Source organism: Puntigrus tetrazona, chromosome 11, assembly GCF_018831695.1.
Source record: "Puntigrus tetrazona isolate hp1 chromosome 11, ASM1883169v1, whole genome shotgun sequence".
Classification (NCBI taxonomy): domain Eukaryota; kingdom Metazoa; phylum Chordata; class Actinopteri; order Cypriniformes; family Cyprinidae; genus Puntigrus; species Puntigrus tetrazona.
In genome coordinates this window covers 22366540-22654897 of record NC_056709.1, presented here as the reverse complement: position 1 = coordinate 22654897, position 288358 = coordinate 22366540, and the positions used below count along the sequence as shown (strand labels likewise).

The following is a 288358-nucleotide window of genomic DNA, read 5'->3' as shown; positions in this document are numbered from 1 at the left end:
CATATGTCAGAAAACCATTCAATACTTTGACCTTTTTAAAACAAGGTTGTAATCATATTTGTGTTATGTAATATATAATTTATTAGAGACGAAATGGGCACGCAATGAACAAGTGAGAAGAGGTGGAATTATGCAAGATAGATGTCTGATAGAAACTGATATCATGGTGCTGTTAAATGCATCATGAAAAAGATACCTTGATAATGCTTCAATTAATGTTATTAAAAGCATATACTGTACAGAAAAGATGTATTAGTCAAGTATATCTGCACTGAAGTGCTTTCCAGTCCTGAACAGCCTATATGGATGTGTTTTCACCCACAGTTCTCACATAATGTCAGATTAAAAGTGATTCTGTATTAGGACAGTGGTAAGTTGCAGCAAAAGAGTCTTAAATCCCACGCTAAGCCTGCGCCCAACGCCGACAGGAGTCCAGAGCCCTAGACTTAAATCTGACATGCAAGTGAATGGCCATCAGCCGAGCTCCCAGTTTGACACAAATTTATTTGCTTTTAATCCTCTTATGGAGTCCGAAAACTAGCCATTTCAAAGATGGGCCAAAAAGAATTTAAATTGCATACAATTGAGGCCTAATTCAGATTTCTCAGTCTGCTTGTCCCTCGGTGACCACATCCAATTTCACCATAATTTCATGATCTTGGCTGAAGCAAATCACAAACGGAAAAAGAGCTAATATCTAGAAGACCAGCCGCATTATTCTACATTATTATTTACTGTTAGCCATATAAAAGAGAAAAAATTTTCACGCATAGCAACTGATTCTAATTGCAGACAGGGTTTTAAAAAAATACACTGTTTAGAATATATAAAGCTACTGAAGGCATAGTATTAGGCAATTCAGAATACGTTTTTGAATTTTATATATTTTTTTATTTTACGAAATTTTATAAATGCAAAACTTAAATATTTCATAAAAATTCTAAATAAAATATATATATATATATATATATATATATATATATATATATATATATATATATATATATATATATATATATATATATGTTTATATAAATGTTACATTTTCTACCTTTTAGAATAAAATAAAACTGAAAATTGCGAATCAAAGATGTGAAAGAAATGATGATTAAACTTAAACTATAAATAGAAGATCAGCAATAGCATTACACGGCTGCTAGTTGGTACAGTGCTACGTTCTTAATGAGGGATAAAGGTTTCAAATCCCAAAGGAGCTTATTTTTTTGTGTTAAGAAACTTAATGCGAGTGGTTGTGTATTTAGTATTTTATTTTCTACTTTGATTAACTTTACCTACTAGACAGCCTTATTATTATCCCTCCGCCAAATGTATCAAGTAAAGACATGTGTTCATGAGCAGACTGATTATCCTATTTTTGTGGAGAACGGACAGACAGCAGCCAAAGTGAGAGGGGGTGGAAAAGCAAAACACACAGACATTCACAATTCATTTACAATGAGAGGCGCTAGCGGAACGAAGAGCGGGCGCAATCCGATAAATCTGCCCCAAATATGAGGCGTGGGTCTGAGAGCTGTCTCCATCCCTAAATGCCTTCATCGGCTTTTCTGAAAGTAAACCGTTTGCTTATTGATGTGATCGTTTATTCATTATAATGTTGTCCCATATCATAGCTGTCAAATAGAGTAGGAAGAAATATAATGATGGGAAGAAATATAATGAGCTGAATCAGTGAGAAACGACTTGACAAAACAAAAAAGTTTTGAGGAAAAGAAAGTCTTACCATATGTGCACTGATGTTACATTTAAACCAAAAAAAATCATCTAATTCAGTAGCTATTTTAAAGCCTGTGAATTTTGAATAAAACCATTCTGCGACCTTTCCATCACAGAAAGTACACTCCCGCTGAGACACAGCCATGGAAATTAAATTCTGAGTTATTAGAGACGAATAACCCCATAACTTTATGAACACCATTTTCATTCCGTGGCTACTCATTGAAAGAACTGACTCTACACATTTGTTTTGTACACGCAGGCTTTGCTTATTTGAGATTGTTATCCGGTTACTCGCCACTGAGGAGCTGTAATTGGTACCTGATAAATGCCCCGTCGAATCCAAAGACCAAACTTAAAGCCATCAATAAAAAGAAGCACAAGGCTGCCTTGACCTTTTTTTTTCCTTCTGATTTATAAACGCTTTCAAACCCAGGGGAGGTTGCATTGTGCTCCGTAAGTCTTAACAGTGGGTTGGACTATGAATGCCCCTCATGAAGTGCTTGACGGCGTTATAAATAGCCTTTATAAGAAAAGCAGAAAAATCAGCTGCTCATTCTCACAAGCACATGCCCTGGACATGATTGAAACGTACATTAATGTCTAGATGAGTGCAGCGGAGACATTTACAGACGAAAGTGCCCTGACTTAAATGTTAGCCGTGATTTCTTAGCACTTATTCAAGGCTAATGGAGGCATAAACAAAGAAGAAATACAGTGCAGTGCAATCTTTATGATTGCAAGAATAGCATTTAACAAAAACGGTGGACTAGTCCATTTGACAGGCCTGTGCTCTTGATCTTAGCATCGAAACATCCAATCCAAAGATCACCGATCCCGGAAAAAGGCATCCTGTCAGCTATTATCGCAAACAGCATTATCTCAGCTGGGTGGCACTTGTGGAGAAATCCTCGCAGCCATTTTCACATCTAAATGACCTGCCATTCCCTTGTCATATTGAAGTTAAACTGATTCTCCATTAATCAGCTTAGCTTCACATCCCAAAGGACAGGAGATAAAGGGAATCTTCTGGAATCCATGTCATTATTCATAATGACTTTTGGAATCCATAACATTTGTTAGAGGTTGTTTGACTAGCTGGAGATGTTAATAAAAAAGGTGCTGACTCGTGAGTGATGGCTAATTCCTTGTAATATGTTTTCCAGGAAGTGACAGAGTCTGCGTTGCATCCATCAGCATATTCAATATGCATGGGGGGCGAATGGAGACTCTGATGGGCCTAATGTATTATTTTGGTGAAAGCCCGCAGGCAGTAACGATTGACAGCTCTGAGGAAAGTTTAAATATGTAATTACACAGATGGATGGGTATTCTAACTTGCACGAGCTAATCTTAAGTCCTGGTAATTAAGGGCTTCTTTTCCATCTCATGCTTTTTTAATGTGACGTTCTGATGTAAACAAGTGTTCTGGGTTTAGTAGAATTTGCACCATGCGCATTTGTTTCTGTTTGGAGGAAACTCTGAGATTCTAAAACTGCAGCTTTGCGGATGGCAATATGGACAATGTCATCCCGAGCCTTGTTTTTAAAGGGAACGTGACTCGTGAATTTCAAACGCATTGTAGTGTGCCAAGTACACATAATTGAAACGTTGCCCTTATTGTGACATTAATATTATGTTGCATTAATTGAAAAAAATGATTGCTGTTTAAAACAATAGTTAGATAGAATAATAACAGTAAGAAAAATACATTATGTATTTGAAGCATGGGAATCACATGTAAAAAAACAACAACAGCAACAACAAAAAAAAACCCATAAAACATAAACTTGAGGTTCATCGAAAAACTTGACCTAGGCACAAACAAACTATGTTGAAGTGCTCTGAAATTTCTTCAACTATAGGCCAGAAAAGTTATTGCCAGCGATTTGTCAGAGCAGAAATGTGGAGAAGCCTGAATAGATGTAGAAAGGGATGACAATATACACACAGTTGGTAATTTTTCTCCAGAAGTATCACTTCATCTTCTGAACTGGGATGTCAGAATAATTCAAGGCAAGCTAAGAAAATTTTCTAGCTCAGAATCTTACAGGCAGGGGCATGCAAGTGTTTTATCAATTTCACTCTTGTTATTTTTAGCGTCACAGCCTACTAGAAAGCTCTTTGTCACAGCATTTATCTGTTCCAGTGTGACTGATGTCCATGTTTGATGACAGCCTGAAAAATACGTCCATCAAAAGCTGTACGTCACAGTTTCGCTCTGTCACTTGTTGATGGTTTGCTTGCCCAGGCAGCCTCCTTCTGTCTCGTCTGTCACTGAGTTACTAGCATGCCATGATGGCTTTGTAAATCACATTTCTGCATGCAAGGACACAGAAGCAGTCTTAACCTTCCATGTTGCATGACTTCTCTTATCTTTATATTTATATATATATATATATATATATATATATATATATATATATATATATATATATATATATATATATATATATATATATATATATATATATATATATATACACACACACACACATACATACAGGAAAAGTTCACCCCAAAATTGTATACATTCCATTCCTGAAATAAATGTGATCCTCTTTCTCGTGTATATTAGATTTGTATATGATCATGTTTGTAATTGTTATTTCAATAATCATTTTAGAATGTCTTACAAAGAACCTTCAACAACACCATTGATTGTCTTTTGAAGTCATTCAATAGCTTTGTGAGAAAACCACTAAAATTACACACTACAGAATTTTTAAACCTTCAACCTAATTTGGTGTTCCTTGTCAAAAATAATTGGTCTTTTAAACATTGTGGTGAACAATCAGATCAATAAGGCACTCCCCTCTCCCACATAAGAGAGTTAAAATATTACTCTTTTTTTATGATTAAATTCAGTAAGTTTAGTCCTTTTGAATAACATTACCATTTTCGGTGAAAAGACAGTCTACTTTGGCTTAAAATGACCGTAATGCAACAAGAAGGTTATATTGACAGATTTATGCCTTCCTTTGACTCACTGATGGCTCTTCAGAACAATCAGTGCACATCTAAAAATAACAGAGCTTAGTCATATATCAAAGAACAGACAAACATGTTTCTTATGTTTGGCTGAATCAGTGCAATCAGATTTTATGTCTTATTTTAAATGGCTTTCAGCTCTCAGATTCGGAGTAGTGAGATTTGTTGGATAAAAAGATTTTCTTCTTTATTTGGAGTCATGATCTTTGTTCTTGTACAGTTGTGCTTGAAGTATTTCGTCTTTGTATCCCCATTATTCTAGAGCAAACAATGGGAGAAATTCAATCTGGCAGTTCAAACACTATACTTCTAAAAGTCTGATTTCTGGGAAGACTGTTTACACTGGGCCTACACCGGACTGATTGCAAACTGTGAGGGTTGTAATTTTAAAATGAAGTCGGAATGTTTCCTCATGACAATTTGTTCTATTGTTTGTTGATTCCAGCCATTGTCAACAAATCCTTACTATGATTCTTTTGAACGAAAAGCTTCGTTATTCAAAGATATGTCCGGTTGTTTAGATTATTAGTGCGAGGGAACATTTGGAAACCGTTTAAAATAATTCAGCTGTGTTTGTGTCCCTTCAGTATAAAAGCTGTGAGGCAGGTTCTGTGTATGTCACTGATCTAATTTTGTGTAAAACATAAGCTGTTTGATCATAAGCGCCATAATTATCGAATTCCTTTTATACGTTAGACTCATTAATTAGTACATTGTGTCTTCAGTGAATCGACAGACACAGCAAGAAGTCCATTTGCATAAACTACATTAATTTCAAAGCGACTCTCAAAAAAAAAAAACTGAACAACAACTCATTTAATGAGAGAAAGTTTGAAAATCCTTTGATTAATTAATTAATATGGCCTGAAATGGGAGCTGATACTGATTTATGTTGTAATATTTAATTAAACAACTAAAAGAAAATATTTATAAAGCGTTCTCAATTTTGGGGAAAAATGGTATGCAAACTTTTGGGGAAATTAGCTGCAATAACAATCTCATAAAGGAAATGCATAAATATTTGCATTAGTTAATAAGTTTACAGTTGAACACATTTTCCAATCACAGAAATGTTTTTTCCCTTTCATAAGCTATAAACCTAAGTAGTAACCATTACACTGATTAGGTTAATATCTGCTCACATTACTATCCAAGTATACTCCAAACCTTTGGTGCAGCTGAAGCATGCTTCGTTTTATGCTTCAGAAACATCAGGACCTTCACAGGCTTTATTATCATTAAGGCCTTCAACAGGCTATCGAGGATAAGACTGCTCACAATGTGCATTCTGCTTTTAATCACACTTTTTAGATCCTCTAGTGTTTTTACAGACCAGTCCCAAACAAAATCTAATGACATTCATATACAAAGGTCCAGGCTGTAAAAATGAGCAATTATGGGAATTCATCTCTAAAGTTTACAATATAGTGACATCTATCTATTTAAGTGTTTAATGTTAAACCTATATGCGGTTATTTCTTCCAGTTAATATTAAAGAACATTTTTTGCAACCAAATCAAACCACTGCTGGTAGCCACTGACTTCTGTAGTAATAAAATGGCTGCGGTAATTTGCTTATTTTTAAGTGTAAATAGAAACAGCAAACTAAAATTAAAGGCTCTGCTCAGGCAAATCATTTGAAGTCCACAAAATCAGCCTCGACTTCAGCTCAGCTTATTGACTCTATGAGTAAATGATTACAGAAATAATGAATACAGAATTTCGGATAAACTACCGCTTGAAGAATTCAGTTTGAAGGAGATCATTTCAAGTAAACAGGATTCTCAGACATATTGTGTTTATAAAACTTTCACTTACTTCGCGCAACATGCTGGTCTGTTACCCACTACTAAACATCACATGAAAACATGTCAGTCATAAGGCCTAAATGAACAGTGCTTGTCAGCTCCATTTCAAAATAAGGAATCTGGGAAACAAAGCTTTAAGAAATATCACTCTGCCTAAAACAAACAATTTATTGCATTTGAAAAGAAAGTTCAAAATTGAGTATCGGTGACTGAAATTACATTTTTCAAACAATAAACACATACTGAACATTGAAATTCAAGCGATGTAATCTGCTCACCGTCTGCCCTTGTGAAGTGCGCACCACCGTAAGTGTCAGTGTTACAATGCAAAAAATGCCTTCCTCTGCGCCTCATTAGTTCACCATACATGACTTACTCTTTTAAACCTCTCATTAAACCCTGTTGATTAGTCTTTTACTCCCTAGGGTGAATGCAGAAACTCATTAAAATCCCCAGTCAGGACGGACCGCAGTGTCACGTTACGTAATGCTTATCTATATCTGAGCCGGACAGTGATGCGTTCGGGGATGTGGAGACTGTGTCGCTTCGCTTCCAGCAGGTAGTGATTATTTTCCAGCCATCAGGATTTAATGGTGTTTGGCTCGCTCAGAGCAGGATGGGTTTCCGCACCCCTCTGACCTTTCCTGGTAGACACATCGCACAAAACAAATGGCACACATCTGCTTCTGTGTCAGTTTACTGCTGATAGAGATGTTCTGGGTTAAGGGAACCCGAATCGCCTACTAGCTTGTCCCTCAGGTCATGCTGTTTAGATGCGACCTTCTCATTGCCCCGAGCCAATGGGTGCAGCTCCTCACCCGCAGATATTGACCTTGGGAACTAGAATAGATGCTGGCTATGTAGTCAATTGATGTTTCATGGCTTTGTATACGAGCAATTTTAAATAGACTTAAGTAGTTGTTTCTCTCAACCGTCCTTGAAATGAAATGCTTGACAGTATAATGAATATGCAGCCTGAAAACAAGATGGATTCACGAGTGTTATGAATAAGGAGATTTACAGATGTTCTGTTCACTGACATTTGCCGAGGCCACATACAAATTCATTCTTGCAACCCTTTAATATTTCCAAAGGACATGGCTCATGAATTTAAATGTGAATGTTCAATAAATCAAATTAAACTGATTTGTGTCAAGACAGCCAAACACACTTAGTCAAGTCAGCTGGTTTTGAAAAAAAAAAAATTATCCTGCAGATTTTTTCCCCCTTTGTTTTATTAATTTATTGATACAGTTTCAAGAATGCTGTGGCAGAAAGTTAATTTTCTATGGTTTCTTTTAGGACTTTCTAATGGGTTTATATATTTATAAAACTAATATTTATGGCTAACATTGCTTGAAGAAACATGATTCAACAACCTACTGTAAAACATGAATTCTGTGACCTCTGTGTGCTTTAAAACTTACATTGCTAGAAGTGGAAAATCCAATATTTTGCTGAAATCATAAATTATAATGTTTTTTTAAATTCATTTTGTGCACCACTGATAAACAACACAGATCATAAATGTTAAAATGCACATCAATTACTCATCTAATATACATATTTTGTTCTTCACTATGTTACACAGAAGAAATACAAATTTGAAATGACATGAGGGTGAATAAATTGACATTTTAAAGGGATAGTTTACCCAAAAATGAAAATGTTGTCATTAATTAATCACCCTCACCAGTGCTTGCAAACCTGTAAGACCTCGTTGACTTAACAAACATGAATTAATGTATTTTATTTTTGTGTTATGAAGATGCCTTACGGGTGTGGAACTACATAAGGGTGAGTATTTAATGACAGGATTAATATTTGTTTTTGGTAAGCTATCCCTTTAAATGATGCTTTAAAACTAACTTTTTTTGCATTCAAGTGCAATAAACTGCCATAGCATCTTTAGAAGGCTTTAACAAAAGACCTTATTTAACTTACAAATTGAAATGCTCTTTTTAAAAAGCCAAAGAATATTCCAGAGGGAACCATGGCTATCTTTTATGTTTTAGCACTGCAAACTGAACAGCTTTATTCCCAGACTGCTGCTCCCTTTAACATATTCCCATGTCTTGTTACTCTTCCCACATGGTGAGAATCTCATTTCTATTATGTAGTCACCCAGAGAATGATAATGTCCTACAATCTTCGTTCCGAGCACGACACCTCTACTTAGCGACCTTTCTGTCTACTAAGCGCCCAAGGGTATAGATAATTACTGTACTTGTAATTGCAGCAGGTGTCAGTGCAATGCTTTTGCTTCTGAGGCAATACACCAAAAAGGTCATTTGTCATAATGAGGAACATTTATATGTTTTGAGATACGCCGTGGCTTAAAAGCATGCACTGGAATTCCCTACAATTGCAGGCTTAATGGAGGTTATCCCTTTCGCATTTATCTTTTGGAATTATTGTTAATTATGGAAATGATTGATTGGTGATGGTCTGTTATGGCTTATCGTAATTGCTTTGCCATGTATATCTGACTGACAGCATTAGACAAATAGAAGACTGTCCTGACGCAAAGCAGCTGTATCTCATAATTAATCGCTAGACGTATCCAAAGAAGGGGAATGTTAAGACATGTGTTATGAGGAGGGCACTGAAAGGTCTGCTGCAATTAAACACGCATTTACAGTTTTGTAACAGCGCCACTTTTAAATATAAACCAGAGTAATTGCGCGGCAAGTGGCTGTAACTTTGTTTCAGAAGAACTTGGTTTAAATGGAAAATGAAAAGCCTTTTAAAGCCTAGCTTCTGACTTTCTCATTCTCTAATGACTTGCGCGCCCTTGCTGTTTATTGTATTTTACCACATGGGTCCTATTTGCTTCCCCTTTGAAAATTAAGACGCTAATTAGTTCCCATTGCTTGTAATGCCAGAGGAAATGACATTAGAAGAATTATCAGATGGGGTAGAACATGCTTCGCCTCATGGAATCATAGCCACAGAACTTTCAAATGATTTGCATTCATTTAGATTCTTCATTCACCTAGAGCAAGTTTTCTGGAAGATTATCGTTGTTACAATGGTCTACTAATGAACAAACCTTGCCGTGGGACCTTATTTAGGAAGATGAGACATTTTTCTGATACTTGATTATCACGAATGGTCGCCCGCCCAGAGCCAACATCATCAGCCAGTTCTTCAGAGATCTTATCAAAGAACGGTTTACGCTAGGAGTACCGTGGCACACGGAGGTGAAACAATTGTCAAGTGCCACTGATTTGCGTAGTTACTTTAATTGGGTCACCAACTTTGAAGTACATTAAAGCGATAGCTCACCCGAAAATGACAGTCTGTCATCATTTACTTACCCTTAAAGTTGTTTCAGACCTGCATGAGCTTCTTTCTTCTGCTCAACTCAAAAGAAGATATTTTGAAGAATGTGCATAAACAACCAATTTCTGGTGTTCACTGACTTTCACAGTATGGAAAAATAAAAATACTATGGAAGTCATTTGGGACCAAAAACTGGTTACTAACATTCTTAAAAATAACTACTACTGTGTTCAGCAGAAAAAAGAAACTCTTACAGGGTTGGAAGAACCTGATTGTGAGTGAATGATGACAGAATTTAATATATAAAAACAAATCCTTTTTTCCCCTTGACATCTGAGACAGGCAAAGTCTTGGCAAGTAAAGTGAAAAACTTAGTTGCGACTAGGCTGAACCTGACAATAAACACTTCCCTTTCCAGATATCGTTTTCATCACCAGCAGCAGTCTGGGGACATACTGAGCAGCGTTTAATAGGCATCATTTTCCATATACATCCCTCTTCAATCAGCAGAGCACCACTGCAGGGTGGCTGAGAAGACTTGGGTTGTGTAAGTACCCGTCAGCATTTGGCTCAATTCTTAACACTCTAGAAAGGCGTATATCACAAAATGTTGAATGACTTTCCACAGACATTACGTAATTACGTGCTTGAAATCCCAACTCACTGTGATGCACACTTTTCGATGTTAAGGCCTCTTTTTGACAAATAAAGACCATTCGAACAGACCATTTAAATGGTCTTAGCAGTTATTTTGATTGACAAGTTAAGCTTTTTGTAGAGCTTTCTTAAAAAAAAAAACAACAAAAACAAAAAAGCCAAAAGACATTAGAGATTTTCAGATCTCTCAAGATTACTCGCTTAAAAATATTCATCCCATAACTGACAGAGTCAGAGGAATACATGGATAAATCACATTTTAAAGCTCCACCCAAATGCCAGCAAATTCTTCAAACCATAGTATTTCTGTTTTTTTTTTTATCTACCAGGCCTCAATGCATTTAAATAGGATGTTTAACTTTGCTGTATCAGGCTTCGGTCTCTGGTGTGGTGGGATGTGTCATTCAAGGCCATCATGGTAACATTTTCACTCAGTTGCTCAAATATTTCCATTTGCTTTCCCCTGTATGCTGCCTACAAGGTAAAACACACAAATTATCAAGTGTGTTGCTGAATTTAGCCAAAGAAAAATGTATAAAAAAAATAACAAAAATTGCATAAACATGAAGAATTAAACTCAACCTTAGATTTATTCGTTTAAAGAAACTGTCTGATAAATGGACATTTCTATCACACAGAGGTGACAAACGGTCACAAACATACATATAAAAGCAACTGAGTGACAATAATTTTACATTGTGTTGCCCAGAACAATTGTTTAGATGCATTTGTCTTGGATATCATCAATCTAGATCACAAACAGAATAACCAAGGCAAGTGTGTTGTGTTATTTGGTTTGCAATCAAATTGTTGAACCTGTTATATTTAATGAGTAAGTCAAAAGATTAACAAAATTCCTAAGGAGTGAATTATGGGTTTGAATCAGAGAAAAGTCAGAGAAAGTTAGCTGACCTCCTTTCTGAGCATAAATTAATGTATGTCCAATGTTTACTTACCGAGTAAAGATGTGTACTCATAACAGTTGTTATTGTACTGAAGTAAAAATGCAATTGAATGTTTACTGCAATAAATGTTTCCCACCCTTTTCAGTGCACAGAAGCCCTGGGCTGGCATTGTACTGTGTATTGTATATTACAGCTTTCCAAAATAAATACATTTCGAGAAAAGTAAATAAAATCAGCGCTCTCTATCAATGTTTATAAAGTTTTACAACGAACATAAAGCCATAAACATTCTGTTTCGCTATGTTATTATCATCAGTTTCCTGTAATTTTATGCTGTTCTCCAAACCCTGATTCATACCGACTGCCTTTCGCAGCATAGATACCACTGTACAAAGATAAATGTGACTTTTATATCACTGCACAAATCACAATAGAGGTTTATAGAGCTAAAAGAATCTCTAACACTGAAATCACACAATAAAACATACAGCAAATCCTCAGGTAGTCAGGTAGTTTAACATCCCTATCCCTTTCACATAGATTTTTTAATAGACCTGCTGTACATAAATCTTTAAAGGTGCCATAGAATGAAAACTGCATTTACCTTGGTATAGTTAAATAATAATAGTTCTGTACATGGAAATGACACACAGCGAGTCTCAAACCCCAATGTTTCCTCCATCTTGTGTAAATCTTGCAAATAAAAACGACCATTGAAAAACAGGTAAATCAGAACATAAAATCAAATGTGATGTAACAGTCGGGATCACTACGCCCCTGACATTTGCATAATGTATACACGCCCATGTTCTAGGATGCATCAAAAGGAGACTTGTGTGAACTTGAGGCAGCCAGGCACCCCAGAATGCATCTTGCACCAATCGGCGAGCATTAATGGCAAAACTAAATATTGCTGGTATTGTGTTATCCAATGCTAAAAGTATTTCGGGTGAGGATGTAGTTTATTAAAACTCAAATCGGCGGTTTATTAATATTTGACATTTTTAGAATTTTGTTTTGAATTTTTTAATATTTGCTTCACTGTTTTTCGGAAGCCGTGAACTCCACGCGATCACCGGGTGCTCAGTGATCATTTATCTGCCGTGAGCAGCCTCACTTTCCTAATACATAATTCTCTTATACTTTATACTTAATACTTACTTTTATAATTTCTATTATTGTTATTTAAAACCGACTTAAAAAAAGTTGTGCATGTCTGAACTTTGTGTAGAAACAGGCCTAGAACAGCCGCCAGCCAAACCATCAGAGGTTCTGCAGGTAGCGTGAAGACACAAGCAGGACGTCAGCGAAAATGGCAGATCAGGGAAATAAATGTTATGTTCCAGGATGCGCGTGGGATGTGAAGTGCAGGGATGGGTTGATGTCTGTATTCAGAAAGGCACAGAAAGCATTCTATTAAAATAACACAAGCCACTAAAGGGACATGGTTAGCTTGCTAGCAGTAGCCTGTTACATTACGGCACATAGGATTTCACTTACCACATAAACAAGTATCTGATCTTGTAAAAGCGAAAGTGAGCGTAAAAAGTGATCATGCATTTGAAAGCAGTTTCAGTGCCCAGGATATTAATAGCGGCTCCCCGATGCCCGCATTTTATTTATAGTGTAGTTACCTGATGATATAACTGCAAGAGAAAGTGAAATGTCCTTCCTGTGTTTCCTTCTGGCTACGTGAGCTACTGAAATGAACCCACTGGACAACAGCCAATCAGAATAGCTTTATATTGAGCCGCACTGTAAAACAGCCAATCAGAGCAGAGCTCAACATTATTATTCATGACCCTTTCAAATAAGCCAATGACAGACCATTTAATTCTTGGGAAAAATAGAGTTGTAAATGCACATGCAAGACTGTTTCTGGAGAATTTTTGCTCTTACCTAAGCCTCAAACCTTTTAAATATTATATCAGTGCATTCTATGGTACTTTAAAAAACTGAAACTGTTTTTATGGAATGACAGGAAACTAAAATGTCAAACGTAATGGTAATACAAGCGCTCTGATTACAAAAAACAAAAATATAAAATAACAAAAACAAAAGATAAGTCATTGGATGAGCCATGTGAAATGAGTAATCCATTATGAAAGTTAATACATTTCAGTTAGAGAAGCCAGCAAAGACTAAAATCATAATTTGGACAAATGATAGTCATTATCGAAAATCACTTGTAAATCCTATTGTGTCATAGGATTCTCATAACACTACTATGAAAGCATTTGAGAGACTTCTTCAGTGGTAGCAGATGGAAAATAATCTGTTCATTATAACGAACAAAATCCAAAATAAATTGTCTCCACACCTTCTTGTTTAGTGGCCATAGCAATAAAATGACACTTAATAAGAAAGCACTGAGTACGGCCAATTCGGGTAATAGCTTTTAAAGGACTTGTGACTGTGGATTTATTACTATTATGTGGGCAAAATGAGATCCTAAATAAGAACCTAAATCTGTTTTCACCACTAATTAAGACTTGAATTAGTCCACAGAATTCAAAGAGAAAGGTCATAAAATAAACAATAAATTAATAATAAAAGCTTACAGCATGTTATGCTAAACTTGAATACAAGTCATTTAAGCAAATGTGCGCATTTAGCCATATTTAAACGCGCTACGTTCGTATAATGTGTCCTTCTACCACACACGCTCTGTTCTCTGTCGTGCCTTTTCTTAGCAACAATAATTCAGCCATTTCAAGTGAAAGTAGTCATGTAAGACATGTTTTTTGGGGCATGTTAAATAATGGAGCAAATGTCAGTAACTTGACGAGTGCAAGCGTTAATAAAACGCGTTGCGTGAATACTCTCCTCCCATAACTTGCTTCTTAAAGGGAAACTCCTAAAACTGCACATTTAATAGATCAGGCACAAAAATAACTGTTTGAGCACTAATTCGTCACTGCGCGTCTTTAGTAAATCCTGACAGTACAACTTTATCGCCAAAAGACGGTTTACGCTGGAGCAAGCTGTTCGTAAAACTTGCCCAAAGCCTCTGGACTCTCTAGGAATCGTATGACCTAAAATATACCGCCATTATAAGCCCAAAAGCAAGTTTTCAACTGTCACAGTCCACAAACCCCCTGTGACGCTGACAAAATAGACTAAACAGCTGAGGTAGGTGTTGCAGCCCCGGTCGGCCCAGCTTACTTCAACTTGTGATAGACCAGCAGATATCACCCCACCACCTCCCTCCACATAGCTGTCAGCTAATGGCCTTACAGGGATGTAGCCATCTCACAGTGCCACGGACAATAATGTTCCCACTTCTTCTTTGGCCTCAAAAGGGACTCAGCTAGTAAAGTTTCTAAACCTCCCTGGCCATCCACACAATAGTGCCATCCATCACAAAGTGTCCCTTTGATGCAACACGTTCTTTGTACTGTAGTTACCTGGAGAGATATTGCAGCAAGAGAGTCTTTTAAATATTTCTTTTTAGAAAGTAGAGGGGGGGAAAAGCCTACATCTATCGTGAATACAGCTGTAGGTTGAAGAAAAAGCCATGATACACAATGACTTTTGCTTGCACACAATTACTTAAAAAGATGCCCATGACCTACATGTGCATAAGTGTTTAACTGAGAGCTTGAAATGAACTTTTGTCCTAAGAACTGAATATGTATTCAGTTTATTTTAAAGCCCTCTCTTCTTACATTTTTAATGCTGAAGAAGCGTAGTCACGCATGAATAAATCAAAAGCCAAAATGTTTACATATAAAGTAAGTCACATCTGTGTATAAATCACATTATATTAGTGTTTTTGATTCACTTTGTTGCTATTTTCAAAAATCCAAATTAATCACATTGTTAAAAAACATTAAACTGATAGCACTTTTTTCTAAAAACCTAGAATTCTTTTAAAACCTCGTGACTTCATTGTAGTTGCACATATTTTCAATCCACATAATCTTTGTTTTAGAACACAAGATCTTTGGTGTTTAATCCTCAAAACACAACAGAAAGATTTCCTTTCATCTTTGTACTTCTAACAATTAGTTCATTGCAAGATAATGCATGTTTCATATCACCTTTGTTACTGAAATAATTACAGTAATAGAAGCAATAACTATCATGTACACGTAAATGAGAAAATACTTGCATATTGCATATAAAATGGTTGCAACTATTTTGTCCTAACTGTGCCATATGACTGAGTTTTTGTGTAGCTGAACCTTTCAGATGAAAGCTGAATTGTATGTTCAGTCTGTACCATTTTAATGCTACAGAACTCTATTTGATGCCATCTGTCTCTTTTTTTTCTGATTAATCTCCGATCATTCTCTGATCAGCTTCTCTTCCTGCTGTATCCTGCTGTATGTTCACAAATTGAAAAAAAAAAAAAAGATTTACAAATTAGGACATCCTCACAGGGAAGTTTACAGTAATTTTCACTTCTGGGTAACAGATTGTCCCCAAAATATGTAAGTAGGTACACACAAGTATACCTAAACTTTAAAAAATTGCCGGGTTAATAACAACCCACTTCTTCAGTTCTCATACTGCACACGATCAGATCTTAAATACGTTTGGTTATGACTTAAGTGAATGTCAACAGGTAAGTGAAACTGAGTAAAAACGACAAAGTTAACAAAAATTTAATGACTTTTCGACTAAAACTAGACAAAAATTATGTAAGACTCAAATGACTAAAATGTGACTATTAAAGCATTATCGTCTTAAGAAAAAGACTAAATCAGAAATGCCAAAATTAAAACTGTTTCAGAAAAGCTACTTCTTAACTGACACATTAAAATAGAAAATTCAAATACCTCCCAAATTTATATGGCAGGCTGCTCTGTAATTTCTTCTTCCCCATGTTGTTGTTTTCACCTTTTTGGAACACAAATAAATGTTTAAAATTCTCTTATTTTTTTTTATTCTGGGAGACCAATATTTTCTTCTGAGCAAACATGTACGCTATGAAATTAAGATTAAATAAAATTTTGGTATTATCTATACTCTCAATGGATTAAAGAAATTACAATTTAGAAATCATCTGTGTTCTAAAGTTATAGGTTTGGAATGACATGAGGGCAAGTGAATGTTTTGAATGAACTGTTCCTTTAAGAAAAGAAGACCAAAAATAACGACTCTCCATATCAGACAACTCCAAAGTTGGTTTAAGTTCTGCAATGAAAAAACAAAGACAAAGTTTACATAAAATATAAACTTGAATCACACTGTTGTCGCATCAGAATGTGAAGTAAACAGAAAGGAGACAAGAGAAACATTTATTTTATAAAAATAACTTACATCAAGCTCAAAAGAATAATGCTCACCTATGTCTATGGCTTTTAACAAACTAGCATGTTTTTTTACTATAAATAAAAATTATAACATGCAATTATGACATTTACTTGCCTTAAACTCTTTTTCTCTCTTCTGAAGATGCTGAGAAAATCGCCTCCTCCTCACACAAGCAAGCTTCTGTGTCCTTAACTTCAAAGTTAGTTTGAGCTCTACATTAATGGTTTACATAAAATATGAACATGTAATCATATTGTTAATGAAGTAAACAGGCAAGAGACAAAAGAAACAACAAAAAACTAAATAAAAAAATAACATCAATCTCAAAAGAACGTTTTTCTATGTGTCTGGCTCTCAACATCTACAAAAAATATATTATTTTACAAATATTACTTTTATTGTAAAAATAATAACATTGTGGAATTATGAAGAAAGATAAGAAAATCACTTCCTCGCACACGCAGCAGGCTTCTGTGTCCTTAACTTTCACTGCAGGCATTAAGACACAAGCTCATAAAGTCTGAAATATTACTGGCAAAACATTACTTTTAACAATTAGCACTTCATCAGTGTCAAAATAATTATGCTAGTCTTTATTACATAACACTGTTTCCTTTGGGAAACTAATGCTAGAAGTTTAACTGCAAAAAATAAGATGTAAATGTAAATTTTTTAATAATAACAGTTAATTAACTCATCAAAAAGTACAAATATTGTAAAATCATACGGATAAAAATGATATAAGACACTCACAGGTGTTCCATTCAGTAAAAGAAGGGGAAAACCGCTTCCACCTATTTTTCAATTAAAGCACTTTTTAGACTATTTCTGCCTTCCATGAAATCTCAAAATACTCCTGTACACAAACAATGAATGACTTTACATTTTTAATCTTTACTTATGATAAACAGATTTCACTCGCTTCCATCTGAAGGCGCTGAGAAAATTGTGACGTGCATGCTCTGTCTGACATCCACATTCCCAATAAAACAACCCAGTGTACTTACAGTGTACATGGTCAAAAGTAGCAGGAATGGCATGGGCAAAACACAAGAGTAGTCCTAGGGCAAGCGTAATGTGAGCCATAATTCAGGCAGACAGAGTCTGAAACGGCAAGACAAGCGTTACTCCAAAACACACGAGAAATTCAGGGCAGGCTGCTGACAGATAGAAAGGCTGATACACAAACACTGAATTTGGACTTGACTTGATGTCTTCGTATCTCTATATTCTGTTGGTTTTTCACATAAGCTCTAATAACCCTGGCAACACATTGAGTCATACACCAGTGATAGAGCCTTATAATTGGTGTCACCAATTACCAGCAGCTACATTAGACAAAGCTTTAAAAAGGCACTTGGACATTGGGTTGTAAGTGAATCCCGAATAAAGAACTGTGGAATAAAGAGACATCTTTGACCCTTTTATTCTTAAATAAATTGATGCTTCCTAAAAGTACACAAAAAAGAGCAGCCATTACATTATTGCTTCTTTTAAAGTATGCAACACTTACCATATTGTATGTGCCACAGAGTAAGGTTTTGGAAGTTTGTATATACTTGCAGAACTTTCTAGATCCCAAGCAACCCACAGATACCACATTTTATACTGAGGCTCCTTTTAAGCGGATCTAAATGGAATGAGCCGTATTTCCATTTGAAAGACATCTAAACGACAAACCCAGGGAATCAAATCCAATGAACTGCGACGGTGGTGTTAAATGTTACGTTGAGAAACACGAAACCCATCAGAATAATGATGAGTTTATTGGCTCAAAAGAAGAGCGATTAGCTCACTAGCTTGTTTCAAACTGAAATCCGTAAATGAATGGTTAATATAAGTCAGTAACCACAAAATGGGTTGGCAATTGGAACATATCTGACATTGATAAAGGACAAATAAAATGGTCATGCTTGACCTGTAACTACTGATAAAAAGCAAATGCTTAAAGAGCAGTTAAAGGTTATCTATTCTTTGCAGGGCTTTCCAAGCGGATAATCGTAAAGTCTATATAATAAAATATAATTTTTTTTTTTTATAGTGTGAAGGCTAATCTAATACCTCAAACTTGTTCTTCCTTTATGAATCGCATATTTAAGCTTTCAAGTAGGTAACATAATAATAATAATAATAATAATAATTTACAGTTAACTTAATCAGGTTGCAAGCACTTTATTTCAATATATTCATTATGATGATAATAATGAGTTTAATGGCTAAGGTGTGTGCTCATGATTGCACAAAGTTTCCAGCATTTAACAGACTGCACTTTAGAGGGCATTTCCATTATCATTTTTAGTAATGAGATATCTCAATATTGCATCTGTTACGTTAATTTTCATATAACCTGCAATAACAAATGTGTGTCAATAATCTATTTCTAAAAGCACTTTTTTACAGCACGTGAAATAACAACAAATTTAAGCTTCCACACAAAAAACTAAATTCTAAGCATGATTCTTTAGACAAAAGCAATTTATTGTACTTGTATTATATGACAACACTGCAGCACCTTCAATAACAAGCAAAGTAATTTTGCTCTTTTAGCAGAATAACTAAGCGTTTGGCATCTTTTGATACTATCTGCATTAGTGGAGGAAAAATATATAGAGTGACTGGCTGAATTTTGTGCCGAAGAGTCTTTCAAAACCTCATTTGGCATGATGAGTTTACCTAATCAGTGCATGCAGATAAGAGAAGAGACAACTCACTACTATACAGCTGAAACCGAAAATGGATCGATAAAGAGCACCAAGGAAGAGAACAAAATAGAGTCGCAGCAAAATTGTACAATCTCATCAATGTTTGGTTTCCAAGGGCACATCTACTGAAGATGGGAAAAACAGAAACGTCGTGAGAATGCTGTTTTCTCTTAGTGATCAGCAATTACTGATGTGATATGAGGGAAATCTTAATCAGAAGGCTCAATTCAGCCTTTGCATAGTGTTTAGGAAGTTCTCAGATTGAAATTGAAGCTTTTCAATACCTCAGGGCCTGATTCAGTGTAATCACGAGACCAATTTATATACTGACAAAAGCTTATGAATCCCTGTTTCATTCATCACATAGTGCGGACTGCATCACTTTCTTTGATCATGATCATTTTGATCGTGATCATTCTTTGATCAAGACCATATCAGCAATGGGCAGGAACAGGTGTTGTTACATCAATACAGGACTTCCTGTGTTTCACTATTCATGTGGAAATTTGACTAATTTTAAATTTTAAAGTGCATTATGTTTAATAAAATGGTTTCGATTTATTAAGCTTTTGAGAACCATCGCAATTACAAAAAAAGGTCTTGCTGAAGGTGCTCTGTTTTATTCAAGCCTAAAAGTAATTTCATTAACAGTTTTTATACATCTGATTCTGTGTTTCCTTTTTTTAATTATTACGCAGCGTAATGGAACGCGGTATTTACAGACGCAACTGCCTGATTATGCCACATGCAGTGATATATTATCCAACACCTCAAAAATATGATAATTTGCATGATATCTACCCATCACGTTCATTCATACTAAATATAAATTGTGGAGACAAGACGCAAGGGGATAGGATTGACTTACGCTTTATGCATCCCTAATTTTCTCATTTGAGAACTAATTACTGAAACCTATGCTGGCGATCAACCTGTCAGTCATTCACTTTTGCTTTGTATGTTACATAATACATCAATGAATTTCACTCATGAGTTGATAATGGTTGGTTTATCAATCTTTATCCTATATTCATTTCATGAAAGTGCATCTGTGTCTTTATAAAGAGTCTGATTATAATATCTGCGGAAGGTTAGCAGTTAGCGTTCCCATTCATCTCAATGGCAGTTTCTGGCGGAGGACACATTATATGTTCACAATGTTAAATCTGCCATCTTTGATCATTCCACCGGGAAAAAACTCAATGAACACAATGACTCAGTGACTGTCAGTAGAGAAAGACTTTGAGATTCAAATAATATTACAGCATGTACCAGCAGGGGCTGACTGGGCTAATGGTAACCTACAAAATATGAAAAAACTTACAAAAAATGGTAAAAGTTATAGACAATGTCTTTTACTTAAATTTTATGTTATCTAAATTGTGTTTCACAAACACAGCAGATTTAGTCTAAAAGTAAACCATTACGTTTATGTATTTGTACTATAAAATTTAGTATATTTGTGCATTCCTAAACATATTTTATTTCCATTTTTGCGTAATGTACCCATCACTATGAGAAAAATATTTCCATATTCAGGGGGATACAAGCCAAATGAGTTGGCACCAGATGTGTTGCGTGTGTGAAGGAAGCATTCCTCTCCCTGGACCGATAGACGGGGTCACTTTCTTGGCAGCGGCCCGCCACACACACTGCTCATGCAGTGGAACACAAGCCCCCGCTGAGCTCAGATCAATAACACCGACTGAGATTATTGCTAAAGTGGGTCTCCTGTCAAGTGTAACAAACACTTTGCAATTATACTTCACACAGACGTATCGACTGGAGAGGTGCCGTCGCATATCACTTGTTAGCAGAAATCAGAATCTGATGATCATTGGAAGACAGTTTAATTAACTCCATTAAAACAGCATAATACGACGGCCCGGTTCATAGGAAAATGCATACAAACAAAGAGTCTCTACCTGGTATGACGTTAGGGTCAGTGCACACTTTCTAAGATGCCTTTAAGTCAAATGTTAGCCCACCTCATCTTTCTTCAGACCACATTCCCTCAGTTTATGACAGCATTAAATATAGGCTTTGCTCCAGGTGGTTTACATGTCACTGCAGATTTCTGGACATCCGAATAATTTATCTGTGAGACATTGTGGTGCTGTGAGGGGAAGTAAACAGAACCATGCGTAAAAATGTCAGAAGTATAGCTGAAATATTGACAGAAACATACACGACATTCTCATTACTTGAGCATGTTAGGACAACGTGCCTTTAGCGTGGGGACTTCCCACAATTTTCTCTTTGCACATAAGAATCAAATCTTCATTTCCAGGTTTTCATGCTAGTTGCCTATGGATTCCATCATTTTGGCAGCTCAGCTGTACTTGCAGTGATTGCAATAGTCCACATATATTCCCCTCATGCCTGTACTATTTAGAAATTCCATTTGATTGACAGCCAATAGTTTCTTGTGAGTCTGCATGCTAGCAGGGGATGAGGAGGCAGCTGTCATGCTGCTCAGTGGCCAATCTGTCAAGATATATGCCGTTTCAGTCTCTGCAAAAGTTCCTTTTCCTGTAAGTACAAGGGATACCATTCATTTATTTGAATTTCAACATTTTCCAGTGTATTGTTCCAGTGTCCAAAACATCATTATTTGTAAACGTGAACATATTTGTGGAACTCCAGTAAGGCTGTCAAGGTATTTTTATTCCATTAAACAAGTTATTTTTTTTCTTTAATACGTTGAATGCGTCTGCTATGTTAGCTGTAATATTAGTACCTGCTTGATGGAAAGGGTTGCCAGGTTTTCACAACAAAACCCAGCTAATTGCTACTTAAAACTAACCACGTTTCAAGGGGTCCCCCAGAAAAAAAACATCCTGGGTGCTAAAATACACAATTCCACAAGACTTGGCAACACTGTGATGGATTCCAATGGACAAGAGCGTGACCACAATAGCTTGAAGTTTTCTAATTTGTAAGTCTCTTTGTTACGAGAGACAGAGAGAGATTACTAAACTATTTAAAACTTTAACCAAAATGTCAATTTAAAACAAAAATATCTAAACATTAAAAGTATTAGTAAAAACTCTAATAGTATCTCAATGATACTAAGATAAAGCGATTCAGAACTGCATGTATATGTGATTTGGAGTAATGCTAAAACTGTCCTGTGTGAGAAATCATGCAACAACAGGACTTCAGTGACATCGATTTTATTTCTAGTATCTGTGTTCAAACAGTTCCGCAAAGTGCACAAAATATTTCATAATATTATCATTACATATCATTAAATAGCATTAAAATATCTAACATTATCGTATACACTACATACATATTCATCATATATATTATCGGTATATGTACGATTATGTGATAAAGACAAGGCCACTTATGCTAATTAAAATTCTATCTTTGATTAAATTATTTAACACCTAATCAGCTCATGCATATTGCACACACAAATGGCTAGTGCTGGCAGAAATTGCTTTATGCAGCTTCAGTGATATTTTTATTAGTTGTAAGGTAAGTAGTTTTAAGAAAGTACTGGTTGCAGTGCATTTGTTTGAGACACTTTATACGGCAAATCTTCGTACTTATGCTATAAATATATTATAAAGATTGTATGAAGTAAGTGAATTTATCAGTACTTATTTCTGTTAGACATTAAAATCTAAATGTAAAAAAGACAGAACTGTACGTGTGCACTTTAAACAAAAGGTCAGAAGGAGAGTTGGACTTTGCTGTAGACTTTTGCTTAGAGATCATCTAACAGGTTGTTGACGCCACACATTGCATCCTCTAACTTGTTATTACTGAAGTGGAGAGGAAAACCTTGACCACAAGTATTGATTTTCTTCTGATGGACATTTTTGATCCCTCCCGGTCAGCATCAAGTTAGAGGTCATGACTGATAAGATAACGACAAGGAGACAGAGTATCTCGACATCCATAAGAAACATAAAGCAGAACGCAGCTGGAATTTAAGCTTATACCTATGAGAAACACAGAAGAACTGGGCCTGACATCTCTGCTATATAAATGAATTGTGGTTAGAGGGTCTCATAAAGGTGCCCCTTATGCTGTTACAGTGGAAGCCGTATCCTAGTGAAAACTCAAAATAACATGAGGTTGAGTAAATGATGATGGGATTATAATTTGAGGACAAACTCAAAAAACAGTTTGAGGTCAGCACTACAGATAGTAGGTGTGTTCGACTTGAATAAGCGCTGCAGAGATCGGTGTATGACATCAAAGTACGGCGAGAGCGTTTTGACAGCTGATAGCTCCATACGCTCGTTATAATCGCTCTTGCTGTACTTTGATGTCAGCACCGATCGGTCCCTGCCGCGCCGCTTCAATTTGAACACACCAACACACCTGTCAACACCTATTGTTTCCCTTTTGTTGAAAGACGTCACATTTATGAGTTATGAGCATTAGTCATCAACCAATCAATGTTTGACGTTCAACGACAGCCCGCCCTCTTGGTCCTGCTACGTTCCCAGTGATTCCCCTTTTAGTCAGGGATTTCCGAAAAACTAAAGTGAAATTCAATGAAAAGAAAGTAACCGTCGCAGTCATCGGCGCCTACATAAGGATTTGAGGACGATCTACAAAAAAGCGTCTTTTTCAAGACGCTCTTTTGCAGATAAAGGACAGTAACTGAGAAAGGAAGACCTAAACTGATTTCGCTGACCGGCAAAGTTTTTATGCGCCATTTTTAAGATTGCAAAGATTAGTGCTATGTGTGGCTAACAGCTAGCACCAAAGCTAAGAGTGGCTAACAGCTAGTTATTTTGTTGGCCGTGCTTACTTTTTAATACGAGTAAAGGGGCATGACAGAAGCATGGATTTTATTACAGGTGACAGGTGAGTGCTTTATTATTTGATGAGAATTGTATCATGCACAATGTTGTGTATTTTTGAGGTGTACATGGTGTGGTGTGTGGATGTCCAGCGTTTGTACTTTGTCATTTTAGAGTGACGTGAATGTGCATAGTGACCTGTGAATTAAGTTTTGAGTATAACTTGAAATGCTCCCAGAAATAATTAACGTTAATGGCAAATATATACATTGGATTACACATGCAACATTGTGATAGTGAAACTCTAATATTTTTACTGGCTCCTTTCAGCTACCCTATAAAAAAAGTTTCCACTTGTTTTCTATGCTTCTATACTCAAAAAAGTTACCATCGGGAGTATATTTGAATAACTCTTTCTAGTAAGAAAGTGCTTGATAGGTCTGCTACAGGATTTTTCTTATAGAAGCCATCTTTGAATATCAAACCTTGGAGGCAGAAGGGCCCATAAATAGAAGAACAAAAAAACTTTCCTATTCACCTATAATTAAAGAATAATGATAAAAGAATAAATCCAGCATCCAAATTCATTCTTTAGAATTATAACACTATTATCCACTTTTTATCTCTTTGGTCTTAAATTTCCTCTATATGTAGTATACTTAGAATAAAGTATAAAATAGCATAAAATTATATATTGTATAATAAAGTGTGCAAAGGCATATACAGTAGTATATAATAATTGTACAAGCATATACTATGTATAAAATAATACATAATACAATGTAGTATGAAATTACATTATTAAATATTGAAGTTTATATACTAAATATAGAAAAACGTAAAATAAAAATAAGTAAAATAAATTATTAAAGAAAGAAAAAAAGATCTATCGGACACAGAGTTATGAAAAACTGATAAATTTCTCTTTCTTTTTGTTTTTTAACAGTGAATATATCACTTGGAGCATGCATTCACCAGTTTTCCATTTGTAATATCATATAGGGTGAATCAAACATGCAGTTAGCATAATAAGCCAAATAAAATTCAGCAAATATTTAAAGAAGTTGGCAAAAGCATCAACGGCAAAAGCATCAACTATAAGAAACACAGCTTAGAGCAACAGGAAGCAAGCAAACATCAGAAACAGACAGTCAAACTACTGTTATCTAGAACTTTTGACCTTTAAAAAACGCAAGAGTGATTGCCACTTTGTGTGTCTTTATCAAATCCCAGTGACATACGGACTTGATGAATGCCGTTCGGAATCTGTGACTATGAGACAAGCCACCCAAATTTCAAAGCCTGGGGCAAGTAACAGTCCAGTAAACATGAGATGACGCTTGACTGAGCTACAGGCCACAGAGAACAAATCAGAATAGCATGTCTGTGACAGACTATGAGTACAGTGCTTTTTAAACCTACACTGGAATGCATGCTGTGTGCTGCTAGATCAAGAGTGGAATGTGGATAGGGTTTAGATTTTCTGTTCAAATTACTCATACATCATGGTATGTTTTCCTCTGCGCTTTTTGACAGCCAGAGTGCAGTGTCCATTTCACAACCTTATAGGTCACGTCTGTTGTTGTGTGGACGCCGTGTAGAATTCAGATGGGTTTTTGAAAAACGGTGAGGGAAAACAAAGTGGAAGTTGAGACGGTTAAAGTATTTTTCTAAAATTCTTCTTCAAATTCTTGAAAACATTAATCACCTTCATATGTGTACCGTATATTACACATGCACAGATACTGAAGTGAAGGACTCCTAAATGAACTATTCCAGAAATTACTTTCGTTTACATTGAACTTCAATGAAAAATATTCTGTCCTCATATTCTCATAATCGTGTCATATGACTAGCTTTATTTCCCAAAAGAGAACATATTTGTTTCTCATGCCCTTACCGAGACTGGAAATAACAAGCCATTTGTGTTTCAAATGTAGTCAAAAAGGAATGACGTAAGGGGGAAAAAAAAATAACCAAACCTTGATTTTTGGATGAACTGTCTCTTTAAGGTTTCACAGAGTTTTGTTTAATTAACAAAATGCTGGTCAGCCAGGCTCTAAATAGTCTGACTTCCTTGATGACCCCTATTTCAATACTTCCCTGTGTTTGCTAAAAGCACTGAGTCGCGAAATGCTTTTGAGAACATTAAGCAATAATGTATGAAAATACAGAGAGGTGTGAAAACTGCTTTTTGAACTTTTGCCTTTGCCTTTGATGAAAATTGGTTGGCCAAATCAGTGTGGACACTGGAGAAAGCATTGAAAAAAGCACTTTCTGCACACTGATTTATAATCCGTAGCCTTATGACCAAGTCAAACACTTTGGGTTATTAGCATAATAATGCTAGCCTGGTTAGCGCTTCACGTTTTAAGGCTCAAATTTCCTATTTGCAAAAAACACCTCCCTCTGATTCAATTTTTCATAGTTCAACAAAATGCGCCTCATTTGTGAATCTCTGTCGACTTCCGCTAATGGCAGACAGATGTGAGGAGAATAATTTTCATTAAGTATAGATGAACAGCCAGAGTTTTAATGAAGATTTCTATGTAAACGTACATTTAAAAAAGTCTTAAAAATAAACCAGAGTCATCTGTAATGTTTAATCGTATTTACAATAAAAAGTGAGGCTATCATGATGAATGTTTTAAGAGAAACACATTTGTATATTTGTATAGTAAATATACAAATAGAGAGAGAAAAAACTTTTGTTACCAGACTGGCTTGCAGTATGACGCAATAATGCAGTTCAAAAAGAAAAAAAATGGCAAAGAAGGTGGATCAAAGAAAAGACTTTTACACCACATGTGTCTTGCTCTAAAAATGATGATGCTTTGTGTTGAAGAATAATAACCTAAGAGCTTGGGCCCTGTCCAGGAAACCTGGCAGCTAACCTCAATGTCAAATACAGCTGAAATTTTATCTTGAACAAGGGCATTTGAAATACTTTCCAAGTGGGTGCAGTAGATTTATGTAACCGGTTTTAGCATGCCATGATGCCTGATCAAAGGGCTGGTTGCGGAAAACCTCTGTCATGTACCTTGCTGTGGACTGTCACAGCTGCTTTTTACTGCGTTCTAAGCAGAATGCTACCTCATACATGACTGATTTGACTCAAAATATCAGAAGAAAAACTACACAATTTTGCCTAATAATAATAAACATACTGAATACCCATATACTTTTAAATATTGTGCTGAAATCGTGTGTTTTTAAAGCCATATCAGTTTAAACTTCTGATAGACGGTTTTCTGAGAGCACACATCTGTATGCGCACAGACAATACAGGAGTACTAAACTAACATATCACTGCAGTTTCCAAATGAAATTAACACTGGAGGCAGTAAAACAGACACCTTTTATTACAAATTTACAGATTTTTGATTAATAAAATGTAAATTTCACACAATTACACATCATGTTATGACTTCAAAACAATATTAATATGCTGGGATACATGAAAACTGATACTTCTGAATGTTAGCATCACACATATTTAGCTATGTATATATGGGTTTTATAGATGGTAGGTTTGTTCGAAGCGTTTGCTCTGGTTTGAATCCCATGTAACTACGGTTCGACAAAAATCTGTGTAAACACTATAGGTTTAGAGTTGGATTTGGTGTGGGGCATATTTCCAGCATGATAGAGCATTAACTTTTAGCAACAGTCCACGGATATTTAAATTCTGAACCGCCGTAATACATATCTATATCAATTTGAAAGTGTGGTGAAACGTGCAGTAAGGTACGTAAAAATGGTGTTGCACAAAAAAAGCTTGAAAACTTGTGTTTATGCTACGTGATGGGTAGGACTAGGTTTGTGAGATGCATGTAGATGTGTGTAATATGTACACAAAAACTGCATATCATATGCACGCCAGTAAATTTTGTATCATATTTTGGATATTATATGGACACATGCGTGTCATGTATATCCCAAAAAACATTTTTTCATTTTTATTTGGCATCCTATTTATTTGCATTTTCATGAGAATGGGCTGCCCATTTGGCCTGAATGAGCAAGGTGCTAGAAGCTAATAACTAACAACCAAAGCGCAAAAGTATAAACAGTTAGCTTATCGTTGATAACGAAAGCCGGTGCTAATGAGTACGTACTTATGAGCTTGAATGAAAAAAAGTACTTGCTAAGGTTGGCTTATGGCATAACAAATCATAAAAAAATCATGATTTTCAAATCTATGCTTTCTAAAAGTATAAATTCAAAGGTGACATTTCCAAAGGTCATTTTATGACGCTAGAGTAAATATTAGTTTTGGTGTCATACTCAGACAGAGGTTACCGCAATTTAGTCAGTTTGTGTGTGCATAAGAATGTATAATGGTAGTGACATCCTTTCTGTTAGACGGGATGTTTCTCCCTTTTTCATGCTTTTTTGAGATATAATAATGACTCCAATTATATGTGGAGGCAGACAGGCTTTCAAAAGTCCACCACTGGAGTGCCTTTTCACAGCCATGGTGCAAGACTGCTTTTACTGCCAAGCAGTAATATCCACTCCTGTCATAGTGATGTCTCTCAAGTATGTGTGCTTTCATCTATCCACATTGGATAGTTAGAAGCATAAAATCTCAATTCCATGTAGGTGAAAAGGCATCATTTGCTCTCTCTCTCTCCTTTTTTCCAAAGCCATTTTGAAAGATTTTATCTGATAAATATATTTCAAGCCATGTCTTTTCTGGTCCTTGCCTTGTTTTCGTGGTAATATTTCATCAAATATAATTTCAGAGGAGCGCAGGCACACCCTCTCTTTTTTGACAGTATCGTCCTTTTTGTTTCATTGCTGATGTTGTTAAAGTTTCAGCTCTTACTTGGCATGTAACAAATAATTATCTGATTCATGGATTGCACACTTTCTGAAAGCCAGGGCATTTACCATTTTAATGTACGGTTTAGGTTTGGATTATTATTATTGTTATGCTTTCCAAAAAGTCTCTAATACTACATTTATTTGATAAAGATAAAGCAAAAAACTGTTTTACTACAAGGTTTTAACAACTGATCAAAAGTGGCATTAAAGGCATTTAGAATGTCACAAAAGATTAGAATTTTTTAAAACCCTGCCAAAAATACACATACACAATAAATAAATAAATACAAAGCAGCTAAGCATTAACAATAATAAGAACCATTAAGAACCAGCTAATCAAAATTAGAATGATTTCTAAAGGATAATGTGACACTAAAGACTGGAGTAATAATACTGAAAATAGGAATACGTTTCATTGAATTACATTATTCACACATCTTCTATTTTTTTTTATAAAATAGATATTTTAAATTGTAATAATATTTTGCAATATTACATTTTTATTTTATTGTAAATTACATAAAAAACAACAACAAAAAAAGAGAAGTTTCCAATCACTGCAGGAAAATCTGCATCATTAGTATTGATCAAATCCTTTTATATGTCATTATGGATTAGGTGCTTGGGTGTTTTATTGTTGTTTCATCATCCCACCTCCACCCTCAAGCTCCATGAACCCGTTTTGATGTGCTCTTTATGCTTGCTTGCTTGGTTGTGAACTGTCTGCACTGTTTTGAGCTGACAGAGCCTCTGTTGTGTTGGCAGGGGATATCTAATGAATTAATTAGCATGCTATATTATACTAAATAGATTTACACACAGAACCTAATAAAGAATTGTATTATATCTATCCTCAGAAAGTATATTTTTTTAAAACTCTTGTTATAGCCATTCATTTTGTCATTGTATGTCACTGTTTCGTGTTTTCTATTATCTTAGGACCATTAACACTTGTAACCGTTATTCACTACAAACTATTGAACAGGGTCAAATGCTTTAAATAGTCTGGCCTCACCAAGCATGATGTGATATAATGACATTTAAAAGGATTTTGATTAATGATGTGACAAATTTCCCAGCAGTTAAGACAAATTTTAACACTGCAACTACTTTGAACGCTGTTGGACATCAAATCAGCATCTCAGAATGATTTCTGGAGGATCATGCGACACTGAAGACCGAAGCAGAAATTTCAGTTGCCGTGACAGGAGTAAATTATACATATTAAAATAGATATCGAAATAGAATACAGTTTTTTTAAATTTAAGTCCTCATACTCTTCTGATATATCGTGATAATCGCATCACACAGCATCTTCACTTCCATTGTAGAAAGAAAAAAGAAAGCTTGTCTGCTTGCAACAATCTGCTACTGTTTAACAGTTTAAAACCAATAACAGACGTTAGACACTGTCTGAATGAGGGTAATGCTCCTTATCCCCAAAACCCAGCAACCATAAATGATTTTAAACAGTTGCCTCCATTGATGAACAGTTTCTGTCAATTTAGACTGGACACTCAGAATGATTGCTTCTAGCTAAAGTCTTACATTAACCACATAACAATAGAGGCTCAATTTTAACAAACAGCACTCCCTCGGCCAACAGGGACATTTTTCATTTAGTCGAAAGTTTGAAGTAAACTTGAGAACCTCTTGAAAATCTTTCACACAATTGCCTCTATGTTTGAATGTTCAATATTTGTCCTTGCATGGCTCCAATTAAGGTTAAATGACTGTGAAATTGCGGCTGGGTTGAAAAAAAAGCTGACAATGGCAACAATGATATCTGGGGACGTGACTGGAAAGGTACAAGAAAGGAATTATATGGAGTGTCTGCAATCAAAATACCTGTCAAAAACAGTATTGCAACTGTGAAAGCTAAGCTCTCAGCTGAATCTGTAATTTAAGCAAAGACATCCAAATCAAGACACTGTACTGTGATTGTCATTTTAATGTCTTTTTAAACACAAGTCACTTTAGCAAATGCAGGACAATGGGATTTTCACCTGAAGCACTCAAGTATTTCTTTATAACACTAGAAGCCGTGATTCAATAATGCTCTCAAAAGGAATCTGTGGAACCATGAGATTATTGCACCAAATTCCTTCATAGACTCCTGAAGAATACAAAAACACTTTAAAGACATTTAGTGAGTCTATGTATAGATCCTGTTTAAAATATTGCTCTAGCAATCCTATATACGACAAGGCCAAAGGGGGTCAATAAACTGTCCCTGTTGTGTTTTCTTATTTTCTAACTTCACATCTTCAAATTGTCAGCACTCCTGCTGTAGAATATACAAAAACAAAGGTAATTCAGAGGGAATTCACAATGAGCCACGGTTGAAATAATAACAGGGTGGCTGTGAAGAAAATACCTGAAGGTCCGCATCTATTCTCTCTCCTACTTTTGATCATAATGCCCTGCAAGTGTCTGACCTCTGTGACCTTCTCCCTGGCGTGACCTCCCAGTAGTATCAAAAGGCAGTTGTCTGAAGTTGTACAGAACTCTGAAAGTACTTGCAATACCAAAGTGGTCAAACTTAATCAAAAGTACTTAACCTGTGCTGACATTCAGTCCTGCATGACTTGCTTAGCTGGCTGGAGATAAGTTAGTTTTGCGCTTTTGAGTATTCTTCAGCAGTTTTTAAATTTTTTATATTCTCTTTACAACAACTGTGGGTATCTTCAAACATGGATCCAGTGCCAAAAAACAGAGAGCGAGAGAGAGACTTTGTTTTGACATTCTACTGAGTAACTTTGTAATTACATGTCTACTGATTTTCATTCATTTGCAAATATATGTCTACTAACTTTCAGAATAAAGTGTGAGATGATACTAAACCGACTAATGACTGCTAGTTGACATTAAGTTATTTAATGTAGAATGTCTAAAGTAACTATTCAAATAAAGTGTTATAACTTTTGTACATTTTGTCAAAATTGTAGACCTACTGCAGACTATTCACTTCCATATTAATTTCATGTCAGAGCTATGACTAAACTAACTCTACTGTAGAAAATCCATTTATATCTCAAATTTGGGTCCCACTTTATATCAGGTGGCCTTAACTGCTATGCACTTACACCAAAAAAATAAGTACAATGTTCTGTGTTCATATTGTATTGCAAAACACTTCTGCTGCTATTAAGGTGGGATATGTTAGGGGCACATTTAGTAGTTTAAAGGTGGTTTAAAGTGTAACAGATGGGTCAATAGTGAATGTATAAATGTAAATGGAAAAATATATTACAGATGTAATTACAAATTAATTAAATGTAATTAAAACATGTATGTATTGTAGCAAATTATTAATTTAAATGTAAGTACATAGTAATATAGTATACATAGTAAGTACTAATATGAAATGGAACCCAAATTTGTGAAATTCTGTTTTGTCTCACAATTACCTTTAACCACAATTACAAGTAAGCAATCATTTGTAGAAATGGGGATTTGACAGCAATTGCAGACAAAAAAAAAAATCCTCTGAATCTGGAAAAAAAAACCTTTTGACATCATACACGAGCATAACGTTCCTCAGACGTTGGGTAAAACATCATCAAAGGGCATTACAGTGTGCTTATTTCATGCATCAGTAAGGAATGGGCGTGGGACCAATAAAAACATGGCTCTTGATTAAAGAAGGCCTAGACTCACTGCACACAAGTGTACTGACCACACACACTTCACACACTCTCTCAGATACAAAATCACTTTTACTAAGAACATTTTTCCTTCACGTTCTTGACTAGATTCCCGTGGGATGTATAGCACCTGTGTGCAAGGCAGGGTTATCGGAACTGGAAATGAACCATCCACTCTGCCATATATGAGCTGAGAATGGAAGAAGATAATAACTTGAAGAAGAGCAGAAGAAAGAACCACTAAACTTACAGGAACTGTCATGTCATAGAAGTAACCTTGGATTTGCAGCACACATACCATCTAAAATAAATGTAAAAAAATTGGATGCAATTTTCATCAACAGTACATTTAAATTTGAACCCAGTGAACCAGGCTAGTCTTGCAGCTATTTTGGTCTTTTTAGCAGGGTTGTCAATATACATTATTCCCTGCAAATTATAATGAAATTTTGATATAAACAGCACCGTTAAGCCATTAGGCTAATTCTTGTCACCACAATAAATCCACGTCTCCTCAGAAGTGTGTTGATAGTGCCCTTGAATTATCGCCTCATTTATTTTGATTCATCAGCGTGCTCAAGCCCAGTTCCATCCAAGGGTGGGGCGTATTAGTTTCAAGGGAATTATTAGACTTCAAAAGTTTGCCTTGAAACCACTTTGGCACTTTTTCCATCTCTTTGAGTTCTGATAAGACAAGAAATCTAATAGTTTTTGAAGACTGATAAGAGGAGCCGTCACCCCTAGTTGCTGGAATGGAGCGAAACCGCTGTATCAAAAACAGTTCATCTCCACCTTCTTTTATTAAGGAATTAACAGACTGCCATGCATTTGATGTCATGGTCATCTGGAACATCCTCTGTTTATCATTTTTACACTGTACCAATTTTTACTTAAGTTCAGAACAAGTAAAATAGCTCAGCTTTTGAACGAATGAAAATGTGCATAAAATTTACTCGCCCTCAGGCCATCAAGACGTAGATGATTTTTTTCTTCATCTGAAAAGATTTTGAGATCGGCTCACCAATGAATCCAGTGAATCTAGAGTGAATGGAGTAAATTTTTGATTCACAAGATGCTAATTGGTTGACTGGAGCAGTGTAGATTACTTGTGGATTTTTGTGACCTTTCGATCAGCTGTTTGGACTATGACGGCACCCATTCACTAGAGGATCAAATACACTGGTAAGCAAGTGATGTAATACTAAATTTACCCAAATCTGCCCAGATGAAGAAACAAGCTCATCTACATCTTGGATGGCCTGAAGGGGAGTACATTTCCATTTTTGAGAGAAATATTGCACTGGGTTTAAGATTTGACACCAAGCTACAGTACTTTAAAGGAAGATGCTTTTAGCAAAAACAACAACAACTCATCGATCGTACTGCAGCAGGGAAAATAAAAAAATAAAACAAAAAACATATAACACAAAAGTGCTTGGGTTGATTACATTTTGTCCCTTAGGTATGAAAGTTGACTCATTTGCTCACTGCCACATGGCGAAAAGCACACACATCATGTTTGACGCTAATTAGAAGCCACAAGCTACACACACGATTCAGAGGTTTGAAATGACTGTGTGATTCCAAAGGGAACAGCAACATGACACAATGACTGACTCACCGGCGCCGACTCTCAATATCAATTCTCTCAATACCAACTTGTTATGCCCTCACCAGGGGTAACGTAATGTCTCCATTTGGGAATGCTGAAAGAAAATGCATGATTAGTATGGGGCTTGGTCTTTGTTCATTGAGAGGTTTCATATTGAGAGCGTTGACTCTTGGCCATGACTAACAGAGTGTACATTTAAGAAATGCTGTTTGATGGCTTTATCTTTAAATTCAAGGAAGTAATTGAGTTGAGTCTTACTCAGGGAGCTGGCATGGAGGCATCTCACATCCATCAAGTCTACTTTTTGTTTTGACATTCATCAAAAACGTTGTTCTCTGTATGATATCCAAGTTCACTTAACTGTCCCTGTATGGATAAGCAAAACTTATAAAAGCATTTTTTTCATCTTTTCTCCATTTATTGTGGACAGCCAGTAAAACATTATTGCTCAGTGATTGCTCTAGCTCATGAGACTTGATAAGAGTTTTATTTAAACAACAAATTTGTCAGAACTTTCTGTAATGACTCTGCTGCATTCCGGGTTTTCCATTTCCTGCTACTTGCTTATATTAAATTCCTCAGGAGAAATAAATCTGGAAACAAATGAGTATTGAGCTAAATATGAATATGGATAGCATGGTCAGATCATTTAGTCTTGAATTTGATTAGACATGTTTCAGATCACATTGAAATAGAGACTGATATGGTTATGCTAACTTTTAACTTTTAACTTTTAACTTTTATGTCAATAAAATAAACAGATAAATGGCCAATACAAAAAATGTTACAATGTGTACAGTATGAAGCAATGCATATTGCAATATATATATATATATATATATATATATATATATATATATATATATATATATATATTACTTATTATTATATATATATTATATATATTACTTATTACAGTTATTTCTGGTCCTTGTTTTTGATTGACTCACAGGTCACAGGTTTCATGGTTTGTATCACTCTGCGTGCGTTATTTCTAACAGCGAATGTCCAAAATCCACTAGAATTTTATAATAGTATTGTTTTTGAGTCACGGAAGTTTTAAGATTTGTTTAGGTGAGAATGTATCTGTTTAGATTTTTAAAGAATGTGGTTGGTTAATAGAGATAATGTCTTTTTAAGATATGGACAAATATATCATGCACTTCACATTAAAAGTGCTTTCTGACTGCACACATTTGTATATTTGTAAATCTTAACACGGTTTGAGACATTCGCTCTTCTAATACTCGAGGGGATAAATGCATGATTCCTGTGGACTTTTTTAACTCTCAGGAAAGTTTGCATTGCATTTCACCTTACTGCTGTCTATGATAAACTATGAAGCTATTAGAAAGTCATCATTTGTGTCGAAAACATGTTTTCTCCTTCTATGGTAGTCACTTTCCCAACACATTTAAAACCAAAACCAGAAAAGAGAACTGACACAGTTATTCTCAGTGGGCAGATTACAGCCAGGAGGCTTGTCAGTCAGAGCGTTTCATTAACTTTTCCAGCAGACATTTTTACCAGCATTGTAAGTATTTACAGTCAGACACCCCTGAGACTAAAGAGTCCCCAGTCAAGGCCTTTATGCCTCTTATCTGTCCTTCAAATTCACATTTGGTAGGAAGGGCAAATTGGATTACACCACATGCCCATCACACTGGAGATCCACCAGCAGGGCAGCTGCCAATAACGCAACCTTTAAATTAAATTCATGAAGCTATGAATGCACATTCATAACTGCATTAATTGTACATGTTTCTAAGAATGCTATGTACATTTTTTAGAGAGATTATGGAAATAACAAGCTTAGAGGTCTGCACATTCAATTCAATCAGTATTGTTTACTGTACTCTACTGCAGCCAATACAAGCATAAATGATAGAAAATGCCAACACGTGAGGCCTTGAGCACATGCACTTAGAGACTGATTTTTTTTTTTTTTTTTTTTTTTTACATTTCATTTAAATGGGCTGGCTACTAACCGATGAGGTTAGAAGCAGATGATGAATTCATGTGGAGCTGGATCTGAACATTGTTCTCCATCGCATGCGCTCTAGACTCTCAGCCAAGGTTCTCGACAAGGTAAAATTTACATCTGAATGGCCGCTCTCATTGTGTTCACGACATGTAATCCACTGTTTGGGTGGTTAAGCATCATTCATTCCCTACAGCATTTGAATGACACTGACATGTCTACTAACAGTGCTTCCTAGTATTTATCATAGTGCATTTATCACAACAATGACCGTGAGAAACACCGTCTTTACGCTCCTTTGAAATATTACTTTAAAGAAATCATCATTCAGTCTCTGACCTTTCTGGATGAAACTTTTAAATATATATCACCACCTGCAGAAGCCATCCTGATTTCTGCATTTTCTCAGATCCTCTCTTATTATCAGCATTATGAACACGGCATAATTAAACAGAAATAAATTCGCCGGAGCAGCTGTTCAAATGACTGTAATTCAAAGAAGAGAGCAAAAGACAAGTAGACAAATAAGACAGCCATCTGTTACAGAAGGTTGTCATTTTCTGTGCCATTTGCATCCGCCATTCAGCATTCATTTCGCCAGTCTGTGTTTTGAACATACGCAATTTGAGAATGTTTGCACACAGACCATCTCAAGAACTGGAATTCACAGTTGATCATTGTTTATACACACAAAACATTTTAAGGTAACTTTCAAGTATACCAATTTACAAAAAATGAAGTAAAATAAACACATTTAGCCACAGAGCAACACAATTGTTTTTACATACTCATACACATGGTCTTTTGCCAGGATTTACAAAAGACACCCTCTTAAATGCCAGTCGATGTAACAATAGCTCAAATAACAACAAAATCTTATTAGGCATGTTTAGAACACGAATTGTTGAAATAAAATCAGTAAAAAACAAATTAATTTGAAATAAAACTTTCAATCATTTATAATCAAATAAAATTCAGTATGATCAACATTTTGCTTAATATCGTAATTAAAACAGATCGGTAAAAGTAGACTCTTTAAGGTAAGACTTTATTTATTTTGATAGTCCAAGTTAGACATTAACAGTCATTAGTCAACTGATGGGTTGATTTGAATTTGATTTTTGATTTGATTTGATTTGATTTGGTTCACAGCATACAGTTCGACATAATGACTTGATGTTGGAAGTATATTTCAATTTATTCTACTAACTCTACACCTAACCTAAATGTCTACTCTGAGAGTTAGAAGGCATGTAGTTGGAAATGAATGATAATTAATATCATATATCAATAATAATAATAATATCATATATTAATATTAATATCATATATCATACATATAGTTGCAAAGTTATTTAGTCGAATGTCTAAAGTGGATGATCAAAATAAAGTGTAATCAATATGATTTCTGTGTGTATATCAATTTAATTTGATGTGTACTCCGAAATAGCACACCTCATCTTTGACTTTGTGAAAACACACATACAATATATTCTTTATAAATCAACAGGACATTCTGAAAAAAATGTTAAATATAATGAAGCGCTACTTCTCTGCTTCTAGCAGAGTGACGCATCATTGTTCAATGCGAACGAAGACAAAGTGTAACAGTAAAGAACAAAGTGTCTTAGATTATCTCACTCTGAACAGATGGAAGTTCTCACAGCAAACTTCGCAGGTAAAAATAATCCAGTCAATCATTCCAAATCATGAGCACTGGGGGAAACAGGAGATGAGGGATTCGCTTCCATGTAGCTGTGATTCATGCTTATGCTGTCACTTTAATTCCAACAAACAAATCATTCCGAATAGCCGTGTTGATTACACATTTAAAATAAGCAAAAGTTGCCAGAGTGTTGACAAAACACTGTACGAAATGTCCCTTTTTATTGACATTATTATTGACGAAAAGCAAGTCGAGGTTTATTCCGGCTATAAAGATTTCAAATCAATGTAATATTGTCATTGACAAAACTCACAGGGGTCATAAAAAGATGTTGTGCAATGTCACGGAAGAGAAATCAATATTATGGTAATATACCGGGAAAAAAAACACACCGTAAAGGTCATCACAGTGAATAGAGCCATTCTTATGACACTGTTGACAGTCAGACTTACTTTGCTGTCAGCAGGCAAATGCCACAAAACCACAGGGTGTGTCACCATCGCCCTGCTTCTTCAGTTCTCCCCCTCACGAAAGCCCACCAGGTGGGTATATTGCCGGCATGTGGCATGTAAAAAAGAACGACAGCACTGTTGGGAGAATGGGAGAATTTCCATCCATTCAATTGATTCTAATGACTAATTTGTACCTCAAAATCATTTCGGGGAACTAAGTATTGCATTTTTCTTCTTTCATCATTATCGCTTCAACAGTAATTGCTTCTTCATTAATTAAGTACTTACTCAAGCACAAAAATAGTTATATAATTGACCATCAGGTGGTACGGTTATAAAATATACGGTGCACTTCAAAGCATGGCTGATATGAAAGACGAAAAAAGCTAACACAAAAAGAAACTCTCAGAACCTCAACAATGGTCTGAAAATCTCACGCTGTGCCTATTTGGAAAAGAAAGTGGAGTGATCCATAACATGGCCATAAAAACTGCTGTGTACGTGAAGAGTGAGGACCGACATCGCAAGCTCTGATTCAATAGTTAGGATGACACCCAGGTTTATTGATATGACACAGTGGAAGTTTACGGGGTTAAATAGTTAAATAATCATTTGAAAAGTCGCCAAATTGAAACAAGGAATTTGGATGATTTCAAAATCTATTTAAAATCAATTTAAATCCATTTAAAATGAGTTTACGTAAAATACAGTGCAACCAGTTCAAATGCAGCACATTGCTCTTTCAATAACTGCACAGCATGAGTTTTGAGTCTGGATTTAAATGTGGCTAATAGCACATCTGATCTCTTCTGGACCCAATTTCAACTGCGGGCGGCCTGAGAGCTAAAAGTGGAGTCCCCTTGTTTTGTGCGAACCTGTGGTATTTCTGACTCTAAGCTAATGAGCTGAGTGGTATGTATGTTATTTATATTCAGTGGGCATACAAAAGAAACCTATATAGTGTATATTGAATCGTGAGTGTGAATAGCGGTCTGCTGAGTCCAACGTCTGCTGCTCTCTGACTAACATACATGGTTTTCTTGCAGAAAGCCATCCTTCTCCGCAAGGCATGTAATTACTAACACAGATCATCCAGAGATAATGCCTCCTGGCTAAGATTAGCATATAATCGACAATAATGTCAGGGCTTTCACTGCATGAAGGAGCTGGTACAAGATGTCTGCTTTTAGTGAGTATGAAGTGGATGAAGTGTTTTATATATTCATTGGCACCGTAGGGGAGAGGAAGCTGCTGTAATCTGGTCAACCATTAAAGAGTTCATCGCTATAAGCTTTGTAAGTAGCCCAGTCCTGTTTTGTTGAAATGCTGCACAAACATTCAAAAACACATGTGGAAATATTTTTTTCTGTTGTATGATTTTACAAATAAATGTCCTTGAAGGATCAACTAATGCAGCATAACTTTCATTTATCTAAACAACTAATGTTTATATCGCAAGAATGTGAATGTGAAAAAGAAATACTTTATGTATTACATTTTAAATTAATTCAATGCATAGCACAAATGTGTTTGGGTTCGTTGATATACGTACATGAAACAACGATACCAAACTATGGCCAAATTTATATATGTCAAGGTGAAAAAATCATGAAATGTATATATGTCGTTTCTGTCTTATTTGCTTCTCTGAAAACAGAAATGATCAAGCACTGTTTTCAGACATTCACCGGTGAATTGTTTCAAGGTCTCACTGAGTAACAAAAGTTAGAGTTTTTACAAATAAGCTAGAAGGGCAAGAAGTTAAATCAGTAACAGGAAAAACACAAGCTGTGAAGAAGCATAAGTTGTTTTCTCACAAACAATCGTGCATACAAATTTGGCTTACAGTGAGCCGAATGAATTGTTTTCTGTTTGGCCATTAAGTGAAGCTTGTTTAGGAATTTAATAATGCAAAGATGGTCAGAAACATTTCATTTTCACTGTCCTGGGTAAACCGGATTATTATTGCACATGCGTAGGTCAGACAAACTGTACGTTTCATAATATACAAAAATTACAAGCTGAACACATAAATTGCTAGGATTTCATTGCTGCTACAAATATGTATAGCTCTCTTTACAGACTCGTCTCTTTTTTATATAAATAAACCCATTATAGTACAGCTAAATAACCAACACTCATGTTTGCCATTTTGCTTTTTTGAGTTCCAAATTACAGCAAGATTATAGCCATTTCTTGTATAACTGGATATCACTAAATCCGTCTTCCGAAGGTTAATGTTAGAACAGTTGCACTGTTCCGGTAAGTGGGTATATTTATGTTTTCAGGTATTGTGCAGCCAGGTGTAAGTTGTCACCACAATACAACAGTTTGACATATCAGACTCCTATATTCACACTCACGATACAATATACACCATATAGGTTTCTTTTGTATACCCACTGTAAACCACAGACCACTCAGATCATTAGCTTAGAGTCAGTTATAAATACCACGGGTTCACACAAAACAAGGGGACTCCACTTTTAGCATTTGGAATTAGCTTCCAGAAGAGATCAGATGTGCTAAAACATTAGCCACATTTAAATCCAGACTCAAAACTTTAGCTACTCATTTATTGAATGAGCACTGTACTGCATCTGAACTGATTGCACTGTCTTTTACACATACTCATTTTCATTTTAAATCAATTTTAAATCCTCAAGTTTTAAAATTTCTTGTTTTACTTCTGTGATTTTTGCAATGATTATTTAACTTCCTTTTATTTAAAGCACTTTCAATTTCCATCGTGTATAAAATGTATTATATTAATAAACTTGCCTTGCCTGTAAGGTCTTTTTACATATGAAGTTTCTCAGTGGTATTGGTTTTGCTATGGTTGGCACGGACCAGTGATTCAATAACAGTGTCTTTGCTAGCCTGGCATTACATAGTGACAGGCTCGTGAAACAGCCCACCCTGAAAACTGCAACACAAACTGTTTTATTGGGGAAAATCAAACACAAACTCTCCCAACTACCTGGAAGATCTCAGTCAAGCGGGTGAACTGAGAGTACACAAATAATAGGTGCGGCCAACATCTTTACAGCCAATCAAAAACTAGCCAATCAGAAATGCAAAATGACCCGCAAGCCCAGAGCAATTAGCTAGTCAGCTAAATTAGCTTTCTGATTAGCAGGACTGCTAAAATGTTTAGCTTTCGCTCCACTATAGCTCTCATGCACATATTCAAACAGTGTGATGTATTTGTTTACAAAACATTCAAGAACCAGTTGAATCGGGTACAAAAGGAGAAACAGCTCATCTGTAAGAGGCAACAAATCTTGGTTACCATAGTTACTGTACAGGAAGATAAAGAGATGGCTATTTATAGAAAGGTAAACATACAGATGTAATGTGTGCTTTAATCCTTCTCATTAATTCTCTTATAATCAAGTTTCAGATATATAAATTGTTGTTTTTGTTCTTTGCTGCTAAGTTTCAGAAACTAAAATATTTCAAAATATGTAGCATACTTTTTTTTCCCCAAAGATATTTACTTTTGCTATTTAGTTATTTGTTATCAATGTAATATTTACTAATCTAATTATTAGAGAAAAAATCTGAAAAAACCTAATTCTTTAGTTTCTAATAAGAAACCCTTTATGGTCAGTATCTGTTGATCTATTGGCCAGAACCACAACTGATATGATAAGGTGAAAGTCTGCCTTTATGTGACAGGAGACCTTTTATGAAGCATCTATGCTTGCCAAAGTGAGAAAAATCGATCAACAGACTGCTCCGACATGGCATGAGGGCAGCCTTTCTTTTCCTCTCCTGTGTAAACAGCCAAAAATAAACTGGAATAACTAGAATTATACGTCGGTATACAGTAAAGCACAGCAGCCATAAATTCAGCACGACTGAAGTTAAAACTTCTTAAACAAGCTCTTGGAGTGAATATTCACATCCGTAATCTCACGGGTCCTCTCAACCAATGAGAACCCAGCAGAAGCATCTCCACCAAGGGACAGTCTCTTGTTCGTGAGATTTATTATGCAACGATGACAAACTCAAGCGCTTACAAAATATTTCGTACTCTTCTTGCATATCGGTAACATCTGTTTAGCTGCCTCATTGACTACACACACCTAAGGATTACTAAACTATTGAGCTTGAGCCAAAAGCCATTTTTCTTTCCGAGCTTGATTTGAAGAGACCAGGGATATTTCTCCCGAGGAATCTCTAGAGACACAAGCCTGTTCATTAATAAAACGTGTCACTGGCCAACACCCTAATGAGCACCAGCGCATTATATTCCGAAGCCCCTCAGTGTTTTAATTACAGGCCCAAAAGCGCTTCGTTTTCAATCATCATTAATACTGCTCCCAATGTCCTCGTTTCTCTACTACCTGGATGCTCCCTGCAATACCCGCTGATAGCCGAAGACATAGGAAAAACACACGAGCTTCATTACAATAATAATTGAACATTTTTCTTTCAAAACCGTCCATCCATTTTTCTACAATCCAAGTGCAATGTTACCAGAGGAATATAAGGTTTTAACAGGAGAATCCTGGGTAAGCTAGGCTATTGATTATTTTTATACTTGCCGTCAAGTTTTAATGTGTCTCTTCGGGAATTTCCACAGCATACATTCTTACTGAATGAGTTTGACTATTTGTGGCAACTCAGACTTTGCAATTGGTTTGACTCAAACTTTGACAACATCCTTATTATGTCAATATGTCGACTTCACACTGCACATGTCCAAAGCTTACAACTTTGCTCACAGATAATGTCAATAATATGGAAACTTTTGGCAGTGTTTCTGCTTTTTAAGTCAGCCTACTAAAAAAAATCCTATGAATCCTACTGGAATCCTATCATAATTTGAAGTGAGTCCTTTGACAAAAATTCTAAGGAATAAAAATGAAACTATGGGAATTATGGAGTCAGTAAGATAAGTTTTAATGCTATGGAGAGAAATCTCTTATCATGGCCGCATTAATTTTGCAATAACATTGTGAAATTTCATTATAATGTTCAGTTTTATTATATATTATAATTCTAAAATAAATATCTGACAATCTGATTAACTAATGATTGCGTTTTCGTTTCTTGTTGCTGTTTTTTTTTGTAATAAGTATTTGATGTTTAAAAATCTTAAATTTAGACAGCTATTTTTCTTCGCTTTCAATATGGTGTATATTCTCCTTGCTTTCATCTTAGCTTAGATAATGGTTACTTGACAAAATGTGTTTCCTTGCTAGCTACAAGTTTGAGTATAAAAGGGCTATCATCTTCTTTTTTATGGGTCTTTATATGTGAATACTACCAAAATGTCATAACACAGCGCTGTAGTTTATACTTTCCAGTTGTGTTTCAATCCTCAAAGGCAATTCTGTCTGAACAGTCTTTCATTGAGTAATAATATTTTCAAATCTGCCATCGTAGGTGAGACAGTCTGTTATTCAGCACGTCTGTCAAGAGGACAGCGCAATGCCAAACAACAAGGCTCTCAGGGCCGGTTTCAATCAAAGAGACAATGACGTGTCAACACAACTCATATGCTGAAACTTCGCAGAACAGGTGAGCTTTCACAAATAATAATGAGGTAAGTTTTCCAAAGGAGATATGAAGGAGAAAAAAGTCAGTGCAATACATGACAGGCCTACCGTACGCCGCTAATAGCTTATTTTCCTAAGGAAAACCACAACTAATCCATTTCTGCTCAATCATAAATATGTGGATTACTGGAGACTAGCTCATGCCTGGGTTAGCCGAGATGGGTGTCATTTTTTCTTGTGATACATTCCACAGCCGCGCCACTTGTCTTTGGCCCGGGCTCAGGATATCAGTCTCTTTTGCCAAGATTTAATGGAATTTCACTGCCATCCAGAGCAATCTGTCTGGATCCAGATGGATTTGCTCATTTCATTAACGTTCAACTTGTTCGGAGACCACCTTGAGCAACCAAAAAATTAGCACATGAACGATTGGGTGGCAGAAATTACCAGCCGCCCTGAGATTTGATGGGAGAGATTGATTGACCGACCACAGATTTTCATATATAAACATAAATTGAAAGGAATGAGCTAGATGGCATTAAAAACGAAAAGTAAAGTAATATTATTCTTTTTTTTTTTTTTTTTTTTTTGCCAAAACGCATAAAAAAAACACACAAAAAAACAACAACACGGTGACATAATTCAGTGCCGCAAGTCTGTTTTGTGTATCGCGAGACTGAACTGTTTCTTGAATTGCTTGAGGGACGTGAAGTGTAAATGAAGTAATTATGTATTGGTATGTGCAGTGATTAGAGAAAAGGAGCCTGCTGTCAGTTTCACATCCTAATGGTGTCAAATAGTTAGATGCTCTGCATGCTAAACAACGCACCTTAAACGGTTACGCATATTCAGAATTAATATTAAAGATGACGTGCTGTTTTGCCAGAATGACACATGATAAATTTGGATGACATTTATTGATTTACTGTACTGTAGCTGTATCCGTAGCCGATTCAAACAGCGCATGCATACACAGTAATACTTCAGAGGTTAACAACATACATCTAAAACATCAGTTGGCTAATTACTTTATATTTAACATGCACGTTGTTTTATAACCCTATATTAATTAAGAAACAGCATGCAATCTGTGTACTTTTAAAATGGATTTGTCACATCTTGCAGGTCAATTTTAAATTTATAAAGTAATTAAAAAAGTCAACTTAAAAAAAAAATTAAAATAAATATATACTTATTTAGTTCCAGTGTGATTTCTTTTTTATAAATGTCTGTTACAGTAGAGTCATACAAACATAATTCATAGTAATACTAAACAAAAAGTCTTCACATCAAAACAACCATCTGTCACCTGTCAAATTGCTTTTGAATAAGACGTTAAACATTTACTTGAGGTCTAATTAAATCTCATAAATAAGCTCAAAGCATATATTATATTTTATAAGGGACAACATTCCCACCAGGCACCGAAAGTCTATATATAATGTCAGACTGATATTGGACATGATGTTGGACAGACGCCGCATTTCGGTTATATATTTTTTATATGACTAAAATAACCAAATTTATAGCTTTTTTGCTCATAGGTTGGGATGCTATTATTTATTTTCAACATTTTTGATTGCAGTGAGAACACACAAATAATCATTATGCGATTGTGGTATTAGCGTCAGTGATAGCAGAAGAACAACTGCCTGTAAATATTTTAGTGCATCTTACCAAATATGCCACAAGCAAGCAAATAGCAGTCCATTTTTCAGTCACTGACATAAATGATTTGAGGGCAATTATGGCTGCTGCATTTTGAACTCGACAAACACGATAAACTGCATTAAAGGCACATCAAAGGCACGAAAACACACAACCTTACAAGTTAGAGGAGAATCAGTAATGTTATTAAGTCGATAAATGGGAAAGTTTAGAAAACATGGTCTTCAAGATCAAAAACTTGATTCCATATGCGATAAAAAAAATGTTGTACAAAAATTTTCATACAGTTAATTACAAAGAAGCAGCAAGTACCGAACTAAATGAAATGTGACGTTTTAAAGTAGAAAGACTGAAAGAGTATGTTCTTGTAAAACATTTTTCAATATCTGCTTCGCAAATTCAAATAACATTTTTTATAGTATAGCACACACACAAAAAAATGGAGAACGCAGTTAATGCCTATTTGTTATATATGCATTGCAAAAACTATAATGCCCTCATCCAACAAAGAAACCTCCATGCAGTTACTCAAGATGATACCTCAGTTTCCAATCTATCCCACTTTTATAGCACAGTCTTAGCCCAGCTGCTGCTAACTCAGCGGCTCTGATTAAATGTCAACTCAGAGCAACATTGAGGAGTGTCCGGGTTAACCTCGGGCCACCTAACAAGTGAACACATAATCAGAGGATTCTTCTGGGCCCTGCCTTCCATGATGCCCTGATTCTGAAGGGCCGGTCTGTGACAACTAAATGGTTTAACGCTCTGCTGTTTACACTATATTTCTTCATCAGCACTGGCCAGAGGCTGTAGAAAAGGTTCAGATAGTTTCGTCTGCCTGTGGAAACCTGTGCCCTCTTTTGTTGCTTGAAATAGGGAGCATTTTATATTACCCTTCTAGAAGGTATTTTTCTCCTCTTTTGTAGTTTTAGATCTTCCATGAGGTGTTTTTACAAACCTCACCCTACACTTAAACTAAACCCTTACACGTAAACTAAATAAGTTCAATCGCATTATGTATCTTTATTACAGCTTAGACTTGCTTAGGGTGGGAAAAAAAATCTCATGTGCAATGAGACGTAGCTAAAGGACATATTTACATGCTTCTTACAAGAGCACCATCTGCTCAGAGGCTCTTATGTTTTGATCATAATGTATTTACCCTGAAGTGTGTAGGACGGTGCCAGTGAGATCAGGTGGGCTTTGACTCAGGCTGTGATGGAGCAAAAGGTCAATATGCCAGGCTATGGATCACACCATATGGTACTGAGCAGCGGGGGAAGATGATCTCGTAGTGGAGCCTTTTCTTATCAGGCCAATGGAAGTATGTTTAACAGAACTGTTGTGTAATTTTTGGAAAGCTGACAGATCTTCTCAAGCTGCCTTCTCAGTCTTCACTGAAAACGTTCCTACTTGTTTTGTCTGCTGTGAATGAAAAGGCAGAAAATAAAAAGTTTAAACACAATTTGCTCATTTTTAACGTATCTTTTACCTCAAACTAATGTCATTTTCACCACACAGGCAATGGCTATGTAGTCAAAATCGCATTTCTGATTGGAATACGATAGTTTGTTTTGTTTTTTTTGCCATAATTTTACAGCTTGTTTGGAAAGATGCTCAGTAAACTTTTGTTTGATCTTTGTTTTTTTCATAAAAGAGCAATCCCTTATTTTAGCATGCTCTTCACTGACACTGTCCCCTTCCTGGTCATTTAACATAGTAATAAAAAAAAAATTAGTGGCTGGTTTTCTCGAATAGAAATTTAGAAAAATACTGTGTAAAGATAGAATTAAATAATATGAAAATGATTGACATGAAATGAATAGAGATGGTTTATGCTAGCAACATTTTTAGAAGAATTTAACTCGAGTTCCTGCAAAAAAAAATTAATAAAAATAAACAGCACAACACTAATAATAATAATAAATGTTTTTTGATCGCAAAAAAAAATCCAGTTTTAATGTATCGGTGACCATAAGAGCATAATTCTTGAAAAAAACAAATAGAAATTTTATAGAGCACAAACTTAAAAAACTGTATTGTTTTTTTTTGGGAAAGCCTTCACTTTTCATCTATGATGTCTTAAAATACTGCCAGCTGTATGTAGGCAGCTGACTAGGTGGAGTTAAAACTACTTCTTCGACTTCTACTCCACTTTTAATACAATCAACCAACTCTGACTGTTTAACATACTATTATGCATGATCATCCATCCATCCTTGTGCCAGTGGCCTCTGAATTTCCCGTAGAACAGGTCACAGACTGTCAGGATGACTAATCAATCATTCCTCAGACTGACCATGCTGAAAGCCTCAGGGGTTTGTCCTCTACTCCCTGCTCCTCTCACTTTTCACCTATGATGCAACCTTCTCAGAATTCCTGATGCATGGCTGTCTCTCATTCCATTCTTTATAGTTCACTATGACCCAAATTGCTTTACCAGGAAAATTCAGCACTTGCAGGGGCAACAATAGGTGTGTGCATTAATACATATTCAAACCATTTGGAATACACGTCAACAGATCATTAAAGTGTCCCTATTATGAATTTTTGAAAATTGCCTTGTGCGAGTGTGTATAACACTGCTCTAAGTGGATGAAGACATCCTGCAAAGTTTTAAATCTGAAAGTGCACTGCGTATAAAGTTATTGTCCCTCAAAAGAAAGAGTTGACTCTGAATCATTAAAATAAGTTTTTTTAAAAACGAATGTTATGTTGAAAATGCTAATTCATTCTTTCCCACTAGGTGCCACTTTTGGAGCGGTAAAAATAGCAGATTAGCGTCCCACAAAGGATGGGTTTGCAAAAACAGCAAAGAGAGAGAGAGAGATGAGAGAAGGGTGCATTTATTTGAAAAATGTATTTTCATTTGAAAATACAATTTCTATATTTTTATATAATAATTTGCAGCACTATTACTCCAGTCTTCATTGTCACACAATTATTTCCTTCATTGTCCTTCATGAATAATTTTATACTGATTTGATGCTCGAGAAAAAAATAAGTTTTATTATCAATTCAGAAAACCCGACTTTTGTAACATTATAAATCTTGAATGGTGATAAATGATGGTATTAATATTATTATTTATGTTATTTATTATTATCAATCTTACTGACCAAAAAACTCTAAGCAAAGGTGGTACTTTTTCACAGAAAAAAACACAAAAGTTTACAGTTGAACCAAACAGACAACTATTCGTTTCTTGACAACATCCATAACCATCTGGTTCAAAATCTCTGACAGAACGGAGCGTTTGGCAGAAAATCCAAGACACAAACTTTTTTCGGTAAATTTTTTCACTCAGGATGAGCCAAATGATCTCTGAGATGAAATCCTCTCTCCATCCCATCAGTTTTTTTCAGCCTCTGCCCTCTGGAAAATTCTACAGGTCGCTTTCCTCAAAGAGCTGCAGTGTAATAAACAGCTTCTTCCCCACTGCAATCAGGGCGCTTAACTCACAGTATTAATCACTAATGACCTCCTCAGAGCTGCTGTTCATTGTTTCATACTCTGACGTGTCATTTATCTGCTGTATTTATTGGTCCACTTACTTGCACTCTTTCCTCAGAACCGTACGAGTCTGTTTACCTCCTACCACGGCACACTATCGCCCACATCATAGAATAAAAAAATCATGAATGCTGAATTTTGGATGTTGTTTGGATGTGTGTGAGAAACACGGTCCTCCAAATGTTTCCTCAGCTCAGTGGGTTCCTGCCAGATAGCTAGTTGGAACAGACAGATAGAATTAGCTACTAATTTAAGACAATCAAAATATTACAACTGCACAGAGAGATGCTCACTTATAATCTTCAATTGGATGAGTGTTACGCATTCTGATACTGAACTTCAATTGAATTTTACAGCTGTTCAAACTCTCAGTGTGGCTTCCCATCAAGAAAACAAACAGTGGTGATGCATTGGCTTATTAATGGTAGCTGTGCCATGGAAATAAACAAGTTTTTCCTAATGCTCCTTTTTGATAGGGCTTAATGTGCTGTGACTCAAATGCATGAAATAGAATCTCAAGCTTAACCTCTCATCACAGATGCCAGAGATTGCTGAAATGTTATGTCTGATTAAAAAAAGCGTATCCTTGTCATTGCAAAAATACACTGACCACTAAAAATATTTGAGCATTTAAGCCAACGTCTCTGAACTTCATGTTTGAATTCAGAATTAAGTTTAAAAAAATTGAATGAAGAAATTTATAAGGATACGTTTAGCTTGAAGTGTTTAGTTTTCCTTATTAAATGCCACTTAGTTTGATATTCTTTATCTATTGCAGTGACTTTCATAATTTTCCTGTGTGGAATAAGTTTTGAAATACTCTCAGGGGCCACTCTATAAAAGTTACTAAGCTAAAGCAAAGTTATTTAGTTATTTTTCATAAGCATACACTTTCTGTGCAAGTGGCAGATCCTTTGCACACTGGAAAAAAAATAAATAAATATAAAATCTTGCAAATACTTTTTCTCATCCAGCAGTCTTTCACTCGAGGGAGGAACATACAACAGTTCTCTCTCTCAGCACACTGAAGTGAACTTTGATTCCCAACCTTTGAAATAAACAAAGTCAGAGAATGCTCAGGATGATAATTCACGTCAGCAAATTTTCTATTTGCAATATGCCCTAAAAAAGGTTGCCAGTAAAACATTCAATGTGCTCAAGTGCTATACAAAAACTGTAAACTACATTTTCTCCATCAGTCAACACATGAATGTATTATTTCATCAGTGCATGTCTGTGGACTATATGACCGACTAAAAAAAGGCTTTATTTTATATAACGAGTTCGTAAACTTTTGTGGAATCAACATCTGGTATAAGATCCAGCTGTCTGTGTTAAAGGAATAGTTCTCCCAAAAAACTAAAATCTGCAGAAAATTGACTCCCAGATACCATCCAGGATCAGAGGTCAACTGGCCCCCAACTGAGCCTGGTTTCTCCCAAGGTTTTTTTTTCTCCATTCTGACAGATGGGGTTTTGGATCCTTGCCACTATTTCCTCTGGCTTGCTTAGTTGGGGACACTTAATTTCTAGTGATTATCATCGATTTGATTACACAGACCGTTTCTGCATTTAGTAGAAAATTAGGTGTTTAATCTTGTCATTATACATTACTATCATTCTATTCTCATCTTTAATACTGTTCAGTCCTTTGACACAATCTGTATTGTTAAAAGCTTTATATAAATAAAAGTGACTGATTGACTGATTAATCGATAGATGAGTTAGTTTTTTCGCTTTAAAGAGAAATTATGCATTACATCACTTGCTCACATGTGGATCGTTTGCTGGGAATGGGTGCCGTCGGAATGAGATATGCTAAGAGAACAGCTGATAAAAAACATTACAATAAAATACAAAGAACCTACGCAACTCAGTCAATCATGTGAAGTAAAAAGAAGCTGTTGTAATAATCAGCTTCATTAAGAGGTTTTTTTTTACCGCAAATCATCTTTTTGGACTAAAATACAAGTCCTGTATCCATAATTTAACTTTCTCCGGTGAAACACAGCTACTGTTTGCTTTGTCAGTTTAGAAAAAGATAAAAATAATTGTTCTTACTTTCAATAAAATTTGTGTCAATATCAAAACGTATACTTAAAGAAGAAGAAGAAAAAGAATACTTTTACTAAGTTCAAGTCCTAATTCATCAAGTCAGAACCCTCAACAAATCTCACCATAATTAGCATTCTGCAGATCTCAGAATAACACAGGTAAATCAAGACCGCAATTTTCTATATGGCTGACAAATCTGACAGGCAATTTAAACATTCCACATCAGAAATATCTAAGAAGTAATGGTTTACCTTTAATAAGTCCATGGAACTTTGGAACTTTGTGGCCAATTATTCCTGAACTAAACTTCTGTCAAACGTGTCCCTGCAATTTGAAGGTCTCCGTGTTTCAAAGGATAGGAAAGAGAAAATAGTTTCTTCTTCAACTTTTGTCTATTAGTGTGAAACTTTATTTCAATACATTTTCAATTACACAGTACAGCACCGTGTTATACCTCATGTAAGTTTCCCAGCATTAATTATATATCTCAGTGCATGTCCAGGTGGCTTCTAGTTTTATGAACACATTGGTTAATCTGGATAAAAGAGGATGTATTTTTTGAAAGTTCCAAGTCTAGTTAATGGAGTTGCGAATAGACAGTGTTATCTTCAATAGGCACTAGATAATTGGTGTTTCTCTTTGCCTTGCATAAAAATTACTCATTTGTTTACATTGGTCCAGAAGGAAGAAAATGCAGTAGCTATGAAAATTACCTGATAAATTCTCTGCCTTGATTCTCTATCTCCCTCCACCAGACACAAGAAGAAAAAGAAAGCGAATTAAATAGAGAGTGACAAAGGGGAGAAGAGAGAGAGAAATTGAGAATGTGTGTGTGCAAGGGGGTCGAGGTTTGGCTAGTTAGCAAGTTAACTACATATAATATAAATTCCTCTTCTTGACAGTACAGAATCATAGAAATCACTGACTCTAAACCAGATGTACTGTGTTCAGAAAAGTACAGTATACAGAGTGCCATTACTCATTTTTGCCAATTTATTACTTTTTAAAAAGTCATACTGCTGGCATTTCTTATACTGGTAGAAAATGGACTACTGCATGCAATTTAAAAAATGGGCTACTGAAATCATTTCATGCTGATACTATCTTTCTAATTCTTTGAAATTTCAGTTTTTCCTTAAATGATTTGTGCAATGGGTTTTCAGTCTACCCGTTAATGTATGCGGTTCCATTACTGGCAACATTTGTGACCATTAGGAGACAGAATTGGGTACAGTAATCAACGCATCATACATTCCCTCCATGGATCATATACACATACAGCCGATACAAACGATAGAGCTGGCAGTGGGTTAACTGTAAGTGTGATGCTCCTGATTACAAACAGGACCCTGCTAGACTGAATTGTTAAGGGTATTAGAGACGTGACCTATAAGAGTGGGTTTTGGCAGTTGTTTCACTGTCATGAAGTGGCTTAATCTCTGCTCTTACTTGTCCCAGATTAATCCTGACAAGGCTGACATTATCATCTCTCTGACACAGAACACAGCAGGAAACTAGTTTGCTCACATGGAAGAAATCCCACATAGAACTATGGAGACCCCCACAGCACCATGATCACCTAAAAGGGCAACTTAGCAAAGAAAGCTACAAAGACAGATGTATGATACTGATGATGAATCAACCACTGTTTTCATGTTATGGCTTAATAGAAAGAAAATATAACAGAATAGAAAAAAAATATATGAGTTAAATATATATATATATATATATATATATATATGATCAAATACTCATAAAACCAAAATGCATTCTCAACTTTGATTAACTTTGATTAATTTTGATCCACTTAAAATGTGTAAAATTTATTATGTGTAAAGAATATATGTGTGTGTGCTTTAAAATGAGTATATATATATATATATATATATATATATATATATATATATATATATATATATATATATATATATACATTTCTGTAATTAAGATAAAGTATATATTGACACAGAAAACAGATATTTTAAATTGTAATAATATTACTGTATTTTTACTGATTTTTAATTCAATTCATGCATCCTTGATAAGCCTAAAAGACTAAACATTTAACAGTGTTCTGAATAATTTTCCTAAAATGGTAATGGTAACCTCAGTGTAAAAATATGGGAAATGAGAATGGCGAATGCTGTTTAATATGTATTAACCAGGATTTGTTAACATCTTTAAAAGAAGAAAATCACACTGTGCAAGGTCATGTAATGGTGTCATATTAGAAAACAAGGACCCTGGAGGTGTGCTGTGCTCTGACAAACACATTCGATTAATTATCTTTATAATTTAGAAGCCAAAAGCTGTTTGATGTAGCGTGACAGATTGATGTAATACAGGCAAAGTGTAGCAGCCATGGCTGTTCTTATTAAAGCAAACGTAGGCCCCTCTCATCTTAATAGCAACTTCAAAGGCAACATCAAGAACTTTTTTAATAGTAGACAAATTACTGAGAGGCAATTGCTACCACCCCCCCATCCTGACAGATGTTCTATTTGCCAGACAATATGGGCTTTAAGTACTGCTACAATTACAGCAAGATGAGGAAATAACATACGGGCTATTTGGAGTGGCCACTTGCGGTCAGGTCAGGACGAGGAAAAGGACTGCCAAGCACTCATGGATATGCATTCAGTCTGTGATGATTGAGCAGGACAAGCACAAAACAGATCTGACAGGGCGATGGAAAGCCAGAATGTGAGTAGTTCCCCTGCCGCAAAATGACATGCAGTAGCGATAAGTAAAAATTGAGACACTTTTCAGGCAACTGCACAGTTTGATGGGATCAAAAAATAAGCCAATTTTCACTTTAAGTATAGAGAGTACATTCGAAGACCCCCTTGAAAAGCCTCCCCCCAAAGTGTCTCAATCTAGTCTGGCTCCCTGTAACAGTAAGCCAACAGTTGGGCGTTGCGCTCTCTCCTTTATACCCCCCGGACCAAACTGTTTGAGAGCTGTCACTGGTCTGGAAGATAACCGGCTCACTAAGACCTCTCTTTTATGTGAATGTCAAAGGCCACATGCTAAGGCTAGTATGAGCTACTGGAGTCTGCGAATAACCCCTAACTCTGCAGAGACTGTAGATGGAGACCTCGCTGTTTTTTTTTAACCCGCACTAGGACGAAGCAGGGCCACTTCCGCTAGTTTTAGGACACAGTAACCCCTGCTGGCTCCTTTCCTTTCAACTACATTGAAGCATCCTGGGTTAAAGTTGGCACTTAATCATTTCCTCTGGACACGGCAGCAGTAGGCTTCTGCAGCCATCGATCACTGCTCTTATCACATTAAACCCAGGTTACCTACATCAAGCTGCATGGATCTCTAGGTCCTGGCATGTGTCACTTTACTCTGTTCTTTTGTCATAGCTATTAAACAATCTGCCCACCAGAGATGAGCTCTGACTCTAGACGGCACACTTATTATTCACATGTAACTTCCCCATGCTGAACCACTCAGAGACTGTTTCTTTAACCTATTGTGAGTAGTGGTCGACTGATATTTTTGGACGGGTGATTCCAATATTTCAGAGAACATCATGGCCAGTGACAGAAATAAAACAAATAGGCTTATATAATGTAATAATAATTTAAAGTTAGTAAATGGCCCGTGCATAACATTTTTACTTCAAATAAATGTATATTTTACTTAATATTTGGCAAAGTAATGATAAATGTAAATAATTTGGAAATGAATCACTAATTATAATTTGAAGTTGATAAATCGCATTCATACAGTAAATAGGTGTCACAGTGCAGTGTGGAATGAAGGCACAGCGAAGAACAACAACAATTAAAACATTTAATAATCCACTAAGAGAGTTAGTCCAAGGAGAGTAAAAAACAGCCTTAATACTGGACGACAAACACTCAACTGAGGGGAACTTATAAACGGTAACTAATGAGGGTAAATGAACGACACACGTGAACATAATGAGACAAATCAACACGAGACAGAAACTAGGTTACACAGAGACAGAGCATACGGGCAATGAAAACACAAATAGTTCATGGATGTGACAACAGGGAACTTTTTGATTCTGTATTTTTGACACATTAAAATGCTGTTGAAAAATTAATCAAACACTCAGTAATATTAACCCAATCTCATGTAGCTGTCTGTGGAGGAGCTCTCAGATTTAATTTAAAATATCTTAATTTGTGCATCGAAGATAAACAAATGTCTTATGGGTTTGGAACAAAATGAAGTTGAGTAATTGATGACTCTTTGTCTCTTTAACCTCACCCCATCAAAGAGGCATGAGCAGTATGAGACAGTATATGAATAAAAGCATGTATGCCTTCGCTAAGGCTTTAACAGACAAACTCATAGGTTGACACTGATTACTAAAAATGCCAATTATTGGCTGATGACATCAACCTTAGTAATTTAGTGATTATCAACTATTTGCAACAATAGTCTCACAATCTTTGTTTGCCACAAGAATGTTCTTTCTTTTTCTCAAATGCCAGTGTATTGTTTAGTGATTGTTGACTCAATAAGCAATAAAGCAATCAAAACCAATTTCCAATCTCAATCAAAGCAATACATGTTTTTTTTTCCTTCTCTATCACCAAACTGCTCAAATTATGAGCTGTTACAAATATGAGCTTAGCAAATATAGATGGAAACACTTATAGAACCAAAGAAAAAGAAAAAGTTGCATGAAAGGATTCATTGAATAAAGCAATATCACATGAGCAAGAATGCTGTTGCATTAAATATCCCATCTGAGATTCTAAGAACAAGGCCACACATCCTGGCATTAAGGTTAACTGCTTTTATATGGTCCAATAAGGAAAATTTTATAGCATACTTATATGTTGGACACGCACACACACACACACACACACACACACACACACACACACACACACACACACACACATATATATATACTCTGCTATTGACAAATTAATAATTAATAATAATAATAATCCATCATACTATACTCTGCTATTGACAAATTAATAATAATAATAATAATAATAATAATTTTATAATACATTATAGAAAAGTAGATGTTTAAAAGGGCACAGTTCTTTTTTTGAAAGCTTCATACAACATTACAGTTTCACAATTGGCATACTTTAATCTAAATAAAAAAAGGTATTAAAAAAATCTAACATTGGATAAAAGCAAAGATATAAAGCCAAAAGCCAGCCTTTTCTAAAAATCAAATCGATGCATATTTGTAAAATGGCCTAAAAGACATTGAGGTATTTAGGCTTATTGAAAAACAAAAAGAAAATGACAACAGACAAACGGAGCAGAAAAATGCATTCTGGCATTTCCTCGACTGCGCGCAATTACCTCACAAGCACAGATTTATGGCTTACCCACATTCTCATTTTTTTTTTTTTATTCTCACCGATGCAAAATATATTAAAATTGTGACAAGAGGCTGGCCTACCTCTATCTTTCTGATGAGATATAGAAGTTTTAGAGAAAAGCTTTGGTTCAGAAGTGAATGACAATATGAATATATGTATATACTGTGTATAAATACGTATGTGTATTAATATGTTGATATATTGTATATATTTATAAATGTTAAAGATATAGATATAAAAATGGACGAAGATGCGCAGTTCACATACATATGTAAACAAATACTTTTATTTTGGATTAATCGCGATGAATCGTTTGACAGCACTAACACACACACACACACACATACACACACAGTATGTATATATGTTTGTGTGTGTAGAAATCTAAAAATACTGCATACACTGTAAGTCTCAATAATCATATAAAAAAACTCCACAAAATAATAGAAACATTTAGCTTTAGCATGTCAATACTTCAAATGATGTTACATAAAATGTATTATTTCATATTATGACAGCTCTTTGTACCCTTTAGGGTAAAAATGAACTAGATGAAGTGCACTCAAAATCTGATCGCTTTTACTAACATTGATTCTTATGGAACAGCTTGAAGACATCAGCGTTGGACAATTTCAACACATTGTGACCCTGTCGCTCAGAGAACTCACTGTGAGAGACTCAAAATCACTACGAAGGCCCAAACCCCCATTGCTTAAATGACCCAGCTTTCCTCCGTTAAATATTTCAGCTGCTAGCAGGAAAGGTCAGTCTAGATGTATGACATCCATCACAGGCAAGCCTCAGTGTCCACAGTTTGGAAGCATGGTATTGAGTGGCTATAGTACTCATGCGCTATGGTACTTACAGTACATGGCAGTCCAATCTACACACATGTCCAATACAACAAATTTCAAGTGCTTTCCTGTACTGAACATTTTTTTTCTACATATTTTTTTATTATTTGGTTACTTTCAGTACAGAGTCTTTCACAAACTCGAGTGCAGGTATTAGACATATAGATGAGACACAAAAAAGGCTTTATTCATAATTGACAGATGATATGAGCGTGTAGTTTGGTATTTATTAAATATCCAATTCATCCAGCAAACCTTTGCTGTCTGTGTTTAAATTTATTTCAATGTTTGCTGAATTAGAAATTGCTGCAAACGATTCAGAATATGTCTGAATGATTCCGACGGAATGGTAAAATAATTCAGGTCTCATAACCCGTTTAAAAGGTCGTATTCAAAAGAGTGATTCATTAATTCACTCGAAGGCTAGTTTTTAGTTTAAGCTTCAAAATGCGAGCGTGCCATTGTGGAGAAAATATTGACTCTTCGGGTTTGTTTTTAAGCCGTTTGACAGATTTTCTGAATCATTCTGATTTCCAACTGCTTAAAGAATACATGAATATCTGACTTGACTGCTGAAATATTCAGTTTCACAGTTTAGATAATAAAAAAGTGATAACATTTTGATTCATTGGAAAGAGTGACCAATGAATTATTCACCAAAAAATATTGAAAAAGTCAGATTCATCACCGATTACAATTTGTATTAATTGGCCATAAATGCTATGTGCTTATATTTAAATGAATAATTTGATCAAATACACTTGTTGAGTACATACAGAACATGTTTTTACACTGTAGTCATGTAAAAAAAATACTTTTTTTGCAATTACTTTAGTAATTAATTTCTGTAAGTACACTGTTAGATATAGATTATAATTATACTTTGTGTAGTCAAGGTAACCTCTTATAAAGTGGGACCTCATCATCTTTACTGTATCCTGACCATACACTACGTGTTTAATGTAGAAACAGACTAATGGCAAATTGTGCAATGCAGTTTATCTCTTTGTTAGTCAAGCAATTGAAGATAAATCACTCTATGCATGTGGAGTGGCTAACAAAACAGCTTCTAGACTAGTGTCTGGCTCTGTAGTCTGGTTGGAGTAGATGTAATGACTTTTTAAATGGCCCTTAACTAAAGGCTACAAAAGCACTGCCTACAAGCAAATAATTGTTTTGGAGAGAAAAAGGATGACTCAGGAATGCCTTCGCAAACATTTCTGCACGTATTTATCTACTTGCTGAAGTGTGCACTAGGGGCCAGAGGAGAAACAAAACCTGGGACTAGGTGGGAGGATACTCATCCCAGTGTTAATTTGGCATCTCCCTTTGCTCACTTCAGATTAATCCAATTTAAAGGCTTATATCGAATTGACTTGAGCTTATCCAAATTCCATCCACATGCCTGCATAGATACAGCATGATTCATGCCACTGATGCACTCTTTCCCATGATGAGCTCACCCGGGCTCTGGCCACATCCTATGAATACTGATGGCCCACAAAACACACACACACACACACACACACACACACATACACACACATACACACACGTGCATGCGCTTATACAGTCTCAATCAACAGTGACCCTGGAGGATATTTTAATGAATAGAGAAGGCTGATCTCCTCGTAGTGCCCTGATGTTGCACTGATCCTGATGTATGGCTATGCTAAATTAAAAGGAACGATGGAGTTCATTAATCTCACCATCTAAAACAGTGTTCGCTCAACCTCTTCATGCTATACTGACTGTGGGTAGTTGACAAATAAAAATTGGACTGTGTCCTATATAGCAAAAATATTAACAACAACAAAAAACCCTTGAAAAATGTAGCTTCATTCTTAGAGTTACAAATAGCGTGAGAAAGGTTTATCTTCAATGTTAGAATTTTTTTTATATCGTCGTACCATAGGACACCTATGTAACCCCTGTCTGTTTTTTGCATCTGCAACTTCTCAGGCTGTGGAAAACATCTCACCAGTAGTCAATAATAGTTAGATGTGATGGACTATTCGTGTTGCACCTACAAATTTAATTGCGCAAAGTGACCATTAGATACATTTCCGTCTGGATCCTACCAGTCCGTTTTGGGTTTCACACAATGATAGGAAATGTACATAAGATATCCGCACTTTGCAGAGAGATACTTTACATGGATACTTGGTGATCTAATTAAAGCAATAGTTCACCCAAAAATGAAAATTTGCTGTCTCACCCTTATGTCCATCCAAACTTGTGTGAATCTCTTTCTTCGAGAAGCGAAAGAAAATAAATTTTAATAACTTTAATGCTTCAAATCTTGGGATACCACATCTACCCTATGCATCAAAAAGTGGCGCCAAAGGGTCTTTGACCTAGCGACATTATGTGACAAGTAGGGAGTGAGAATGTGACAGGAATATTAAAAAAATGATTGTTATGTTAAATGCTATTAATATGCTTGCATTCCATGCAGGTTAAAATTTTTGTCAAGGCTTGACTGTTCGATTGTTTTCAGAGCCCTTTAATGTTATTTCCATTAAGACCATCCTTAAGCACCATTTAATTTTTGAATCGACTCCCTCTGTAGTTGCAATTCAATGAAAATCAGAAGAAAATCTTTAAAGAATCACATTTCCCATGAAGGGATAAAAAGGTAAAGAATCGTTCCTCAGCACCGTTATTAAAAGAAGCAGACTTCCAATTGACTTTGTTGCCTAAATTAATGAGGCTTGTAATTAACTGAACTAAAGCTGTGCTCTGTTAATAGATAACTCTGGCCCTTTTGCCACATATTAATAACCAAATTTGATCTGATGTGTCTCAGACCTTGTGTTATTCTTGTTGTAGGTCATTGCTTCATGGGACGTTAGCTGTGTCACCCCCGCCACAACAACTTGACAGAAGGACATCAAAACATGCAACACACAATGAGGCCTATAACATATATGTGGAAAGCTGCGAAAATTCCCATTCATCTCAGCTGCAGTTGTTCAGCTGGTATGCAATTTGAACTGTATATACTGGTCAGAGTGACATTGCAACCACCGCCACCTGCACCAATGTAAAAAAAAATGTGCCAGGGTTCACATATTAAACCTGTGTTTTAACGCCACTCAGTAGACATTTCTCATTGAAACTGCAGCGAAACATGCAATAAGATATGTTATAACGGTGTTGCATAAAAAGTGCACAGAAGTACATATTTTTATGAGATTTTTATGAGGGTATTCTCGTTCATGTTCAAAGGTATTCACACATAGTACATTTTTGCACATTTGTATACACAACAACAACATAGAATCAGTGTATACAGCATTTAAAATGTACTTTTATCAATGCAAATTTACAAATGCTTATTAATATTAAAACTGACAGTATTTACTTTAGAAATACTTAAACATTTAAAAAGTATTTCTCATTTACGAAGAAAAAATGATTTCAATATTCTGTGTACTTGTAAATTTTTTTTAAATAAATTGTATGTTTTTAAAACGCTGATGCTGTATGCATCATCCACAACAACAAACAACACTTTATAAATGAATACTTAATGCATTATCAGGTAGCTGTTGTAAAAGGAGCTCTGAAAAGCTTGGATTCATGACATTGTTAATAAAAGGCAAAGAAAAATGCACACCGAGCCAATAGCGAATTGTGATTTAATTGCTCACCTCTATGGAGCTAGAAAGCATTTGACAGGCTCAAGAAGCTTTTCTAAGCTGGGCTGCATTCTGATTGATAGTAAAATTCGGAGCACTTGACAATTAATCTTTCAAAGAGAGAGTCATTAATAATGCATAGCGTAATTCCCCTGAGTACAGAGAGCAATAAGACATAACCGCTTTTTAAGTGAGAGGGGAGATGTGGAGCGGTGGTTGGATTTCAGATTCATCATTCACACTGGATATGGCCAACATCTGGTTTGGTGACCATAAACAAGATTGTTTAATTTGCGAAAACATTGTCGTTGCAGCTGGTATACAAATACTATTAGCCTAATGCGACGTGTCGTTTTAGAGGTTGACACACAGATTGGATCACATCTCATATATTTGGAATTGGCATGGTCATGTGATGCCAGCATATTTAATGTTTATTATGTTGTCAGAGCTGAGTGATTCTGATAACGCACTCATATGTTGCACATGTTGATTTTATTTTGCTGCTTTCAAGACAAGGCATTTCGGATTTCTCATTTGTACAAAAGTGAACCAAATTTAGCACAGAGAAATTTGTGAACATAGAAATTTATTTACACAAGCTTATGAGGACTGGCTGCCAGACTGAAAAAAGCAATGCTGATTAGAAGAATAATATATGTTCATTTATTACTGTGGCATGATATCCATATGTGCTTTTTAGATGTACAGCAGCAACGATAAAATTATTTGTCGTGTTTGTGTCTCATAACTCATTCCCAGCTATTGACGCAATATCTTGTCAATTAAGAGACAACGCTTCCCCACCAAATACGACAATCTCTGTTCTAGGTGTATTACGGTAAGGAAAGCCCTAGCGCATGTCCTGAATGAGTTATGGGGCTTCCCGGTTCTACCAGGCCCAAAAAAAAGACGATTGTATTAAATGGAAGGATCAGAGACAATGTGTATGAATCACATGTAGATCATGCGTGTAGATCGTGTTTTGACCATTTTGAATCTGATTGAGATAAACTAGGCTAGTCAGTGATGGAGATGCCTTTACAGACACAGAAACATCTCTATGTCGTGGATAGATTGATAACCCGGCGATATGAATATGCATGCATGTCTGTGTGTGAGTGATCTGTATATAAATATAGTGTGCGATTATATATGTTCTATTTCTGATGAAACTTATCTGCATTCATAAATACATAACGATAGAATTATTTTTTGTTTTGTTTTCTTTTAAAGCAGAAGCTCAGTCCTTTATTTTGATATATAATGAATTCATATATGCATAGCAGAAAATATTCTGAAGGGCATCAGATTTAGGTGAAAATCGTCAAAAAACGCTAGCAGCCTTTTTAAGAAACACTGGCATAGAAAGAGTTAATGTGGATAGAAATTTGTGTAAATGACTTGTCACTATAACTTTGCATTTACAAAGTATTTTAAAGTAGGATATGACTTTGGTTAGTGTTTGAAATTATGCAATTTTTAATGAAACCTTTAGGGTTTTTGATCGATTGTAAGTTCAGTAATCAAAATTTTGAAGATCCAAAGAGGTCACAAAGGTGGTGTAAAACAAATTTATCTGAATCAGTCTCGCTTCGTATGATCAACAGATTTAATTTAAGCATTTACATCTAAAGAATGACCAACACTGGCAAAAGGCTTTCAACAGTAGGTTTTGCAATTTTCTTCTGCTCACCAATTCTGCATTTATTTCATCCAAAATACAGCAAAAACAGTAATATTGTGAAATATTATTATTTTGAAAACAGAAGAACAACATATATATATATTATATAGAAATTAGATAATAAATCTTTATCATCACTTTTGATCAATTCAATGCATATTTTTGCTAAACAAAAGTATTAATTTCTATAATCCCCACTAAATCAATCAATCAATTAATCAATCAATCAACCAATCAATTAGCCAATAACTGACTAGCTTTTTATTTAATGTAAATGCTTCTTTCCTGTTCATTAATGAATCATGTTTATAAATAAATAAATAAATAATCAGCATTTTGGAATTATGATTTCTAAAGGATCATGTAAAGACTGGAGTAATACAAGTATTTAAAGCAATTATTTTAAATATTTCACAGTATTAAGTGCTTTTGCTGTATTTTGGCACAAATATATGCAGATTTGTTGAACAGAAGAAAATTCTTTAAAAAGCATTAAAAATCATACCGTACAAAAACTTTTTGTTTATAGTGTACACGTACTGTATGGTATACACGGACACACACAGGTGTGTTTATTTTACTATAAGTAAGCTTCTGCCTTAAAAATACGAGAAGTGATTTCAGAGAAGATGTAGAGATCTCTTAGGTTTCATTAAAAATATCTTAATCTATGTTTCAAAGATTAAGCAAAGTCCTGAAATGACACAGGGCTAGTAAATGATGACAAAATATTCATTCTGGGTGAATTAATGTTGCAGTTTGGCCAGGAAGCAGGTCTTTAACTGCAATTAGCTATACAGTTTTATTTTTTAGGTTCTAACTTCGTTAATGTTCAACTTAATTTATTAAACCTTTATTTTTAGAGTATGGGAACACTGTTACTTTATTATACTATTTAAATGTCAGTTCCATATCTAATGTTTGTTAGTCTCAAATAAGCATGTCTCTTTGGTTATTATAATGCAAAAAATTCTCTTTTGTCACAAGTCAAGAAGATATTATATATACGTCTTTGCTGTAATATGTGGCGATTTATGTATATTCCAAAACACTAGATAAACAAATGTATAGGTTAACAGACAGCCAAAAAATTGCCAAACCAATTGTTTTAAATTCAAAATGATGTATCACTGACATGACACAGGCCATTGCTTTATAATCAGATGTGTGCTATTTAATTGGGTATTTGTGCCGCTATGAATTCATATAAGCCCAATAGAGAAGTGTTGATACGCTTCATACATATATTTTATTTTAAGACACCCAAGGCCTTCTTTTTATTCAGATCAGTTGTGTGTCCCGCACTATTAGTCGTGACTGTTTTGTACTTTATGAAAACAATGAGGCGTGCATATTAAAATTAACAAAACAAATTCAGTCCATTCTCAAACAGCCATTTCCCACTCTTACCTTGAATAAAAATGTAAATGTAATATTTCCTTCTAATTTTTCACATAAATACCTTATATCGTCACTTAAGATGCTTGATGTGTTTACAGTGGTTGGTGCCTTAATTATTTCTCTTTGTCATATTAAAACTCATATACCTGAATAGCAGCTTTTCGAAGAACCATTAGGCGCGTGTATTGATTTTTTTTTTTTAAACAAGAAAATAATTGCTTAACATTTTTAATGGGTTACCAAATCATGCCAGTCTTACACTAGCCATGGTCCACCCAGTCAAAGGTATTATATTTCCCCCTACTTAATTAGAAGTGATTTTTTTAATAAAAAAAAAAAAATACCTACAATTATTTTCTAAAGAGAGATGAAGTCATCACACAGAAGTGATTCTGATACATTTTCTGGATGTACCATAATCTCGCGCGGTCAGGTTAATGCATTTCAGCACTAATTAAATCAAACACCCTCACAAAATACTGATGTGTTTCCGGCTGTCTGACTTGCCAGAACTCAGGTAGAGCCAAAGACCAAGCTGTGCCATTACATCATGTTTTGCAGTAATTGACTGTCTCATCTGATTTCCTGTCTTCAATCAGAGAACAAAAAGTACAAAGCGTATTTATTTTACGACAAATTATCGTTATAGTTCTTTTGTATAACAGACCACAGAGCTTTCCAGATCTTTTAAGATATGCATCAAACAAAATCGTAAATTCTGTGATCATAACCCCTCATGTCACTCCAAACATGAATAAAAAAAAAAGAAAAATTTGAAGTATGCTTAAGCTGCTTTTTTCCATAATAAGAGTGAATGGTGTCCAAGTACTATTAGAAAAACAAAAAAAAACAAACAAAAAAACAAAAACATGGTGAGTCTGTAATCTGTCCCTGAAACATCTTTATAGGGTAATCATTCACTTTGATTATATAGACAGTAGCAGTATGGAAATTTTAATACAGATAATATAAAGATATAGTATGTTTTCAAAACAATGTGAGAAGGGTTAAATGATGACAGAAATGTAATTTTTGGGTGAGCTGTCCCTTTAGCCGATAAGGAACAGCTCCAGGATACAGGCTACCTGAGGATATCAACTGCAGGCTCTCACTATTAAAGTCTAAGTGGCGGCAGTTGTACAAGAGATCGATCAACAACATCTCACTGTGAAGTGCCGCTGCCATACATTTTTATAAGTGCATAATTGATTATACAGCTCAAGCGTCACATCCCTCCGGCTACTCCTTCCAGCTCTCTGCTTTTCATTCACGTCCAAATTTTCTGTAACTGCCGCTAACACGGTTACATGGAGGTTAAACCTGGATTTTTCAACCTGACCCCTGAAGGACTTTGCTTAATTAGTTCGAAAGAAAAGCACGATTAATCTTTCTTAGTGGGTCCAGTTCTTCCAGAGGATTTCAGATCTATGGCCACGAAGGAAGCCAAGGACCCATTCCCCACTTGATTTTGCGGTTTGATATTACAATCCTGATGCCTTTCCCTGCAGCTTGTTTGTTTGTGTGAATGCATTTTTTTTAGAAAATCTAAATTTATGATTTATGATTATTTGCTGAATGTTTTTTACTGTGATAACACGTACATTCAATTTGATTGGAAAATAAAACTGTGCTGCATGCCAGCTGCAATTTTGTCCCAGTTGATAAGCCCACACAGGCCAAAAAAACACCTTTGTTAGATGAGGAAAAACACAGTCTATGTAACACTTAAATACTAAATTAAGCATGAATAATAACAATTCAAATACGGACAAAACTCATTCAGTCCCATATCTGTCCTCATGTTGGAAACCTGGACTGTATATCTTTAATTTTTCTCGTAACACTTTATTTTAAGGTGCTCATAATACAGAGCAGTTATCTAGTTAAACGCGTAGTAGTAGCCATTGTACTTACACAAAATGTACTTATCATGTAACTAAGTTATAGAACAGCCTGTAATTACAGTTTGTAATTATGTAGATGTAACAGGCAGCTACTGTTACACATATGTCTTGACTTTAGGTACTGTTTTAAAAGTGACCTATAAGTGAACTAACTGTATCATATTCTTTTTTGGCTCCAGGCCAGAAGGAGGAGAACTGTAACTAAATGTAAGCATACCCTTACATTTCCTATTCCTCAATAAATAGATACTATACTTAAAAACTATACTTAAAACACTACATTTATAGTTACCCGATCTGATGAATGTGCGTATAAATAGTATGACAAAATAAAAAACTAAACTTGTGCTATTGATATGCAAAAATGTACAAAATGGCGTGTATTTGCTAAGTGATGAGTAGGATTAGGGTTGTGGAGTAGATGAGTGTCATATGTATGCGAAAACTGCAACAAATTTTGTATGATACAGATGCGAAAACCGTGTTTTATATGCACGCCAAACGCGCGTGTCATATTTATGCCAAAATCCATTTTTACATATCAATACCACAAGTTTTCATTTTTATATACATCTGTTTATAGTGTCGCTGTTCAGTCTTTCTGTCCTTTTAGGAGCTTCCAAACTTCTGTAGTGTTCCAGGGAAGAAAGAAGGATGTGGTTTGAACAATAAGAAGGTGAGTAAAAGCCAATCTCCTCACAGTGAGTTACTTCAGTGAGTGGTTTGCCATTTTGGACATTTTGGGCCGGTTGATGTTCCACTGAAAATGTCTCTGTAGTGTTTCACTTTTGTAAAGGTTAAGCTACTTAAATGTCCATTCATACCCCTCCATCGGCAGAGGTCAGAATATAATGTGCGTCCTTTGTTATTATAGTCTGTGGTAGCTGGAGACATTTTGTATTCCTAGAAGGCGCTTGACTTAAAGATCAAAGTTAACAATTCCATGGATGTTCTTGATCAAATACTTTGAGAGCGTCTGTCTTCAACTGGTGAATTCATAAAGGCTTATATGTGACTTACGCTGTCCTCTTCAAAACACGGTTACGGGTCGGCTCAATCCTGGCTGAGTGTCAGCATTAAAGTTTCTGGAGTTTAGATCAGCCTCTGGTTACTTTAAAAGACCAACTGAATTGATGTTGTAATTACAGCAGGTGTGTTGGTTGTGTGATAGACTGTATGATGAGTACTGTTCTGATTTCTCTTCTTACTGGATGGCAATCATGGCTCAGAGAAGAAGACTAAAATGTGTTTTGTATTTGCTCCACGATATTTGGGTATTAATTTTATCTCTCAGCAGATACAATACCTGTTGTGAAAGTCAATTAAACTGCTTCTGATCTCTCCTTAGGCACAAAACTTGAACATATCACAGTAATGTAGTCAGTGTTGCCACCGAGCACAGCATGCATATCACAGTATTATAATCTGGAAGCAATTGTCTGAAGAATGGAAACAGATTCCATAGCTGACCGTTCCAAAGGTCCTCTGGAAAATCAAAGTGGCTGGCAAACGAAAAAACATGAAAATCTCTTACCTAATTTACCAATGAGAAGATGGAGCAGTATTGCATGATCAAATTAATGCTTTATGATATGGAGCCATTTTGAGCTATTTTCCGTCTTGGCTTCAAAGAGCTGAAATGATTATGAGGCGAGCAGTGAAACTAGGCTTCCAACTGCTTGACATTAAGATAGAAAGCTGTTGAGAGGAGAACAGCAAACCTCCTTATGAATATCTGTGTTGTATCTCTGTAGGATTCTGATCTGAAAGTGTTTCGCAGTTTGCTTAATTGCTGTCAGGCCCAGTTTGTGATCATATTCCTAAACCAGTACGTAAGTAAGATTTTTGTTCTAGGACAAAAATACTTTTCCTGACTCAGCACTGTAATATAGTGTAGGTGATTTACATATATACTATCTTAAATCCGTCTTACCCAGGGAGAACTGCAGGTAAAGATATGGCATAAAAAAGTGAGTTTGATATATGCTTTATTTCTTTTACCCCCAAAAAAGTACAATATGTACATGTACAGTAATGCAAAAAGTCACATATCACATATCGACTGGCATTTCCTTCTTATACACAATGCAATGCAGCTGTTGTTTTTCTCATTATTGGTAGTTAATTTCTGTCCTAACAACACCGCATAAAAAGAAGCCCAATTTAATGTGAAAATAAGTTTTAGGCCCATTATGTATGGCTTGCCATTATCTCAATTTGTCAGTAGTGGAAAATTAAAGAAGCATGCTGAATATGCAGAACAATTTTTTTGTGGATTAATGGCGTTGCAGGCCACTGCACACATTCATATGCCGTTATTGCTTACTATCAACATAAAATGGAGAGGAACTGGGTGACAAGGTCTGTTCCCTGCAGTGAAGGGAGCCTGATAGAATACAGGGGAGAAAATGGCAAGCCCGCTAATACAGTTATGATGACAGAAAGTGAGAGCAAGAAAGAGAGAGAGATCAAAGTCAGCTAGATCTGATGCAGGCAAAGCACTCATAGAAAGGGGAAAAGGGCCATCTGATCTTGAGGCGTCCCTATAGCTCAGCAATCTGCATAGCATTGGACCACACTTTAGTTTTTGCCATTTTTGTAAGCCATTGAAAAGATTTACGAGTGTTCGATGGCGTTCCCAGCATGCATGTTGGGATTCTAGTTGGGTTGAGAGAAGAATGGTGAAAAAAACCCAGCCAAAAAAACAATAGAATGAGAGCTCGACTTTAAAGATTTAAGAAAAAAAGGGTTTGGAAGCTAATTTTCATTAGAGCACAAAGCTGTTTTTCTGATGCAAAACGGATTGGCTGTAAAATTATGTTTTCTAATGAAATGTGGCCACCATGCTGTTTTTCTGCCAAGCTACCTGGAACAAATATCTAGAAAAAAATAGATAAAAATAAAAATAAAAAAAATGACGGTTGCCCAGTCCAAAGGGAGATAACACATATTAAAAAAGGGCCCCTCGGGTTTAGTTCAAGCTGTGCTTTTGAATGTATTGTACAGTATAATTTCTCAAAGGACTTTCTTTTTCATCACTTGCCCTTAAAGATTTTTGGAAAATTTATCAAAAAAAAAAAAAAAAAAAAAAAAAGAAGATGTTTGATCATACTGACATCCGCTTCTCACAGAGTAAAAAGAAAAAAATTATTTAATTCACACTTTTATTTATTTTTTTCATAATTGTGGCTTTATCTCTCACAGCTTTATATATCATAAAGAGACTTTATATCTTAAATGTTCCCTGTTTTATTTTATTTTTTCAGTGTAGGTGGAAACTGGTTTTCATAGAAGCGCCAGTGATATTTAAAAAAAAAAAAAAAAAAAAAAAAATATATATATATATATATATATATATATATATATATATATATATATATATATATATATATATATAAGAAATACTGAAAATGTGAACATGTGGAATATTATATATATATATATATATATATATATATATATATATATATATATATATATATATATATATATATATATAAAGGAAATATTCCACATGTTCACATTTTCAGTTTTCTTTTCTATTATCCTGGATAATCTTCATTGCATCCCTCACACAACTTCTGCCGGAATAGCTTTACTAATCGACTGTGGCAGCTAGTAAATGATGTTAAAAGCAACTTGAATTACTTGGTGAAGGGCCAGTTAGTGCCTTTCTTTCTGTCTGAAGCTTCTGTAAGGAGTAATAACAGTAAACACCCAGTAAATATACTGTTCCAGTGAAGCTTGTAAGGCAACTTTACGACAAAATATTGCTTTTATTACTTTCCTGATTAGGAGAGTATGTGGTCTAGCATATAAGCTGTTCAGACATCCTGTTGTTAGAGTTTATAAAAGGGCAATGATTTAGTGTTGGGAATGAATATATTATGGTTTATTATTTAGCTCACTTTAAATCATTATTTTATGACTTTTTATATATTTTGCCTTGTTATTTAGGAAGTAGTATTCATGGATATTACCATAATGCACGCTGTGTGTTTTCTCATTGTGACTCAGTCAGTGATACAGTTCTTTCAGTTTTGTGATTAAAAGCTCAAAGGCATTTTTTATATTGTACTGTATTTGCACCAAGTGGTCAGTTTAGTGGTCTATTGAGCCTATTGTGGTCTGTCAGAAATATTTGTTAAGTTAATTGGAGATTAAATTAATTGAGTTATTGCAGTTTCATAGTGAGGTTTGCATGTTATGTGTCATTACTTCTTTATGAGTTACTGTATTTACTTTTATTAAAATTATTATCATTTTAATCACCATTTATTTAAGGATAAAAATATTTGAAACATGAAAAATGAAAAATGTAGAAAAAATGCTTAATTGTCTTGAAAAATGATGGCAATATACAAATATAAGAGTTTATATTCTTAAAATAATCTCTACTTTCTTGATGTAAAACATTATGCAATTTGTGATTTAGAGTAAAACGTGTGTTATTTAGGTCACCTGCAAAATCTTAACTGGAAAAGTCTATACAGTTATATATTCATATTACATTCAATTTATTTGAAATAAAAGCTGTGTCATCAATCGGGACGGTCTTCGGCGAGGTAGATGGATGTCTGCATGATGTAAATTGTTGCAAGCTCACCGCTGCTGTAGCTGGCTCAACCTGGTCACACCCTGGAGCTGGGAAACGTCCCATTTTCCCAAGTTGCTCCTAATCTGGAGTGATAGTGTGGACTTGCTGCAACGTTTTTCCTGCTGGCACTGTTACAAGCCTGCCCTCCACATGCATAATATCCATGCAATTCTGCCCCTGACAGATACTTGCTATAATCTCTTTGAAAACCAGCATTTGCACAATGGGAAAGTCTTGGAGCTGTGGCTCTGACAAACATGGAGAAATATAGAGGGGCTTAAATTCTTGGGCATTTATACAGAGGAACACCTGGATAGGATTTACTTCTATACATTATATAATATTAAGTAAAACAAAACACATTTTGAAGTGGCAAATTATTTAAATTTAGCATTTAGCTTAGCTCCATTCATTCATTAGGATGTAAAAAGGGAGGAATTTAGAAGCCACCAAAGGAGCAACATCAACAAGTCACTATATTCGTATTCGTATTCAGTACGATCTGAAATATATCAGGGCCTTAATGGCTGATAAAAATTAGCTTTGCCATTACAGGAATACATTAAATTTTAAAACATATATAACTATATAAAAACTGTCGCTATATTATCGTTAATAAAATTGGTGTTATAAATGCAGCACGGCTGAGGATAATACTTTAAGATTTGTTTATCCAATATAGCTTGCTGTTTACTGTTATTTTAAGTGCCATATTTTTCTCACTACATAATCTTTTACAGGCAATATGTCATTTGTGATGCAGTGCTCAGATTTCTCGTTTTCTCAATGGGATATCCTTGTTGAAAGATGCAGGAGTGCCAGGGCTTCTGGAAAGGCCTCATTTGCATATTAGATGATATGTTTGTTTGTTAGGCTTGTTTTCTGAGAGACATGTTCTGGTTGACAGATGCTGTGACAGTCCTTGTTAGCAAGCTAAGGAAGTTCAATGGACATCCTGTGAGCGTGAAGCGAGCGAATCCTTAAGCAGGTTCCTCCACACTTGGATGATCCTGCTTCTCCTGTCTCCTGGTCTGGGCTTTGGCTCTCTAGCTATGTAAGGCTCTTTAAGAACCACAGCTTAGATCTGGAACAGCTTGTTTGGATTGAGCTTCTGCTTAACCCTAGAGCGCATTTCAATCAACAGAGCTGAAGTTTGAGACCAGTAAAACAAACATTTACTGTGTTGAGAGAGAGAGACGGTCAGGGATTTTTCATGCCTAAGGGTGGAAGTAGGCTCTGTAGTATCAAAGATGTTTGTTTGCACTTGAGACACAGTTTTTCTTTGTTACTCTACAAGCATACAATTTTTTTTTTCTAATCCATTGTTCCTTTTTTCTGTATTATATAGCTGTGATTTAGTTCCAGAATTGTTTTATTTATACAACGAGAAATTTGTGGCTATATATAAAGTTTCACATTTTATATCACCGTGCCAGGTCCTGGAAGACCGGTGTCCTGCAGAGTTTAGCTCCAACTTGACTGAACATACCTGTGTGGAAGTTTCTAACATGCCTAGTAAGAGCTTGATTAGCTGTTTCAGGTGTCCTAAACTTTGCAGGACACTGGCCCTCTAGGACCCAGTTTGGACAGCCCTGGCTTACGGTATTTCTTACAGGTAGTCTCATAGCACCTACCCATATCCACTACAAATGTAAAAATAATACTGTTTTTGTGTCCCAGAGTGTAATTTGATTTAAACATACGGCTCGCTAATAAAGATAATAACAGTCTCACCAGCCACATCTTTGGAATTTGCCGTTGGCTCTGATGTCTCTATATTGGTTAAACATGAGATGAAATTAATTTCTGGTAAATCTAATGGACAGTATTTACTCTCATTAATTTATTATTTGTTCCAGAGCAAATAGTTTTGGCTGAGGGCAAAGTCTCATCACGTTATATTTTATGGAACATTAAAGCTGCTAATCAAAGAGTTGACTTTGTACTTTTGATGATGGCTGTTGTTGTTTATTAAATATTATTATTCAATAAAGAATATTTAGATAAATAATAGTAGTATAATGATACTTAATATTGAGAATCTCTGTGTTTGTGATGGTGATTTTAGTTGCATTATTTTGCTATTAAATGCAACAAGTTTTTATAAGAGAGTCAACAGTAAAGACTTTTATGTTGAAAGAGACTCAAACAGGGTTGTGAACAAGGAAGTTATTTTTAGTTTCAACAAATGCACAGAGTAGTGCTGTCATCAGAAATATTAACAGTACGACAAAGATATCGATTTCCTATGGGGACATTCAAACTAATGTTTTATTCATTACTCATTATTCATTATTCATTACATTGCTTCAGTTTTTTACAGTTTTAAAGTGATGTTTTGAGGTAAGTCAGGGAGGATTAGGCTCAGCTGTTAAACTGTCAGTTTAACATCATGTTCTAACTGTTTTGTCCTAACTAGCCACTGTGGCAAAATATTTTATTTAGAATTATTTAGAAATATTTTTATTTATAGCCGACGTTGTGGCTGGAATAACAACATACAAACTGTATGACTGTGGATAATCTCAGGTGATTATGTGCTTCGTTCAAAGTTAAAATTGTCTAATATTTAGTTTAAATATCAAATCCGTGATAGATATTGAATATAAATCTTGAATCTGTGATGGAATTAAGTAGTCCTGCAAAAAAATTTTTTTAAAGACACATTGTTGTTATTTCTTATGTATTTATAACGACAGCGATGGCATGTGACTGTATATGAGCACGCTGTGATTACCTATGGCCTTGTGCTATTTATACATGTTATAATTTAAAGTAATAATTAATACATTTTAGTAAATTCATCTGTTAATAATTTTGTTCTGTTGTTTTTGTATTGTGCTGTTGGTATTGGATCATTTCAGAACATTTCAGCTTTCATGTCACTATGCATAAGACGCATGAGTGACGATCAAAAATGAGTCATCCTAAAATGCAAATAAAGTCACCAAGAAGAATTCGGATATGTTTTGTTTTGACAGCAACTTTGTAAAGGACTACCACATGAGCTTTCCTTTGCTGAGTTTTGCAGCTTAAACTGCAAGTCTAGCTAAGTGTGATAAAAGACTCCAGGCACCGAGAAAGACAGCTGATGGAAATGTATCTGGTACGCAAAGAGAATGTTTACTGATGTCAATGAGAATTGGAAATTTCATCTGTCCAGCCCTCTTTTCCCTGCCTGCAGAGTTAACTCTAGGCAGCAGAGAGGACAGCTAGTGTCGAGTGTTCAAAAAGAATGAGAAAAATACAAGTAGAAGAAAATGGGATTCATTCTCCCACCTACATGTGTCTGTATATATATATATATATATATATATATATATGTGTCTGTATATACATATATATATATATATGTGTGTGTGTGTGTGTATAATTGTATTTTTTTGTTTGCTTTTTTGTCCAAGAGACTCTTTCCAGACGCTTGTCAGACCAACACCGACACCAATTCTATCACTTCGCCAAACAAATAAAAATTTGCTAAAATTCGCTGATTTTCAGGTCATCCAAGATTTTAAATTTAGCATTAGATGTCTCGGTCACCAATGGATCCTCTGCAGTGTATGGATGCCATTAGAACGATAGTTTTAATGGCCAATAGTGATGAGAACAACTAGTTATGGGAAGTTCAAAGTCTCCTTCAGCAAAATAAACAAATCCATTTCATTCATTTTAGCAAAACATAATTAAAACATTATGTGTCACTTACCTAACATATCTACTACGTATGCAAACGCTGATCACACAACAAACAATACAAAACTATAATACCTTTGTTTACCTTAAGTCTATGAATAACTCACCTTACCTCTTATCTGACAAGTCTTCGGGTCTGAGTCAATCGTTCATCGTGTGGCAGCCCAGTAAGCTTTAACCAATGCAGTATGAGCCGGAAAGAGAATTGATTGGTTCATCTTGAGTCTTCGGGTTTCAGCAGTATGAGCCGGAAAGAGAATTGATTAGTTCATCTTGAGTCTTCGGGTTTTAAAAGTATGAGCCGGAAAGAGAATTGATTAGTTCATCTTGAGTCTTCGGGTTTAACAGTATGAGCCGGAAGGAGAATTGATTAGTTCATCTTTCGAGTCTTCGGGTTTAACAGTATGAGCCGGAAAGAGAATTGATTGGTTCATCTCTCGAGTCTTCGGGTTTGAGTCGTTCAAAATGAACGAATCGTTTGAGAACGACCCATCACTAGAAACGGCTTGGTATTACAGAGTATTAAAAACTAGCCCCGGCCATCTGAAAAAGAAAAGAAAGAGATGCAAGAAAAACAATCTACAACAACATCCACAACATCAGTAGACGGCAGTGTTGACAAGCATTCATGAAGGAGATATGAGATATCCAAAACTGATGTTTTTACTGATAATAAAGATAGTTTTATCTGTGATATAACTTCAGTTGAAAAATAGCACAAACACTGGAATGGACACTAGTAACTTACCCCATTCAGTTGTGCTTATATGCAGAGGCGCTTCACAGCATTATAATAGTTAGCTAGCAGGCCATGTTTCCAGTGGTGCAGGTGGTAAAGAGGACACGTTTGTGTCCGCCTTTTGCCAAAATCGTTCACCCTTTTCACATCTCATATTATACTGAATAAATGTAAAAAATTGATTACTAATTTTATTCATAACGTCATGACAAAAATTATACTAAATGTTTTTTTACGATCAGAAATTTCTTAAACCAGTCAACCCCTAGAAACTTTTCATTCAAATGGTCGAAAAATTAAATGTAAATGTGAAAAAATGCAAATATTCCCTGTACACATCCAGTAAAGACAGTGATGTGGTCAGCACTCATGACCGCGTCGGTCCTGGCTTCCTTTGAAATATGTTTAATAATGCACCTGCGTTTCTCTACAGACAGTGACTGCCTGTTCATACGCGAGAGCATGTCAGGCGAGGTGTTAAATAATTATTTATTTATTCTGGTTTTTATGATCAGAAATTTAGTCCATGAATTAAATGTAAACCCATTTCTCCAGCCATCACTGGACCCAGCAGCGCATTCGGTGTCCTGAGTTAAAGGCCCATCAGAGAGTGCAACAGTAGCGCTTCAACTGACAATTAGCCTATGTCAAAATCTGACCTGTGTAATATCTATCAGGTTTTAAAGAAACAGTGTTGCTTTTAAAGTGAAACTTGCTGAAGTCTGCCATTGTTGGAAATCTTGAATATTTCAGAGCTTATAAAATGTTATAATAATGGCTTTTAATTACACTATAGTGCTGAATGGCTATAATTAGGTTTAATTGAGGGAAAACGCATTTTTACTAGAGACACAGTAGCATTAATTCATTAATTGATTTTTTTTTTTATTGAGTAAAAGCACACTTTTAACCTTTTTATGGATCTTGGTGTTGGTAATATTAGTTTATTTTCCCCTTCAAGTTTTCAGTTCAATAATCCGGCCCTCAAATAAAGCTAGTTGACTAGCCCTGGTGTAAATTCATGCATATATGTGATACTCCCTAAATGGGAAAAATTAATTTAAAAAATCTTAATTTGTGTTCTTACAGATTTATAATGACATGGGGTTAAGTAATTGATGACAACATTTCATTAAGGCATTTTATCCATTGCTTCTGGACAAAATATCAGTCCATAACCTATAATAATGCTTCCTCTGAAACAATTCTTCTGCTGTCCTCTCACACAAAAATCTGACAACAGATTTTTTTGGGACTGTTTTCATTTGTAAATGGTCCTTGATCTGTGCATGTTTCTCTCCTGATTCAGAAAATATATATTTTCTATATATATTATCATTGGAGAAAGCAATATCACAAATGCATACTTTAACAAAAAACAATGTAAAAAATGTAATGGAGTCATGTGGATTACTTCTGAACTATTGTAATCTGCAGTTTTAACTAGTTCTGACGGCACCCATTGGCTGCAGTGGATCCATTGGTGTGTAACGCTACAAAATCTGCTTCAAAGAAGAAACAAACTCATCTACATCTTGGTTGGCCCGAGGGAACATTCATTTTTGGCAGATTTTAATTATTGGATAAGCTATTCTTTTACCAAATATTCAGACTGAAGAGAGACCCAAATCAAAACTATATAAGGTGTGGCTGCTTCTCAAAGACGTCTGTTGATGTCCAAGGGGCAAGTGCCATATGGACAGGAACATGTTGGGCAGTGTTGCTTCAATAAATTGTTGTTGACACTGCCCTCTAGAGATGTGCGATATCGCATTAGTATTGTAGGTCCCTGCCCAGACGCCAACTCTACTCGCACCAGAAGCTCCCCGACCACTTCATCTCGAGCAGAGAGCAGAGCCGCTCTAGAGACGTGCTGTCTTTGACCATTTATGAGGCCTCACATTTTGTTTTTCCTCTCCTCCCGTCTGTTCATTCCCTTACGTCACGGCACCGCCGTCTCATAAATCATCAGAGAGCCTTACCAAGGGTCTTGTCATGACTCTGCAAGCACGTGCGCTTCGGAGGAAGGACTAAGCAGGGCAGAGAGTATCCGACTGACACTCTGGCTCAGTTAATAAATATGCAGTAGGAACTATTGCGAGCGTGAGTGTCAGTCAGGTATCGCTGCATGCCTTTGTCTGTCTCTTTTCAAGTTTCTCCAGCACGTAAAAAACAAATGCACATTCAAATGAGCCAAATTCGCAGTCTGTACGATATATATTTTCTGAGCGTCCCAAAAGGATTGCGCATGAAGTCGCCATCTGCGGTGTGGGTGTAGGTGAATACAAAGTATTCGGCACAATGGAGTTCAACATCAGGAAGACCTTAAACCGCAAGTACACCCACATTTCTTTAATTAGCACTTGTGGCAGGTTCTGTTGGAGAGTTCAGAAATATATTTTCTAATTTGTGCATTTGATTGAATTTCAGAGCGCCTGCAACGAGGTCTTGACCCCAGAGTATTGCATAATATTCTCATCCTTGCTTCCCTCCTTCCTTGTGGGTGTTGTCGGAGGCAAGATTAGCATTTCATTAATGTACTCCCGGGTGCAGGTAAAGTGCTAGACTGTATGTATTGTGTGGGAGCTTGCGCAAACCGTCTAATTCATGTTAAAGACCCATATGGCCACATTAACCTTTACGATGACTAAACAATACGCTTGGCACACTAATCTATTTGTCTGCCAGCATGCATAGCATTGTCTGTTAAATCATGTCCTTTGTCATCATGCAGTGTCGTATAACTTTATGAGGTCAGTAAAATAATCCTCACTTTTTTATGAAAATGGCATTAATATGTAGATCCAGGGGGGTGTCGAGACGGTAATCCTATAGGCAGCCCAAAAATTGAATTGGCTGCCTGAGTTGCAACTCAAATTACCTAAACTGCGATTGGCCATCTAGTTCAGTGGCAGGAATATCAGCTGTTTGGTTTACATGAAGAGTGAATTTTCATGATTCAGTTCATTAACCATCAGTTTGTTATGGACCAAATATATCATTATATGTCAGCATCATATGACAATTCTGAAAAAAAAAAATTGAATGAGTGTAACCTAAATTTAAACGTAAACAACATGCGACAAGCATTTTGTCATCATATCACCAAAATCTCTTCATGTGACCAGTATACATATACTATAATAAAGCATTATATTTATTTTAGTGGAAAATAACTTGCGGGTGGGTAGAATTTAATTTTATATGTATTTTTATTATTAATAAATGTATTTATTTTTACATGATGGTTAAACATTTTTTAAGAGTTACTAAATCAAAAATAAAAATCTAAATAAATACATTTAGTAAAAAATGTGTTTCTAAAACATTTTGATGCTCTCACAAATGAAAAGGTTGCATTTAAACTTCCCGACATATGTGTTTTTTAATTTTTTTAAGTATTTTATTTATCTTTTTTATCCGCACAGACACCCCTATTGACCCACATGCATGAAAACTTGTGCGACGTAAAAACTCACTGAAGCTGAGTGGGGTTCATTTGCAGATACCCTAGGTGACGCTGTTCGTAGAAACATTTCCAGCACTTGATCTTTCCAGGTTCTATGCAGTTATTGCAGGGTAAGGCATGGCACCACGTATATGCCTATAATGATCTTTCAAAACCTTTTCAGTGCGGGGAAAAAATCCAGCAGGAATAAATCGGCTTAGTGGACAGAATTAGAGGGGAAGGGTTTGGAGCCAGGGTAGGATTAAGGAAAATTGTGTGAAATAAAAAGCGAGTGATCACGAGTGACTCGGTTCGTGTCTGTTTCTAGAGGGAGGGAGGAAGAGAGAGAGAGAAAGAGAGAGAGATTTTCATCCAAATCCATATCTATTTTTTAATCCTCGTCTGTGCGTAAACGCTGGTTGCAGCCTTCGCGAGGAGACTATTTCACAATGCGCCGCTTTTAATAACCTTTACGCAATCTTCACCATCTTTTCACCCTTTCGAGTGCGCATTTGTTTTAAACTTCAATCTTCCCTCCGACACTTGGACAGCATCATGACCAGTTTGTGGGATCGCATCCCTTTGGAATGGTGGGAATTACGCGGCGAGCTGCCGGAGAGCATGTAAATGCAAATGGAGTTTGGGATTTATTGCAAAATATGGGAAAGATGACCGTCTTGTCTTTGTGTTTTCTCTTGTGCGCTGATCTACTGCAAGTAGCTGTTGGTAAGTAATTGTTGTGTTTTATCATACTCGTATGCGTTACAGAGAACACTCATTCTGCACAGCGTTACGGATTCTGCACACATATTTTTTTTTTAGGAAACCGCTGCATCCGCTTAATACGTCTTTGAGATTTACTTGGATCAAGTTTTTCTCTCTTTTTTTTGCGAGATGTCGCTTAGTTCGTATTCTCCGAGATATATCACCGCTTCAGCCACGACACTTTGGGGTAGTGTTGGCGGGGTATGGGCACAGACACTGGGTGAATGTCATTTTTCACATGATACGTTGTGAAACAGCAGGACGTTTGAACATTCTGACGCCCAGCAATAAATGAGGCTGAACGCGTTAGTGCCAAGAGCTATTGATCGTAGCCATAGTTATGAATTTAAAGTCAAATCTCATGACTACAGATGCGTATTTTACTTCATATATATATATATATATATATATATATATATATATATATATATATATATATATATATATAAATAATTTATTTTTGTGAAGAGCCACACATTTTTAGATGAACCGAGACATACCTTAATCATAGGTCTCTCTCTCTCTCTCTCTCTCTCTCTCTCTCTCTCTCTCTCTCTCTCTCTCTCTCTCTCTCTCTCTCTCTCTCTCTCTCTCTCTCTCTCTCTCTCTCTCTGTCTGTCTCTCTGTCTGTGTGTATGTGTAAAATAACCAGTAGTGCTGCATTATGGGACAATGTAGTATGTGGAATCATTGAACATTTTCTTATTTTATTTTTCTATAGTCAAACTGACGCCCCATAAAATAAGATTTGAACTTCAGCAAAGGATGGTGGCAGAGTGCAAGAGTAAATTGACATTTAGCTGACTCTGTGTTAAGTGTTGTATACAGTTCAGTTGTGCAAGAAAAAGCTGATTGTGTGCAAAAAATTACTGACAGTTTTTTTTTTTTTTTTTAAGTCGGTACCCTGAAAGTCTTTTAATAATTCATGAGTTGAACCAATGTAATAGTGTTACCTAACACAGCTGGTTGCACTGTTATTTCCTTCTGTACTGTATAAAACTTAGATCATGACATTGTCATTTCACTGTAAAATGATCTATTAACGTGGACGTACTACTAGTAGCCAGGAATGTATTATAAATTCACACTGAATATCTTTTCCCCTCATTTGACTCTCATCGTGATGTTCTTCCACCCTTCTTCCAATCATTTTGTTACATCATACCACAAAGTTCAGCATGTGAGATCTAACAGAATGATACCTGAAATTAATATTTGCACATGTTAGTGAATCATGTATATATATTGTTATAGCCAATAATGGAAGTGAATGTAAAGTGATATGGACAATACCCAGCTTTTAATACCCCGGGTCCTTGTAAGGTGAAAAGTATGAACGGGGTGTCCCGGGGACTGTAAATGTTGAAATCCCCAGTTGTAGTTGATGATTGATGTGTTGAGGTTCTAATCTCAGGACAACATCTGGCACGTTTATGGTACTTATCTTCACTCCCGCCCAGCTGTTTTCATTCTCCCTGTGTTAGAAGATTACAGGTCCTCATGCAAAAATCCCATGAAGACATTTAAATCGAGATAGAGTCAGTGATATAACTCCAGTGGTGTCCCGCAAATAATGCCTTACAGAGTGAGGCAATCATTCATAATTTCTGACTGCACTGGTGGTTGGCGTGTCCCATATTTTAATACAGGCCACCTGAGCATTATGCAGGCTGGTGAGTGCGCGAGAGACTGAGATAATCATTTATTGTTGCATAAACCATCAGGTCTCAAAGTTCAGCTGAGGTTGTGGTCACAAATTGTGGTATGGAACCTGAAATTATTTGACAGATGTTTTGTTATGTGTTGAGTGCTATTGCCATTTTTTACTTTCTTCTCATTCCTTTTTCGCTGTCCTGCTGCATGGCTGGTGTACAGTTTTGCTTATAATATAATTTTGTGATTAGTGTTTCTCATGAAAGTTATAATATTAGCATCGCTAGTTTAGTTTAGTTTTCAATGTTTAGTTTAATAACCAAAACTAATGACTGATGAAGAACACACACACACACACACACACACACACACACACACACACATATATATATATATATATATATATATATATATATATATATATATATATATATATATATATATATATATACAAAAATCAAATAAAATATAAAAGTACATTTAAAAATATTAATAAAAACTAATAGTAATAATATAGCAGTTTTATTACAAGAATACTGTTCAAAACCTGTATGACTGGCTTTCTTGTCCATTTTTAAATTTTTAAACATATTATTCCTTTAAGATTTTGAAATATGCTGAATCACTGCCATTTTCTTTTGTGCAAGTCCTCAACCATAATATCTTTCAGCAGACAAGGGCGACTGATTATACATTGCCATTCTAAAAACCTACGATTCAAAATCATGATAAAGTAAGCAACTTGCCTTTCTATATTTCTCTTAATAGTTAAAGACTAGAACACAAAAAAGAACACATCTTTCATCAAAGAGCTGTTGTGCCCTCCTGACATTAGGACTACCTCAGACTTTGGAAAAATCTTCTAGAAATATAGCTCTTCTGAAGGTGCTGCTATTCCTAATGACCCTTAACTCCAACACCACTCCAGGAGTGACCCACAGCATCGCCCTGTAGACCCCTCAGAGCTCAGGGCAGCGCCGGCTCTCCACAACTGAGCCATTCAACCCCCCTGTGGATTCCTCCATTTCCTCTTCTTAAGAGAGTTCTTCCCTAACAGATCCATCATGATCAAGTGCACTAGCTGCAGTGTGGGACAGGTGTTGGCAATTCCAGCTATAGTCTCCAATAATCACTCTTTGATTTTCTGCCTACTTTAGAAGACGTAAATGTGACCTTTAGGAGTTTCTTTGTCACCCAACGCAAACTTAGATCTTTCGTATGAAGCATTCAAACGAAGACAAAGGAGTTCTTATTCAGCCCAAAAGCACACTTACTTCTGCCTTGGCTCGGTTAGGTTTCATTGGGAAGATGAATCTGAATCATCTGCTGTGAATTTTTAGATGTTACAAAGGAGCTTGTCATCTGAACATGCAGTTACAGTACAAAAATATTATACAGAAATTTAATTTTGATCTGATAATGTCTTTTGATGATGAAACATCAAAGAAAGTACATTCAAATGCTGATCTCTCTTAGCCAGAACTGAGTGTAGTCAGTCTTTCAACAGTTTCATCAGCCACATTTTAGAGGTTCATAGAGCAGCGGTTCTCAACTGGTGGTTCGTGACCCAGTAAGAATTGGTCACAGGTCTGTTATGTTTGGAAGATGCTTTTATTTAGTCCATTCGTGGCATAAATTCATCAGTTCACATTCCCAGGGAACTGAACCCATGACCTTCACATTACTAGTGTTAGAAACTACACGATAGCTGCAAACATTAGGAAAAACAATGTTTAATCCAATTATATATCACTAACTGTATAATATTAAATCGTTTGGATGGCATAATTAATGTGAATGTATTTTTGGCCCAAAAGAATCTGTTACTGAGGAAAATCTCCTTTAAATGATCAACAGTGTTTGTATTCAAGTAGGTATCTTGACATCAAACACTATGAGCAAACTATATTGTGAAGTAATAAATACAACCCAGACTACAGTAAATAAGGTTCACTTTGCAGCAAGGAAAAACGTGGTTTGCACAAAGAATTATTGCTATTGAGAGCACAAAACCGTTGTAATTCAGGCAACATTTAGAACCAAAATCGAAAACTTTCATTTTCAGCCTATGTTATTATTACTACTTTGCATATATATATTTTTTAAGTCTGTGCAGTTCATGGTAATATTAGTAATGTCATATTATTTCAGCTTCTTCCATTTCCGTTGCTGTTGGGAACAAACATCAGAAGGTGGCAGAGCTCAGGGCTTCTCAAGCCAATACTGACATTTTTTAACAGCAAATAAAAAAAAATCGCAATCCATCTGTATATTGATGGTTGTAGCTGTGTTCCCGTACTCCTTGTCATACAAAAAGCATAATGCTTTCTGCAAACGGTATACTCCAGCTTACTGGTGTAAGCAGGACACTGTATTGTGTAAAAAAAGCTTTAAGACCTTCAGTCAGCAGGGGAAGAATAGAAGAGAGTACATTGAATAAAATGCAGTCGTACTGTGATTGTAAAAGGCTTGTTTGTAGACGGGGGCATAGTTCATCAATACTGTAGTTATAGCACTGTATTTTTAGATTTTTTAGTGTGTGTGTGTTTATAATGGAAGAATGGAGGTGCAGTAAGGGGCTAAAAAAGCTGGATTGGCATGTGTGATGCAAACACAGAAAGCGCTATAAACTCATTAAACTATAATTTTATGATCATGAGGATCAGCTATATTTTCATGAGCACCATTCATTAGAAATGAAACTATTAGGTGCAGACTACAGAGCTGTTAACAAATAACACTGCGGTGTTTATTTGTGTTTGGATGCTCATATCTGTGCACCTGTGAAAATTATTCTGATTAATGAGCAGGCGGAAGTGATCTTTACTGGCATGCCTGTCCTTTGACATGGAAATTTGCTCAAGTTGGGCAGCTTTGTCTTTTGTTTTTGCAAGCATAAATTAAATGATTACATGGCTATGCGCTGAGCTGTGGATTTGGCAGCCATGTGCTGAAAATTGATTACCTTTGACAATTGTTCGTTTGCAGACAAAGCTTTCGTCAACTCTGGAATAGATGCTGTGAAACTACAGTCAACTGATTTCAGAATGAATTCATTTAGCCGCCTCCGTTTCTTTAAAGAACAAGGTCAGTGGTGGAACAGATGACCCTTGTGATACTTATGCTGTAGTACAGTTTTATTCAAATCTCAATAAAATTCAAAATTATGAATGGAAGGAAAATTACATTTACATTCTCTGCATTTCTTTTGGAAACATTTTCACTTACCTTGTCCTTTAATTTGCCCCTTGCCCCTAAATTTCTCAAACTGCTTTATTTGCCTACACGGCTCAGTGCTCCACAAGTAGGTTTATTGGGTGGTTTTTCCTGTCTTCTCTCATTGTTTATATAAGTGGTTTTGTAAATAAATTCTTTGAATGACAATTGTGATGACTATAAGAAATCTAAGCTCTTCAGCCATCTTCTACAATGCATGTACTGTACATCTCTTCAGCTGAATAATCTATGAAGTGCTCTCATCATGACAGCCGCACAAAAAAAAAAAAACATGTCAAGATGTGTTTTATGTTCATACAGGATATGGCTGTAACATCAGATAAGCTGAATGAATTAGTCATATTCATGCACACAACAGGGATTAAACAAGGCAATAACCAGAGTGCTGTTGAGTTGTGTTCACCTTCATATGCCCATCATTATGCAACAATAAGCAAGAACTTAATTTTAAGTGATGTGCATTGTAGCCATAAAATGGCAGATTACTTTGTTTATTTTTGGTCTGGTAAGGAAAGTACGTACTGTAGATGGTTTTCAAATAAATTAGCATTTAGGATAGACATTTTTATCAGTGCATAAGTTCCCTAGGAATTGAACTCATAACCTTAGTATTAATAAAAGCCACACTCTACTGTTTGAGCTACAGCACTGGGTCAGAAGATATTGAGTAGGTGTTTAATGAATGAAAGAAACTGAATGCACTGCATGTTAACTTATGTATTGTAGAAAAAAAGCATGATCTCTGTAAACCCATGTCATGCTAAGAAGAAACTGAGATTTTAAGCTTGAAGGCTATTGATCCAACCGCACAAGTTTTTGATGTTTTCTGTGAATGTTCTTTGAAACTGGTTTCAGAAAATGCAGAATCATTGAACAGTATTAGTAATGGCAGAATATGCAACTATGCAATGGACAGGTCCAAGACATTGGGAGAGGCTCCATTATAGTTTTTTATACATGTTATACCATCATGCGTACTGAAATCACACAACAGAATAACTGTGACAGTTTGCAAATATATTGCAAAAATTAGCAAAAAAATATTTTCCCACTACAAGTTACTTATTTAAACATTCATGGTCAAATGACTTGCATCTTGTAGTCTCCCATTTGCTCTTATTAAGGCGTAAAAGAAGTTTATGCATCGATTTTTCAAGGTTATTGTGCTGTATATTGATTTTAATCTCTTACTGCATTCGTTTGAAATCCTTTGAGGTTAAAGTTCAAACTTGAGTTTCTCAGTAATGAACCTCTTATAATCTTGATTCTGGTCTTGTTTGGAGGTCCCCGTGTTGCAGGAATGGACACAGCCCTGCGACAAACATGCAGACATTTTATTTCTGCTACAGCATCTTTCCAAGATTACTTTTTACCTCTTTGCTCTTCGAGAGCATTTATTCAGCCTCTGAGAACCACGAGGAAACTGTACCTGGAATATTATTATCTAGACATAATAAATAATATTTCTCTTCAGTTCTTTACAAAACAATGAATATATATCTTTAAAGGGTCACCAAATCAAGGCAAACAATTTTATCACAGTGCTCCAAAGATGAAGTAGCGAAAAAAAGCCAATAGAACTTCCCTCCATGTTAAGAACTGAGTGCAGGTTCAGATGTCAAAGAATGTTTTGATGACAATAAAGGAAAAAGAAAAGCCAATATGGGTACCTGTAAAAAAAAAAAAAACTGCAGAACTACTACTCTTATTTCAGGGTTGATGCAGCCAATATTTATGACTCCAGTTCTTGCTCAGAGAATCCAGGGTCATGGATCAGGTGGTCATGAAGACCTCTTGACCAGCAAGTGTCTAGTTTCAGAATAAACCCCTTTAGCTTTGAGCTCCATGTTATCATAAACGTAAGATTTTTATTGATGGCCCGTTTCGTCAAGGTAAGGTGGTGCTGAAGGAAGGTTTGGGGGCTGTATTAGTTGAGAATTTAAGGATTGTGATCCGTGAGCTGATCTGAGGCTTTTCTCTGTCCTGTTTCCGTCTGCCTGTGACAGCTGGGCTCGACTCAGAGGAAGTGAGAATGGATATTGGCAGGAAAGAAGAATGTGCCAGCCTTTCTGTTCACCAATCGTTGGCCGTTGGCACGGTGCCTTAATCGCTGCTTGCATAAAACGATTAGACAAGAAGAAAGGGAAATCATTAGGGTATGGGCGATATATTGTGGTTTATATTTTTTAATTGACAGTTTCGTAGTTCACGCTAGATTTCACGTGGGTTCTGCTGGCCAAATCTACGTTAGTAGAGACATATCCACTGTGACTTTGAATGCTCTGAGACCCTCGTATTATTACAAAAGTGACAACAGCACAAATACAAAGCGATCTTGCAAATTGCAGTTTCTATTGAAAATTTTCAGGCGTTCCCTCCCTTTACAGTAAAAGCAATGGACTGCAAGTGATTGGCCAATTTTAGAAGAATAAAATCTTTCTGGCTTTGGCTTTTGTGCATGTTGTATTCACAGTATGCTGGCCTTTATGATTACATTTGCTTTTGTTCTGTTGACAGTGCAGTTATTGCTCTTTCAGTTTGCCTGGAAGAGTGATTTGACTGGATCATTCCTTTCTACAAGCCTGGGTTATAATAAAAAAAACCTGTTTATCGTAATTAACTAAACTAAAATGTTAGGTTTTATTTTGTATTATTGTTTTATTTTCAGTATACACACACACACATATACATATACATATGTATGTACATAGTTTTTGTTTGTTTGTTTGTTTGTTTCTTCAGAAAGTAAAAACATGATTTTTTTTTCTCATAGGCATAGATTTAAGATAGCTTTTGCTTGCAGGTAAACAGATGAACTTATAATTATACAATTTGTTAACTGCCTTAGGAGAATTGTTGTGGTGCTAAGTAAAGAAAAGGAAGAATGGCGAGAGGCTATTACCATATTTTATTAACACAAGGAAATGGCTCTACTTCTAAGTTGACTTCCAGCTTGGCTGGTTCAGATTCCTGAGAGAGAAACTCTGAGGACTTAAGACTCCCTCAGTACAAATAATAGAGTGGGTCTCAGCCCATTATCCCAAATGCCCTGTTCTTTATGTGTCCTCTTGAGAGTGATGCAGATGAGAGGAAATCCAGAGGGTGTGCATAATAACAGCTGAACTTACCTTGGCCTTTACGATTTTGGCGGCGTGTTATCATATGCTGCATAGTCATACCTCTGGAGTGGGAAATTTTAAAAAGGCAAGACAAATGCCATGGGTAAGGAAAGTATGAGCTTGGACTTGTCCACAAAGAAAGCTTTTTTTAGACCATGAGCACTCTAAGGTTTGCAGCAGGCATGAAGCAGCAGGGTTTTCCTATTAGTAGCTAGAGGTTGTAAGAGAAACAGCTTTGTGTGCTTTTTTTGGTTCTCCATAAAATGAACAGTGTGCGCGTGTTTGTGTGTGTGTGTGTGTGTGTGTGTGTAATTAAGTAGTAATGCTGCAATTTAATAAAAAATAAATAAATAAAAGAAGAGTAGTATGCTATTCTGAATGCTAGTATGCTATTCATCCAAAGTGTCCAGTATCTGGTTTAAATATCGAGCAAACAGTAACCTGCCTTCCTGTATAAAGACTGTAATTGAAGTCAGGTCATTTTAGGAATTACTTCAATCTAGGATCAAATTACACTTAATGGAGTTACATTATTTGTGCCATATAAAGCCATTACTTAATTCCATTTATCGTTACTAAAATAAGAATGTAGAAAGTCTGTTTATTATTTTCTTTGTTCGGAATGAGTAATGAGAAGGATCATGTGCAGCGCCCTGAGGACTGCTGTCCCTCGTGGTGACAGCGGAGTATTGATGAGACTTTAGTTCCTAGCTTTACTTTTTAGAAGGATCAGCAGGAGACGACCAGTTTTCGCTTAGACAGGCATCACAAGCAATTTCTCCGCAGCATTTCCTTGCGTTAAGCTGTAAATATGGATTGTGTGACTTGTTTATCATCGTTATGGTGGTACTAGACATATAAAATGCATTCTGTCACTGTCAATGTTTTTAGTGTTGGACGGACTGTCAGCAGCCTTGCTTATGCAATTTAGAGCAGTAGAACATCTCATGATTCACTCCATCACAATTCAGGAAGTTTGGGGCTGTTGGCCCTGAGTAGCATCAATATAAGTTTGGTGTGAAGTGGGTTTTTAACGTACAAACAAAATAGGTTTGTATCTTTGATAACTGAGACGCATGATGTCCACGGTGGTCATTTGCTAGTGATGCACAATATATGCAAGTATAGCATATTGGTTATTCGTAGATATAAGAAATGGAAATGGAATATTGGCTTTATATATATATATATTTTTTTCCATAATATACAATAGTTATATGCTCACAAAATGATTTATTTTTACCCACCTTCGCTTAAAAAAAAAAAAAAATTATATAGAATTTTTAATCTTTGTAAAGGATGGAATATTAATATGGGATAGTTATAAGTTGTCAGGCATACCATGAACAAAAAAAAATAAATATGTATATATATATATATATATATATATATATATATATATATATATATATATATATGCATCCTTTGCTTCCTGACAATGTAATGCATGAACACAATGAAAATGTATTAAATAATTGAAAGGCGGTATTAGAAGCAAAGGTGTATCCCACTCGTCCTCCCACCACACCTTCTTTTGGTGAATAAAGGTGGAAAAAAATAATGCAGATGAAAAAATAAATCATTCTCTTTCTGGCTCAGGGATTTTTGATCTTTGTTACACATGTCGCTGTTTTGCTTCCCGGGAAAGCAGCTTTTAGATTATTAAGGGTCGGAGGGAGTGAAAGAGATGAAAACATTCTAATCCACATATTGACGTCAGGCTGGATGGACCGCAGCAGAGGAAATGGGAGGCAATGTTTGGGCCGCAAATACAGCAGATTATTTCCCATCATGCTCTCTGATTGAGAGTGTTCCTAAGAGGGACACAACAGCTTTATGTATTCCCTGGGGTCGTACTCCAGCAGCATATTCACATAAGAGGAGCTACTACATAAATAAGTTAAATGTGTTTAAAAGGGAACCAGATGTACTTCCTGCTAGTCCTCCAAGTGAATGCTTGTGCGTTACGACAATATGATAATATTATGACAGTGATGAAACCATTACTATGCAACATAACTGATTTTCAAATAGTGATTTGCATGTTAAATGGCCATATTTTCTACGCATTTGCAGCATTTAATTTTCATCCTGAAGGATCAGTATGATGTTAAAAGTGGTTTATTTTAAATTTAGTTTTAAACATCCATTTTTCACCTGCGTTTTTAAGGAAGCTTGTTTCTTTTCTTTTTTTTTTAATTTGTGAGATTATATTATAATTCTGTGTTTATTTCTCACCATTCTGAGTTTGTATCTTGCTATTCTGACTTTTTCACAGATTTGTGAGATATTAACTTAAAATTGTGTGATATAAAGTCTAATGAAGTCTATGGGCCAGAGTAACTAACAGCTTGCTCCCCAGCGCAAACAGTCTTTTGGCGATAAAATAGAATTTTCTGGATGTACTAAAGAAACACAGTGCAGAATTAGCACCGAACAGGCCTAGGCAGTTATTTTTGTGCTTGACCTTATAGAATATGCATTTGTAGGAGTTTAACTTTCAAATGCAACATTTATGGGAGGAGAGTATGAATCAGGCAATGTGATATACGAACGTTTTGCGCTTATCAAATGGCTATAAATAATGGTGCCATAGAAAACAAAACCTTGGTATAGTTAAAAAATAACAGTTCTGTACATGGCATACCGTGAGCCTCAATCTCCAATGTTTCCTCTTTCTTGTGTAAATCTCGTGAATAAAAAAGACCACTGAAAAACGGGCGAATCTGAACATAACCTCGACTGTGACATCGGCCCCAACATTTATACCCGGTCATGTTATAGACTAGCCGCCGGCCGAACCACCAGGGATTGTGCAGAAACAAGCAGCTACTGAAAAAGGCTGATCACTGAAATAAACGCTACGTTCCAAGGCTGTGCAGGGATGGGATGCCGTCTGTATTTGTAAAGAAAATATCATAATAAATATAAATAAATAATGCTTTTTATATACAGTATAATTACCCAATGTTGTAACTGCGATAAAAAGTACTGAACATCATCAGAGAAGACCAGTCATTTTAGGGGGGAGGAGCATTTTCGTATTTGGATTAAAGATTACGTTTTTTTTTTTTTTTTGGATTAACTTGCAGTGATGAATTGTTCTCTGCGAAAATAGCAATATGACAAAATAACAAAATAAATAATCAGTTTTGATTTCACGCGAACTTTATCCGTGGTGGAGAGGACAAAAATCGCTGCTGTCAGTGCTGTTCTCACAACAACTGCTTCCCTTTGTCTTGTCGCTAATGTCATCGTATGATAAGTAGGCTAGATATGAATGATCATTTGAAGCGTATTGTATGATTTATAAGCCATAAAAGTAGCTTGTATTTGACCGAAATTCCAGAATTATCAACCAAATGACAGGATTGTCAACCAGTGGGATGCTACATTTTATTCCTTCTGACATTAAAGCACTTGGACATGAAAAGCTCGTAAACAAGACTTCATAAGTGGGAAATAGGACATTTCTGATAGCACATGAAGGCAGCTTTAAAGCAGGCGGTAGTTTGCGCTGCTCTCGATAGATTGCACTGTTCATTATGGAAATGATCTGGCTGCGTCTGTGTTCTTTAACGTGTGCTTTGTCAATAAATCACATGCAGAATTTTCCCCTTCCATTGGCATTGTGCAAATTTTACTGTTTAGTAAATCTGGCCCCAAATTATGAAATAAAAGCACACAAATTCAAATTTCATTTGTTTATTTATTTCTATGCAGAAACAAGTTTTTGCTACGGTAACTCATCAGGATTTGAATGATAGGCTTATAATTAGCCTTCCTCTTTGGATGTGAAAAACAAGTCTAGTGAGGTTTAAGATGTTAAATGGCATCGATATTTTATGGTACTTTTTATGGAAGGAAATTAACATTAACATAAAAGTTTGTTTACAACGATTTAAAGGGGAGCTCACTGGTATGTTTTGAGATGCTGGGTATGTGCTTATGGTCAGCAGTGCTTCATTTGGAAAATAGAGTAAATGTCTGGGTTGATGTTTACTATAGAAAAGCTTGCCTCACACTTTCCAATGAATATGCATGGTCACGTTCCCCTCTGATAGGTATAAATAATGTATAGAATACTATGTGTTTGCACAGCTTTGATAAAATCCTGTATGACTTCAGCGCTGCCAGCTGTAATCCATTCTTTGAGAAAGAAAATAACAAATGCAATGCAATGCAATGCAATGAGCAATCAACACAACACTTGAGTGTTTTCCCTTTGCTATTCTAATGCAGAGCAGGCACTCTGGATTTGGGTTAGAAACAGCGTGACTCAGATGCTTGAGGCTTATCTCTTCGGTATGGGACATGGCATAATTTTGGATGAAGGAGGCAGATCAAAGGTCATCGACCTAGATACAGGACATATGGTATAAAGAGTTTGATTAACCAAATGTCCTAAAATTAACAAGCATATTAACCAGTGTACCGTTTAAAAGTCGGTTGCCAGAAGGAAGAGTCAGATGATTAAACAGGATGCATAATCATTTCTCAGATTCCAGATTTTCCAATGAACTTTCTTTCTGCTCTTAACCTTATCTTTCTCCTTTAAAATCTTATTTTGTGTTTCTTTGAGAGAGAGAGAGAAAAAAAAACAGCATGGAGTCTGGAATGAAATGAGTAACTGATGACATTCTTTGGATAAGGTTTCTCCTGGTTGCATTTATCTGTTATCAATTATGGATGACATCGGAAAAGGTAAACAATTAATAATTTAGCACCACAAATCGTTTTGTGCTGAAAGACAGGATTTACACATCTATAATCTAACTCACCCAGTATAAAATGTGTACTATCACTTTGTGGATCTAATATTAAACCAAATACTCTCAAATTTTCTCTCCTGATCTACAATGCAGATTGATGTACTCTTTCAACCTAAACAGAGTTTGTGCTCCAGCCAACTGATATTTATTAGTTTGTAGTTTAAGTGGAACTGCTGTTTGTTGTTATTGTATTCTTTTTTTTTTTTAATAAAAGTTATCAAACATCTGGTTGAAAGCTGTAGTAGACATCTGTCATCTGATCCAAAAGCAGATTCTGTCTCCTCTCTCTCTCTCTCTCTCTCTCGTAATCCCAGACACATTCTGTTAGGAAATTAAGTAAGCCATGCTATTAAGAAGGGAATACATGATTGGGTGTTTCTCAGATATTGGCAGTTTTAGAATCATGTGTCAGACTGTAGTGTCTTTCTAAGAATAGGACTAGAAGTGGAAACAATTATGTAACATAACAATATATTCTAATTTGTGCCCTCAATAGCATCCAAAAAAAAGTTTTACTTTACTGATATGTTTTTGTATACTTATTGTTTGTATACTTGTATACTGTATATTTATTATGTATACATATGCAAACGCATGCATGCATATATTTAATAAAAACATGTTATGTTTATATATTAAATATATCAAAATATAATATCAAACATAAGAAAATGAATATAAATACTTTTAAAAAATATATACCGCATGTGTGTGTTTTAATAGATGCATAATAAATAAACACAGTACAAACACATATTATGTAAAGAAAAACTTTTATTTTGATGTGATTAATCGTGATTAATTGTTTGAAGGCACTTTTTTTTTTTTTTTGAGAAAATGTTCTGTTCACATTTTATTTTTTATTTTTATTTTTTACATTTATTTGAATTAATTTTCTCATTCACACGGAAGTCCTAAGCGGCCATGCATTGTATTTTTTTTCTAACTTGTTTTCTTGTGATCACAACTTAACTTTTCTTGTGATCACAACTTAATTGTCTTGTGATCACGATATAACAAAAGTTGTTTTCTCGTTATCACAACTTATTTTTACCCGGATGAGCCTGTGCTATTAGTTTTACCGGTTGTTATCAGGGAATAACAAACTTTTGAAGTGTTGTAGCCTAATCTTTAGTATTACATTTATTTGTAAACACACACACATAACAGCATATCCTACATGACTAATAAAATCCCAAACAAATTTTGATATTATAAAATATCACGTCAAAGGGGGCATTCCAAAAGGCATAACATTGGTTAATGCATTAGAAAGTGTTTTAAAAGACCAAACTCAGTACACACATTATTAAAAGTTATAATAGCCTATGTACAGATGAGACGAAGATGTGAACGGAATGCGTTTTACCTATTTCTATGAGTAAAAAACACTTAACGTGTTAAACACATTTCTTTCTAATTATTGGCTTATTTGCTTGTCTGTATATTAAATGCTTTATAAATAATGATTTACCGAGTTAGTTTTTTAAATTTTTTTTAAACACTTACCTTAACACATTAAGCCACGTTAAGTGTTGTCCGTACAGTATTCTATTTATATTATGCCAAGATCATGAGAAAGTCGTGATGACAAGAAAACCGATTTTGTTATGCTGTGATCACAAGAAAACTTTAGCAAAAAGTTTAAACTGGGAAACAAAAACAAAACTAAATTAAATTAAATTAAAATACAAGTAAATAAAATGTAAAAAGATCATAATGTGCTGATTTGTTGCTCAAAAAAAAAGAAGAAATATTATCATTTTGTTGCTATCACCAGCAAACGCTTTTTAGGATTCTTTGAGAAATTATTTATTTTTATTCTTTTAAAGAACAACATTGAAACATTGTAAACACCATTCATATCATTTTAAATTGGTTTAATTTATTCTTGCAAAAGAAATATTATTTTCTTTAAAAAGGTCATTCTGACCCCAAAAATCATTGTGCATAAACCATTTTTATCCAATAAAAAAAAATAACTCATAATTGTATAATGAGATTTCATAGTTTAAGACTTTACGTCTCATCTGGAACAAGGTTAAAACAATCAAATTTTTGCAAAACAAGCATTAAGTGATTACAGTAAATAGCACCTTAAGAAAAAGAAAAATGTTTAATCTTAATAAAACTGGGCGTAAATTGTGTGTAGTTAAAAAAAAAACACCCTGCATGGATCTGAGAGATTTTACAGTTTCACATGACCATCATAGAAAGATCATTTTAGATGATTACATGAGTTTTTTTGCTTGTGTTTTATGATTCAAAAGACAGTAGGAGATGGTAAAAGTCACCATTGTTGAATCAGGCTGCCCCACTGAGATCTTCATTTGCATTTGGCACTGTTTAAAGAAAAACAAAGCTTACATCTAAGCTACAAAAGAAACTGTCTAAAAACATTTAAAGCCTTTGAAACAAAGACGTAATCTAGATTCTGCAGCCTGTACGCATTAGTTTTTAGGAGCAAGTCTAATGGAAAACTTTGAACTGTTCTCTATTAATGATCTCTGTTCACAGCTGGACGCTTCAGCTCACCTCACTTTTAAAAAAGTAAGGGTAGCGTAGGGAAGGGTACTATTGTAGACAGACTTGACTCCCAACTTTTCACTTTTCACACGCTAACTTTACAATGCCTTTCATGCTGGTACAAAGGGGATTTTGATTGAGAGACACTTTGCATCTTTTTTCCCCCCTTTTCTTTCAAGATGTCAGTTTGAAATCATACAGGAGTATCTCAGGCACAAGGCGGAATGGCTTCTCGTCCTTGCTGTGCTGGATGGCACAGCTTTTTTTTTTTTTTTTTTTTTGCTAGCAAGGTGAATATGACACATTTAACACTTTCAAGCGCACCCGATAAGAGGAAAGAGCATTCCTCTGAGGAGATCGCGTCACGACAATTCTTAATCTTACCCTAACAGCTTATGCTGGTTTGAAAGAATTGAACAGACTCTACTGGGGAGAGAAAATAGAGTAGCAAGACTTCAGACCGAAATGAAACTCCTCTAACCAACTCGCATTGCCAATGCATTTCCCCACAAGGTCAAACGGACAGCATTTTTGACAGTACTATAGGCTTGGATTTTTAATATTTCTGTCTCTGTTAAGATTGTTCTAATCCTCCAGTCATTATTTTTTATGTATTTATCATTGTTTTGTAGTGTAAACAAACTTTCATTTGCTTTGTGTTGAAGATACTGTATGCTGACTTAGACATTAGGGGCATAACAATACATTATTGAACGCTATGATATATATATATATATATATATATATATATATATATATATATATATATATATATATATATATATATATATATATATACTCTTTATTATGCCAAACTTTATGCAGTGCAAAGAAAATAAATATTTTGAGAGACCAATAGAAGAATTGTTTGACCATTATAAAAAAAAATCTAAATGTATTTTTCAATGCTGTATGTAATGGTTTTTTGTCCCAAAAGTGGTACATGATTTGCAATTTTTAGAGGGTCTGGTTAAAAGTTTGTGTTATATTTTGGTTGCATTTGTAGTTGATAAAAAATTGCATGAAAATAATATAGATAACACAGAGATATAAAATTTTTTGAATTTTTAGAATAGAATTTACACCCCTATTCGCGTATCACGAATCATTTGATTCAAATCGGGATTTCAAAGCATGTATTGTGAATCATGCTGGAGACACAGAGAATCATTGAATAAAGTCATTATTTTAGTTTTAATTCCGTACAAATGTATTCTTGTTGAGTTATGGTTGAACCACTGATGGTAGATGCAAATATCTTTCAAACATTTCAATGGGACAGTCACCAGCCTCCTCATCCAAAATATCTTAAATTGTCATGAACTGTCATTGTAATTGAAATAATCTGCTTTAACTATACTATAACTGACAAGGAGAAGCAGCTCAAAGTCTTCTGATTTGGCGCAATAAAGATATTTTTGAAAATCACCTCTAATAATGTTCCAATTCTCCAATCATTATTTGTTACTTCATTTAAAGTCACTACGTTTAAACTGCTGCAACTTACCTTTCAAGGTTACCTTATGTTAAATAGTTTTGGAACTGATTAATGTGATTTATAAATAGATCATCTTTGAACTTCAAATGAATGCAGTTCTGTTCTTATTGGCAGACTGAGAAAAAGGAAGAAAACTGAAAAGAGAATTCATTTCGTAAAGAAAATGACGCTTTGAATGAACTTGAGGGTAGAAGTGATGCAAAGATTCTGAATAGACTGCAAAAAGAAGGCTAATTAGATCACCTAGTGGTTACTTAGACAGAGAAAGGGTAGGATGAAACAATGTCTTGGGATAATTAACGAGAGTGCTGAACAGACCCCAGTATGGCGCCATTTTTTTTCTTTGGTATTCTGCCACTGATAAAAGACTGAGATGTTTCCCTTTGTGCGGACACCTTGACAGGAAATGACTTTTATGGTGAAAAAAAAAACTTGTGGATAGTAATTTGTTTTGGAATGCAGTAGAAATTTTGTTACAGTTGATTCTTAGAATCTTTCTGTGGTTTGGCTTTGTGTGAATCATAAATGTCAAGCAACACATAAAGGTGAATGTGAATGTTGTACATTTTATGAGAGTCTGTACATTACTTAAAATGTTTTTGATTTTGAAAGTCTGTTTGCAGAATTTTTTTTTTTGTGTAAACCAGCCATAATACATCTCAGCTATACTGGATACACCAGTATAATATCGCTCTCAATACCAGTATTCTGAGTATTATATCAATATTAAAAAAATTAACATACAGTTTCTGTACATAGCCTGGATGCAGGTTTTCTTTTGAGTGCAATTATGACTCTTTATAAATGTTTGTATTTTTGGTTGGTGGTACTGTATAAGTCTTGCTCATAGTTATGCAATAACAGAGCATGTCTTCTGACTAGCACAGTATGAAAATAGGTCAGTAAATGTTTCTCCCACTGAACTTCTGATATTACTGAGCAATCATTCTTTGAGAAACTGAAAGACAGGGATGTGAGCGGCAATATCACAGACGTGCTGTTGTTTTCCTCGCATTTATATCAAGTATGTATGCAGGTGACAGATCTGAAATTGAACATTGATTGTTTTTCTGTATCGTGTGCATTCAGCATTTTAATTGTAATTCATCACCTGTCGTTATACATCCCTCAGCTGTGCCTGTTCTTTTGAACTTTTTTAGCATGCGTGTGTGAACTAAAAATACACCCAGGGTTGTTTCACTAAACATAGGATGGAAAATATCGATTTCAAAGTATTTTCGGTGCTGAAATAACAAAACGGAAAGCCGTGATTGAAAAAGCTACGAAATAAAAATGCAGTCCTCGTGCTGTCTTGACATAGTGGAGCAGTCACTAACAATAATGCTTACAAGGTCACCAGGTCATCTTGCAGGTTTGTTGATAGTGAGGTCTTCAGGGTGTGCTAAAGAACTGAGATGTGGCAGATGTTGAGCTGAACTTGTTTTCATTGCTGTAATTTAAATGTAAATGCTTTTAAATACATTTCATGATTAATACATAAAAATTAACAGCTGTGTGTGTGTGTGCTGGTTTTTGTGGTTCATGGGGACACATATTTGTTTAACGACGTGGGTATGACAGAGGTATTACAATTTGAAGGTTGTTTATGAGGACACTGCCAATGTCTCCGTAATTCAAAAGGCTTAAAAAACAAACTAAATGGTGTTTTTTTTTTTTTTTTTTTAATGCATAAATATTCCTGTAAGGGGTAGGTTTAGGTTTAGGGTTGGTGTTGGCTAATAGCACATACAGTTTTTACAGTATAAAAACAATTACACAAATGGGGAGTCCTCATAAACCACAAATACCAACATTACAAAGATTACCTACAAAGATACCAACTTTGAAAGATCATGTGACATTGGAGTAGACAGTAGTTTATTGATTTTTAGTGTTTTTAAATGCCATGCAAGGACTTCCAATTGTGAGTGATTATGCAAATACATTGTTTTTAAATTCTCTGCAATTAACTGAGCTTTTACCGCCTCTAAAATGAACTGCAAAATTAGCCTAATGACATGGTATTTAGTAATCTTAATGTCCAAATTAAAAAAAATACATTGTCATATTAAAAATGTTGCTTAATTTTGTATTGCCAGCAAAATGAATGTGAATATATTTTGAATATTAAATATCGCTCTGCTCTAGTTCACAGGTAAAAGCAAACACACAAAACCCAGAGGACTGTCTGATGAAGAGAGAGATACATTAGAATATTCTCTGTGTCACTGGCATTGTCAGCCATGAATGCTGGCAGAATGTTTGGCGCACGCTCATTAACTCACAGGATGCACATTCTTTGTAATTAGTATCTGAAACTGGCCTTAGACCGGCTCTGAGCCTCATGAAAGGAGAAGGCAAAGGCAATGACAACAGAACAATCCACTAATGATACCTGACAATTAAGATCAGCATTCCAAATGCATTCATTCTCAGCTTTGAAACAGCTGTCAATAATTAAAACTCACATCAGGCACTGTTACCTTTGAGATGCTCTTAATGCTGATCATTATCTCATGGCGCTTGTGAATGTTTAGTTGTTTATGTATCGGAGATTTTTTTTTTTCCACAAATTTTAATTACAAATGGGTATTTTGGTTGTTAGCTCCACACGTAAGCATTTCCATAAGTATTTCCATTGATTTCAATAGCAATAGACCTTTGACATGTTTTGTATGTATTTGTTACTGCCTTTTGATGAATTAAGTCACACATTGTTATTGTGTTCTTATGAAAGGTGACCGTTGGGCGTTGGCTCTAGAGCAGTGTCAAAATGCAATTTTCTTAATTGACGTTACATTTTTCAAAAGTTGCGGTTGGTTTTCAGTTGCTTGGAGTTTGAGGCCAGTGGGTCGAAATGAGAAGTGTTATTGCAGTGTTTCATTTGCTTAAGGATGCAAACACTGAGTCACTGAGTTCTTAAGGAAGCTCTTCATCAGTGTGATGAGTGTGCTTTCAAAGTCCCACATTAGGCCACAGTATTTATATCGAGTTCTAGCTCTTTGCCAGAACACAAGTCAAAATTAGCCTGTACTATTTACTAGATCTTTCGAGAGTATATTCAGGCTTAATGAAGAGGGCCAGACTGAAACATCCAGCTGTTTTAACAATTTAAAACGAAGCAGCTCAGTCTAATTTTGGTGTTTGATATTTTTCATATATTGATATTTAAGCTCTCATGAAAGAGTGTAAGACATTTCGTTGAAACTCGTAATGTCTGCGAATGTTGGTTTTTGCAAAACTACAACCTCAGGAAGCATTATGAAATGTGATGAAATATTGACCTTTCTCGCGCTTTGTTTTAATCTCAAACCAAACTATAAAGGGCGGACATTTCACATTCTGTGGGTAGATGCCTTTGATCACTCTTCTTCAATATCGTAAAGTGCTCATGTGCATAAATATTTGAATTGTCTTTAAATAACTCGCATGCATTCTTAACATCCGTAGAATTTGTTATGGTTTTCATGATTATAATGAGAATTGTATTGGTTTCAATAGAGACTGTCCTGGTCCCTGTAGGTCTCTACTGGTAACTAGACTGCCAGTTGCTTGTAAGTCTCTCTAATGGTATTTGTTGTGGAAAGAACTTCTGTGATGCCAATTTTACCTAAACTTACAACAGGACCCTTCAGGAAAGTTCCCTTAGGCAGCTCTTACACTCAACATCCAGTTTTGTCAAGCTGAGGGAAACTGTATGTATTGTAATGTACTGCTGCTAGCTGTAGCAGTTTTAGTTTTTTGCCTACTCTTAATAAGTGATGATAAACAGTTAAAGTATCTCATTCATGTACTTGTAGTGTACTACATCATGCTTTGTTTTTCAGTGTAAACACATACCCCTGCTATGTAGTAGTACATGAAAAGAATGGTTCTGGGCTGGTTTAGCTATGCTAATGCTTTCTAGAGTAAACAAACGCTATCAGGCTGTTATCGTAAAGCCACCACATTATTCATTAACTGAATGAGATTTCTCTCATTCATTTTTTTAAAAGTGTTTTTTTTTTTTTTTCTCATCCTCATTATACTGTCTTGTATGCTAACCCTTAATGTTTGCTGCCTCAGAAGATAGACGGGATCCCTGCAGATCATGAGACGTTGTAGATTCATGAGACATGGGCTTTTGGCTATTTCAACCTAGATTCATGGAAATGTGTGCAATTTAGTGTGAAAACAAAATTTTTTGAATATACTTTGAAATATTAACAAAGGTGAATGACCTCATCCAACACAATCCCTTCTCATTTCGTATCCACGCTGTATTCATCTTGAGAATTCTTAGCGAATGCATTTAACTTCTGAATGTTGTGTGTGGGAAGATCTGGCCTGCTGTTCTTAAAAGCCTAGCTGAAATATTGCCCAAAAAAGGACAGTTTTTATTTCTATTTCTTAGCTCCCTGCGCTGCCAGCTTGGATGGAATGACCAGAAGATGGGTAGTTCTTTGTGAACGTGTCCTCCAGGCTTGGCTGCTTGTTTTGGGGACGTGTAGAGAGAAGAGAGAGCAGTGCAGAAGCAATGGGAGACTGCCAAGCCTCCCACTGGGTGTTTATGGTCCTCATCAGTTTGAAATGTCAGCCTGGCTTGAGAAGTTGCACTAGGCTCTTCTACAAACGCCTTTCTCTTCAGTCAAGTGATTTGGACAAAATCAGCCTCCTGCCAGTCTTGGCTAGAAAAATCAGGAGGTCAATCATTCTGACCGAAGCAGTTGCAGAGCATATCCAAACAAGCCACGAAACACCAACCTTCATATTTTCCAAATCCTGTCCTCCACGTTATCATTTGAAGTCAAAACGTTCTTGTTTTACACCTGAAAGCACAGTTGAGCAAAGTTTCTAACTTCTGCTGACCTGATAGAATATTTATTTTTGGGCGAGTGATTCCTACATTGCTATTTTTCAGAACAGGGTACAAGAAAACGTGTCTAGATGTGTCTAGTTCTTCACATTTGAATCCCCCGGTGAACAACATGCTAATTTCACTCCCTCCTCCATTTGCCACTATTCCTCTGGAGCCTGTTCAGCAATCGGCATGCGACCAAGCCACTGATGAGATCTGCTGCGCTCAAACAAACAGATGTAAATGAATTTTCTATGCATTTTCCTCCCCTCACCCCTTGAAAGCTTTTTTTCCCATATGTTACAGGCACCACACAGTGCAAGTAGACGCTCTGTGTTAAAATGAGTTGAATGGGTGCTATGGCTTTTCTGTACTAATTCAAAATCCCAAATTTTCTGTACACGTGTGGCACCGAGCTCTGAAACACAGCCTCCACAGCTGTATGATATGAATTGATTAAATGGTCGATTAAACGCTAGACCGAGCAGGATGGCTGTTTAATTCAAAGGCATATGCAAATAATCTTGCTGTGTAGATTGTTAGTCTGCTACACACACAAATACACACTCGCACACACACAAGCTCACTTCAGGATAATATGAACAGGGGCCCGGGAGAGCGTACTAAAGAGGATTACAACTCTCACAGACACCATTTCCTATATGCAGCCTCAGAGATATGCATTTGTAATATAAATGGCTCAGCGGACTCATAACCTGTTTGCATGTTGGCAAGTTTCTTTCTGATCTCACACAACAACATCGCTGCGGTTCTCGTCAGATTTTCCTCACTAGAGCGGTTTTGGTTGTTACATCCATGATTAGGCTGGCAAATCCTTCAAGCGCTGTTGTTGCTCATGCTTGAACGTAGCAGTGGTTTGCAGCAAAACCAAAACCTGGATTTTATGTTGTGCATCATGTATATGTATATGTGAGTGTGTATGTGTGTTTGTGTGTGTGTGTGTGTGTGTGTGTGTGTGTGTGTGTGTGTGTAAATAAATGAATGTGTGTATCTGTACACTGGAGACTGTATACTGGAGACTTTTGTAATAAAAAGTATAAATGTCACTTGTCCCTCAAACTCAGTTTAATTTAACTTTCTTCATATTTTATTTATAACAAATGCAATTGTTTAATGAAACTGCTAAATCTGCATTGTATTTTCAAAATATATACTTTGTGTGTGTGTGTGTGTACAATAACACACGCACAATAAATATATACAGTATACAGCAAAAATGTTTATTTCATATGTGACTAATCATTTTTAAACATTTGACAGGACGATTAATACATTTAAAGTGTGACACTCTTCACAATGTTGAAGACTATTATTTGTCATAATACATGTTTTTTTTTCATTTTCACTGTCAATTTAAAATGATTGTTATTTGATCATTTTATATATATATATATATATATATATATATATATATATATATATATATATATATATATATGTGTGTGTGTGTGTGTGTGTGTGTGTGTGTGTGAAAAACACTGCATCAGCTTTGCTACCTTTACTTACCGTAGTCTGGCTTTGGTTTCTGCATCTGTCTAATTTATAGTTTCTACCTTCTTCAAGTGACAGATGAATGTGCTGCAAAATATCGAGTGTTAATGGCCGCGTGGCATTTGATGTTCATCAACATTTAATGCATTTTCTCTTCCATCTAAGTTGCTAAGCCTATTTAATTTCTCTGAAATGACTGCGCATAATTATACCGTTACATTTATAGTTGCATTTTTGCATTTAGCATACTTCCCCCCTGCTGTTTGCAGCCTCATCAGAACAGACCTGAAACCCACCAATTGCGAAACACTGGTCTAAATGACACGTCCCTGAAAGCACTCTTTGAGAGCGTCCTAAAAAACCAAATATATTCTGCACACCTGCAGCATTATCACAGCCAATGAGCACGGCTGATCTCCCTCGCATTACTTCCGCATTTATCACCTCATCTTTCTCGCTCTGCGCTAAAAATCACAATGCCGCCCCCCGCAACGCTTGTTCTGACATGCCTGTATACCCACCAACATTTCACACATGACAAAACCCAAAGGCCCACCTGTCGCTAGCTGTGCCAGCAGGTGATATGGAAACTTGAAGCGGCGTGGTGCCGGGCTGCACACTGACCCAGTTTGTTGTGGACTCGGTAATGAGGCTGTAACTCGCCTCAGCTCTTGCGATCCATGCGTGTCAGTGCCCTGCGGCTGCACAGCATCTGGACCTCAGCTGCATCTTGTCAGGTTCAGCAAACATGGCCAGGACCATGACAGAACCGCCAATATGTGCAATCCACCGCATACATCATACCTTACCTGAGTGCTGCTTTTCAAGGAAACCGCTATTATCTCGAGCGCACAGATGAGTCTTCTGGGACCTGTTAGATACAGAGCTGGTTCAATATTTGAATCAATATATTTAGAGGGGTGGGTATGCTGGAATTACTTTTCCTGAAGTCTCAATGCAAATTTCACAGTAGCTTAGCAGATTTAAACCACCTCTTCAAGATTATGAAGTCTGCATTATATGTATTTATTGCTCTAATTAAATGTGTAATTCTGTATTGTATGTTTTGTTAGGCACGTCTGGGCGGCGGATAAAGAATAAAGACGGTTTTGAGCTTCAGATTGTCACAATACTTAAGTCAGACAGCTCTAATTATTGCATTTCTCCATAATTCTCTCCCAAGGACAGATCTTGATAACACACTTTTCTTTCAGTGAATCAGAAAGCATTTGAAGATGTTTTGCGGACAAGATTGCATCATGTTTTTGTAGCTAAAAGTAACTTTGGGTTGAACTTTGTGACTTGCTTTCTGCCTCCAAGTTTTTGATGAATTATTATGAAGAGCTTCTATTGATTTCTTTGGTTAAATGTCAGACTTTGCAGACTGGATAAAAATATTTTAATTCTCTTGGACTGACTTGGTTACATTCCCTTACACAGCAATGAAGCAGCCAGAAGTAATTGTTCCAACTAATGGGATCTGAAAATCGAAGTAGAAGGATAGATTAAGGAAAAGCCAGTCTTTTTAAAACAACAGACTGCTGTGCATGGTGATCTACAGACTATTAGACTCTGAATATAATCAAGAAATCTCGAGTCAGTAATAGAGGAGCTTTGTTTATTTAAATGGTCCTATTATTTGCAAATCCATATAAGCGGTACATAGTTGTATATGCTTTCACTGCAGCTTTGAGTTGCAGGCGGTAATGAAGGTAGTTAGGCGGCACTAGATCTGTTTTGTGTAGTGAACCCCAGGAGGATCATTACCCCTAGTTTCTGCAGTCTTTAGCCATTGTATTTAAAGACAGACCAAACTGAAGAGCTCAGCTCTCAGTGGAGCTGCTTAAACCAATGGAAAATTCCCTTGTTTAAAAAAAAAAAAAATCCATGCTCGTAATTCACATTGAGCCGATACAACTCTGCACTTTTTGCAGTCTCGATGAACAGGTGAAGAAAGGCTACTGCAAATGTTAAAGGGTCAGCTTCTGATTTTATTGGGTTTCTTACAACAGAAAAGCAAGCAAACCAACAAATACATTTTCTGAGAGTGAGCTGAACACGGTTGAATCTGGATAAGGCACCTTCAGAGCTTCTTATCTACAAATCATAGCATAAATCATGCTATATGTTTCAGAAAAATGTTAAGTAGGCCCACAGTTATAATATTATTTAGAAAAGCATGTATATCTATAACATATCACCTGATATTAATTGGCCGATAATATTTGTATGTGTGCAGGTTTTTTTTTAAAATGAGGCCATGAATTTGTATAATGACAAGGAGAAGATTTTCGGGACATTACCCCATGTTACCCCATGTCCCCACTTTTCAAAACGCTTATAAATCACACAGAATGAAATAGCAGATAGTTTCCTGTAAGGGGTTTAGGTGTCGGTTGGTGTAGGGCGATAGTATAAAAATAATTACGCCTGTGGAATGTCTCCACTTTTCAGTAGCCATTGTTCCATTTTTTAGTATCACATCTTTCTTGAAACTATCAAATTTAATATTCATTATCAATAACAATTTAATAGTGCTGTTAAATTTGAGCAAATCTCAAAATGAATATCCACTACTGGAAGCTAGACACTGTTTGTAATGTAATGTAACGTCACACACAAATCCAGTTTAAAATGTTTTTTTTGTGTTTCATTTGAATGTTCAATCTTGTTCTGGGACTTCATTCTACCTCAAAATAATAATAAAAATAATAATAATAATAATAATAATAATAAAAAGCCCACAACAATCAGACTCAGACTTTTGTTGCGCATCAGCAATGTGTGCTTAAATTAACTTCAATTTTCTTTTATTCATAAGCTGTTTTAGCAGTGGCCCGACTGAGTCTCTCACTGCAATGTATCTGCATCCTAATTTGGAATATTTGGGTCCAGCTCAATTCTCTAGATGAAATCAACAGCTCCAGCCTGCAGCGCCAGTGCAACATTTTACATCTCGCATCACTGATTATATTACCTATTTTGTGTGTTTATTTGCATGAGTTTGTTTGACACGATGATAATGTGCATTCCTAATGTATACGGCACACGAAACGTGCTCTGCTCAGTATGCAGATGGGAATAAATCAAGCACAATATGGCCCGTTGTTAATATGCCTCGATGAGGAAGTCTGCAGAAAATATCTGCTACAGTGTTCTCGCCCCATCGGCTCTCTTGATTGGCAGGCAAATGATTAATCTCAAACTGTGATGAGGCACTTTGGGTCCAGGTCAGCTGAGGTGAGAGGGTATTTTCATTAGGGCCTCATAGATCGTGAAGATTATTAACTATTGTTCTGAATTTGATTATGTTTGATTGCATGGATGGAATTTAAATCCGCGACAGTGGAGATCTGGACTTGTTTGAAGGTCGTCCTTGACTTCGTCTTAAACTCTGGTAGATACATGTTTTTCAAAAGATCTAATCATGTGTCTGGGATATCAGCCCATAGAATGTGTTAATTTAGCCTGATTTATACACACACACTTACTGAAACAAATGAAATCAGGCAATCCTGTTTCATTCTTGGTGTGGAGCCAGGACGGTTCAGAAAATTATTTCCAGTGAGTCTTAAGGGATACTCATTAGTTCCGGCAGGAGCATAACATTTCTACACGCTCTTTTTGAATAAATGCAGGCAGGTAACATCTTGCCAAAGGCCGTTTAATTCTCCCGTTTATCAAATTGCTTGCCGAGTTTCAGAGCACTTTTTGGTCCTCGCCAAGACATTCAGTGAGTGCACTAATCATTTAAAGCACTGAAATGCAATTTCAAACCCAAATTTTTATACTATAATTACAAGCTTTTGTTCTTGTGTGATTTCCATCTGCTTTTAAATGTCCCTGCAAGTTAGCAAGTGAGAGCTTGTTCGTACCGAGTTTTTCTGGATTGGTGTTTGGGACAATTCTCTGTCGTCTTCATGTAACATCTTACAGTAGTGTCTCTAATTCTGCCTGTTTCAGTAAGTTTCAAGATAAATAATGGCATGAACAACACCGTAGTAAACATTTTATATAATTATTTAATATAGAGGTTGCATGTTTGGGGGTTGTCAGAAAACATTTTTGTTAAAAATTGTTACGGTTATTGTTATGGCTGAATTAAGATATAAATTAATGCAATTTCTATGTAACATATTTATGGATTGTGATATTGCAGATTTATTTTACACTTTAAATACCAGTTGAATTATTTTATCTATGTTTACTTTGTATTGTTAAAATATTTTATTACCAGTAAGAAATTATTATTATTTACATTTTTCAAAAGTATATATTTTTTTAAGGAAAAGTTAAGTAAATATTTTACAAATACAATTATTTAATAATTTGCTTTTCCAGCAAGGGGATCATCACATTTGGGTGTCTTTGGGATATCAAAGTTTGAAACCCCTTAATTTATTAAGACCAACCTTGGATCACAAGTTCGTCTGTCAGATAATAAAGTATTTGGCAGCTGTTCGTGCAACATGATGACAATTGTAATTTTGCAGTGTTTCATCGGTTTTGACACATTTACTAGGTTCACAAAGCATTCTTAATTATAGTTGTCTGTGTTTGCGTCTGTGGAGAAACACAACCGTAGTTCGATCATATACATGATAATGGTACCATCTGTGTGTATTCCAAAGGACTTTTTTTAATTATCACTGAGCCTTTTCAGAGAGATTGTGAAATATTCAAGTTCCGGAGGCCCATTTTTCCTTATTTATGAAAATATATTACATATGTACTCGTGCGTTTGCATATTGATGACCCAAAGCTTAATTTTTATATGCATATGCACATATGTACTTTAAGGGGTAAATTGCACTCTATCCTATTGCATGATTCACGTCTGCAGTCTCTTCCTAATGTGTTTAAGAATTCAAAGCAGTTTCAGCTCCAGCTAGGATGAGTTCTGCAGTGGTGACTGTAAAATCACATGGAAATCCAGATGAATAAGAAAGTGACTTACAGTGGAGAATTGTTTTTGTAGTCTGCCAGAAATGTTGTTGGCATTTTCAGATTTTGTGGGTGGAAGGACTGGCAGAGAAGATACCATAAAACTGAACAGCCCTTCATTAGAATTAAACATTAAAAATCATGCATTTGCATAAAATATTGCGAATGGCTCTCCTATAGTTCTATGAAGGCTGAACAATAAAACTGCTTTTATAATGGGTACAGGATTATTTTGTGAGTTTTTCTTTTGAAGTTACAGTTAAGTTACAGAAGAGGAAAAAAAGCACAACCGATGTATTGTAATATATGAAAGCAATGAGCTAATGACTTAGCAAGAAGTAACTTGTCTCAGAGAGTGATGTCAACACAATATGAGAATTTATAAGAATTCGTCAATAGTCTTTAGCAATAGTGGCTTTAGCATGTGCAGCCACATTTGTACTCACACAATGTGAATAAGAACTATCCATTTTATGAAAAGGCAACTTTGAAGACTTTCTTGTAACCTTGAATATTCCACAAGGTCTCCATGATTCATATTTTTCAGACTATGCTACAAATGTCACTGTGATGCTCTAACCTATAAAAAAAAGCAATCTGTGCTCTGCCTTATAACTTGGTAATTTCTTTGTTCGATCCTTCAGTGACTATTGACGAAAACATCCCATTTCTTATGAATTCTCATATTGTGTTGACATCACTCCCTGAGATGAACCAATTAAGAGCTATTAATGCAGCACTAATACGCAATATCGACAGAACGATAAGCTTTAAAATGTGCTAAAGAGCCTTTCCGTCTAACAAAGGGGAATCATTCCTTCCTGGGGTAAAGTGGAAGTATAAATGGACCATTTTTCAATTTGAAAGTCTCTCTTTTTCTGCAATGCGAGCAATTAAGTTGAGCTCCCGTGGAAGTCACTCAAAGCACTCACCGCAGTCTTTGGGGGGAAGAGATCTTGAAAATCCTCTTGTCCGTTTTGTCTTTCTTTTTCCCTTTTACCTCATCTTCCCACTGAATGTATTCACATCACCCAGAGTGATCACATGAATATTCACAACACAATGCTACAGTACGTCTCAATCCGAGTTATTATCTAAATATGCCTTCACACGATACATTATGGTGTAGAAATGGTCTGAAGAAAACCTGTTTTATGGTAGAGAACACTTAAATGAACACGACTTCAATATGTTTTGTCTCATAAAGCGATAATTGAAGTACGTTGCTGTATCAAACACGCATGACTTCATGGAACACAAAATTGACATTTAACAATTCTTGCTTGATGTTTTTTATGTATTTAATTTTTTAAAGCACTTTTAAGCTTGAGTTAACTTAAGATTATCATTCTTAATATCATTCTTAATTTTTTTAGTCACACTTGATAGGAATGAGGGGTGAATAAAGGATGACACAATTTTCACTTTTGGCTCAAATGATCTTTTATGTTGTCACATTCACTACTCTGTGGATAAACCGAGAATTAGGGTCCATTCAGTGTGAAATATCAGATATACCAATTTCCAGAGAAGAAATACCACAGAGTGCTTTTGCCTGTTTTAGTTTTTTTTTTTTTTTTTTTTTTTTACATTACTTTTCACACTAATGCATAACTAACAGAGTAAAAAGGATATTATGACAGGCAAATAGGCCTTAATGGCCTTGTCCTCTGATGGGATTCATAACACATTTATTTGAACTTTGAATATTTTCTGGGTCAATCTCCCTCAAACATTTTTATTGGAATTTATGCTCGTCTTTGGAGTGAGATTGCCGTATGAAGACTGTCGGTTTCCTTTCAGGCAATGATGGAGACAGATTTCACTTAAACACAATGCTTAATGACTCATTAATGCGGTCAGCCATTGAAAATTGATGAGATAGACATTTTATCCCGATTAGCTCCGTTAATGGGCATGCCTGTAAAACTGAACTGTCCTTTTAATGATGCGTGCACATTCCTAGGGCCTCTTATTTTTAGATCAATAATGCGTTCAGTAATCCATCAAGATTGACAGCGATCATTAAAATAATAGGGAAAGTGGGTATTTGATACGAGGCTCTCCTGGTGGCTGCTTCTCATGGAGGCTAATTGTCTGTGGCTGAACAAGGCAAGTTGCCCTACAGCAAGCTAAACATCTCCACGATGCCAGATCAACGGGCATTCTACATTTGTAAGAAGAATTTTTAAAGTGGGGTTTCACAATGATGCCATAGAAGAACCATTTTGGACCCCAAGAACATTTTGATTATCTAAAGAACCTTTTTGTAATAATAGAGAACCTTTTTTGTGCGATAGCAATGTTCCATGTATCCAGAAAGTATTGTTAATCCACATGTCCAGTTGAGACAGACTTTTGTATGAGGTCCCAAAACCCCTATGTGTGTGTAAAAATAAGCATAGTTGCAAAACTTTCTTTTTGTCTTTTTTTTTTTTAATTATTTGAATTTGCTCTTCTGACCTCATCAAAACTAAGCAGGAAAATATTGAATTGTTATCCTTTTGTTTATATCAAAACAGACATGCACATGTCAGAAGTTCAACTGGCAGTAGTTTGGCATCTGTTTGGGGTCAATTGGGCTCTAGCAAAATACAATAAATAAATGTCAGCGATGTAACTGTGATCCAAATATCCAAGCCTCTAGGAAATCATTGAATTTATTCATATTCTATGTCTGTAGTCTCTAAGATCTTCGATACTGTAATATCTTTTATGGATGAAGGTTGTAGGGTGGTAACATTTTGTTAGCATTCGGTTGTCATTAGATGTACGGTCTCTCAGACCCCAAACAATACATTAGGTGTTATTGAGGTGAGTTTATTTATTTATTTTTTTCTGGAGATGTATAATGCATCACAAATTTCTAACACCAGTCAGAAAGAGCCTATATTAATGTAAATTACATGTTGGCATATGCTGTGCTGTCTTGGCTGACACATTTTTATGCTGAACTTCCATACTGGAGACTCTCAAATGGGTGCCGTGTTGCCTGGTAATACAAGGCTGTTGGAGTTTGTCATGGATGTCTAAAACAGATTTAAAAGCAGACTCGATGTGTCAGAGTTACAGTCACAATTGGACTGAGAGTCATTGCTTTGAGTTGTCCATTAGGAGCATTTCCAGGATTGCAGAGAACGGTTATGGGAGCTTGTCAAAGAGCTGTGCCACTTCTTGTCACTTTCCATTTACATCAAATTTATTCATTTTGGCAGACTGCATTGACCAAAGCTACTTCCAATTACTGTATAAAATTTATGGCTGAAACAAATACAAGTGGAGGTTACGATGAAGAAACGGCACAAAAAACACTAACTTTCATTTTGTGGTCATGCAGCTGAGAAATATAGTTGACTTGAAGTCAGTTATCCAAAAAAAGAGTCTTGACATTACACTTCTGACATAAGATCTAAAACCCATTGCAGCTTAATCTGGCCAAGAACTGATAACAATCCAATATAACACCCTGTCAAAAACAAGCTGTCCTATAATGCACTTAGGAATCCAGTGTGATTTGTTATTACTACCTATGTACTTTGACCACTTTTCAAACTAATTTCTTCCTTATCAGCATTTAAAAGCTGTAACGATGATGCAAGACTCATAAAGGCACACTTTTATAAATGAGTTTGAGCGCAGGAATCACAATTTTCACTCTGTTTTAAAAAAACCCTGGGCGCTTTAATCCATCATGGGTTGATATTGAATACCTTACATATATGAAACTTTTTTTTCTTGGAAACTTTTCTTATGCCTGAATTATTTATTTTTGCTATATATATATATTTATTTTTTTAAAATATTTTATTTATTTTACCCTTGTCCCAGACCCAGCTCTAAAAATCACCAAAAATGCTAATAATAATATTTAAAAAAAATAATCATTCTTATTTTGTGAGAGTTAATGTCTCTTGTACACTATATGTGGTTTTCGTTTTTATTTACTGTTTTTGTGGATGAAACATTACAATATATAGTATTAAGAAAGCCAAAATAAAAATCAACGAAAGCTTGTTTAGAAAACTGTAAATATCTTGAAATAATATTCTAGAGCAGTAACAAATTTCCTTACTTGATTCTATGTTTGCTACGTGAAGAGACACATTAATTAATTTCCTAGTCACTAATTGCTATAAGCCAGTGAACTAATGTGTCATGCATTTGGTTAATTGATTTAATTTACTTACTGTAATTAATAGTCACTGAGTCTGCTGTTCTCTTGTAAATTGACAGTGATTAATATATTCGAAAGCATGGCATCATAGCCACGTTGTTAGTAAGGGTATTTGGGCCTTGCACGTCATTTACATTCAGCTCATTTTGAACTTTTTCAAGAGAAAAAACTCTACAATAAAAATTATATGGGATATATTTTTACCATCAGTGCTACTTCAATCAGGTCAACAAAGCCTCTTGTGAATGTTCTCATGACTGACCGGGCAGCTTGGAACTTTTTGTAATTTGTACTTTATAATGAAATCTGATTGAATTTTGTTACAATGCTTTATTCTTCCAGCCAAATCTTGCTCAGTCAGGGGCATTTGAGTTGCAACCTCACAGTTCTCACAGGGAGGAGAAGAAAGATTCATCTTCACAGCATCCAATATGGTTCCAGGCTGAGCTGATTAGCCGTTTAATAAAATGTCTAGATGAGTTTAGCACTGATGTGCGCTCGTATGCTGCATGGCTGAAGATATTGGACTCGCCCTCCCACCGTGTCCTTTTCAAAAGAACAGTTACAGCGGGCTCCTTTGAGATGGCCACTTCCCCTTGTCGCCCTCGTCAGGAGCAGAGGAATCTTATTAGAGATGCATTTTGTCAAAAAGACCGTTGCTTCTGCTTTTCTTCGCATGCTCTTTTTCTGCGTGCAGAGAAAACGATATGGAAATTGATTTTTGCTTCTCATTGCATCCAACATATTAATATTGTGCATGGCAGATGTTCCCCTAGCAAAAGCCAAATTTCCGACTGAAGCGCACCTGATCAATAATTTTCACACAGTGCATAGTGAACTCAAGGCCTGAGAAGGTGAGGAGACGAATACCAAGCAGAGCCTCTAAGGTGGTATGAAAATAAAGGCCATACTGTGGTCAGTGTAACACAGAAGAAAATCACATAGAAAAACCATCATTTGCATGCATATGAAAAGAAGGTGCATAAAACATGGCCTTTGCGCAAATTGGAGGGGAAGGATAACAGGTAACTTCTTCACAGCGTCTGCCTGTACATGTTGTATCCAATTTGAAATACAATTTTGGGTAACACTTTAGAATAGGTAACACTTGTTAACTATTAATTGCGACTCTTCCCTTAATTAAACTGTATTGCAGCATTTTTTAAAAGAGTGATTTATTTGGCTGTCTTCCTTGCATATTTGTGTCAACAGCAGTATACAGTACTATAGAGTTGTGTGGTATTTTGATGGCTTAATACCAGTGATACTCTTTATTTTAGACATCCTAGGTATGTTGTTATTTTTACTGTGAAAAATGATATACTTGTACTGTGTATTTTTAATAGTATCCAATATATCTCTACTTACAAGTTACCATCCAAATGCTTTCTTAGGTGTATTTATATATATACTGTATATATATATATATATATATATATATATATATATATATATATATATATATATATATATATATATATAATTTTTTATTTATTTATTTATTTTTTTTCATCACTATCCACAAGACTATTGCCCCAAGAGGTAGTTTTTCCTCTCCGCAGTGTTACTCAGAAAGTAGCTTGCTATTATTTTAAAAATTGATAAACAGCTGTCACGCTACAAAAGAGAGTAGTTAGCAGTTAGCACCACTGCTTTTAGTTAGTTACTCTGCAACACTTCTGTCTACCTGTCTTTATCCATCGGCCCATGTCCATATGGCACATAGCCTATTTTATGCTGAACATTAATGGCCTATGGTTTCCTCTGGCCCTACATTGGCTGGGCTGTGCAAGCTCCTCATTAAATGATGTGAATGGCATATCTGTCAGGCCTCATGAGCTCTTGGCTGGTGAGGGGAAAGATGTGCTGGCGTTGGCACCCTGTATGGGCTCACCAAGGTACCCATTTTGAGGTGCAAAGAAATAAAAACAGTTTTCCGAGTGCCAGGTTGCCCTCTCAGAATGCTAGCACCTCTGCTAACGCTTGTCAGTCCTGTTTGGAGGTGTCAACAGCTGTGTACTAGCCTGTACTGCTCACCTTTACTTTTTCTCGTCCAGAACACGGTAGAGTGATTGGCAGACTGATATTTATGTGTGCTTTCAAACCCTTGACATCTAAACAATATGAATCTAATGGTGCAAAGGCAATGTTATTTCCTAGGGAAATAGAGGAAGGGGGTTCTTCATTTCTCTGATTTGGCAAGTGAACAGACCCATAAAATCCGATCGTTAATCAATTCCTGTGCCAAATTGAAGCCGTTTAAGAGATGTTGTGTCGTTGTGGCTTTCCTGCTGTTTTTCATTACGTATCCCTCTCGGCACCTAGTTATGTGAACGTTGATGATTAGATGCGATTTTATTTTTGAAATGCATTTATGCGCAGTCCTTGCTAACCTCTGTCTGTCTGTTTTTCATCATTGTTCTGCATTACTGTGCTGCGTCTCGCTAGTAGAGATGCAATGATGTGGGAGTCTGAACTGCATCATGACCTGAATGACTGATATTCTGTTTATTTCTCCATTTTAAGAGTTCTCTGAAAAATATGGATTTTGTCATTTACTCACTGTCATGTTGGTTCAAAGCCGTAAGATTTTCTTGCATTCTTGTAAAAGAAAAAATAAATATTTAAATGGTTTTTAATTGTTTTATACAATATTTAATGTCAAATTAATTTAAAGTCATTTAAAGAAAAAAAAAACATGGATCATGTTTAATTTTTACTGTAACATGTTTTTGTGTTATAATCTATCATTTTTGTTGTATTCAACTGAATAGTTTTTTTTTTCCTTAAGTTTTTCCTTTATATTCAATATGAAGCTGAATACAGACATCCTATAACATTTTGAGATTCTTAATATAATTCATGAGCTGATTTTTTCATTAAAAAAATCTTATACCTCTTTGTATTCAGACTCTGTTCTATTATATCATCATTGCATTCATCTGACCACTTCTAAATAAGCATTTATAACGCAACGTAATACATTTATTTTGTTTAAAATGAATGAAATGTTAAAATAACACAGATCTCAGACCAAGAATTAGCTCATAGAGCATTTACAAGTGCAGAGTAGTAAAAGAAAAAGTTACATTAAGTGTGTGGTAACCATTTGAATGATATTCAATGCAATATGAATACAAAATGGAGGAACTATTAGGGAAAAAGAGCATAACATGCATACCATTCTACATATTTTATACCTGAGGTTATGAATGTATTTTTCAGTGTGCCCTGTAATTATTGAACAGTATGGAGCTGTATTTTTTCCTTCTGAATGTCTTACTAATTACTTTGTTGGATTTCATTCAAATGATACACTTTTGTAACTGCTCTCACAGAAAGAAAAGCTAAGAGGCCACAACCTCTTTAATTTACAAGTGTGTATGTTAAATCTGAATTACAAATTAAAAAACTTTTAACAGCCTTAGCAGCCTGATACTCACCGTGCAAATCTTTTTTTCCCCTGGAAATGAAAGTTACTTAAAAAAAAAAAAAATCTTAAAATTCCACTGTACAGTGGTCTAGTATTATACTAGTGTGTGTATTTTGCCATAAATGAAAGTAAGTCCTACGTTTTACTCCTACAAAAATATAGTATTTCCCTTCTTACATTTTTCACTGCAGATTTATTGACCCTGATTAACAGGTGCAGTAAATGTGTAATAATGCAAAATATGGCAAAAATGCAAAATAGAATTTTAAATGAAGAGCAGAGACCTTACTTTCCATATGGAGCTTTGTGATTAGTAATAATTCTGTCTGTGGGGCCACATAACTCAGCAAAAGCCAGGATGCCACCTGCATTATTGTGTCTATTTATCAAAGGTTTGTGCATTCCCAGCTGTATATTAGGATGCACGTTGGTTACGGTTGCAAGCACAGGTTCGTTTGATTCTAAACATTACTTAAGAATTTTCCCCAGTTTAGTTTTTTTAGGCTAGCTGAGTCATTCATATTAATACACTTTAAAAAAATAAGTTGCTACTTTATTTATTTTTTACAGTCAATTTAGCTGCTTAAGTCGTTTCAACTTAATTTACAGTAAACAGATAAAAAAAAAAGGTTAAATCTCATACAACTTCAAAAAAATGACATATTTCAGTGAGTTAAGGTTATACAGCGTATGTGCTTGATCTTTAATAATAATCATATGCATTGTACCTATAAAACAGCATGATTTACATACTCTGTCTTTGTAGGACGTTACTGTAAAATGGACCACTGGGATGATTTGAGGTATGAATGGGTGTCAAGTGTAGGATTATCCAACATGCCATATGTAATATACGTAACTATCCATAATTAATGCCCTTCTCCGCTAAGACTCCCTCTGGTTCTGCGGTTTAGCGCCACTGGCTAAAAGGTCAACCTCAGCAAATTAGTCTTGTCATTCCACTGGACCACCTGCATGTTTCAAATAGGAACATTTCAAACCACAGGTATAATGTCACTTTGAGTTATCGCCAGTTGCAGAGTAGCTCGGGGTCTTTGGCACAAAGTTCGGCGGAGCAGCAGAACAGAGGAAGCTTGGAACACTAAAGGAAGGATGTCAAAAAACTTCTCATGAGAGAGCCAGAGAACGGATCTACGTCTCGCCCCCCGTGTCCTTTCCTGTGAGTCCCGCTTGTATTTCCCATCTGCATTTGAATCATTACCTGCTCTTGACCTGGCGGATATAGACACCGAATGGGTTTCCGTGGTAATGGTTATGTGAATAATTAGTTTAATCACATAATTACGGGCTCATGGGGCTTTGTCGGCCCTTAGGGACTCGCATCAAGGATCCCACTCAAGTGCAGTGAGACACAGAAGCTTCAGCACTCGACAGAAGTCTGCAGAGCTGCTTTTACGTCAATCCATTCATCTTGTACAAAATAGAGGCTAACGTTGGCTTTTTTTCATACTCATTAGAGGTGCACTTACGAGCTAATGAGGGAAGAGGAAGGATGGAGGTCTTTGCATGGAGATGCACAGCGGTCACCCCATTTAGACTTGAAGAGTGTGTTTTGTGTGTTTGTGTTCGGCTGCACAGTGTAGATTGTCTTACACGGGGCTGGTTAAAGATGGTACGTGAATGTGTGTTCGGTTTCTTTCTTTCTCCTGTCTCAGTTTATTATGCAGAGATGCAAGTTAGCTATCCGTAGGTTGCTTTCAGTGAAAAGTGTAAACACTGTAGCTCTGTGGTCCTGTCAAAACATTGTTAGTTTGTTAGTGCGGCAACATGATGTAGCAACATTAGTGCAACCAATGTGAGTTTGGGGGTGGGATTTTCTCCCCGAACAATGGCAGATGGGGAAGTTCATTGAAGCGATGTGCAATATGAGGATCCAAAATATGAGTTTTTTTATATAGAAGTCAGTTAGCAACCGTAATTGAAACTGCATTAACCCCTACATAGCATTAAAGAAAGCATTAGGAATTATCCCCAAGCCACAAAGTAGTGTACTCCAAATCATCCTAAATGTTTTAGCAACTGCGTAGTAACACCTTAGCAACATTCTTCTTAAACACTCAGAACACTTTAGCAAACACATCCAGAAATATCTAGCAATGACATAAAAATGCAACAAAAACACTCAGCACACTCTGGCAACCACAAAAAAATGTCCTAGCAACCTTTAAGAATACATCAGTAGATGCTTACAAATGCACTTAAAACTCTGGGAACACTTTAGCAGCTGTATACAGTAGCAAAACAACAACCCAAAATACCTCAAGAACTACTCGTAAAACACTTTAGCAAATGCATACCACTAGCAATGTTGTAGAAACCACCCAGAACACACTGACAATGGCAAAGCAATGTAGCATCTTATCATCCACATAACAGTGCACTAACAACAAATTAGCATTAATGCTACAACAAACCAATGCGTTAAAAAATACCTAAGGTCTCTTCCAAATAATTTACTTATGCAATATTATGATGTTTTATAGTATACAAAGAAGTTATCATGGTTACCCCATAAACAAAGCAGCCCTGTGCCTAATACCATTTATACGGAGACAACATGAAAAATGTTAACAAAAAGTTTTGACTTGTCGACCAGTATTTCCAATGTCAGCTAGTCTCACACATCCTAAGTCTACTTGAAACTGCACAGCACTGAACTGGAAACCACCAAGAACACCTAGCGTAGGTCTTCAGAAAATTCGAGTTATTTTTGTGGTTGGGCTTTGCGCCGCACTACTGACATCACATCAGCTTAGTCATTAAGCTCTCAGTGTGAGTTTTCTTGTTGTTGTCATGGTTAATTTCTGTTGTGTAGTTTTAGGATGCACACTCTCTAGTGTATAAGGGGTGTCAGCAGTAAAGGTCGAATGAAATGGACTCGGCGATCACGACTCAAGTGACAGCGCTTGGGTACAAACAGATTTCTCAGTCACCTTGCTTGTCAAAAAATTGACGGCTTTAAAACCTCGCTGCGTCCTATAACCGTGAATGAAAGTTGAGAAACGCAATGTCAAAACCATCTCTTTGCCTTTCACTTTAACCATGCGTCCACCAACCAACAATCCCGGTGTCATTTTCCCCTTCAGCCAGGCAGAAAGCTCCCGCGGTTCACCTGTAGGTCATACATCTATATACAGCGCTTACCTTTTGGAAATGCAATGAATGACAGCTAAATGTGGCCTTAAAGTGTCATCATTCAGGGATGCATATCGCTTCAATGGTAATGTTTATTGCATCTGTCTCTATGACATTGACTGACATTGATTTCTTCCCCCCTGTGTTTCTGATGTATGTAAAACCTTTTAGTTTGTTTAACTCAATATCAAACAGCTACAACCGATTATTCAGACCACCAGTTGATGCGTCCGGCTTTGTTTTTTTTTTTTCAAGGTTTTATCCTGCTGTGCACACTATGCTATATTCTCAGATGCATCAGCAGTCGGGACGAACCATTGCCCATTCAGTGTTTAATAGCATCGCACTCTCGACACAGAGTTAAGGCTCAAATTGAACCCCATTAAAAGTCAGTGAGGCATTGCTCAGATATTTCAGGCCGCTGTTTGGCAGCTCAGAGAATAATCTAACATGCATCAAGGGTCACAATCTAATATTCGAGGAACTAAATTAAAGGAAACCTTATGGTATCAATGGTTAGTGTTTTTAACATAGTGAGATTCAGGAAAATTTTATGTGCTATGTGTTTTCTCCAAACACAAATATTGAGTTAAAGGGTTACTCCACCCCAAAATGAAAATTTTGTCATTAATCACTTACCTCCATGTCATTTTAAGATTAGGAGGCTTGTGACTGCCCCATTGACTGGCATACAATTTACACTGTTAAGGTCTAAAAAGTATGAAAGACATCATCAGAATATTCCATCTGTCATCAGTGGTTCAACCGTATTCAACTGTTCTGTCCAAAATGGTGCTATGGATACATTACGTTACAGTACGTTACTGTTGAATAAAGAAATTATTTTTATTTTCTTTCCATTTCTTTCCATATAAAAAAAATACAAATCATTTCATTATTTACTTGTGCTGTTCCAAGGCTCCAAAACCTTAGTTCATCTGTGGAACACAAATGAAGATTTTTTTTGATGAAAAATGAGAGATTTCTGACCCTGAATAAACACATTGACTATTTTAATGATGTCCGTACTACTTTTCTGAGCCTTGAATGTGTCATTGACATTGACTTGTCATTGACAATCATTTGTGTGAGAGAAATTAAAAGATGAAGTAGTTAAACTGAAAACAGAAGCATTTTTTTATCTGCCATCTGTCAGCGTCTGGAGAGAAATAGTGCAGAAACTGGATAAAGATTAAACTGTGTGCCGAACACCTGTGTTGAAATATGCTACGCTATGAAATAGAGTATACTTTGAGTCTACAGATTCACATCAAAACTAAAGTATAATTTGGGCTTTACTAACTAATAGTACTGCTGCTACTAACTTTTAGTAGCATGACAGTACTAGCATTAACAGTAAAAAATAGAGAAAAACACCATTTTAAAGTGCATTCCACTTCGTCAAATGGGCAAGGAAAATTGAAATAAACAGAACCTAAATCCTTTGAGAATGCTTTTCTCTAAACTATTTTTTACTCTTTTTCTAACTATGCAGTGGGAATCAAACCTATGGCCTTGGCAGCGCTTTCACTATGCTTTTCTTTTTGAGCTACAGGAACAGAATTCGAATAAAAATTAGCATGACTGTAGCTAATCTATTGTACATGATGATTAGCTTATAGCTTGGAAAGCTAGCTGTAGTTGTGTTTTCCCAGTTTTCTTTTGTGATTGAATGGGAGGCCAAAATAAAATAAAACTGAGAGACAAAGAACTGGAGATGGAGGGCTGTGTGAAATGCCTGAGGGTGAGTTTGATGTAGTCCCAGTGTATTACTCCACAAGAACTTGACTAACTGTGGTTTGCCAAATGACAACTGAGAATGACAGTCAACTGGTGTGCCAAATAATGGTCTTTCCACACTACCATTCAGGAATGTGTCTCCATTGGCCCAAGCCGCTCGTGAACTTGAAATGAAGAGACAAAATGATGTATTGATTTATCCATTCTCTTTAGAAGCGTTGTCCGTGTGTGCGCGGGAGAGTCTGGGTATGTGTTTGATTGTGAGCGTGAGACAGAGAAAGAGGGTGAAATTGCTTATTGAATGATGGAGATAATCTCCCATTGTAGTGTCAAGATTGTCTGTAACACAGATTTAGGATATGTAGAATACCCAGAGTTTCCTTGCTGCTGTTCTTAGCAATTCCAAGTGGACATTTTTCACTTTACCATAGCTGCTAGTTAGACAAGTAGGACTCCATCAACCCTGAAGCAGTTCCCCTTGATTAGATAAGCGCTGCTTCACTGCGATTCCTCAACTAGTCACGTGAACCTGAGAGCCCCCTCCAATTCATTCCCCAGGGCAGTGGTGCTTGGGTGTATGTGCGTGTTGAATGGCGGGGGAATTTGCTCTCCCTGAGCAGATGTACACACCTGATTGCTCCAGACTCCCCTGACAGTAGCCCAGAGCCCCGGTGAGATGGGTGACCTTGTAGAGAGACGCAGGCAAACCACGGCTGCCTCCTGTGTTACCTTATTTAGGAAGCTTTTGACACAGCTCGCCAGAGACAAACGAGCATCCTCTGCGTCTCTGTGGCTGGGTCACATTGTGACCTACAGAGCATTCCACGTATTCCCTGCTACAATACCTCATTGATCTGGTGGTCTTTTGGGAGGAGGGTTCAAAAAAAACAAAGACCTTGTTATTCAGACATTCTTGGTAAGGCACACATCATTTTATGTTGTTTTATTTATTATTTAATTACACTTTATTTCAGCATCTCACTTCCATTTCATATAATAAATTTTTTTACATGTATATTTTTAATATTGCTATACATATTTTTTTATATTTGTTAAATATTTGTATTTATTTATATTATTACATTTTGATAATTACAATAATTTTTTTTTATATATTTTAGTTGTTATTTTTCTATTATAGCCATATATTTTATCATTTTTATTTTACTATTTACTTTAACTTTTTCATATTTTAGCTTAATTCATTATTATTTTTTAGATTTTAGTAAATTCATTTTAGTAAAATACATTTTATTACACTTATTTACATTTTATTATATTTATTTTAGTTTGTATATTTTAAATTAATTTAATTAAATTATTTAATTTAATATAGTGCTTCTATTTTAAGAGTTTATTTATTTAATTTAATTTAATCTAACTTTAACTTTAAAAATTACCAAGGCACTTTTAAGAAATGCTATCTAAATTTCCAATGTAATACTGAATGACTGAAATGATCAGGTGATCAGGGGCACTGTTAAAAAAAAAAAAAAAAAAAAAAAAACATTGTTAAAAATAAAGCTTGTTTCTAAATCATTCAAAGTAGGTGTAAATTTATTATCCCACCATAACTAGTGGCCCAATCACTTTTAAAAACGAATGATCATATGTTGTTGATGCATCAGCTCTTCATCTCTCTGATGTCAAAAAGTTGTTGAATTACTCCCTTTTGCAGGTTCTTTTCCATAAATGCTCTTTTGGACTGGAAAGGAAGTTTTGAGTTCTGAAACTTACAGAGTGTTTCAAAGAGAAATGTTTCGTCTGGCTTTTTATCTCCTGAGATCAAGGAAAAAATGATTCCTCATGTTATGACTCCTTTAAAGCATCTCTCACAACTAAAATAAGGGACCTCTTCTCATTACATCACAGGACAGGAACACCTCTATGGGGGCATTTTAGCGTTTTTTGGTGGGAATAAGGACCATTTATTAATTGTCCTTTTTTGAGGTGTTGTTTTTTTTGGTCCTTTAACCTCCTCTTCTGTGCTTGCTTAGAGTTAAAGACATGTTTAATGAGAGCGTGTTTTGTTGCATATGCAAATTCAATTAGTTCTAGACACAGATGAATACAGACACACATTCTCACAGAGGCTTTGTTATGCAGCATATCAACAAAACAAACCATGAAACCATGCCACAGCACAGTAGCCACAATACCTAGTCAAGCGTTGAGCTGCTTGTATCTCTTTGAAACATGTACTGTAGCTGTCCTCGGCTGAAATCCATTCTCTATACTCGCCACCCACAATTATTGCCTTCTCCAAGGCGTGAAACGAGCTGTCAAAACGTCATATTGTTTTCCATGTCGCTGTAAAGAAAACTTTTAAGCTGTTTTTATTGATCAACTCAGCAGACGTGTTATTTGTTTATAACGGTATGATGCCGATGGCACAAAGTCAAATCATATTGAGAATCATGTTTTGCCATCTGGTTATAATTTAGCAATTTATTTTTAAAAAGGAGATCCTTTCTGTTTGCATTTTGCTTCCCATGTTGTTAAAACTTTACTGCCAACTCTCTATTTTGATTAACAGTGTTGTCTAGAGTGCGTTGTAAATGCATGCATGTTGAATATTAATGAACAAAAAAGCAAATAGCAGAACATTTTAAGAAACCTATCCAAGCTTTTGTCCACCATACGGCACTAGTGAGCATTTAATCTAGTGCAATGTGCTTTATTTCTTCCGTTAAGTGCTTCTTAAGTGAGAAAATAGTGATTGGATAAAGTTTGCTGTCCTGGCAGAGATATTGATCACACTTTGATCCCAGGCTGGAAGTGAAACTCGAGATATGCTTAAAAGCAGAAATTAATTAAATTTCAAATGTGCGCTCTCTCTTCGCTTTCTAGACTTTCCTCAAGCACACACAAAAAAAAATAAAAAATTTAAAAGTGCACTGAGCATCTATGAGTGGCATATAAATATCTCAGTAAGAATCAAAATTTGTATTCTTTGACTAATCATTAGAAAAATTATCATTAATTTCAGGTCTTTTTTGGCCCTCCTTTTTGTGTCAACATTGAGATATTAAGGCCATTTCCTTTTTAGATCTATGGAGTTGCCATTGTACAAAAATTGTATCAGATGGTAATACTATGGTATACAATATGGATACTTTTTGGAATGCATTATGAATCATTATAATGTATATTCTACATATGATCGTGGCATTTTATGCAAAAAAAAACAAAAACATTTTTTTGTTTGGTCGGAATGCATACATTTGATATGGGTACTAAAGCATATTATTAAAATAAAACTTTACTTAAAAATTTAACTTAGCTAAAAATATACTCCCCATCAGGCCATCCAAGATGTAGTTGAGTTTGTTTCTTTTTGGAGGAATTAAGCATTACATGACTTGCTCACCAGTGGATCCTCTGAAGTGAATGGTTGCCAACAAGTTTTGTTTTGTTTCTCATACAGTTGGCATCCATTAGTGAGCAAGAGATGCAATGCTAATCTGTTTCAATAAAGAAATTCATCTTTATCTTACATGTCCTGATGGTGAGCATATTTACATTTTTGGCTGAACCATCCCCTTTCATTGTGTTACATTTCCTGTATTTGCTTATTAGACCTTCAGCCTTTTTCAGCTCATCTCATTTGATTCAGTACATGCACATCTTGAAGTGTCAGCTTCAGAGTTACTGTACCTCCTGCCCAAGACTTCAACATTAATTTAACATGTTAATCTATTTAAATCCACTATATCTGGAGTAATTAATTCTATTAACACAACCTGTACTCATGCAGATAATTTCTCCCCAGGTGTCCATGGGTTACTTTAATTATAATCATAATTGCACTGATAATTACACTGATTGGTTTTGTGAAACTATCACTGAATGTTGTGAAGCGAAAAGCGATATGATTAACTTACAGTCAGAGATGGGTCGCGCTATTTAAAGGCAGTCGCGCTTGGGTGAATTCAGTGCCTGTCAGACCGCTGATGATTCTGTCCTAGCTCAAGTCCACTTGAGTCATTTATTTGCTGTGAGAGTGATCTATGCGTTTGAGCTGAATTACCACCTGGTGAATTACATCCAGAGATGTACGCCATGCTCCAGGGAGATCGTAATCATTTGTGCAATACCGCTGCTATATCATCAAAACATAATATGTAAACAGAACTAGCATATACATTCTTCAAATCAATATATTGTTATGATTTTACCGTCTGCCAGGCGTGACAGATTTAGATCAGAGATGAGGTAACCGCCATACCTTGGTTCGTATGCGAACACAGAACATAATAAATATTCCACCTGCATTTGTGCATAAAATCCAAAACCTCAAGGCTGGATTCTGACCGAAGTACTTTTCATTTCTTGGCAAAATTATTGTAGATAAGTGTAGAGCACAGATAATGGTATCATTCGGTAAATGTAATAAATGTATAAGTAATAACTTTAATGGACAGACTATATCTATATCCGGTGTGTGCACGCACAATTTAATCTTCTACCTTTTTGGAAATTATGGAAAGTAATGATCACATGAGATTTTAAAAGAGTAAAATGTCTTTTGCAATGCTTGATTTTGCAGTTTACGATAAATCAAATCACAAATGTTCAAGTCATCTCTCATTAGTTAAAGTATGTGTTGAAATAGATCAGCCTCTTTTAGACTATATCTATGTATATGTTCTGCTGATATTGGCATATTCAGATCAACTCAGTGTTCAATTGCTATAAATGTTGATACTGAAGTGTGAATAAGAGGTATATTTGATATATTATTACAATATTTGAAGTACTGTTTACTTTCTACTTTATTTGAAAGTAGTAAAAGTACTTTAAATAGTTTCAAATTAATTCTGGTATATATATATATATATATATATATATATATATATATATATATATATATATATATATATATATATATATATTGTATATATATATATATATATATATATATATATATATATGTATTAGATTAAATATAGATAATTTACATGGGTAGTTACTCCTTACATGTGTGGTATATTTTCTGAATAAGTGAAGTCAATTGCATCCTCTATATTGCATATAGCATTTTAGATCCTTTCGGCTTTTTTCGATGAAAACCAGGAAGCACTGGCAGCTTTGCTTGGCAGTTCAAATAATTTCCTCAAGATGCACGCAGGGGAATAAAATAGCGAAGACACATTGCCCTGTGTGTCGTCTTTGATCTCATAAACCTGACAGATGCAATTCATCTACCACTTAGAACCGTGCAGTAATTCTAGCTCCATCCGACTAATACACTTTAGCCCAATTAACACTCCTGCTTTTGCCTCCCCGCCGTCAAACAGGAACCTGTAGTTGTCCGAAGTGTCCGAAAGCTGAAGGGACTAAATGAATGCCAATACTGCCTCTCCTTCCATTCCTGCTTGAAATGGAATAAGGTTGCTAAGCCGATGGGCCTAAAAAGGTGGCTGGGAACAGAGGTGTGTGAAGCCGGAAGATGGCATAATGGAGGTCACCAACAAAGGACTGCTGAAATAGAAGCAACAAAGCTTTTACTGCAATAAATAGAGAGAGAAAACCAGGATACAAAGAGCAAAGGGTGTGGGTGTGTGTGAGAGAGAGAGAAAGAGAGAGAGAGTTTGAAGAGGGAATAACGCTTACCATTTCGCTTGTGCTATCAGAGGGAACAACAAATAGAACTGTCAGCCGCTAAGATTTGCCTCTCTATCTTAATGAAATACACTGAGGGTAATATGATGGTGGCGATAGAGATCTCCCAAGGCTATTGTCAGATTGGGCTCCACTCAGCTGAGAACGGTGCACTTTGATCCCCACCGATCCTTCCATCCTCCGTCCCGTTCCTGCAGATGCGGGCTGACGCATGTTGGCCGTCGTGTGAAAGGTATAATAGCAGCGAGGAAATGACACTGAGCTTAGCCGCTCTCACACCTGCTCTATGACAGGCCCGAAACGCGAGGATGAATCAGGCGCGTGACAGCGGCACAGCTGAGAAGGCGAGGATAATAAAGGCTGATTAATACGGGGCCGTCATCGCGGCGATACAGCGAAATTTGCGGGGAGTTGATTGCCCTAACATCGCGGCTAATCGCGCCGGACGCCCTTGACTCATCACAAGCAAATGTGTTCGCGCGGTGACAGCTGTAAAGGAGAGGAGGAGGTGGCGTCGTTGTCGTCCGGCGGCTGAAAGGGGAAAGTCAAAGTCAAAGGAGTGCGGTAATCACCTCAGACCTCCAGTAACCATTAGCTCAAGTTAATGGTGAGATTTACACCGATGTTTACCCTTTCTGAGCGCGCGTCTCCGTCTACTCTGGCCTCCCTTGGTAATGACTTTTTCTGGAGCGAACGGAGTCAAATTTGTGTTCCAAAGCGACGTCACACGTGGAGCTGGAGGTCGGAGGAAATTGTCATTCCGCTCTTGATGCAGCCCGTCCCTACGAGACATGCTGTAATTAATTGCCGGGAAAATGTTGTCCCTAAAAGTGTCTCCTTGAAAGAGGCGGTTGCGTCATCGTGGCCCCCGCAGTAATATATAAACGCCAGAGTGCTCGCCTCTCACCAAAAGAATATACAATCAAAATGGTAAAGCATTGTGCGGAAAAACTGCTGGTGAAAAGTATTGTTCGGCTTGCTCACTTTGTCACGGCACGTCTAAGACAAATGTGCAATGCTGTTGGTAATCGAATTGTCCTATGCTGGAGACGTACGTTTGTTTATTCTCAGCGTAACTGCCAAGTTATTTCAGTCAAACAGAAATGCACTAACTAGATTGATGTGATGGAAACATTTTTGATGTAAACGCCCCATGCTTTTTTATGTTTTCCACATTCTTTAAAAATGTGAGGTTTCAGACTCATAAATCAAATTAGAGACGAGAAACGAGATGACAGATAACTTTACAAGGGTATCCAGGTGTTTCAGTTAGCAAAATGTAGAAAGGTGCAGACAACTAAATTTATTAATAGGAATATCTTCTGAATTGTTGTGTGCCATGGGGTTGTGTGTGTTCTGCACACACACACACACACACACACACACACACACTTGCACACATATTACCTAATGATTTTTGGAATAAATTAAATATGTGTATGTTTCCAGCGGTGACTATACTATATTTTGAGATCCATCTTTTCACAATTAAGGGAGTCAAACACAACTATTAAAATGTTTAAACATTCACTGATGTTCCTAAAGGAAACATAACTTTTTGAATTTGAAGACCAAGGGAAAATTGCACTTAATTTGTCTTCTGGGAAACATTGCGAGTATCTTTTGTTGCTTCTGAAATGCAGTACTAAATGGAAAACTATTATATTTCTTCAAAATAATAATACAAAAAATTGAACATCTTCAAAAAATTTCACCCCCCAGATTTTTTGATGTGTTAGAGTCCCTCAACTGTCCTCAGTGTGAAAAGATGGATCTCAAAATCATATAGTCACTGCTGGAAAGGGTTTTATATGTAAAAGTGGATCATGTCTAGGTAAACATCTAAATGGAGTTATTTAAAAAAAAAAAAAAAAAAAAAAAAAAAAATTTTTTTGTCTTCCGGACAAAATGTAAACATCTTTTATGCAAAATATCTTACCCAGGACTGTACTATAAAAAATAACATGCATTTTGTATGATGGGTCTTATTTGTTCACCCATTTTGCAAAAAGGTTCACAAACTTTCAAGCAGCATCTATATACATGGACATACATGGACACACACACACACATATATATATATGGCTCAAAGTGATAAATCTTTCCATAATGCCAAAAATCATTAGTATAGTAATAAAGATCATGTTCCTTGAATATATTTAGTAAATTTCCTATCGTAAATATATAGGAACTTCATTGTCCTTTTGTTATAGGCTTAATTTAGACAATTCTAAAGGCGATTTTCTCATTATTTGGATTTTTTTGCACAATCAGATTCCAGATTTGCAAATAGTTGTATCTCAGCCAGATATCATCCTATTCTAACAAACCATACTTCAGTGAAAAGCTTATTTTTTCAGCTTTCAGATTATGTATAAATCTCGTGAATGGTTGATGATGACAATTCCTATAAAATTGCATGACAGCTAATTTTACAACAGAGTATCTATGAAATTAAATTTCTGTAATTTTTCAACCCGGTCTCTTGTTTTGGATATCAAAATAAACATGCAAAAGGTCAGTATGGTGGACGGCAGGCGGGGCTGTGCCATTCCTAGACCAGAATAAAGCACTAGCTTCAGTGCCAAGCTGTAATCCTCTTTAATTTGTTTTCAGATCAGGCTTTGGAAACAGCAGCCCGCTCTCAGTACCGCGCACTCAGAAGAATGTGGGCAGGGACAGCTGTCTTCTCTTCCGGCCCTGTTTAATACAGGTTTTCTCCCTGCTTTGCCACCTCAGGCCTCCGCACTGATGAATAATTCTTGCTGGGGTGGAAACAGTATTCTTTACCAGTCATTTTGATATGGCTACTGTGCAATCACATGTTGTTCAGTGGTCCACTTGGGCTTGTTATTTGCAATCAGAAAAGAGGGGGCTGCAGCCACCCGGATTAGTATGCATGTGAGCTGCATTTCACATAAAATAAATAAATAAATAAATAAAATGACATCAAAAAAGGCAGCGATTGAGTTTGAGGCTCGCTTGTCTGTCCTTCATTTGATAGTTAAGGTTGAGCTATAAAAAGACAGAAAGATTAAAAAAGCCCCTTTCCGATTTGCTTCTGACACTGCTGTGCTAGATGCAGGTGATTTGTATCCATGAGTGCTGGCTCTCCATACAACGTTATTTTAATATTGCTTTTGTTCCCCGAATGTTCGAGCAAAGGCATAATTCTATTGAAATGATGAAGCACATCTTGAGAGACAGAGGGGGTTTAAAATGCACTGAAACAAAGCATGCAGGCAGAAGGTTGGCAACGCAGGCAGGGCGGCTGGCAGTCTTTTAATCCGTGGCGCTGCACTGATAAATCGCCACGCGTGTTTCATTTTTATCCTTCTCACCAGTTGTCTGGCCCCTGAGTAATGAGCAGCCCTGGGTCTTCTCTCAGACCCTTAGATATAATGTCCAAACTGGGGATTAGTGAGTCGCCTGGGCTGCGAATTGAGTGGGAAAGTGCTGCTCGAGGTGCCAGGTGAATGTTTAGAGGCCACTCTCCCGCAGATCCCAGGCACAGCTACCCAGCGATGGGGGAAAGTGGTATATGGCAGGCGGGGGCAAGGGTGTGGAGGCTCGGCCCGTGGGCCTGAATGCTTCGGCACACAAGGACGCTGTGTCCTCTGCTAAGCAGGGAGTGACACTGAATTTCTGTGCATATGTGGTCTTCTAACCTCAAAATCAATAGAAGCAGATTAGCTGTTGTTAGCCTGACCCAGGTTGGTGGCTGGCACACACACATCTTTCAACGTTGATAAAAGGTGTTAAAAAGTTAAAACATGCAGTTTGTTTAATTCTGATGTTGTTTATGCTGTTATTTCACTAAGAAACCTTTATCTAAGGAGACGGAGAAAATGTGTCGTGCGTAACAAAAGTACTTTCCTTACACTGTTTGTCTGATTTGTCTGAGATGCTAAGGTTTGCTGTTTTTGAATTTAGTCTCTTATACTCACCAAGACTGCTTTTACTTCTTGAAAATACTGTAAAAACAGTAACATTGTGAAATATGATTACAGTTTTTTACTATATTGCAGAATTCTATTTCGTGGTAACTGGTGCATTAATTTTTTCAAGAATATTGAAATAGAAATGTAAAATATCATCATTTATTTGGAATATATTACAATATTTTGTAGCAAATTATTTCACTTTTGTATTAATTTATGTTTTCAATATTTTATAGTATTTTAATGGTAAATCTCCATATTCGATATGTTTAATCTGTGGACATTGCTGGCATTTGCCAGGGTTTTTTTTTTCCTTTTTTTTCTCTTTTTCTGTTTTAATACATATAAAACAAATGTAGCTTTTTATTATTGTCAAACTTTCCTACACAGAAAATCCTTTAAATGCAGCCATGGCTAAAACTAGATCACAAAAGGACTCATCCTTCAGTCTGTCCATATTCCCTGTCATTTAACAGATCGATGGAAGCAGCACTGTCAGTAATCTTTTCCTGTGTGTGTGGGTGTAGACAGCAGATTATATGCTCTAGTGTTCGGTTACGTCAGTGTCCTGCCTCCCCCCTAAGAAGTCACTGAACAAGCCTGTTGAGTACAGTTTTTTTCTGTTTTACAGATGCATTGTGCTGTTCTGATTTGAACATAATATACTGAGTATACAGACGCTGCTTTAACAGACTGTTTCCTGTTAGGATTATGTTTGAGCTCTGCCAATCGGTGGAAACAAAACAAAGACAGAAAATTCTGATCATACAAGTTGGGAATAGGATCAAGAAAGATAGCTATACAATATAGCTTTGAACCTATTCTTTCCTATATGAGCACTAAAACTCTGTGTGTTACATGTAATGTAATAGTAAACACACACACACACACACACACACACACACACACACACACATATATATATATATATATATATATATATATATATATATATATATATATGTGTGTGTGTGTGTGTGTGTGTGTGTGTGTGTGTGGTAACGGATTTATACAAAAAAACATGTTAGCTACCGAATAGGTTTGAGAAACCACATTACTTTGAGCATTTATGTGAACAGTGCATATATCTATTTTGATTCAAACATGCATATGACGCATGATCTCAGTGGCTCACAATATCTGTAGCATTTGTACTAACCACTAAACCCAACCCAGGCTCACTGGAAAAACATGCCCGTGGTAACGATATTATGCTGCTTCCTGCAGTTATGTAACTTATACACAACGTTTTCAAAATGATTCATGTTTACAAATATCTGCATATTACAATATTTGGTTGTTGTTTTACTACCGCTAATGTTAATTTCAGGTAGAACAAGAAAATAGGATTTATAGGTGCAGTTAAACAAAGCTTGCTAAAGCTACTGTACACGCAAGCATTTTAAAACACATCCCTACTAAACGGGGGCCTTGGCACGACACTGATTTGATTCTAACATTTATGCTAACTCTTAAGCCACAGTTCCAATACTGTAATAGGAAGTTCGGATCACTTTACCGACTCGGACCTCTGAGACTCATTCAGCAAAATGAACCGGAAAGACAATCGATTAGTTCATTTCAAGTCTTTAGGTTTGAGTCGTTCGTTCATCACGTGACAGCCCCATAAGTTTTAACCAATGCAGTATGAACCAGAAAGAGAATTGATTAGTTCATCTCATGAATCTTTCAAACTAACTCCAGTACAAAACCGTTAGAATATTGCACATGCGCAAGTGAACAAATAAACAAATTGTTCAAAATGTGTGTGAAAGCTTGATTAAATCCCGATAGAGTTTAAGTCTTTCCTCAATGGCAAAAACGACACACAAAGAATTCTTACTGAGCTCTGTCAACCGATCATAATACTATTTGTTTCTTTTTAACATTAACTGACACAGATAGTGAACGCACGAGGGGTTTACATGCCTGAAGTGCCACTTCACACATCTGTCTGTCTGTCTTTGTACTGTGATGAGGGAGACATTTCATTTTAGAGGGTCGCTTGACAGAAACAAGAGTTTGTGGATAGAGAGACAACAATGCAAAGGGCCACTCACTGGAGAGGCTCACTCCATAAGGCCAAGAACAGAGAAGCACATGTTTGACTTTGATAGATGGACTCTTCTATTTATGCTCTCTCATTGTCTAGAAACTCTCTCCAGATTGACAATGCAGCGGCCACTTCTCCATTCCATCCTTGTCTCCTTCGTATCAGCCGCTTGTTGCTCATGTGACCTGCAGCGATGCTGGGGTCTCCTGATTCAACATACAAACCATGATTGATCTTAGAGGTTAGCCAAACAACTGCCTCGCTCTGCTACAAGGACCTTCTACCCTGGCCGGTAGTCGAGATTTAGCTAGCAGCAAAGGTTGTGTTTACCTTATTAAAACAGATTGAAATATCTATTTGCTAGCCAGTGCTATTTAATCTTTATCAGGGTTTCTTTTGAGAGCTTTTTGGATGTCCTTCTTAGTTTGACTGAAATGAATAGGAAAAGATTGCGCAACATCATTTTTAGTCATTATTACAGTACATTTGGTAGTAGTTCCCCAGAGATTTCCCGTAACAAGCTAAATTTTTAAACAAATAGCAATTTAGCATTAATAAACTCTACATTGTTTTTTAATAAATCATAAATCCATGTATGCATTTCAACTGAGCAAGCCAGTAATTAGATGTTTTCTCCTGAACTTGGACTATCAGATTTATAGTGAATCAGTTTGCTTGCATTATTTGTTTAGAATAATCAGAATGAAACAATTCAGTTATTTATTTATTTTATTTTTATTTATTTATAAAAAAATAATTTTTGTGTCTGTGCTGGATTTGTTAGTTTTGTTTTGTTTTACTAATTTGTTACAAATTTTTTAAATATTTTTTTTTACTAATGTTTAGAAATTCCAGAATGTGCTTATAAAGTGGTAAAAAAAATTACCGAATCCAGCAGTGACTGAAATATATAATACGTCCTTATATACTTAAAGTAATATTTATTTTTGTGTTGTCTTTTGCAGATTCAGTCTTGTATGATGAAGCTAAAATAAATCAAATTTAAATAAATTGCGCATAAATGCAACTGACTATGCAGTAGGCACATCCAAAAATCATACGCTTTTGTTCAAAGTACATCACAAATTTACAATTAAAAAGAAAAATTAATTAAAGGATTTGTGTACGTCTGTATGCGTGTGTGAGTATGTGCATATATTTTACATTGCTGTGAACTGGCATCTGAAAACAAGGCTTAATTTTCATGAATACAGGCATGAATGTGTGTTAATGAATACAGATGATCCATCACAGTTGATGTTGAGGATCCTGTATCATCACAATCCACAGGGAAACGAGAGTGGATTTTGCTTCATTTCCATCGATTATGTGATCATAATTGCATAACCTATAAAGCGATTTTCACTGTGTAGGCTGCATGCATGATGCACATGCAAATGTCATTTCCTCTCACAGATGGGTTCTCTAAAAAATATCTTTATTTCTGTTTTTGATGGAATGCAGAAATGTCATAAATGCATTTCACAATTGCCTGCTTGCCGTGGTAAGGGAACAACTCTGGAGCTTTTGACCTGAGCTTGGAGGTTTTTATATAGTGCAGATATTGTAAAAATTAGCAGATCTGAGGTTGGCTAGACTTTTTTACGTTGTAAAAAATATCTGGAAATCAAGTTCACTTTTATCTGTCTGTCTGTCTGTCTCTGTGTACAGGAAGATTGATTTAGGATGACTAATGAGTCGAATAAATTCATTTGAAGCATTCATTAGAATTATACATTTTCATTTTTATTTGATTTGCACTCATTAGGTTTACTTCTGACTGAAAAGTTCTAGTATTTTTCTCTTGCCTTTAAGGCATATATTTCTGTATTGACAGGCAGCATGTGTGCTGCCTGAACTGAAATTTGTAGGTCATGCAGAAATCCATACTCAAGATAAATCCTTTGCAAATATAGCCTAATACAGCTGTTTATTTCCCTAAAGTCCTGATTTTAACTAAGCTTTATGACTCATGATCACTGATGAGAGCTCAAGGCCACATTCAAGTTAGGTTAAATGTTATCTTGTTAACTTTTCTTGCCAGTGATTGTTGCGCCTACAAGCTTTCAAAAAATTCAAAGAATTTTCGCCATCATTAAATGATATTGTAGGCTGGATTCCGATCAAATCAAATGAAAAACTGGCCTTGTGCCAAACGGTTTTGTGAACAGTTCATGCGCCATAATAAATGCGAGGGCATTACTGTTTGCATGTCAGTTGAGCGCTATAACTTTAAATTAACAGCGTACAAACATGCTGACTCCCCCCTTTTAGGACCTTGGCAGAGCTCAGCATATTTACGTCCAACTTGCATTTTGCGAGGAATAAAAAAAGACAGAATCTGGAACACAGAAGTCAAACTGTTGTCTCTGTCTTACTGGATGTTTGCAATAAGTTGTTTATCTGACTGGGAATACAGACTCTGAATGCCGCCGTCTGTGGCCTGTGCCAAAAACAGAAAGCCTGATTGATTTATTGGTTAAATAAGAACGATTGAGAGGACAAGAAAAAAGAAAAAGACCGCAAATGACAGAACACTAGAAGTCTAAGATTGTTTTAACATTAAACATTAGAGCTGGTCTATATTATCATATTAATTTTTTTTACTTATATTCACTTCTGCTTGCTCTTTATGTATCTCATTATATTGATGACTCTATACATTTTTTGTCTGAATTTTTCATTATTTTCTAAGTCACCATGTAAAATGTCATAAATAACTTTATGGTAATTTTCCACATTGCAATTTGTAGTTTGCCTGAGAATGTGCAGACATTTACAGTATCATAAAATCTAAAGGATTGTATGATGTAGAGGGGAAAAGGGTTAAGCAAGGTCAGGCAAGTAAGTTTTTTTACAGTCCCATTTTTATAGCGCAGGTTGTTGCTTGTGTTTATAGTGTTGTAGTCTTTATGCAACTTTCTTTTATGTCTCCCACTATTGTAGCCTGTTCAGTTGTCCTGTTCTCTTGTGCATGATGAATTACAAAAAATAAAAGCATTTGCATTTACACAACAGCAAAAACAGCTTAACTCCCATCTAATAGGCTGACCATCCATAATATGGTTTACTCTTTAGTTTTTTGGGGTTGTGTATGTGATAAAATTGGTTAAGAATACCGCTGTTGGTAATTTATGACATGTAATTTTTACATGCCTCTTTCTCTTTTTCGATGTTTGAGAGGTGAGGGAGAACAGTGTCAGCTTATTATAGATACTGTGTGTGGCCAAGTTCCATGAATACCTATTGCTTGCATACCACTTCTTCATAATTGCTTTTTGTTTACTTTGTTGGCAGAATCCGCACTGGCAATTAATGCAGAGCATCATGGTACATAGGATTATTATGCATTAGACTCTTCAGACCAGCCTCTTGGTTTCTGGATTCTTTAAGGCTCCAGAACATACATACCGTTGGCTACATTTATTTGATCGATGACAACGGTTTTATTTTTTAATATGTATTTAAATAAGTAAGTAATACACTCTAAGAATCCTAGGCTTAATGCATCCATGCATCGGGTGAAATATGGACAAACCTAGCAGCTGGGTTGCTTAACCCAACTTTCTGTGTAGTATGTAGTATCTCAAAACACCTGAGTTTGCCCATATTTTACCCAGTTCTGGGCTGTGTTTAACCTAGCATTCTGTAAATTCTTTATTTGTTTTAAAGAACTAGAGCATACAAGTTCTATCACAATCAAGCTCCAACCCTTTTTCTAAAGAGTATAAAGGTTATCCTCTTCATCATGGCAGTATTTGAGATCTGCAAATCAGTTGTATCTATATAAACCCCATCCAGACCAGCTGCAGCAGGTTCTTCGGTACCAGGGCATCTGGTTACACTTGGCCAGGCTGTCCCCACAATCCCCACAATCCCCCCACCCCCAATCAGACTCGGCACTCCATTCGCCAGAGTAGGAGAGATAATGTCGACAGCCCACAGCAATTAAAACCCTTGAGTCTAGAAGCAGCTGATATGGGCTCCTGATTGCTGTCTATTCTGTCGTGCATGGGGAGGAGGTAGATTAGAGATGTGTCATGCATCCCTAAGCCTAACACTCTCTGGGCTCGAGCGTGTCATTAAACAGTAAATCATTCTGATTGAACATGCATCATCTCATAGCAACTTCATGACAAACCCAGTCCCAGCTCCAGGAGGCAGATCATCTTTTTAAGCAGCATAAATCAGCTGCCATCCACGTTCATCATTCACAAATCCGCTTGTAATGCTCGCAGTTCCCACTCTCTTCATCCTAAACCCTTGAATATTAAAGCCTATTCAACACATGAGGCACGCGCTCCTGGCTTCATCAGCCATTAAGGTGATATTAACGATTGGTTTGCCGCTCTGCCTAAGATAATCTTAAACAAACTCTGTTGACAGCTTTTGCAGTGTAATGTTAATTATTATTTGCCTCTATTCTTTTTTTTCCTGACGTGAAATTATTATTATTACTAATATTAGTAATAATAATAATAATAAAAATGCTGAATATGTAAGTGTATGTTTTCCTATATTATTTATTGTTATATAACTTTTTTATTCATATATATATATATATATATATATATATATATATATATATATATATATATATATATTATTAAGGTTTTTAAGTGCATAATGGACTTTTTCAAGACATCGATTGAGTTTTTATTTTATTTTATCCAACAAATTTGGAACCAGTTTTACTAACAACTTGTTCCAGCGTAAACCAACTTTAAAAATGTCATTAAAACATTAAGAAGAACATGAAAAGGCCGTTTGTCGAGCCATGTTATTTTTAATTTGCTTCAGGAAATAAAAGACGACTTGGAACCCTCAACTAGGAGTCACGCAATACCAGCTTTATCAAAAATGTATGACTACTCTAACTTGTGCTGCACTTGGTATATTATGTTGGCCGATATATAAATGAGATGTTGTGTCTGTCTTTTTTAATTTGCACTTTGCTAGTAAATCACCCATGGAAATTTCAGCGCTCGTTGACAATGTTTTGGAATTGCGCTCACACTCTGTTTAGTAAAACTGGCCCGTAATGTTAATGTTTGCTGGCTGTGCATTTAAAAACTGTATTTTTAAATTTACTTAGTCCTCTGTACTTCATTATAAAAATGTCCCAGGAACCCTTTTATAATAAAACTTATAAACATTTTCTATAATAATCAACATTATGCTACAAAAGGGCATAATACTCTTGGACGCAGTATCATGTTTTAAAGGAGTCAGCATCACAATATTTATATTACAAAAAAAAAAAAAAAACATTTTTTATTATATTTCGTTAATTATGGCAAAAAAAAGAGTTATTCTCTGTGGCCTAATGCTGAATTATGCTTGGCATGATTGCACTGATTGCGCATTTTTGCTCCGGGTCTCTAATTGACTGTTAACATAACTGCTTCAGAAATCTGAAGTGCAGTAATAAATGTAGATTGTGTGGGCATTGAAAATCTGATGCATTTCTAAAAAAATAAAGCTTTGATTTGTTTAACTTTAGCCTTTACATAAAGAATATATCATTACATGGAACCTATGTTAACACACTACATGAAATTAGCATGACAAGGATGTTAATAAAAACAAGGTTTATTGTTTTTCTTCTAGGAACTAATCAATGTCAAATACTAATATGATTAATTGGTTTTAATTAGTAATAACATTATATAAATAACAATTTTCCAGGTGCCTAATCTTACATTTTAACAGTTACAGTGGTTATCTTCATTACTTATTTTATTAAGTGCCTTTTATTTATTAGGTCACTATAATCACTTCATTAAGTTAAAAAGCTTTGTGCATAATTGCTGGTTTCTTGAATCATTGTAGTACGTCATTAAGGAAAAATTCCAATTGCCTCTGCAAAGTGACGTAACTCTTTGGGTATAAGATCTCGTTTGCCCGTTGTTTCCTCAAACTGCTGAAAGGTGTGTGTTTATGAAGTTGGAGTTTTCTTTTTTAGCTCTTCCCTCTAGTTGCCAAAATGGCAACAGAACAAGAGGCAATCAAGAAATATATTTACAGTATCAACTGCTGCTCTTCTGAAGGGTTTTTAATTGCCTAGTGAGACAAATTTTCTCCTATTCTTAAATAGGTGTGGAGGCTGAAGAGGGACACTCAGTGATAAAATGGCTCAATCTACGTTAGGATAGATTTTAAACATTGAACAGACACATCACTTTGTTTCCTTTTAAAAGAGCTTTAAAGGCATGATTTCATGATCGCTGTTGTCGGTATATAAACTTTACTTTTTAGGAGATATTTTTTTATTAAAGCTAAAAAAAAAAAAAAAAAAATAAAAATATATATATATATATATATATATATATATATATATATATATATATATATATATATATATATATATATATATTTGGCACTACAGCATTCAATTAAAATAGAAAAAATAGAAAAATGTATATTTCACAATATTACTGTTTGTACTGTAGTTTTGATCAAATAAATACAACCAATACAACCTTGAAAAGTACAACGTTTTACCAGTGATGTATAATTTGTCCATTTATGCATTTAATGCAATTAATACACATAAACCAAAATCTACATTGTCAAGTTTTGATATTAACATTTCAGTTAACATTGATTTCTCCTTACTTGCTGACTTTGGTCTCTCTTTCTTATCTTTCTCTCTGTCACAACAGTTTCTTGGCTCCACACGATAGTGTATCCATGAATTAGATTTAAAATGCACGCTTGTAGGAGCGCCTGCTTCTGAAATACACAGAGGAACAAGGAGCATCTCTAAATCTCCTCTAGAACAACATGTCTGAGCTTTAAGGGCCATGTGGCCTTGCTGCTTAATGTGTCTCAAGGCTTTGTTCCAGAGATGCTTTCTCAGCATAAACACACACATTTCATCTATTCCCTTTTTTTTCCCGAGAGGAACAACAGGGCTGCTTTGTTCCACCCTATTTTCTCCTGCGAGGTACCATGAAAGTGCTTAAAAATGTCTGTGACACCACAAATCAGCGGGCTGTTTATCCCACTTATGATATAGCAGAAAGGAACGCTTGTAGACAACAAAGTCGGCCATTCCTCTCTTCCTGGAGACATTTGCTTCGCCATTGATGCCTGGGAAAGCCATTACCATTAATCACACCAAAGAATTACACGGTGCGCAGTCCAGCCCGGTCCATCTCGCAGTAGTGTTTAGATTTCTTGTTGTGCCTTTGGCAGATTACTGTTATTAATGGCAGAAAGGCCGCTTTGCAAACTCTCATTAGATGTTATTTTAATGGTGAGACTGATGGATTAAGATGCGGCAGAGGCCATGCTTGCTTCTACAACCAGTTAATATGAGCCAATTACTGCGACGTGTTCGCCGGCCTTTACATTTTTTTTTATTTTTTCAGTGATAGTCAACTCAGTTCCAGTTCATTTCAGATGATTTTAGCACTTCTACACTCAGCATTTTGCTACGTAGTCCGTGCTATACTTAGCCGTCGCTTCAGATCCCAACTGCTTTCCTGAGGCAATCCATGAGCAGTGCTGGGTTTTTTTTCCTTTTTATTCATTTGTTACTCAGTACTTGGTGATGTGTTTTTTATGAGACATTGCAGCAGCTTCATGTCAGCCCCGCGCTCCATCTCTCCAGACATTTAAGGCACCGTTTTAACAGTGACATACCAGGCTGCACAGGAACTGCATTAATAAATGTTAGGAGCACAGTGGAGATGTCTCACTGACATTTAGCAGTAATATCCGGCCTGGCAGAGGCTCCCATACATGTGGTGGTTGAAGGTGAGGAGCAGATGGAGAGTATGCAGGCTATAAACAGGTCTGTCTGACTTCCTCTGGGTAAAGGCTTATGCCACAGGGCAGATCAATACAATGCTACAACGAGCCAGAGTAACGGAATGTACTGTAAGCCTGTTCAGTGGATTTAAGCTCGGTGAAGGCTCAGCTCAACACATGAACGGGCGTAGTAGTCCAGCAGTATTAGATATGTTCAACCTTCAAAGCTTCAGTTATTCTAATCATTTATGATGGCTTCCTGTAACCCCAGACTGGACGCCTGGAGACCACCTTGTTGCACATAAAACTTTACGTAAATAGTAATACTATTTTCATATAATGTCATTATTTTTAAGTTTACTAAAAGTTTTAAATTCCGAAAAATATTATCAAGATGACATTTTACTACCTATACTAGTCCACTGGCTGTTTCATAAGCGGAAATGTTTCATGCATATGGCACACAAAATTGGCAACACTTCTGCAGGATTTCTTAGAGAAGTGTGTGTTGGGTTCTTTAACGTTCTGTCTGGAAACATAGATGCCATGATGCCAAGCCTCCTCATGAAGAACAAAGCTCTTGAGTTTAAAACTGTAAAAATGAGCTGGATTTTCTAAAGTATATATTATATATGTAATGTTCACAACAAGGATTCTTTAAAATAAGCCCAAGAGTTTTACACACAGGTCTGTTATTGTCAACCTGGTCCTTTAAAAATAAATACAATATGTGCAATATGTGCCTTAATGTACGATTCACTGCAATTTCGCTGTACATTTCGCTGCAAGAGAAATGTCCAATGAGTGACGCTAAAACACATGTTCCTAGCATGTTTTTATTATGGTTTTATACTTACATATTGCTGTGGTTTTATTTACTTTAAATATCCAGGGACTGTCGCTAAAATGCTCTACCATGTTGGATATATGCCCTACACCAAATCCAACCCTAAACCTATCCAACAGTGTTAAAACAAATGCAAAACTGACATAAAAAGGCATTTGTTGATGCAGCCCTGCCTTTTCAACTTCCTTTTACACAGATTTGAACTATTTTGTCGAACCGTAGTTACACAGGATTCAAACCAAAGATCCTCGCCTCTCATGTACATCTCTGTACTCCGTCTGTGAAAACCCATAGATATGAAGCTGGATATGTGTGATGCTAACTTTCAAAAGCATCAGTTTTCAAATATTCCAGGATATTAATATTTTTTATATTCACATGATATTCTTCAGTGCTTTATTAATAATTATTCCACATTTTATTAATTATATTTATTAATAATAATTCCACATACCTAAACATGATGTGACACAAAACTAAACGTGATTGATTGCTTTACCTGTCAGTCATATGGACTCTTGGGCAGTAGTTAGCCGTTCAATGCAGCCAAGGTTTCTAGAAACTCTGCTGTCAGTCTGAAGGTCAGGCTATGCGAGACTATACTAACCTCGCCCTGTCATGAAAAGGTCAAATAATTTTGGTAATTTCACATCTTAACCTGCAAAAATAGCTGACAGAGCATCATTATTTTTATTCAACATTTACTGCATGGTAAGCCCATGAAACTGTTTATTGTTGAACTTAGTTGCAGTGACAGTGTATTAATTTATGCAAGGAATCCAAAAGCAGCATACTAAATCAATGGAATTTAACATATTCATTCATATCTGTTCCCATTTATTTGTGTTTACAAAGCCTCTCGGAACATTGTCAAATATTTAATAATAAATATTATTATTGTCTAATAATTAAGATAATGTTTTTTTTTTATTTTATTACGTAACGAGGGCATTTGTATCACAATGACATATTAGACTTTACCCCTCAAAAATTTTAAAATAATAATTAATGCAGAATTGTAAATATATTAGTGTATGTATTTTTATTGTATTTTGTAATGAATTAATAGAGAGAGCCTTTTTAAAACAGTGCAGTAGGGCAGTCACGATGCACTAGTTTTCATAAGTCCAATAGTGAATGTCACATGAACACAAAATAAAACGTGGCTGGCCTCTTTAAATGTTGCTCAGATGGTCTCTTCCTGTCTAAGTAGGCGGTTCTTGGGCAGAATAATCTGTGAAGTGACTCATTGCCAATCAAAATCTGACTATGTGAGACCATGGGATTGGCATCAGAATTGTCTAAAGGCTTCTGCAGTTGATCAGTTAAAAGAACTTTTTAAATGTATTTTGAGGAGGTGGACACTGTTAGATTGATAGTGACCGGCTCTTTAAAAAGTGCAAATGAAAAAGGAGAAATGTTGTGGCAGAAGTGTTATAAAAAGAGGAGGCATGCTGTCCTTATTGTACCAAGGGAAGCGAAGGTCACGTGGACATCGTCATCGTCTTATACTTAAACATCAAGGACACCTTGCTCATGCACCAGGGAGAACTGGACCTTTGCAAAGGAGAGATTTAATGGTGAATTTATGGTAGTGGTGACAGGCGTAATTAGCATCAGGTGCTAACAAGTTGCCAGCAGCGGCAGAATGTCATTCCTGCTCATGTTCATCCTTTTATGAGCTTGGATGTGTAGTGTTCCTGAAACTTGAGGTACATAAAATCAAAACAGAGCTTTTAATTCATGTCTGTTATAATAGATAGATAGATAGATAGATTTATGTAGCATGTGTGTTCTGTGTATATTTATTTATATATGTATATAAAGACACAAACATATTTAGAAAAGAATGTGTTTACACGTATATTAATTTAATTTATATTATATTTAAATATATTTAATATATATTTATTTCTTGAATAAATACATAAATAAATATCACTGTGTGATTAATAGCAATTAATCATTGCCCAGCTCTTATGTAATCAAAAGTACTTCATTTTGAAACAGTTTTTAGGATCTGCGATTACCTTTTCTGTCATGATGATAAAGTTTGTGTTAATCTCATCTCATGCCGATTCCATTTGACCTGCTTTGGTCTATTTACATTCTGGTTGTTGTATCCGTCCCTCAGCTTCACATTGACAAGCTGAATCCTGCCGCCCATGGGAGCGAGTGCTCAGATTGGCAGCAGACAGTTATGTGATGTGAGTTTATGCTGGTTAGGGCATGATGCTTACAGTTTGTTGACATCAGAAGGATTGAGCATTGGGGAGACCCAGGTGTGACGGGATACAGGATGTGTCATCTGTCAGAGGTTTGCCGGATTGAGCTGATTTCCCAGCAGTCCAGAGCAGGTGTAAACGTATGCCCTCCTTGGTGATATGGAGACGGCCTGAGAGGGATTTAGGTGGAGGTATGTGCCAAGAATAGTTTGGTTTTAAATCATTTAGCTTTACCTTACGGAATTCCAATGCGGCCTTGAGCAAAATGCTGACTGTGTCCTTCATTCGGCTGTAAACAATAAGCTACCCTGACTTTTCTTGAACGCCCTCATGTTAGCGGTCCTTCCTATCAACCTCATTAGTATTTTCATTAAAATGTGAAGACAAATCATATCGGGGAATTCTTGACTCTTAGTCTCCGTCACAAAGATGACGGATGGCTTTTCTGCTAGAAGGTGTTATGAGGTTGATTCAATTACAGTTGAGTCGTAGGCTGACGCGCATGATGTAACATGTAGCAGCGAAGTAGAAATTGAACTGCCTGTGTGGTTAACAGCTACGTCGATAGCGAAGTGAACTTCTGGAGCGACCCCCTCATCATCGCGCCATGTAATTGGGTAATCCGGCCGTGGTCTTTCCTTAAGCTAGCTCTAGCCAGAGACTTTGTGGCTTAGCTGAGCCTGAGCGCTCGCCCGTGGGTGCAGTTATTGGAGAAAATCAGTGAGCCCTTCCAAACACTCCTATTCCTTCTACGGCGATCTGCCCTGTCATTAAAATATTTAGTTTGTCGGCTGTCATTGCTTATGAAGTTTTATAGAAACTAGACCTTTCCTGGTTGGACATCAGTTAAAGGGGGAAGAGTTTGAAATATGTCCTGCTCAGACCCAAGTGCACAAGTCCATGTAATGAGCTATTTTAAAATCCCTGCTCATGGCTCTTTCCGTATCAGTAAGTCACGCAATATCACACCATCCTGCTTGTAGCCATTTTTCGCCCCAAAATTAGCATGCGAACACAAAGGCATATACAACTGCTCACGAAGGAAGGCTACCGTAGCCGTGATCGGGTGGGAAACTGTGTCTCATTTGAATTTCAAAAGCAGAACGATTAACAATGCAGAAAGGAAAGATCGGACAAAAGAAGTATGTTACATCAGCGTGCTTTGTACAATGCTGGTTCCAATTTACAACTTGTAATTTATTCTTTAGTCTATATTGTTTAAGCATTGACCCCATAAGGATGCTATTAAAATGCTGGCAGGAGTTAATTTAGTTCATCTAGGGAAGTAGAGACAAACGCTATTCAGTGTTTTTAGACAAATTTAAAGTTCCAAGTGTTTGTGTGTGTTTGCGTAAATATACACTACTGTTCAAATGTTTTGAGTTAAAGACTACTGGGTTGATCTATCTATCTATCTATCTATCTATCTATCTATCTATCTATCTATCTATCTATCTATCTATCTATCTATCTATCTATCTATCCATCTATCTGCTCACACACACATTAGTACACAAATACTGAAGTAAATCTGTCTGAGCTAGAACAAAATGTCCCAGTTCTTTTGTGTTTAAGTGATTATTTTCTAGCTCTTTAAGTATCTTATTATTTTACCGTACTACATGATTTGGCATTTAAATAAAAATACCACATATGAACATATGCTTGCAGTGGACCAATTTCTTCAGACTTTCAAATCTCTTTATGGACGTATGGGTGCTAAGTGGAAGGGATTTTATTTGAGAGCTTCAGCTCTTTTTAATGACCTGTAGCTCTCGAGGCTTATCCATTCAAATCTCCTCCGGCGTAAAGATCCCTTGAGCGTGATGATTAAATTAAGATTCTTTAACAAGCAAAACGAGGTGCAGCTAGATCTCAGAGAGAATGCTCCACGTGTAGCACTGGCAGACCACCTTACTGTAGGAATGTATTCTTATTCACAGAAAACTGATCTGAACCAATTTTAGCAGTAGTTTACCCCAAAATGAAAATTTGCTGAGAATATATTCATTTAAAATGGGCAGGATTCGTTGTTGAACATGTGATATAAATTGTAACCTGTTCTAATGATGAAATAAACTTATCTACATCTTGGATGACCTGAAGTGGAATACATTTCCAGCACATTATCTTTTTTGGGTGAACCGTTCCATCTGCCTATGTCCATATGGTGCATTTAACTCATATATTGTGTGCTCAGCAATCCAGCTGTGCCGTTGCTTTAGGACCCAGAAACCGACTCAATTTCTAGAAGGCAAAGTTTGGGAGAAAGTGATTTCTTGGGGTTCAGGCTCCATCACAGTTTGGGAATTTTGAAACTAAGTGAGGTCGCAGATCTGCTGGAATTTGTTCTTATCCTTGCTCCCTTATTTCCCTTGAGGCTTAGAGTGAGCTGCTCTGTCTTCCACTGAGATAAATGTACAGAATTGCCAAGTCAATTCTGTCAGTCAGACACAGTGATAAGGCCTTGGCCGATGCGGTGAGCAATTGAGCTGTTTTGTCTGACAAGAGCTAATTGAGACCTCAAGATGGACAGATTATTGAAAAGCACAGAATTGGTCCGGCGAATCATTTTGTTTTACGTTCCTAGAGTATTCTGAGACATACTGATTTATGCTCACATTCTTGTTTGAGCACTTGACAACAGTTGTTGTTTTGGGAGCAATGCATAATTCATTGAGAAACTTAAAACAGTAAATGGGTTTTAGAAGCAATGTTATTCTAAAAGCGCTGTGGGAAATCCCCATGTTGCTGTCCGTGGTCCTGAAATTGTATTACGGCATTGTTGAAATAAAGAGTAATCTAATGTGACATCGCTATTAGGTTGAATTGTAAATATGATGTAAACTTAAAAGATATTTGATTGTGAAACAGCACATCAAGGCTGCATTCACAAGGACCTGTCAACAGTGAGATTTTCTGTTGAACATGGCAATGAATACAGATTTGGGTATTATAGTATTTCATTCTCCAGGTAATAATCACTCCCCTAGAGAGCTTTGAAAACCCCATGTTTCTCATTTCACATCAGAATTCAATAAATCTGCTGTAGTCTATAGTTTTCAATTAAATGTTTTATCTCTTAAGGTAAATGAGGAGATAGGCAGGGAGTGCTAAAGAGTTTTATTTTAATTTGTCCCCTACTATGAGGGACTTAATTTCCCAGCATGCACATGCAAGATGGAATATCTCCTTATGAAGTAATGTTTCACATGAACACAAAACATCTGCACTTATTATCACCTCCTTTAATGGGCATGTGGTATAAATATAAATACAGTAAAACAAATAATCAAATTATGTTTTCTCACATTGATGTTCTGGATCTCCTTCCCCTTTCGCTGTCTGGAGTATTGACTGGTTAGATGGATAGACTGTGCAGTCAGTAGGATCCAGGCCACCTGGTAGGCAGATAGAGAGAGTGCTCACTAGAGCAGGACGTTCCCATCTTTATCCTTAAGAGGCAAGAACTCTTCCACTTGTGATTCATGCTTGTACCTAAGCATTTTGATAAATGTGTTTTCAGTGTGTTGGAAATGTGATCAACTTTGTAATTATGCTCATTAACTCCCTAAACGGGGAGTATTTTGTTGATCCAGAGTTATCTGTATAGGTGCATGAATGCAGAAGAAGATTTGTTTTCCATAAAATCCTTTTGAAGCAGCACAAAACTTTGATGGTATAGAATTACAAGAACACAGCTGTTTTTGCTCATTAATAATGTGCATTAAAAGTTGGCCATATGCCATGATGAAGTTTAGGTCCTCTTTATATGAAGTTGCTGGCTAATTGTGTGTTATAGCTGAGGTTAGAAGGAGTTATCTGAAGCGTCAGTTTATTTGTGGGGTGGGACAGCCATAGCCAAGCTGATTTGGAGACAAAATTAAACAGATGGCAAAGTGTCCATGGCTTAAGTGTAATTAATGGAGCAAAAGAAGCTCTCCTTCACACGTCTGTGTGTGCGCGATGTGCTGTTAAGAAGATCTAAGTTCAAGAATGAAAGAAAAACTTTGACACATTAGAATTTTTTATTACATTTTTTAAAGCATTTTTCTTTAATTTTTTCAGTGTTTGATGCTAGGGAAATGCTGATTCCCTTGAAGAGTCAATCAGAGCTTTGGGCCTTTGCTTCATATTTTGTTTTCTCATTTCTCATGAGTTCTCATTTAATGTCTGATTACACAAAATTAACACAAAAGAACATAACTTTAGTTCTGTAGAATTGGACACTACATATAATTTGCATACTTTTATAAACAACACTAATTTTAGTGTAATGTTTAATATTTGAAGTTGTCGGCTTTATGTTTAGCTTTCGACCTGCGCTTCATATCCCCAACACCATCTGGCCATTTTTTTTTTTAATGTGTGAAAATGAACGTGTTCCACTGATGTCTTACTTTGCCTCTGCAGGATATCTGACCGTAACGATTGAGCCGTTGCTACCAGTTGTTGTGGGAGATACAGTGACCCTAAAGTGCAACTTCAAGACAGATGGAAGATTGCGAGAGATCGTTTGGTACAGGGTAAGTTGTTATTTCCTGCATATGAGACAATACTTCCTCTTCAGTGTATTGTTCATAATCTATACTTTTGTTCTCTGATTGTATAATTATTATTATCGTAGTTATTAACTATTTAGGAAGTGTTTATGAATCATTCTTACAGTTCTATAAACTGAAAAAACTTCACCTTTAATATTCAGCTGGTCATGATGGCTGTGTCTTAATGGATCCCAGCTGGATGTTTCACATTTTACTACGCACTATTAGTGTATTTCAAAGCAGTGAGTGTTTGGATTAGTTCTAGCATTTGCAAGACACATTTCTGAATAAATTATACCGTACATAGCTTCATAAATTGCGTATGCAATACATGAACAGACTGCCTCAATGTAAAAAACGCATAATGAAGTACAACCAATAAGGACAAATCTTACAGCTGTGGATGCAATGGATATCAATACATAGTTAAAAACTGTAATCTATACGGACAAATGGTTGAGAGCATATCTGTTTAAGAGCGAAACACCGTCTTTGATTCAACCTTCTGTTCACAAATGCAACACATCTACTGTCTCTAGACTTGTCTTTGCAAATGCTGACCTTTCCAGACAGAACAAAAAGAGATTAATAGCACTTTACATATTAGCTATAGTCTCATACATCATACTGAACGGTTAGACAGTCCCACTGAATCAGTACAGGTTCCAGGAAGCTTGTTTGTTGGTACAAGGTCTCTTCCCTGCGTGATTGGTTGTTTATTGCACAGATGAAAGTAGTAACTTTAGTGGTTTTGTTGACAGGAAAAAAAAAGTTATTAATGATTGAGAATATATTTTTTATGAATATATTCATAATCTTATCTTACATCTTCTCGGAGTTATGAGCCTGTGGAAACAGCAAAAAGCAAAGGCCGTTTTTTTTGCAGCAGGAGAACACGTGCGAGTGAAATTGAACGGATGCAGAGCACGTGCTTCTGATTGGCTTAGCAGCTGAGAAGAAATGTCTATTTGCACATTGACAACCGCAATTTAAGGGAAGCGCCTCTGCGGGCAGAGCTGTCAAAATTGCCTATTGGCGTCTGATCAAAACCGCAAGGTGGTAATATGAACCAACCCACCGTCTCCTCTGACTGCTGATCATCACACGGCCTAATACATTATAAATCAATTATCTGCGCTTGGCTGCCAAAGTTTCTTTAATCTTAGGCTTTTATTTGACTAAACTGTCGATTTCTGAGTTTTCGCTTGTGTTCGAAATGTAACCCTGGTTGATATCCACCATCGGGATTTACAATATCTAATCAACAGCACTGGTGAGTGACACAGAGGCTGTTTGAATAAAAGATTGCAGCTGTGGGTTGTTCATTACGTGGATGCTGTTATCTTGACGGGTCCTGTTTGAAGGTTTTGTAATGCACACCGCAGTCCGATTTCTCCTTTAAGATTCTCTGTCGAGCTGAGGGGCTTCCTCTGCCGCTCAGATAAAGGATATTGCTATGGAGAGGCTCTTTAAGCAGCGCTGCCAGAAAGCACTCTTGCCAAATTGAGGCTTGTTGCCTGATTGGAGGATTCGTTTTCGTCTTAATAGCTGCCTCTGCTTCAGGTCCATGACAACAGCAAATCAAGTTTTGAGTGGAGTGTGCATTTCAATATCCACTGGCGTTTTATATGCATAATCTGTGATGAATGAAAGCTAGTTCCAACTGCTCCAACAAAACCTAATAATTGTTGGAATATGGCGTTTGTAAGGGAAAAGCAAGGGGGGGGAAAGATTTATGTAACCGACTGTTTTAAATGCTGTTCCAACAGTGTAAATATAGGCTACTTTTAGCACAGTCTTGAATACTTCATAAATACCATAAATAAATAAATATACTTTATTTATTAACATAATATGCTTCTACATTTTATTTTTCTAGACTAATTTGAAAGTAAGATAATGCAATAAAACAGAATTCCATTTCCATGTATGTATGTATGTATATAATATAATATATAATATTATTTGCAAAAGCACCGTACAGGAAGATGTTAGTCTTTGGTCTTTTTTCTTTGGAACAAAATCTAAATTAGTCAAAAATGGACAGATGCATAAAGCATGCAGAGTAAGTGCAATATTGCAAAAAGGCTTTAATTAACACCCTGTTTCCCAGACCGTTGGAATGGGCTTTCAAAAAAACTACAAACAGACAAACCTCTGATGCCTTGATGATGCACCATGGGTGATGCTAAAAATAGAGATAGAAATCACTTTGAAGCTATTTTATATTACGCCCATGGAGCTGGGCGAGAGCTTGGAATCCTGGGAAGGCCCATGGAGAATTTTCCTCAATGAAACGTCTGGCAGTTCATCTCACGTTGTGCTTGTACTGATTATGTCATTCTAATGAAGAGATACCCTCGGCCCCGTCCCACCGGGCAGCTCCACGGTGACGGCTGCTAACGCTGAGTTTCCGCCTGACTGCCTGTTGAGTGCCACTCTGAATTACCTATGATCTCACCAGATTAACCCTCTCTTGCACATTACTCTGTACTAAAGTGCAAGTTTACTCAAGCTGGGCTGTGTTGTGCTCCCGAAAGAGGGTGTTATCAACCATTTGCCCTCAGGACACGTGCAGATTAATGCATGAAGGATTAATTTTTTCTTTTGGTGTCAACCACATCAAAAACCTTCTCAGTATGCACTTCTGGATTTTAAAAGTTTGAAAACATTATAATTAAAAGTTAATAATTTCTCATATGTGGAGTTTCTTATACTCATCGAGACTAAATTCATTGTACTTCAATATACACTGTATGTAAACAAACGTTTTTTTAATGGGAATAATTAATAAATTATTTAATTATTAAAAACTTCAAGTTATTTCTGTGGTGGCAGAAATGTCATCTAAAATATAATTACTTTTCTTTTTTTTTTAAATCAAATAAATGTAGCTTTGGTAAATAACTAATTATTTCAGAACTTTTGACCTGTAGTCTTGTTTCAGTAAGCTACGGTCCTTACAGACATCGCTGAGTCATCAACATAATGCTTTTTCAAGGTGAGCCTTCACTGAAAAGCTATGGATATCATCATGCAATATCTCAGAAAGCTAATTTTTGTTCTTAAGAGTAAGGTCAACCTTTAACTCTCATGTGCGCATCCTCAGCGTTCTGGCTCCCACTCAGCTCTAATATTCCGGACACTTTGGTTGTTTCCCGGCTTAGTTTGTAGCCCACGTCTCCAGCAAATCCCATTACCACTATTGACACTGAAGCACACCATTACAGTATGCAAATTACTTTGCTCTTGGCAAGATAATGCAGCTTTAAGGAGTGGAGGAGTGTGCAGATTAACACGCCTGTCTTTCGGACCACCATAACGGAACGTTACCTCAGCAGCTCCTGTTTGTTTGTTAGAGCTATATGTACTGTCAACTGCAGAGGACCTTTTGACCCAGGGGTGGTGATCTCAGTCTGAATAACAAAACGGTTTCTTAACATTAAACCTGAGAGGCACCGCATTCCGATTCCTGGTTGGAGAATTCCTGCACTTGGTTGCTATAGTAACTGAAGTGTTGGATGGAGTCTGTGCATTCTCACTTTGTGTACTTGGTGCACTCCTGTGGGGCTACCACGTGCCGCTCTTTCTGCTATTTCAGAAGCCCTTGTGTAATTGTGTCATGCAAATTTGCTCCTCGGCGGGAAAAAAAAAAGCTCTTTAGTCTTCGGCGAGAGTTGTGCGGCGGAGCTAAAAATATTGTTTCTGGATATTTTTACCCTCCCACGACTCTGAAGAATCTCGATTGCTTTCTGAAGGCGGTTCTTTATGCTGTGTAGGCTGTCTGAGGTGAAGGCTGTGAAAACAATGTGATTATTAGGGTTTTCGTTTTCATTAAAGCCTCAGATTAAAGCACTGAGGTGAGCTGACCTATGAAATGACAGGAAACATGCGGTTTTCCTCCGCTAACAAGGATTTAATACTCTGGATGTTGCACAAGTTGCAAATTATTGCCAAGTAACTTGCGCTTATGAGGGTAATATGGCATATAATGATAATCAAACAAATGGTCCACGTAATTGTTTGATGTCCTCTGATATTTACGCTGAATGTGGCTCTGAATGTGGCTTTAAATCAAAATTCAGATGAAAAAACAAAGAGCTAAGATGCTTACTACTTTATATGTAGTGTAAATCCACACAAGAAAACTCTCCAGCGCAAATGATGCTCTAAATGTAATGTTTCTGTCTAATGAGCCCCTAAAAGACCGATTTGGCTTCGAAAATTACTGCCACAGAGATTGTGTTATCTCTGAAAAAAAAAAGAAAAAAAAAAAATTAAACCCTTACATTTCTGCTCAATTAGGTTTTTTAAAGGCCTCTACCTTCGTTCATTAAATGCACTGTGCTTTTTGTCAAATAGATGGTGTGAAAATAAAGATATTAATTAGAAAATCAAACAAACAAGAGTTTGCTACAATAACTTGAGTTGGATTTCAAGCTAGGGTTGTTTAAAGTTGCTCTCAGAAGCTTTGTCCTATTAAATTACATGGGTTTAGATGTAAAATGCTGATCCTCCCGTCAGTGTTGTTTTTCATTTCATTTTTCATTCATTTTCATTGCATCTAAAGATTCAAGAGTGTTTTGTTTGCAAAAGTGGAACAGCATGCAAAATGCAGCATGCATTTGTTGGAAGGCGCTGCATTTCATTATGCATTGACTGTTTTCATTACATCGTTACAGTACAGTATGATAATAGAATACCGTGTACACATTCAGCAATGCTACCTCTTGTTAAATAATGATACTGTTTTTATTTATTTCTTTTTTTTGAATGTTGTGTGTTTTAGTGGTTCTTTATTTAGCAGGCAGACGGGTTCTAAATAATATGACATTTTAAAATGTGTCTCAAGTTTCCTAACATGCTGTGAATTTTGAGTGTAAGAAGTCTGATCAACCTGGAAGCCAGCCTGATGATTTTGTGCTTCTTTAAGACCAATTTGTCGGCTAATTATTTAAGCCTCGGGGTTTTAGTTTAGTTTAGTTATGGCAAAGCTGAATTTTCAACAGCCAGAACTTCACTTTTAAGTGTTACATAATTCTTCTGAATTTGGTGCAAGAAACATTAACTATTAGCAGCGCATTACATAACTTTTTTTTTTTTTTTTTTTTCCCTCATAAAATTTTCTTAATTATATATTTTCGTAAAAGTTGAATAGTAGCTAAAGCCAGGGGTTTTGAATCTGTGTAGTTTTATCGTCTGTCATCACGCATCAGTTGCCAGATCCAAGAATAGACCGTTTTTGAGAAATTCTTCTCATAAAGGCAGTGAAACCTCTGTAGGACGCTTGTAAAAACTCCTCTGCTGTATGCATTAATGGTTTTTTATGACATAGCGGGCATCATTGGTCTCAAAACAGATTTTCTAAATCCATCTTCCTATCACAGAATGATCAAACAAGGCCGTGTTTACGGAGCGATTAGGAGTGGATCAAAGGCTGATTGTGACATTTGCATTAGAATGGGAATGAGATTTTCATTCTCGGGCCGACTTTGTCATAGCCCCCTGCCAAAAGCACATTTTCTTCAGAAACATGGGGAAGAGACGGAGAAAAAAAAAAAAGTCCAATTCACCTTGAGTGCTTTTTTTTTTTGCTTTGTCACTTCACTTTAGGGAGAAATTTTTCTCATTGGAAAGCACGTCCGGGAGAGACAGCGCCTGTGTCTTTGTTGAGAAGAATCAAATGTTCATCCATTGTAAAACTGCCATCTAGATATTTTTCCAAACCCTCTGTAAGAATTTCTATTCCTCTTTTTTAAAGCACTGAGAACAAACTGGTTTGACTTGATGTACGTCTAAAAGGTTCAGCGATATGGCCTTTGCCATTTGAAAGAGGCAACAGCTTGGAGAGGGCTGATTGTGCCAGAGAAGTGCACCCTGAGTTGATTTTAGAAAGGGGTTTACATGGGCACCACACTGTGCTCTGAAACACATTTTTCCAACACATGCCAGCAGGAAACAGCATGCTGAATAGGTAGGAAAAATACAGCATGAGGTTATCTCCATTTAGCCAAAAAAGGCTGCATTAAGTGGAGGAATGTGGCACAATTAAAGCAAAAGTTTATCTAAAAAAAGCTGAAAATGTTCTCACCATCCAAGATGTGCTTGAATCTGTTAATTAGAACGGGTTCAAAAATAAAATATTTCATTAAATCACTTATTAGAGTGGTATTTTGGCCTGAAGCAATGGTTATAAAATGCCTTGATGGACTTTGTTACTAACATGTAACTTTTTGCTTCTTAAGACATTCATTTCTTTCATTCTGATGGCACCCATTTACTATTCCTTTAAATGGCTTCCAAAAAAACCCCAAAAAACAGAAACGATCTGTCAGCTCACAAAAAAAAAAGTTTAACATCACTTTAGCAACTTCGTGGTCATGCGGGGATAGCTGTTTTTTTTCTCATCTGCAGCAAATTGTGGTAACTCTAAGTGATTTTGACAGCTGTGAATCAATCGTGGAACATGGTCATTACTGTCGAAATGAAGCGTCTCTCCCTTGCCCTTTCTGACTCTTCATCCTCCAGTGGCTTGAAGTTTTGAGCTAGATCAATGGCCGCTGCTTCTCGTCCTGCGCTTATCTTTATGGTACGGACCACAGCTATTTGGGTCAGCAGTGTGGCAGAGGAGAAACAATTAAAGAAACCTCCCTCTTCTCCTCTGGGTATAACTCTTTGTGCGGAAAGATGGGTTTTGTAATAGATTTTTGTCGGTGTAAAATGAGACACTGACCTCTGAGTCCGCCAAGCTCAAAGGCATCTGGAGAGGCGAGGGCAGCGCTGTCCCCGTGGGCTTGGAGCAATATTAATTCTACCCATCACTCTCTGTGATGATATTAGTCATGTTTCCGATAATAAAAAAACACATTTATGCCAGCACTAAAAAAGCTTTCTATAATATTTTAAAAGCACGATTGGATACAAACAATTATAGCATGTTGAGCAGGGCACTGAACCCAGACAAATGGCTTTGTCTGTGTTTGTTTTGGCGTTTATATGTGCTCAGCAATGTGTTTGGCTGCTTGCAGATTGAATAATTATTTTTTTGTTGTGTTTCTTTTTTTTGTATGGGTGTGTTCTTTTGTTTTTGAATTTTCTCGCTTGATTCCAATCATCTTGGACGTGCACCTGTAGCTGTGGATTCATAAAGTATCCGTAGTTTCTTCTTTACCTTTTTTTCCCCTTTTTTGTAGCAATGGACTAGTACATTGGAAACATGCCGAGGACCCTCTCTCTGGACTATACTCAACTGCTATGATCTGTATGAAGATTTATTTATTTATTTGTTGTTTTTTTATTTGGTTATGTTATATTGTTTGGCCCTTGATAATTCAGTTTTTTGTATTTCTTTAGTTTTTATAATGTATAATTAAAAATAAAAAAACTTTACAAAATACAAAACTCAGCATATATTTTCGTGTTCCATAAAATATATGAACGAGTAAAAAAATAAAAATAATAAAAAAATAAACATTTTAGAAATGCATACACTTAATGCATTTTGTTTTGTTGTTTGTTTTGGTAAGAGCATTTTCATAAAAGATTACAGTCATAATTATATAATTGTAATAATTATAATAATATTATTATTATTAAATAGATAAAATATATGGACAAAAAAATGCATTTCAAAATGTATAACAATTACAAGCAATGTGATAAAAATATGCTTGTTTTTTTAATAATATGCTATTTAAATTTCCTTGACAACTGAGATGACTAAAGTCAAGTTTTTGTTATTAGAGGTAGTAAAAACAGGACAGGATGACAAGTTACTCTACACAACTTTTTCCAGGCTGCAAATATTTCTGATTTTGTGTGAGTATGTTATTTTAATCATATTTGTCTAAAGTGCTGTTAATTTTGTGTAAACCATTTTTTAATGAGGAAAATATAACTGAGAGCCCCTTAAACCGCAGATTTTGTAAAGATGGGTCACTCTCAGTCTAACACTCCACTTAAAAGGCAGACTTTGAGCTATACAGCAGTTGGATAAAACCCTTCTCGTCTCTGTTTTATCTTTCTATAATGGGAGAAAGTAAGAAATCACACCCCAACCCACCCCCACCACTCAAAGCCTCTATCTTTGCTATAATTCATCCTTCTAAGGGTTGTTCATTTCACTTCTAATCTGTACCCAACCTTGCCTTGCCCTTCCCCAATCTGTCCGTCTCTTGTGACCGGTCATGGCTTAAGTCACATTGTGTTATCATTCAATTTTGCCTTTCTGACAGATGAGTTTATGCCTGGTTTTCCTGGTATAGTGTAGTATGTCAGTTTATGTTGATGTGAGAACAGATTTTATTGAAGATCATAGTCTTGATAACATTGTTGTAATCAGCTGGGCGGTGAAAAGAAGGTGTAGAATTATTGGGATCACAGGCCTGTTTTGCTTTTAAGCATGTTTTAATCTATAGATCTGACTGTTAAATATATGCAAGAAAGAGCTTGTGATGTACGCTGATGGAGGTGATGGATAAGGCTGGAATGTTTCATAGAAAAGCATTGTGCCGAGGATGGGCTCCTGGTGCTGTTTCCATCTGGAGCATTTATATTTTTTATGTTCCTCATCTTTGATGTTCACTCACATATCCATCTTATGATTCAGCTGATGTATAAAGGATAGTTATGGATAATCCCTAAAGCTTTGACAACGTACGTTAGACCATTTCAAAGAAAACAGGCATAAATTTGATCTTTTATTTATTTGTCTATTTTCCATTGGACACCTAACTCAAAACCTCTAGCGTCGGGTTTTCAGCTGGCAGTTCACGAACCCTTAGGGGATCCATAAAGGTTCAGCAGAAGGTCTTTGAATTGGTCTATCACAGCATTTATTTTTTTTTAATGTTTATGAAAGACATCTCTTACAGTATACACTTAAAACAGCTTAAAACATCTTGTGAAACATTATTACTACTATTAAACTGTTTTGCATATGTATATAAAGTTTACATCATGATTAAACGCATCCAAAATTAAACGTTTTTATTTGAATAATATATGTGTGGGTACTGTGTATATTTATGCATATAGAAAATACACACATATATATTTCTGAAATATGAACATGAATTTACATGAATATATGTACTGTATGTTTATATAATTTGTATTATTTAGAAATAAATTTCATGTATCAACATAAAAAGAAATTGCATATGCGTGTATTTATATATACATAACAGAGTAAACAAGAACCTATATTTTAAATGTTATTAATCGTGATTAATACGTACATACATACATACATATATATGTATGCCTTCTGCTACTATATGCCTGAATGCTAGGTGGCACCGACTAACAATGCATTTTCCCCTTAGATATGTATCTCATTTGGATTTAACATCGTCTACTGCTCAATATACAGCGTTAAATTAATATAGCTAATGCAATGATGCAAATGATAATTTTGTGTAAGACTTGTGTAAGAATCTTCAGTGTGGAAGGGCCTTTAAGTGGTGATCCGTGGTTTTGCTGGGTAGCCGTGTTCCTCAAACATCTCTAAAACCACCCAAAATTCCACTCTGAGACCAGCAAATTAGTTTTGCATGTTTTAAGCATTTTTCACCAGGGTATATATTGTTTAATTTTTAATTTTCGGCTTTATTTCCTTTGTTGACATGTTGATTAAAAATCAGAAACATGCTTAAACAACCGGCTCCATGCAATAATGCACCGTTAACCTTTTTGACATGGGTCAAAGGCACAAGTAAAAAGTACATTTTTCCCAAAAAGGTTCTAAAACATTCCCAGGGCAAAGAAAAATCTGCCAGTTTTCTGAACGCCTGTCTGTAGTGAGACAAATGGGTAAGATAAGTATCCTTCTCTCTTTTGTTGACCAGAACAAACAAAATGTATAATCCAAGGGTCAAATTGATCCGTTGTCGGATTTTAACCAGCACCACTTATCAGGTGCGATTTCATAGAACAAAGCAACAGTGGATAATGCTAGTATTTTAGCAACAACAGAGATGCATTCACAGTACATTCAAGCTAGAGAGTGGCAGCCAGAAAGACGTATAACAGAAAGGAAACATGTCGAGAGGAACAAAGAGAGGAAAAGATATGAGATTTGGAGCAATTTCATTGAGTGCACTGCTATGGTGGCTATGACAGTTATGAGATTGTATCTAAAGCAATAACTCAACAAGTGCTAATAACACATAGGCATGCTATTTCCCATAAGTCACTGCTTGCAAAGTGCCAATGGCACAGTGCTGTTCAACTCCTAGATACAATTGCATCATTTCAGCTACTAATGCTGATAACAATTCAATAACTAGGTGCTGTTCTCACCTTTGTTGCTGATGACAGACTATATATATATATATATATATATATATATATATATATATATATATATATATATATATATATATATATAGTCTGTATATATATATTATATATACTAGTTACATATATTAGTTATATATATATATATATTACTAACAGGACACTAGGTTACTAGGTTTTGGAACGTAGCTTTAGTCTCTCCAGGCCTTTGTCTTCTCCTAATGCTGCCCATGTTTACATGCTAACAATCAGTTGTCTGAAAAGACAAAGCATTAGGATTGCGTGCAGATTGTCATGGTCAGGGGATATCGACAGTCTGCTCAGCACTTCTGTGCTTTGCTTTCTCTGTCAGTATCAGTGACTTGCTCAAGGGAAGTGTTGGACCTTGCAGACCGCTGGCAAGAAAATGAATTACATCAAGACTTGACTTGAATGCTGAGAATTATAGACATGAGATCCAAATGAGAGGTGTGAATGAAAATGGCGACTGACTAATGCCTGTAATTTGATCCAATAGCGCTGATGACATTTTGTCTAAATTGCAAATTGCTTTGGAAAACAATTTTGTCCCTATAGTATTGCATTCCACAGACAGGAAGATAATCAAAGGGTAGACAAGAAAAATCACATCCAACATGCACAACACATACACTCTTATATGGAGCCTAAATGCCTGAGACCACTTAGAATTTTTTTTATAAAAATTCAAATACAATAAAATAGGAAATATGATGACAAGTTATTTTTTAACATTATGCAGTATTTCTAGGTCACTGTTCAATCCAGAATTTTTGGGACATCCTGAAATTAATTTTTAATGCAACTTTTAAATAAATGTTTTATGTTGATAATGAAATCTAATTTTAACATGTTTTTTTTTTTAAAAAAATGTAATATATATATATATATATATATATATATATATATATATATATATATATATATATATATATATATATATATATATATATATATATATTTGTGACATTGAGCGAGTGATCATTCAGAAATGTATATTTTAATTGTAATTAAAATAATTAATTGTTTTGGTATAATATATCATATAATAAGAATAATATATACAATAAGAAAGCGTCGCGGCATTACCGTGTATCAAATAGTGCCACCTCAAGGAATAAAGATGCATTGCAGGTATTGAGTCATCAGATATATAAATATAATTTAAAACATTGTTTCTTGTTATATTCTTTATAAAGAATAGATTGAAGAATATTAAGACATGTCTTAATATCAAGAGTTAAAGAATGTATTGAAGAGGTTTTTTTTCTTTTTTTTTAGATGTTTTGATAAGGGAAAGCTGTGGAACTAGCATCCTTTGTTTAAACTATGGGTCATTTATAGGGTCAAACAGAACCCATGTTAATGGTTTTGCATTCATGTGTTATTATTGCTTTAATCTGGACGGCCCTATGTTTATAGTCTCGCGCTATAATGCAGCATGCAATAATATAATTTATACATAATATTTGTAATTTGAAAAAAATATATAAATAATAATAATAGTAGATTTTTAGATTCCATTGTGCACAGTGGTACATAAAGAGACAGTTCATGCTTGATGGTGACCATACAATGTATCTGAGTGGGCGCTATGTTTTGTCATATGGTGAGAGAACGCACAGAGTACGGACTTTAGGCCTGTGTTTTATTCAGGCAGAACTGTTTGGGCCCTGGGGGCAGTGCTGCAGGCTGGTGATGTAATGCAGTCTTGCTGTCAGTGTGTTACTGTGAGTTTTACCAATACATCTTCCCATCACACAGACTCTCTTGTTAAACCCAACAGTTTATTGAGTTAAGTCATCTGTGTTCCAGGTAAATTATGTAACATGGTCAAGCGTTCTCCTCACTGGTGTTGTGTTGCATGTGTGTTTGTTTTTTACTACAAAATGATTGGCCCAAGTGGAAAGAAAAGCCAGAGTTGTCAAGCATCTACCGGTTTTAAAATAAGTGTAGAGAGCAGTGTGTGATCTGTGTCATCAGGATTCTCTCAGCATTCTTCTGAAAATAATAAGGTGTCTTGGTGCTCCTTTAATGAAAGCATATTTTAATGATTTATGTTGTTTGTTTTTGAGGGTAAAACCATCATCCAGTGAAGAGGAGGGGGGCGATAATGAACTGATAAAGATGTTAACAAACTAAAGATGAATTTCAAGTTTCCTGCTGCTAGCATTTAGCTAATTAGGACCAAGCCAGGAACTTAATAAATAACAATGAAACAATTAAAATGTGTCCCAGTTAAGATGAAAGACTGCTGTTAGCCTTGAATTTTTATGATTTTCTTTATCTTCAAGCATTTTCTGACTTTGTCTACAAAGGGCTCAGGTTTTGGCTGGTTATTATGGCCTCGTTATAGACCCTTGTTGATGCTGTAACTATACCTTCTGACTGCAAAAAAACCCCAAAAAGCATCTTTGTTCATGGACGATGATTCAAAAGTTGTATTTTGTTTAATTGTGTGAAATGAAATGCTAATGGTTAGCTTTTCCAGGTCTTTTCGACTTGGTGCTAATTTTAACTACTCTGGTTGACTTGAGGTTATTTACTTCAGAAGGAAACGGTCATTAACACCTTTTTGTTCTTTACAGATGATTCCTCAAGTGCTAATTAGAAGGAAAATCTTTTTGGCAGGAGATTTGAACTATCTAGAGCTTATCAAGTGACAATAAAGGAATATCACTAATATACCATGGTGCTATATATCTCAATTATACCGCATAATGCAGTATTCCAATGCACAGTATTACCCAAAGTGAGAATCCAACAACATTTGCTTAACGTAATTATAATTATCTGCTCTCTTTAGCTCCATATTTTGTGCCTGTTTATTTTAAGATATTTGTAAGTCACAGGGGGACACTAAGAAGTCAAGCAGCACATCCAAAATCTTTCCAATCTATTTCAAAGCTATAATTATGCTTCCATTGAACTATAATAAGAATAAACCAGATGCTTTCATCTCTTCCTGCTTTTATTTTCAGGCATATATAGCCCTTTTCTCTGAGAAAATAGCACCTCAGCATGGAATCCAGGCTGGCTTCTCCAGGTTTGGATTATCTATGGTCTGGTTAAACCGTTTTTCTCATTGGACTAATGACTGAACCACCATAAGCCAAGTGGCATCAGAGAAAATGAAAATTTCCATCATTTTGCTCTTTTCTGCCAAACACATCTAAATTACAAGCACTCTGTGTATCTTCACCGCTTTAATTGTTGACAAGAATGCATAGTGTTTTGTACACGTGCCATATTATTGGGAATAAGCACTCGGGGTCCTCTGAGGGTTGTCCCATATCTTGCTTCATTATATAGTGTTGCCAATGCAAATGACTCTGTTTATTTTTTAGTTTTTCTCTGTGATATATCAGCATCCTTTCTTAGTGTATTATTGTGTTCTATAGCAATAACCTGGTGGCCTTGAGTACTTCATAACGGCATTGTACGCATTTTCAAAAAAGCTGCCACTCTGGAAAGGCGGGAAGATTAAGATTCGGCATAATTAAATTCCGAGAAAATGGTGATTTTCTGTCTCTCAAGCCTTTCTCATAAAATCCCTTTCACATTTGAATGCATTTTATCCTGTTCTATGCACTAAAGTGCTGTCTTTAATGACCTGCCGTTCATTCTCTTGATATAGAAGGACAAGAGCAGACTGACATGCAACATACGACACTAATGCAGTTATTTATTGATTCCAGAAAGATTCCCAAGAGGCTTTGATGTTATTGCCGAACACTGAGTGCATTGCCAACCAAGAAGCACATCCATAAACGAGACATTTTTGCTCTTTGCTTTTCAGCAACAGTTCCCCAGTTGCAGCGTTTAATGCATTTTTGATGGTCTTGTAATCTGTGACAAAATCAGCCTGTTAACTGAAACGGACCCTTTTGCATTAGATCGGCTGCCCGACTTGCTTTTGATCACGTTAATCTGCAAATGCTCTTGCTAAGCATGAATGAGATTTGTAACAGCAGCCAACTGCCAACCTCATCACCAGAGTTTTCTCAATTAAAAAAGTTGCATGTCCTAATCTCATTCCAGACCTCCTTGACACAGCAGTCTTGACATGTACACTGATGCGCTAAATCAGTCAGCTGCAGATGCTGGTGAGGAGACTATCTGTGCCAGTCCCAGCTCCCAGATCACGTTGTTATCGCTGTAATAGACCTGATCAAATCAGGCTACTCAGGCTAACACTGTCAACAGGATGTCTCCTATCACAGCCGAGCGCTGCTACCGAGTAGAGCACGTATACTGTTCGACTGGGGGTCAAATCCAGCAGTGCTTACGAAATATCTTGGACTTCAGGGGTGTGGTATAGTGCTCATGTTGGCTTATTAGGTGTCTCCTTTTTTCCTCTCAAAATATCTCAATTTACTCTACGCTGTTCGATAAAATAGAAAAAGGCAGTGCCAAAGAGACCAAAGAGATATTCATTGACTTGTCCACACCCCCCCTCAAATGGATCATATAAACACGCCCCCACTTCTCTACGTCATGGTGTGGGTTTATTTTCATAACAACGCCCACATGTTTACACACAGAAAAAAGGTGGAGCAATTATTTTCGCTGTAGTGTTGTTGTTGACGCCATGTACTGGAGACGCTTTGAAAGTGATAAGTGAAAGTGAATATAGGACAAAACTAGAGCTCAGTGATTAAGTTGTATGTACAACACTATTCTAGAACAGTTCAACACAAATATTGGAGTGTGTTCAGTGCATTTACTGAGAACTGATTCTTGAAACCTGCAGAGCGGCCTATGCTCTGCAAGGACAGTCTGGCACTTCTGACTCACAACCTTTAATTTGCATTTTCTTAATAAAAGAACCTGCCATTGGCTAATCAAATGTGAGTTTTGAGCAGTGTAGAGTAGTGTTCGTTGTTTGCCATTTCTCCAGTCACAAATGCAGACATGGTGTTATGTTTATGAGGCACGATTCAACGCAACACGTAAAAGGACAATATACATTTATTATAATCAATAATTATGTCTCCACTGGATGCAACAAATGCCTCATTTGTAATAGTTTTAGTGTCATAGCACCAGAACACAGCATCACATTATGGTAAGGGGCATAACATTTCCATCACATGCTTGAGGTATTCAGCTAATCAGAGCACACCTCGCTTTTTTAGAAACATGAGCTTTGTGCAAATCGAGAAGAAACAATAATGTACAATATGTGGAAAATATTGTGTTTTTTTAACCTTAACGCTGTTGTTTTTACCAACTTCTTGACTGTTGAACTGTTGTATAGCAGTGATGCTATTGGTCGTTCACTTGTCATGTGATTCTATTTTGTTCAGTGAGTGAGTAATCTTAAAATCCAAACTCTTAGTTGGATTCAGTTAGGAATTTGTCAAGCTCAAACTCATCTCCAGATTAATTTATTTAGACAATCAGGTGGTCACGCTTTCATAAGATTTTTCAAGATTTGGGTTATCCTGGTCAGACTGTATATATTTAATTTATTAAAATGATTTGTGTGAGTCATTAGATGGGGAATCATATTATACCGATTGTGCTCTATGTTCTTAATTCACTAAACAGAACCTGACCATAAAAGTCACTGGTTTGAGAATCAGGCTACACTGGTCCAGCGATATGTTTTCATGTATTCAAATGATCAATGCTCATGAGTCATTGGGATCATTACACTGCTCATGCTGTATGTTTCTGATTCACTAAAAAGTCACTTATGTCAGTTATTGCTTTGCAGTATCCAGTCATTTCTTGGCACACATTTTATATTAACCATCAACAGTACTCAGGCTTTCTTTACTTTGCTTGTTGGCAAAAGAAATTTAGCTTTTTCTTTATAAAAGAATCAATCTTGTTTATGTATTTATTTTTATTGCATTCCATCTACAATAGCACACTCACATTCACAACTAAAAAATGATTTTAGTTTCGTGATGCAGAAAATGTGGTGCAGGAAATACTCAAAGATGTTGAAAGAAAGTTATTACCAATATCAAACATTGCTGGCACACAAAGGCCAGCTTTTTGAACATTTTATGTGTCATTCACTTTCAAAACAACCAACAAACCAAACTCTGACACCAAAAAGCTCTGGCAAGAAACTGCCTTTATTCCCCTTTTTACTTGCATGCCCTGATTTATTGTCTCAATCAGGTATGGTAAACACATCATTTTGATTTATAATGCTCCTGTCCTTATCCCCAGGCGCTCATGAAAGAGCTGCCCTGGAATGAGAATACGAGCATTCAGTGTAGCGCGCCGTTTACCGATTCAATTACCTCATTCACATCCCCGCATAAAAAGCCAGAGATACATAAACATCAAGGAAAATTCATAGTATCGGATAAATCTGTCAAAGGCCTCCTTTAAGCCGTTTTTACAGGCTGTTAAAGTATCTAAGACGCAAGCCATTTTTCCCCTCGCTATCAGGCTGAAGCAATAAATGAATGGTAACATCCAAAAAACCCCTGATGAATCAAATTCAGAGAAGTGACAGGAAGATGAGCTGAGATGAAGAGCAGCTGGGATATGAAGATAGGGCCGTGACATCAGCCTCTCTTGGTGAAGAAAAGCTCGATTGATTTGTTGTAGAGGCCTGCGTCTTCCAAGGCCCCCATATCCCCAAAGCTGCCTGTTGGAACACAGCGTCAACGCCATCAAATATACTCTCGGACAGAATTGATTATACAAGAATGCTTAATGTGTGTTCAGGGCATTGTGGTGAAGGCTATTTGAAAACCCTTGAGCTTCCTTATCTATTGTCCCAATGCTGTACTCCAGGCAACAAGTTCTCAAGGTAGAAAAAATCTTTCAGGAGGGACTAAAGCAGCTGATGTTAATGCGCTGCTTATTATTGGTGTACCTGTGTTTCAACAGAAAATATGAGAATTGATATGAGAGTAAGGTGAGATCAAGGATTCTTCAGATGTCTGAAAAAAACTTCAAAGTACCGCACAGATGGAGGAGATGAGTCTTGGTGTGGCGTTTCTGCTTCCTAGCCATTCTTTCTGTTCCAGTAGTCTTTGAATTGAAAAAAAAGCAACATGGTGAGACGCTTATTTGAACATTCGGGAATATATATTGTACCATCTGTTGTATACGTGGCAGATGCTCATTTCATGTTCTCCCCCACGTGTTAAGGTAAAAGACCAGACACCCTTGAGGTATTGATATACTTCATATAGCACAGAACGTTTGCTGGTTTGGATTTATAAAGGTGAGTTTTAGATAACTCACATCCATCTCACAAGAACAGTGTTGTTTTTCTTTTGCATTGCCCTGTTAAATAATACATGCGATGGGGGATTTTAAGACTATTTTTTTGCTCTTTCATGTCTTCCTCAGTGTGTGTTTTTTCTTAACTTTTGATCCTGTTTGAACCGTCTCTCAAAAGAGAATTAGATGCTTTAGAAATTCCTCTGACTTAACATTTTAAGGTTATTAAGATTTTATGATGCAACTGACCTTTGTTAGAGGCCACAATAAGGTATAAGAGGAGCCAAGCACAGTTGTATTCACTCAGCACACACGACAAGACTGAAACCTGTCAGATTTGATGCTGTTAGCCTCTTATTAGTCTGGAAACAAAAAGCTCTTTGTTTCAGACTACTTACAAATTTGATATAAAAAAGTGACTTTGTGATAAATTGTGGTTAAAAAAAAAAAAGTAATTTTGACTGGATGATTTAGAACAAATTAATAATTCTACAATCATCAAGGTGATTCATCTCTGCATACAAAATAATAATAGTTTTGTGTTTGTTTTTTATTGTGCAAACCATCCATGATAATTGCACTAAGCCATATGATTTCTTTTATTTCGATTTATTTTGCAACCCTATTTTCAAACACTGCCTATCTTTAAAGAAAGATACATTTTTGTGAACAAAAAGGGATGAAAACATTCAGAAACCGACAGCGTGTGTCACAAGAGATCGATTCAATCTCCCCAGTTTCCCTCAAGAACAGACAAAAATTGTCTGACAGTGGCAAGGGTCAGTGACGTCTTACTCAGCAAACAAAGTGTAGCTCTTAGCATCTATTTCCTCCTATCAGCCTTGGCACTCAGCACGAAATCTGACTCACCGTCACCGACTCTCTGTAAGACATTATTTCTTGATTCACTCAAGCATGTAAGTGTGTGATGTAAAACATGCTTTGCGGGATGGCAGTTTGTCCTATCTTGGCCGGCTTTGTCATTGTTTTTTCTTATCACTGGTTCAGTGAAATTAATTGATTCACTGTTGGAAGGAAAAGAACTATAAAGTGCAAGTATCAATAGAATTAGCCATTCTAGAGTGACCTGTAAAGATCCAATGTCCTGGAACAGTCTCCATGGTTCTGGACTTTTTAATACACGGGTTCTGATGTATATTCAAATATAGCTAAAGAGCAAGCAAAAGCATGCACATCAACCTCAAATGGGTGCTCGACTAAAAAAATAAGTAGAAACCACTTTTAAATGTAAAGTAGGCATCACCAAAGCTCCAAAAGTATCAACTATTTATTTTAAAAAAACTTTTGCATAGCGTGTAACATTTCGAGCGCTCTTCGAGCTCCTTCATACTTGATACTTTTGGAGCTTTGGTGTTGTCAACTTTACATTTAAAAGATGTTTCTATTTAAGTATAGCTAACCATAGACTTTACTTTGCTTGTTGGCAAAATCAGAAAAAAAGTTGAAATGTTTTCCTTATACTTAATATATTATACTTTGTATAAATAATCAATATATCTATTTGTTGTTGTTGTTTTTTAAATGCACACTTTATCACCTAAAATATGTTTTGTGGCAGAACATTGATTAGAAAATTTTTGTGCCTATGTTTCAGTAGTGTAGATACAAGACAACCCTAAAAGAATACGATTTAAACTGCTTTGCAGTTCAAATAGTTCATTTACAGAAATTCACTGATTGCACTGACCTCACTGACAGCAAGGGCAGAAAAGAGAGGGAGCAAGTCTGAATTTTTGAGATATAACAAGAGGAAAAAAGGCTGTTTGTTACACTTCAGCAGCAATGACAATACAGTTGTATTTTCTCATGGGACAAAAGTTTGTTCAAAGGATCTATGGTCTGCCTGATTTGATTTGCTGTGAAACTGCTGCTGTGCCACTTAGGACATCTGACATGGCGTAATAGCATAGCGGTCAACCTCCCTGAACTTGTAGTGGGAGATAAACAAAGACAGTAACATCCAGATTCACCAGCGCACAGCACATTTAGCCATCTATCTCTCTTCCTCTCCCATTTCCCGCTCTCCCACAGCTTCCTTGACGTTCTACAGTTGGCATAGCACAATGCAGCTGAAACAGATCCAGGCCAGGGAAAAGCAGTTGATATTGCAGTTTCTGTTGGTAAATAATGCATGTCTCCCTCTCTGTCTCTCCCTGTGGGCCGGCGTGGTGCCTCGTTGTAGTAGTGAGAGTGATTTATTTAGTGTCTTAGAGGGGCACTCAGGATAGCTTTTCATTATTGCTGCAAGCCTTGCAAGGGACAGTTAGTTAGTCCCATTCCTCGAGGGTCATGTTTCTTCTGTTTCCACGTATCTTCTCGATTGTGCACTCTATCACATAGCACCCAGATGCTTTGCGTATCGATTCTTCATAGAGCCATTAACCTGTGAGAAAACAACAAAGCTTGAGCTGTTACGAGTGATGTCTCTATGACAAGCGACATGTTATTGCAGTTTACCTTACAGCTGTCTTTTGAAGGCATCATGCTGTGGAAGTGACTGAATTTGTACTGTATAGATAGGTTGTGCAGGTTATAAAGTAGCACTGTTTTAGCTAAAGTGAAAAAAGTTTTTGTGAAAACTTTTTTGTAAACAGTACAATAATATGTACACACACACACACAAACAGTCTTTTTTGTATTTACTGTAATTTATATTAACTGTTTTAAATTGTGTTATAGCATGTTAAAATAGTTACCGTTTTTATACTACTTTGTTGGATACCGATGATGCTCATTCCAATGAGCATAAAATACAGTTGTTTTTGTAACAGTCACTTTTCTCTGCTGCTGTTTTTTACAACAGGCCAGCATTAAACATTCCATTTTATTTTGATGTCTAGCTTATTTAATTACATTTTTCAGTTTTGAAATATTATTTATAGTCACCATTTTCTTATTTATAATCTCCCGTTTGGAATGGATTTTAAAGGGAGCCAGCTGCAACACTTTCTAGGATTATCTGCGAGTTGTACTGCATGCAGTGATGCTTTAGAATTTGGGCAAGAAACATATCTTAGAAGACAGCATAATTATGCCTTTAAATGCGCCCTATGTGGGCAAGTTCTGGAAGAGAGCCCTGGTGTGTGGGGATGAAAATTTAGGCCAGTAGAAGCCCAACAGTACGTAACACTTAAATAACGCCCATTTTCCAATGGCACACTTTATATTTTCCTTCCTCTTATTCATGTGGATTTTTACTTTCAGGCTGTGATTCTTACATATACGAGTTTCTATTCCCTGGACATGTGCATAGCGAGGAAACAATAGCTTTCCTCATGCTTTCATTTTGACAGCCCCCTCACCCGCTGCAGACTCCAAGAAAGGCGCTCTACACGAAAACGCAGAATAATGAGAGAAGATATGTGCTTGTGAGGGGAAGTAGGAAGGAAGCATCCACGTTCCTCCATCCCTCTTCTACGCCACCATGTGATAATGGCGTATTAAGCCACACAGGACCTTAAAATCCCCACAGCTCAGAAGCTTTGTTTTTTTTTCTAAACGTGCCTCATGTATCAATCTGTCGTCACAACAGTAATGAGAGGTTTGTGGTGAGCTCGCCCGGGGTTTTTAAGCACTTCGTAAGTTGCGAGCATCAAGGTCTTGTCCTCTGTCTCCAATGCCATGAGAACGTAAACATTTATGCCTCGACATGCTCCCAAGTGTTCCCCCCTCCAACCAGAATACATTAGCCCACATTTCTCTCAGCAGCTTTCTACACCATAACTACTTAAGCAAGCTTTCCCAGACAGTTTCGTGTCTGGACAACAAATTAGCTGCCGTAAAAAAAAAAAAAAAAAAAAAAACAGTAGGGGATTTAGAAGCAGAACGACACAAAATATTTAGGTTCATGAGGATTGATGGAATATAACAAGCTCGTGCTTTGCTGTCAAAATGGCTCGATCCTTGCGTGTCGCATTTTTCAGTGTGAAAGTGACTAGCAGCATTCTAGATCCTAGTAAAACGTGGTCAGAAATTGAATAGACACGGAACATCATGACCTGAGATATCCTGTGAGCATCAAGTGCCTATTGTGGTTTTGTTCTTTTAATGGTGAAATCAAAGCCATTACAGCTTTCATTTCCGTGTCAGGAGCGTAAAATGTGTCTTTGGGAGAAGAAAAAAGGTCCATGCGCAATTTTTTCTCTCTCTCTCTGGGACACCTGGGTGCCAACAGTATTGTTCTTTTCCTTATAATTATTTACTATTCTTTTCCTTCTTTCCTTTTCACGTATTAACTTCTTCGTGAAGAAAGAACATAAATTATGTGTGCGGAGGAAAATGGCAAGCCACATACCTCCTCTGAGACTTTAATATAAAGCATGCCTCAGAAAACCTCAAATATCATATGTACGTGCAAACATGCTTCAAACACACTACATTTGCATAAATAGTAGAGATGTGTTGGCAGGAAGCGAAAGTGAGCGAAGTAGGCATAGAATACGGTGTTTTATTGTCAAAGAAGGAAAATCAAAAAGAATTCAAGGTGAAATAAACAGAGCACATGAAAACAATTAGTCCAAAGAGAAGCTCTTCTCGTGAAGGACATCAACACAACACTTCTTCGGCTGTGACTAAGGACTCATTATGCGTTTCTGACAGCAGCATGGCTGAAGCTTTAACCGCAGGCTATGGCATTTCCTTTTTTTCGTAGTATGGGAACAGGACGTTAAGTCAGGCCCCGCAGGGAAATTACCGCGTGAGGCTACAAACCCATATCACGGAATGCAAATAAACCACACATATCAAACGTGAAGGGACAACAAATTTGACTGGCACATTGAATGATGCACCTGAAATAATCTCGATAGTTCTAGCCTGACAGTGCTAATTAACAGCGCCTGGGTAAACGGCCGAGTTTCATTGGTTAACATGTTAGACTGCTCAATTTGTACTCATGTACACTGCCACAAACAATTAATATTCTGTTAAACCTGTCAAGCTCATGCGCTCTGAGAAGTCAGCACACTCAAGTCCAATATTGTTAATTAGCATGTTGCCACCGGAGAACAATTATTTTAATCAAGGCAAAGTCTATAATAGAGGTAGACCGGGAGGTGCAATAGTGCTTGTAGGTGCTGTGTTAGTTGTCAGGGCACACATTTACTCAGTCCTACCTACTACTGCAAAACAGCCATTTTATTAGATGCTAAAGTGTCCAACCGAGTGCTCAAAGTGGTAGGGTGCCATTTACAGAATTTTCCTGGTATGTGGCAGGAAGCTGTGATATTTTATCAACTGCGGGGTTATGCATTCAATTTTAACAGTTTGGTAGGCAGCAGCATTACCTGCCGAGAGAAAGAGCTGATAAACATGGCCCCTCGAAAAGATTTGACTTTGTACTAGTGAAAATTGCAGCACAATAAACTCAGTATGGAAAGTCAGGAAGGGTTAATGCAATGTTTAAAATGGAGATTAGGAGGTCAGAGGTCACTAAATGCTCTTTGAAAGAATCTAAATAGATTCTGCTAATGTGCCAAATAAACTTTTCATTTAGTTTCCCTTTGTTTACTGGCACCGTAGTAATGTTTATGTCAGCTTGTGTTATATTTTTACTATCAGTGATGGGAATCGCGGCGTTAATAACGGAGTTACTTTTTCCAGTAACGAGTGATTAAACGAACTGCAAATTACCACAATACATAAATAAATTGCCGTACCGATAAAGTGGGTACGTTGCTCGTTGGCTTAAAGCAACACTATGTAACTCTTTCTTTGTTCAGAATTTGATTTAACGCACAAATAACATGAGGAAAATGTAGCTTTATTCTTTGAGTTACCAGTACCACGAATGAGGTTTCTAAAAACGTCAGTTAATCAATTCATCTTTTCATTTATGAAATGTTTTGAAGGTGTTGACCCCCTTAGAGAACAGAGGTACATTTACATTCAGTTACAGCATGTTTCAAGTGAATATAACAAGAACGGAGATGTATTCAAATATTTTACTTTACAGCTTGCTGTGTAAAAGCAGCCTAATAGAACCGCTATAGTCTATTATGTTGATAATATTATTTGAAAAATGTTATTGAAAAGAAAAAGAGGAAACCACTTGGTTCTTGGCTGGATAACTGTAATAAGCTCTTTAGAATCAAGCATGAACACAAAGATAGGCCTAGAGAAATAAGAGGAAATTGTACCGTTAATTTTAATTATAGGCCTGCTCGAATCAGCAGGTTATTAATCTATTATATCTAAAAATCAGGAGGTAAAGACTATCAGATAATTTAATTGCGAAATACTTTAAGGCCAAATGTCTTTGTTTTAATTTAATTTTTAATCATGAAATTAAAATTAATTAGTTATAAAATATTTAACCTTTCAACTGAAGGAATGTGCTTAGTAGTGTAAGTTTAAGTTTGACTAGTAAAATTAGGTCCTATTTGAGTTCTGGTCAAGGCCGCATCCTTAAAAAAGTTTTGATCAAATTCAACATGACACCGTGTGCCCTCTTTGCAAAGCGAAATCTTATAGAAGCCGTTCGAGACGGAATCTTTTTCACACGCTCTTTGAGTGCAGATGACGTTTTTGGTTTATCTTTGAAAGCTTCCCTCTTACACTCCATTTTAGAAGTTCCCTTTGAAGCCTCCCTTCAGCTGCCACAACGCATTACTATCCAGCTAGTGCATCGATGTCAGTACCACATGACAAACAGAAAAAACGTTGGAAAACCAGATTTGACACATGGCGGAAAACTTGCATCAATAGACAAGCAAGAGGTTTAATATTGAATGAAGGCTTTTGTTCCGTAATTAACTGTGTCAAGTGCAGTTCAGTTGGTGGAGATAGTCATACTCCAAACCTAAATGATTTGTTAGTAATGGGCCACCGTCTGTTCCATCTGTTAGGTTTATCAAGTAAGTAAATAAGTAATATCACACTGTGCTTGGTATTAAGAGAAGTATAAAATAAGCCTCATTGCTCAGTATGTGAGATTGATGAATAGTTGAAGGCTTCATCTCAGGATAAACTCTTTTTATTATTTATTTATTTCACTGTGCGGGAAAAGCGAGAAATGATTACTTCAAAACTGCATGTTAATCCCTGGTAACCTGCCTGACACCTCGTCATCAGAAAATAAAGGCCAAATCCCTCCTCTGGATTACTGATAAGCCCGTCTCTGAATGATGCCTGTGTCATCTCAGTAATAGGTGGAACCTAAAACTGAAATGTTACACAGGAAGTTCATTAAAAAAAATTGACATTACAGGACTGTTTCAGAGAGTCGAGAGAGATGTTACACAAAAAAATAAGCTTGTTCTTGTGTGTGAACATTACAATGTAGTTGAAACAAGATATATGCGTACAAATGAAGTAGAACAGGTGCACTAGATAGAGAAGCAAGAAAAAAAAAATTGCGAAAAACGTTTGCATTTGCAATGCATTTTACACTTATTTAAAGGAACACTCACCCTCATGTTGATACAAACCCGTGGGACCTTTGTTTATATACAGAGCAATTTTTTTTTTGACAGCTTTCTGGTCCTGCATAGACATTGCCGTAATTACCACCTTCAAGGACTTCGATTAAATGGTCCATGTGACATCAGTGGTTCAACCGTAATTTTATAAATCCACAAAAATACTTTTTGTTCGCAAAGAAAACAAAAAACCTTTTTCTGCCGCATGTTCCCAAGACCACCAAACATTGCTCTTGCAATATTATAACGCTAAAAGCAGTGCCGCATTTCAGCTGAGACTGACATTTTTAAGGTTAATATTGTCATGCTTACGCTTCCTTTCCATGATTCCCATGATCTATTCTTATTTAGCCATGTCACCACCAGATCCAGATGGTGAGAGTCTCTGTCCAGAGGGGCAGGTGTAGAGCAAAGACACAGTCTCTTCTGGAACGCTCAGAACATATGCAGACACACAGGATCTGCTGTGGCCCATAATGTCTTCTGGACCATCTGTCTACTGGCGCTCGTGCCCACCCCTGCCTGTTCGCATCTGCAGAAGGATAAAATGAAATATTCAAATGGCAGATCAACTGAATAATTATTGTCTTGACGCCATGGTGTGTAACGGGGCCAGAGATTGTATGCTCTCCCGAATACCTAAATAAACCTACAAATTAATTGTTTTAATTTATTTTATTTTATGTGAGAAATAATGTTATTATAGGAAATCACTTACTTCCTATTGCTTATCTCCTTTGATGGAGAGTGTGCATACATATACAGTACAGTCAAAGTTAAATTATGAATGTTTTTTGTTGAAATCTGGATTTCATGCCTTCAGATAACCCATGCTTGCTCTCTCTTGCCCAAAGGATTAAGGGTGAGCTCTCACAGAGGTCTCTGTGTCCTCTTTTTGTACTCCATTGTCACCTTGTCCTTCAGTCAAAGCTTTTTTTTCCCTACTGCAGAGTGATGCTTACGTAACGTGTGTGTTTGTCTCCTCATTGACTAAAACTTATATAACATTTTTTTGTGTGTGTGTGTTTGTTAAGGTGGTTATGGGTGGGGGAATAGATGAGTGTTTTGTGTTTGTTTGTTTGTTTTTTGGTGCATATGGTTACGCTTTCCTAGAGATACAGCGTTGTTTACTAGTGGTGTCAAGCCCTGTGTTGCTTAAGTTGACAGGAAATTAGTAAAAATCTCTGTAAGGAAGTCCCCAGTTACTATTAACATGAGGCCAGGGAATGCTTCCTGCCTTGTCTGGTTTGTAGGAAATTGGACCTCTTGCATGATGTCCTTCTGGCAGAAAAAGACAACCTCTTTTAGCCTTCCCCTTGGTCTTCATTGTCCTTAAGCAGAAGGTTAATGTATGCCCCAGACAGCATACCCCCAGCATTATAAACAGCATGGGCATTCTCTATATTAAATTCACCCTTCTTATTTATTTCTCTGCTCCTTAGAAGACAAAAAGTCCGACAAAAGGCAGCATTTGTGTTGACAAAAAAGTATCTTAGCGTTTAAGATGCACTTCATGTTTTAAATCGTATATTCAGCTTTTATGTGTCTTAAATGTTTCTTATTTGTTTAGCTAAATTGTGTGCTAAAGTTCAATAGAAAATATGAAAAGAGCTCTTAACAAAAGCTGTAGAGAAGTTGTGTCATCGAAACTGAAGAATGACTAAAGAATAGAATGACTTTGATTTAAATATTAAAATAGTGGAATTAGAAAAAAAGCGGTAAAAAGTAAAAAATAAAGGACTATCAATTATGTTGAATGTATGGTAGGTGAGGAATGGTTACAAATGGTTCCAGTATAGTACATTTCATTACATTATACATAAAATATCACACTATAATTATTACATTATAGTTATCTCTTTTAGTATATATTTGTAGTTTGTATTTTATATATATTGTATACTCAATATCACACAAAGTGGCAAATCTAAACAAGCAAAAAGTTATGAATAAAAACTTTTCTTAGACTTTCTTTTTTCACCAACTTTTCCCATCCCTTTTTACCAGCTTGTTCCAGAGTCATTTTAAGTGGCTGAAAGCTGTCTTTCTTTCAAACACTGGGGTTGATATTTTGTCATCTAATGCATTGACACTCATACATTTTTAAGCATGGCTTATGCGTCTGAATACTTTTTGTGGCCACTGTCTGGCCTTTGGCTTGACCTTGTGAAACCAGAGCGGTTCAGATGTTCTCGTATGCCCTGATCTGGCCTCAACTGGAGCTGGAACATGTCTGGCAGCATGAGTTTTAATCCCAGAGTTCTAATCTGCCAGAGAATGCCTCATCCAATCACTGCTCTGTCCTCCCTGGTGGTCTTGGAATGGAAATGAGTGACAGCATGCCTAGAACATGTGACACTCACATCGGGGCAGAGGAATATTTATCACCCCAATGGCCATCTTTTTTTTTTTTTTTTTATTCCTTTTTTTTGTGAATACACATTGGTTCCTCATTATGGCTTTGGGTTTTACCTTATCAGGCAGATATCAAGTCATAAGGTGGCCCGTTTGACAAGTGTTAACAAGGTGGGCACCCTGAATAGATATAAAAATATATGAAACGTGTACTTTTGACTGCTTATGCGCCTCATTACTGTAGTTTTATTTGTTATGACACACAAAATGCGCTGAGCCTGTCACAAATATTCTTTTGCGAGACATGCACATGACAGCTCTGCACCTTAAAGACACGGTTTATTTAATGGCACCTATCAGCCGCATGAGGTGGGATGGTTTTGTGTCTGTGTTTAACTGGATAACCCGTCCCATGGCATCTGCAAAAGCCCTGCAGAGAGGCAGATCTCTTTCAGTGTCATAGCCGGGAGGGAGGAGACATCTGACATGTGCAGCGTGAAATTCATTCAGCACGCCTCTCACTGTACTCGACACAGCGGGGACCTCGGCTCACCACGGGTTCCCAGGTGAGCAGGTAGAGCAGTTTAAGCTCACAGCTGCGTCCTGTGGAGACGTCGCGGAAATATCATAGGGACCTACTGGAGAAACACCGGAGGCTGTGATTTAGTTACAGTTATTACGGCGCAGCGTTGAATTAGATTTTGGTGTTGTTTAGAATGAAGAGCCCCTGGTGTTGAGGAAACGGCCACACTTCCAGTGGTACAGCCTGGTTTCGTGTCCTTTCAGAGCGCCCATTGTTCCCATTGTGGGAACACAATATTAAACCAATTGCCATGCAGATGAGCTGTTCTATAACACTCTGATCAGCACAATGCGCCGTTCACGTCTTTTTTGTTCGCATTTCAACAATGCGTCAGCTCATACTAAGAACTGCAATAAATCTTATTAAACTCGAGTTCCACCGCCATCCAGTCGGGAAAGTTTAACAGGAGCCTACAGAGATGCTCTAGTAAAACATCACGCTTTAATGAGGCAGCCACTGTAGATTTACATTTACATGAGATTTCATTTAACATGTTCATTTACTGCAATTAACAGGAACTCCTCTCTCACTGTGTCTCAACAATATGTGTTGCAAAATACCTAAAAAAATCAACACGGATATTGATTTTAACATGCAGGAAAAATTTACTTTTTGTTTTTTTAATACTTTTTGTTTTTATATGTACTGTATACGTATATGTATATGTATATGTATATGTATATATGTATATTAGTGCTGTCAAATGATTAATCGCGATTAAATACATCCAAAATAAAGGTTATCTAATATATGTGTATACTGTTTATACTTTTTATATATTCTGTGTGTGCATTTATATTAAAAATGCATAAATATATGGTATATGGAAATAAAGGTGGTTGTTAAGTTTAGTTATTGGGTAGGATTGGGGATGTAGAATAGAAGGTCATGTAGAATAAGGCATTAATATGTGCTTAATTAGCACTAATAAATGGATAATATTCTAGGAATATGCATGCTAATAAGCAACTAATAGGTCTAACCGTATAATAAAGTGTTACCACACACATGCACACACACACAACTTCCACATCTCCCTGGAAATCACACCCATGACCTTTGGCTTGTTAGTTTCATGTTGTAGGAGTTGAGCTATAATGCTCCTTTAATTTACACAGTGGTAGTACTGCATAGTTTGGTCACCGTTCACTAGATGAAAGCAGGTGCATGGCAAATAAATGTTGTTTACAAAAGCTTTCTTACCCAGTCCAAGACAGCATGTTTTGCAGCTGTTTGTATACTTTGCACACAAGACTATATTGACTGCTGGATGCACAATATTTGAAGAACATACAAAGGATGACAGAGGAGTGTGGCTGCAAATATTGTATAGGGACTATGTACCCCCTATGGCATTGTTTGTCTAGAGTGCTAAACCACATTCTGTATTCGTAGAAACTGCTTTAAATCTTTAGAAGACAGAAGTTGAGAGCAAGATCATTGATATGTACTTTGAGTCAACAAATAACTGTCTGTCATGTCATCAGCGTACATGTGATGTTCATGTGTGTTATTGTGTGGGTTAATATTTTGCTGTCAAATCACTAATGTTAGGCCTGTCAGCCTTTCGCAGGTTATGAAATAATGGCTTAGAATAGGGATGGTCGTAGAGGGAGACAATAGTCCTGTTAGGGGGATGAGCGGAGAAGGGAATGAAGGGGGTGGGGGTGGTAAAGCAAACAGTTTTAGACCACATATTCAAGAGGATGACAGGAGTGGGTGTATCCTAAAATGCCAAGAAGTGGAAAAAAAGTCAAGCCATTTTCTTTGTATATACACTATTGTTGGAATGTTTAGGGTCAGTGAGTGATAACTTTAGTTATTTTTATTTAATTTTAATACAGCAAAAATACAGTATAATATGATTATTTTTAAATAATATACTGTCTTCTATTTTTATATAAATAATTTATTCCTGTGGTGGAGGATGGTCATTTCTCCAGTCTTAAGTGACATATGCTATTTTAGTAACCATCCTAATGTGCTCATTTGGTGAATTTCTTCTTATATATATATATATATATATATATATATATATATATATATATATATATATATATATATATATATATATATATATATATATATATATATATATAAACACCATTCTTAAGTTCAGAAAATGACATGTTTTGATCATCCTTCCTTTCAGCTGAACATACTGGATAAGCCAAAGTACACTGGTGGCCATACATTTTGACGTAATGTATGTGAGGCCTGCTGCTACCTGAAGCTTCATTTTCAGTGAGCCCGTGGTAGTGATCTAAGGTCACGATCGGATTAAGCCATTGAGTGTCTATGTGAGTGCGTATGTGTTTTTCCTCGGGCTGCAGAAAGTGATTCAGGAGTGCTCTATAAATAACCGCAGCTCAGTTAGGCCCGAGGGATGGGGTGCCACTCTGCTGAAGTGAGCTGAGTGAAGGTAGGGAGAAGGCCAGGGCCTCCATGTGGAACCGCAGCAGACGGCGTGCATTGTTTACACTCTGTAGGGATCCTCAGCCTCAGCCGCTCACACCCTTGTAGGTTGCACCCTTCTCCAACCCCTCTTGATCCTGTTTGCCTGCTTGGCTGCACCCTTCTGTAACGTGGCACTGATCAATGTTGACTGATTAAAGCGAATTTGAATATGAATAGGTATCTGTTGTCTGGTTAGAGCGTGAATTTAGGACATGAATAATTTATTTGATAAAACTATCATCATCTAAGGCCTTCTCAACAGCCTGTCAAAATAAAAGTTTGGTTTAGCTTGAAGAAATTGTGACAGAAATATAAGATTTTGTTTAAAGCAATATCACAAATAGCAAACATGTTTTATGCCTTTACTTGATGTCCTCAATTTTTAATAATAAGTTGCATTAAATTATGAATCCAGACAATTTAAACAGAAACACAGTTTTTCTGAAAAGTTTTTAAAGTGGCATATTATTGTAAACATTGTAATTAATTCAACTGACTAGACATGCTTTTAAAACCATTAAAATAAAAACATAAAAAGCCATCCAAGTGCAATAATTTTAATGAAAAAAATAAATAAATTAAAAACATAATAATGCAATAAAGAGAACACACGAACATGTGAGAGCATATGCAAGGTATCCTACTTGTTAGAGTTTATTGTGGGTACACAGACAGACTTAGAAGGCGGAGATTGTTCTCGCCCACCCAGATTCTCTTCCTCCTCTCCAGATGGTATATGGCCACTGCTGTACTTCTGTGTCTCTGCGGTAATGTGTGGAACAGATTCAATAAACTTTCTCGAGCTGGATGTACGTTTCCCCCATGTGGCCTTTTTCCTCAATAAAAGCACATTTATCTGGTTTCCTGTTGTCTGCCTGTCTCCAGTCGTCAAGACAACAGGGCGGACAGTCATGCATGATGGATGTCCTTTCACATGAGAGTTCAAGTCCATTTTGATTACGAGGTGAATTCATTAGGCCCACAAATATGAGCACGCCATGGAGACGAGCCAGTTAAATGTCTCTTGTTTCCTGCCATATATGCATGGTTGTCATCAGTGTTGAACAAACCAATTGAATTTATTCCATACATTTCCAAAAAATGGAGAGTTTTGATACATTTTAAAATAAATGGTCTAAAAGACTTCTTCTATATATATATATATATATATATATATATATATATATATATTATAATATTTAGTATAGAAAGAGAAATACTAGTATATGTGTATATTTTAAAATTGTTAAAACTATAGCTGTATTAGGAAAATGCATTTTTAATACTTTTGAATATTTGTTTACTGAAAAAAATGTATTATCAGCTTTTGGGGAGATTTTAATCGAAATATTTAAAATAACAATTTCAGATCAGAATAGAAAATTGTTACAATTGTTAATTCATATACTGATCTGAAATAAGCACTACTTTATTATATTACTTAAATATTTGAATAGCTGTCTATATTAATTAGTATGGACAGATCAAACATCATCAATTATATTTTGAAGTTAAGAATGAACAGAAAAAGACCACAGAAAATTTTGATCTGATATTTTATAAACGTCTGCTATATGAGATGACAATTCCCATCATGCTATTCATTTGTTTATTTCATTTTGGTTTTCATATATGTCATTCCATTCCACCTTTTGTTTCCCACCATGCACTTGATGTTCTCATTACTGTCCTCTTCTCTTGTCATAATGACAAAGTGGGTGACAGTGTCTGTTTTTTCAAACGGACCATTTTGCGTTTCTATTTATCAGAGAGAATGTCAGAACCTTTACTCTGCCTCTCCCACTCATCATGTGCTTGCTGTTTTTAGCATACACTCGCTGCTTATCAAATATTGTCATACATGCTTAAATAAACACAAGCACCCTCTCATCTTATGCATGTAAACAAAGCAAACCCTTCACCCCGTATCTCTCCAAAAAAATAGGTTTTTATTTTTCACCATAGTCTCAAACATTAAAAAGAAGTAAGTTTTAGGTACAAAAAACCCCACTCATTTAGTATGTTCGATTTTCTCATTTGCTTTTATCTACTGTGCTACACTAATGTAGTTCATTGTGATTCATGAAACACGATACAGGTGATTTCACATTATGGTTGTACATTAAAGGGTGCAGAATGCAGTTTTTCATAAATCTTTTGAATGGTTGCTGCATTACATTGAAAGACATGCAGGTAGACCCATCTTAGACCATCCATAGCAATGAATGTCAGTAGCTAAATCCAAAAATCCAAAAAGGAATCTGTATTCATCTACTGGGAGCACTTTATTTTTTGCATGACATGTCAGACAGAAACGATGTTGCGTTTAACCTTTTAAAGCATTTTTAAAGCATTATTGGAGTCAACTACAAAAGCGACTAGGATCAACCTGAGGGGAAAACACAACTATCAAACACAGGTTTGCTTTTAGTGACCGACCTTTCAATGTCACTGCTTCCCTGTAAACCTGTAGCAAAATGTAAGGGGACCCGTAGCAGCCGCATCCTTGCAAGCATACAAGACAGCCAGATGGTCCAGGTGATCGTTGTGCTCAAAGTGCAATGCCGAAGCATTCCTTGGATAGTTTTTAAGTGGCATCACTTAAAAATCCTTAGGTTGTCAAAATGAGCATCTTGCTGACCTGTTTCTCATCCGCACATCTACACATCTATCTGCAGAAGTATTTTCATTTAATACAATATACCTATGGTGGATACATTTTTGGAAGGTTTGGATATGTTGCTGGTTTTTTAAACATCATTTTATGGTACGCAAATATGTGTCTGCTTTATGAGAAATAGAAGTCGAGTCAGATCTCCAAATGTAACCGTAAAGAGCTCAAAAATAATCTTAACCCACACACTTTCACATTTAAATGGACTCTTGCTCCAGGTCTATTAAAATATATATCAAATCATGTTGGAATTGCTCTGGAATAGCTCGCTGTTATTGTGCATTTTCAGATATGCATTATGTAAACATTATCCTATACGCTTGAATTGTTTATCCCCTGTATTCATTGTGCCCATAATTCCTTTCTAAAGAGAATTTGAGCAATTATGAATCATTGTGTGTTGTAGTGGCTGCAGGCATTTAGTGTGAATCTCTAGAGGAATAGAGGTTATTGTGGCCTACCTACACTCATTTGTGAGGGCAGCGTGAATTGTTTGTTCAAATCATACCAATTTAACATTGTCCTCGTGGCGCTGTTGTTTCCCACGCAGTGGAAAACCAATCGCAAATCCACCTAGGACTGATTTACAGTGCCGGGGGACCAGATTAAGAGGCCGTAGATAGCATCTCAAGTGTTCGCCGAAAGAAAGACACCTGTCCTGCCAACAATTCCCCGGCTTCAAAAGCAGGCATTAACACTTCCATTAAAATCTGTCACCCCTCTTTCTCCCTCTTCTTTTTGTGCTCTGAAGAGAAATCAGAGTCATTCAAATGCTAAGCGACTTTCTCTCCCCTGTGGATATTAGCGCAAAAAGAGCCATGCTCCATCATTCGCCAAGAACATCAGGAAGGGGAAAAAGACGCGAAATGAGCCAATGGTGCCTCGAATATCCCTCACCTCTGCAATATCTCTTCACATTTCATTACCTTTCCTGTGCCGCAGACCAACAAAATGCAGCAAAAACGTCAGTCATCATTAGATCGCTTCCTTATAGAGCACTAAATTCCTAATGCCACATATGTAAGTGTCTCACTGATTTCATCATGCTCGGCAGGTTTCCGAGAGCTCATTTAAATTCATCTCTTCACGAGCTCTTAAATAATATACCAATAATAACTCTAAACGGATCAATGGGATCATTTTAAAGTGTGAGCACTAACTTTGCCTGTGGGCATCGAGCTCTGTACTGTCTCATCTCATTATTTATGTATAGGGGTCTACGGAGTATCCACTTCATTATAAGACACATCTTTTTATGAATGTTTTATTCTTATTTCTCAACAGGTTACAGACGGAGGCACTATTAAGCAGAAGATTTTTACATACGATGCTATGTTCAATACCAATTACTCCCATATGGAGGATTACCGAAGACGGGAAGACCTTGTGTATCAATCGACGGTCCGGTAAGAGCCATTAGTTGTTATATGATGTCACAAAACAGAATATTTATGTTATATGATCTCTGGAAATGCCAAAATTGTTTCATAGCACATTGGACTGTAATGCCAACGTCAACTTGCCTGGCTTGCAACATTGTGTAAATTTCCGTTCGCTTTTCTACATTACTATAAAAAAATGCCTTGGCTTGCTTCTGCATTAACTTCTTATGTGTGCAATAGAAGAGCATCTTGGTCGATGCTTCACTGGTTTTTCAGAGTCTTGCGTCATGAGCGTTGCATTTCTAAAACGTCTTGTCATGTTAAAATTAAATCAGTGTTTGACACCCAGTTCAACACATCAGTGTAATTTTTAACAGTCGACCAGTCAGACCAATGTGGGGCGGGATTAGAATATCAGGGTTATTTAGGTCTTCATTACCATATATGCTAATGAACCTTCTGTTTAATTATGTTGTGCTCCATCTAGTGGTTCTGTGTCCTGTGTATACTGGCCCCTCAAAGGCCTAAAAAAGTTAGACTCTTTAAGTAAAATATGACCTGATTAAGAAACTTTGCCTCAATATCCAGTACTTTTTGGTATTTTCACCCACTGAGCCCCAAGCCAAGCTTTTCTTTTGGGCCCTCAGTTGCAGTGCTCCCCATTTAGGAAGCGTCATCTTTAGCCTTCCCTTTCCGAACATCTGCTGTAGTGTTTCACAGGCCCTCTGAGGAACAGACGTGGCTCCCAAGTCATCCCTGATACCTGAGGCTCAGCTTCAGGTGGAAAAACAATGGCAAGCCCCAGAAATACTTTCTCATATCTGCTTGGCTCCGCACCAAAACATACAAGTTTCTTGTCAAATGAAAAGCTGGTACAAATTATTAAATAAAGAGCAGAGCAAAGAAGATTACTAAAAACCCAAATTCTGGAAATGGTGACTTTTTTTTATTATTTAAATAAAATGAAAGCTAAAAGACTTCCAAATCACACGAGACAATATTTTATTTAAAATGGAACATAACAAATGTTTAAGCAAATACATTTTACACTTTTATCCACTAAATGAGCTCATTAAATGATGCCTGCTACAGGTCTCAAAAAAGCTAAATGTTTTGAAAAGATTCAGTTGAGAGAGCATCTAGCAACTAATTCATTTAACTGACATCAGGTATATAAAATGATTAGCTATGAAAGGGATGTAGAGAGGCAGAGTCTCTCAGAAGTAAAGATGAGCAGAGGCTTACTAATCTGTGAAAGACTGTAGAATACTTTATAAACAACATTCCTCAATGTCAAATTGCAAAGACTTTGCAAATGCACTGTAGATGATGAGAGGATTGAAGATTGTAGATTGATTCTTTGGATTAAAAGATTCAAAAAAATCTCTTTGTTAAAGTCACAAGGTTAAAGACTTCTGTTGGATGACCATTATCTTCGGGCCCTCAGACAACACTGCTTCACTCATCGGCATGATTCTGTCATTGACATTACTAAATGGGCCCAGGAATACTTCCAGAAACCACTGTCGGTAAACACAACCCTTCCATGCCATCTGCAGTCACCAACTAAAGCTCTATCATACCGAAAGGGAGGATGTAAATAGAAGAATCAGCAAGAATAGCATCAAATTGCAACACCAAAAATTCAGAAACTCAGAACCTCAATGAAATAAAGAGAGAGGAGATGCTACACCATGTCCCCATCCTAACTATTTTGAGTCCTGTCACAGGCATAACATTTTGAAATGAGCTGGTTTTGTGCATGACTGCAATACAAGACAAGGGTGCTGCAAGACTAGCTACATATTCTAGAGATGTGCACATGTGCTTCAAGTCCCGTATAGTTTTTCAGGCAACAGACTACAATACCATCCTTGCTTTGCTTGGAAAGTGGGACAGTGTATGCTGTGTACACACGCATGGAAACAAACACTCCTACCCAGCAGGAAGTAAATTGACTGTCACACTATAAGCAGCAGTAGGGATCACCTGTATTGACCTCGCAGTCTCACATAATGTTCGGGAAGGAAGATGGTAACTGCAGAGACCATCAAACTCTGTGTGGAGTCACCTAAGTATAAATGCACACACACACAGTTTCACACTAAAAAAATAAATCTTAAACACTGATATATTTTTTAGTAAAAATTATCTACTAAAATATTTATAGTTCGGAGACACTTACTGTGCAAACACATAGGTAAAGTTTTAATAGTGAAAACCCAAGTCAACTCTTTGCAAAGACCTTTAAATACTGCTGCTATAAACCGCTCATCTTTTCATATTTACTTAAAGGATTAAATAAACAGTCAGTCGAATTCCCTGCGAAGGGTCAGTTGTCCAGCTAAGCAGGCATACACAAAACCATACACAAGAGACAGGATGACAGACAGGGACTGATGGATGGACATGGATCAATAGACAAATGGGCTGGATGGATAGATGGATAGATAGTTGGAAAAGACAAAAATACTGATGAAAACACAAACATACGCACTTCACAAATCCTCTCCCCATAGCCTCCGACACGACATTCTGTGGGAAATCCAGAGCGCCCAGACAGGATATTTCACAGGTATTATCTCTCATTTTCATTCCAGAGTGGCAAGAAGCCACACCAGTATGCCATGCCAGTCTAATTCAGTTCTCAGCTCTTCGTCTGTAAATAAATGCACTAGTAAAGATCTTTCTAAAATCGAAAAACAGAGAAATAGACATGTCTGCCCCTAGCTGGGCCACAGAAGTTTGCTTGTTTTCACATTACCACTTCGTCTGCTTGCATGCTGCTCAAAAGTATGCACCTCGTCTCTTGGAGTATTGAAGAATAATAAAAAAGCTTTTGTTTTTCCATTTTGAACAGCACAGGATTTGTCAGTCCCATCACAGTCTTTCATGACAGTTTGAATTCCCTGAAAGCTCAACACAACATAAGGTGTCAAATGAGACATTATTAAAGCGCAGATTGAAATTCTGTGTCTTTTCTAAACTTTCCCCTCACAACCCCCCTTAAGGAGGCTACGCTGTTGAAGGTGTTTGAAAAATTAATTCTGTTCCATTTTAATATTTAATATAAGTCATAATGTTAGGTTTTTCCGTGTTCTTCACTAGCTTCTACTTGTCACAAAGCTGCCAGTGTATTAAGATGGAAAGTTTGAGCTGTCAGTCATATCTCAAACAGGTCCACAGGACCCTCCCCTTGCACTCCGACCTGGCCCTCTTCTCTCATTACCATGGACACCTCAATTCTCTACCTGTTCCTATGAGACCCAACTGCTCTTGGCAAAACATTCAGCTTTATACTCCGAAACAAAAGCACTTACGCCCACTGGGCCCTCCAGGGCCCTTCAGGAGAAGCCCGTTCTTCAATAAAAGCCCCTGATTATCACGCACATCTATCAGATTTTTTTCATGACTTTTCACAGAAACGCTACAACAGTTAAAAAGGAGAGATGAAATATGTTGTGTGTCATTGAAGCATGTGATGTGTCTTTTTAGTGTGGAAGTGAGGACACTGTGTAGTGGAGCAGCACTGTTATATACCTTTTTTGTCGAGAAGGTGAGCAAGATGGCTTGTGTTCATGCCGATTGCACTGATGTTTCGTTTGTAAATGTGGGATTTGGGATAGCGTTCATTTTGTCAGGCTTTTTTAATTTAGCCGTAGTCTTTTAAATATGTCGTTCTGTGTCAAATGTATGCTTTTTAGTTATTAATATAATTAATCAACCATGCCATTTTTTTTTTTTTTTTTTGGCAGGGTTTAGTCTATGAAATGCCTGAGGATTTTAGCTTAGTTTAGCCATTGAAAACATTTTTTCATTTTCGTCATTCTGTTTAATGATAAAAATTATTTTGTAAAAACGATTGTCATTTAAGAAATGTATTTTTTGAATTTCAGGTTTTGCACTTTTACCAATAAGCACAAACCAGAATAATATGAACTCCACAATAATGTTTTGTCCTTTTTTTCAACTAAAATAAAAAACAAGGTAATTTTTTTTTTTTCATTGTTAATGGTATTGCATGTTGATATATGCACACGTTATTGTTTATTGATCCCTTGTTGATTGTTCCCTTGTTTTGGTCAAAGAAAGAACATTTTTCATCATAATTTTTGTTGACAAAATGAACACTAATTTGGGTGTGACTATGCAATGTGAAAATTTCTTTTCTTCATCTTAAAAAGTTTTGTTTTTGTTTTGTTTATTTTGTAGGCTTCTTGGAAGTATGCAGAAGCACACTAGTGGCATTTAAATTGAAAAAAATACTTTTCCTTTGTTTTATAAGCCCTTGAAAACAAGCAGAGGCCCCTAGTGGTGTTTCAATTAAGATTATATATTTTTTTGTTTTATTCATGTTGGTGTTTGAAATGTCACGGAAGCAGCCTGTAAATAAGTAAGTAAATAATTAAAGTAAAACATTTTATTTTGCCCATTTAAAAGTTTGCAAAGGGCACTAGCTGTTTTATAATTAAGTTAAAAATTGTGTAAGTGTGATTTCAGCAACCATGAACACTGAGATTGACATTAGCCATTCAAAAGGCCGCATTGGTCAACCATTACTTTCCTCACAATGAGCTTAGTTTGTAAAAAACACAATTTATTTCTTCGTGAATCTATTCATGCATAAATTGATACACTGGATGGAATTATTTTGTGAACCGTTTTTAATCTGATGTTCAAAAGGTCCTATGAGTGAACGTTTGAGTGAAAGATCGCCTGAGCTGACCTATGTGTTTGATGACTCATGAAAACATGAGCTATTGTGAATATTTCAACACCATAAATTCAGCCTCGGACATATTCTAACATCATACGCCCACAACGCCAATAAGAACAGGCCTCAGCTGAGAAATTCATGGCACATTTCTGTAATTACAGAATGTTATATTCCTGGCAGCGAGCGCTATGTCCCTCTCAGCGTGCACACACACACACTCTTACACACACTGCAGAGTGGCAGGACCTGGCTAGGCAAATCCCTTCTTGCCTCGGTGTGATTTAGTGCTAATCGGCTTTTTATTACTCTCTGATTAACAATCCATCTACATTTTTAGAGCACAGTGAGAGAGAGAGAGAGAATACAGAGAGGGTGAGAGTGAGAAAGACTGTGAAGAAGCTGAAGTTTCAGTCCCATTGAGTTTATTTTGAAGAACTGAATACCAGAGCGAGCCAGGCTATTGTGCAACATCGCCGGCATTTCAGCAATCCAAAGAGGAAGTATGCAACAGAGGGGAGAGAATGAGCGAATAAGAGACAACGAGTGTCGAAAGGCAGAAAGAAGGAGAGGCAGAGAGGTAAGAGAGGCAGGAATTGAGAAATGTGCTGGCTGGGATTCAGAGACCCGGGCAGTAAAGCTCATCCAGAGAGAGGACACTTGCAGGGTGGAACGTGAGGCCAATGCCAATGTACAAAGCTGGAGCCAAACCTCTCATCCAATCATCACGGTCCGTGCATGTCAAGCAGCCCTGGAAGTAACGGGAGAAAGGGAAAAAAAAGAAAAACTAACAAGAACAACAATAAAAACTCTAAAAACTGCCAATAGACAGGGTTAAAATTATAGACATCTGTGAAGAGAAATGGCAGAGTGGTTTTGTTTACAGCCGCTGCTTTGTTGCCACCGCCATGATAGTGAACGCACTGCAATTAACTCTGCCTGTGTTTCTACTCATCAAGCCTAAGTGAGCTATCTGAGGTGCGGGGGAAAGACAGCCACAGTGGGAAGAGGGGGAGGCATACATGAAAGGAATGCTTATGCGCTTGTGCTGAGAACTCACCCGCTGCCCTCATTCAATATAAATGAGCTTGGTTTTTAGTCAATTTCTGCTTGTTTCAAAGGGGCTCAGCAACAGGACATTGTTGACCGGCGTCAAGCACATATATACGCAGGCACTGTTGAGGATCACTTGACTGATGCGAAGAGAAAAAGGCTGAGATTTTTTTTGTTGTTGTTATCTTTATTTCTTATGACACTTGAGGAATTATGCTGTCCAGAATTTGGAACACGGGCTCAAAAGATCTGCCAAAAAAAGACCAAAAATGTTTTAAATAAATCACACCACTTTGATCAAAAATATATCACTTTCCACATAAAGTATAGCAAGTGTTTCTTGAGCATCATATCAGCACATTAAAATGATTTACTGTTGATCATGTGACATTGAAGACTGGAGTAATGATGCTGAAAAATCAGCTTTGACATCTCAGTAATAATGACATTTTAAAATATATTAAGAATATGAAAGTTATTTAAAATTATAATAATGTTTTACAATATTACAGTATTTTTAATCAAATAAATGCAGCATTGGAGAGACTTTTTTACAGACCCCATACTTTAAAATAGTACAATTTATGTGCAAATAAAATAGTAAATGAAATATCCAAAAGCCAGTGAAAACAAATTATAATATCTAATGCAATTTTCCTTTTCAATTAAGTGCTTTAAAGAGAAAAAAGTTTGGATATTTGTTTGTAAAAAGTAAAATACCTAGAAAATGAAACGCAAGATTTATTTATTTTTTGTAGCACAGAGCTAAAAATTGGGCATTATTATAGTTTTCAAGAAGAAACTTGGCTCAGATCTTCTAATCTATTTTTATGGTTTGCAGCAATAGCCAATTTTACTCAGCCAGTACAATTAGAAATATAGCCTTCTATTTGTTTTACTGGGTGTCCTGAGAGAGAAGATGCAAAGAAAAAAAGAAGAACAGAATGAAATAGGAGAAAGCTACAAAAATGGATCACAAAGTCAAGCATTTGAGTATCCCTATCAGCCGTCGTCAGCAGTCTACCCCCCTCTGTGGGGCTCCAGGGACAGCAGAAATGGATGGATGGAGTGAGGCATTATGGGAATGTGTTGAGCCAGCAGACAGACAACAGTTTTCTTAGGCAGTAGTCTCTCTTTTCTTTGGCCAGGCACATTATGACAGCACACCCAGTTGCTTCAGCTTCACTGCAGTCTCTCTTCTTCTACAGAAGGCCAGGAAGGACAATTGCCCTCGATTCTGATCTGCTGCCTGCAGCTGAAAATCTCACTTTGATTTGTATTGTAATCCATGCTCAGAATGCAGAATGAAGCCTTTGACTCTTTGGAGAAGTCTGTATTATAATAAAACACTGCTTTTGTATATTTTATTTTTTGTGAAGAAATGTGCTATCACGTTTATAAGCAATTGGATTTTTAAAAAAGTGTTTTTCACATTGAATATGTAAAAAAAAGGAAGAAGTTGTAGCTTAAACTGAAGGAGAAACCAGAAGCATTAAAGTGCCGAATGTCAACAAAGAGCGGCCAGAACACCCTAGCATCATGACTTTGAATCACTGAAAACATCTTATAGTTCATTTTGATCTTTTTCTACAGGCTCCCAGAGGTCCGTATCTCAGACAATGGACCTTATGAATGCCATGTAGGAATCTATGATCGAGCGACAAGGGAGAAGGTCGTCCTGGCATCAGGGAACGTTTTGCTTACGGTGATGTGTAAGTATAAATTCACTTCCGAATGTTCCCATCTTGATTGCGGAACAGCATGCACTAATTTGAAACCGTCTTCAAACAAGAGGACGTAACTGTACAGAACTGAGGGGAGCGTAATTTGCTCAGATTGACTTTTGGCATTAAGTAGCTGAAAGAAAAGTGGCAGCGCTGCATCCGAAAACTGACCGCCAATCTCTTTCATTGTTTTTTAACTCGGCGCCTGAGGTTTTGAAGTGCTTTATCCCGTGTTTGTTATTTGGAAGACTGCCGTATTTCCTCTGTTAGAGCTTGGCAGGTTGGTCCAGAATGGGCTGATCATTAAGGCTGACTGTCTCCATGTGATAAGGACCTTTGAATGGGAGGTAGAGCAGCGTCTGTGTGTGTGTATGTGTGTGTTTGTGCGTAATTCATAACACTTCACTTTGAACTTCCCCACTTGCTGCTTATATTCATGCTGTGCTGCGAAGCACCATTTGGGAAACTCAGAGGCGATGAAAATGCAAAGATTACAAAGAGAGCTGATTTGCTTTTAATCGTTGTACGCATGTTCCCATCTCTTATTTATTTTTTTTGGTAAGACTTTATAAGAGCTTCCCTAACTTCCATAAATAAGGCATAAACAAATCTTATTAGAACATGATCTAATGCTTTGCAGATCGTAATTGTACAGTGTAATAGTTTAAAAATAACTTTTTTATATTCAAGTTTGAAGAAAATCTGCTACAGCATCATTCCCAAATAATTATATATTATATAATTATTATATATATATATATATTTTTTTTTTACAGTACAATTGTAAGTTCCAACTGTAATATATTTCTACAGTTGAAACATTTTTTTATAACTAGAGTTTAAACATATTATATGTAATGAACATAATAATAATAATATCATAATCAACATCAGAAATCCATTAACGTATAAATGCATTGTTAAATTATTAAAATAGTATTTAAAACTCATAGGGCACTTAAATATTTTACATGTAAGTGGTTCAGCTGACAAAAAAAGTTTGATAAGTTTTGCCATTAGCAATTCTCTCTATCACCAAATCAGCTGCCACAGAGGGATTATTTATTACTGAGCTGTCCTGATTAATGCTTGAAGGTGTTTTCTTTCATCTGTTGCTTTAACAGCACCTCTGTGTCCATCTGAAAACGAGGACCCCAGACATTTATGTACACTCTACACACTTCTATAGCCGTTAGCCATAATGACAGCCAGCCTATCTGAGTATGTCTTGGTTCATCCACTTGTCTGAGATGCAGCATGGCGTTAGTAAGGAATCTCATAACTTTTCAGCTAATTGTTGAAACGAACAAATAAGAAAGTGTGTGGTCCTCGGGCTGATAGTTCTATCCTGGAAAGCTGCTGAGCTCTCTGATAAGACAGACTGGAAGTCGGTGAAAAACCCTAGAAGGGCTGATGTGAATAAATATACCCCTGAATAAAGAGCGCCACTTCCAGCCCCTTGAGCTGGAGAACACAACCTAGTATGAACGAATTACATGCCCGTCGGATGCTTTGTCGATGGTAAAGTTGATGTTAATGGGCTGCTCTCTATCAATACAAGATGTTTTGAAGAATCTAACTAACTAATTGGTTAGGAATCAAATGAAAGTGTGTGCGCCTCGTCTAGCTGACACTCGTAAATCCCTACACCTCTACAGGGGAAGAAGGATAGCCTCTAGCATTGTGGCTAATTGCCATCTAAGCTGAAACAGAATTATTCATAACCTATTAGTGTGGCAAGTTCACCGGGTGGAGGAGAGAAAAAAAATCACAACGAGTGAGAGAATGAAAACGAGTGAAAAAAGTTAATTAATAGGAAGCCTTGTGCAGACGGTATTTTAATTTGCTAAAGGACGTCATAAATAAGAATGTCCGTTTTCAAATGAATTTTTGCCTAGAAATTCAATCATTTGCTTTTTAGGCCCAGTATTCAAAGTATTGGGGTCTCTGGGACTCGCCTTCATGCTAATTCAAAAGTCTGGGTTGACTCTACCATGAACTGCAACTTTAGAGATGGTTTATTTTGGGAGGCAGTGTAATGAAGAATTTGAATGTCACATGAAACACATGAGCTTTGACACATAATAACTCACTTTTGCGTATGAACACAGGTGCTTGACACACGCACACTAAATGTCACTCTTGTCCAGTGTCTGCGTTTGTTCTCTCCAGAAGTTATGACTGAAAAAAATGTATAAATATTGTACTTGTTTAAATTAGAGTTTGGGTATATCTTTTAACCCCCTTCACACAAGTGATTGTCAGTGCGGACTTCTGCAGTTGTTATGCTGTTATGTCAGTTCTAATTCTATTAAAGCTGTTAACAGATAAGCCACTGGTTTTGCAAAAAAATATTGTTTAGTGATTCGCCCCTGTGTGTGTGCAGAAAGTCATTGGCAAAGGTCACAAGAAAGTGACACAACACGTGTATGTAACCATACATAGCTGCTTGCTTTGATGGTATCTTTCTATATGACCGTTTTCGTGACCTTTCTTTGATATACAAGGGAAATTAGCATTTTCCCTTTTAGTCAGTGTTGAAAATGTTCTCTCACCGCCGATGTTTGTCCTGTCATTTGCGGCTGTGGGGCCATCGATTGCCTTATCATCGACAAACAGAGATGTCCTCATCTCATTATAATGGCGATGTTTGTTCTCGCTCATTTCATAATAAGTCTGCTCCACATATCTCCAACTGCATTTGCCAACACATCACAGGCTGACAGGCCCTTTTACTTGTGTATACTTCTTTAAATGTATTTATTTGAAAATGATGCATATAATTCTTTTCTTAAAGCTACACGGTATGCTAAACTGCAGCATTTGACGTAACATTTAATACCAGAAGAGATTACCTTAGACAAACCTGTGAGGTAAATCAGCTGAGCAAGTAATTAGTTCAATTAAATTCTATATTCAGAAAAAAATGGTGTTGGCTGTAAAGGCTTAAAGTTGAAAAAAGGCTAAGATGAATTAAGACTAATTAATTTCTTTTGTCCACTACCACCTTTTAATTGCCATAAAGCAAATTTAATGAACCAAGCGTAACTGAGAAGTGTAGCCAAGTAAAAGGGTTAGTAAAGTGTGCTGAACACTAGTGATGAACTACATTACCATTGGTGCACTGTAAAATATTGAAAAAAAATAACTGAAAAAAAAGGATTTAACAAAACACATTTTTCAAAATGTCATCTTTAAGTGTACTGGAGTGAATTTACTATGAATCAAAGCTAGTGCTATTTATTTGTACATTTTGTCTACATTTTACTTGATCTGTGGTCTGCAAGATGGAGGATGTGGGGTACAAATTGTGTTCAGCACCAATTTTCTGGGTGTGTTTGCACTGTTACATGATTTACATAATTCCTTTAGTGAACCAGGCAATAAAACAGCACAGACAGTGCATAAAAACAAACAACACTATCAATGGGCACGCAACTCATTCTTAGCGAATTTCCCCCCTAGGGTGCAAATGCAATCAAGGATCATCCCTTGCTAATTCAAGTCTTTTGGTTACCATTAAAGATCTTTGAACATGGGGATAGGTTACGCTGATAGCAAACAGGTCTTTAGGAGGGAAATTGCATGTACAAACTGATTTAGCTTTTCAGTTCAGTTTCAGCGAAGACTGAAAAACATTCAAAGCGCCAAACCCCTGCATGTCTATATTTTGTGTTCACATCACGTAACTGCGCAAATACTTTGTTTTAACCTTTGTAGAGTGCGAGGAAGTAATTGAGAGGACATCCTTCACGAGACATGAGGGCCTTATATTTATATACACATTCAAAAAAGAGAAAACGAGAGAGCTGGAGGCAAAGAGAACGATGAGCCGTGGGGTGCTTGGGGAGCAATTACTCCTTCATCCCGTAAACTGGTATTCACTTCAATTACGGCACCCAACTTTAATCAAGCAGTGTGTATATATAGCCGTGCAGCTTTTATAAATGGAGGAATTAATGACACCTTGCTGCAGCACAAACATGAAGGATTTTGGAGACTGCGTTTGGTGCTGGAGCAGCTGCGATGGAGGATCGGGGGGGTTGATAGATAGCTGTAGAGCGTCTGTGAGAGTTTGTGTGTGTGCCTGCACAGCGATGCTCATATGTTTGGGACCAGACCAAGAGATCCAGGCCTTGTCCTGAGACCGTGGAAGGATGTCAGTGCCAAAAGGCCAGGACATTGCCGTTGAGGACAATGTATTCATCATATTTGTTTTGTAATGTACGCAAGGCTACCATGGGGCTCCAGTCCTCTGTCTTCATCTGGCCTCTAAGCAAAACTCATTATTTTAAATCCATGTGCTTCAATGTTCCCTGTTTCCTTGAAAGGCTGCCGGGTCATCGTTTGGACATTCCGGATGGATTTTACCTTTTTCATCATGAAATGAATGGTTTGAAAAGCATCTGAACAGAATGATAACATTTATAAAAGCTTAATTTTATACATGATGCCTGACCTCCTGCCATTGGTTCTTTGATGGTGGAAAGATCTTTTTTGCAGTTGTTTTGCTAGCTTAGCAGGAGTCTCATCGAAAAGAAAGAGAGATGCTTTTGAAAAACCAATGAATTATTAAATCTGTCTGAGGGAGAACACAACAAAAACAGTGATAAGTGAAAATAAACAAGCATCAACTCTTCATTGGATTTCCAAACTAACTCTTAAATTAAACTAAAGATTTTGTGGTCTGTTTCCTTTTAAGTTTGAGGTCTTCAGGGGACACGTTTGGTGCCTTGTCAGTTTGAAGTCTCTGAAATAGTGAAGAGGTGAGATTTAATAATTTGTGCTTTTGCGACACTATGACCTGTTGCCTTTCCCAGTTCACATAGATCATTTTGGCTTTTGTGTTGCTGATAGAAAGCGTGAGGAGAACTGAGTGGTATAAACATCAGCTGCGACCCTGAGGTCACATCTTGAGGGTCCTTGCTCCTGAGAACAGACAGTTAATATATCTTTACTCTCAACACAATCCAAGAAGTTAATGATGTTGCACTTGTAGACTTTGCAGACTAACTGTATTATCCCTCGATTCTTTTAGTTTCTTTGGTGTAGTTAAACAATATTTTTTTATCTGTATTGGTTAACATTGATTATTTAGTTGTTTAAATGTCACTTCTGGTTAGGAAACAACACCTTGCAATTGAAGGCCAGAGGTATTCATTAACATTTGACCATCTGAGGGCAGAATGAACCTGGGCAGTCTAGCTGTAATCCACCTGGCAGTATGGCTGTATGAAGTGATGTCAAACCCTCTTTCTCTTTTAATTAGAAGATGATTCATTAACCCCTGATTACAGCACTATAGAGAATTAAATGCTGGATTTTTATGCAAAGGATAATGTACAGCCAAAAGTCAATTGGTGTAAAATAACCCCAAAGAGGCTCAGGGTTTTTAATTACCCAGAAGGGGATTTTTTATTAACTTGAACCAGCTTGCTCCCTGTACTTTGGCTCCTTTATTCCAGGTTTGCATGTCACATTAATGTTTTTTACCATTTTTTGATACATTGTAGAGATTAGTGGTTGAAAAAATGTGCATGTTATTAATTGTGAAGCATATAGCTCTGCATATTTTACATGACTCTCTTAGTTAACGCGCCTGATTCCAATAATCAGCTTGTTAGAAGTGAGCTTTGTGCATGAACTGTGTTCCAACTGACATGGTCCCTACACGGTGTCCATAGCTTTCTACTTATGGAGTAGGGGAAATCTGTTAAAGTTTACTTCACTTCAGAACATCCATTCGTAGATTTCAAACACGGACAAGTGTGGCATCATATACGTCTGAAAATAAATACAATTTAAGTTCAATTCTTGCACGCTTCAATGCCCTTTGAAAGGAATGTATACATACACTGCAAAATATCCTGATGTCCACTTCCCAGGGCACTTACGTTAGAATATAACAAATGTTTAAAGCAATAAGAGAATTATAAAAAATGTACAAAGTGGGGGTACGCGAAGACTGGAATTGAAAACCGCTGTTACAGAGCACTATAGAGGCACATCTGTGCATTTTATGCCATGACTGCATTTTGTCCAGTGGACCATAAACAGCAGACATTATGCAGATAGCAGCACTTACAACCAATCAAAGTGAAGTAAAAGGGCAGCTATATGGGCTCTGTTCTATGGGTTTTGTTTAAATATCTAACATACAAGCAAGCAATTAAAATCAAGTGCACAACAGCTTAATGAGCATTTATAACACAAGCATTTATAAATGGGCCAGCAGGCCCTGAAGTGCTTGCAGATGTCGGAGCAATGTCGGTGGTCCCTATGTCATTTTATTCAAAGTGTTCACTTGACTTCTCACTTTAAGTATAGAGGAGCCAAAAGAATGACACACTGCGTTTGCTCTCCCATGCTGTGCTATTGTTTATCAGATTACATTAGGAGTGAGTGTGCAATGCCTGTTGAGGATTTGCTATTATTTTCCCTGCATGAACTGAGAGCTGTTTATTAGAGTCTGGACAAATGCACTCCTGTGGATGATTGGTTGTTACTCAGAAAATGATGCCCAGCGTGGTCAAGGCATGTGACCAATAATGTGTACTTGGACTTGAACAGAACAGGACTTTTGAAGGGGTCATTTTAATATTCTGTCATCTAGGTAATATATGTTTTAGAAAATTACAACTGCTGCCATCCACAGCAGGACAGGTTTTGTTTTAAAATATTAGTGACAGTTTCACACGTTTTGAATTTTACAGCCTGGTCTCATAAAAATATGTACTTTTTGTGCAACATTGTTTTTAAGTGCATTGCTGCATGTTCCACCGCAGTTTCAAATAGAAATGTACTAAGTGGCATTAAAACACAGGTTCGATACGTGAACCCTGAACGTGAACACATTTTTCGCGCCTTGGTATGAGTATGTGTTGCAGCGGTTCATAATTGAAATATTTGTGGACTGTTGCTAAAAGTTAATGCTTTGTCATGTAATATAGAGAAATATGACCCATACACCAAATCCAACCCTAAACCTATACAATAGTGTTAACAAATGCAAAACTGATACAAAAATGCATCTGTTGATGCAATCATGTCAGCTTCCTTTTACACAGATTTGAACTGTTTTGTCAAACCATAGTTACACAGGATTTGAAAAGGAGCTCAAGTACCTCTATGTGCCGAACTAACCTTTCGTCAACAAAAACCGTTAGATATGAAGCTGGATGTTTGTGATGCTAATGTTCAAAAGCATCGGTTTTCAAATATGCCAATATATTAATATTGTTTCAATGTCATAACATGATATTCTTCAAGTAATTGTGGAAAAATTATGCTTTATTAATTGAAACTCTGTAAACTTGTGTGAAAAGATGTCTGAGTTTTACTGCCTCTAGTATTTATTGATTTTGAAAACTGCAGTCATATATACTTGTTGCTACGTATTTCCTGTCTTGATAAAAAGTGCACCCAGGTACATTTATGCCATGTGACCAGCTAGGAATTTCCAGTTAGCCATCAGTTGGCATCAGTTTTCTAAGATATCCAAGTGAACCAAATTGAATTAAACCTTAAACCATTTTTAATTCTTTAAATGTGGCACCTATAAAGAGTAAAACTTGTTTTGTTAAATGAAGCAATCAACCTTAATGTGAATCTTCATGATCTCATAAGCTGTTGTGTTGCAAAACCAGATTGTTCCTCAGCAGTATATAAAAAAAAAAAGAAAACTCAGCAAGGTGACATTAGGAGCAGAGCAAGGGTTCAAGTGTTCAGAGCAAACATTGTTTGGAGCCTGTGACCTTCAGGAAATTGAGAGATATTCATAAAAGCTGCTTAATAATCTCTGAAGATTCTTCTTCAAACACTGATAAAACTTTAAAAGAAAATTTGCTTTGACAAATAACCTTGGATATGTATATCTAAGCCTGTGAGCACATGCAGGTACCTGAATGTTTCATTTTATACTGGTCTTTGGATAAAATATTATTACAGTATGTTAATTTTATCGATCTATCTACCTGCATATCTTTTACTGAGGCATGTAGTAGCTTACCTCTGTGTTTTCAGTTAACCATGATGTTTTTTCTCTCTTATGAGATTTTTTTAGCATTTTGTTTGAAAGTTTGTACATTTTAGTTCAGATAGTATGTTCAGTATGATGTATATATATATATATATATATATATATATATATATATATAATGTAATGTAATTTTAATTTTTTTTAATTATCATTTGTAATAAATACATATGGCTTCATATCAATTTTATTTTTAGTATTTTTAGAACTAATTGAATTAGTTGCCAAGACAACATTTCTAACTTCATGCATTTTGTATGCAATTGTATGACTTTTTTACTTTTTTTAGTTCGACACACAACTTTTTTATGTGAAACACGGAAGAAGAAATTTTGAAGAATACAGTATCGGCGCTTTTTTCACTCGAATACTAAAAGTATGTTGACCCTCTTTCACAAAATCAGTGTAAGAAAAAGAAAGAAAAAAACGTATAATTTTTATAACCTTTTTCTAGTATCTTTGTTGAGACAATCAACATTGCTTGCCTTTCTTTTTTTGTTTTTGGGGTGAACTCACTTCTGTTTCACATAAACCCTTTTCTCCACTCTCTCCTGTTGTGGTTAGAGGTTTTCACCTCCCAGCAGCTCACTTTGTACACCCCCATCTCCCAGCAGGCCATCATCACAGGCTGGGCTTCTCTTCCCCACGTTGGCCTGTCCTGATGGAGGAAGAACATCACCTTCCAAGAGAGCTGCTGATTGAAGCACATGATGAGCTGGAGAAACCTATTCCCCCCTCACCCACCGTGGTGACGCAAGTTATTGAAAATACGTCTCGTTCAAAGCTCTCTGTTGCTTTTCAACCTCCGAGACATACGCAGGCATATATAATGCATAACATATAGCGAGCGAGTCCATCCTTCATTTTGAATATGTACGTTGGAAGTGTATTATATGCGTGAGTGCTTTAGCTTAGCTTTTTGTTTCCCTCGAGTCTGCTCGCATGCATGAACTTGACGCATAATGCGCAACAAAAAATCAGACCCTGCCTAATCTGTGCCAAGTCTCGTCCCCAAAAGTTCCCTCCGCATCACATCACAGCTCAACAAAGTCAGGATTTTGTCCCTCAAAGGGAGCGCGTCACTTTGGCGAATGTCACATGTCATATGCCAACCTTCCGTGGCTGCCGCTTGAAATTAATATGTGAGGCAGACGTATTTTTGGAGCCGGTCCCAATGCATCTTTCACAGGGGCAGCTGTTGCCTGGCAGTGACACACACAAACATTCACAAACACATGGCGATATGGGTTCAAGGACTCATAGATGCCGCCCATAGGCATGTAGCTAATGGATTTGTTTTCACTCTGCCAGCTTTCCCAAAGTTTGAATACAAATTAGAGAAGAGAAGCTGGAATACACACTGGATTTGGCATACCTCCTCCCACAACTCCGTCAGGTTTGCTCCTGAACAACTCTGTCTCACCAGGCTGCTGTTTTTTAATTGACTAAATGCAAAAGCCATGTACCGTCTGGATGCCGAGGCTGTGTCTGGCAGCGTGTGGAGACACATTTGTAATGAGCCTCCTTTAGAACGTATTATATATCCATTTATTTATTTATTTATTTATTTTTTACTTTCACCTGTTGAAATGTAATTTCATGTCACTCAATTTCAGACTCTCAGTTCATGGAAGTGTGAGGGTCAGGAAGTGTGATATGTTACATACCAGGCTTTCTGTAATATAAATTAAAACATACCACATGTACATGTGTTTATTCCAGCTCAGGCTAGATGTGAACTGTACATGGTCTGACTTTAATTAAAAAAAATTCCCAACAATTTATTTGACATTCAGAAGTGCAACAGGCTACACTTCATTAAATATCTTGTATTATAAAACTGTCAGGTCATCTAAGCAGACATTTAAAGGCGCAGTTCAATCAATTAATCATTGGTCTCTCTTTTTCTGTCTGTATATCAACACGTGTGTTTTTCAATATTTTTGTCATATTTAACCCACACAGCGAGAAAAAAACAAACAAACAAACAAAAAAAAAACATTGTAAACTTAGTGTTTTGGTCTGATGCCTGATGAAGGTCAGTAGACCAAAATACTTTTTCTACAAATACATTTCTATATTTTGCATGGACTGATGCAGGTTTATAATTTTTCTAAATTCTTTCTATTTAACAGAACATTTTTTTTTGCAAAAATGACTCCTTATAATCCAAAACGTAGACCTCATCGTTTCGTCCCGTTGAATGTGACTTTGCCCGAAAGCTCTGAGTCACTTCATCTAACCTATTGTGACTTAGCGATTGTAAAATGGAAACGAGGTCTCCACCTGAGTTACAATTATAGCAGGACTATTTCTGCTGGAACATGGGAGGTTATCTCTGGACAGTTTCTGTGGTCTGCTCAACTGAAAAGACAAAGCACAGCGTCTGTTTAGCTCTGTGATTAATGCTGTGGAATCTGTGTCCTTATGGCGGATTTTGGATATGCATCTTTTACAGCCTGGTGTTATTTTAGGTCTCAGTGGAGGCTGATGGTGTTGTAAAAGGTAGATGGTGATACATTATGCCCCCTTTTTTCCCTCTCTCTGGCAGGACTCAGGAAGTGCTTCATGAATTATTGTTGCCAAACCTGTTATCTATTCATGACAGGTAATTACTCAACAGAAATATGGCTACCTTAACACCATCTGCACTTTGTCAGAATCGCTCACTTCATATGTGCGCCACATTAATTAATGGATAGTTTATAACGTGGGCAAAGAGGATGGACAGTGATAACGTGCGATTAGTTTTACACAATCAAGCTTTTTATCATTAACATGACCTTCTAACCATGTGCTGGACTCCCATTTGTTATTTTGCACTGCTGAGCCCGAAGGCAAACTTGGATAGCGGCCTCAGCTACGCTTGGCTGTAAACAAATAAACAAACGGCATAATGTGCACATCATCACCCTTTTAAATCAACTAAATGATACTTGGCACCTGCCAGAGTGCGTCCTTTTAGTGGCGGGAGAAGATGCGAACGAGTCGTGTCAGGAATAGCATGGTGCAATTAGAGTGTCAGCGTGCTTTATGATGTTTGGCGACAAAGACGTTTCGGTCTCTGTCAAAGCTGGTGTATAGAGCTGTAAACGCATGTACGATATCCGACTATGTGAATGGAATTATCTCGGACAACAATGGAAGTCTCTCGGTCAGCTTATAACCTGATGAATACGAAGCGCCGTTCTGCTGTCACGAGTCTAAGAAGAGATCACATTTAAACCCGCTGTAGGACGAAATGTTAATGGCAGTAAACAGCTTGAGTGACAGCATTAAATAACCCTGAAGTGAGGCCCTCCAGCTAGAAGAGCTGTCGGCAAAAGCCTTTGGCAGTAAACAACAAAGTTGCCTATGTGTGGATAATTTGCATGGTAGTCTGTCCTTGGTTATGTATTAAGATTATTGGTGCTAAAACAATATTAGACAATATGATTGTTGATGAATATATTACATGCAAAAAAAGTGAAAAAAAAAAAAATGATGTGATCATTTACTCTTACATGTGCGTATTCCTGTAGATCAAACCATAGCGCACAAATATATCTATTCGGGACAGTAAACTAATTAATAAGTGTAAATACATGCTGTTCTTTTGAACTTTCTGTTCGTTAAAGAATCCAGAAAAAACTATACTATTGTTCCATCAATATTTAGTATGCAGGATTGGTTTTAACATGTTTTGACATGTGAATGGAATTGTGGCTTCTGAAAATTGAGCTGTGCACTTTAATGCACTTTAATGCACTTTAAAATAAATTAAAACGGAAACAGTGGTCAAATTATAATGGCAGTTTCACAGCTAAAAGTCAAAATATGAAAAATTATATATTTAAAGTATCATTTGCATTAAAATAATCATATATATATATATATATATATATATATATGCTTAATGGGATTTAAGCGGTAACAGTTTTTGTTCTGTAGGTCTATAAATATTTTGAGAAATTCTGAGAAACCTTTATAGTTGATTTGGCTGAGACAGTCATCAAAACTTATTTTTGGTTGATCTGCTTTTAAACCTGGGACCTATTTAAATATCATGTCTGTTTTGAACCTTCACTGCCTCCTGAGCTTGTTTGTTTGTTGAGTTTCCCTTGTTGTCTCTTAATATATGGAAATAAGTATGAATTATTCTTTTAATGTTCTATGCAAATGAGACATCACTGGAAGCACGTTGACCTGCTGATGAATAGCTTCTTGCCATTTAATGAGTTACAAATAACTACACTTAGTAAATGTCAGCGTTTCTGCGTCTGCCCACCGAGTAGCGGTCTGGACTGTCTAATTATTACTCATGTGAACATGTGTTGGCTGGACACTAAAGAAACCTGGGCTGCAGATAGTTACAGTCTTGGGAGCCTAAAGTGGTCTTGAGATGCAGGGGCGTACGTTTCCGAATATATGGAGAGAGATACTTGTGCATGATGGGTCTGCTTGGGAAATCTGTTTGCTTCCATTGTTATTTCTGAATAGCAAAATTAATTTCCTACATTTGCATCTGACAGTTAATGATGTCATCATGGCAACAGGACTGTCTTAAAGAGATTTAAGACAGGCATTATTTACTCATTCATGTCAACTTTCTTTTTTCTGTGACCCTGGACCACAAAATCAGTCAAATAACATGGGTATATGTGTAAGCAGTAGCCAAAATTTTTTTAATACCAAAAATCATTAGTAAAGATCGTGTTTCATGAAGGTGTCTTGTAAATTTCCTACATCAAAACTTAATTCTTTATTAGTAACATGCATTACTAAGTAGGCTACTTTGTTTGGACAACTTTTCAGATTTTTGATATTTTGATTTTTGGCACCCTCAGATTCCAGATTTATTATAGATGCATCCACGCCAAATGTTCTCCTAACCTATCGAACTATACATCAATGTAATTCAGATTTCAGGTTATGCACAATTATGCAAAAATGCACCCTTATTTTGTGGTCGAGAGTTTCATATTTTGAAGAATACCATGGGCAGTCTTTTCAACTATAAAAATAAATAAAGGAAAGGTTTACAAAGCCACCATGCAATCATAATTTGCAAAACAAATTTACAATGCCAACTGTATCATATTTGATGGTCAAATTTATAAGATCTTTTCTTACTGTTATTCCATAGGCCAGTCTTTACAGGGTTAAAATGGTTTGTGTAACTCAAGTGATGTTAAGTCGTAAAGCCATAGAGTAGCTTTCGGTATGCTGAAATTTACTTTTCAAATGAGCTGCTTTTTAAATCTGAGATGGCAACTGATGTACGAATGGCTTATTTATTAGATATCTTTGCATCTTGCAGTATTCTGTAATAGGACACAGTATTTCAGCAAAGTTAATTATTGGCTTATTCCTTTAAAAATGTATACGTAGATGGCTGTATCATTGCTGAGTAATGAAAGGCAGTATTAGAAAAAAAAATGACTCGCGTCCAGAGGCAACCTCTCAGATTCAATTTAGCCTATTTGGCAATCCACTGCATTCAGAATATCCCATGTGGAAAATAGTTTCTCTCTCTCTCTCTCTCTCTCTCTCTCTCTCTCTCTCTCTCTCTCTCTCTCTGTCTCTCTTGCTTCCTGACATTCTATGAAGCGGTCAAACACACAATGTTGACAGACTCCTGAGCTTTGGACTAAGACATTTTTAATAAAATCCCTGCGTCTATGCCTAAATAGCTTGAGACACATAGGGAAATGAAACCCGTGAAGCTCTATGCTGATATATACATGGTGTGGAGGTTCAAGTGGATGTAAACAATTGTTTTTTTATAGCCTCGGTGCTGTTTTTTAACAAGCTTGGTAAACAACAATCTTCCCTCACGAATTCTTTATAGATACTACAATTATACTTTATAATAATCTGCAACGCTTGGTATCTTGTATTAAATTGCAAAAAAGAAAAAATACAAAGCTGGCACAGAGCATATTGTTTTAATTAGAAACCAGAAATCAAGTTTGGAATATCCATATTTATTCATTAAAATTTTGGAGCCGCAGAAAGAGGGAGAGGTCCTGCCCATCTGTGTGTTTATTAGAGGTTGGAATGGAGATGAAGTTGCTTTCAGTCCCCTTGCTGATAGCTTATTTGCAACATAACAGAGCAATCTTGTTGTTCCAAACACAAGCTCATACAACTGCATAATCAATGAGCAAAATTCCTAAACTCAAATTCAGGAATAAATTAGCATTCGTATCAAGTCATTATAGGACTTGGATTTGAAAAAAAAAAGCGAAATACGTACATTTAAACAACAGCACAGCTTGTTAGCACCGCATTGACTTCACTGCAGCGGTGTTTCGAGCGGGCAAACAGTGGGAACCATGTGGCTGGTCTCACAGAGGTAGCGGTTCTGGCAGAGACAGAGGTCCTTGCTGCCAAAGACACCTGCGGGGACTCAAATCTGCACAGTATAGAGCTCTGATCACCTTCTCTCACATTGTTCAAAACTCAAGAACCACGTTTCTCACACAGCGCTGGACAAACCTTCACTTCTCATGTGTCTTTAGTGCGTCATTAGTAATTATGTCCCCTGCTATGTGCTGTTCCGCGGTACGAGCTCAGGTCAGCTTTTCTGTGAAATGAGGAACAATGAGGAAATAATGAGGGAAGGTGCCTTGTGAATGTGCAACCAATTCTGAATGATTTATAACGGAATAATTAGTTTGTTGCCTTTTTCATTGGAATGTCTTGCTATGTCTGTGCTGTATGTAGCTATACACACTTTATTTCAAACATGCTAATGAATTCTGCATTGTTCTATTCACCGTTATTTTGTTGCAAACTATTTTATTTTATTTAATATTTCTCTTTTTATCTGATTTACTGGAAAGATATAATGAAAAAAAAAAATTGTTAGGTATCATATTATTCTTTAACTCTCATGGGAATAACATTAATATTTCAGTCCGTTTCGTACAAGCTATTGCTTTGACCTTTTAGCATAATGTAAAAACGTCCTCTTTCACGTCGTGGTAAACGTGTCTTTTAGCTGTGAAATTTTTACTGATTTATGTAAATGTAGGAGTGACTTTTACATGAAATATTGCTTTAGAGTAATCATGTTAAAGTTTAAATATCAAATACATTAGTCTTTTGTGGAACATTTTATTGTATGTCTTAATCATTGTAAATCGTTTTAGTCACCCTTGTGCTCTTTCAAACGATTTTATTTATTTTAGGTTTTTATTTTATGTCTTTTGTTTGTTTTATTTTACTTAGTTACATAGTTTACATTAGCCTATTTTTTTATTTTATTTGTATAATTATTTTTAAATGATATTGCTTTAGAATGTTTGGAATATAATGCAATATTCAATCACTGAATGCAAAGTAAAGCCGCATACCTTGTCTAATCCTCCCAAACGTTGATTTAAAATTAATTTATTTTTCATTTATAACTGAAGGTCAGCTCCACAGCCCTTTTGCTGATAAAATGTTGGCCTTTTTTCTTTTAAATCAACACTGACCTTGCAAGGATTATTTCTTATACACACACTGCAGATACACCAACCTTGGCCGGCATTAGTGCCAACTGGCACAGTCCCCATCAGTTGGGAAAAGGAACTTCTCAGTACGAGACATCTTGTCATGCTGAAGTTCATGATAAATTATTAAGTGCCAGCATGACAGCAAAGTTTAGATCAAGATAGAGCTGTGTATTTCTGGGGAGGCGTTTAACTAGAGTTTATTAAATGTCCAAGCTGCAATTTTTTTTCTGTGCCCAAAATGTGAATAATGCAAAATTACATATTCTATGGAGATAATTAAGCATTTTTAACATTAAAAATATTGCAAAATTAAATTTTTATAACAATGAGGCATATTTCCAATGTAGTTATTGCAGTGTGTGAGGTGCTTTGCAGTTGATTTTTTATTTTTATTTTAAATGTTAATTAAATCAGTATATATTAGTATAGCTACTCTGCAAATATAATGCACATGTTTATTTTTATATATTTATATTTAATATAATTTATGTATACATTTTAGAATGTGTATCGATCATAAAAGAGACAGCAAAGAAACAAAAAGAAAAATTCTCCATCAATAGAAAAGCCACAAGGAACATTTATTTAACAACTGCTAGTAAATTTCATAAACAATGCAAACATTATTCGTAAACTCTGTAAAAAGACACCCAACATGAAAATTTGACACTGACACAGATGGCAACAAAACCATGTAGTGTAGGGACCTGACACTATTGTCCTCTGTAGAGTTATAGCTGAATCACATTTGTTTATAATTAACAAATTTTGCAATATTGACACTGTCATTAAAATGATTTGAATCAACACTGAACACACTCAAATTGAATAATTACACCACTGACACCAATAGAATTGTTTAGAGCTGAACTAAAATTGTTTCATAATCAATGAACTTGACACAGTTATTGAACCGAACCGAACCAACACGGAACGTACTGGAGCTGAACAATGGTTTTACAGCAGAAGTTGGATTTGCCTCTTATTTGCATTGATTCTGCTACTTTCCTCTTTTCCCACGCAGCTGCTTTGAAACAATCTATTGTATTAAGCGCTTTTAAAAATAAAAATGACAAAGAAATGACAAGTAACACATTGAGTTAAACATTAAAATTTAAAGACCAAAGTAGTATTTGCTTGTAAAACATACTCTGGAGGTCTTTGTTTTATTTACAACTTCAAAAAAGTGCCTTGCCAAGAAAATCCCATTTAAACATACTTTTGGAAAAACTGCTCTGATAAATTGCACCCTGGGAAAAGGCTTTACTGGCAAGGCTTGTATTTGTTTTGTCATGCTGGCCCCCGGAGTGGAAACGTCTAGCCTGTACTCCCCTGCTCTCGACTAGTAAAACTGGGTCTGTGCTCTGGGGCAAGCAAATGGAGCTTTCTGGTGGTTGGAAGCTTTCAGAAAAGCATCATTCTCCATCTGTCTAAATCCTGTGTGGGCCACACCAAGCCTCTTGGCGTGGAGCTCTGAAATATGGAAGTTCAGCTGTACCTCTAAAGCTTTGCATGCATGTTGACAGGTCGGGGGTTTGGAAGCGTCTGTCATGTGGTATGCGATGTCACTCCTCCGTGAGGCCATGAGGGGGTTTGCTCATATGGTGTGCGTTACTACAGAATAGTGCTGAGAATTGAATGATGGACCCCGGCAGCTGGGGCCAACTCTCTTTGGCCTCATATAAGTTTATGGCCCCATTTTTCCCTGGTCAGTAAATCTGGTGATATAAAAAAGGTGTCTGGACCACATCTTACAACTATACTGATCAACCAATTTGAACTGCGGAGGAACTTTAAAGGAATCATGGATCTGTAAATTACCCAGCTGCCTGTAAGGGTTTGAGAGGCCAAATCAGAGCAGATTGTGATGGGGGCCCCCTGTCAGATAAGCACCGATTTTAGGGCTACGGGTGCCAGTCGTGGCATTACAGAATCTGCGGCGGGCACTGGGTGCCCATCTGCTACTCTCCTGCGCTTTTTTTCAGTAAAACCCTTTTCTTTGTCCCAGCGCTCCGCCGGTTTTCTTCTAAATCCTCTCTCATGTCCCACACGTCTCCATTAAAGCCGGTGCGTTCTGAGTCCAAGCCTGCTTTTAGCGGCCGGGGGCTTCAAAGACGACGGGAAAAGTGACAGTTAAAGCCGCCTATACCCATGACGCATCTTATTTCCTATCATTCACGAGTTGCTATTGTGTGACCAAGCTTAAGTTGAAGAGGCGGGAAGCCAAGACCCAGCTCAGAAAAGAAACTTGGAGAAAAGTTTAAGCGGAATTTTATCAGTTTAACGTGACATTTAAATAACAATAGCCGTGGGCCTTGAAGTTCAGTTCAGCGTCAGAGACTTTTGATGAGTCCCGAGTATCTATAGAAGTGGAGCTCGAACAAAAGAGCTGTACAGATGACAGCTTTCACCACAGGGTGATGTGTGAACGAAACCATACGGCGGTAAATGGGCGAATGCATCCAGAAGGGAGCGTGCACGGGTCCACATGGAAACTAACATCGCTTAATGGCATCGGTGTGATTAATGAGCTCTGTAACTGGTGAACTTGTACAAAGTGACACTGGCATTTGGCACGGTCTGTCAGTCCCGTCTCCCACCTGACAGACAAAGTGCGTTTCGAAGCCCCTGCAACCTCGCTGAGCTGCAGAGGCCCACTTTCAACGGCAGGCTGCTCCCTTTCTCCCCTAAGAGGAAGGATAGAGCAACCCCGATAAGAGCTGACAGCACAGTAATGACGAATGCAAATGAAAAGGGCGTGGGGTAAATGCAAATGCTAAAAGCACAATGGGCAATGTGATTAAAAAGCGCTCTAGAGCCTTTTATCTCGTGGCGCTGCTCGTCCTGGGAACGCTATTTCAAAGGGCTGACTCCAGTCTCAGAGCTTCTCTTCGCTGCCTTTTCTTTCCCATAAAGGGATTCAAGCTTTGATAGGTTTTGTAGGCCTGCTGTCTCTCCCAAAGACGGCCCTCAGAGTCCGCGCTTTGGTGACATAATGACAGGTAGCAGACGAGCCTGCATCGATACAGACTCAACAAGAGGGTGCGAAGGGACGCTCAGGTACACAACGAGTGTGTCATTTGAGATTGGGTCATAACTGGTGCTGCATAAAGGTGGTCACTTGACATTCGTTCCCACTTTATATTGTGTCCTTAATACCTGTGTACTTAGATAGTAATAGATGTGTATGTAGTATGTAATCACAGTGTAAGTACACACTGGTGCGTAGTATCTACTGCTCTAATGTTTGTGTATTACACATATGTAACAATCCAATTAATGGAATGTGTAAGTAAAAAATTGTAACAGGGCATTGGTAACAACACTTTTTACAAATGTGTAACAGAAGATTTTTTGGTAAAAAAAAAGTGTTACACTTTATATTAAGTGGACAATTCCTATGTAGTTATATAAAGTATGAGGTATAGGATGCTTAATATGAGGTGGGACCCAATGTCTGTTAATAAATTTTGGTAATAAATTCTCAGGGATAATTCACAAATTTAAAACATGCTTAATGTTGTTAAAATTGTCATCCACATCCTCATGCAGTTCTTATACAAAGTTATTTTAACTTACTAACTTTACATTTTACGATTACGATTTTATAAAGTTCAACTTTACGATTGTTGAACTCAAAAAATTCAAAATTAAATGACTTAAAATAAATTATTCATTTGAAATGTTAAAATTTTATTTTGAATTTGAATTGCTCTAATCATTACTTATTTGTTAACAATTTTAATGTAGAAAAAGTTTTTTTGTTCTGACATTATGACAGTGTTTGCTTAATGTGTGTCATCCATATCCTCATGCAGTTTTAATTCAAATGTTATTTTTAAACCTATTAATGTATTGGAAATGTCTGTATGTTGAATGCAAATTAAATTAAAATTTTATTTCAAGTGAAATGTAAAAATCTTATATTAATATTATGGTAGAATGAGGTAGTTTTTTGTTGGGGTTTTTTTTGAGAAAATTCTACTAATACACACGGAGACACATAATTTATTTTTAAACCTGCCAATCCATATCTCTGTCTTCAATTGTGTTGTAGTAATGGCTGTTGTAGTAAACGGTGTATATTTTAGTAGGCAACACACCTGCAGGTGAATTGTACGTTACCACAGATTTAGTAAACATACTCGCAATCGAGTTATGTACCACCACTTTTTGAAGAGATAACTCCCGGCAAGGATGTATCTAATAAAGAGAAGTTGTCGAGCTGGAGTTTTGCTTTGTGTTTGCTGCGGTTGTCATCAGTGGCGGATCCTGTTAGAGCGGCAATATTTTTCTACACAGCTCTCATCTGCAATCCACTCTCCTTCCAGTCATATCACTAAGTCTCCACCACTCTTATAACACCCCCACCCCATAAATAAATACATAAATACATATATGTATATATACTTTGTTTGTTTGTTTATTTTTTTGTTTTATTTATTTTTTTAACTGCAAATGCAAGGCTTTTTAAAATCATGTTATATTTGGATTGAAAAGTGTGCAATATCCTCTTTATGTTTGCTAAGTAGTTCTAAGTAGTTTAAGTAGTCTTACTAGTTGAGAGTACAGGCTAGAAATTTCCACTCCAGGCCAGCATGACCAAACAAATACAGGCCTTGTCAATATATTTATACTGTGTGTGTGTGTGTGTGTGTATATATATATGTAAATATAGAGAGAGAGAGTGTGACTTGCAGCGTCATTTGGATTACTGCTACTGCTTTGACATTTTGAAATAAATAATTGATTGTAATTGCATTTATCAGTGTGTCATGTTTTTCTTAACCTGTCAAAGAAATAGTTATATGTTTGGGTTTAGAGGTAAGAGTGCTATATAGGTTATATATTTCACTGCATATTTCAGTTAATTGTGTTTTATATCCTTTTATATTTACTACAAAATGGTTAGGTTAAAGTTTTTATGTAGGTTAAGGGGTCTAAAAATCTAAATCGCTTATTGATAAAATTCTAAATCTGCATATTTGCTATGAAATGGGTAGGAGCAATTTTTTAGGTGATATTATTTGCCATTGTTCACTTTGGATTGTTTTATACCCTCCACCCATTTCATCCTTGCAATCAGGGCTTCATTTGAAATCCATAATCGCTAAGGTTTTATTTAAAAATGCATATTTAATTTGACTAGCTTTACAAGCTTGGATATTCAATAACCAAGTCCGGACTATGAAATATTTGCAGCCACGATCTCTGACAAAACAAAACAAAAAATCCATACGTGATTTTTTTTCGCATTGTCAAATTCAGATGATTTGTGTCTTACCTGTTGATGGATACAAAGCGGCAGACTGGTTGTCTGCACAGTGTAGGATTTGATTGATATCGTGAACTTCTGTACACAGCAGTGGGACTTTTTTATAGTGTCAGTCACGGCATGAGAGGGCAGTGCTCATTTGCTCATGTACAAAATTTGTTTCTTCAGATGCGCTTCGTCTAGGCCCGTAGACTAGTTTAAAGTCAGAGCAGAATCTCGCGGTCTCTCAGAGCAAGTCTATATGTCTAGGCTCAAACTGAATGAAAGTATGCGTTCTGCCTCATTTCAAAGTATGAACAGTTATGTCATTCAAGACTGTGAATAATACATTGCTGCTCAGATGATCTTATGCTAGTGTTTACTTCACAGGGAGGATACATCAAATGATCTCTTGAGAATGAAGCCTTTTTATTTGCCATACCGTAGAGGAGTGTAGAAAAGACCTTGAATGCGTAATCCGCAGTTACAAGTTCTGCATTCTAAAGAAGAACACAGCCAGACATTTCTTTCTCTAGCACATAATCCTGCTGATATTCAACAGAGTAAAGATCTTCTTACATAAAATTCCATTATTTTAAATCTGAACTAATAGTATTACATCAGTAGCTTGGAAGTCACAAAGAAGAGAACAGCAATGCTAAAGGTAAATAATAAAATGCAACCGATTTAATCATACATAGGCTAGAAAATGAAATAGGCTTATGATTTTTTTAAAGGAATATGGAAATGATACCTTTTGTGTTGCGCGGCCAATCAAACTGCACTGTATTTAGGTGCAAATTCATCCGGTCATTGGTGGAAGCTATCGTTCCTGAAAACCATGAAGAAGATATGATGCAAGGTGAAAGAAAATATGACTCAGGCTGCATTAAATACCATTTGAAATGAGATTAAACATGGTTTACACTGGCTGCAATGTTTTCTGTGCAATGAATGATGGCTGCTGAGAGCATATAACCAATGAAATCCATTAAAATCCACTGATTTAGAAACCAATCATTTAAATAAAAGTTGATATTTATAAACTGGTATTAATACGTATACTATTCTTTTGATGTAATTTGTGCTCTATGTTAAATGTACTGTATACAAAGGTCAACTCTTAAGGTTACATGCCGTTTAGTATTCACTTTTCATCCCAAGCGACTCATAATGCATTAATTTCATGGTGAGTTCCTCTTGAGTAACTTGGGGTTAAACGTCAGTGGTGATACAAAAGGACTGTAACTGTCCAATTCCAATTTCCTTACCTGCTCAGTTTTTAACTAATAGACCAAAAGCACATTCCCCAGTCTTTCTGAATGAGTATGATTTGTTCCAGCTAAATCAAAACCAAAGTTATATAATATGATTGCTTGTTGATAAGTGCTCTTTAAAGCAGTTCATTGAATTAATCAGGAAGGTTTTTAATCAAATGCATCAGTGGTTTTGTGTGATTATCTGTCATTACCTTCAGTTTACCCCTATTAAAACTGTTGATAAACAGCTTGATGAAGCCTAGTGAGAAACCGTTTTGTTGTTGTCTGAGTCAGATATCTAAAGAAGACCTCTACAAACATAGGTTGATTAGTCTCAGGATGCAAACAGAGACTCCAAAACAGGCACCATGACAATCTATTAGGAAAGTTATGAGTAAATGACTTTCCTTGAAAAAGAAATGGCTTTGACCAGTGTCCCTTGTGTTTTGACCAAGAAACCAATAGATCTTAGTAACAAATGTCAAAGGAAGGCCAGAGGGGATGTAGACCCCTCCTTCCCGTGTCTCATATGGCCACTAAATGTTTTAATTACCAGGCCAGCGAGATTCATCTACAGGGAGTTCTCTGTTAAATGTGAGCCCCTGTTCCTCAAGTGAGGAAAAAAAAATAATTCTGTTGTTTTTAAAAGAGAACAAAGTAATGGTGCTTCAGGCTATCGTACTGGAAAAGGAATATGGCTGCTCCCATTAGGAAGAATGGTCTGACGCTGTGGCTCATGAGAGGAGGGAAATGGAAACACGCTTTTTCAAAGATGGGAAAAGTGTTGGAAACATAGAGGTGCGGTGGTGGAACATTTATTGTACCACTTAAGAAGGGTACAGAGTCAAGCAGCTGAACATTGCTTCTATGTTTTTGCTTTATTTATTTATTATATTCAAGAACACTGAATACAGATTTTCAAGACTGGATTTTAAAAAATACTAAACAACCATAGAGTGATTTTTTTGGTTTTGTTTGTTTTTTAGAGTTTTTTTCTTCACTACTGTGCAGACTTGGCCTCTAACTGAATCAAGTGGTCCATATGTCTCTTGTACTATATTTCAGTTTGTCTAAATCCATAATAAATCCAGATTTGTGTGAAGAATAGAGTAGCAAAGTCTGATTCATAAATGAATTGTTCGCTTGATGTCGCTTCTCGACATCATCAGAATGAGTCAGTTATCCGGAGCACACAAAACTCTGGCTTTTCTGGTTGGCTATAGCATTCATGAGCATAGCAGAAATATGTGTGATTGGTTATAATGTACAATGCTGTAAAAATGTGTAACAATTTTTGAACCAAAATTACAGTTTGTGTTATGTCTTTAGCAAGTATTTAGCTAAATTGAACTTTTTACACAAACATTGTTACAGCAGCTAAAGGCCCAAGTTACTAAATGATAATAAATAGTTTACAAAATAGGAACAATTTGGCACACTTTTTGCTATTGAGATGTAGTTTCCACTTAGGATTTGGTTCTGCAAAAACATTACGAAAATAAAAAATTAATGAACTATATGTTAGATAGATAGATAGATAGATAGATAGATAGATAGATAGATAGATAGATAGATAGATAGATAGATAGATAGATAGATAGATAGATAGATAGATAGATAGATAGATAGATAGATAGATGATTATGATTATGTTTTTAAAAATAAATAAGGACAATGAAGATCTGGGTAAAGAAAGGCTGCCAACCAATCAATCCAGTTTAATATAGAATTATTTTATAGTTCATGTCAGTGCTGGCAGCAGGTTTAGGGCACACTTCAACTGAAATGATAAAGATTTACATCAGGTTCAGTGAGGAGACCGGTGAACTGACCATGCTGATGTTTTTATGTTTTATAACATCACAACAAACATATAGGGTTGTAGTAACTCCCCCAGTGTTTTTTATTTTCTTTCCTCTGTGCCTCTTTTGTGTGCAAACATTGTTTACAGCATGAACAAAAATTGCATGTGGTCGCAACAGCAGTGATTATTTTCCAACTTTATCATTTGAGAATAAAAATGATTCCTTGGGTAAACATTCGGTCTTGTTTTTACAAATATATCAGCTTTTCAGCTTTTTCTATAGCACTGAAACTTGACAAAGTAAGACCGATAGGAGACAAGCTTTGTGTAGCGAAATTGACAAAATGGCTTCCTCTTTGAAAATACCATGTTTTTTTTTTCCTCAGTGTACGAAATTTCAAAAAACACTCAAGAACCTTGATAGTGTAATCAAATTGAGTGTAAAAAAGCTGTAATTCCATCACATTGAGCAACATTCCTAATCCGTTAAAGGATTAAACAAGGTATTGTTGTGTGCCAAGCATGGCAGTCATAGTATTTAATCGTTTCAAACATTCCATCAAGGATTATTCCAATGTCTTGGCTTTTTAGATTTCCCTACTGACAACATCCCCAACAGCTTTGATGTCTCTTAGAAACTCCAACTCAAAACAGTGGAGTTAAGATAAGTCTCATGATAAACCCCCAGACTGCCTTTGTAATTTATTATGAATGTGTCATAGTATTATTTATTGATAATATCACACATGTTTATATATATATTTATTTCCCCACATGAAAAATAAAAAAAAAATAATTACTGTTAAATAAAGCAAATATTTAGTCAATAATTTATTCTAACAATTTTTTGTGACTGGATGAATTCAAAACTGCGTACCACCATTCTACTCTTAGAACTTCCTCTAAATACAGTACATGACAGAAATAGTGAGACTATTATGCTGCTCTGAATTCAGCTACAGTCTTTATGAGTGAGTCAATTAATCAGTTTGTTCAACTCATTTGTTCAAAAACAGATCAATTCGGGAAGTAAGCTCAAAGGTGAAGAATGTTTTCTTTTTGTAACTGTTTTCATCAGTAGAGCAAAATCAGACAGTTACCTGGTAATATTCCACACATTCTCACTCCCAGCTCACACACTGAAACCTGTACAGGTCCCTCTGGGGTCACAAGGTACCCCTTTAGCGCAATTCTTTGGCGTTCATGTCCTCTATTGGTGCTGGGAATTTTCCTGCTACTTGACAGGAGTATGTTTTTGATTGATATGGAAGTGTGTTAACAGAGCGGGATCATTTTCAGGGAATAAAACCTTATGTTTTGCTCTCTTCTTCACATAAAGACATTGTGTGAGCTCAAGAAGACTTGGATTTTGTTTGTAATGCTGTTATGTTTATGGCCAGTTTTGGCAATAAATACCTGTGGCTGCACTTAAATATGCTTGTTACGTGTTATATATTGTTCAGAAAAGGGGGTTAGGTGCTCCTATGAAACTATACATTTTACAGTATTTGATTTTACACTACAAGTGTTACTACTAGCAGTAAAAGCTGCTCTAAAATGTTGTGTCTTAACTGTAAGATACTGAATTATCAAAACTTTATGAACTCTAATATAGGGTCTCTATCAATGGAATTTTTTCAAAATAGACTATGAGATTAGAAATCGGAGCTGTAGAGAATTCATCAGAATTATTTTGCACAGTAGGCTAAACACATCTGTAATCATTTTATAATCAACCTCATTATCCTTTTGGAGTGAAACCTCTGATAAATTGAACATTTGATTATAAGGTAGAATGTAGTGATGGCGTTAAGTAGAAATCTAGTCTGGCTAATTCAGAGGATATACGGGCACTAGATTTTACAAACTGGCATTGGTTTGTATTGGTATGCTTGGCTCATTGCGTGAAGCAGTTGTGAGAGCACATGGTTAATTAGCCTTGACTAGCCACTGCTATAAACAGAAACCATAGGGTATCATCCATCAAGACCACTGTGAGCATTTAACAAACAGAACATTTAACATTCTCTTTTATGGCTCTGGGATGCTATTAATTCAGGGGCAACGCTCTGCGTCTCGGGTGTGTGTGCAGGTGCGTATTATAGTCCCATCCGCAATATCAAGTGACAGCATATCATTCTCCAATTTAGGACAAGTCTCAGTTTCCCAGAGAGCTAATAGTGTTCGCTAAGGTTAATTTCCTTCCATACATCTGCCATCAATAAGCAATTAGGTGCTGAGGAAACAAAAGCTCTCAAACCTTCACACATTCCTCCATCCCTTTTGTTTTAATCAATTAATTTCAATCGCGCATTTATTGGAGAGTAGCACATGGATTTAGACTTAAAGTGACACTTGGAAAAAACTTTATTACCCTTGGCCTCCTGATACGCCTGATCTTTTTTTCTTCCTCTGCCTGCTTAGTATGCAAGCGTTATTGATCAAGTGCTTTACAGCAGATGTTCTGAAGGGCTCTTTTTAAAGGAATACTTCCCTCAAAAATGAAAACACTGACAAACATGTATGATTTTCTTTTTTTGTTACTTTTTGGGAAAAATAAAACACCATAAAAGTATCATAAATGCTATATTCTTATAATGCTATAAATGCTATAAGTCTTATGCAATAATTTTGTGTGATAAACCAACCACAAATTTAGTTTTATAACTCAATAACTTTGTTTTAGCTATGTTGAAGTATCACATGACTAACATGTAAAAATCCCTTAATTCTTAAAAGCTTTTTTATGCTTACTTGAGGTGGTTTTTAGAAAAAAAAGGGTTCATGCGAATAATAGGAGATGGACATTTTTACAAGTGCATCAAAACAAGTGCACAGTGTTTTTGCACTGTGGCACGGCAAAACCTGACTAACCAGTGGGCCGATCTCATTTCACAGTATTTGAAATATTGTTATGGTCATTCGGAAATGCCAGAGCAAAGTCTGCCTTCAAGATATTTTTGCATAATTGCCTACCAGAGATGTCTGCTTTCCCAACGCTTTCCCAAACACCAGCATCTACCTCCGAAACCAAAGACCACAATCATAGTGTTTAGTCCGCTCTCTCTGAGTAGCTCTCAGTAGCTTCTCATACTTTTAAAACGTTGTTTGAAATGGTATATGCGATATTCCAATTTTAGAAACAAGTTAAATTCACAAGTTTGGACAAAAACCCAGATAATGACTCGCTGATCTGGTGCCAGTGGTTTAAACCTCACTGAAAGGGACAACTAACGGTGAATGAAAACGAAATTGTTAATCTTTAATCTTCATAACTCTTGAAATATAGTGCAAGTCATGTAGAGCACTTTGATTTTAATTGTCTAATACTTTTTTAGGGTGTTTTTGCATCCTTTTTGAAGCTCAAAGGCTAATTGCATGGAAAAAAGCGACCTTTCTTCCTTCTGTTCCACAGAAGAAAGTAAGTCATACGTGTTTGGAATGACATAAGGGTGAATAAATGCCACAATTTCATTTTTAGGTGAACTAAGTCTCGAATCCTGCTGATATCACGTGCCTTTTGTCATCTTTTCAACATGCAAAAAGCTGAAGACAGGTCTAAACTAAGCAGAAGCAACATCCAATTGTCTCAGCAGGGTGTGAAAGGGAATTTGCAGGAAGTGTTTTATGTGATAATGCAGCTGCCTGAATAGTCAATGCCCACCTACGCTGGCGCGTTGACAGAGGATCATAAATCGCTCGGTGCTAGTAAAAAATGCAGATGTGATAAACCCCCACGCCCCTTTTCATCCCTGAACAGCTGATAAAGTCAGCTCGTTCCGGCTGACAGGTAGGCTTAAATAAAGGCCATTCAAATGGAGAACTGAGAAGGGCTTTGTTTTCAAGCCTCCCAGCGTCATATCCTTTCTACATTTAAGCACCAGGAAGTCGGTCTTCGCCTTGCCCATGGATCCCCACAGGCGGTCAAGACATGCGCTTCTGCTTTTCCGATGTCATGACACGCTCGTATAGCTCCCCAGTGGAGCTTGGCAGGAGCTGGTTGATATTATATGCATAAAGCTTCCCACATCGTCTTAAACAACTTGGGTTTTGCACACACAGCCTTTATGACCGATGCTTTTTATGTTTCAGCTAGCTGCTGGAATGGCGAGCACTATAACAGCACCCCCAGGACCGAACATTTGCGGTTCTGCATCGTAGGTGGTTGTATCTCATTTCACTGTGAGGGGTCAGAGTCTTCGCAGACCAAGAAATCCAGTGCTGAAACTCCCTGTGGCCCTGCCACAATCCTCTCATCTTCCAGACTTCCGCTTCCTCCCTCTTTCGCCTTAAGAGTTCTCTGTATTATACTGTTTCTTTACTGGCCCATATGAGAAGTCGGGCTCTCATTGACAGAATAAAGCTGCGCTGACATGCTCTAAAACCCCCAGCCATGCACCACTACATCTCCACTTGAAAGTGCATTGGTTATACACTATATTTCAGAATATGTTTCAAAGACGAAAGAGTGGAGATTTAGCATTCAAACGCTTAATAGGGAATAACTATGCATGTCATTATGAAGAACATGGAGCTCTGAAATGCTGCTTAGAATGATGAATGTGGTAAACGTGTACCAGAATGTCTTATAGATGTCCATTTCTATTCCTCAGCTCCACCTAACAACATCTCAGTTGTGGCAGAGAACACGCCAGCACCGTTTAGCCGCTACCAGGCCCAGAACCTTACTCTGGTCTGCACTGCCAAAGGAGGCAAACCAGCTCCATCGGTGAGTCCCAGCCAGTTTTATGCACAAACGCAAGCTGCTGTTTATACTGTAAATAGGTGTCATAGGCATCATTTCCAATCATTACAGATGTCCCTAAATGTTTTATTTTTTTTGCCATGGTCAATTTTGTCCCCACTACTTTCTGAAATAGCTCACAGCAGGGATGTTTCTAATACAGAGAAAGCATCTTTGATTGTCGAGCTGCGGTTTCTTTCATGTGTGTTATAATGAGGGGAGTTCTTGCACTGGAATTTGTTTTTTGTATTGTTCTGCTAGTTTTCAGTTTTTTACTACCGTATCCATTGCCCATAAACCAAAATGCATGAAAATGTGTCTCCATTCAATGTCGGATTTCTTGGAGTGTTTCTTCAGTACTGTTTTAGCAAAAGTAATTGCTCCTTCATATCACTTTGCCTTGGTAAATATCAAGTTGTTGTGCTTTTACTTGTTTTTGTTGCTGTTTAGACAATTCCAGCCTTAATGGCATTGTTTACATTTCACTTGACTTGTAAATGAGCGAATCCTCTATTACAGACTTGATTTTCTGATCTCATTGACTTTTTCATCAACAGAACAAGAAAAAAACAGGGCACTTCTTTTTCGTATTTATTTATTTATTTACAAATCTGTTATTTGCTGTTCCAGCATATCCAGTTAGAGTACTCTTTTAGTTATTTTTATGTGTTTGTTCATTTGTATTCACTGTTTGTTCAGTGATTGTGTACGGGGTAGAGTGCAAAGGCCTTGTAACAGTTTGAAGTGAATCTTTCCGTTGAAGTCTGCGGGGTTTCTGCGGCCCACACACCTCAACCTCATGAACACCATCCACACAAGCTCCGCTTGAATTCAGCCAGTGGTTTGTAAAAAATTCCTCCAGCCCATTAATCATGCTCTGTGGGCGCACCGTAATGTATTCTGGATCTATCTTGCCCCCATCTCCAGCAATTAAGAGCCCAGCGTGATAGGCATGTGGTGTGGAAATGATTTCCAGCACCCCACCTGAAGAGTCACATTGGCCAGCAAAAGGCTGACCAGCTCTGGCCTCCATTAGCACACAACCCTTGAGTGAAAGTCCCAAAGAGATCTCACCCCACCGCTCCGCCCCTCATTACCAGCCAATCTACTGCCATTCATTCACACAAGACAGTCTCCGCTTCATCAGCGTAGGCTGCGCGCTCCTCATCAAACTCCCAGGTAGACCCGTTAATGCAGACAAGCAACGGGAGCCCAGAAACAGCAGTTAAATTAGAGCTGAAAAGATCTTAGTCAAAGGTTCCTAGATGTCTGGGAGGCTGATGAGGCTCTTGCGATAATATTTTTCAAAGACTTTTCAGATCTGGGCTGGTGCTTGAATGTGGCTTGATTTGTGTCATGCTCAATAGTCGTGTTTTTTTGGTTGTGTGTAGTCAACTATTCAGAGATAAAGATTGATTTTGTCTCAGCATTTCAATAGCTTCAATAGTGAATATATTTGGAAACCTTTTTCTTTGTTAAAACGACAGTTCTTGGAATACAGTATTTTTAGCACTTGTCCACTTAATTATGTAAATGTCTGTTTGTTTGTTTTTTAAACAAACATTTTTTTAAATACAGTAATAATATTTATATTCAGTTTTATAGAATTCGAAAATATTATTATTAATATCATAATCATCACTATCATTGCAGAATTCAATTTAAATATGTTTTTTAATAATTAAATTTATTTTAAAAATGAAGACAGAATAACATAATACTTTTGAACAGTAGTGTATGTATAGGTTTGCTTGTGTAAAATTGCGTGAGAGAATTTTATTGTTTTTAACATTAATGTTCATAGTCAGCTATGAAAATAAAATTATTTTAATCTTTTTTTGTACATTTATATCCTCATCAAACAAAATCACTTGAAGGTTGCACCATACAGAATAGTACTTAATTAAGTTAATTAAGTATATAGTTTTGTGTGGTAATGAAGTATGTGGTTGAGAAACAAGGAAAGGGAGGAGTAGATTTATGCATTTGCATAGGGCTCTAAAATTCATTCAGAATGTCTCGATGGGACTAAAGCTAGATGTGTAAAATGTTTTGCCAAATTATATTACATCTCTTGTGGATTACTGCCTCTATTCTATGTTCAAACCTTAGAAGCGCTTCAAAACAGTGTTCTGAAATTAATTGTATTCACCAACTAATTTGGTATCTCTGGACCTGAACCTGTCCCATTAAGGGAGAACAATGATGTCAAAGTCACCTTGTAGTACTGTACTGTAAACAAACAAACATGTACTAGAACACTTGGGACATTATTTGGTTATTTACTAGTGAAGTCTCCAGACACTTAGACCTAGATACTATTTTCAGTCCAATACCAAACAATATTCTTATTTGGACAAAGGCAAAAAGTGATAAAAATAACCTGACTTATTTTAATACATAATCAGGAAACTAAATATAAAATGCAATCCTAATGCTTTTAAGTGAATGAGAAAGCTTACAGTAGTCAATAAACAATTTTTAAACCAAACCAAAACTAATACTTATCTTGTATTGCGGGCCGTTTATTCACTTATTTGCCTCTTGCTTCACTAAGCCTACAAATAAAATAATGTTATTCTCAACAGATACTGCTGTGCTCCAGGGCAGCAGCATTGGACTGAATTTCTCTTCTGCAACTTCAAATGCCTTTCTTCTTTACTGTCTTATGATTCATCTCATTTTGGCTTTTCTGGTGTCACTGCCTTATGGCTTTCTTCTATATCATCTGAAACATTCCCTATTTTTCATGCGTTCACTCTCCTTTTTTTCTTAACAATCTTTAGTAAGTCAAATCAGTGCCATAGCTTTGCAGTTTAACACCCTCTTGAAATCAATTTAACAGCCACCGTGCGTAGCTTGGGGTTCAAAACATTGTATCATTCCCACAGTGAGCTGAGCACCCGGCATGTTCATCATCTCGCTGCTTTTGGAAAAGGCTGTCTTTATTTTGTCACTGTTCAGCTCTTTTCAGACAATTTTGTCTTTCATCAAGCTGACAAACTTCTGCCGGCAGATTTGGATGTTAAATTTAAAGGGATAGTACACCAAAATATGAAATTATGTCTTTTTTTGCTCACTCCAGTGTTACTCCAAACCAGCTATATATTGTATAATTGATAAGATGTTAAGTTCCACACATGACAAAAGCTATACCTTGTTTTTTTGTTGTTTTTTTGGAGTTGAGAACAGAAAAAAAACCTTTACGTTATCTGTTCCTTTAGGTGTTTATTTTTGCTAGATCTGGAACATTATTATGTGATATGCAGCATCATAGTTTTTGATTACCGATGCTATTGTAGACTCGGTTTACTACAAGTTATATTTACCTTTATTATATTATATTAAGGTGTCTGATAATAGAAAGATTAATGAGGTAAAGTGAGTTGCATTCAACCACCATAAGAGAATTTAATCCTTAGATAAAATATAACTGCGTTTTCTAGTCTAGGATTCTGATATGCCTGATATGAATGTACTGTACATCTTTTTAATCATAAAAAAAATTTTCTTTGTGCATTTTATTTGGGAGTCTCCTCACATGGTCCATGGGCTCCAAGGGAGGTTTCTTGTCTTTAAATACCACGAAGAGCAGCATTTGAAAACACAACAGTCCATCAACTGACAGGCCAGGCTGGTGTATCCTCTGCACAATCTGGTGCTGATTGAAAGAGAGCTAGATAATCATCCCCCATATTATCCATCATTAAGTCCGTTCGGCTCTCACTCCCGCATTGTAACAGCAGAAGCAAGGCCATCATGTCTTTGGCACTTCAGTGATTAAATATGACAATTTTTAGGAAGTAGCCTAGAAAAAGGAACAGCCACTATTGTCAAGTCTCTAAATGAGCCTTCCACTCAGAATAGTGCACTTGGCAATAAGCTGCATGCTGGTGCTTTCATTAGCGTCCATTCATGGACAAACTGTTCCGCTGGCGGCGTGAAGCATTGTGCTCTGGCGAGCGCACAGAATTACATCGCTGTTTGTTTGCTGTGCTCATTCAAATCCGCAGAGGTGCGAGCGCACACGTGCCTTTTTTGTGCACATCTGTTGTGCAAAGCGTGTTGGAGCACCAATGAATCAAGACCTGAAACCTAAGGGGGGGTTCTTTCCTTTGTAATGTCGTGCATCTAAGAACTGCCAAAAACACTTCAAGGGCATTGAACTACATGATATTTTGGCTTATTTCAGCACTTACTGTATTAATGTGCAATACATCTTGCTTGGATAGATAGACTCTACGTTGGCTGCTGTGTAATTACTCCCCTTACTAAGGCGTGAGACACGAGTGCTTGCGTTCATACGAAACTATTTCGGGTTGCGTGGGAGTTAGACGTGTGACAGCCCAGCATCTCCCTAAAAAGGACTTTAGAAACTCTGCTTTTCCCCAGACAACAACCAAAGACAGCCCATCAACAGCCCGTCAAACACGTTTAATATCTAATTTGTATTGATGAAATGAGCATTGTGACTACGGCTGTATGTACAAGGCCATTATTGAAGGCACATTAGAGAGAAATTAATATAAGGACAATTGATCATCCCCTGTGAAAAGAAACAATGGCCTTTTTCCTGCTCGTTGTGTTATAAGACATTACTAGTAATAAGCAATGCTCTGCTGAAAAGATTAATGGCACCTACCGTAATGTACGGTAGTTACTATAACATACTAATTGGACATAGTGAGTCATGCTTTTGAAGCAATTGAAAACAAAACTTAAGAGCATGTCAACTCACATTTCTTAGGTGAGAGCAAGTAAAAACCCAAGTATGTCATCAGCAAAACACAAAAACTGAATTATGTTCAAACAGAGCAAAATTCAGGGAGCTGTAATACAGTATGAATAATTGAAGAGACCGTGTTTGCAAAGAACAAGGCTGGGAATGAGTTGAGCATGTTGTGTGACCGTTACCTTGGTGATTAGCATGGCTATGAATAGGAGTTCTGTGCATTATTTGCAGAGGCAGACTACCTCTCTCTCTCTTTCTCTCAGATCTAACCCAGATTGTGGCAGAGGATTTATAGCTCCACATGCTGGTGACATAAAGGCACTGCAAGAGATTTGGCACATAAACCAAAGATGAGGGACTCTTAACAGTAGAGCTTGTCTAGACATGTTATCAGGGCTCACTTTTTTTTTTTTTTTTTTTTTTAATTGTTACACTTTTTTAATTTTTAGTATAACTGGCATTCATTAACTTCAATATTTATTTAGCTAATGTGGGTGTGTAGGCCACTGTTTGTGTGTGTGTGCGTGCATGCGCGCGTGTGTGTGTTATATATAAATTCAGCTTTGCCATCACAGGAATAAACTGCATTTTAAAATATATTAAACTAGAAAACAGTTGCAAGGTAATAATATTTCACACTAGTGCTGTTTTCACCATTTTCATTTGTTCTCATTCCACTTTTATTAAGGTGAAAATATTACAACTGGTGTAATCAGGCAAGCAAAGGCCTTGGAGTAAAAACTAAAAAACAGAGGATAATCACTATTGTAGTTCACTATTTCGCTGAATGTTTTATCCAAAGCGACGTACACTTATTACAGTGCCAATCCCCAGTGGTGGGGGTGGGTATGCAACCTCGATATAGCGTGTTTACACATAAAGCGGGTATGTGATAAACTGTGGTGCTGACTCGACTGTATGCATGCTCAGAAAACCCCCTCCTGTGACTTTGTTTGACTAAGTAAAACCGAGGCCTGTGCATCCCCTATTCATTGCAACTGAACTAGCTTCTATTCAGCCGTAGCATGAGTTATAGCATTGTCCATTCTAAATGGCTCTGTAGTCAAGGCATTGTTTTGTTATCTCACACAAACACTAATATTAGGCATTAGCTGCTGTTTGGAGCCTTGGCTATTAGCATGAGGGTTCCACTATGCATCTGCTTTTGTCTACACTTCCCTGTGGCTGCAGGCACAAATAGTCAGATAATGCCAGTAAAAGCCATAGTGTGGTATACGCTGTTAACCCCTCTCAGCAGCCAAGATAAAGTGTGTACTTTAGAGCACATTAGCCGCAAAAACAGTCCTCGCATGGAGGGAAATATCGCTGTCCCTTACAAGCCTCTCTCGCTTCATCGCTCTCTGAATTCTTGTGACATTGCTTGCAGGAAACAAGACTTCTCAAGGACGTGAGCTTAATTCACCCTTGTTACATTATGTTTATTTACCCAACAGAGTGCAGGGGCATAAACGGTGAGATCAAATCAAAGCCAGGCAAAGCCACACACATGCCGTAAAGAAAGGGCAAAATAGGCTACAGTGCAAGGAAAGGTCTTGTGTAATGCAATGAAACTTTGATCTTGTGCAACGAAATTTAAAGTGTCGAAAGGTCCTAGAATGGACAAGCAGATTATATAAAACACACATATATATATGTAGCATGCAGTGCTTTACGCCGAACCCCTCTTATTTCTTCTTGCGAAGCAGTGGAGGGTAGGAAAAGGAGGGATTGAGAGTAAAAGGGGTACAAGCAGAGCACTGTGCAAACATTAATGCTAAAGGCATTAGGCCTACTGAATTTAATACACATATCTGGAGGTTGTGTGTTGAAGTGGGAACTTAATTCCCTGTCAAGTGATTTACCAGCCGGGAATCTTAATACCCAAATGCACTGTAGTGGAGAGAGGCTGTTACAGCAATGCGCTAGTGGAACACAAACACAAAGCAGAAACTGTGTCATGTGTATTTGCCATTCACCGGCGCTGTGGGCTGAATGATGCTTTTTGCATTGTCCCGGATACTTTTGTTTAGGTAATTTCACAATTTACTTTGATTGCGGCAGAATCTGACTATCGCATCCTCTTTCTTTTTGAAGTTTTCTCATGCCTTTTTATATCAAAATGATACTGGTTTTCATGCTGGAAATGAGTAATCTCCAAAACGATTTCAGAACCAGCCTGCATACCCAAGTGATAGTCAATTGACGTAGCTTTGAGATTATATTCAAACATTCTTTTGATTCTCTTGATTCAGCATCTTCATTCAGCAACAACATGAAGCAGTAGTAAAAGTTTATTACAAATAACATTTTTGAAAGCAGTTTCACATATTTGTAAATACAAATTATTGTTATTATTTGTATATGTATTGGTATTATTGTTATATATTTTATTATCTTTCATTTTAAGACCATCATATTTCAGGGGCTGTATGAAGTCAGTTTTCTATGGAAGTTCTAAGAGGCGGTGCATTACTATTATCTTTTCTTGTGATCGCAACGTAATTGCCTTGTGATTTCATCACAACAATAATTGTTTTCTCATGATTATGACTCTTTTCTAAACGTAACAAAAAAATATTTTTTTCTTGATAAAATAGTTTTCTCGACATAAAAGCGGTTCTTTTAACAATGATTGATTGACTTCTAAAACACAATGCATATTGAGTCTACTGTTGCTATAGTAACGTATACAACCTTGACAGGGACACTCTAAAAGGCTTAACGTGACTTAAAGCATTAACTGACAGTGTTTTAAAAGACTCTATGTACTTATATGTAAATCATACTATGTACAGACAAGAAGATGAGCCCTTTAAGCGTTGCCCTCCAATAGAAAACCATAAAAAACCATTTAAAGATAGTGTTTAACATGGCTTAATACATTAAGACAGGTTTTTTAAATGACTGTACTCAAGTATCATTATTAATATTAATAATAAAGCATTCTCTGTATAGATGAGCAGATTCGCTCATAAATGCAATGCATTTGCAGTGTGTTTAACACATTAAGAGTTTTACACACGCTGATCACAAGAAAAAAAGAAGGAAAGAATATTAATGCACATCCTTTTAGAGCTTTAGAGCATTTTTTCTTTTTTAATTTGCATTATGAAATGCATTTGTATTTTTATAGCAGCAAATTCCAGGGACTGTTAGTTTTTTTTTTTTTTTATCCCAAATCCTTTGTTGTTTGTATTTATGCATACATATTTATGAGCTGACTGGAGTCTGTTTCCCTCCCAAATTCATTCACTCATTCACTCGCTCACTCAGTTCACTGCATTCATTCACTCACTCACTCATTCTCTTATTCATTCATTCATTAATAATTGAATCTTAATCTTTAAGAAAAAATCATTAAGTTCCTGTCTTTCTTTCCAGGTATATTTCAAACGGGATGGAGAGTTGATAGAGGTGATCTCTTACGTTTCACCCACCGTTGGTTACGAGGGCGGTGGCTCCGCTGGCGTGCGTGGAGCCAGACCTCTGATCAGCAGGGATCTGGACGACACTAAACTGAGAAAGTCTCTATCTCTGCTGGGTCCGGATGGCAGGCCCGGACGCCTGAACACAGAGAGCCCTGGGCGGAGCTACATGGCCAGACAACCCGGCCAAGAGCCCAGCCCGGCCACAGAGACCATCCCAGAGACAGTGGTCAGCCGAGAGTTCCCACGCTGGGTCCAGAGCACTGACCCCCTGTACTACTTCAGCAACACGCAGATCCCCCAGAGCGACGGGTCTGTGCTGGTTCAGGCCAAACTCACCTGGACTCTGAATCCGCAGTTGGACAACGACGCCCTTTTTAGCTGCGAGATCACACACCCGGCTCTTTCCATGCCTATGCAGACTGAGGTCATACTGGGTAAGCTTTCTTTTCGTCGGCTTTAACGTAGATTTGGCAGAATGCAGATCTTTAGATCAATTTGAAAAAGCTTTGTTTTTGACCTTCAGCCTTGTTATTCGCCTCCCCTCGTCTGATGGTGGGTGAATCCTTTTACATCCCCATCTGACAGATGCAGTGAGACCAACACTGGTTTCTATTTGCTGCTTAATTGCGTTACAGGCAAGCAGATTGCAGTTACTAATGCAGAATGCAAAATCTCCCGGTGACTGACAGGCCAATTCATTGAGCTGTCTTTGCAGTAGATTGAGTTAACTTAACCACGTTATTGAAAAAGTCAACTTGAATTAAAGAAATCAAGCATAAAGGGAATTTCGCAGTGCGCTCAAAGAGAGCATTGTTGCTGGATCTCACTGTTGCAACCCTCTGATAGTCAGAAAAAAAAAAGTCTGCTAATTAAGATGCTGAAACGAGGATATGCCAAACTGCTTGTTGCGTTTCATATTTGTGTCAGTAAAATTGGCTTGTTGGGTTCACTTGTTTATACTGTAAGTAATGAAAGTCGTGGCACAACACCGCCAAAGAATGGGTTACTGGCATACCTTTGTACTTTCATGGATGAGAGGCTTTTTTGCCGTTTTTGCTTTTAAAGCTACAACAAAGATGGCCTGACGATCCCATTATCACTTCAAAGGCAGCACTCACTTGTAGTCTCTGCTATCAGCCCTCAGAAAGAGGCAAGTGATGAGACGCAAGACAAGATAAACAGAGACATTTCTCTCACTTAGTGGTGCGGGAGAAGTGCAGAAAGAGATGAAGGCGGGGGAAAGGACAAAAAACTGCGATAAGGCGAAGAAAGTGAGGATGGTTTAGAAGCTGATGCCTTTTCCATTCAATACTTCTTATTCTCACTCGCTCCGTCATTCTCGTCTCACTCCGGCATGATCTCCACCTGTGCGTTTTGTAGCCGCTCAGACAGAACTCGCAATCCTATCGCAAAAATATCTGCTTCTTTTACAAATGTTTACCTCTTAGCATGAGAGAGACATGTGGTTTTATTTTCACTCAAACAGGATTCCCTGGTGTTTATGAAATAATTATTACAACCGCAGCAGAGAAATACAGCAGGGTAAACTTAGATCACATATAGCCGTGGCAGTGCATGAGGAATCGGTTTTATGCTAAGTGACAAAGACAGATTCCTTAGTCAATAACATATACTGAGCGATGATAGAAATGTGTCAGCTGGGAGAAAGTTTGCTTTACCGTTATTACTGCAGTAAATGTTTTCACACAGCTTTTAGCTGCCAGGACTGCATTAGGTTTTTAGAAATATTAATGATACACAGAGCTACCGTGAGACATATTCCAAAGCCAATCAAGATGAGGAAGAACATGTTTTCATTATTATTTTACTTTTCTTAAATTACCATTTTTAAACCTTATTAAGGGTTTGAACTATTTGTTTATAAAGCGTTTTAACTCTAGTATCATCTAATGTGAATTTAATTTTTGCACAGATGAACGATTTGTTCATTAGTTTTGAACAAGCTTTTATTTTCGCAGCATTTTAATTCAGTGCGTTAGACGTTACAGTTTAGTATAGAAACCACATTATTATTAAATTTAGCAAGTCACTGTGTGAGCATCAATTTTAAATATGTGTTTTGAGAGCAGGAGCGTTTGCATCTGAAGCTCCACAAGAAAAGCATGATGTTGCTTCATTGAGAGAGAGAGAGAAAGAGAGAGAGAGAAGTAAATTCACTAGAGTGCAGCCTTGCTAACTTTCTACTTTTATATTTTAACAAGGCCTTTTCTGTGCAACAATTCAGTCCATAAATGTAACAGCATCTATGTTCTTTAAGAAAAAAAAAGTAAATGAGCACTGTTTCAGCTTCTCTTTGTTCTTACCCAGAGAATACAAATCCAAAAATGTGCAGTTGTTGTTTTTAATTGGAGCTTACTTAGAATTCAAAGCATTAACAAACCTGGCTTGAGCTTGGCACAACCCCAAGTGACAACAGTGAGCTCCTATGTGAAGAAATGCATGCATATGCGTGAATGTTTCTGCATCTGTTAGCTTTGTTCTTATCATGTGCAAAACAGTCATTTCTGAAGTTGGAATTAAACCCTGCTTTTTTTATAAATAAACAATAATGTTGTGAAATACAATACCAATTGACTTATATTTCAATATATTCTAAAATGTAATTTATTCCTGTGATGGTAAAGCTGCCAAGGCTGGATGATAATATGCAGTCGCTGTAGTAGAAGGTTTTATTTCAGTTATTATCACGAAATTTCCAGTACAGGTGATCCACTAACCTGTCCTGGTCAGAAAATAAACCACAAGTCATAGAAGCATTCACAGGTCATAAATCTTTCATAGTTTTGAATATTTTCACATGCGACAGAAACATCTTGACAGCGACTCAAATTTGTATTACATTCACTGCATATTCATGAGACGAGACTTGTGCTGCGCTCTAAATGGATGCGGTTGGTCTGTGGAGGCGGTGTTCTCAGAACGCTGTCCTCACCTCAGAGCATCATGGCTGGGCTCGTTGCCCTGACTTGGCTGTCTGTCAGTCATATCCAAATATGCAGTGATTTAGTCAGTGCCTCTCCATAATTAAAGCTGAGCCAGGCTCAGCAGTAAGGATTTGCATGGGTGAAGGTGCTACTGATTCAGCAAAAACACAGAAGGGGAATGAGTTATATTCTCACATCCAGAGGCTAGAGATGATCTATGCTCGCACGCCAAGTTCCTCCACCCAATAGACCGATAATAAGTACGCAGATGTTTGTTGTGGGTTATGTGTAGGAGTGTGAATCAATCTATGTACATTCAAAGTACCTTATTTCTCTGTTAAGGGTTTCGATGGCTTGGAGGTTCAGTGGACCATGAGAAGTTGGTCAAACAAGTTTGCGAAGAAAGCCAGGGTTAAATGCGACATGATTTATACAGATTAAACATTGATCGTTTGTTAATCCTCAAAGAATATAAGCAGTCATAAGTAAACCTAATGGTAGAATCCAACTGTTTGATAAAAATGTTGTTCCTGTTGAGTCATCAAGCTGGATATTGTTAATACTGCTAAATACGCCAGCTTGTGTTTTTTTTGTTTGTTTGTTAGATTTTTTATTTTTTGTAAATGCTGGTCTTGTTGATATTGAACATTTCATTGTGCAAAATACTTTTCCTCAGAGCACTTTAGAATACTGTTGTCATTAATGAATAACTACACAGAAACATAGTACTAATTCACTATTAATATTGTAGAGACTGCTATTATCTAACAAAAAAACTCTTTCTGATTCTCAAAGGTTTACAGTTACTTTGGTAATTACTAGAGAATTATCACAATCTTCACTTTGGAATACTGATCCAAAAATACCCAAATAACTACAGTCATTACTAGGCACTTATCATCATGTCCCCTTTAGAATACCTATCCAAATAATTAGTAATTCCCGTCTGAAGAATTTGGTAACATTTGAGTCACTAATAGTAAGTTACCATGATCCTCACTTTAGAATTATTTAAACATTACGTATTATTCATATCAATTATAAACCTATATACAGCAATTCTTAGGGAGGTATGAAGAAAAATAATAGTTACTTATTAGCTAATAGTGAAGTACTACATTCACTAAGCGCTATTACTTACTAATTCATTAATCAGAGTAGTTACTAATAGTAGTTACTAATAGTCGTGCTGATAGAGTGTAATAGTAGTTACTAGAGTGCTAATATTGCGTTACTCTGGTGTTCTTGTGTAGTTATGCATTAATGATGGAACAGTAGTTCTAAAGTTTTACCTGTTTTTATACTATACATTGTAATGTTTTGATGACTAAACTTTGTTGTTGCCTCCTTTAGTGGAGCCTGAAAAGTCAAGATCTCTGTGGCTCATCAGTTACAATGTTTGCAGCCACAATCAAAGGTGATGACATGGGTCACCAAATGTTCCTCTTGGAGTTGGTCCCAGATATCTGGCCATCACCTTACTTTAACATCATGCTTTCTCAGGCTAATTCTGTTGAAATTGCTTTTTAACAGGTGCAATTTTACCATTTATTCTTTAAAAAGAAAAAATGCTATGGCATAACAGTTATCTGGCACCACGGGTAGGAAAATGTCACAGCTCAGTGAATTTTTTTTGTCAGCTCCGGTGGTTAGGGCTTAGGTTAGGCAATCCAAGGTATTGATCCGTTAATTCAACCACTTGGTACGGAAAAGGCAGGGTCAGCCTTTGAGTGCCCATTGCTCTGTCAGAACACAGGCCCTATCAATGGTCTGCTTTTGTTTTTCAACAGTTTTCTTAGGGAAAATCGATGGAGTCATTGAGTCATGATTCATGCCTTGACAAGCTCTTAATCTCTCTTGTGTATTGCATTTCACATCTCTTTCTCAATTCCGCAAAGCCTGGCCGCTAATATCCCGATCATTTTCATAATAAGTAAGCAGGCGAAAGAGGATTTCTGTGCATTTGGTGTAGTGTCCTGCCATTACTTGATTTATGTGTGAAATACACATTCATAGGACCCATTACAAATGAGAGAGCGGAAATCATAATCCATTAAGCAGCACCGGGGGGTAATCATTAAACTGACTAAGACTGGCCTGATGCCTCATTAGCTTTTGCCGGACACTCTGTGGCTTGATTGATGGCTAAAAGCATGATTAGCCATTGTTTCACATAGTTCTCAGTAGTTGGATTATCTGTATGTGTTGTAGGAGCCAAAGCGTAGCATTAGCTCTAATGAGGGTTGAAAAAAGGCCACAGTGGGATGTATTTTTGAACAATTTCAAGTCCAATCTTCATTTACTACGCTGCGCTCTGGAATTATGTGTTAGCGCAAACATATGGCTCACAAAACTTGTTTTATGGTTCTCAGGGCTACGCAGAGTGGATGCTGGTAATCATGGTAAACGATGCAGAACCACTTAACACGGGACCAGCGTAGGCATTCTCGCACTCAGACTCTGATGCTATAAAGTGGCTAGCTTGTGCTGCCGAACAGAGGAAGTTTCACTTGAGAAACTTGTGGTCTCACTTTCCAGACATGTACAAAATCACTTTCTTATCTTCCCCCTGAGTACACAAGAGAAATCCTCAGTGCCTGAGAAGGTCAAAATATGATGTTTTAACCTTCCTTTCCTTCATCACATCCCAGCCATTCTCTGAAACCAAATTAAACCCATCTGGGAGATTCGGTCCACACAAGACAAGGGAATTAGTTCTCTAAGTGTCTCTTATCTTACTTCCTCCACCGTTTGCCTTGCACGCTCTGTTTCTTCTTCAGTAATGAGTGTCTACCCAATTTAGGTCCTTGTCTCTCTTGGGAAATAAATACTCCTCAGCAATTTCAATGAAGGAAACTGAGAATCTCCAAGTTGACCTCCAAGTCAAACGCCATGACTTTAGTCTGTCAATACTATGCTGGTATACTAGTATTGCTTTAATGACCGGTTTTTCTCTTGTTTCCTTCCATAGCGGCTCCTAAAGGCCCCAAGCTTTCGATAACCCCTACCAGGGCAAAGGTAGGGGATACGGTTCGCATCACCGTCCAAGGTTTCCAGGTAGGATCTCCGGGGGTAAGTCCATGGGGGTTACGAAACCAGGGCCAAGTTCAGTTTTGGATATGAGGAGGTTTGTCCCACAGATGCTGTTAAGCCTGTATGATGTACAGCTATAGTGACCATTCTTACAGAGTGTGCAATACAACACGTGTATCTGTCAGCTCCTGACCTGGTACTGCTATCCTTGAGCTATCAATCCAAATGGTTCGGCCTGTCCGAGAAGGGGTGCACTGCATCTGACAAAATCAAACCGTTCAATCATGTAAGTTGCTATGAAATCAAAATAGAGGGTTTTCAAAGTCCTTTAAAGGTCATGAGAACAAAAACTCTGAAAATTATCTATTGAAAAGCAACTCAAAAAAAGACCTTGAGCACTCAAGGTTATTAGAAAGTAGACTACTGGACATATATGGGTTGTGAAATAAGATAAGAGTCTAATATAAGAATTAAATTGTATTTGTAGGTGGCCTAAAAACACCCAGACTAAGTGACAACAATGCTCTTTGGATGAAATGTCACTTATGTTTTTTTTTCCCACTATTGATTTCTCCATTGTTAGCACACTATATTTCAGTTTCATCTCTTTAAACACACAACAAAGGAAACAAAACTACTGCAGTGTTGCATTTAATAAATCTCTTTAAATGAAAAACCATCATGAAATTGATAAATGATAACATGGCTCACATTTATTCTATTTAGATGTTTATCCAGTTTGCATGCTGTTAGCTGTTAAAGGAAATAACTGGTTCTCACTATTAGCAGGTGGCTTCTTAGCATGCATACTACTAGCATATTAGCTGTTTATTGGTACTTATAAAGCACATACTGATTCCTTTTTTTCCTTTTTCTTATTATTTTTTTTCCAATAAAAATATCTGAATAGCATAAGATGAAAAAAAAATCTGAATAATTAGTAAGTTAATTATTTTTTTTTATCCTGTTGTCAAATTGTGTTTTTTTTTTTTTTTTTTTTTTTTTGAGCATAGAATCACAAAATTGTTGTATTTGTGCTTAATAAAAAAATTATAATAATTCAGTTAAGACAAGTAAAAAAAAACTACTTAGGCTAAATTAATTAGGCCCTAGTATAGTTTGTAAAAGTATAATACAGTATAAGGTATGATATTTTCTTTAGTCTTAATAATGAATGTCTTGAATGAATGTTTTGTTTTTCATATAGCTTGTTTAAAAGATGCTTTCTGGTAAAATATTATAAACAAGACACTAAAACCAATCTAGAAAATTGTTTCTGCAGTGTAAAATCTATACTTGACAGCAACTAGCCCCAGAAATAAGGCAGGCTGATTTATTATGCTAACATTTAGCTTCTTTTTGCTAACACTAAACTTACTTGCGTTTGTGCTCTGTTTGGTATTCTCACCAGAAGGCATAAGCGCATCTGATTAAAAAACAAATCAGCTGTTTGTTGATGTATTTCACTGCAGCTTTCAGGGATTTTGCTGCTTTTGTTTGTTCTTGTCAGACTAGCTAGCAAAACAGGTGTGAGCACAGAGCTAGCCAGGAGCGCTTTACTGTCAACGGCGCCAAATTTATACTTGCTTCAATAGTCCATCAGCTCCACAAGCCTAGTGAAGCAGGGAGATTGTCTCAGTGTAACTATCACCGTCTGCCAAGAGCTAAAAAAATCTTCCCCAGCAGATAAACACAGAACAGTTTGGTGATGATCCGCCCAATCTTTGTGACAGGTCTGACTCAGAGATGTGTCTAGCCAACGGCATTCAGGTGGAAAGAAATTAGACCTGATATGCTATCATCACTGAATCTACTTTACGCTATTTTGTTTGTGTCATGAATTTAAAAGAATGTTACAGTAGTTGTGTTTTATTCCTCCTAGAAACATCAGGATTAGCTGTGTTCTAGCCGGATAAAAGGGGCTGTGAGCTTGCGTAAGCTGGTCATTGGCTGGTCTGTACTGGTTATTAGCAGATTTAGACTTGATATTTGCAGATCAAAGCTTGCCAGTTGCAAGTTGGTAGACCAATAAGATGGGCAGCAATCCCAGTCTAAACTCATCAGTGTCCAGTTAGACCAGCTAATGACCAGCCAGGACTGGTTCAGGCCAGCTAAAGAACATAAAAAAAAAAAGAAAGAAAGAAGAAGTTGGTTGGTGCATGGGTAGTTGGTCTGGCAGATCTGTGTGTTTATTCCACCCACATTTTATGTATTTGAAGTACATCTTTAAATAATAGAAGAATGGTCACCATAAACAGGCTTGACGGGGACATAAATCCAGTTTGGATCTTAATATTTGCACAAAGGATTTCAGAGGATTTTAAAGCCAATAGAAATGTATTTGGAAGAACATCTCCCTTATCCTTAGCTGCTCCAAGGCCTTGGATTTCACATGTAGATAAGATAAATGTAAACACAGAAAAGTAAATGCTACCCTGCAGTTCAAACAGTCACAAAAACAGACTCAGTATCCCCTTTGGTTTACTTATACTCCAGTTAACCGTCAACAAATGAAGTCACATTGGTGTCTTCATCCTTTCTAATTGAAACTTTGCATTTGAGTACTGAGCATTTATGCGCTCCAAGAACTTGTCTTAGTTTTATGTCTTCATATTGACTAGACAAGTGCCAATGGGGATAAGTTTTTTTATCTGAATCTGACCTGATTCCACCAGCAAGTGCAAACTCATTTCACTGCTGTCATGGTGTGAATGTGGAAGTCCAGTGACACACAGGCAAGCCACACTCTCCAATGAGCCATTATCAAGGGTCACCCAGAAAAGCCACATGATTTCTTGAAGTTAGATGGATTGTGCCAGCCAGTCACTTATCACACCTAGAACATGGGTAGATTGGTTTGATCAGCAGGGGAAAGATATCCTCTTCCATATCCGGAAACTGGATCTACAATGAATTGAGATGTAGCCTTGGCACAGACACTGAGATTTCAGAGTTTCATCGCACCTGTCCTCTTGTGTAGAATCAAATGAGCTTACATTGAGTTTCATGAGCATTAAAAGGCAAGGACTTATTTAAATAGACATGACATTTTGTATTGTGTTAGTGGGCTTCCAGGCATAGTTGTAGACAATGCTACACCATGGCCCACTGTAAAGGAGCAAATAAGAATACTTGATATTCTTTTGCCTCTTGTGGATTACCTCTTTGATGTGATTTTTTTCATTGCCCCCCCTAACAACCATCAAACCCCTCACATTCCTCTTCAACAAGCAATGCTTTAAATTTTCTCAATATATTATTGCATTGCAATGATGACGGTGCAAGTTTTATTTCTCTTATTTTCTTCCTTTTCTTCCAAATGGAGAGGTATTGAGTATTTTTTTTAAGGAAGCTGTTTTAAAAAATGCATTGATATTGTTCATAATATAACGTGTTTCATAATGACCTAAGATGCTTTTTTATTTACTGTACAGCATTTCCAAGAGCACTGATATTAATATTCTGAATAGCTGATAATTATTTATACTGTACATTTTGATTTATAGACTCTGTATGATTATTATTATTAACTGAATATGTGTAAAATCACGTTAAAATCAAATCATCCTGATTTTACACCACATAACATTGTCAAAAATATACATTCTTTTTGAGAAATGATGACAATAAATGTTAATAAAGGATAAATCTTGCGCAATTTAAATTCCATTAATTAAAAAAAAGTCAGTAAGTGATTTAGTACCAATATATTTTGCATACTTCTTCTTCGGACTGACTTTTTCTCTCCATCTTTTTTTTCCCTAATGTACACATCGTTGTGTACTAAACACACACACTCACTCACGCACATTACTTCCAGAATGAGGTGTTTCCTGAGCCTCTGTTCACCTGGACGCGGGTTGGAGGCAGACTGCTGGATGGCAGTAATGAGAGAGATGGGAAGGAACTGGTATTGGAGCGAGTGCCTGCAGAACTCAATGGCTCCATGTACCGCTGCACGGCCCAGAATCCACTGGGCTCTACTGACACACACATACGCCTCATTGTGTTTGGTGAGTAGCTCTAAGAGTAACTCCTATTTCTAAATGCAATAATTAAAGGTCTTTGTTTATGGAATTACATTTTTCATGGTATATTTGTGTTCTATTGGATTTCTTTTTTTCTTTTGAGGACAATATTCTTTAAATTAAGTTAGTATTTTGTCAAGTCATTCATTGATTTTAGTCAAATTTTCTCAAATTTAGTCGACTAAAATATTATTTTAGTTCATGGTAAAGTTAAAAATATAACCAATACTGGAGATTTATCTATTTAAATAAAAACAGGGCAGCAGCTTATTCTGAAAATCTGTGACAAAAATAGATGATTACATTAGCACATGATGGTCAAATCTGCAGTATTTATGGAATTATTGGGTCACAGATGTCTTTCCTTAAGGGATACTGTCTTTTTTAGCACAAATATGAAATCGTCAACATCTTCTTAAAAGCAAAATAGCCTTTTTGTGTGATTCTGTGACAGATTCATTCCCCTGTGTTTTTGTCTGGCCATCCTTTGCTGCTGAAACAGATGCTGTGCCCACTAAGTCTTGGCTTTGTTTTCATTGATGTTAGAAAGAGATTGCTTGCTGATGCTGTTTTGTTTGTGTGTGTGTGTGTGTGTGTGTGTGTGTGTGTGTGTGTGTGTGTGTGTGTGTGTGTGTGTGTGTTTTGCCGCCCCTGGACTAATTTCCCCCCTGAGCTTTCGAGGCTGTCAGGGTTTATGAGAGATCTGCCTATAGCGTGAGCGCAGATCTAATCAAAGATGTGCTTTGGAAGATGAAGGACAGTCGGTGCTCCTCCGGATAATCCGAATGACAGCCAAGGCTGAGGACAACAAGCTTGAATACGCTTTACCATCGGGCGTGAACATACAATTGCACCCATGATCAATTGAATCAGTTGTTTATTGTAGATTCAACCACATGCAAAAACAATTGCTTCTCACTCCTCAAAATAATGCATGAGCGTGTACAACATGCATACAACTTTTGCTAAAGGATAGGGCACACTAAATTAAAAATTCTCATTATTTACCCATCCTCGTCTCATTCTAAATTACAAAATTTAAATGCATTGCATTTCACTTTATCTTCCATTTTGGGAATGGCACATGCAAGAAAGGCAGTATCTCCTTGACTGAGTTTTTGTTGAATTAAATGTTACACATAAGAACACAGAACAAGAACATAATTAGTCATTAAACACTGAATTAAATAATCCATTATCATACAAATACTGCACAATGAATGGGAACTGAAGCTTTCAAACTTCAAAAAGAATGCAAAGGAATCTCACATATATCATTACAGCAGCCAATAAAGTTGTCCATCCTCTATATTTCAACTTATCTGAAAGCTTCCTCTTGATTGAACTAGCAACTACTTCCGCCAGATAATTAAATCAGTGAGTTTATAATGGTATTGTGAACTAAATCAACCAATTCAATGGAAAGAAGTCAAATAAATAATATATGTGTGCGGGGCAGATGTCAAGTATCCTTTCTGAATCTTCATAGCTTCAATCCTAATTCATTGTAATTGCAAAAAAAGAAGGAAAAAAGACCACCGCTTAGAAACAATGTGAGGGTGAGTAAGTGAATAATCACATGATGTGTCCATCATTTAGAAAAGATGTTCTTTAGGGAGGAAGTCACCTCAGGAATATGAAGGAGCATTAATGTTTGTTTGATAGCCTATTGTGGCCTGTGTTATCATCACCTCATTCAGAACATCCTTGTGTTCTTGAGCCTGAACATGGGTGGCACAGAGGGGAGAATGGTTATTAAGAGTCTTTGAACTGGGCTACTATTGACCCGTTTCAATAGCCATTCATTGGAGCCCTTCAGCTGTATTAAAGAACAAAGATGCGCATTTAGGAGAAAGGAAGCTTGTAGCATTAGGTCTTGTTAATGGATTTTTGTGATCGTGGAGGCGGTTGAGGATTTTTCGAAAAAAGATTTTGGTATTTTTTGGAGTTCGTTCATCTGTGCATTCACAGAGAGCTCAAAGTTCAAAAGGTTGTAGTCCTTGGTCGATTTTACATTGAAGCCTGCCAAGAATAGAAGTGAACTTATGAACTTCAGCTGCCGATAGCTCTTCAGCAGTGTTCTAGTCTTGTCTCTAAGAGACTTGTGGTTTTCATCCTTCATTAGAGCACAAACCTATGATGGTTATCTCTCGTATTATCTATTAATACATTCTTCTCTCTCCCTCTCCACCTCTTAATCTTCAACTCCCCCTCCTCTTCTCTGTTCTGCAGAAAACCCAAGTATGATGAAAAACACACAGAATCCGAACAGTAAGTATTTGAACGCCTCAATGAATAGATTCCTTGGCTGTGTGAGCTTTTTGCTGTCTCTTGTTTGAGAAGAATCCTTGATGAATTAAGAATTACAAGAGAGCACTTCCACTGTGTTTTCTTCCTACATGAGGTATAATTGCACAACTGAAGATATTAAAAATTACAGAAATGCAGTAAGGTCAGAATATGTCACAAAATGCATTGCGCTCAACTCGATGTAACATTGTGCAACGGCACATGAACCAAAAGCTATCGCTTGCGTACCTTTTTTATCTTATGTAGCTGCATTATAATGTGTGGAAATGTTCTCTTGAAATTGTTTTATGTTTCAAAAGCAGTATTTGCTTCCTACGGATTATAGAATTGTGAAATTGCTAAATTGTGGTTTCTTAAATGACATCTATTCAGCAAGTGTAGACTTTGCTCTGTATACTCCTCTCTGAGGACAGGAGATCCATTAATCAGCTATTCTATAGACTGAAAGGACGCTGTAGTACACTGCTCTTTAGATACTATCCAGTATAAGGAAAATACAGTTTTTATTTAGTTTTTTCCCATTCCTCTGGTCATTTTAATTCTTTCCCTCTGTGAGACTTTTCTAAAGCTACATACTGTGTTTTTATTGTTTCTGGTCTCCCTCAGTCCTCTGCTCCTCTCAAGAGGCCATGCGTCTTCTGAAGGCATGCTGCTTTCATCATTTAGAGTCTAGAAGTGAGCCATCACTTACCAATGCACCAGCGAGTCCACAGCAAATATAATTCAGTGATGGATTACAGTTGTTTTATACATTCAGTGCTGGCTCATTTACAGTTTCTTAGAGTCTCATATGTAAAGATGAAGAACTGTCAGGTAGAAAGGGCGGAAGGAGGCCTCTGTCTTTTATTTTTTATGTAATTTTCTTTTTTTTCTTTTTTCACTCTCTCTCTTTCGCCTCACCCAAAACCCCTCACCGCACCTCTTTCCTGTGCACCGCCGTGTCTACGGATGTAAATTTGAATATGCAAATGCGGCAGGGCAGGTGTGTGAGAGCAAGGACAGAATCAGGTCAACGTGAGCGCCGATCTTGAGTCGAGCCTCAGATGCCCCTCGTATGCAAGTCAAATGGCTTGTAGAACAAGGCCTCGGGAGGTCACTATGTCTGACATGTGTCTGAATCTCAAACACCCACTCGACTCACAAAATAACACCCTAAAGACTGTAGTGCTCACAAATGGCCTAAAGTCTGGAATTCTCCTGCTGGATCCTTAGTTAAAAAAGGCTGGTTATGGTCAGAATTTCAAACTACTATAGTATTTTACATACATAGTTTATAGTTTGCACAGTGTCTTAATTTCTATGGAATGGTTAATGCATTTACCGAAATATGCATAGTGCATTCTGGGGACGATACATGAAATACTGCATGCCGCACTGCAATGTTATTGCAGCCTTTTTGACTTTCGGTGCTATGTGAATCAACCGAACTGAAAATGTTTTTACACACACACACACACACACACACACAAAAACATTTAGTAAAAAAATATCATTTTAAATTATTATTTCAAAATATTAATTATATTAATATTAAACCATTTAAATGAATAGTTCACGCAAAAAGGAAAATTCTGCCATCATTTACTCTGCATGATATTTTAAAAGATATTTTGAAAAAGGTTTGTCTGTTTTGTAACACTATTAACTGTATTTTTCCTACTAAGGAAGTCAATAGCCTGGTTAAAAACTTTTTCTAAAATATCTTCCAAAAAATCATACAGATTTAGAACTATTTGAGGGCGAGTATATGATGACAGAATTTTAATTTTTCAGAAAATTATTCCTTTAAGATTTAGATCATTCACAATATACTATTTTAAATATATTTTACACTTCTTCTTTTTTTTTTTTTTTTACTGCAGTTTACAGTACATACTGTGCTGTGGTTTCATTCTGAGTTAGGACCATAAAGGGAAAAAAAAAGATTCATATTATGGGTATGAAGTGGTACTTATGTTACATTAATTACAGCACTAACACCAGTATAAGCCATAAAAGAGGAAGTAATGTTATGTATTACCACTTGTTTTGTCAATGAAAATAAGAGAGATGGTAATAAAATTACTTCAGCACTGAGGTATCGCTCATAATACTTACGACAACCATCATCATTCAGTGCTTATTGAACATTGTGTAGTTGCACCATTGGACAGCTCGTTCAAACCTTTTAGAGTGTATTAGATGATTATAGCAAAGTACCTGAGAAAAAAACTCTCTCATACAGTTTTTTACTCGCTGTACTACATCGAAGATGACTCTTCCATGCAGATGCCCTGCTTTCTCCTTTATGGTTAAATGAATACATTTTCTTGGAACATATGACACAAATCCTACAGTACAGTGCATTTTTTTTAGCTTTTCTAAAGCTTTATTTTGTCATTTGATCAACTAGAGCCGCTTAAAGGGGTTCATTGAGAACATCAGCACAGGTTTAGAATGCAGCGAGTAAATAATGACAGATTTCCTTTGAGGGTCAACTGTGCCTTTAAGACAATGCTATAAGCAAAACTGGATTAAGACCAAGTTGTGATAATAATATTCCTTCCAAATACTAATTGCTCTTATTTCCTCTTTCAGATGGAGCTCCTGGTTTGCACAAGCTTGGACTGATATCCCTGCCACTTATTCTCACAGTGACTGTTGAACTGACGTGAATATCCTCAATTCCGCACACAAACACCCCTCCTTCCCAGTCAGCCACGCACACACTCACACACACACACACACACACAAAGGAGCCTTCTCCAGACCGTGAATAAACCTACCTTGCTTTCATCTGTGAGAGAACCTGAACCCCAACAGGGGGCGCACCATCCTTTTTTGTGAACAAAAAAATATCCAGATGGAGCTGATAATATCGCTGATTAAAAAAAATAATAATAATAAGATGATGATATGAAAATAACATGCTGAATATGAGAACAAGCACCTCCTTATTGTCTGGCCCTACCACAAAGATACTTTTATTTTCTTTTTTGCGTTAAACTTGCCTGTCAATCAACAGAGACCTGTCATTCGGAAAAGCAAAAAGGCACTTGGTGTTCGCGATGAACAAAAATGTCATACTCCGGAGCGTGGAGAAAAGACATTAAGGAATTGTGGGTCGCTGACAAAGCTGACTGTCACTTCAACTCCACCTAGCCGTCCTCGAGTTGCCTCCATTAGAATTACTGCACACTGGCACAAACCGGTTTCGAACGCCCCTTTTTAAGGACCATGTTTTATGCCATTTGTGTTTTTTGATCACAGTACTTTTCCGTTTCGTTTTCTTGAATGGCTCTCTGCTGGAATGTAACAAAAAAGAGACAATACTAAACGTCCTGTGACATTTTATTGCGAAGAAATGGAAGATCCTCTTTTTAAGTGTATTTTGTGTACATCCCTGTAAATAATGAAAAGTATATTACAGAGCAGAAAACAAAAAAATAATAATAATTAATAGAGGTTTGGGGGGAAGATGCAAGGGGGATATAGCAGATAATGGCTTTATTGCGTGCGTCTGGTCATCCCCAACTGAAATCCAACCCAGGCTTTTAGAAAATGAAATCAGTGGCCTTTCTAAGATCTGATTTCATGTGTTCGGTATCTATGACATCAGTGTGACTGTTTTCAACCGCAGAGGAAAGACGACAGCTTTTCTCGGGGGTTGCTGGTGCATGTGACGTTCTGAGATGATTTCCCCTCCTCATCTGTTTGTCGCCTACCTGTCCTTAAGTTTTTGTCGCATATTCAGTGACCTGCATCGTGTACAGTCCTTCTCTAATCTAACAGTTACTGCTAGGATCATGTTAGCCACCATTACGGCCCCTCCATCCCCCAAAGGAAGCTCAAGTGAAGCCAAGTGTAAACAGGGTTGTTGCATTTGTTTCATATCACCTGTATTAAAAATGGAGATGATCAACTTAAAATGACTGGAGTTTGATTGTCTTTTACATGCTCAGGAGCAAAAAACATTCTCAAGCAATTGTTTTCTGATACTGTGGGGTGATATAATGAAATAATAAGCATTGTAAGCAAGCTCTATGAACAGTTTGACTGCTTTAGTGAACTGTGAATATCTCAATTACTGTGTTTCTCTGTTATATTGGGTTCAGGTTTAGTTGCAGTCGAGGGACGTCACCCAGAATCATAATGTTTGTCTAAGAGCCTTTCACCAGGTGCATTGTGGAATGCAGGACTTATATATCAGGAAGGCACCCAAACACACTGATACACCCTAACACTTTTATTATTACCTATTAATAATAATAACACTATTATTATAACCTAAATACAGTAAGTAATGAATTTTGTTAGTACACATTTTAAATTTACCTTTGAGCAATTTGGGAGCCTATATATAAATAATATATAAAAGTCTGTACCCACACTGAAAATCTGAAACTGAAAATAAACTCCATGGTATAAATTTAGTCTCATTGTGAGACATACATGAAGATTGAAGGACACAGTTTAACAAATGCAGCACTGCGTGTTCTTGCCCTACATAGGGAAGTAAGTACCTATTCGGTTGATTATCATCACTATTATTACCTCAATCTGCATTCTTTATGATTAAAGTTGTTGCTTACTTGTTATTTATATTCTCTGCGCCCTTTTTTATGTTTGGGGAGATTTTGTTGCATGTAAAACATGCAATGATATATTGATTGCCTTTATAAAACTAAATATTTTCTTCCTCATGGGATGGGAGTCATTAAATACATAAAAAAATTAAAACAAATATTTTGGCTATGATTGCAGCTTAGCCTGTGATGGCTTTGTTTAGGTTTGTCCTCTGCCACCCTGGCTCTCTCTAGATGTCCTCATGAAAAGTAATCTCTTTTTTTTTTTTACATTCACATGAATTGCAATTTAAGCTTTTCTAGACACACCATGTATTAAAGGATTAGGTCTAAAGCCTAGGTGGGAGATGTGGTTTTATGGGCTTAATGAAATCAGGAAGATAGGCTCCTTTCCATTTCAGGTGCTACTTCCCAAACTCAACAGAAAGAATATGAACAATTAATTTTTTGTTTTTTTAGGAATTTCTAGCTTTTTCCTTGGTTCAAAAATGTCACACTAACATAAAGTATTATTATTTTTTTATAACTGTATTTTACATGAACACTAATTTTCAAGCTGTGAGAAAGTTAAATCAATGTTTAAACATCCATCACAAAAATTTAAAGGTTTTTTCAGTTTTCACTCGTAATATACTCATTTAATGACTTTAATAATAATGCGTGCTTGCGGATTTTACCAGTGATCAGTAACCAGAAGTTTAGAAAATCTAATTATATAAGTGCCAAAACTGCCTGTTATCTTATCTGAAGGCAATAGTGGTGATTTACTTTGTTTGGATCCCTTTGAAAATTAAATTTCCAGGAATCCAATACGGAGGCTTGACGTAGTCTATTATCTTCTGTAATTCATATGTTTAGGTCGCATTAGCTGTGCTGTAGAAAGCAAAGAATGTATCTCTTTGAGTGTCAAGTGATTTTGGCATAGATTATCTTTAGCAAAGCTGAAGTACATCTGGATTTGTTTGTTCTGACATTAACTTGTTTCTGACCTTCACCACAAGTTTCGGTCAATTATTAATTTCACAACTTTTTTCCACAGCATGGTGCCAAATCAATTGTTTCCCCAGATCCAGAACTTTTCATCTGACACATGATAGTAGGGGCAGAGGGCTAGTAGACCTTTGCGACACATCCGTCAATTATTCAGGAGTAAGCATGCTTGCTGGTTTAGGTTTCCCTAGTGCAGATACAAGATGACTATCACATAGCAAAACAATGTCTGTGTCAAAAAAGGACACCATTCGGTCTAGCAAAGTGTTTATGTATATTCTGATAATTTTCTCTTATGGTAAGTCAATCATATTACAGTTGGTACCATTACAAGTTATGACACCTTACATTTAAAACAGTGTTCTTTTTTAAGGGTATGCAAATAATGCCTTTTGCAAATGCAAAGCTGCCTTATACAATCTCTCAAAGCCTTGCTAATCAACAACACTGTTGTCATGTGTTCATGGGAAAGAACTTTGATCCTCAGCATTTGCTGTGCAAACAGCAGCATCCTGGTCATATAGTCTTATGTTTGTAATTGAAATAGCCTATCAGCTATCTCCACCTCTTAAGTAAATTACATTTACCATTCTCACAGATTATGCCTGTAATAGTCAGGGTATGTTAGCTATTTTCATAGTCAAATAGACATACCATCCATTAAAACAAAATAATCTGGCATAAACACATAGTAATTACTCTATTCACAATGTAATGTACATGTTTTGTTTCATTGGATTGCACTGGAGAAATGCCACCGTCAATAAAATGTTAGTTCTTCAAGAAAACTGAAAGGATAAATAATCCTCTGAAGCTCTTGTGTAGTGTGTTTTCATAGCAATCACCTGCACCAGGTGGAATGATACTGGTCCCCGCCCTCTGAGAACACAGGATGCAAATGCTCTTGTTGTACATATCAGGTTTTTAGTCATTCTGTGGGAGGAGAGACAGCTGACAGTGTGCTTCTGCTCACAGATACTAAACTACAACCTAAACTGCCTGGAATACATTAGGGAAGAAGCTTCAAATAAAATCCAATGTCCAGTGGACCACCATAGATTTCACTACAGAGATGCCAATTGCAGAATTGCTTGGAGTGCACTTTGACATGCAGCTCCTGGGCAAACTGACTCTATCCGTGGCCACCATGCTATTTGTCTCCTTGGTTTTCAGATTCTACAACTCCAGGGCACGAAACAGACGGCGAGGAAGTGAAAGAAGGGGTGTGCAAGCAACCCAAACGAGCTACACTGCCTGCAATACTGTGCAAGAACCACAGAGTAAAACTGCAAAGGAGGAGTCTGACAGGGAAAATCGTTTTCAGCAATCTTCAGAGAAACCCTTGCAAGAAAGCCTTAAAGAAGACAATTCTGCCTTGAAAAGGGGTCAGCCTGAAACTATGGACTTGGACAGCAGTGCAAAGGAGGAACCTGCAAATAAAAGCAACGCAACCGAAGATACAGCTGAGGTGAAGAGTGTCAAACCAAAGTTGACCCTACAGCTTCCTGGTGTGAGCGAAAAAGGTCCAGGGAGTCCAAGTGGTCGCCGATCCCCAGTCATAATGAAGAAGCTGGAAGGTGGCACAGGTGTTGGCAGGCAGCTGATACAAGACGTTGGTCACCAAGGAATGTTCTCCAGTTTTCAGTCGAAGGCAGAGATTAAAGTAGAGAATGCTGACCTTATCTTGGATGGGCCAGGGAATTGTAGAACGGGTGTCCATGGAAAAATCTATGAGTACTATGTAGAGTCCTCTTCTCATTTCATCTCAGATTTAGGTCCTACCCCATCTGTCAGTCCAGTTTATGGTCATAACGAAAACAGCACTTTGTTTAAATCGCAATCATTGGATTTACCCAGTTTTAAGGACCGATCTCGATCACCAAGTCCACAACCTTCTAGTTTCATAATGCGCGATCTCGAAATTGCTCCACAAATTGCTAACGAGCCTCCCTCGACATTCAAACCAACTGTGAGGTACAGCAGGCAAGTAGTCATTCGTCAGGACAGCTATCTTACTGCTGCCAGTGACTCAGAGCTTCCAATCCCCTTGCCTACACAGAGGGCTTTAACACCTCGCAGCTGTTCTCCAGCACAACCCAATGACATCCCTTTAAGCCCATTAGATTCTGATAGAGCAAACCTGGATGCGCCGGAGGAACCACAAGTCGAAACTGTTGCCGGAGCAAAATTCTTACACTTTCCAGAGAACATGGGAAATGCAGAACTAGAGAGTCTAACTGGGAAGCTCGATTTAGGCAACTGCTTGGAGGCTTTAACACTTGCTAAAAAACACGGTCACACTGCCCTTCAGCAAGCTGCTCTCCGTGTCATGTCTGATAATTACCTTCAGGTCCTCAGAGACCCAGGCCTCTTTGGCAGGCTGAAAGCAGGGGAGCGTGATCACATCCAAACACAACGCATGAGAGGAAGGAAGTGGTTAGTGGTGGCAGATATGGATTCCCCGGATTGGAGTAGACGTCCGTCACAGTCGACGGATTTAGAGTCTGAATCAGTTAAGTCGTCCAGCGGTATTTATTACTACGACGATTATAAGGACGCTTGGCACCTTCATACCCACATTCCCCAGGAGGTGTTATCTAAAGGTTGCGCCATGTGCACCATGGATAATTATCTATTTATCGCTGTTGGTTTCCAAGGCCCAGACCGTGAAGCAACCCCTTCGAAGAAAGTGTACTGTTACAACCCAATAACTTCCATTTGGAGTGAAATAAGCCCCATGAATGAAGCAAGGCCTCACTGCAAACTCGTGGCTCTGCAGGGCCATCTGTATGCCATTGGAGGCGAATGCCTATCAACGGTTGAGCGCTATGACCCCAGGACAAACCGATGGACCTTTGTGGCACCTCTTCCTAATGAGACATTCGCCGTGGCGCACAAGGCCACAGCTTGCAACGGTGAACTGTTTGTTGCAGGGGGCACGTTGAGATACACCCTTTTGCGCTATAATCCCAAGACCAACACATGGAGAGAGAGCATGATTGTGGGCAGTAAGGACAAGACCACAGAAATAGTGGCGGTCAGGAACTTCTTGTATCGCTTTGACGTCAGTCCCCTCGGCATCAGTGTGTATCGCTTTCACGCAGTGGCCCGGCTGTGGTACGAATGCTCTTCAATACGCTTTCCACATTGCACAGCCTTTCAGTGTGTGACTATGGACAATATTATCTACTGTGTGAGTCGTCAGTTTACCTTAAGGTTCCTTGCAGATGAAGTATCTCCGAGCTTTGTAGCACAGGATTTGAAAGTGCTATCTCCAGCTAAAGGTATTTTGTTTCCATTTGTCCTTGTGCTACCCGACAGGACCACTCAACAAACTTGTGTTTAAAAAAGGTCAGATCTTTCAAGTAGGATGTTGTCTGGTAAAAACAAACACTCAGGGCCATAGTATAAACATGTTAAAGAAATGCACCTTTTTTAATTAGTGGCAATTGAGATAAAATATCAAGGCTATTACATGCAATTATTGTACAGCTAGATTACCCAGCACTTACTGATAAATAAATCTGCTGTTGCAGTGAAGGCTATTTGTTTGTTTGGGCCTTCAAACCACTCTGATGTCTAAATCAACCTTTAATTCCTGGAAATGTCTTGTGCAAGTGCTTAAAATGTTTCAGTAAATATACTGCTTTTGAAACACTGTGTGGATAATGTTAACCAATCAATACTGTGTGTAGAATAAAGCTGAACTGCAATTGCGGAGCTGGCATCATAAACAACATGAATGGCTGCCATTAGTACAATTTATGTAAGTTCTCTAATTATATTCATAGCTTTTTTTTCTTTCCTTTATGCATATTTGCAGTTTCTCTGCATATCGCACGATCAATCTTACATGATACCGGCATGTTGTTATATAAAATGTAAATCTATACGTTGTACTGTATTTTATGTAATTTTCCATGACATTTCTATAAAATTTGTCATCTTGTCACAAGGGGATTTTTACAGATCCATGGCTTTACTCGTCACGCATCTTTAATTTCTTAAAACATTTTATGTCAACACTGTGTGGTTCTTTGCAAAGACAGTTTAACATCACAAGCGTTTTGGGGAGCCCAGAAGAAAGGTTTATCCTTGTGTATTCGATTAAACTGTATAGAGAGAGAACTAATGACTTAATGGGTAAGGAAAGAGTATAACGCTTTGCCTCTTCGTGCACTTTTCTGTCTCTATCTTCTAAAGAACAGGGAATAAAATTCTCTCATCTATTATAAGTGAGTCTTGGTTCTTGTGTTAGACTTCAATATATAATGAGTTCTGACAAAATGTGTGGTTGCAGCAAGAGGCGTTTGTGTGACCAGGATCTTAATTAAATTTAAATGCAATTATGCTGTCAAAAGCAAAGCAATCACATAATCAATTTATGCTAATGAAAGTATACAATACAATCACCGTGACAATCGTGTATGCATATGTGATCAAAGAAAGCAGGCGTGCAGAGGAGTCTGTGCTGTGATGCAATTCCCTGTGACGTCTCGTTGCTCTCTGTGTGTAACTCTAGCACCATCATGTGGGGGAGATCTCAAGGTCTGATGCAATCTCAACAGAACTAATTCAGTGTCACATAAGCTGTGCAAAAAGACACATAGTTGGAACGTTCCACAGGCCAGCAGAAGAACACAGTGGGATAAAACCTAAACAGCAGGAGAAGTGTGAACAGATGGTTGGACGTAAAATATAGCGTCCGATTCCTTGTAATTAAACACTTTGATTCAACATAATTAAACACTTAATGGGATGGGAGTTAGGAAAGTCCCCTTAGAGTATGTCGATGAATGACTCGGCTATCTGAACTAGCACTGTGGTCCAAATTAACTGTTGATTCAAAGCTATTTTAGTGCATTAATGAAGCATGGCATATCCCGAGAAAGAGCTTGTTAACCCAGCTGGGTTCTCTTTCGCTCACTACTTTCTGCATGAAAATAGACCACACCAAAACCCGTAGCCTAAAGTTCCTAAATATAGTTTTAGTTCCTAAAAGGCATTCTAAAGTTTTCATAAAGCGTGAGTGCTACTGTCAGTCCAAAACTTGAATGAATAAAAGTGCTGAATATAATGTAATATAAAACTAATGCATTAAATACTAAAAGACCACACTGCAGTGTATAACTTTTATTTGTCTTAACCCAGCGAAAAGCTCCTGTTTCTTTGGTTTTAGGTTCCACTTATTAATAAAACAAGGTACTTGAAGCCCTCTCCCCAGGTTGGGGGCAGCCTGTGTGGTACTGGAGGGCTGAAGGTGGGGTAAGGGTCACAGCAGGCTGGCTGGATTACTGGAGACCTGCCTGCAGGGTCTGTGTTTCAGTGCCAGGTCCTCGTTGCTGAGGTTGGCAGGGTGCTGACTGCTGGAGAAGCGCTTGGGCATGCTGACGTGGTGAGAATAACAGAAGGCGCTGATGGGGTGCAGAGGGTATGAAGCCCTATACTCGCTTAGTGTGGGCACAACTGCACGCCGTTGTTCCACGCGAGCTCGCCAAGAAGCCGCCAAGCCAAAATTAGTAGGGGGTCCTGTGTGTAAGAAACAAAGGGAAGCAGAGAGGGATAAAAAAAAAGAGACACATCACAAAGTGGAACATGTTCAAACAGACTGTGTGTAGTTTCTGTGCCACTAGAGTTCAAACAGTAATGACTCAACAAAAAGAGCAATATCAAAAAGACCACGGAGAGAACAGGGTTATTATAACTAGCGAAAACTATTTAAACTTTTTCGTTCAAAGAAAAAAAGATGCAATAAAATAAATATTCGATGAAAATTTTTTGGATAAGTAGCAAGATTAGAGAAGAAAAAAAAAACTTGACCAGTTTGATTCATTAGCGAATCATTCAGAGCTATTTTTGTGAAGTGGAGCAATTGATTTATTCAAGTGAGAAAAACTGTGTCCCAATTTGCATTCTATCCATCCTAAATAATTTTACAATTTAGAATTAGTTTGAGTTTGAAGTGCAGATCCGTGCACACTCTAATGGCCCACAACACATTGCATATTGGTTGAGGATTACTACTACATATTTGAATAAAAAGTGTTTGAAAACTAACAACACGGCATCTAGAGTATGTGAGATCGACAGTTAAAGTAGAAAGGGGTTTGAGCAATCAATAATCAGTATCTAACCTCATTTAAAATAATAATAATACGAAATGTTATCCATGGTATGTTTCATTTTTTTAAAAAACATTTAGTTTGGGCATTAGCTTTTCAAACACATTATCATTATGCAAATACAAGAAAGTTCTTGGCGTAAAAACACATGACTGGCATATCGGTGTGCCTGTGATAAGATGATTTACAAGGAAGCTTAAGGGTTGACAGCATGAACATAATTAAGCGACAGAGTTACGATGGAGTAATAGATCCCAAACCTTGCCTATTATTCTGCTACACACTCAAAAAGAGAGTACATGCTTTCAGGGAATAGTATAAATAGGCAAGCATCAAAATAATTGTCATCACTACTTTTCTAATGAACTTTTATTAGAACAGAGATTGCTTTGAGTAAACCACCATTGATTTTTTCTCACAAAAACCTATAGTGCATAATGTCGTGAGAATTACTTTAAATTAACCACTGACAAATAACATACACCAGTTTGCCATGGTTATTTTTTGGCTATGCTCAAATAAAAATAAAGAAATAAAAACCTTAAATGTGCAATAAAAGCCAATGTGTAAACATAACTGATATCCATAACCATTTAGAGGGATGTTCTCCAACATTAATTCAAAATGCAGAATGAACTGCATTAAAACCCATGTGGAGTCAAAGAAATGTTTAATACCTTGGATTGGGTGATCTGACCTCTCTGGGACCCTTGCCAATTTGAAAGAGCTCCAGGAGTGCAGTGTGGGCAGAGAGGAGGCCTGCCGCCCGTACGACTCATCATACTGTGACACCAGGCAGTGGGAGGAGGGGACGTCATGATGAGAAAATAACTGCCTTAAGGGAAGACCCTAAAGCATGGATTAAACCCACAGACGTGGTTTATTATCAGAGCAGTGAAGGACAAAACAGATCACTCACAATGAACAACTAAATATACATTTCTTATTGATTGGAATGCTTGTTAGAGATGACATTTAAATATAATATGTGTGTGTGTGTGTGTGTGTGTGTGTGTGTGTGTGTGTGTGTATATATATATATACTGTACATAATCATACTGCAGAGATGAAATTTTGTAGGCAAAAACTAAGAGTCTATCATCCTGAATTCACTGGGTTGTTTAAATGGGTTTCAGAACGTGTATGAATCATAAACTTTTGTTGCATACAGAGCTTATTTTCTAAAATAATACAAATACCACTGAAAAACCCTTTAGGGTTTTTACTGAGGGAACCACAAAAATGTGTCACCGCAACATCTAGTACACAAACGTCACCTCATAAATAAACATGTGGACAGTACTAACTGCTAGTTTGTTTATTTTTTCTTTATTTCAATAATTCCAAAATGCAGTGTAATGAGATATCATTATAATATATAATTTAACTTTATATCAACTTTTATCATTTTAACTTTAAAGTGAAATATGTCTCCCTCTACTACCGAAGTTTTTGAAGGGATAGATTACAATAAAGCATTGCAATTATTATTTTACAATGACAGTTCAGAGCTCCAAGAGACAAAGGGCTGTTATTCTGAAGTTTAATAACATGTTTCACGTCCACGTACGCCTGTCGGCCGGCATCAAAAACCGAACGTGATTTGCTTACTGTTGTGTTTGTGATGTTTGCTAAATGATGCATGAACTCGTGAATTTGTCTCAAACCTCTGATCTGTGAAAAGCCCTTTGGCACATGACAGCGTCGGGCCTGTGTGACGTGTGGGGTGTGTAGTCCATCCTGTAGCTGCTGTTCACCGTCTCGCTGTCCCGAGAAAACTGTCTCACCACACACACACACATATAAGAAAGACAGAAACACTCAGCAAACAAATCCCACGCTCAGCAGAGCTTGCGGTCCCTTATTGATCGTAGATGTACTCTCTCAGGTCTGTTCCTGACTAGGGGACTGCAGAACGACTGGCATCAATCCCATTTGTCTGCCTCCAGTCTTTGCTGACCAGGCCGATCAGCGGCGCTAATCACTTTTGCATGGATCCGAGCAGTGTCTGAGGAACTGTACCCCTTTCAGGGTTCAAGTGTTTAAGTACTGTGTTAACTACTCTAAACAAGAACGATTGTCTATAAACAATAATCACCGATATATGTTAGAAACTAGAATCCTTTTAAATGAAATATTGAAACAATTTAAAAACTTTAAATTCAGCATGTTGGATATCGAAACAAGATGCTCGGTACCCAACAACATATTATTATGAATTTGAGCCAACAGGTTTTCATCGGATTCACCAAACCTTTTACGGACGAATGCGAGGACGATGGAGTTTTTAGTGCAGTTCAGACAGATTCCATTAAAAAATTTGATATTTAAGCCGATTTTTAATTCAGGAAGCCTTGATAGAAATTCAACTTTCACGCTGACTTCAGTAGTATGGCCACTTTATTTGATAAATATTACATTTTATCAATAAGATTCAGTATGGCATATTATTTCTTACTTCTAATAAAATATAGCAGCAACAATAAACAGTGCATAAAGGCATTTAGCTTCAGCTAGTATCAGTTTAGAATATAAAATATATTCTAAAAATACATAACAAAATTATTAAGTAAACATTCTGACAGCACTGTATTACTACAATAATTGTGTATAGAGATTTTATTTGACCATATGATTAATAAATCTGATATTTACTACCTACCGTGTTATGTCAACAAATTGCAAAGTTGGACAGCTATTTACCATCATGTTAATTTTTGTGCCACCTAGCGGTTTAAAGGAAAATAAAGTCTGTCTGTTATAAGATAACGTCTGTCGATCAGATGCGCGTGCATTTTGTTATAAAATCACAAAATAACTGCAGAAAGAAAACACGAGAAATCATGAGAAAATCAAGCGTTGATAATAAAACTACTTTTACGTCGAAAGCAATAGAAAATTAAACCGTGATAAGGTTAAAACAACTTTTGTTTTGTCGAGATCACAAGTACATTTCTAGATATCCACACAACACAATTCTACCTATAAACCGAGTCCATCTTCATAAAACCTGCACATACACCTACATGTAATCTCTCCTCCGCCCAATTATCAATGAGCACTTTGTTGCTGTATTTACAAGGCTGCTTCATCCTAAAGCGGACCGTGAGTCGATGCCAGTGAACTTCCGGGCTTCTGTTGCCATGGATACACCAAACACTAGGGGCGAGTTTTAAACTTAGCTAGGTGAGCATGATATATGCCATACTTCCTACTCCATCCAAAAGGGCAGAGCTCTTTAAAAGTGAGTTATTTTAGGCAATTACTTTCTTGTATAAGTTTGGTCCTCCAAGGCCAAATGTTACCTTGACAACACGAGGCATTCAGTTGCTGCGATGTATAAATAAGTAAATAACTAAATATTATTTAAACGTTTTTAATCTTGTCTAAATGAAGTAGATACTTGATTGTTTGTAGTTGCCTTAAACTTGTTGTTGTTGTTTTTACTTCTAGAACACAGATTTGACGGAACCATCTAAGGCTAACTGTACTGTATGATTACCCCAGACACTTCTATTACTAACCTGCTTTGTGAGTTCCCACTGATCTATTTATAATGATGATTATTATAAATATAGCCTATTATAGACCAATGATTACACCTTATTAAAGGAGCACACCACTGTTTGCTTGAATTAAGCTTGAATTACTGAATTACTAAATACTGAATTACTGCTTAAATGTTGATTTTATAGTAAGAACATAACAGTGACAGCATAAAAGGGCTCGGAAAGACAGTATAAAGTGGGGTGGAAAATAGTCAGAAAAACCAAACAAACAAGAGCAGATTGTAGGCACACACAGATGCATGGCATATAAAACTGACAACTGATTATCCGTACATATTCGTACAAGTCAGGCTGCATCTGTAATCACACAGTTACCTACTATATATTATGTGAAAACAATGTAAAGATTGATTTATTTGATTTTCTACTTTTTATGACACCTAAAAGGCACCAAACACCAGGCATGATTCATATGCTCAGATGGACAAATGAACAATGCTCTTACCTTCTGTGAAATGCCACTGCAGTTGACTCTTGGTTGTTGTTGTTTTTTTTGCAGTGATTTTTTTTGTTGTTTTGGTGTCTTCTTCTTTTACTCTATTTGGTAAATGATTTTGTGGTGGAGCACCACTACGTCACCAGACTGGTCAGCATGGTTTTTAGAAACCAGCTTAATTTGGTTTGCAGACAGAGACTGCTCGCGCATCAAATGTGGAGGTTTAATATAGTTATTGTTTTTTATTAGAAGAGCGCACTATATCAGCGACAGTTGCTGTCCTGAGAAGTGATGTCCGGTAGTGCCACAGAATGAGAAAATAAATGAGAAACAGATGTTTTCCCAACACAATCCTACTCCTTACTCGTCACATATTGCAGCTTGGTCAAGGACCCTCTGGCGTCACTTTTTGATGGACAGGGTATATTTGGTGCCATTTTTCAACGTATAGTGTCCTCCGTTGCTTTAAATAGGAAACCCTTGCCGTCATATGCCCACCGCAGATACTGGTGTTGGGGTGTGGTTTTTCATTTTAAACATTCACCACAGTGTTATTTATATTAAACTATTTACACATTTATGATCACCTGACCCAACCCCTGCCCCCAAACCTACTATTTGTCAATAAAACACAAGATATAACAGGCAGATATAACTACCATCGGTATTTATTCAAAAATGATTAATATTCTAAGTCTTGCGAGGCACAATTATTGATTTGTGAGAAGAATAGACGCCAGATATTGCCGTCTCTGTTCACCATAAAGCTCTTCCTGTTTGCTGCAGACTCTGCGCAAATTCAAAAAAATGCCGCCAGAAGAAGCCTTACGTCAGCCTTGGTTGTGAAATACGATTGGCTCTTGTGTGTCTCGTGACCGACGCGTCGTGCCGTTGTGAAATGCTATTGGCTCTCGTATTGATCGATCGAGTCATTCTACAGGACAGGAGTCTCTTTTTGAATAAGATGGAGCGGCTTCAGAAGGACTTGACATGTTTGTAATGCTTTTATACTGCTTAATGTGGTAATTGTTTTGCAATAAATACCTGTGACAGCACCTGTGTGTATTTTATATTGTTCAGGAGTGGGTAGGTTTAGGGTAGGGGTTAGGCACTTCAAGAAAAGTACATATATATATATATATATATATATATATATATATATATATATATATATATATATATATATATATATATATACACACACACATTTTACAAATGCATCCAAATAATTAAATTATGACAAACAAAAACAACGGATATGTGTAAGGCAATATGTGACGACTTGGGAGTAAGAACGTGTTGGTTTTCCCTGCTTTTTTCAGTCAACATTTTGAATTTGACCTAAAGCTAAAGTTCTATTTGGGCTTTGCTCACTACAACTATTAATAGAGGCATAGTTGGTAATGTTGTATTTAATATTATTAACATATACGTATATATTACTATAGCTAATGTGGACAAACATGTTTAAAAAGCGTTAAAAATCAATTAATAACCTCAAAGCTCACAGCAGGCCTGTTTTTAAAGGTTTGTCGACTATTGTTAAAAATCCAGCCATAACCCGACTGTTGCACTCTATGTGAGCAGATGCAGCTAAAGAAGTTTCATCAGATTCCTTTAAATGCACCATGCAAATGCTGACTAACACTCTGAATGATGATAATTAGCTTCACTTGTAGCACCAAAGGAAAGACTGCAGTCTCATACAAATGAGTCTGTACAAAGGACATGGGATGTGGGAGGAATTTTAAGTGTCACACACTGGAATACCATTCACAAATCAATGGACAAATTGAGCATTGTTTGTACATTAAAAACATTTAACACACCAATCAAACACAAATAGTTTGATTAATTTAATGTGACTTTCTTCTTGCTAAATTTAGCGACGGAATATTGCTGAATGACAAAGATTATTTAAAAAAAAAACTTACAGTGTTTGCCTACATTTGCCCACCTCTTTCCAGAAGTATTTTATTTTCTATTCTTTCTTTCCCCCATAGGTATTTTTTTCTTTTGAAGTATTTCAGAGTTATAAGCTATGAAACCAAATCAACCAGCTATGAGGTGAATAACAAACTTGGATATCTGAAAAAAAGTGATGCATTGTGAATGAATGAATCTTACTGTAATCTATAACACATTTTTTCTATAGATTTACAAATGATTCAGTATGAGGTAATTTGCAAAGACAAAAAAAAAAACGATAAATGCCACTTGATGAGTAGATTGCTGTGAATTATTCTCCACACATAACGCGATATGAGTCATGATACGAGTCCTACACATGTTTTGTCAAAAAAGTGTCCACGTCCAAGGCATCAAGGGTTGTCATTTTTACTGCAGAAGCTGACAAACACCCTTATTGTTTTTGAACAGAAGCTGATAAGTCCATTTTAGCAAATCATTGCACTGTATTCAGGTCAGGTGACAAGTCGTGCTATACCTTTTGTGACCCCCTTTTGCAGCAATAACTGCAGATAAACGTTTCTTGTAAACTTTGATAAGTGCTTCTGTCTTGAGGTATTTTAGCCCGTTCAGTAAAGAACAGCTTCAACTTGTTGGTGGGTTTGCTTGCTTCAGGTCCTTCCACAACATATCAATTTGATTAGGGTATTTGACTCGGCCATTCCAAAACATTTCTTTAACTTTCTGCAACCATACTTTGGTAAAACAACTTGTGCACTTGGGTTGTTGTTGTATAGCTCACTCTGTATAGCTCGCTCTCTTGAGATTCGTTCTCAGACAGATGTCCTGACATTTTTTTTATTTGCTGGCATTGTTCTATCAATGATGGCAAGCCACCCTAGCCCAGATGCAGTAAAACTGTCCAATGTTACTACCATCACCCTTTTTCACAGATGGGACAAGTTTCTCATGCTGAAAAGCAGTGTTAACTTTCTCCAAACATACCACTTCTCATTAAAATGCAACATTTCCTAATACATACAATTAACATTTCCCCAATAGTTTTCATTTGTGTCTTTAGCAAACGAGTAGCAATGTTCTTTTTGAAGAAAAATGACTTATGTGTGAAAGGTCTTTAGTTAGAATTTACCCAGGGATCCTCTGCAACAACTTAAACTAATATGTTCTGCTTTTGAGTGATCCTTTAGGCTGACCACTCCTGGGGACGGTAACAATGGTCTTGAATTTCTTCCATTTGTGGATTTGTGGAGTTTTGTAAACTTTTCCAGCCTGACTAGCACCAACAACTCTTTTTCTGAAAACCTCAGAGATCGCTCCTCTGTTCGTGCCATGATACAATAGGAATATATCAGTATTCTTAAATAAAACAAATCACACGCTGACATCTGACAGACATCATGTTGACAGAAAACACCTCTGAACAGATGGACTCTAATTTTGCATTCAAATTAACTGCAATTCTTAGCAGTTCACATACTTATGCCACTTAAGAACTACCTATTAATAAGCAGCAAATTAGGATCTTATTGAGGCAAAAAAAACATAGTTAGTGGCTTGTTAATAGTGAGGACTGAACCTTAAAATAAAGTTTGACTATACATACACGCATAGTAGTGTTTGAAAGTTTATTCTCTTTTTTAGTATTCTGCCAGTTTTTACATTTCTCTATTAAGCATTTGTGTTCTTTCCTACCACCCAATTTAGAAAAAAAATCTAACAGACCACATTCTGAATCTTTCTGCTTAATCATTTGACTTCTCGGTCAGAGAGTCTTTACATATCGTACAATGCTGTCTATACCCTTTTGAGAAGACTGAAATGTCAACCAGCTCTGGTTGAAGAAACTAATGATTCCGTGGAAGCCATCAGATAGATGTTCCCATGTGACATCCACTCCTACATCCTCCAGTCGCTTAAGGAAGAGAATGCCATCATCCCTCAGCACATCAAACTCACAGGTCAAGATGAAGGTGGGAGGTGAGAGGCGAAGAACATCATCCTCGGCTAGTAAAGGGGAGATCTCTGGATCCAGGCCCTGCTTGATGATCTGATAGACATCAGCATCATGGCTTGTGATAACCTGCGGAGTTCTTACTTCCTTTCTAAACTGAGGCGGAATATTTTCTGGATCCAGCCATTTCTTATAGCGAAGTTTTAGCTCGACAGGAACATGCTTGCCTTCCAGAATCTGTTGGCTCACAGTCGTATTCCCGTTGAGGTACTGCAGGAAATAGAACACCACTCGGCCTCTGAACAATATGGGCACAGAGTGGTTCTGCTGGTATGAGGGCAGGTGGAAATCTGCCATCTGTAGTGCGGGGTAGATAAGAACCTGGGCACAGGGAGATGGCAGATGACCATCCTGTGTCTTCGACAGCCTCTGGCAGAGAGCGGCTGCCAGGTTCGCCCCTGCACTGTCCCCACCAACTGCCACTCTGCGTGGGTCCACCCCGAAATCGGTTGCCGCTATTGACAGGAAGTGGCGAGTCACAACCTCACAGTCATCTAGATGGGCAGGATACCTGTGCTCAGGGGCCAGACGGTAACTAAACATGGGAAACAGAGACGGAAAACGAGAGAAAATGAAACCAGACAGAATTTTACATCAAATTAGTATGTAAAAAGTCACCTTACTCGACAGACACAACTGTGGTGTCACTCTCCAGTGAAATATACTGACACACTTCATCGTAATCATCTGGGGAAGATAAAACAATGAAAACATGTGAAACTATCAACACAAGAGTACTTCACTTTTTCCTTTGAGGATATATTACCAATGCAGCCAAACACCCATCCGCCACCATGAAAGTACACCAGGCCCCTTTTCTTCTCTTCTGAGGCAGCGGTAGGCTCATACACCCTTACTGGAACTCCACTGAAGCTCAAGTCCTTAATACGAAGCCCGGAGGGCACTGGCCTTTTGCGAGCCATGATACAGCATCTGAACCTTCGTATAAAATTTATCTGATGGCACAGCCCCAATTGCCCGAGAATTTGGCCCTAAACGTGGGTTGAATACAAAACAGACTCGTTGACAATGATTGGCCAATTCATAACACTCACTGTGCCATTAAAAGTGCCACTCATTGGCTAAAGAAGTCCGCTTAGCCATTTGAAATTCTGTACTCATAATTTGAGATAAGAAGAACAGCTCATATCTCCTTATCGTGTCCTTGAGAGAATATCAAGCTAGTGCTTATAGAAAGACATGTTTAGTTTGCAGTATAAATAAGAGTTTACCAATAAATCAGAATATAAGATAGAATTTCCCAGCAAACGCAACACAAACAGCATAAACACTCACCACAACGCTTATCCCTACATACACACAATGAATCATGTGTAGTTTCCAAGGATTAGCAACTCCAGGAGGAATATTTACATTTCTTAGCTCCAAGTACACTGGTGCGACTACCAATAAACAAAAAGCAGCAAAAAGAGCTGAAAATACAATGAGCAGTATTGTGATTTCATTGTGCATGGCTGGTTCAGCGTATTGCATTCACAGCAAAAGATGTTCACAATACATGATCGCTCACCTTTATAATGTAGGTGCAAGGTTAATATGTGCCAGGGTTGCCAGTTCAACTGATTTCACACAAAGCTAGGCTAGAACAAGTGTTAATTAATCCCAGAAGACAGCTTTAAATTAGATTTTTATGTATTTTCAGCCAATCTTCTAAAAAGTAAAAAAAAAAGCTAGAGGTGTTTTAATACAGTACAAAGTTCACAAAAATAGTGTCAACCAGTTTTGGGAAAGTTACTTTGGAAATAGGTTACAGATTACAAGTTACCCTATTTAAAATGTGATTAGTAGTGTAACTATTTCAGGTTGTTTCTGGTTGAATTTGATTAATTTTTGACTACTCTGTGTTTCTAACAAATGTTTTCAACTGTTAATTATTTCCAAACATTTAAACTAGGCAGGGTTAACCTTACAGCATTCAACACTGATTACTGTCAGAATTTTCAAATTCATGAATCACTTAAATTAAGATTATATTAATTTAATGCAATTTCCCAGCTACCAGAAAATGTCATGTAAATGTAAGTCTCAGTACCTCTTCTGGGGATAAATACAGAATTGAAATAACAAAGAAAAATAGTTTTGATACTGTTTTTGAAATCCTATTTGCACAGCTATGATAGAAAACACTGCCATTTAACAAATGCATTGTAAAATAAATAAATAATCTAAAAAAGGACATCTTAGCGATGCAATTTTAAACCCTTTTACTAGTATAAACATATGGCACTGTGTATATTTATATTATCCAAGTAGATAAAAATGTCTGACCACAGTTAAAATGAGATCTGCGAACCCTGACCATTTCAACAATGTACATGAAAATGTGGTGTCTGAATGTTTGCATAAGAGATAACTGATGGTGGCACAGCTTTAGTAAATATAAAACACTCATATTCATCAACTGGAAACTAACACAGTTCCTTTAATCCTATTATATGCAAATCCAAATGATAAAATTATCTTCTATGACAATGTTTGCACTGTGGCTACCGCTGAGAATACATCAGATTTAGTGAACTTTCACCGTTGATCTGTAGATGGCAGTGACACCCTAACAGAAAAAGAGAAAGTACTTTTGTTTAGCATCATCATGCTGTTATATCTCCACAATAAAATGTGCAAGATAAAATAAAGCCATCAAATATAAATACATAATAATGGTTCTACGATATTGTAAACATAAGAAAATGAGTCAGCCTCTGCGATTTTAGGCCGGTTTTTGATCAATAGATCTAGAAATGGCCAAATTCAAGCGAAACATGTTTTTTTCCCACCCACCAGACAACCATTAAACCTTCTGAGAGCTGCTGGGCCATTACTAAGAGGCACAGCGTAGCACAAAGCGGTCTTTGTGAGGCTGCATTTTGACCCAGTCCGGTCTGAGCAGCCCTCCATTCAGCTTTAAGCAGTAGAAGCAGAGGCCAGGCCAAAAATCACAGTCTGGAATCTCCACAATGGCTCCTGGGTTTACTGCATGAGTTTAAGAGCCATTTACAAAGGTCTTCTGGTTATGAAGGTGCCCTGGTCTGCTTCTTCTGTCTGAGTCTGAGCACGGTGAGCTCAAAATAGCAACAACAACAAATCCAACAACATTCAGAGCAAATCAACGTTGTTTACACGATTACATCCCCACACTGAAAAAGATGACATGGAGTAATGCAAAAACCTCGTCAAATGCCTAGATCTATGTAGGACCATTCTTCTTTTGATTTAACAAATATTTTACAATCCACTTCAACGTAATGTAGCATTATCTCAAAAAAAAGAACGTAAACAAGCTAGCCCGCTTGTTTACTATGCAGAGAACAAAACAGTATTCAAAACAGACATTATAAAGTCATAAAATGGCGTTTTTAATTGTATATAACACGCGTTCTGTTATTACAAACGTGTCTTGTCAAACCGGTTCATTTCCCCCCCGTCGGTTTAACAGATCCTCCGTCGTGTTGACACTTGTGTTAGCTGGCAGCTTTTACCTGTAACCGTGTCAAACCCGTCACTGAACAACTAGGCTCTTAAACCGAAAACTTCAATCCAGCGATTCATGAAACGGTGCGAAACAGACGCCATCGTGCAGAAATACATCATTAAATCGCGTTTCGCTCGTGAACGAATCTGTGTTTTGAATCCAACTTTTTTTAAAAACATTGAACGTTTTAAAAACCGAACACGGTTTTGTCGTGGCACCCAAACGAGATCTTAACATGAACGAGCGTGGCTGAATTATCTCGTTTGTTTACAATATCTGCTGCCAGACTGAGCCCAAGAATAGAAAGTCTTAGAGGCATATTATGAAAGCGTCGAAATGATCATACACAATTAAAATGTATGATTTCATTTATTTTTTTACGGCTTGATTAATTTATGACAACATACTGGAAATTATAATGAGACTGGCTTGTCATTTCGGGGAAAAACATAGATCTACATACCATTTTATTAAAAGAGGACTTTTTTGTGCGTGTATACGATTCGAATCGTATGATTAATTATAGCGATTGAAGGATTCATGAAGGATAAATGTTCGCTAAATGAATCCCTTTAGAGAGCCGATTCAAAAGACTCGAATCACTGGAATGAAGCAAAACTCCCCACCGCTAGTTACAATGAGCGCAGGTTGAAAGGCAGTGAAATTGCATGTGGCACCACTTCTGGGGGAGGGGACACAGCCGTCATAAAGAAACCCTCACACCAGCGTTTGATAAAGCAATACTTCTGTCAGTCCTCCAGCTGTCAATCAAGATAAATGGTCTCTTTAAAACCCCTATCAGATCCGAGGTACCGTCATAGTTGGATTCTGGCCGCTGTCAGTAGCGACAGGACGGTGCAAAGCAGCAGCGCACACTTGTCGCAGCAAGAGCTCCGTGGATAAAGAGTTTGTGTGGAATAAAGGTGCGCAAAATGACAGATATTCCGCCGGGGCGCCCATAAACTGCGTTGGATCGTTCCAGATAGATGCATTTTACTCTAGTGTCCGTCAACTTTGCAAAACAAAGGCGAAATTGCCTTCACCGTTCCTGTAAAATAGGAGTAAAGGTGATCGCTCCGAGCAAGGATTCAATTAGTTCAGCAATTGTTTCAGGCGAGAGCTGAGATAAGCGGATACTGAAACGAAGTGACATGGATCTGAAGGCGCTGGGCTGCGTGGTGCTCTTACCTATTCAGATATTCTACTATATTGTCAAGGCGACCGTGTGCTGGTTCTTACCGAGCAGGCGGAGAGATCTGACCGGAGACGTGGTGCTTATCACTGGGGGCGGACGGGGCATCGGCCGTCACCTGGCTAAAGAGTTCGCCGTGCGTGGAGCTAAAAAGGTAAACATTATGTTTCATTACTGTTGGTTATATGGCTCGGCCATTCTGCGTAATATTTCAATCCAAAACTTTCCACTGGTTGTGTAGTGTCGGTGTAAGCCCGATAGTTTGAATTCCTGGTGGTCTCGCTGTTTCTTTCTCCTTCTGATTGTTTACTATAACTCAGAACTATCTGTCAGATTGCTCAAAGTTTCATTACACTATACATATCCCTATTTGTGATATAAAACACAAAATTCATCAACATAATCGCTATTAATATAAAAATATTTTAGCTATAATTATGCACTATCAATAAACCTAAAGTTATATTCCATAATTGCCTTACGCATACAAAATAAATTTTAGTTTCCACCAAAATACAATTGAACACTGTGGATTTCATGGCGTTTTTTGTAAACTAATCCACTTTAACGTAAATCATTAGTCATGCAAGCAATGGATGTGTTTTGTTTTGTTTTGCAAAGTATCTGGATGGGCTACTCCTCTCCCTAGGGACACTGAATGTCCTGTCCATATAACCATTGTTTCAATGGTCCATAACCCCTATGGTCAACAGACCAATCAAAACATAGAGCTGAAACCCAATGTCTGGTTCAACTTGTAATGCAAAGTGGGTCAACCACCAAACAGCTCTTTTGAGGAAAATACCCTTCTTTCAAACTTTGACAGCTCTCATGTTTAGATTACTGCAGTAGTCTCACTAGAGAGCCCAGTGTCCAAGAGTTTCACGGTGCCAGCAACTTTGACCTTGACTAAACACTTGGATGATTAAGTTTCTTATTTTTCCTATGAATTCTTCCTCTATTACGAGCTCTAACTGGGGTATTTAATGTCTTAATTAAATCTTTAACGTTGGCAGTAGCATAATATTTTTTGTGTTCCAGCAGTCAGATTGCAAAGCCCAGTCTAATGAAACAGGACTGTGTGCAGAAAGTCAAGAGCTGGGAAGAAATGTCTCAGCTGCCTCACCCACCCAAGACATTGCATTATAAATAGACCCAGTGGCCCAACTGTAATAAACAGAGCTTAATAACTTCTGTAACTGTGACAGGGGCCCCCATGCTTGGCAGCGTTACATCCATGGCTTTACTTTGATTTATACACATTTCTCCTCCAGAGAAGCTTGTGTGTATGAGGCTAAATAAAAGCCATCATAAAAGTCGCAGCACAGACCTTACTCTGCAAACAATTCGGAGACCTTAGATCCCTGAATGCTCACCGACATGCTCAATGTCCCAGGGCAAAGGTCTTTGAAAGAAGCAGCTTTGCAGCAGTACGTTAAAGGAAGCCACTGTGCTTGTCAACACCCCGTTGTTAGCCATTGTCAAGGTGTGAAGGCTTTGGAAGAGACACCTGCCGTGGCTATCTTGACAGCCCATTCTTAAGGAATGCTAAAAAAGACATGAATCATAAATGCACAGGCTCAAATTTAACTTGACCACTAGGTGGGGGTTGACATTTTCCAGAAAGCAGCCATTTATTATGCCGCCCAAGAGGTCAGCAAGTCCTCACTGCATGGTAATTCAACGCTGGAAATATTTAGCAAAAATTATGTCATCGCCCACTAACCAAGCCCTAAACGATGATTTGAAGAACCAAGAAAAATAAAAAACCAAGAACAGGAATTCTTCAGATGCTTAATTAAGATTCTTTATTGGCATCTGTAGATCCATAAAGCCAAAGGCCTTTAATATTCATGGAACCTTTCCATTGCACAAAAGTAGTGGACAAATAATCTCCAAATTATTGAAATATTGTTTGCACTAAGAAAGAGATCTTCGTTGAAAGATTATTCTGCCAAAACACACTTTTGGAACCCGTGTACGGAAGCACCATCATCCACGACCGTCCATGTGGTCCCATGGCTAATGGCTTAAGGAAGTGTGAAGGAAGTGAGCCTTATGTAAATTGCTTTCTGTAAGTGTATGGGCTGGGGGGAGGGTGGCAGGGACCATACAGCTCCCAGCTGGGCAGTGCCCTGTGACTGACCCTTCTGTCTCCACACTAATTAGACAGCGGCAGGCGACTGCCTCCTGAACTCCTTGTGCCCCCGTCCACATTCAGACCCATCCCATAGGTGCAAAGTGGAAGGTGTAATGCTGATGTTATCACGTGTTTCACCATAAACCAGCTTAAATGCTTCTTTATGAGGGTTTCAAAACAGAACACTCATCGTTTGTGTTTATCGCTAAGAAAACACAATGTGTGTCCTCGCAGGACTGGATTAAGCACGGTTTGTTTGCTCCTTATTTTCGCATATTATATGCTAATGCGGTGCACTCAGCCATCGCTACTCTAAGGACTTGAGTGATAAGACTTGCTAATGTGATGTGTGCAGATGAAGCTCATAGTGGGATTGTATGGGAGACCACATTGTGAGCTCTTGTTCCCTGAAAGAAATATCAAGATTGTTGTGAAATCCTATTATAAGTTTAATCAAGACCTTCCTGGTAATTGGCTCAAAGGCCATGCATATAAAGCAGACTCTTATAAAAACACACAGGCAAGTCTTTGGCCTAATTCATCAGCAAACATCACTGATAGGGACCACCGAGATTGCCCCGGGTTAATTAGGATGGCTAACATTAAATCATTATCAGGTTAGAATACATTCGGCTAGAAAAACAGTGAGTAAAACAAATTTAGGCTAATGTAGGCTAATGTTTCTTCACATTTCGGTTTGACCCTAATAATGGCTCCATTTTTCCAGGTAGGAGTTGGCTGAAATACATACCTATCAAAAAGAACACGCCACATGCTCAGAGGCTGGAAATTTCCATAAACCCTTTCTAGAAAAGGAAAAACCAAATACAGGCAACCATGACAAATAAATGTGTACCATGTTTTACAACCAGCCAGCAGTGTGAAAAGCTTACTGTACACTTCAATAATTTGCAGTCAATTTTTGCCAATTAAAGCAGAGTTTGTGAAAGTAAAACCCACAAACCAGACCTGGGGTTTAGCTGACAACAGTGTTTTGGTTCCAATAAAAATGAATGTTAATGGAGGGCATGGGTTTGTCCCTCAGTATTAACTCTCCTTAACATTTATTCAGAAATCAGGACATATAGAAAAAATATTATTTTGTATATGTTCTTATGTTAATTACAGTTTTACTGTAGACCAGTGTTGTTTTTGTTAACATAAAAATTGTTTTTAGTAATTAAAATAAATATAAAATAAATATAAATATTAAATGAAAAATGTAAACAACATTATGACTAAAAAACATATAATTACTAAAATAAAAAAAATATATATATATATATATATATATATATATATATATATATATATATATATATATATATATATATATATATAAACAAATAGAATTTATATATTCATATTTTTCCAAATGAGGAATTTTGTCATCTTGGCAAATGTCTGAATCAAAATTTGTCCCAAAAGGATAATTAAACTGCGTGCGCGCACACACACACACACACACACACACAATTATGAGGTTGTTGAAGCAGAAAATGGCTGGGTCAGTATGCCCAGCAGGCTGTGTAATCTCTATGAGAATTGTCTGAGAGATGATGAGACAGCATCACTGATTTCATTACCTTTCCTTGACCTCTCAGACTGACGAATCTAATTGACCAATCACTGCCCCCTATGTTCCCTGTCCCAGCCAATCCATTCACATAGGCTTCTCTCTTAATCCTTCTCCAGACTAATAGTGGCTATGAAAAATAGCTCCACTGTTCCTTCAATGAATGGGACTCTTCTGTTTATACCATACCTAGCTACTGTGCTAAATATATTGGTGTGGTATATATTCCTCACAAATAGAAAAAGCTTTTGTGGAGTGTGGCATAATAAAAATTAAAAATACAGTCCAGTTCCAAATAAATGTGCTTTTAATTTAAAAAGGACATACTGAAATACAATAACAGATTATCATCTGACTCATGCTTTCTGTGTCAAAATCTTTGGCATGAATTATAGGCCACATTTCCTCGTGTTTACTAGTAAACACCCACATTGAAAAATGTAAGTCATAATAAATTAGATAAGACATTGTTAAAGCAAGACAACTGACAACATGACATTTTTCCAAGCAAATATAATCTACTTTGAAAGATGAATTCATGTGACTAAGTGCTTATCTGTGCTAGCTGGTTTTATTTTAGGTAAGATGATTTATAGCCAGTATGACAGATCCCATCATGCTTCGTAAACCTTTATATTTCTTGTCAGTTTTCTGCTCTGGTCCACCTTTGACATGTGGTTCCTATCTCTTAACAGCTAATCCTGTGGGGCCGGACAGAAAAATGTTTGAAGGAGGCATGCGAGGAGATCTCCCTCATGGGGACGGAGTGCCATTACTTTGTTTGCGATGTAGCCAACAGAGAAGAGGTTTACAAGCAAGCCAAGGTTGTCAGAGAAAAGGTATGCCCCATAATATCATACCCCGAGGAGTTTCTTAATTAAGATCATAATAAGATTAGTTCACATTGGTTGGCTCTAATAACCTGTAATAACCCCAATGGCTGGCTCTGTTGCCTTCCACCCCCGTAGCCTGGATAGAGATTACACTTTGCCTGAAATGTCTGGGTTAGATAAGGCCCAGCAGTATGGCAGAGCTAACTAGCCATGGAAGAAAACAAAAGGACATTTTTGGAAAGAATATCTCACAGTGGGTCTTTTTTTTCTTATGGTAGGTGGGAGATGTTACCATTCTAGTGAATAATGCTGCAGTGGTTCATGGGAAGAGTTTGCTGGACAGTGATGATGATGCTCTTCTAAAGTCACAGCACATCAACACGATGGGACAGTTTTGGGTAAGTACATATTTATATAGGACAATATAGGATGATTTTGTCTGATTCAGTGTCTTTAAAACTAATCAAACTATTAAAGTTGCATTCATCTAAATGTAATATTTTCTTGACTTTTCTAGTTTGCTTCCGAATTAAGGTGAACGGACATGCCACTTCCCAGGGATAGGTTATGCCCAGGATTTCTAAATTGCCTAAAATAACATCATATAGCTATCGATCGGTGCAGTACAAACAACCAAACCTGTTTTTTTTTTTTTAGAATGTGTCCATGGGAAATGTCATGTCTGGTCACCTTTTTCTTTACAAAAAAAAAAAACTAATTGAAAATAAATTAATATTAATAGTAATGTATAAATGATACCAAATGGACATTGGCAGAGCTTATCCTAAACTGAGGCAGAAGTGTTTATGAAGCTTTTGTGTGCAAAGAAAACCAAAATAATTCATTTAAAAAAACATCCCCAATTTCATATTGTTTAAACAAACAGAACATCCCACGACCAAACATGCACCACTAGTTAATGTTGCTATGTTAATGCAATGAAATGAGTTATGAGAAATTGACTTTCATTTACCCATTAGGTTATGTAATATTTGACATTTTTATCACTTGCCTGTCAAATTCCTACATCCAGGGGTTTAACTTACTTTTTAATGATCCTTTCATCCACAGACCACAAAAGCCTTCTTGCCTCGTATGCTGGAACTGCAAAATGGTCATGTCGTGTGCGTCAACTCCATCCTGTCTCTATCGCCCATCCCTGGTGCTATAGACTACTGTACTTCTAAAGCATCATCACTAGCCTTCATGGAAAGCCTGACTCTGGGGTTGCTGGACTGCCCGGGGGTGGCCTGTACCACTGTCCTCCCATTCCACACCAACACTGAAATGTTTCAAGGAATGAGAGTCAGGTGAGCGGTGGGCACAGCACAAATTAATCATTCATAAAGTCAACTCTTTAATGGACAAAAATAGTAGGATGACCCTTTTGATTACCCTATTTGAACTGGCACTAAGTCACAGCACAAAAGCAGAATGGGTTAGATCATCATTTGAGGCACTTTTATGTGAACATCAAATCAAAATGGAGCCTATTTACTTTGTTAATGTATGGTTGTGGTCATATTTTGGATGATTCGCCAGTAACTAATTTCTTCATGATCTTTAATCAGAATACAATACAGTCTAAACAACTTTTCTTTTTCTTTTGACATCACATCACACAGATTTATAATTTAAATAGCCAAATTGCTAATAAAGGGACAAGTTCACCTTAAGTTGGTCTCTTTGACTTCGCATAGTGTTTTTTTTTTCCTCCATACTATGGAAGTCATTGGGGACCAGTAACTGAAGGTGAACTATCCCTTTAAGACTTTCTTTGAGCAATCACACATAAGACTTTCTTTGTTTATCATTTCACAGTGGTGCATATTTGTCAATAAAAACAAATGTTTTTTTCTCTGCAGGTTCCCCAAACTCTTCCCTCCTCTAAAGCCTGAGGTGGTAGCCCAAAAAACTGTGGATGCTGTTAGGACCAATACAGCCTTTGTTTACTTACCCTGGACCATGCATGCACTCGTTATCCTCAAAAGGTATAGCCTGATACTATTTACGAACACAAATTAGTTCGCTAAATGTGTTTTGAAAACCCTCACTGATTATATTTCTTTCTTTGTTTTACCCATAAAACAGTATGCTACCACAGAGTGCCCTTGAAGAAATCCACAAGTTCTCAGGAAGCTACACCTGCATGAATACTTTCAAAGGACGGACATGAGAGGTCAACAGATGACAGTGGAGTTCCAAATGTTACAATTATTTTTTAAGAAAACTGTTTCATAGTCGAAAGCAAGAGATATTGACTATGCCAGAAGCAGTGATTTAGAGAGAAAATACGGCATGCCAGAGCACATGGTGCCTTATTTCTAGGACCACCTGCAGGTCACCACTGACTTCTGTGTTGCAGTGCTGGACAAACACAGAATGGACACAAAAAAGCCTCAATCGACTGCTGTACTGTATGTGTACTTTAAAGTTTTAAACAATCACCTTTTAACTACTGTCACCATGAATTCAGTATCTGATTAAAAAGCCGTTTTAAAGAGAAAAGCCTTCCATTGGGATGTTTTAAAATCCTCACTCTAGTTGGACTAGCGCTGGGCATTATACGGTTTGAAAGTCTGTGTTGTCCCACAGGGTCCACAGCAGTAAATGCCTCTTCAGCACTTTATACTCACCAACACAACAGGCTTGACCTGCTGCTCCGGCACGTGGGTTGACTCATTCCCCCTGTCAGATACATTCACTGTGCTGCTGGTGGAAAGTAATAAGTCAGATCTGTTTTTTGTCAATTTTCTAAGTCTCTTCTCTTTTGAAGAGATGAAACAAAGATGCGAGCTTGGTTTATTTTCAAAGCAGGCTTGAGTTAGTAACTTTTGTGTTGAAGGTTTGGCTCAATTGTAACTGTGCTTTCAAAAGTGTGTACTGAGAACAAAGTTACAGGAAACCAGGGAAAATGCTGTGCTTTCTTGAGGTTTGCTTTATGGCAAGCTGGAAATATTTAACCGCAGAACCATTCAACCACTGCTGTGGTGTTTTGTGAAGAAAATAAAAAGCCTTTTTAAGATTACTCCTGCAGTAAAAGTATAATACAACTCCTTTAATGTGATCTGATGCTATTTACTAAAGCTGATTATTTAAAAACATTTTAATTACATTTTAGAAAATGAAAGCTCTCAAAGGGCTGTCAGTGTAAAATGTTGATTTAAAACACAATTGAATCATGCCCCCAGGCAATGTCTATTAAATTATTTATTTAAATGTATTTAAGGTATTTGGACATTTAAATAAATAAAAAAATAATAATAATCGTATTAATTTGGAAAATCTAATTCAATTAATGGAGGTTTTATTTGATTGACAATTTAAATAATGCAATAAAAATAAAACGATGAGAAGCTGAAACTTACAAATTGAAAACAAACTAAAAATTAAAATACAATTGTAAAAATAAATGCTATTGTCCCAAATTTCCTCAATGCTTTGGTCTATGTACTGTACGTACATCTGAAGTGCAAAAAAACAAGTTCAACCCCTCTGTACATGTCCTAACGATGAAGAATAAATAAAAATGTGGGATCTGTCTGACCTCTGGCAGCCAGATAAACCACATAAGAATCATATGAATCACAGTAAACCACAAGCACCTTCTTCAACAATTACAGCTATGCCGCACATCCTGAGTTTGAGAAGAAAATAAATTAAAACACGCTCAGTAAAAGGAAAAATAGGAGTCTCTTGTGGGGACTGGTTTTCATTGCCCCAGAGTGGGCCATTTGAAATGCTGCAAGAACGTAAAGTCACCCGAGGGTCATGAAATTGGGGAGTTGTACGTATGCAAAAGAAAAGAAGGGTTCAGACCCCAGCGGAAAGGTTCAGACCAGGGTTAGTCAAACATAAAACACAGATCTGACTGCATTCATACTCAATTGCAAAGCCTGCTTGAAATCATTAAACCATGTTTGCAATCCATCCTCAGTGATCAGACTTTGATCAGAATCCCTATGAGCTGGAAAAAGACATATGTGGAACAGAAAAACAAAACAACAAAAAAGACAATGACTTTTCCCCACCCGGAGCAGGATTTATTATTCCCAAATACAGACGAGACATTCTTCATAAAACACATTGCTTATTAATTACTCCTCGTATGTGTATCTCCTTCTGAGAAGCCTCGTAAAGCACCAGAGTAAGAGCAGGAATACTGATGATTTAATTCAGAGTGTATCATGATGTCTCCGATCTACTCAGTCCCTGCGGATTCATGAGTGGGAATCTTAATGTTGCAGGTCTGTGGTTATGCATTTATGACGTACTTTATTCTGCCGAATCTGTTTTCCATATTAATCTGTAATCCTTTTTTTCTTTCAATCCATATTTCCTGGCTCGTGGATCAAGAAGGCTTATGAGGAAATTCAAAAAGCCACAGAAATCCTAAAAAAATGCACTCTGAAAGGGCAATGTCATGGTTGATGGAGTAAGAGAAAACAACATAAATCATGAAAGCAAATATCTGAAACACAACCGGTTTAAAATTTGACATTATTTCTCCTTACTTTCAAACTGTCTTAAAATATTACAAAGCTTTTTTTAAAAATAGCTTTTTTTAGTTGTAATTATTACATTTATTGTATTTGGTAATTATGATTAATCCTATTAGCTTATATTAGTCTGTTCTTGATGTCTGAATTTGGATGGAATTTACTGTAAATGTGTTTGGGCATGTTCATTTCCATTACTACGTTCCTGATTAGCACTTTTGCCAGTTCGACACGCTGCTCATCCATCATTCAGCAGCTGATCTGGCAAAATGAGACTTTGCTGACCCCCAGCAAGGGGCTGAACCTCATGCCTCAGTTGCCCTGTCTGCTGAGAATTATGGGTAACTGAGGTATGAGGTTAAAGGTCATTATGCCCAGACAGAAAAGTTTTAATTTACAAATCTAGCTGCTTAATATACAGCTGAATCTGCCAAACCCCACATTTGCTAAAGCGATATTTGGGTGAAATTATACGCATGTTGATATTTACTCATGTTTATGTCTTCTAAAGCCTTATGTGACAAATCGTTGACAATAACAACTAAATTTTTCTCCAAAGTGCTGTTAAACACTGAGAACAAATAATTAATTTGGTGAGTTCATTCCAGAATCAAATCAGTTTGATTTGTGAACAATTTTAAAAAAAAAAGAAGGTTTTAATGAATAATGGTTTACGGTTTAGTCTCTTATGTACTTTCGAACATAGTCATATGGACAGCATTTTTCATACTTTATTGCTGCTTTTATTGTCTTTTTGATGTTTGAGAGGCTTAGCACCCAGTCAATGGAACTGTAAGGAAAAGAGTAATAACAGGAAGTAATAACAGAATTTTAAGATGAATTTAACAAACTTATATCCTGACGTGTGATCGTAGCAGAGAATGAACAGTTACAATTAGTTCCCATATCAGACACTACACCTGGTTCTATCAGAGTGTGCAATGGTCCTCTAATGCTTCCTCCATAGATGAAGCGTACAGAAGAGCAGTGTTCTTATCGGCAAGCATCTTTCCTGTGAGCTGTGGTGAACTTCCACTCCCACTATATCTTTTTTCATTAGCATCGCTTTCTGGAACACTGTTATCACTGTAGTAGATCAAAGCAGGAACAACAACAGAACCGCGAACATCACAGCCAGGCGAGAAATTACATAAGGGCTGCACAGCCGTGCCAGATCAGCTCGCCTTTATGGCCGGGCTGTTTATTACACTCAAGCTTTCATCTAGCTGCAAGGGCCTACACCTCTCCTATCGAGATTACAATGGAGACAAAAACAAAGACTTTGCAATGATTCTTTACATTGATCTCTGCATGTGCTCGCTTTTGATGGAATAGCATGTATGTTTTGGGAATTTGTTAAAAGGCTATTTCATCCAGGGTTGCCAAGTCTGCGAGACAAAACCATGCCAAGTAGCCCAATTGCACTATTTTCATGAAGTTTCCCCCTTAAAATCGCATTCTGGGTAGAGACTGCTTTACCCTGCAGAATAAAAAATATCCAGCTGCAACGGTGTTATGAATAGTCTAATTCCATGGGAAAACCTCGGATTTGGAAACTGTGAATTCATCCAAAAATGTATTTCAGCATTTACTCATATTCATGTAATTTCAGTCCTGTATGACTGTATGCAATTCACACTGTTTTTGTGAGTCCAAAGCAATATTGGGCCACAATAACTTTTATTGTATTAACCAAAAGAAAAGTTTTACAAAAGCAAAAAATTTATACAGGTTTGGAACAACAAGGTTTACATTTTGGGGTGAAATGCATCGATTATGGTGCTTTAGGGGCCTCTATGTTATCAAACCCACAAGTTAAGGCAGCTGACACAAAGAAAGAGACATCCTACATGTTTGGAAAAAGAATGGAAGTCAGAAGAAAATGCAAACAGACAGAGAGAGTAGGGTGCATGGGTTAAATGCAGTTTAGGATTTGGCAATGTATTCTGGGTTCTTTTTAAAGGCCACGAGGCTGCAAATTTGGAGCCTCCACTGAAAGTGCCATTCCCAGATGGATCATTTTGTGCACGTTATTTACGACCCAGGCCACTTCCTTGTCAGTTATGCAACCATGCTCCATTCTCAGGCATTGTACCAGGGAAAAGAAAGTTCCCCTGCCAGAGTCCGGAGTTAATCAAGCTAAGACCATTAGTGGGTCATGAAAAGGATACAAGTTCTTCATAGAACCCCAAGCTAATGAGGGAAACAGCTTAAAGAGCTTATGCACACTTTCAACACGCAGATCAAGTCATGACTAAGTGAGAGACCAGATGTGTCTGAATGCCTTTGGCCACTTATAAATACAGACTTCGAGGTCTTCCAAAGGAGACAAAGAGAGTTACCTTTCTGTGACCTGTTGCACTGTGTTTGCTCCCGTTGGATTTATTGGCCTGTTTGATGTCAATGTGAGGACCCATGTGGGAACTAAATCTAAAAAAGTGACAGAGTTCTCACTCACGGTTGCACTCGCCAGATCAATAAATCTGTCAGATCAGACATCATTGATCCTTTGGGGAAGAATTCTTCACTAACACTAATCACTTTGAGATAACTGGTTTGACATGCAAGGATGTATGGCAGCTCTGGTAATCAAGTCGTCTGAGGTTGGGCTTGCAAAGGAAGATAGAAATGTTATGAGGCTCACACCATTGGTTATGAAACTGAACTGAAGGTGAAAATAAGAGATTTCAAAGGGCAGCATTTAGATCAGTTTGCAGCTAGATATCTCGATACACAAGTTGCAAATTAAACCAGGCCAAAAAATAATAAACTCTTATTGTGGAGCATGGTCTAAAACTAACAGATGCTCTTGATATGAATCACCCTTCACTGCCAAAATATACCCCACAAATTCCTATACCACCACCAGTTCCAGAGAAAAAAAGCTTATAGAGCATAGGCAAACCAGACTGTGTGAAGACCAATATTACGTATTTCAAAATGCTACATTATATTATTGAACCTAATGATATCTGCAATATATTTATGTTGGTTCTGTTCTGTTACACTGGGGTCCAAATTGTATGCTAATTGTCAGTCATCTTTAAGGCCTCTGCTGATAATTAGTCATGATGATAGTGTAAGATTCTCATTCTGTTGGACAATTAAGTAGAAAAGTGACAAATGGAACAGTCCCAATCATTTTCTTGTCATTGAGGCTACAGTGTTCATTTAATTGGTTTTAAAAAATAATAACTTTTTAGCGAGAAGCCTGAGATCTCTTGAGATTTGAAGTTGTGACGTCATGACGATATTGGACTTGATTGGACTTTTTAAAAACAGAAATTCCACTGGATTTTGACCTATTAAGCCAAAATTATGTTTGAGCAACAAAAACTAAATGAAGTAACCAGCACAATGATTGAGTGTATTTTGAAACTCCCTTTAATTCAACTGACAGTACGATGGTTTCCTAACACTGCTGTAATCTTTTGGCTATCGGTTTTAATCGGAATCAAATATAAATCTACACATGTCGGGGTGGAGTGTCTGGCTTCTTTGCAATATTTCTGAATTTACTGCATTTAAAACGATAGACGGAAATGACTTTTGGAAAGTGTACAAAAGTGCATCAAAGCAAGAACCTGTAAACCAAAAATGAGCCCTGAAACGATGACCTTCCTCTGGCCTACAAGGGCCTCAGCTCTTGGCAGCTCATGCCTCTATCTTTCCGAGCTGTCATGGTTCGAGTGATCTGAACTGAAGATGAAGACAAGCATGTCATTTGCTGGAGCAACGCAATACCCGCTGTATGACCCCATTCCCCTGGCTGCCACAGCCAGGCTGGGATGAGTGTAGCTGGGCTGGGGCTCACTGGAACGAAGTCTTGGAATCCCCACATCTGGCTTATATCTGTGGCTTACGGTCATTTGATTTTTGGCTGATGGCTTCCAGTAGTTCCACAAAGGCTGAATTGTTCTGAAGGCTCAGGGCTTTTCTTCTGCACTCAGCACTGGCGCCGGTGACCACAGCTGGGGCTGCTTTTTGCAGACGCAGACGCAGCCTAAGCCTCAGCCCCGCAAGGACTGGAGACAGGGAGGAGATGAGCACAGCCCACTCAATGGGGACAGCAAGCTCCTATAGACCATTCCAGCAGTTTCTGTCAAAAAAAAGACTGTAACATCAAGTTATTTTCTGGATGTCCACCCCACTTTGATTTACAATGGTTGTGATGTTCCAATAACTGAACGGATTTCATGGAAAGCAACTGTTGTGTGGGGCTTAGACCAAGTTCCTTTGCTCTGGTACATTCCACCTCTTCAGACCCATCCTCCCCTGTTTTTCTGCAGTGCATTGCAGGGTTGACAATTGGGTTCAACTTCAGGTCAAGCTCTTTGCTTGACAATGGGCCAACCAGTCTTGAATCGGATCGGAGCAGGCAGTTTTCCCATAGGGTCCCCACACACACTCAGAGGGACTTAGCTTAGTGGCCTTTCCTGTTTCAGCCTCTCATACCAATGGAGATCTCGGCATTCTTTCTGTAGAACTTTGCAGGTTCCATTCAGCTATGCTCTTTCTTAACAGCATTTAAACAAGAGCCGAGTGTTCATTCAGGGAAAAAAACAAACAAAACTAATCTCTGATTTCAAAGAATTTGTCACTGAATGACTTACGTCATTTGAGATTTTTAGCAAGTTTTTATTTTCTTAATTATCCTTATAATATATAATAATATCATTTTGTTAATCAGTATTTTTTTCTTTAGAAGTATGTTAGTTAGACAAGTTTTCAATATATAAATAAATAAATCTAACCTAGTCTGACCCAAAATTTATACTAATAATTTTATTATGAAACTCAAGTTGTATTATATATGTGCACCTCCTGTAGATTATTCTTCTTTAATAGACATTATTCACTAAGCAATTAATAGTATATATTTTCTGTAATTTTTTTCCCTATTTTTATTCCCAAATGTTTTTCCATTACAGGTTGACAGTAAAAAAAGAAAGTTTGTTTCCTAAGCTCTTTGGTGACAGAGCTATAGGTATTTGAAGGATAGAGTGTGCTGGTGCGGGTGAGCCAGCAGAAGACATGGATCCTACACATTTTGTGTGTGAACTCTGGCTGAACCCCTTGGTTACTGTTTCAGGCACGCTCTGACAACCTCACCCCAATGACCCGGCTCGCGACTACGCAGTTCACCAAGAGGTCCCCTGTTCATGCACACCAGTCCCATCAACCCCCCGTGCTAACCCTCCATTATGCCCTACTCTACCCTCTGCACTGCTCTTCAGTTCCACTTCTGTTTGCCACAGCCAAGGAGATGGGAATCTGTCTTTGTTGAGCCTTTTAAATATCGACACAAATGTAAAACAATTTGTTTTGCATACCAGACATACTGGTAACACAAACTCTTGCTGGGAAAAAGCGAGTTCAACGAAAGTTTAGATGTCAGCTGAAGTGCAACATTTGCATACACATTACGCTTTTAGTACAGGATGTACTTGTGCAATAATATCAACAGATTTCAAAGGCTCGCCTTGCTATAAATGGATAGGAGAAAAAATAAAACCTTGACCTTCTTTTTAGCAATTAAGTATATGCTATAAATTAATTTATTTTGTGCTTATCCGGGAACCATCATTTTTCTTGGAAATATGGAGATACATTTGAATAAGGGTCACCAAAAAGCCTCAAAGATGAACTTTTATTACAAAAGCAAGTAAAAAAAAAAAAAACTTTTAAGAGAGGCACCTCAGCATCTGTAATTAAGAGTGGCATTACAGTTTTAAATTTTTTCTTTTCTTTTAATCTTTCAGGATTACCCTTGAGCTTTCAGTTTGACGTGTGTATAACGTCACAGAGGGCAAATCTTAATTTAAATAGGAAAAGACTAAAGTATCAAATCAGATTACAATGTTGGCAAAAGAAAAGTGAATCTGTGAGTTTGGAAATCAAGACCAAACGCATTGTCCTATCTGCATGAATGAAAATCTAGACGAAGTGACACCACTTTCAGCGCAACCTTCTAAGATAAAACTCCCTGTAATACCAGCCAGCACATAAATCGACCGCAACGTCACTGCACATCTGGGTTCTACACACTAATGGCAAATAAAACAGCAAGGTAGCTAAACTTCACCACCCACATCCTGATTGATGACTTGTGAGTTTGCACTTTTTAACATCAGGACAATCTGTCTTCCACAAACACTTACCTTATATATATACCGTATATATATATATAAACATCTAACTCTAACCGTACAGATCAAGATCAAATCTGTCCTTACATTTCACTGTTTTGTTGTAAAAACAAAATATATACAGAATGTATGTCAAAAACTACTATTTGTAAACTGCAAAATATAGCTTAAAAAAAGACAAGAGTAAGTTTTACTGAAGATGTGGTGCCTTATCATATCAGCAAAATCCCCCAATCCTTATAACATTTTTTTTCCAAGACATCTATTCCTAAGCTCCAGGGTCCAGTCTTTGTCAACAAACACCTGCTTACTTCAGAAACATGAGTTTCATTTGCAGTGTCACTACATTAACTCACTTCACAGTGTAAGCCAACTCCTCATCTCATTATCTCCCAGCCAACACCCTCTATTACTGTCCTGGGCGTGACATAATGCTACGGTCTACTTATTCAATCAAAAGGCTCCTGCTGGTGCTGTCTGTGCAAAGTGCCAGAGAACTGAGGCCACCCCTGACTCCTGACTGTCTCCTCTCAGTCTGAACCCAGGGCAATATCTGTCTCCATCACCATATGGTCAAACAGACTCTCACCTGGAATCGACAACCTTATAATATCATGGCACAGACTGTTCTTTAATGATGTGACTTAAGAAGCTGCTCAGGGTGATTTGTTTTCTTTTGAAGCGAGACGGTTGGTCATTTATAAGTTGGGGTATATAGGGATTTACCAATATTAAAATGAATTTCACATCACTAATAAAAATTAATGATACATCTAACTAAATTAAAAATAACTTCCAATTAAAGATTTGTTCTAATGGATTACACAATTTTAACAAACTGACAAACATATAATAAAAAATAAGATGTGTGCATTCGGAAAAAAAAAGGTTTATGGTTACCTATTTGCATCTATTTAATTTTATTTTATTTAAATGCACTTATTCAAATTGCTTATAGTTGAAAACTAAATTTATTTGGCTGAAAACTAAATTTATTTGGTTAAAAACATTTTCCTAACTAGCTGTGAAATAAGCAATATTCGCCTAAAACAGTGTAAGCCAAATGAATGGAAATATTTAAACATTAACGCATAATTATTTTTGGAGTGATTAAAGCAATTTAAACACTACTGCTATTACTATGCTATTTTAATATCACAACATAATGCACTGAATTTTCAGCATTCACTTAACATTACAACTGCTAGAGCTATTAAAAAAGACAGAATGTTGTAAAAAGGTAATAATATGGCACAACTTTGGTCCAAAGGGTTTTAAATTAATTCTTGAGTAGCTTTCCCAGCATTTTCTATCCAGAAGTTGTGTGATAAGATGTTTGCATTACAGGGCCCTGGGGGCTCCCTTCCAGGTCTCATGGCCTCCATGAGGAGCCTACCCCCCTCCTCCCGTCAGTCAGGGAAAGACCTGAACTTGAGATGACCCTGCTGAACGAAGTCCCCATTGGGTTCATCTAAAGGCCACTGCACCGTTTCACCCTCCCGTCCTTCCCCCAGCCTCACAATCATTCCTTGAATTTCCTATTTCCTTTGGTCTTACAGTTGCATTCAATAGACATCTGCATAGAGAACGGGCTGTTCTGATCCACCCTACCACTATCACTGTGACCCCCACCCATCTGAAGACTGTCACCCGCTTTGCAGCCACTGCGTCTGACAGGAGGATGAGATCTAACGTGCTTTCCACACCCCTATGACACCAGTGATCCTCCTCCTGTATTGACACATGTACTCAACAGTGTCAGGGCTGGCATGCATGCATACATACATACAAACCAGCCAGTGCTGCGCACGGACGCGAGCTTTTGCACCTCATTAAAAGAAGAGCAAAGACAGGAAAATCAAGAGACAACCGAGAGGAACTTCTCGCTTTCAGCATCTCTACATGTGGTTCAAGTTAACCGTTTGCAAAGCTTTTTCATCACACCAAAAGACAGACATCAGAGGGTTTGCTCAAATAAGAACTTCTGATCAATATTGATCAAAAGGAAATTAGCAGAAAATTGTGAAAATATTTCATGTTAAAATGAAAAAGTTAATATGTCATAAAATGTGTTAATATTTTAATTCTGAATTTAAAAGTCTCTAATATCACCAAAGGCCATATATCTACACTAGAAAAAAGCTCTGTTTAATCACACTATTACTTTTATGCGCATATTTTCATGTACTGAGGCTCTATATTTAAAAAAGAGCATTTTAATGTTCACTGGTCTCCTTTGACTGTCATTTTTTTTGTTTTGTTTGTTTGTTGTTAGAATGTTAAAGCAACCTTAAAAAAAAAAAAAAAAACTGCAGTGTGAGTTCAAATAATTTTCTTCTGTAAAGGTACTATGCTACAAATGCTGTCAGTGCAGTTTAACTTCTTTTGAACCCTGTTCATTGCTTTAAGCATCAGTTGGTGCCCTCTTAATCATCTGCACGTGTCTTTGAAGAAACACTTTCTTTACTCTCTTTTAAATCGATATGAGAAATCTGTGGCAAATCACTTTGAAAGTCTGAAGTGCGAATCCACATCAGAGAGACCATTAGCAGAGGATGCTGCAGTAAGAGAATCCACAGCCACATTTTGTGTTCCTCTCGCTCAGACGAGGTTGTGGGCTGTGGTGATTAAAGACAAAGCCATAAGTGCCTGCAGAGACCTGGGAATGCCATTAACAGCGAGTGCCAAGCGAACGGCCAGCATAATGCTGCAGACTTTTCCAATTAGCTCATAAAAGACCAGTCACAAAGCAAGGCCTGGTAGGAACAGTGCAAGAGAATGAACTTTCATTGGTGAAGCAAGAACATTCTCCCCAAGAGTCCTTCAAAACTCAAACCCCTCTGAGGGAAGAATATAGAGAAGGATAAGGGTATTTTAGTTACCTTCACCCAGACTAAAGCACTGCAGAGTGAATTAATACATCTTAAAATGGCCCTTATGAAAATTGGATTTCCATTAAGTACCGTAGCAAGGAATTTTAACAAGGTAAAGGCCAATGTCTTGGCAGCCAATATGTGCTTTTCCTGCCATTAGAAAAGTCTAGTGCTCATAATAGGTGCAAATTAGAGTGTTTTCACAAAATTAACCTTATGGCTGTCGTTAATTTAAAGCAGATAAGACATTGCTATTAAATATCACAGCAATGGAAAACATCTGAGTGTAACAACATTAAGAGACTCGATATAGTGGAAAAGAGTGAGCAAAATGATAAAAAGAAGGTAGTTATGAAATATCCACTGAAAGATAAATAGATTTTATGCACATATTATTTTGCCCATTAGCATTTCTCTAAGCAGTATAGGGAAGACAGAAGATATAAAATGTATTAATCACATCTTGATTCAGCAGATGCTCCCATGTGACTGCTTATTTCTGAAATGAGAACTAATGAGAAAAAGCAGATTAAACTGTGTGATAAACTGGCTAACATATCTACAGCAACAACAAAATATAAATTGTCAGCTTACATTTGATCACATTGTAACCATAACGGAGCCCATAAAAAACAGATTAACAGAAACATATATAGCATATATAAGGGAGTTTAAAAGTTTACTTGTATAATAATAATAATAATAATAATAATGTTGTTGTATTACTTTTTCAGCTACCCCATTAGATGTTGCCACAGCTTAATTTTTTATCAATGATAATAATAGCTAACAATCAACAGATTAAAAAAATCAACTGAGGGTCCTACAACAGCCGAGCAAGTAAAAAAAAAAAAAAAAAAAAAAAAAAAAAAAAAATAATAATAATAATAATAAACTATATATATATATATATATATATATATATATATATATATATATATATATATATATATATATATATATATATATATATTTGCTAAGGGGTATATGGTTATATGCACACACGGATAAACTTCTTAGAGAAGCTCTACATAATAAAAGCCCCATTCGAGCAGTTTTTGCCTCTCGTGCTTTGCTGCCTCATTGTGGTGAACTTAGGTTTCGCACTATCACCCGACCTTCAAAATACTATCAAACTAAATCAAGAAAGTCCCAGAAGGCGGTATTTAAAAACTCAGATTTAAGGATAACTTAATTTATGAATTTAAAGCCAGAGATTACATGCAAAATACGACCGTGATACAGAACTGCAGTAAATGTTTTAACTGGTGTTTGTCTTGAATCCCTGTGAACTGTTCTGACTTCACGAGCATCTGTTAGCACATTCAGCAATGTCAATTTGTGATTATAACATATTTAAAAACCCAAAAACAAACGACTTAGCAGTATTAATAAATTAATGCCAAAACAAAGCTATAAACAAACCTTCCGAATCCGCGCGATGACCCACGTCGATGACGTAATATTGGCGCACTTGGGCAGATGTGATAGCTTTGATAAATAATTTATTTATTTGTTTGTTTGTTTATCTTAATGCGGCTCTCCTGGCTGTATTTGTAAATCTTAAATCAATTTAAAAAATTTTTTTTTTTAAATATATAGGTTAATATAATTGTATAAAAATAAATAATAATAATAATAGTAGCAAAAAGAATAATACAAAGATAAAAAGATGTACCTTTTGATCTGTACTCGTTTCTAGAATTATTACCGTTCCAAGGCCTATATGAGGTCTGAATACAAATGTGTTGTTGCAAACATTTTCTACCAGCGATTCTAAAATGAGAGATTGATTGTTTTCATTAGTACTATGACCCGCCGAACCCATCGTGTGTTTTCTTGGTTTTGTCACACAGTACTGCCACAAGGTGCCGTCATATGACTTCAGTTCATTTTGTGCATCGCACCACAAGGCGGCAGCCTAACATAAAGAGATCCATCCAGCTCATTTAAGATTAAATCATTAAATAATCATTTTCATGCACAAACGACTCCCCAAAATGATCACTGGCTTAAAAAGTTGCTGTTGTTTATTTATTTATGTTTTTTTTTTTATTTACCCCTGTGATAACTGTTCTGAAATCATGTGCATCTGTTACTAGCAAATCAGGATTGAAGGTACATTGTGATGGTATACCATTATTTGGACCTCACGTAAACTAAATAATAAAATATGGTTGATATTACTGCTGAGATGTTTTCTTCAAATACGACGCCCGCGTTCTCTCATATTTCTCATTCTTCATGCAATCATATTCCAAAATGTTCTTGAGCAGTTCTTGGCACACATTTTCATTTTTATACTCATTCCTCAAGAACTTTTGGTTAAATCTGAGGTCCCTGAATACATTTTCTCAGTTTTTGATTTGCCATTGCTTCTTGCTGTTGGTGTAAGTGGATGTGATTTTTACCAAGGCTGAGATTGCCGTGGGTTTATAAGACCTTGGGCTCGCTATAATGGTGCTCTCTGGCAGATGTGATTAAGCTCTCGTACAGGGTCTGACTAAGCATAAGTCCGTCTTTTTTTGCACATACACACATTCTCATTCACACACACACACACACACACACACACACACACATATATATATATATATATATATATATATATATATATATATATATATATATATGCAGTGATTTGGTATGAATTATGCTTGTTTATTTGATCTCTGTATAGGCTGTGCTTAGCACTTATAAGGTAGTCATAGGGTACATTTCAGGGAAACACTTTCTCCTGAAATTACATGACAAAATAATGGGCAGTGCAACAAAAAACATATCATATACTTCAAAATACGACATTAAACACTATGAATGAGCTATGTTTAAGTGACCGCTCAGTTTGGTTAAATTAAAGGTGCATTTCTCAGGTTTAATGAAGCACCTGTGACTTTCATTACAGCCAAGCATTTTATTAATGGCCAAATTAAAGTAATGGTCAAATTGTTGTTAGCGTATCATTGAAGTTATTTCTGAAGCTGTGTGAAAGCATACAATGTAAAAGTGTAAGTCATTTCTCTCTCAGACCTAACAACTCAGCGGTACAGTGATCTGTCAGTTTGAGTGACAGCTAGGCTGATTCAGGGTTTTTGTCCCCATAGTCCCCATGTGGTGTGACATTCACCTAGTCTGACAACACATCTAATAGAAAAGAGCCAGCAACATGATTTCTCTAGGTTAAATTAGACTGTGGCATGTTTCCAACCATTTTAGTGTCCCTATGAATATGAAAAAAATAATAAAATAAATAAAAGCCTTGTATTGTGGAAAAATATGTTTTCATAATGAAGTTCAAAAGACCTAAACAACAAGATGATTTCCTGCTTAATGACGTTGGGGGTCTGATTTGATTACCGTGGGTCAGGAAATGAGCAAATCAGATCTGGACCAGAGTTCACTATTAAATAAATAGTTTTTATTTGTAAAAAAGTGTTTGATATTTCTTTCCCCATCCAGAAGAAGGCACTAGTATGAACAGAGGACTCATATTTTAGCCCGAAGCAAACAATTTAATTTAAAAATGTCCTAATAATAATTTTTTTTTTGACTTCACAAAGTTATGAAATTAATACGTGTTTATTTTTAATAGCTGTCTGTACTCTCAGTCTGACAGCGCCCATTGGTGATGAAGTGATATTTTTCCTAATCAGTTCCAATAAAGGAACAAACTCATATCGTGGATGGCCTAACAGTGATTACATTTTTTTTAGATGAGAAAGCCATCAAAGCGAAGGAAATCAAATCAAAACATAATTAAATGTTGTGGGGAAAGTCTTTGCACCCTTAATAACTAGTTGAAGTGAAGTCCAGGTCCTACTGTAGTTATACTCTGCAGCTCAACCTATTTCTGTCTCTTCCTGCTTTTCTTACACACTCCCAGAGATACACTCAGAGGGGACATGTGACTTTGCATCATGTGCTAATTAGCTCAGACAGACCTCTGAAGGGAGCCAGAGAATGCTGAGTGAGACAGGGGGACACAGCCAACGCCAGGCCACTCAGCGATGTGTAGTTTTCACTCCAAATGCAATGCAAATCGAACAAATGTAGCTTACATATTTTAGCGCAACCTAATGGTTTTGCTGTTAGCATCGTGATGAATGCATTTCAATATTTTCACTTTTAAATTCACGCATCTTTTCACATATACTGCCTGCATGGCGCTTTTTTTTAGAAACATCTTTGCACATTGTCATATTTTGAATTCAGAACTAAATATAAGTGAGGTGCGAATAAATTCAGAATCTTATTATGCTCAAGCTAAATGTTTATTTATTTATTTTTTTAGAGCACCTTCTTCAGGGCAGCTAACAATTATTGCGTTCACTGAAAATCTCACCAGAACATCAAAACAGCAAATTAGTCCTAATATATCCATTTTGTACAGTTCACGTATGTATTTGGCTTGTAGCCTGAAGGACTAACAGGATTAACTGTCATAAAGTCATTTCCTTCTCAGTTAATATGGTTCATTCTCCTCTCTCTATGCAGCATGTCTGCACCTCCCACCCACTGTTTGTTATTTAGATTTATTTTGTATTTACCCATCATTCCTTTCCCTTGCTCTGGGCCACTGTAGCCGAGTCCTAATTACATCAGATTCGTGTGCAGTGAGGTGAGCAAAAACAAAGTTGACCTTTTTAGGTATATGCGTTTCTTTGCAACTTATTGTAAGGCTCAGGGGAAGAGAGTAAAGAGGTGTAGACTGTATTAGATCTTCAATAGAACAGCAAGTACTCCGTTAGGATGCTGTCTGCAAAGACTGTGCAGGCACTTACATCTTTACCAAGTTATTTAGAGCAAAAAAAAAAAACCAAGCTGTTTTAGTAGTCGACCGACCTGCCCTAAACTTGACATCGAATAATATTAAGTATAACATTGTGACTAAAAAAAGCTGGTGTTGTGTGGTTTACTGCGAACTGTCATTCAGCACCCATTGTTGCAGTGGATGTATCGGTGAGCGAGTGATATAATGCTAAATTTCTCCAAATGTGCTCTGACATGGCACATTCATCCACCTAGGGTGAGTATATGTTCACCTGCTGGGAAAATACACAATTTTCAACCGCAATTAGTTGATCAGACCACCTGAAGACCCGCTGAACATTTCCAGTATTGTAATATCAACACTTGTCTTCATTATGCAGTTGCTCCATTTAATTTCATATGACAACCTCCGTAAATGCATGTACACATATTTAAGCGTCTTTAATAGCACATAATTACGGTGCTGAATGATTAAACCGCCGATTAGTGTAACGTGTTCAAATGTATAGTGGTGATTAGTCTCGTAGCTCATTGAGCGAGCTTAATTTCTGAAAGAAAAGTCATTAGACAGGTTGTAAAAACGAGAGGTTCTGACCAATCCGCAATGTTCCATTTACCTGTACTTTACTGCAGACTCAACACTTCTTAGCAGAGTTTAAATAGGCCATATGGATCCATGCTCTATTTTCAAAAGCTATTTGCTTGAACACACTAACATTTTTGTGTACTCAATGGCGTGCAGTACATGACAATATAAAAGTGATCTCTACCCGCAAATGGGCCTGACAATAGCAGCACTGGCTATGGCAATGGAGTGAGCCTGGGACGGGACTATCTGTGGGTTCTAACCAATAGCGGAAGAGGGGAGTGTTCTGAGTGTTTATAAGCAACAATCAGATTTTTAATCTGACTCAAATGGCTTTAGCATCTTTTTATTCAATATGTTCTCTGTGATTGAGCAGAAGGCTTGTTAAGGGACATGCTTTTGATGAATGGCTAATAGATTGACCTCATTAAGAATGACAATACTCATTGTGAAATGCGGTTTGTCTCCCTCTCTCCGTCTTCCTGTCCGTCTCCCACTCTGTTTTCCTCCTTCCAATCAGTTTTGCCACGCTGAATTAATCTGAGAAAGACGAGCAGACATCAATCACATTAGAGAGACGTGGCCTCGGAAGAATATCCCATTAAAGCTCATTCACATTGTACAAGGCCACATCCACCATTTCCAAGCCAGACACAGCATTGTCAAGCCTTGATGGATGATTAGAGCAAAAAACCAGACTCGAAAATTAAAATCTGATGATTACCCACAATCTGCCCGATGTTGTTTGCACAAGCTCTTTTTCCTAAACGCGTGTTATATATGCGCTGATTGATTCTTTCTTGTTATCCCTTCAAATGTCAGGTTTGTCAGGGGTCAAAAAGGCCAGGTTGTTGAAAGGTATGTGCCAACTTCTGCCCACAGGCATGATTCAGGTCACATGTGGTTTTTGCATCATAATAAAGCTGTCCATACGCCCTCAATCTGTCAGGAGCGAACGGAAGGTCGGCTCTCTGGAGCCGCTAGACATCTGCAATCCATCTTCTCCATGCAAATGTGAGGATATCATACAACAAATGTTATGAAAGTGGACTTTAGGTTATTATTCACAAGAAGTCACTGTATACATAATTCAGCCGTCCTTGTTGTCAGTGTGTGTGACATGTACACAGATGGCAACTGCTGAGAGCATGTGCTCATGTGAAAAACTGTATATATTAGACTGTCTGGGTTATATTGGAGGGATGTTTAGAGGGTATTTGTAGTGTGTGTTGTGCTGTGTGTTATCAGGTAACAGTTAATTAAAGATGTCCTACTACATTCATACTGGGTATTTCTGGTGGTCTGTAGCTATAGATACTGTTTATATACTATACACACACACACACACACACACACACACACACACATTGGCCTTGAACTGTTAGCTAAATAGCTATTGATCCACTGGCTTATGTATCATCCTCTTCTCTATTTTCTCTTGTTTTTCCCCACTGCTGTTTTCCCAAAAGTTCCTGTGTGTTATCTAATGAAACACCCTTCAGCCTAATACACTGGCAAGAGTTCAAAATCAATATTCATTAATTCATAGCATTCCACAACAATATTTGCTTTCAGAGAGTTGTAATCTATGCTATTCTTTTTACTTTTTTTGTATTTTAAAAGAACATAGTATGATTCAAAAATGTGTGTGGAAAGATTTTTTTTATGAACTTAAAAGAAGTCTCCTATGCTCAATGCAGTATTTGTGTGATAATATATACAAAACAAATGTCACAGCAATTTCACAGTATCTGTAAAATCTGTATATTTGTTTGTATTTTAATATGTAATTTATTTCTGTGATTTGCAGAGCTGAATTTTAGCAGTCATTTCTCCGGTCTTCAGTCTCACACGATCCCTCAGAAATCAAATGTGATCTACTAATTTGGTGCTCGACAATCATTTTGATTTCATTATCATTAATATTATCAATGTTGAAAACACTGTTTTTCCGTAAAATAAATCATTGCAACAGTCCTCGCAGAAGAAAAGTTTTATTCTCTTTGCAAAAGAAGAAAGCCTCAAACCTCTGAACAGTAGTGTAGATAAATGTGGCAAGTGGGGAAAAAGAATCTTCAAGCGTCCTGAACTGTAAATGAGGATGTAGGTACAAGTGTAGGCCCCAGAGGCTGCAGTACAGTAACCTGAGAAACCTACTTTACCTCAAGTTTAAGCTAACATCAGCGAGCCTTTGCACAGAGATCTCTCTAGAGGTGTCCCTTTCTTTCTTCAGCATTCCTCGCTGTTTCTCTCTCAAGGGTTTCTAGGTCATCTACTAACTCACTTCACAATGTTTGCGGAGGGAAAAAAGTTCATAAATACACGTGTTTGTATTCATTTATATATATATATATATTGACAGCACTAATATATATATATATATATATATATATATATATATATGTGTGTGTGTGTGTGTGTGTGTGTAAATTAGTGCTGTCAAACCATTATTTACATAATATATATGGGTGTATTGTGTATATTTATTATGCATATACAAATACACACATACGGCATATATTTTCAAAATATTTAGGCTACATGTATACATTAATAGTAATATAATGTATGTCATATACAAATATTTTTCATATTAACCTAACATATTTTTCTTAACTACATACATGCACATGTATTTATATGTATACACATAATATACACAGTACACACACATATATCATAAAAACTTTTATTTTGTACCATATATATATATATATATATATATATATATATATATATATATATATATATATATATATATATATATATATATATATATATATATATATATATATATATATATATATATATATAGTTATTATATTGTTATGTTTTATTTTTGGTTTGCTGTAAGATCTTATGCTTTGCTTAGTTTTCTGTATATCGCAGTGGTTAACAAATATGCTAACTAAATAATCAATATAATTACTAGACACATATAATTATTTACCATTTTTTGTTGTTGA

The 288358-nt window shown here is 36.7% G+C and overlaps 5 protein-coding genes across 7 annotated transcripts; 3 read left to right on the top strand and 2 right to left on the bottom strand.

The window, feature by feature from the left end:
- The first annotated feature begins 78495 nt into the window (after positions 1–78495).
- Positions 78496–241570, top strand: igsf21a (immunoglobin superfamily, member 21a). Of its 2 annotated transcripts, none has more exons than XM_043252470.1 (10): positions 78496–79075; positions 146578–146690; positions 181018–181139; positions 188476–188594; positions 217056–217171; positions 225300–225780; positions 231263–231363; positions 235145–235337; positions 237585–237623; positions 240240–241570. In XM_043252470.1, the coding sequence occupies exons 1-10, from the start codon at positions 78937–78939 to the stop codon at positions 240314–240316; spliced, it is 1500 nt and encodes a 499-aa protein (XP_043108405.1). In that variant the 5' UTR covers positions 78496–78936; the 3' UTR covers positions 240317–241570. The 2 variants fall into 2 exon arrangements, with proteins under 2 accessions (XP_043108405.1, XP_043108406.1); XM_043252471.1 differs by having other exon boundaries at positions 78497–79075; positions 231263–231348.
- A 99-nt stretch (positions 241571–241669) lies between these two features.
- Positions 241670–247452, top strand: klhdc7a (kelch domain containing 7A). The gene has a single exon (XM_043252469.1). It carries the CDS (start codon positions 244290–244292, stop codon positions 246561–246563), a length of 2274 nt encoding a protein of 757 aa, XP_043108404.1. The 5' UTR covers positions 241670–244289; the 3' UTR covers positions 246564–247452.
- Positions 247453–248342: 890 nt separating this feature from the next.
- Positions 248343–253569, bottom strand: c11h1orf158 (chromosome 11 C1orf158 homolog). Of its 2 annotated transcripts, none has more exons than XM_043252689.1 (4): positions 253354–253569; positions 251007–251117; positions 250017–250188; positions 248343–248746 (listed from the first exon to the last, which is right to left on the bottom strand). In XM_043252689.1, exons 2-4 carry the CDS (start codon positions 251076–251078, stop codon positions 248490–248492), a joined length of 501 nt encoding a protein of 166 aa, XP_043108624.1. In that variant the 5' UTR covers positions 251079–251117; positions 253354–253569; the 3' UTR covers positions 248343–248489. The 2 variants fall into 2 exon arrangements, with proteins under 2 accessions (XP_043108624.1, XP_043108623.1); XM_043252688.1 differs by lacking the exon at positions 253354–253569 and adding an exon at positions 252366–252463.
- Positions 253570–255073: 1504 nt separating this feature from the next.
- aadacl4 (arylacetamide deacetylase-like 4) lies at positions 255074–258807 on the bottom strand. Its single transcript, XM_043252664.1, has 4 exons — positions 258581–258807; positions 258051–258276; positions 257908–257971; positions 255074–257819 (listed from the first exon to the last, which is right to left on the bottom strand). Exons 1-4 carry the CDS (start codon positions 258776–258778, stop codon positions 257036–257038), a joined length of 1272 nt encoding a protein of 423 aa, XP_043108599.1. The 5' UTR covers positions 258779–258807; the 3' UTR covers positions 255074–257035.
- A 2573-nt stretch (positions 258808–261380) lies between these two features.
- On the top strand, positions 261381–269528 carry dhrs3b (dehydrogenase/reductase (SDR family) member 3b). The gene is made up of 6 exons (XM_043252665.1): positions 261381–262120; positions 266378–266521; positions 266794–266913; positions 267587–267825; positions 268381–268506; positions 268607–269528. The coding sequence occupies exons 1-6, from the start codon at positions 261926–261928 to the stop codon at positions 268689–268691; spliced, it is 909 nt and encodes a 302-aa protein (XP_043108600.1). The 5' UTR covers positions 261381–261925; the 3' UTR covers positions 268692–269528.
- The last annotated feature ends 18830 nt before the right edge of the window (positions 269529–288358 follow it).

Bases quoted from the DNA above. Each gene is read 5' to 3' on its own strand.
- igsf21a (XM_043252470.1), top strand. From the start codon at position 78,937: ATGGTGGGAATTACGCGGCGAGCTGCCGGAGAGCATGTAAATGCAAAT. The intron at 188,595-217,055 runs GTAAGTATAAAT...TCTATTCCTCAG, and splicing joins CGTTTTGCTTACGGTGATGT to CTCCACCTAACAACATCTCA. The intron at 225,781-231,262 runs GTAAGCTTTCTT...TTCCTTCCATAG, and splicing joins GCAGACTGAGGTCATACTGG to CGGCTCCTAAAGGCCCCAAG.
- klhdc7a (XM_043252469.1), top strand. From the start codon at position 244,290: ATGCCAATTGCAGAATTGCTTGGAGTGCACTTTGACATGCAGCTCCTG.
- c11h1orf158 (XM_043252688.1), bottom strand. From the start codon at position 252,431: ATGAAGCAGCCTTGTAAATACAGCAACAAAGTGCTCATTGATAATTGG. The intron at 251,118-252,365 runs GTAGGTGTATGT...GTGGTGAGACAG, and splicing joins GGGCGGAGGAGAGATTACAT to TTTTCTCGGGACAGCGAGAC. The intron at 250,189-251,006 runs GTTTGAGACAAA...TCCATGCTTTAG, and splicing joins GGGCTTTTCACAGATCAGAG to GGTCTTCCCTTAAGGCAGTT.
- aadacl4 (XM_043252664.1), bottom strand. From the start codon at position 258,778: ATGCAATACGCTGAACCAGCCATGCACAATGAAATCACAATACTGCTC. The intron at 258,277-258,580 runs GTGAGTGTTTAT...ACCCACGTTTAG, and splicing joins ATGTAGGGATAAGCGTTGTG to GGCCAAATTCTCGGGCAATT. The intron at 257,820-257,907 runs GTAAGGTGACTT...TCCCATGTTTAG, and splicing joins ACCACAGTTGTGTCTGTCGA to TTACCGTCTGGCCCCTGAGC.
- dhrs3b (XM_043252665.1), top strand. From the start codon at position 261,926: ATGGATCTGAAGGCGCTGGGCTGCGTGGTGCTCTTACCTATTCAGATA. The intron at 262,121-266,377 runs GTAAACATTATG...ATCTCTTAACAG, and splicing joins CCGTGCGTGGAGCTAAAAAG to CTAATCCTGTGGGGCCGGAC. The intron at 266,522-266,793 runs GTATGCCCCATA...TTCTTATGGTAG, and splicing joins CCAAGGTTGTCAGAGAAAAG to GTGGGAGATGTTACCATTCT.